Source organism: Cataglyphis hispanica, chromosome 22, assembly GCF_021464435.1.
Source record: "Cataglyphis hispanica isolate Lineage 1 chromosome 22, ULB_Chis1_1.0, whole genome shotgun sequence".
Taxonomy (NCBI): Eukaryota; Metazoa; Arthropoda; class Insecta; order Hymenoptera; family Formicidae; genus Cataglyphis; species Cataglyphis hispanica.
In genome coordinates this window covers 1,011,555-1,299,912 of record NC_065975.1, presented here as the reverse complement: position 1 = coordinate 1,299,912, position 288,358 = coordinate 1,011,555, and the positions used below count along the sequence as shown (strand labels likewise).

The window sequence follows — 288,358 nt, the reverse complement described above, 5'->3', positions numbered from 1 at the left end:
GCTTTCTTCTACGTAAAGAGAAGAGATATTGCAAGAGCAAAAATATCAAAGTTTGTTGCAAGTATCGATATCAATAATAGACAAGCTTACTCAGACATAAAGATTTTATTGACATCTTGTGCGATCACACGTTACCTCTATGCGATTGCAAAATATTGAGTTATAGAAAACGATTTCCGGGATATCGAAACTCAATGAATGTCTTCGTCAATTCTGTTTCATCTTTCATCTTCTTTGACATTGATTTCCGTAATTACTATAGCATAAAAAGAATTCTTTTATGCAATTCCTTCTAAAATCTCTTAAAATAATAATCTGTCAAATTTCTTATAAAAAAAGATACGATAATTTCGTATACGCGCGCGTTAAAATTTATAAACATTTGATTGCTAAACTAAGGCGCGACTATTAGTGCCACACTACTACACAAAAGGATGATAAGTAGTTGTTAAATGATTCAGCGTCCGCTCATTAGACAATGAATAACGAGTAGTAAAAATATGATGTAACTATGTATCAGTTGTACAATCAGCATATAAATTCTATATATATATCTATTGAAATAAGATTTGTACAAAATGTTGTTATATTAATAATTAAAATTTTGCAGATTTTTATAAGCATGTCTTTGGATATAAAATTTATGCTGTAATTTGCATCCTATAATTTAAAATTAACTAAACAAACCGAAGAATGTAACCAAACCTGGAAATTATTTTAAAATTCTTTTATCTTCTTTAAAAGAGATATAAAATGTTTCAATAGTTATTTGTGTAACTATAAATGTTTTTCTATTAATATCATTTGTTTTAATAATCCCTCGACTTAAACTACTTGAATTAATCACTCATTGAAATCATAAATTCATTTGAGAAGAAAGAGATTGTATTACCGAAAATGTCTTACTTCACTAGATCTTAATTCGTATCGTCGAGATGAATCATTTTCTTCAGCCACTTTTACCGTCAGGCAACCGTTTTTTTTTTTCTTTTTAATTACGTTTCAGTCCATTTCATTTAAAATTAATAACGAACTAGTTTTTTATCGTGTTCGCGCTCCGTAATACGAGTATTAAATATTAGCGCGGTTAAAATGGACATATACTACATTGTACAATAATAAATTTAAATCTGGAAAACGTGTTACATAAAAAAAATTAAATCTCAGAAGCTTATTCTTAAAAGTATACTTTTTCCTTTGTAAAATATGTGCTACTTTTAAATATGTAAATTGTTTATTAATAATATAAATTCTCTATTTATCAGTTTTTTATTAAATAGAAGAATTATTAAAGAGGAAGATTTTTAAATGCAATATTGTAAAAAAAATTTATTTTACTAGTATTTTATGAATATTTTAATAAAAATTAAATTTTTATTTCAAAAGTTTTTATTTATTTAATCATTTTATTGATTAAAAAATTATGATAAAAAAAATAAAATTTTTTTATTACAAGCATGTTTTATATCTTTGAAATTTTGCTTAAACATGTTTTTGGTTTAAACTTTAAACAAATTTTATAGTTAAATGAATGCTATATGATATAAATTCTCTATTAATACTTGTTATTTATTTTGTAATATTTAATTAAATTAAACACTTTTATTAAAATAAATTTTTTTTTCTTAATTTTATATATAATATCTAATATTAAATCTCTCTGTGTTTTTCTTGCTATTTATAATTAGCATTTAAAGTAAAATTTTTGTAAATGTATAAAAAGTTGTAATATGTATTGTGGAATATATAAAAAATTTATAATTAATAATGTCAATCTACATTTTACTGTTTATATAAACAAACGTTTATATTTTATGTATAATCTATATTTACAGAACAAAATGATGAGGCGCGCCATGCATGTTATATAGATCGGAAATTCCGACAGAATATCCATTAGTATAATTAAAATAGTAACGTGCGAAATGGAATGAAAGGAAGTTTGGATAGTTTATGACACTATTACTAATGTTAATATCATTAATCTATTTGTCACATGAGTTGTCGAGCGGCGCGTGTTCTACTCAAAGTACAAGTAAAGTTCGTGCAGCATGTTTCCTCTACTCACACTGAAAATTAATTTCTAGGTATTTTCAACATGCAAACGACCGATCGAGAAATTTTTAATCGTAAAAAAATACAAATTTAATAATATGAACGATATTATTAATTTCCTTAAAATTTTTTGACATGATACATATAAATTAAAGAATGAAAATACTGTCAACTAAGTTACAATTAATAATACATATATGAGTATCGCGTATAAAAGCCATTATGGAAATCTTTATCGACATAATAGCAGGATTGTGTAAAAAAAGGATGTACAGAAGTGTCATCTGATTTTCTTGTTCTCTCGAATAAATCTTATCGTTAATAGCCAACGAGGACATTTATGCATTCGGTCATGAATTACAACTGACGTCCATTATGAAATGTCGGCATAGTATTGGTATTATACGTAAGAGCGTGTATGTATGCGCACTCACATTACGTATATGCGAATGCTTATTAGCGCCTACCACATATACCACGTTACTCTCGCGGCATCGATTATTACTTATGGGGGCTTGCACTAAATTACCCACAAAGCACCGCTGCCGCCGCCGCCGCCTCTACGGCAACTTCGAAAGACAATCTCGATAATTTCGCTGACTTATCGTTGGCCTCCCGCAGTCCCGGCGTATATAAACGGCTCTTGCACGGTATATCTCCACGGTTTCTCGATTAACTACAAGTTACGGGACACGCTGACTTACAATGCGAACGATGCGAGCTTCCTTCCGTTTCGTAGAGCGATGCGCGAATCGTAGTCAGCGTCAAAATCGTTATTTGATTAATACGAGTGAGGAGATTCCTTCAAATTTTGAAAATGATGTAAGTCGAATTTGAAATTAAAATACAAACAAAAATTTTACAGAAAAGCAAATAAAAATTTGAAAAAAAAATGTATTATTTATGACAATATTGTGTATGTGTGTCTGTACGTGTATAAATCTGATGCAAAGATGAAAATCGTAGTGAAAAATCCACATTTACCGTATAATATCAAAAAATTTATAACTTTATAAAATGTGAACACATTTTATGTTTTATATTACGATTAGTATATAATGTGACTTGTAGAGAAACTGTGTGATATTTAATTATATACGAAATTTTAAAAATATTAATATAATTGCTTCAAGTAAATGATCAAACCAGCTCTTCAAAACATTTTATTTGTTATTAATTAAATATCAAAGATATTTATTAATTAAAACATTTTATTAATTGATAAATATACGATATACGGACATGGACAGCTAGTGGTGTATTTTTTTTTAAAAGCTTCTGATTGTTACAGAAAATATCTCACATTTAATGGCAGATTTAACAAAGAGCGCATTATGACATGCGGGGTCAACAAAATAACGATACGTATCATTTTCATGTAATGCATTATACAAAATTTTCAATATATTATTATTGTCCGTAATTACAACAGCCGCAACGGTCACTTCTACTCATTGTACCTCGCCAAACGATTCTGATTCGTTCATTAAATTCATTAACAAATCGTATATCCTGATTAATATCAGAAAAATGACAATATGTACGCGATTGCCTGATTTCACGATTCATCCATTATCCGTGATCAATGAAACATTTATATCTTCGGATATACCCCAAACTAATGGCCATTGCGTGAATGCTTTTTCGCATCTTTTCGTTCGTTTTTGGACCTTTCATCAAATCCGCTCAATTTAATGCGCGTACTCGCCGCAAGGCCTGATAATGTCAAAAACGCGCTCTTATCGTAGCTCTGATGAATCGTTTGTTTACGGCAACTTCTCCAGAAAGGAGTATGTTAAATTTGTTTAACCATCAGCGGTCGCTTGGTCACTGAAATAAATATTACTTTGCGCTTTCAATGATGTACTTTATTTGGTCTTCATCCAGTTAAGCGAAAGCACTCGCAAGGATGGCAAACGATGGGACGAAAATTAGGATGCCCGATATAGTACAGATAGCGAAGCCGTGCGAGAGTTGTGCGGCGACAGCGTAAGCTGGAGGATAGCTAAAGGAGAAGGAAGAGGGAGGAAAGGGGTGATGATACACGCTTGGGAAAAGCGGCAGCGTTTAGACGAGCGAGAATGCGGGAAGGAAAAGGGGTGGTCGGTCGGTCGGTCGGTCGGTCGAGGTTGGAGAGGGTGTCGAGAGAAGCTGTCCTGGGAACGCGGATGGTAGCGGGGAGTCCCGAGCGAGCTGTTTGCAGTTCCTTCCACAAGCCTCCAGTTTGCATTAGTTTGCATACGTGAGTGAAAGTTTAAAGTTTAGTAATTTAAACAGCCGCGCGCGTTGTCCCTTTTCCGAAAACATATCGGTTGACATAAGTACATTTTTATGTACATATATATATATATAAATATATATATTTATGCATGTGGTTGCATATATGCATTCATTATATGGATACACGGTGGTTTGTACGCGCCAAGATACGCGCGTATGAATTTGCGCGAAATGCATTTTCCGTCGAATATTCAAAAATCTATCCTTCATTGTTAGAATCAGCGTTACTCTTATTTATCCTCTTCAAGCCTTCTTTTTTCTCTTCTTTTGCGTCTTTATTTTTCTCTCTTTATTGGTATTTTGGTAAAACAAGAAAACTTTATCTGTGTTTTTGATGGATAAACTTTCTTTTAATTGAGTATACGAAAATCAGAAACGATGTACGATTGCATAAACGAATCCTTTGTGTTATAAATCCTGTTATTGATAATAGTAAATTTTTGATAAATTAATCTTTATATTAATAGAATAAGAATTTCGACTAATAACACTCGCGTTTGTCTCTTCGCGCTTCACGAGCGTCTCTTTGAAAAATAGAAACCTATTCACCTCTTCTACATGACTCGAATTTTTCTGAATCATCTCATCCCTCATATACTCACACGCACGCAAGAATACATTTCTTACAGAAATGATCCACAAATATCGTTCTTTTTTGCGACTTTGCCATACCACTTTCAAGCCCGCATTTTCGCTCGTCCCCTCACTCGTTCGATCTTCATCGCGCGCGCATCATCCACTTCTCTCGTTTTCCTCCTCGACGCAAACCGACGACGTGGTTATTTTTCGATGGAGGATTCGACATCGATACGTTATATCCCCAGCGAATACATTACCGGTTTGCCGAGCAATACACACACACACACACACATATATACGAATGCATTACATCCACGATACACTGGCCGCCTCGCTCTCGACGGATATATACGCGATTGTGATTTACGATATCGCAAACTACTTTCGAAAGCGCGTCCAAAAACACGCGGTGGTTGCATTAAATTTCTAAACAGCAGTATAACCGCGACTTGTCGACGCTGTCTGCCATCGTTGTTACTGACGCACGACTGCACAAGGAAAAGATCCCTTTAAACTATTTATTAAGTAAATAAATTATTTTCGTCGGATTTTATTATGGCCAAACGAGAAAGAAACAACCGTGTTCCGCGTTGATAAATCGAGATTTTTGCAAATTTTTTTTAAGCACGACGTGTGTGATACATTTTTATCATAAAAAATAATAACAAACGTGCTATCGTTACATCACATACATATAAGCTTTATATCCAAATTTAATTCTTATAAAGTACAAAATTTTATCAAAAATTTATATTAAACTTTAGAAACATTTTACATCGTTTAGCTGATGATAACCTCGTTTATCTCTGCCATTTCTTTAAATCAATATGACGTATTATATAAAAAATAAAATTGAATATATATATATATATAATTTTGCTTAAATATAATTTCATTTAAGCAAGTAAAAATAATTTTTTCTTCTATTCTGAAATCATATTTATTATAGCGGTTGTAACGACATTATATAATCGAGAAATAGCTTGCTCAGCGCGCAGGTGATAGGGTGAAAATAGGGATGAGGTGCCAGTTGAAAATTATTTATGTGAAGAAAATCTTGAGAGCCGGTGAAGTGCATTCCTCGGGGGAGGTATTTCACGAACACCAGGACCTTAAGTGCAAATTGAAGGAGGGGAAAGCACGCCTTGGCATGCTCGCTATTCAGGGAGTCTCGTTGCGATTAGATTTTCATCGTATCGCATCTTTCTTGCGTTGAAAAAAGGCTGAACGCATGTATCGGTTTTTAGCGCACATTAAATTTACATAAAGTACGAGATTATATCGTTCTCTGTTTATAAAAGACGATCAATTGGTAAGAAAAATATTTGAAGAAAAAGAATAAATTTTTAGATTATAACTATTACATTATATTTTATGTAACTCATTCTAAAAAATGATTTTCTTCCGTAATTAGATAATATAAATTATTTTTAACAATATTTTCCAATTTAGTATTACCAGCTTTAATCGCGTGTAATCTGCTTTAAGAGATTGATTTTACTTTAAAGGCAGATAATGAATGGATCGTCTCATTTATCTCAAAGTAATCCGCGAATTGATAAACCGCGCGGCGAAACGTTTTTATCGCAACCGGCCCTATTTGCATTTAATTTTACGATTTTCTCGCAGAATACGCCGTTCGCTCCGATTTCCAGCGCTGGTGGAAAAGCGCCGAATGCATGGCTGTTACGGGTACGTGCGCATCAGCTAGGTTCCATGCCGTCCATTTCCGGTGTGTCTGGATAGCTTTGCGTTTGTAGCTTAGCTAGAGCCCGCCCTACTAACGACGTCGTCTCGTTGTCGTCCTTTCGCCACTTCGAGGACTTCGACCCTGCATCTCGTTGCATTCGCCGCTGATCCTGGGATAGTTCCAGATTCCAAGGGACTCCTCGTCTCCACCGGCAGACAACTCCACTTTAACCAGAACTGCTCTCCGCCTTTCACCCACCCGCTAATTTCATAGAAACGCGCATCAAAGTCTAGCAAATTAACGACCGAAGCTTATTACCTGTCACGGTAATTGCACGTACAAGGATTAGGCGGTCGAAATAGACGTGCGCCGCGTCAACCCGAGTCGCGCGCGGCAAGATTTGTTCCGGTTTCAACACACGCGAATACGAGAGTAATAACGATAAAAATAATAATAACTTTTAGTACATCGTGAAAAAAATGTATACCTTCCTCGATACGGTTTCATTTTTCGCTATTTTCGCGCGAATAATAATAATAATTATATAACGCCTCGGGAGTTCTACCTTTACTGCTCTACAATATAATATTTAACTATCATATTGCTTTACAAAAAACTTGAATTACAGCATCTAAATTCTGCTCTTTTCCTTATTTTTACGAATAACAGTAAAAACGATAAAAGAGCGGTAATCATTTTTTGATAATTTAGGAAAGATCTGAGATATTTTTTTCGAATCTTAGATCTGAGTTATCTTTTTCAAAATATCTTCAACGTCAAAAACATTTCCAATCGAGTTTGGTCGAATCGGTGGATGGTGCCAAACCAACCAGGGCATTTCTGTGGCCGACGAGGATAACGAGTTAAAGTTCAGCAAGCTGTTTCTGGCCGTGTGAAGTAAGGTCTGATTAGAATGCGGATGAGGTCGATCGGTTCGTGGTGGTGAACATGTATATTCAACGCGGTTTCCACCGCGGAGGCATCGGAAAATCGATTTCGTACCTTAAAGCTTACTCCTTGAATAAGGGCAGTGTTAAATAAAAGTACTCAAACTGATTTTAAAGCACCATTAAAATGTTTTAGTGAAACGTTGCATATAATATATGAACAAAATTTTATCAATATTTTGTAAAAAAAAAAAAAAATAGAAAGAAAGAGGAAGTGAGGAGAGTCTCTGATTTTTCTCAAACATGTTGCGTATGTTGTTTATTCACCTAAATTAATTTATCATATTTCATAATAAAAGCTTTATGTTTGGAATTGAAATTTAATACACTAACGGATAAAATAATACCGTAAAATAAAAAAAAAATTACTTTACATCATATAAAATTCTATGCAAAACAATAATTAATATTTATCTTTAATAAAAAATTAAATTTGAATAATTAGATTTAGATAATGGATAATTAAGTTTAAATAAATGTAATAATTTAATAGAGATTATAAAATAATTACTAATTTCATAATATAGCTATAATTTGAAAAGACAATTTGTTGACACATTCTTATGAATTATTAATAGAAATTTATTATTATTATTAATTTAAAAAGCTTTAAACAAAAGAATATATTTATTGTATAAATCTATTGTCCAAGAATAATAGATAAAATCACACATAATACATGCTTTATTTCCGTGGGGGATTATTTCGTAATTTGGACAATATGTTCAGATAATGCTGAAAGTCACGATAGGAATCCCTACGTTATCCTGCCTAAGGTTATCATATGTCGTGCAACGACATTTTGTTATACTTGAGCGACTCGAAGCCGTAGTACCTGCCAGACTGTCTTCCTGGACTCGACTTTTATCGCTGTTATCGAACTATATACACTTTATAGATTGTATCCAGGCACACAATGTGTCGAGATACATCTCGGCAGAATGTCGTTACTTTTCACCATACGAGAGTGAGGTTTCCATTTGCGCCTTTCAACGAATTCTGCGAAGTATTTCACGCTTGCTGCGTTTTTCTTTAGTTGTTCGGTCAATCTTTATTCTCTTGCTACAGAATCAAAAGTCTTCCAGTATCAAACGTAAGTGCATTCGTAAAGTGCATTCAGAAATCGCGATAGACGTTACAAATCTCCGCCTCAAGATAACTTTTGTGCTTTCTTCGCGATTGATAATTGTTTTCTTTAAATAATGTAACCATTAAAGTTACAATTATTCTTCTAAAAAATTAATAGCATTAAAATATAATTTATTATATCTCTTTCTCTTTGTGTATGAGTGTTATATGCAAGTTATATATATTACACATTAATAATATCTATTATACACATTATTGACAAAATATTTGCATTTAAAATTCAAATTTAAATAGAAATATATAGCTCATAAAATTGTTACAAACAATCTAAAAAATTATGAAGTTTATTTACATAAAAAAATGTGAGAAAAAAATGAACAGAAGAGACTCGCTGCGTAGTGCAGGGAATAATAAGTAGAAACAATAAAAAGAAAGGTGAGCGGAAGATTAGAGAAAGAGATTATGACGTCGGAAAGCGCTTATTACGCTTTGCGACACGGTATTTCCTCAAGAGCTTAATATTATATAAATTCAACAACTTGACAAGAGAAAGAAAGATTATTAATTATAACAATAACGATATTTATAATTGTGACAGTAATAATCGCAAGGGTAACTTTTAAGCATAACTAATACAAGAATAAAAATGGAATTAAAACTAAGATTACGAAGCGCAATGAATAAAGTCGGGTGCTAGAAAAGAGCTAATAAAAACAAGAAAAAATTAAAGAGCAAAAGTCTAAAAAAATAAATATTGTTTGCTTAAAAAAGGCGCGTACATACACACACATAATAATGTATGTGGATCTGAAAAATTATTGTGTGATATCCCCTTGGAACGTAGCTCGAAGATATATTTAAGTTATTCGGCGATATGGAATTCTCCCCGGTGCGCAAGTATATTTTCTTAATCGTCGCTCTGACGATAGTTACAAAATAATTTTTCCCTTAGTTTCTTCTCCTCCCCGCGAATTACCATTCTTGGCTCACATTCAACGATCTCATATCGGTAGTAATATCGAGCGCGCTCCCCGCATTATTCGTGCCCGCCCCTTCCATATTCGCGTTTTGCACGATCACGCAAATCGCCAAATTATTCCTGGGCTGCCGACCAAGGAATACCCGAACTATTATCTATATATACTATTGCGCTTCTTTAAGTTCTCGCCTCCTATTTTAAAGTCCCTCGAACCATTATTTTCGATGGTGAGTGTGACTCCTATTTGCCGATTTTCATTCTGTCGTCATTGCGTTTACGATATTTTATCGGCGGCCACAAACAGCTGAAACCCAACCGTGATATTCGTACGAGTGCTCAAAGTGCTTCTCGGAACGCATAGGTTAACTGGAATTTGCACCTTGCTTTCATACCGATAAAACTGCTTTTTCACCGTCAACTCAAGCTTCCCCATTCACGGAAATGTTAAGAAGAATTTTAAAAGCTCGCGCAAATGCTCTCACTTCGGAGGGCAGCCGTGGACTCGAAAGATGAAAACGAAAATTATTTAGTTTAATTATATATAAATCCGTATAAAAATAAAAATAAATAAAATAATTGTACAAAAATTAAAAGGCTCCACAGATAAGATTAATTTAAAAATTTAAAAATAAAAAGTCAATTAAAGCCTAGACGCGCTATTACATACACACACACACACACACACACACACACACACACACACACACACACACACACACACACACACACACACACACACATCACATATCACACATATATATATATATATATATATTATTGTTATAATTATTTGATTGAAATAATTACATTTTGAAGATTTTATTAATATATTAATAAATTATGTAAAGAAAAAACTTTAAGAGAAGCAGTCAATATATTTGAGAGAATTCCTTTTCCAAACATTAATTTTGTATGCACAAGGTTGAGAATTAATAACAAAGCCAGAGTGCTTGGTGATTCGGCGACCCGCACCGTGTTTTACAGGCACCACGTCGTCAGTTAAGGGGTTAAGCGAATTACTGCGCTACACCAACTTCGTTTCATCTGTGTTAGCGCACTCGACTGAAAGCCTTCACGAGAGGTATAAATCTGCATTGTATCTCCTGCGAGGTGAAGCACAATGAGTACGAACGAGTGAAAACAAGCGTCGCAAAGAGAATAGTAAAATGGTAAAATGACCTCTTAAACGAAAGTGCAACCAGTAGCCCGTAGCATCCAGATATCGTTGTATAAAAATGTTATATTTTATTTTTGCAATCATAATTTCTTCTTATTATTATTTTTTTATTTCTATATGAGATGACTCACAAAATTTGAATTTTTATCAATATATAATTAAATAATAAAATAATTAATTAAATTAATTAAAATAAAAAAAAAATAGTTAATTTATTTATAAAAAAAATAAAAATTAAGAAAAGTGTATTATTTTAAAATTAACTACTGTCAAAATAATGTTTCATTGATAACAAATATATGATGCGAGCTTGGAGGATTTATTAAAGATATTTGCTTAGTTTGGGCGTGATTCAACATTTATGTGACATATAACAGTAAATATTATATGATAAATATGGTGTTATAAGAAGAAAGAAAAAATTGTGCAGAATTATTTTAATTACTAAGCATATTTTTCTATATTTTTTTACAATTTTTATTTAATACATTTTTTTTCCTAAAGGGCGATGATATTAGACGTGCTTTATAAGCCTTATTTCTCTAAAGAAGAAACAATACACTCTGTTATGATCAATATTCTCCTCATGAAAGGTTCAGATAAATTACATCTCGTGAGTCAGAAATGAGCGAGTCTATGCAAGCAATTAAATAAACGTGTTTATTTACTTGGTAAAACAACATAGTGCAAGTAAATGTTGGTATAATAATTATGTCTCGCCATAAACACGCAGTAAAATATTGTGTTGCCTAGGGAAGAAGAAAAGCGAAAATTGTGGAAACGTTGCAGAACGAGTAAAAGCTGCGAGGTTGTCCCGGGGGTAAAAGGGCTGGTAATAAAATGCCGACGGGTCGAAGGAACGTGGGCGGAGGTGGAGATACAAGAGTGAGACGCTCGCGCAAGCGACTTTGATCACCGAAAGAACAAGGGATGCGGGATTAAAAGCGATGAAAAGAAAAGGGAAAAGAGACAGAATGATGAAAAACATGCGAAAAAAAAAATAGAAGGAAACCTCGGACCATGAAGACGAAAAGGAGACCGATCGGCCGAGACTATCGGCCGATGCCGGGAAAGAAAAAAAAGAAAAAAATGATTTCCCCGGGAGCGCGGGGTACTCAATATATCGGTAATAGGAAGGGCCAGAATACGAAATGTACGGGGTCGCAAAATTGGCAAGCGGCGACTCTGTAAGAGAAGACTATAGCGAGTTGCAAGTAAACCGATATAAACGACAACTCACGATCCCATCGTAAAATATTATATAGCCACGTGGACGGACGGGGCGCGGGGGGTTGCCAACGAAAGACGTTTTTTCGTGCGATAACTTTACCTCTCTCATCCACCTTGACTCGTATCGAGGATCTCTCATCCTCATCCGATGTGAGTTCGATGCGAGGAGAAGTGCAAGACACGACAGGGTAGCTCGCAAGTGTCTCGGAATGGCTTCGGCACTGATGGCCTGTTCTGTTTCGAGACACACCATCGCATCGTCTCTTTCCTTCACGTACGTTCAAGCGAAAGAATCTGTTTTTGACGCGCAACAAGAAGCACAGTGACGAATGCAATCAAGTAAGAAGCAGACTCTCGCGAAACTCTTTTTTTAAACTTACCACGCGCATTTGCCGTTCTTGTCGCGTTCCTCTTATAACTCTTTCATAGCGAAAGCGAGACGAATACTAACGTATATTCAATATCGCGACTAAGTTGCTAACTATTTAAAATGTGTAAGAGAATTCGTCTTGAGCATGATAATAATAATAATTTCAGCGTAGCTTACATGCTACAATATATCTTATTTTTGGATAAGAACATATATGAAATAATGTCAATGATGATATTGTTGAAGAAGCAAAATTTAATACAATTATTATTATTAATTATTAATTGTTATCAAACGCAATATGGAGTTGTTGTTGACTTAGCAATAAAAAAAGAAATAGAATTGCTACGACACGTGAAAAGAAAAAGAAATAGTTAAATTTTAATTTTAGATATTTTTTTATCTGGGAAACTGATTTGTTAGTTTATTTAAAACTACATAACTTACAAATTTACATTTATATTTGAAAAGAATTATTAATGTCAAACACGAGGAGGGGGAGGGGGGGGGGGATTGGAGAAAAAAAGAAAAAGAAAGAGAGAAATTGCAATGCAATAAAATAATGTAATCAGTTTGTCAAGTGTGAGTGAAGCTGGCATCTCATTTCGTGGAAATTCATTAATTGATAGATTAAACACATAATTTCATTTTTTAAATTTAATATCCAGAATTATTTATTTTCTATTAAATTTATTAAAAACTAAGTTACGAAATGAGATGCCAGTTTTACACACGCTCAAATATTTTATTTCTCTCTTTCTAAGCAAAAATAATTTTTTTTTTTCAATATATATATTTTTAATCTTAAAGAATTTTACATCGGAATTAAACAACTCCGTTTGTGAGCTGCAATTAAAATGGAATTTCATTGCCGCACTTTTTCTTTTATTTATGTTATTTTATTCTATTCATCGGGTACGGCAGATAATACATTCGTTTATCTCATTTAATTCGCGAGAGATTGCCAAGTATTATGCAACGCAATGTGCTTTGTTATCCACACCGATATATATATATATATATATATATATATATATATATATACATATAGTATATACGTAATTTCTTGATCATCCATGATAATAAATGATAATACGCTTCTTGTCGAGTCAGTAATTGATCTCGATATTGAATGATTTCAAACGCCTTTAGAAAAATGTCACAGAATATGACGCCAATACAATAACAAAAAGTCATGGAACGTGACGCAATTCGTTACTACAGAAATTAGCCGAGCATCCCGAACCGGGGGATTTATTCGGCCGTGTTTCCTTCATGAATATGGACCTCATCCCCCTTTGCAGCAGCGACAAAAGAATGTTGCGAAGCGCCGGCAGAGCGCTTAAGAAATATGTATACGCGACCATAACACACGCATTTACGAGACAACCATGTATATTGTATGTATATGTTTGCATTTATATGTCACACGTATCTATTATATATACATATATATATATATATATATATATATATATACAAATACTCGTGTTTGTTTTGGAACGCGTACGACAATATGATGAAAACCACAGCGCACTTACCAGTAATTTTACGCTGCGTTATGCGTATAATGAAAATATCTGACGGTAGAATATAAAATGTAACTGCGATGACGAGCAGGTCGTGATAAATTTGAGGAGCTGTCGTATTTTCAATGCATAAAATTGTAGACTGCAAACGAAGCGTTAGTAATTGCGACTGTAATTTGCAGCATATAAAGCATAACATATATCGACACGGTGTGCATCGGAAATACTGACTGCTCTCATTATCAAAACCTCGAATCACCACTTTGCCAGGATTAAAATTTTAATGAGTAATTGGTCAGAGCAAAATGGAATTAAATTCTTAATTCGTCCTTCACTTTTAATATATCAATGATATTGTTAAACTCATTTAATAAAACATATATATACCATTTAATGGGAATTATTCGATCGGAATGGATTCAGATGCAACGTAAAATTAATTATTATATTCAGCAATAATTTTTTATGCAGTTTAAATAATGCAAAAGAGAATACAAAATTAATCAAAAATATGTAGGTATTTCGTCTTGAAAAAAAAAATATTATATTTTAGTGATTTAATAATTTGATGTTTCTATATATCACATTAATATCTAAATATAAATATATAAATAATGAAATTCTATTTTTTTAATAAATAGAGGCAAAAGAAAGAATATTTGTTATTTTTATGTAAAATCCGTATGATAAAATCTCATTGATGGAAAAAGTTTTCTTGTCATAGAATTCTTACCTATGTGATAAAACTTTGATTACTGATTTCGTAATAAATCCACTATGATAACCACGAAGAACTATTATATAACAGAGATTAGTGAATATATAATATGCAAAGATATTCATGACACATAAGTTTTGATTAAAGCTACGAAGTGAAAACTGAGTCGATACGTATTAATGTGAATTGCACTCAAAGTTTCTATCTCACATCGGTTGGAATTTATGCACGTTGATATAAAATGGCTCGACTTCAAATTTTTTACTGAAACTTGCATAATTTTCATATATACAGATATGTATAAATCCGTTATTATCAAATTTTACATAAAATATATAAATCATAAATTATAAATATTTTTTACCGACATAAAATAGTTCTTAGTTTTAGTTTTAATTTTAATTTTAGTATAAAAATTATTTGATGTTTTTATTTTTTGTAATCCAAAATTCTATTTTATAGAATTTTTTGTGTAAAAATTGTTAAAAGCTTCATAAAAAAGTTATCTATAAAAGGATTATAGTATCGGCTTTATTCGTCAGAAAGAATCTGCATTATTTGTATCCTTTTTAGCATTGTCATTTCTGTGTTTTAGCGATTCTACACTTTTTCATCGAGTAACTAATTCCTGGTGTAATCTATTCTATGAAATCATTTAGATCCCTGAACACGTAATTGCCAAAAGCTCACACAGAAGCGCCGGACGATCAGAATTTAAGCTTTCGTGATCCTTCTAATAAACTTACGCTCACACATTCGTTGCCCATCCCACAAGGGTTATGATATTACCATAAAGATAGGAGAGTAGGATATTTGTCTACTCTCTTGATGTGTGTGTAAACTGTGAATCGCGGTATATGCTCAATGATCAACCGCCTTTCTGAAAGTCTAATAGCTCGACGCGCACATAGATGGTTAGACAACCTAGACAGCACTGAGGGCTTCATTGCACTCTGCCGCTTACAACTCAGCTCTACCGATTAACGGAGATTGTTAGGCTGCATCTGTTTTACTACGAGATTTTTTTCCGGTGGCTCTAATTTTTTGGAAAATATCAACTTTAAATTTCCTGCTAATTTTGCAGTTACAGTTATATATTTTTTTTTTGACATTAACCGTAAATGGCATTCCGAACTTCATCCATATGTAACATAAATTATATATCTTACACCATAAATTTAACATGATGTTATTATTTTTACTGAACTGTTACATATTCATTAAAAATTCCGTTATCAGAATTTTAAGTCGAATTATCTGTAAAAATATCTAAAATTCCAACTTCGAAAATATATATGAATATACATATGCACATATGACACGAGCGTTGACGTCCGATTCCTCGCATCAATCAAAAGAGAGAGAGAGAGAGAAAGAGAAAGAGAAATTGATAAATAAGTAAAATTTAATATAAAAAATATAAGAACGCAATTTTGCATAAAAATAAGGCACCGTAAATGGAAAAGTTCTGTTTGCAAATAATTCTATAATTACACTAATTTTATTACATGCAATTTATTTCGCGATACAAAATAAATTATGATGTGAAAAAAATTCTATTGTAATCGCAATGTCAGGCGTAGTAAATGTGCAAATATCATTAGGCTTAACGTTAAATCAACTTGCGGCATTGTTTATGTGCTGCATATGGTACTTGGAGCTGCGTATTGGTAAATGAAGCTCGTGAAACTTCACGTACATACGTGAGCAAATATCATTAACGTGACTCGTGCATCGAGCGTTTCGACGACAATGTGTGTACAATCGCACGTTCGTTCTTGTACATAATATATGTAATTAAATTCGCAAATTGCTATGGAAAATTGAAAATTTAAAACTGACATAAATTGAAATGCATTTTCATTCTCAATCGGCAAATTTTTGCAATAACCTGCAAATGTTTCCAATATTTGCCTGTATTGTATCTTTCATACACCGATTGTAGACATACTTATCCTCGTTTCTATTGCGTGTCCAATTCAATCGAATGTTTCTCGACACATAGTTTGAAATATCGGTGATCGAATTATAGTATTAATACAAATTGATTGATAATAACCTATTTTTCTGCAGACTGAGCAATATTTTATTCTCGCGCTATAAAGCTAAAATGTTCATTATCTGAACTGAATATTAATTCTATTGATTAGCACTTTTGCTGACTCTTGCAGCTAAAATTTAAAATATATACAACATTTCACGATACAGACGCAGCTTAAAGAAATTTTGCTAATAGTTGTAATTATTTTACAGAAATATTAAAAATATTTTAATGTGCGTAAAAATACAGTAGTTAAAAAAAAGTATTAATTTAATATTCTCTGTAACATACATAAATCTGTAAATTTATTTAAAAGAAATAAGAAAAGTATAAATAAGAAAGAAGGAAAAGTATAGATAAGAATATATATCAAAAATTTTTCCAATCATAATATATTTGAATTATTTGAGTCGATTAAGAAATTTACTAAAGATTACAAAAAAATATCTGGTTTGTTTAGATAATAAATAGTTAAAAAAAAATTAAATCATAGATCATAAATAAATAAATTGTATCATTAGATATTAATTATATACATATTTATCTAAATTCTCAATATGATTTAAAAAACGTCAAATAATAGATTTTATTCTTTTATCGATTTGAATATAAATTTGATTTATACTTTTACTTTACATTGGTCATTAATTAGCAGCAATTTATAGCCTTTCTCCTCGAGCATCCTAAATATTCTCGCGGTCGTTTGTAATACTCTGCGACATAAAATCGTCGAAAGTTAATCGTCTAAAAAGGTTAAATCGATAATGTCCATGCCGGACATATAAATGCGATAAAAGCGAAATCGATATTTTCCATTGCTCGTAAAGCAGGATATTCCCGTGATAAAATCGCGGTTTATTGCAGATTCGTTTATAGTCGTTGAAAAACGATTCGGTTTGTATGGTTTAAAAGAGATTTTTTGTAAATTAAGTTTTACAGCGTTAATTAGAATTGTGTACTAATTTTTTTATTTTTTTTTTGGAGTAAATTACTTAATTTAATATTTTTCCACAAGTCCAAATGTAATATTTTTGCAATATTTTTTCTTAAAATTATGATTCACATCCTATATTCCTTTGTACAATAAAAAAAGACAACATATTTATGAAATATTTATGAAATATTAGTGAATTCATCAAACATTTTGCAATAAATTGCGAAAAATGTAAGGAAAAAATTGAATAGCAAATGGCAAAATGATAACTGCTTGAATGTGCATGAATGCGCAGAATACCTGTCATTCGGATTATGATGCATCGAGAAAACGACGCTTTTCACTGACATTTCAATGATAATAATGCTGATAATTGTTAAATATACAAAGTTCATTTAAAAGTGGCATACAACGTTATGAAAAAGTTTCAAGCTATAAATCAAGACGATAAATAAATTGAATCTTCCTCAAGATCAAAAATACTACTATTTTCATATAATATGTATGTAAATGTCAAATATAAAATTTAAAATTTTTAAATATACAGCTAACAAAAGTAACAAAGTTTTGTGTGTGAAGCTTCGAATATATACATATAATTAATATAAGAGTGTTTCCTTTTCTTGTATCCCACAATAAAAATACTTTGTAATGTACGTAAAAGGAGTGAGTCAGTTTTGATGACATTACCATAACAGAATCGATAGTCGGATAAAATTTTTATCTGATGCATCTATTTTGCCGCATTTGTTATAAGCGTTTATCGAATATGGATGCGTTGCGGCTTTGTCAGATATACTGCCTGATAAGATATAAAGAGGGATAAAATGCGCGCGATTGGGATATTTGTGCGCATCCAATGTATCTATATTTACATTACGTTCTCTCATAAATATTTAGCATATTTATTTTAGCTCTAACATTAGCCATTAATAAATATAGATTATGGCATGCTTGCGATTTACTCTCTTGTCTTCATTTATCAAAACACTCGTTTTTACATTTCTGTGCTCGATTTATATTCTATAACGCATAAAACTCAATAAGATTAGATAAGATTTCTCACGGATCGTTTCTAATCTTGTTGCGAATCACGCGAAGCGACCGATTCACGTCGCTTAACATCGCCAGATTAATTACCGTGGTGTAATTTCGCAGCAGTCGTCGTCACGTCTCGAATGAAGTTGCACGAGAAATTCATCCTTTTTCTTTCTTCCCTCTCTCTCTCTCTCTCTCTCTCTCTTCTGACTTGTTCTTCGGTGAATTAAAGAGCGTCTGACATCTTAATTGAATCTCTATTAAGCGGATCCTGTTTTCTAGAATCATTATCGAAGAACTTCTGCTGCAAACATTCAGAAGCGAGAGATTCGCCTGAGTTCTGTATAATATCGGCTATAAAACGATTGTCGTCAATGATAACGATCCGCGTTGGAAGTATTCAAGTAAGTGGTGGATGGACGAGCACCTTGCGCACAAAGAGCGCCTCCTTGATTACTCGACAAAAGTTAGCTCCACGATCTTTCCAAGTACATCGTTGCGCCTCGCCCCCAACGCGCGAGTCTCACCCCCTGGTTTGTTCAATCCCACTTCACCCTCCGGTATCCTCTGTAGTTTCTCTGCCACTCTCTACTGCTATTAATTGCAAAAGTTCCTCTGATCGAGGACATCGAACGTTGTGCTAAAAGCAACACAAGACCGTAAATCCAGCTATCAGAGATGGAATGAGAAACTGCATTTAGCGCCATTGTATCAATAAATAGCAAAGAAAATCTGCTGAGATACCTGCTGAGTGTCGTTGCGTAAATATTTTTGTTTGCATTTGTATTGTATTCATGCATAGCGGTTAATAAATTAATTATTACATCTAGGAGAATTTAAATGGCGGATAAAAATAAAAAGTAACTTTTTTTTATTTCTCAATAAATTCCAACAAGCTAAATAATTAATTCAAGAACTATAATATAAATAAATTTACGATAACATTTATAATTAAAAATTTTGACTGGTTTTATATATTCCAAAATTTTTAGAAATAAAAAAATTAATAAATAATTAAAAAAAAAGATTAATAAAATTTGTTTAGTATAAGAATATGAGATGCAAAGATTTCTACAAATATAATTAATAAGAATTAATTTGTTTGCTTTCAGAAACGCAAAATTTATAATTATGAAATCTAATACAGTGTGAAAAAAAGCAATTATGAAAGATTATGAAAGATTATTTAATACAATATAAATAATTAATGAAATAAACAGAGATATAAAATATTCTCATATAAAGATATAAATATGTTTGTTTTATAGTTTCGCAAGTATAACTGCCTTTTTTCTTTTTCTTTAAACCGTTAGATTTTGGTATTACTCAAATAATACGCATCAGTCTTGAGGCGTCTGGATATGTAATAACACAGACATCGATCAATGTCAAAATAAAACAAGAAATCGTATACGGCTATAAGATGACGGACGAACGTTTAATATAACTTCAATTTTTTTAATGCAAAATTTTTTATTAAAAACTAACTGAAGACACATGATAAATAACATTATAAGCTTTGAATGTCAGTCGCTTGGTACGATAATCTATTAAATATAAAAAATTGAAATAAATTTCTTTATGTTTGCGCGTAAAACAAATTTAAATCTTTAAAATGTGTTTTATATACAAATATATTTTTATAAACTATTCAAAACATTGGTATTTTTAATATTAGCAAAATTTTATTTTATGGTACATCTTATAACATACTACCTACTTTAAAGATTGAGAGAAATATATAAAAAATTTTGAATAGATTTACGAAATTAAATATCAACATATGATTATTATATTATTGTGTAAAAAAGATTGTTTCCGTTAACCTGATTTTTATATTTTTATCAAAAAATGATTTTTTCATTTTACCAATATTTTTCTCATGTGTTTATTTTATTTTATTTAATATGCTTTTCATATGTTTGTTGAAACAATTTAATATTTGTACAACATAATCGATTCGCATAAACAATGTGACAAATCTGCACAGTGGATACAAAGCGGCGTATTATATTGTTTTTTTTTTTTTAATTAACCTGATATTATACGCTAAGCAATTAAATAATATTTTTAATGCATTTATTGATTTATAACTTCTAGCAGATTTTTAATCGAATGAGATATTAGTTCACATTTTGTATGTATGTATAATATTTCAAATATTATATTAACTGAATATTATATACAATCTATATATATTGAAGTTAAATTAATCTAATTATAAAATTAAAAATATTTGAAATATACTCGCACATCTAGATATTTGTGCACCATAACTGTTGATTAGAAATTTTAATTATTTCAATTATTAAATTAACGATTAATATCATAGAGCTTATTGTTAATTATTCGGATCTGCGTTTCGACTATTTTATTGCGCGTTCTTAATTCGAATTATATTTAAATCATCGAAAAGTCGAACGATTAAGCGTCGGATAAAATGAATTTTAAATATTTTTAAAGAAATAACTGTTATTTAGAGAGAAAGAAACAGAGAAGTAAAGAGAGAGAGAGAAAGAGAGAGAGAGAATCAATTATTAATTATGTCAAATTATTGTCCAATTCTTGTCGCAATCACATTTAGCGATCTGGGTAGCACACATTACGAGATATAAAAGAAACTTTTAACATTTTTATGCTCAAACCAATATTGCAAAAGATATCGTAATTTTTTTATTATTTTTGTCTATTATTATTTATGAAAAATAAATTTTATAATATTTTATATAACATACACACACGTATAACATTAATAATGTGCTGTGCAGTTCTCATTGAAATATTCATTTTTAAAAAGGCATATTAAATCGATACTGGCAACACTTTAATCAAATAAAATAATTTCATAGAAAAATCAAATAATATATCGTGGCATAAAAATAAAGCAAAGTATTTTTACAAATTAAAAAATTTTTTATATAAAAGAAGTTTTATAAAAAATTGTTTCGTGTATAACATATTTTAATTACATATTTGAACAGCTTTTATATTTGATAACAAATACGTATATATTTTTACATGAGAGAGAAATATTCTATAAATTCATTTAAAATTTATATATAATAAAATATTATTCTGTTTTCTTGTATACTGGTTGTCGATTGTTAGAAAACAATTTTCTATATAATAGAGCAATATAACTCTGTTCCATAAGTATGAATATAATAAATAAAAAAAAAATTATTATATGTTTTTAAAATAATTTCTCAACAGAATTTAAATATAAAGAATATTTCTACAAATAAAAGAAAGATACATTTTACACATTTTGAAATAAATAAAATAGCAAGCTTTTAATTAATAAGATTTATTTTATAATTGATCTTATATATGAATTAATTTTGATATGTTCATTCCTATCTTATCTTGGCGCATTTTTTAATACTTATTAAATAATTTACAAAAAATAAAAAGTGAAAGTAAAAATTTAAATCTTACAATATAATTCCGGAAGAGGAAAATATCATTTACAATAAATACATCGGAATGATTCTTTTCTTCGAGAGGTATTATACGATTCTTCTTCTACGTATGCTTATACTCTGGTCGGTATAGTACATTAGCAGTTTAGAACATACAGAAATGCGTACACGCGTATATATATATACCAGTGCGTAGTTATAGCGGGGGGGGGACGTGTTTGTCCTGTCATAGCTCATGGATAGAGGTGCGACGAAACTGCCGGCATGTGATGCCGCGGATACACTGGAAGCGCAGGGACGTGCTTCGAAGGGTTACCATCGCATAACGCTATCGCGAAATTTCGCCGTCGCGTCGATCCGTACATCCATATCGTTCGCGCGCCATTAATTTCATTCCCGCGCTCAAGGATATTCTATGGACGCCAACAATCACGTCGGCGATTTGCCACGTATCTCGCGAATAGGTACGGAGTGATAGGAGCGAGCACGCGAGCTTGACCGAATCGCATCGAAAACTCGCGAGGAATTGCAGTAAGCAAACGGTAAAGTCTTTTTGCTCAAATCTTATAAATACAATTGTAAATTTATTATGCATTATTATTTAGTGAACGTTTAATGAATGGTTCTATCAATTAAATTTGTAATTTAAAAAAAGTATGTCGTGTATATCAGTAAATCATATTTTTTAAATATAAATGCTCACACAGGAAATAAACAAGCAAAATATGCACCGTTTATTATAAATTTTGTTTAATTTTGATAATGATTTAACGTGATAATGATAATGTGAGGGATATTATTTTGAATCGTAGAAAAAGTATCAGTCATAAAATATGTTTAAATAAGACTCTATTTTTTATTATTTATATTATATTTTTTAATATATGATAAAAAACTATTAAATGTTTGTATTCTATAATTATCTAATAGATATGTATTTGTTGCTTTGACTTTTTTTGTCCATAATTTTTGCACGTGTAACCACCCATTAAAATTACAAATTTAGTACTACCAAGTTAATTGACAGATAGTATAGCCAGCAATTAATTATACTTTATTTGAATAAATGGATTGATCGATCATTATTCAAACCAATAAATAGATATTGAGCGATCAGTGAATAGCGATAGATGCGTCAAACAGCGATTTGTGAAGTATGAATGCGAGAGATTCAATAATAATTGATGAATACTAATTCATGATTAATTATCTTATTAGAGATTCATAATAATGCATAATTACTTCCGGGTGTAAATAACATCCACAGATAATGTAATTATTTATGCAAAACACATATACGATATAAATCGAAAGGATCAAGATTACAATGACAAATATTCGTAGCACAAAAAGTTTTATACCAAAAATATAAAACAACTCGATGTGACATTAATCCGAATAAATGCTGCTCTTAAAAAGGAAATGTTAAATTAATATTAATGTATATACATGCATAGTATGCCATCGATATTATGATACTTTATTGTATCGAACGTGTTATATCTTTGTACTACGCCTGTTCCATAGAAGACGTGCCTTATCACCATGATGCCCCACTGAGTCGAGCTTCTTACAGTTCAACCTCATCATCGGACTGACCCGGAAGATCTACCACGCGCGATCGACTGTCGAAGATACATGCACTCCTTCAAGATGATATTATTGAAACTGTGCCTATTCGATCGGAAACGGCACATATCTGGATCTTTCTTCGGCAACGCGCTCCAATATATCCGGGACTGGCATGACGACGCCGATGTATCCTCGTAATCTCTCGATATATATCGTACCGTGTATGCACCTACATATCATCGCACTGGATTCCCTTGCAAGACGTAAACCGTGAGTTTTAACAATACCAAGCAGAATGCTGATATCTTTCAAACAAATATGTCTTTTTCTTGTTTATTCATGCTTATGAATATGTAAAATATCCTTCATTCATATTTTATAAAAATGAATAGCCTATTGATCATGTTAACGAAGTGTGTCTATGGCTAATATTACATAATTTAAGATGAGTTCAAGTGCGGCTAATTCGCCTCTTTATATGCAAGACATTTCATGAAGCACGGAATAAGTTGAATGATTAACATTATACGCAAGAAAGCGGCAAACACATTTTTTCCGATCAAACATCTTATCCGACCGTTCCGGTAAGAATATAATTAATATTAAAATTTCAAGCCATAAACCAATCAAGGTTCTAATATCTGCATTAAAGAAATATGAGCTAGTTAATCGATTCTGGAACTTACGCTCGACGGAGGATGTATATCGCTCATTTTAATAACTCTTTCAATCATCGGCGTTATCATGGCTTTTCTTCGTTCTCGTTCACTTTTTCTATCGATCACGAAGTTAATGCAGCATTCGGGCCATGGTTTCCGCCGAAAGGGAACGGAAGAAAAAGAACGACAGACACGATGGTATTTGTGGCACAGATGCGAAATTCAAAGGGATATCGCGCTACCTTTAAATAAAACGACAGGTGCAACTGATATGTATGTATATGAGAGAGAGAATCAATGCTCCAATTTAACGGTAACTTTTTTTCAATCAGAAATGTTCTTCGAGATATGATACCTTTTGTCGAACATGATTGCGCGATGTAGCCAAACTGCAATCAAGTGTCTTGAGATAAGCATATCTTTTGATAAAAAGCAGTATCATTTATTATATTTTAAATCAAATCGAAATATACGGAGATATTTTGGATGTTAAAAAGTAAATATGTCATAAATTTATTTATGTTAAATTTTTTTAAAGATACTTAATTATATGATATATTTTTATTATATATTTAACGAGATATTTTCGAAAAAAGAACATATCAAAAAAGACGTCGATTATTAATTTATTTATAATATCTAAAAGCACGCACGTAAGTAATTTCGTTATAAATTATCCGAAGACAAATAGTTCGTTCTCATTAAAAAGGAATATAGAACACGAAACGCCACGACCACACGTAGCACACACTGAACAACAATGAAGAAAATCAATTCCCCCGGCTAGATCTTTATCATCCTCCTTACCTCCGAGAGATCTCGAGAAATGCCGTCAGATCCGACATCGTATTTTTCAGCGCGTCAAAAACAGGCTGGCGCATTTATCCAGCGGGCAGTACGTGTTTGAAAAATTACAGTTACTAGAAAAATAAATAACCCGCTGCCACATCGGCCCCGGTCCACCTGCAAACGTATATTTTATAGAAGGCCGCGCGATAGCTCCGTGATAGGGAAGGGATAGCTAGAGGAATAACAGGGTGGATTGTGTTCAGAAGAAAGGGAGAGAGAGAGAGAGAGAGAGAGAGTGGCATGTATGCGAAATAATTAAGATGATAAAGCATAGTCGGCACGAACGTGCAACATGATAGAGGGCTTATTAATGTTAAATACGAAAGAAAAAAAGAATTTTTCGATTTCTTTCCTCTCGTTTTTCCTGTATCTCTCTCTCTCTCTCTCTCTCTCTCACACTCTTTCTTTGTTTTTTCTTTCTTTTCTTTTTATTTCCCTTATACTCCCATCCTGATTGATTTCCATGTAGTGCCTTTATTTTGTTTAGCAAAATCTTTCTATTTTCTCAACAATGAAAATTCCCGTTTGTCTTAACTCAGAATGGATACTCGCTTTTAAAAGCCAGAATTGCAAAACGTGACTAACTACTCGATTATCGTAAAACATTCCGGCATACTAGTGGATAATGCGTGAGGAAAACACGACGCTCTCGAAGAATAACCGATTAGGTATTTGCCTGAATCTTTTACTACTGCCACACGGATCCAACTACTGGCAGGTTCCACCGGTAAAAGGATATACCAGTTGAAGAGATAGCGACGGTAGCTCGGAGAAAAAAAAATCGTAGTTTCGAATCTCGAGAGCACTTAAAACTCACTGTCAATATAAGCATTTACTTTCTGAGTCTCTACCTCAAATAATAAGATTCGTTTTTTAAAAGTAGAAATGGAGGAATTATTTTCATTTAGAAATTATTTCGCCGCAGCAGATGATCCCGGATACGTCATTGATTTAATTTTATATGCAGTTAAAAAAAAAGATTATCACAACGTTGTGATATTCATCGCTTTCGGACGAAATGAAAAACTCCGGACGTTGCACTAAAAGGATATTGATAAAAGTGGAAAGTATGATTCAATATGGCCAAACTCAACATAGATTTCAAAATAATATTTACACGGGCATTAATGCAGTGAGTAATCATAGATATATATATATATATATATATGAAACGGGAGTTTGCCTCTGCAATTTCAAATGTACGCTGCAATTCAAAATATCGTCACTTACTGATGGAAAATCTCAATTTTTGCTATGATATAATCGAAATACAGGAAGTATCAATTAACATGAAATACATAAAAATAATAATGTATACTTATTAATTACATTTATTATATAATATATATAAAATTAAACAATAAATGTATCAATATAATATATGAGATTACGATTAATTTTAATTAAATAATATATATAATTTAAAATTTTATCAGTACATTAAAATTTATACTTTATTATAGATTAATTTTATTATAATTTATAACATATTGTATATAATAATAATTATTATTTATTTAAATGTTACATGTAAAAAATGTTACATTATAGAAAATTTATATATATAATTTTTTGTCAAGACCATTATTGTTTTATCAATAAGTAATTTTATCTAATAAAAAAAAACGATTTTTTTTTAATCAATCAATGAAGCTCTTCAATCTAATCTTGTATTTATATTAGAACACGTTATTGCATGTATATATGCAAATTTACAGAAGAACTTAAAAGTTTCGACTCTTGGCTTTATAAGTAATTAAGTCAATTCGTCGCACCGTTATTCTTCTGAATTGTTATCGTCTACTGGAGATTTCAAAGAAGTGGCGATTTATCCACTTTTTTCAAGTGCTACTTAACCTTCCAATTATCTCGAGTTTACGATCCCCAATCTGTGATCAGAATTGGGAAGCTGAAGCCAGTGAGTACCGGTTTAAATTTCCAATTGAAAGTTCGTGCGATAATTCGTTTCGATTGCCCCGTAGAGGAAAGCGTAGGGGAAGCCGTGCCAACTGAGAGCGAACAGCTACTAATTTAACGCAGACGAGCTATTTCCATTGGATTTTTGTGCAATTGCTGCTACTATGTGGTTATGCAAATGTATCACGTGCGTCCACGCATGGGTGTGCAAACGATAGGCGATAACAGCATCGTCGATAATCAATAATTACACTCGCCTGAACTTAGGTAACAGTCTAATATCGGCGTAATATCCAATTTTCCATAATCAATTCTGGATCAACCTATATCGGTTCTGACGAACTTTGATACATCCAACCTCCAGTAAGAGCATTCTCCCTGTTAAAAGCGTATAATGAGGAGCGCGTGACAATCATTTATCAAGTAGATAAATACCGAGAGTATTTTTTTCAGTATGCAATATAATATAAATAAAAAAAAGTGCAGTGTGAGTTTACAAATTCAAGAGTATGCGATCAAATCTGAATTATTTAATAAAATATCTATAGATACAGAGAGATAGTCAGATGTCAGAAAAATAATATTAAAGAGAAATTAATTTAGATTAATTTCTTTTTAGATGGACTTTTTAAACTGACTGATCTCAAAAAAAAAAAAAAAATCATGCCTACTTTTTTTACACATTGTAAGAGTTTGATGATTGCAATATAGAACGATATTGGTAGAACGATCGGAAAGGGCAAGCTCTAAACTATAATGTCGCCCGAACAAATCGAGCGAAATGAGCTGTGATGTGAAACGCAGTCGCGCGATGGAGTGGTTAACGATGCAATTTAGGCTGAGATCGATTTACACGGGTCAAGCAGCACCTGGGCATCTGACAGCAACATTAGTGCGGCGGCAGATTGCACGTCTTTCATCACGTCTGGTACGACGTGTATGCATCAAGAGTGTCTAAAGTTAATACACCCCCGTGGAAGCGTGGCTAATGACCGTAGAGCGCAAATTAATAGCCCTGTATTAAAGGGCTAATAACGCATACCACTTGCATAATTTGCTTGTGAAAGAGACTGCGAATGCACGCGGTTTTTTTCGCCCAGGACATTCTTTGCTATATTAAATATGCAGCAAAAATTTAATTTTGCGTCGTGAATGAAGCGTTGAATATATAACATATTTATATGTAAACATAATTATGTTATTTATTTTGCAAACATCATTTCCTTTTATTTATAAGACGGGTTGTTTAAGTTACATAAAATAGCAAAACCAAAATGTAATAATAATTATTTTTTATTGTAAATTCAATAAAAGTATAGAAACAAGATGAATGCAAGGGAAGATAAGCGCAAGTATATAAAACACAGTAGATTTCTCTTAAAATCTTCCCTTAGAGACCATAAAAGAACAGAATTTCCGAGAGACTGTACTTAATGGATGTATTGTCTTTTAACCTGGGATCTACTTAAACTAACTTGCCTATTAATTATAGTGCCTTGAAACACCGTGTCTCTAAGAACAATACACTCAATATAACACGTTCAATATATCCTATGTCAAACTTAATCCGTGAAATAACCTGTATCAAACGTCATTTAGTGTTATAATGTTATATTAAATTTATTGAAAAAAAAATTGACAGTGTGTAAAAAAATATTTGACAAATTTATTAATAAAAATTATTCTCCGTAGTTTTCTACTGTATTCTAAATACTGCAGATTATGCGCGGAAAGCAAATTTTTTATAAAACAAAAGCCTGAATTGTGAATAAAATAATCGTGTTACAACGAATAAATAAATTCGCGTATCAATTCAAATCCTATAAACTTTTGTGGTGTAGAACACGCAATAAATTTCGATATAGTAAAAACAATTATATATATTTTTATCTCTCTGTATAGATGAACACATAAAATTTGAAATAAAAATAAAATGAGTTAACAGCTGGAATGTCATATAATTGTTGATTAAGACAAAAATCGTTTTCATTTTCGATTAGAGAAATAGAGTTTGCGGAGACGTGTTTTATGAGCAAAAACAAAAAGTGAGAATAAAATATCGCATTACTCTTTGTCTCAAACTTTTAGTGACGTTTACGGAACGTTCCAATAGTATTGATCCGGTGCAGCATTTCATCACGTGTAACTGTCTGAACGAGATCTACGGCTCTTCTTCGGAAGGCAGTTTTATGCGAATATATCTCTCGCGCTTCACGACCTCATTACAATAGAAAATATGGTATGGCTGATAAATGCATTAGAAATGCAGCATACATAAAGATACAAATTGCAAAACCGTAATAGTATTGATTGTAATTTTCACCATTCTATACATTATGCAATAAAATTCCGTTATCACTAAAACTTATACATGCATAATACAAAGATAATATTTTATATTATAAAACATATCATAAATAAATAATTTTTTAATAAAAAAAACATATTAATGAATAAAAAGTTAAGAGTCAAGATACTTCTCATCTTTTCCAAATAATGTCGAATTTTTTAAAACATTCTCAAATAACGTTTGCGTGCGTGAAAATTGAAGGGTAACAAGGTTTAGCTGAGACCGTCGACTCTTATCGAATTTTCTTACCGGCTTAATATCCTTTTGTAAATTTACTCACGAATCCGACTATTTTAATTTTTCTCGGCCAGCGTAGAATGCTTTCAAAAAATCAACATATGCTCGGAATTTGAGAGGGAAATATTTGCGAGCAGAAGGCGTGTGAACCAACAGCCAAACATTGAAATAGTCGAATCGTGCATTCGAACAGAGAGAGTATTGTCCCGCTTCAACTTTTGTCGCGAACGCACTTATCTAATTGTATGAGCAATACACGCGTACGTGACTGAACGCGATGGTTCCACATCGATGTAGATATTCAAATCACAGCTTGTTAATTCGCGCACCTTCATTTGCACGGCGGAGAGCGAGAAAGCGAAATGTGTACGTATCACACGCGACAGTGCATAGCTTGATAAATTAACAATAGTCCACAGTGCAAGCGCATATCCCGCTTGGGCATTGCATCTCGATTCCCTTCGCGAATTATACTTCGCATTCGATATACGCTGCGAGAAATACATCTGTAATTATTCATCATTTTGTATACCGAGGAAATGTGTACCGTAAGTCAAAATATTGAAAAATAAAATCAATTATGTTAATATTGTTTTTGAACGTATAAAATATATTCAGTAAATATAGTCAAAAATTCTACTGGGAGAAACTTAATAAAATTAAAATTAAAATAGATAACGACAGATTTGAAAAAGAAACAATTTATATATAAATAAAATAAAAATAAGTATCAGGAAAAAAAATATATCTAATATTTTCCAAAAAGTCACGTATTAAAAAATGTAAATCTATTAATTTTGCTATTAAAAAATATTGTGTTATTTTATTTATATATAGATTTTAATTATTTTATTTTGAATATATTACTCTGTTCCCACACTATCTATTTTAAGCATAAATTTAACTTATTATATTAATTATTATTAATTGTTATTAAAAATTATTATTATTTTAATTATTATGATTTACATATATCCATTAAAGAGCTTGATCGAGGCGATTACGTGAAATTGTATTATCGCATCAAGATTGCATTTATTTGAAAATCATAGCTGCACAACGTTTTCAAGCAACTTCCGTCGTACAATTTTTCCGACACAAATCACCTATCTTTCCATGCTAGCGAATTGACCCAAGTCCGTTGCATTATTCACGATATCGGATGTGGGAACGACAAGGGAACCGTACGTGTACCATCTCGCATTTATTCATCGTAGGAAATCTTTCGGAAAGTAAACCTAACTGCTTAGAGAGAAAGTTTTCCACCGCCCATTTGCGGATGCATGCTGTTTGAAAACAGATCAAAATCTCCATATTATGACGCTAGAGATGAACTTTAATCGCGCACAACTTTGACTTTTAGCCCGCAGGGATCGGCGTATGAGACGCTTTGTGTTGATTGATTAATGTTCTATAAAAAGAGAAAAAAAGCCTCTAGCTTTGCGCTGGTTTTCGCGATACGCAAAAAGTAATATCGTTTGATGTTCGTTTGGCGAATTCTCTTGGTTTTACATGTGCTTGCAATAAAAATGTGTTAAAAATAAAAGTATTATTATATGAAAGCAATATAGAAATACAATATACTTAAATAAATACAATATACTTAAAAAAACCTTGCCAAATTTTGCTAACATAATCTAATTGATATTTAATGTATAAATTAAATCAATAAATTGCAAATATATGTGTGCAACAAAAAGAATAATAACGTTAACGAAAAAGATATGCTCAATATATACACATTTTTGCTTACTGTAAATAAAAAGCATTAAATTATCTTAACTTATATAACAAAATATTTGATAAAAAAATTTTTAATTTTTAAGCATAATGCAAAAAAAATTAAATTTGGCTCTCAGATTTTATTTTAAAATTTATTTTGTATTTTTTAATTTATGGAGAATATTTAATTCTTCTGTTATCATTGATATAAATAACCCCTTGATACTTTAAAATGTAAAACACAAATATTATGTATTTACAGCTTCTACAAAAAAAAAAAAAATTTATTAAAGCAAATAATTATGAACAAAGAGAAAGACTGCGTAAAAGTGAAAAAAATTTTATAAAAGATATATATTTCTCATTATATCTAAGCGCAAATATTAAATTTATTTTTTCTCCTATGTCTCCAATATATCGTTTATAGCAACTAAATCGCATTATAAGCGTCTGTCTCAAAGCTGTCGCAACGTTGTAAAGCGTCGACCATCAAAACAGCGTGCCTCGAATCTTGCGTCGGACTTCGCCGGCAATTCATGTTAGAAGTCTTAACGAGGGCCCATAAAAACGCGCTCAGTGAATGTCAATCCTACAGTGCCGCGTTTCCATCCCGCTATCTAGCCCTCTCGCTCTCTCTCTCTCCCTACCCGTATCCTCGTTGATAGCTGTCTTCCTCCATCTAGCTACTACCACGCAAACAGAAATTAATTAGAAGTAGTAGAACGTTTGCTCTTCTTACGACTCGCAGCAGTTCGCCGGCGAGTCTGAAACAAGATTACCGGATTTGCTGTTTTTGTTCGACCGCGCAACGTAATTCGTTTGCAGGCACTCGAATCGTCTTCGTTCTCCTCGTCGGCGTCGGCGTCGGCATCGTCGTCGTCGTCGTCGTCGTCGTCGTCGTCGTCGTAGTCGTCGTTGTTGTCGTCGATGTCGACGCCGTTCTCTACAACATCCGTCGACGACGCCCGAATGTCGACGGCATCCTATCTCGCCCCCGCAAGATAGTATTCTACTTTCTGCCACACTGCGCGAAAACGCCGTGCAACGCGGGGCAAGATGCCGGATTACAATTTGGCGAAAGAAGTACCGCGAGAGTTAAGTTTCAGATTTCTACGAAACTTGCAACCGGTTAATTGGTTTACTTCCGGTGCATACCAGCGGCCAAGGAACTTCCTACTCTGTTTTGCTCGGCGAAAGCTGTAAATTGTCGGCCCGTCCGTTTCTCTTTCTATGTATTATTCGTTTCCCTTAGTGCCAGCATTAATCGGAAAGTGAATGTCATCAAAACGTAACTCATTAATTTATAAATCATAGTTATTATAATTTTATTTAATGAAACTTTTTATCAGAGACTTACAAAAATTTATTTCATATAAAAAAATCTTTTTCTCTCTCTTCCTTTTCTTTTATTTCTTTCAAATCAGTGATTAATATCGACATTGTTATTTTTTTTTCCTTTCTTCTGCTTTTTCATACGATTATATGTATATAAAACTTTTAATTTTAGTATAAGATGCTACTTTACAAAATAAAAAAAATTATTCTTGGAAACCGAAGCAACAAGCACCATTTATTAATCGTAACCGAATATTGTATAATTGACGTTAATCTTGGAATTAGTATAAACAAACTTGCATGTAAAACTTCCGGAGAAATGCATACACGCAGTTATGAATTTGTGTGCATGCTATCTGTGAGTAAAATTGTTCAATCAAATAAAATAATATTTATGACAATGTAATATTTTTACAAGTGTCGCTTACGCAAATCCATAGAGTTGTATCATCAAATTAAAGACAAGCAAAAGCATGTAACAATTTTTAACTCATGTCTTTACACAATCAAGAAAAGAAAAACCATGTTTTTCATAATTTATTATAACAGATTATAGTTTAGATGACATTACATTATTTAAGTTACTGTAGTATTAAAAGTTGAGAGATGTAAAATTTTTTTAATTAAAAGGCTCTCTCTCTCTCTTTCTCCCCTTTTCTCTATTGTTCTTCTTTTTTTAAATTAAAATTAATGCTAATTTTTATATAATATTGTTTATAAATTATAAAATTTATTGATAATATATTTATATGCCTTTATATTACTTATACGCCTCTCTCTTTCTCTCTATTCTTAACAGTAGTATAGTAATTATTGCAGGCCGTCTGACTGTAAAGACTTCTCTGTACGATTATGATAATACGGTTGTAGCGAACCAGTTATCTGTATAATGAAGCGTATAATAACATCACCAATAATAATCTTTCGCGTTTATTTGCCGGAAACGTGAGCATCGCTGTATATAAACAGGCAAACGTAAATGGTGCGTTGCACGCTACGGAACGTTCTCTCTCGTTCGCCTCTACGACTGAATACTCTTCTAAGAAAGTTCAATTACGTAATATAAAGTTGTGCGGGATTTTTTGTTTAACCTCGAAAGCATTATACTTCTATTTTTGCGAAATGCTAGGTATTCGCTTTGAGGAAATTTGCCGCGGGTAACCAGCCGAGGGTGAGTGAGTGAAATGAAGAAAATCAATACCGACGAAGAAATAACATCCGCGGTATAAGGGAAGAAAGCCGCGCCATCTAAAAATATTGATACTTTAACTAAGGAGGAAAGTTTGGTCGCTTACTGCCGCGCAGTATGCCGGGCGGAACAGCAGTGGCGGCTCGGCATCTGCGGCGGCTGGTATTGACGGGTCTCCAATTCTATCAGGCTCCGGGAAAATATATATGTATTGGATGGCACATTATCGCATATTAGTCATAAAACTTTTTTTTTCCACGATATGAGAGAGAACGAAATAAATTTCGCACGCGTGTCCACGTGGATTTTTGTTGAGCGGGATGAGATCGCATTAATCACGCTCTGATTGTCATTTATATTGAAAAAGAGAGAGAGAGCGCAGTGAAATTATTTTTATTTTCTAGGGCATGCGCGACAATAATTAACCTTTTGGATAATATTGTATTTTTATTCTTTTTGACCGAGTTATTATGAATGTTGTTCTCAATAATTTTAATTACTTAAAATAAATAATTAAGAAACAATATTCTGAAAAATAGAATGTAAATATATTTATTTTCATTTTTTTAAATAATTTAAACATAATTTACGTGAATAAACGATATTATTAATAAATTATATATCATGTTAACATAAATATACTAATATCTGTTTTATAATTATATTCAATAATAAATGTACATATTATTTTCGATTATATACTCAAAATTATAATAAATATACTTACAATTATCAAACTCGATTTATAATAATTGTAACTTTATTAAATCAACAATTAATGAAAGTAGTTTAACATACGCGAAGTCATGTGTATAATGATACTTGATATGAAATAAAATTATTATAACAATTATGTACGCTATAATGCATTGAAATTATGAAAATTAATAATTTTTGAAAATACATATTAAATTTTGTTTTAAAAATGAGCGTATTACTAATCGAAAGCTATGCTATCTTTTTGGCGGATCAATTTGCAGCATTACTACTTATTATTTACGTTACAATCCGCAACTTACTTTTAGTTGTTTAGATCACTTTCGTTAAATATGACAAAACGCTATTATAATTTTACATCATTATTAAATATAATAATAAACTAAAAGATACAAACATAAGTTGTTAATAACAGAGAAGTGATTTAAAAAAAAAAAATATCACCGAGAACTCTGATAAAAAATATTATTTTCTAGAAAAATATAATAAGCTTTCGAATGCGCTAGAAATTGTATGTCGAGTGTGTAGAGACATGACAGTAGCCGGATAAGGGGCATGAAGATAATGATTGACAGATATCGACAGTCGGCGCTAACTGGTCGACGCTAACCTGTCAACGGTTGACGGCGATCACTTATCCCGCTGTTACGAAGTTTATCGCAGTGATGAGTCGCGTGACGATGCAAGATGTCACAATTCGTGTATCGACGAGCTATTCGTACAATATATACAATGCAATCAAAGCATCGGATAACATTTCGAGATATTAATATTAATACGTATATATTATATGCATCAATAATATCGTTAGTAGTAACGGGTACGATAGCTGCATAGGCAAAACAAAATTTGCATAAATTATGGCAAATATCGAGCTTTAAGCGAGAAAATGAATACAATAAATGATGTGTATGCGGGATATCTCTCTCTATCGAAATGCGATAGTGTATCAGAAATCATGAAAGTTATAATCCATATACATTATCGACGTAAAGTGACTAACATAAACGATTAATCCGACTCGAATACAAATGATTTTATTGCCTCGTTTGCGAATGCATGTAAAATTGTTTTAATAAATTAAAAATTTAAAGGTGATTATAACACACATATTGTACGTTAAATTGTTATCATTAATAAAATTATTCTATGCGTATTAAGATATCTATTACATTATCTATAAAAAAATTTTGAAATAATCTGTAAATTTCAAAATTTTCTTTTCGAAGAATAGATAGATATCTGCACACAAAAAAAATGTGAAGAATAATATTAGTTAGATTATTAGGATTTCCGTTGATCCAATGGAATGTATTTCCGCGTTATAAAGAAAATTGAAGTCTGCTGCTATAGGTAAAGTCTGCTCTTATGAAACGAGACGATAAATTTCGCTGTTTGTTAGCGCACCGTTGGAGCTGGTTGCCAATAGATTCTCCGTTTCTCCGCATTTCCGTTCAAGTTCGATTTTCGTGCACCTGAAAGAGAGGACGAGAGAGGTGAGGAAAGGAAGAGGAGAAGTCGGTATCGCTTGGGCTATTATCCGCAGCCACGAAAACTGTATTCCCGCTGCATGAACTGCGTGACATTCGAAGGGATGCACCATGAATCATCCGACCGTGGCATGCGGGACATCGGATTTCATTTATAAGGCAAATAAATCTTTAAGGCGGAAAAGTATGCGGGTCAGCAGCAACATTGCCGACGAGAGTAGAGTAGCTTCACGAGGATATAATCCTGAACGTGCGCGCAATAAAATTGCAGGTTGACACTTAGAAAATATAATAATGATGAATTATTTATGAACAATAATACGAGTAAACTAACACGTGTTTAATTTCCATGTAACGCAAAAAGGAAGAAGGATTTTCTCCTTTTGCACTGTTCACAAATTTAAATATGTAATTATGCGTATCTTTGAAAGAATAACTTTCACAGTTAGCCATACTACGCATAATTGTTTAAATATAACGTATCAATATTTTTCGTAACTTATTTAAGCGAGATCTTCGCTTTTATATGTACAACAGTCATTTTCATGTACCTATGCGACCGCGTGACATAGGTACATACATTATTACGAATATTCAAATACTAAATGCAAGAGACCATAACATGTAATTATCTCGACGTAATAACTACGTTCATAATTTGGTAGAATAATTTGACAAATGTTTAACTAATTTTGTTTATTATTAATGAAACTTCTCTCATTGACAAATGAGCATTATATTCTTTTCTCATGACTCTGCATAATTAATAATTGGTTAATGAGCGCCGTTACGCTCAATGGCAAATTATACCATATTTAATGTCATAACGATTCTATTCCGGTTAATATAGTTTATCGATAACATCTTCTGTCCAATATTCTCTTAGTGTTTCAGGTAAACAAAGAATAAATCTGATGTAGCAATACTCTATTTTACACGAGAATTATGTGTATTTGTTTAGGTATGTTGACTTTAGATCCTTCTCTCTCTCTCTCCTTCTCCCTGGTTCTCGGACCCCATTGATCGTGCGTATAATCGCAATATCAACATAATCATGCATTCAGATATTAATCTCATATCTGAAGCATTATAACCGTTCAAGCAATTAATTAAGGAACAAATAACAATCGTAAATTAATTCACTGAAGATGGCTTAATCAATAAACTGATCGATACATTAATTTTATTTATTATACAAATTTATTTTAATCTGCTATCTTATCTTTAAGAACTGTATTCTATTAAATTAATAAATTATACTATAATTAGAGAATAAGACATTAAATTAAATATAAAACTATAAATATCTGCAAGTTTCATTAAACACATCTTTTTTTTTCTTTCTCTCTTTTACAAAGATAATATTTTTATGAATGCTACATATATATACATTTAAAATCATCCAACATTTCTCAATTATAGATATAAATGTTAAATATTATTTCTATAAATATTTTATATATCTGATAAAATAAAATATAATTTCTTTCAATTAAATTTTCTAATTTAATTCTATTTTTTTAATCGCAAAAATAACAAAGGTAATTCATTATCGCAAACAACATGTGTTACTATCAATATATAATATAAATAAGACAGAAGCTTTTAATCGGGAGTTAAGATTGTTATATCTTCTCGATTGTGTCGTCGAGCGGACGGCGTCCAAGCGTTTCGATGTCACTTTACCGCATCCAATCAGGCGTATCCACGTAGAAATAGCTGATTCAGCACGCTACAACGATTGCTAGTACGTGAGATCGTGCTGGTACGTACACATATACTGTCGGTTCGTTTCTTGAGTTTGTAATATCTCTCTCTCTCTCTCTCTCTCTCTCTCTCGTTCAATCCCTAACTTTTTCTTTTTGCGCACCTCTCTCTCGCACTTTCTCAAAATCTAGTTTCCCATCCCTTTTTCTCGCCACACGTAGTCAGCGATCGTCTCTAAACTTTCACGATTTTCAATTTTCGTGGATATATTTGTCCGCTTAAATGATTGTAGGATCAAAATTGTCAAACTATCAAAGCCAATGGAGGAGAAAACCGCATGTCCACTTTTTCCCTTCTATTTTCATCGCCACCCTTAGCTTCGCAGTCTTTGTTCTTTATGAAATTACTGTTGAATACAGTACCGTATATTATGCTTTTATTCAATGCTTTCGCTTAGAATCGGCCGCGAAATTACGCGGTAATGGTTTTTGCACAATGCTATTAACGTTGAACTAACGAAGGTCGTCTACTGTGTTGGCTCGACATTAAGATGGAAAAGTTGATGGGGTCACCACCGGTTCGCCGCGTCATGTACCGGATACAATGCGAACTCGTAGCGAAATAATTGAGTTCCTCATTTTCTAACGACCGCTATCCTTTATGTCGCCGAACTGAAATCCGAATTAATTGAGAAGGTTGAGGTGGAAGCAGCCTTGGCCGAAAAACTTCCCGATCTTCTTTCCCGATTTTTTTGCCAGCAACTCATTTTTTTTACAATGCTTTTCCTTTTATCTGGCTATCACTCGCTATCACATTCGATCATTCAAAATTATGCACTATTAATGGAATACTTTTATTCTCCTGTAATATTTGATGAAAAAAAATATTAATATCTCTTTTTTCATATCTGTAAAGTGCAAAATAATATTGTCTTGTGAATATTTAACAATTAATTTATCACAGCTGCAATTACTCTCACAATGTAAAAATATGTTCTTTTTCAACGACAGTTTATCTTCGGAAAAAAGAACATCTCGGCACGAAAATGACTTAAGAAATAGTAATATACGCTACAGGCGATATCATTTAGCCATTTATTCAACTAGATATCGTAATCCGACCGTAGAAATCCCCTCGGGGAATTCGCTCGGCGCCAAAAACGAGCTGTTCCCCATCTGTTGAATATCCGCGAAAAATGCCGTAATTTTAGCGGAAACGTGCCGGAGAAAGTATAAACGTTGAGATTTTGTACACACTCTCCGTTTCCACAAGGCTCGCGTCAAGGGATCAACCCCTGACCGCCGGTCAGCAAACGATACGTGACGTCGGTCCTGTGTAAAGAGCACGAAAATCCTGAAAAAGGGAGCTTTATCTCTTAGAAAACCGCGGCGACGGTGAAGCTCGATGCGGGGATAGTTTCTGCGGCTGAAGAAAGGAAGAGGGTAAGGATAGAAAGCGGAGGAAGAATCGCGGTCGGCGTCGAGTCTCGCCTCGTTTCCATATCGAGCGACTTTCGGAAGGGTAGCAGTGACATCGTAACTCAATTTTCACCCTCGCGGAACGGGATGCGAAGGAAAGGGGAAGGGGGAGAGGTAGAACGAAAGTTCCCTCGACGACGACGACGACGACGACGACGACGACGACGACGATGCTAAAGGGAACGCCGTGAGACGACGAATCGATCGAATGCTCGTTGGTGCTCGATAACATTTCGCGCTTCTGTACTCTTGTTGTTTCTTTTTTCCTCCCTTCTCTATCTATCCTGCTCTTGGTGCAGCAGTGCTTCACCTCTCGGCTTATCCCGTTCCGGAAAGTCCATTAGTTCTCAGATCGTCGTTACCTGTAATTCAATTCCGACGGGTTTTCCAGGTGAGGCAAGGTAAGACGGCAAAAGTTACAACGAACGACGGCGAACTGAGAAGGCGCAAAATAAAACGCACCGAGACGAGCAAAAGCGCGAGGTAGAAAAGTATTTGAGCACATTTAGAAGGTTTTCTTAGTACTTCGATATATCGGAGTTTATCGGCTAAGAAAAAAAAAAGAGAGAAAGAAAATTTGTAAATTTTCTCAAACACACACAACGGACTTTATATGTAATATAGTTACTGACTTGTAAATTTCGTTCATATTTTTCAAAGATATGATTTACAAAAATGCAAAAACACGGTTTATCTATTAATTATGAGCTTTCGCATAAATATTAATGTGCCGTTTTTCTAAAGTCATTGTAAATCTTATCGCATGAATCATGAACAAATTGAATTAGTTACTAAAACATTTCTACAATACTCGCAAACTTTTGAAGCACTTTTTCCGGTATATACCTTTCATAATTTCCGGTATATCTCTCATGATTTTCTTTCTGCAAAAAAGACATTTCTTAAATTAATTATATTTCATATCTTCAGAGAAAAATAATAAAAGCTTTTTTTTTAATAGCTAGTACTTTATTTAAGTTTAATCAAATTTTCCTCATTCTCTCTCTCTCTTTCTTTTTATTCTAGAAATATTTTTCTTTAAAGAAAAAAAATCAATCTTCATATACAATGAATATTGTTTTAGAAAATATTTTACAGCATTTAATATATCAATTATAAAATTTGCGGAAACAATTAAATGAAACCACGATGGAGAATAATTCAAGACATAAACCGTAAATTACAGCAAATAAATTAAAATGAAGCAATCTACCGAAACCGGATACATGTTGACAACGAATTTAGATATGCTACAAATTTGTTACCATACGAAATGAAGGGTGAACTGCGCACCATTCGCGATATAACACGATAATGATTGCCGGAACTTCCATCCTATCGCGAAATTAGATCGGGTCATATCAGATTCTAACTTTGTTGCCCGGCCGTAAGCTTTCCTCCCGTCTCTCGCCGTCACCGCACACCCACCATAGTTTACGCTCCGTACCCGTGATATCTCCTTCCACCCAACACCCGTCTACACGCAGCGCGGTACCACGGCGCTATGCTACGCCATGGTATTAGCTTAATAGTTTCTGGCCAGCACGCCATTACGAAGAAAATCTAATTGTTTTGCGGCTCCACCGCTAGCTGAGCACCCTTGCAACTGTGCGTCTTAATACGATGCGCTCGCCACGGGATGCGCCCGGATGCGGGACACGAGCGAGAGAGCATCGTGAAAATTTTACGACGCCCGTGACGATAGATCGGCAGAATTCTCATGCCTTTTCACACTGCGACAAAACTCCCCTAAGTCATATTGCACGTGCAGTTTCACGATGCCTTTCATCTGACGTGGTTCTACGTGAGCGCGAGTGAACTTTATACATGCGCCACGTCTCGCACGTAAAACATGATAACATGGACATCAATGTTTTCGGCAAGATATGCTATGAGTTTAAAGTAGATACTTGGATATACTTTTTCCTAAACTGGAGATCTGATATCGTATATATAAATAATACTCTTTTTTATATTGTAATTATATGTATATTAATATTGTGAGAGAAAATAAATATAATACAATATTGCCTATATACTTGATATTAAATTAAAATTTGCTATTTGTACAAATATTTGATTACTCATAGTAAATACATAAATAAATAGAATTAAAATAAGTTTTAAATTTTGAAAATAAAGTTTGAAATCAACCAAAAAATAAAATGTCATTTACATGTCAAGTTTTTGAAATTAAAATTTTCCTAATGTATTAATTCTCGTTTTTTTAGGAAGCTTTTAATATCTCGACATTGAATACGTCATATTTTCTTTATATTAGTCTCTGAAATCTATGGCATGGTAGATTTGCCATATCTTGTATGCGTATCTAATGAACCGGAAATATGTCTAATGAACCGTATCCATATTCTATGGACACGAACATGCGACTTGTTTCAATGAAAATTTCAGTGCATTGCCAACGCATCATTGATGCATCTATTCTGCAATCAATGCGTCAATTATAATTTCGTCAAGTTATATCTTTGTTACAAATTTGACAGTTAGTGATTATGTACAAGCAACAAGATAAGAACGGAGCGAGAGACGATGCATAATGATGATATAAAGGTGACAGGAATATAAAAAGAGAAAGAGAGAGAGAGAGACAAAAAGAAAAAATGGAAATATCAAAGTTAGTTTATTATTGTCCGATCAATGTGACGCATAAAACGCGAAAATTATCAATAAGATCATAATTTATATTGCATCCCAAAGGCATTCTTGAGTAAATTACTTTATAGCAGAACGACAGCAAATTTCGCGATAAATTCATAATGGGGTTTATTAGAATGATCGTCTACTGGATGCGAAAAATATATATTTTATCTTACATTTATTGGAATTACAAGTATTTGCTTATCGTGTTAAAACTTTTTGAGATATATGCAAATTAATATACACATATTAATTTATTTATAACGTTTTTATATTTCACGCGGAAGATTATTTTGGATATTTATTGGAAAATACGAAGAAAACATTGAGAGAATGTCATAAATACGCCTGAAAAATGCTTTAGTTTGCTCGACATTCTTTAGATATTTTTTAAAGGTCTTTTGACCTTGAAAGGTTCCAGAAATTCAAGTCGTCTAACATTACTGGCTTTCCTCGCATTTTTCGAAAGAAACAGTATCTCACGTAAAAGTATTCTCTAAACTTGCAGAGCGCGTCAAGATCATCTCAAGTGGCTGATGCATCTTCTATCCGCTCATGCCATGATATCATGATACAACCATGTGCTTTACTACCACCTTTGACACGTTCCGCTATAGTCTCGTAATAAAGTACTCTTTGTATGAACAGGCTGAACTTGCCTCGAAAAATATCATACTATATATTACATCATACAAGATATATGTCCGAAGATAAAATCTAAGATGTATCCAAAAGACATGATAAGATAAACTTTCAAAAATATAGACGATGCCTTTTATACAGAGACATAAATATATTTCCATAACTCCACTTATATAAAACGCAAGAAATAATTCTTACAATTTTCATAAATACATATCTTTTTTGGAAACGTTAACAGTATTACGTCTAACACAATTACATTCCATGTGATCCGTAAGATAAGCAATATAAATCAATGGATTATTGTTAGCGTATTTACATCAAGAATGCATAAGACAGATCCCCTGCAGAGCTTCTAATTTTATCTACCATGTAATCAAGCCTGATTAACGATTTCCGGCGATTATCTCAAATTAGTTGATTAACTTCTGTACTGTTGCGTGGCACGAACATATGCGAGTGTGTATCAGATATGTACTATTCTAAGCACTGTCAATTATGCACACGCATTTCACCATTAAATTAATTATCATATTCTTACAATATTATGCATGACAAGATTGAAATATATATATATAATTATTTATATAATAACTCATCATTTCTATAATTATTTTCTCAAATAATTAAAAAATAAAATTCTCGATATGTCAGACTTGAATATGAAAAAAACTGATAAAATCACATACGTGTATAAAATGTGTATTATTAATACTTATTTCATCTAATATATATATATATATATATATATATATATATATATATATGCGCAGTAATATAATTTAATAATAAATTTATTGTCTGATGTGCAAATATTTGATAATGATATTGCTGATATTGGATGACCGCTAGGTCAAAACTGCGATGGACGATTGTCAAAGTTACATACTAATAGAATGCTCATCCTCGGGGATGTATGACGCGATTATAGCGCAACTAATTTATATAATATGTATGTAATATAATATGACACATCAATTGAAAAGATCATACCACTTTGACTGGTGCGTATCGACCGAACAGGAAAATTCACCGATAAAATACGCACATAATTAATGCGTACTTGCTCTATACTCGTTTTAAATGTCTATACAGACTTGCGATTATATTAAATAATAAAGTGAAGGTTATTTAAATTATTATGTTTTACAAAATTGATTTAAATAGCTCCTGCAGTGTAATTTATCAAATGTAATCTCTTAAAATACACAATTCCATAAAATTCATCAAATTAATAAAATAAATATTAAATATATGGAATCTATCACTTTTTAAATTGGTTAAAATACATATTGTTAAGAGCCATATGTTAATTTCATAATGGAATCCTTTCATAGAAATAATAGCGTATCAGAAAATTACCATCGCGCTTAATACCGCGCTCAACCTTTTTCTATTCGTAGGTCTTGCGAAAGGATACTCGCAGCCGCTTTTCCCACAGACTGCTGCACTCTTTCATTTCCTGGGGCGATTTCCCCGCGCTTGTTTTTCCAGTCCTTAGTCTTTGACATCAGAAATGGACAGTTAGATCTGAGGGGATAGAGATGAGTATCCTAAGAGGATAAAACGGCCGACTTGCCACGAATTGGATCATTCACTCTTTAAATATATCTTTGTCACAGTGTTTTCGCGAAATGCAAATGTATATTTTTATTTCTGCTGTTCAAAGCGTGCGTGAAACTTAATTTATCCCTTTGAATTACTTTCAGATATTCGTACATAAGGCATATACACGCAACTGTTTTCGTTCTCTAGTGAGCTTATCCCTTGGCGAACCAGAACAGTTATTTTAAAACTGTATTTCATCCAGCTAACGTGTGGTTCGGATAAAAAAAATGAGAGGTTTTCTCTATCTTATATTTTTCTCCACATGGAACATATAAAATTATGTGGATTGAAAGGTCGATTTTAAAAGAGCGCTATTGTACTACCAAATTTGTTTAATTGTTTTATTGAATATAATAGGAGAAAACAAACAAATGCAAAAAACTTTCAGTTTGAAAACTAGAAATTTATTGTTGTTCATTGTAAATATTGTTTTTGCAGGATCTGATCACGTTTGCTTCATGTTTGTTCAAATGAAACTCCGTTTTACTAACAATTTTGTTTAGTTGAAACTACGAAAGAAAAATTGATAGAAAAGTTTCACTAAAATTAAATATACAGTCCCTTTTAAATATCTACATTTTTATTACGAAATCTATATATAATATTGCTTTTATTATTTTGTCATTATTAATTTATTAGTTTCTCATCACAAAATAATTTAAATATATTAAAAACATTAATGTTATAAATCTTAAAGATAATCACGTCGTCAGTAGTATCAATTTGCCTTCACTTTATATACACTCTCTCTATGTGAGTATAATCAAACAGATATACACATATCTAATATATATATATATATATATACATATTATATAAAGATGTGTTATCTGTCAATTCGACTTATGTATATATATATATATATATATATATATATATATATATATATATATATGCATAATACATAAGTCGAATTGACAGATAACACATCTTTAAAAGAACTTAATTTTATGAATTCTTTGGCGACGAATTTACAACCATACAACTTATCGTCACAGCAAATCAGTCACCAAAAGATTGGAATAAAAATATCTCTTACAAGGTAACGATATAATAATACCAATTTCCTCTATATGATCGTCTTCGAAAAGTATCTCTCAAAATATTCCAGAGTTCCAACGTAATGAAAAGACAAACGCATCGGGTGCTTTCTTTCCAAGAAAATTCTTGTTGCAGAAATTTTGAATGTTCAAATTTGAACATTTTCTACGTAGCTCGAAAGCGTCTTCTCCATACTCGCATTGGCGAATCTTCGCAGAACGGAAAATATACAGTTACAAGTTTTATTGCGATGATTTTCATCTCGAGCGAACATAATATTGGAACTTTACGATACCCGCGTTTTATGGTTTGCTTTAACAAAGACCACCAAAATCTTTCGTGGCAATCTAATATTTCTTTTCAAATTTATGTGCAACAGAACGATATATTATACTTAAGTATTGTACAATTGTTATGCAATAAATTTTTTGCATAACATTTTATATGACAATATATAATCTTATTATAAAATAAATTGTCAGAAATTATTTATATAACTCATTCTTTTTATATTTATAAGGCAAATATATAATAGAATGTTTTTTTGTAATAATGAGAAATTTTTTATTTTACATAAATCCAAAATAAAATATTTTTTCTGTAAAAGATATTTCATAAATCTAATAAAGAATTCTCTCATAATGAAAGATTGAAGATATAATAAACTATTATAATATATGTGTATATTATATACATTATATATATTTTTAAAACGAAACATGTAGCATTTATATCATACAGTCAAAATGCAATGATGAATTATGACCTATCATTTTTGAGAGACAGCATCGCTTAAATGAAAATGCAGTAGCTACAAATAAAAGCATTCCTACAATTTCCCGCTATATATAGGAGCCATATCCACATATTCTTATTTTGCTAGTTTCTTCACAGATGTTCTAAAAAAGATATGTGAGTGATGTATAATTTGATGCTAGTTACTCTTTATTAAAATGTTTTTAATTTATATCTTTTTAATTATAAATTTAATTTTAGTTTATTTATAATTTGTTGTTATAATTAACGTTACTAATTATATTAGCAATAATGTTTTTAGATAGTTGGCAAAACTTTTGAACGAAAATGGGACAAATGAAAAAATTATTTAAAAAAAAGCATTGACAAACTCTTTCTGAAACGCAAGCGCATAATTATTTAATTTTATTTGTTTCATGCACTTTGATCTAAAATAACTTGACTTACATGCATAAGTTCTTTGATAAACAAGTCAGCGCAATACCGTAAACGTGATCCACATTAAAAAGCAGATCGCGTCGCATTGTTAGAGAAATACTCGAAGCTCTGAAATATGCGCGGCGTGTCCTGTCGTTCGTTTGCCCGGCATGTGCCGAGAGTCCTGAGGCGATATCGATTTTCATCGGTAGATAATCCTATCGTTGGAGAAATTCCCAAATTTAGTAATAGAAGTATCTCTTCCTTCCCTGAAACAACTATGCTCTTATGATTTATAAATTTTAATTGCAACTCCATATTTTTTTATCTTTTTAAAAAAAGGATTAAAAAAATAGATACACCATTGCTAATGACACATCATAATCGAATTTTTTTATATTACAATTTTTAAATTACAAATACATGCATATACTCCATTATTTAACAAAGATAATATGCATGTCTCTTGCAGAGCCGAAAAATATTTCTTTCATAATCTAAGATAGAAATTTTTTATAATAGATACAATCAACTATTTTAACTAATCAACTATAGTAATCTTACCTCTTTTTCGATATCAAATATTTTTTTATTAAATACATATTATTACAATGTAAATCTCATATCATAAATTCAAAACAAATATCTGCGTAAAAACATATTTTTATGAAAGTAATAAATACAAAAAATTTTACGGTATTATTATAAAATATTTGTAATGCACATGTGTTACTAATGAACAAAATATTTTTTATTGCTTAATTTGTTTATAAATTTTTCAATAGACCTTAATAAGCTTTGCTCTGCTTGAACGCTTTGTGAAACCTGACAGCTGAGATTGAAATTTAAATTGCTTTTTATATAATAAATACATATATACATATATTGCATATATATACATATTTATATATATATATATATATATTATCTCTCTCAAAAAATCTCAAAAGATAACATTTTTTAATTCAGTAATTTTGATACGCGTTGAACTTATTTATAAATGGTTAATTGCGCATGTAAAATTAATTTTATAATTTCTATTCAACTGTTTTGAAAGCTTTTTATTATTTACAATTATCTTTGCTATTTATCTTCACTAATTACAATAAGTTATTTAATTGCAAACAGCAAGCAAGGATAGCATGACAGTTTATTATGTTTTATTTTTCGTTTCGCATGTATCATCTTTTACAATGTAGTAGTATCAGAAATCGAAGTTCAATAGAGTCAGTTGCTGAATTTTTTTCTTTTTCATCGCAACCTAATGCATATCTCAAGGCGTTAATCGAGGCTGGCGCTGATGGCGTATCGTACCTGATTGCACACATGCGTGTGTGTGTGTGTGTGTGTGTGTGTATACGACTGAAGCAATTAAAAAAAGAGATATGTTCGTTCTCTGTGTGAGAAATACGACGAATATCAAATCGATACAGTGACCCGCATTGCGCGCGCATCCGATAGTCACGCACACTTTGGTCGCACTTAACGCGTATTGGTAAATACTCAAAATGCGGTATGTAAATTATTTGAATTCGAGAAGTTATCAGTTAATGTCTGATAACGAGGTAACCCTTTTTTCTTAATTCCTTCGAGAATACATTTGCTCTTCATATATATTAATCTTGCATCAATAAATATAAAAATTTATCATTATTTCTTCCTGGCATTTGTTATATCCTAAATTGTCCCATATTCCATTTGTTTAATTACAAATTTGCAGGAATTTTATTGCAAAAATTTATTATGTCGATGTATCGTATTCAATTTTGATATAAGTACTAACAAAAATTTTGTAATATTTTCGTTAAGCGAAATAATTTCGTATTGGAAATATATGGACTAAATTAATTGAAAATGTATTTAAATGTAAAAATTTATGAGATTCACGTAGGTCTATATATATATATTTTTTTTAATTTAAATAGATTTTTTTAATATTATAATAAAATATACATATAATTCATCAAAAATAATTAATAAACTCTAAAAATTTGTTTGATTGTTGCAAAATTTTAAAATTAATTAAAAATTTGTTTGAGCACAAAAATATATTTTTAATCGTTTATTGTTTGTTAACAGTTGAAAACAGGGAAAAAATTATGTATCCTATGCACAGCTTGCTGCAAAAATTTATATTCATAAAAATATAAATGCAATTATGGATATATATATATATATATATATATATATATATATATATATTGTCCATATATTTAAAATATACGATAAACAATAATTATTGTTGAATATGATATGCCAGTAAAATGCGGTAAAAAAATATGATAATTGTACACGTACACAAAACTAAATACAAAAATTTCTCTCATTGGTTCTTAAATTATATGCATAATTGTGAAGAATATGTTTCTAGTGTAGAAATTTCGCGATGATAGTGCATTAACATAAATTAACGGGAACGGGAAATCAACAAATTGCGGATGCCAAATTCTTGCAATTTATATCCCAAGCAATCCTTTACTCGTAATACCGAGCCGTTTAATTTAGCAAAATATCCGATTGTTCAAATACTAACATCACGTACGCTCGCGTGCTTCTCTGTTTATAAAGAAAAGATACATATATACAATTAAGATTAAGCAAAGCGTCTCGCGCATTATCATGGGGATACAACGTCTGACTCTCTTATATCGCATCTTTTAAAACAACGTTTCGTCCATTTTATTTATTAATATGTTATAAAAACATTCCTATCGATTGTGCGCACAATCGCTTGTAATTTTAATTACACGCTTGGAAAGATCAGAACGCAGAAAATGTGCTTACATACACATCACGATACAAAACAAGAACGTCGTCGCTATCATCGACACGTCTATCAAATATGCAGCGGCGCGCAAGCCTATCGGTCGGCTTTTTGAGATGCAGATTTCATGCCTATGCTTGTATATTTTGTCGTGTTTTGCGATAAACGTACCACGCAGCTATACGCTTGCGGTGTCGTCCGAGCGTGCCGCGAATTTGCCGGCCAACGGTGACGACTGCGAATAAACGCGCGTGTCCACCAAATCAACTCCATTGAACATAAATCCCCTATTTTCGCGACGAAAGAGAGAGAGAGAGAGAGAGAGAGAGAGAAAAAGAAAAAATGTTGCAAAGAGCACGAGACGAGACAGCCAGAAACTTTTCCAATTAAAGTACTCGCTATCCGAAACGATCGACGGGATACAACACCGATCTGGTCCGGTCTCATTAACGCTTTTCCAAGGTGGATACAGCGCGACAGCCGTGGAAAGGGCAATAGGGTGGATAAAAAGAGTCCGGCTCGGTCGGCTATTTTTCTTGGCTCCGACTATAACGTCTCAATCGAAATGACAACACGCTTCTCGAGATACGTAGAACGAACGTTTCGATTCCTATCAGCGATCCGACTGCTAGTGTGTATCGCGAAATCAGTGTGCCGGTTAAAGGAAAGAGGGTCGAATAAACCACACATACTCTCTCTCTCTCTCTCTCTCTCTCTCTCTCTCTCTCTCTCTCTCTCTCTCTCTCTCTCTCTCTCTCTCTCTCTCTCTCTCTCTCTCTCTCTCTCTCTCTCTCTCTTTCTCTCTCTCTCTTTCCAAGGCCGGAGCAATTTTATTCGAAATCGTCCTAGTGTTAAACTATGCTCGATTGAAAATCGATATTTCATTCCGGTCGAGCTGCCGACACGCCGAGAGTAGACCGGCAGATTTTATACGTCGAGTGGATGCCAGGACTCGCTGGCGCAAAAATTCTGATGCGCCGAATAGTTTTGCCGTCTGGCCGGGATTAACCGCGCTCAAGACGCGGCACGATTACGTAATTCCACGTGTACGTGTATAGCCGTAAACCGGCTGAATATTTTCTGATCGATGAGGGTGGTGAAAATATCGTCGATAAAAAACGAAAAAGGAAGATACGCGCGAAGAAGTGAAAGATCGAGTGGTTTCATTAAAATTACAATGTGCTCGTTTATAAGCAGTGTCGTGCAGTTAAATTTTGACGTGTCACAGGCCATCGCTTGTCATAAAAAAAAAAGATATTTTTTTATTGTTTGGTAATTGTCAAATGTCTTTTAATTGCACCTTCTTCCGAGAACGATAAATCTGTAGTGAACGTATTCATTGATTAACAAAACCACATTGCAGCGTATCCATTATTAAATCAACGTATTGAAATGCAAATGGGTTAAGATATTTATGGTAAATTATTTGACAACAAAAAGGCACAGCTCACTTTGTCAGCGTCGTGTTCGTACTCTCCAACGGTCGACCTTATACGCGAAAATACAGTAGACAATCCTTTAGTGCAAGCACTAAAACGAAGTAATAAAACGTGTTACAACAGGGGCTATTTCGTTGTTATACTCAACGATAGTTAGCTTTCGCGAGATTTACAGCTTCTAGAGAGAATGATTCTTCATTTTCTCGCGCTTCGAACTCTCGAATACTTCTCATTTATTTCGAGAAGATGAAGGATGAAGACATACGGCGGAGTGGAAGAGATTTATGTTGATATTTAATGCTGGCTACATTACCGGCTACATTACGAGCATCTAAACAATGAATAGCTCAAGCGTGTACCATAAAACGCTTTTGCGTTTTTATTCTCTTAAACTTGGATGCGGTTAAAGAAATATTCTTAACTGTAACTAGCGTTCTGAGATACTATTTTTATTGGATATTACAAAGTTTATAATTGGATATTATAAAGTTGTATTGTTATAAAATAATACAACGCATATAATAAGCAAATAAAATATAATATAGTAAATGAAAAATGTTAATTGCTTAATTATTTCAATTATTTTGCTCTTCTCTACTGCTGTTATATAAGTAATATTATATATGAAAATTTAAATTATATTCTACTAGAAATCTTTTCGTTAGTCACAATGTTTATTGTCCCGCACATATACTTAAAAAATACGCTGCGTGCAAGAAATAATAGATTTTCCGCCTCATCAAATAAAATTACTCTGTACCGAGTGATCTCCTCTAATCATGATAAATTCTTTGCGCTTACGAATGGTAGATACTACTGTTACTTATTGCTCGGCGAATGCCACGAGTGTCACTGTGCTGTAAATCGGCTAGACTTGCACAGAGCGGATGCAATTACGGATCTCCTATGCTATGCAGTGCATCGTAAGATATTAACAGCCGCGCGTGCTGTAATTTTTGTTCCGACATGTTTTATCCAGACACGTTATTGTCCCGCTCGTGAGCGTGCAAAGGTAAGCAAAATAAATTTAAAAAAAAAAAATGAAAACGCGATGTCGACATTGAAAAATTTACGACTTGTTTGCCGTGTAAAGTGTAATTTCCTTAATTTCACTTAATGTACATACTTCACACCGTACCACAATAGTCAGATAATATTTTAAAGTTTTAATAATTTTTTTTACATGCTCTATAACCATGACAAACAATCAATTTTCTTTGTCTTCATGTTCACAATTGCGGCGATATACATGTGAAAATTGTTTGATGACAAAGCTAACTTGCAAACAGCTAATCTGCAAAATAATGTGAAAATTTAAACAAGAATGTATTAATAAATTTAAAGGTATAATGTGTTATAGTAATAAAACGTATAAAGTGATTTTTTATGAGAATTAATATTCGTCAAGTTTTATCATAAGAATATAAGGCATTAATCTATATATATATTATTAACATTCACGACTTTTATATAAAATTTTTATTAAATTTTAATTTACATTTTAATGCAAAAATAAAATATTCTGAAATCTATAAAGAAAATTAATTCCATATTATTTTTATAATAAAAATTTTGTTTTTTATAAAAATATTGAGTATTATATTTATTTTATTTTTTCAATAATTTGTCAAACTATATTTTTAATATATACGTAACAATTTTGCTGCGTGTTTATATTTTTCTTTTAAAATAAAGATATTTATTTGCTTATATTTTTAGATCGAGTAAACCTTGTTAATGACAGTAAAATACGATTTTTAATTTAGCGAGATGTTCTATCGAAGGGATATTGTGCGAAGGCGTGTCTTTGCACTCCCCACAAATAAAGTGTGCCAGACATGTGTGTTTGTTAATCCTTTGAAATATGTAAAGGAAAATACTAGAATATCTGTCATAGAATAAAAGCCTGACTCACTAATGAGTGCAAGAAAACTCAAGGTGTAATTATACGTTTTGCACTTTTGGAATTAAAAACATTCTTTAATTTAATACAATAAAAAATAATAAGATATTATTAAAAAGCAATTAATTTAATGAAAAATAACGCTTGAAACTCTACCAATTCGTAATCTGCTGTTTAATAAGCAAATTATAACAAATTAAACGTCCGACTGTGTGTGTGTAACTTTAAAAAACACAATTATAAATTTTTGGAATTGACATGACGTTTAAAAAAAAAAAAAAAAAACGAATGTCTATGAGAAAGGAATGGCTTTGCAATGTTACTAATTGCACTTTTGTCGGAGATTTAAATCAAACATATGATTGATAGAGGTGCGCTTTTTGGTCGAACGGCAATAGAGAGACAGCTTCATAGGATTCCAGTGGCTATCGCTTCGTACCAGTATCGAACCGCAACGTCACGCGGTGATTGACAAAGGGGTCTGAGAGAGAGATGGAGGAGAGAGTAATTAGTCGCCCCTAACGAAAATTATCTGCTCGCGTACGCGTGACTAATTAATTGTGCATATGTTTGTCTTCGCAACACCTTTATGAGTGAACCGCAACGTGCGCTATTAATAATTGTCGCGCCTGAGTAAAATATAGTATTATTATTTACTTATTTGTATAAATTAAATACAGAATATACAATATTTTATTTTGAATTATTACCAATTAAAAAATGAATTGTCTTGTCGGGATAAAATTAAAAATAACACTTTCTTTCATGATATTAAAAAAAAAAATATATATGTGACATATATGCAGTTAAATTTTTTTAAATTTAATTAGTTTAAACTATTTTACACTTTGCTGTAAATAAATATGAAATCTTTCGTATTTACAATCGGCTCATCTCAACGTAAAAGCGAATCACTAAGGAACATCCTCTGGGAGCAGGAAATGTTAATGCAACGAGAGCGCTTTCCTTCAACGTGTAAAAGCCCTGGCCTGTTTAACTTACTACCATCTTTGAACGTATCAATCACTGACCAAAAGCGGAACTACGGCAATATTGCTCTCTGTACTGCGCAAAGAGCCGTTATGTCACATTAAATTGGATGCATCATAATCAGCATATTGCGCATCGTAGAGACATCATCCTTTGAGATATATATATATTAGAAAAGTAGGATATTAAAAAATTATAAATTAAAAAAGGATATTCTAAAATTATAAATTAAAAAAATCTATAAACGCAAGTTTATACATTTATGCTCTTTATGATAATTTTGGATGTATTATAGTTTTCGGCTTTAACTTTTGCGATCGTCATGATAATAAGCGTTAGCATATACTTTTTGTAACTTGGGGCAAATGCGATAATGCAAAGTAGAAAGCGGAGAGGAAAATAGCGCTGTAAAATACCTTCGCCTCACCGACGACGGCCCGCGGAAATGACCTTCAGCAAAGAGTAAAGAGCCTTTTTCTTCAGCAACTAACGTTAAATTGCGTTCTAATTGCGAGCACGCGGCGTGCCTTGAATGCCGACAGAATTATGAAAATTCGTTTTCCGATCCTTCTTTGCGCTTTATCACGAACCGCTGATTCTCCGTACTACGTTACAATCCGCCACATCTATGTCAAACGCGTTATGCGCAAGAAAATATCGCGGTTTGCCGCGATTTGCTCACGGCATTTAATTATATTTTTCGCAATTCACCGAGCGCTTTCAAATTACGTAAGAAAAATATCTAAAATGTGACGCAATTGCATGGAGGATTTGTATTGGAGAATTTACGCGTGTATTTTTTCTCTCCTTCATTAGTCTTCTTGTACTTTTCTCAATGATGTTCAAAATATACATAAAAGTTATCATTTTCACTATAAAGCTGTCATTGAACACTAAATGTGACTGTCTAAACTTTCTTTCATGTTAACATCAAATCTTCGTTAGAAAAATTACATTTATGTATCAATTAATAAAATTATAAGCACAGATAAATAAATGTTTATTTCACGAAAGAAGGAGAAAAAAGGAGAGAGAAAAAGAAAGAAAGAATGATTATTTATTAAACGACATTTGCAAAACACATTATTATTATTATTATATTATATATATTAAATAATAAAACAAGAATAATTTTTAATTGTGGAATAATAGGATAAAAAGTTTCTGATATTTAATAATGACTAAATAATAATATTTGCTATGTGTTTGAAGAATTGCTTCTGAGTTTTTCAAAAGATGAAATTGAAACTTAAATGCGATAGTGATATAGTCTGCATATCATAAGTGCAATTAGTAGATCTGTTCAGTCAGACTGCAAGTAGAAATTTCAGAGTTTAGTCTGGCGCGTGGCATAGACTTTGGAGCGTACGTGCCCGGAACTCCTTATGAGCGAACGTGGTCGGCTCGATTACGGAACATCCGAAGGGGTAAAGAGCGCAGTCACCCTTAAATTGCCTCGATGAAACGGCAAATCGTCGGCGAGATACCACGTGAGATAGATCGAAGGTAGAGGAGAGACAAATGAGCCGACCATTTTATCGGCCTTTGCGCGAAGCATTCGTGATACGAAAGACGAAGCGCGATGCGTTATCATTCTACTCCCTGAACTTGATAATAGATCGAAAGACCTCGATCCCGATTCCCTATTAATAATCGAACGGATTACGGAAGAAGTCCTTAATTTCCTATTCATATCTTCTGATGCGCGCCAATCTATACGACGGAAATGTAATCGCCTATGATGCATCTGCTCTCTCTATGTCGCCCGTTGCGAAGAGCTTTGCAACGTGGCGGTGCACGTTGGTTGGACACACTATTGGCGAGTCCATTCGGTAGAATTCAACGTCGCGTCAGGCCACGCATCCGCTCTCCCATGCCGGCGGAAAGCAAACGGCGTATGGGGACGGGACGCACCGGCCCATTCATGTTTATGGAAGCTGGTCCATTTGCCGGGATCACCGATGGAAACTATCCGGCATAAGCTTTAAGCTCGACGTTGAAACGCCGAGTTGTGCCGACGCTGTGCGATAATATGTTCATATCTCGCTGGCAGAGATGCACACCTTATTCTAAGAGCTGAGAGGATCACAATTTTCTTACCGCTACAATATTTCGATATTGCTGCTTTTTACAAAATATTTAGCGCTAAAAATGCTAATTTATAGAAGAATTTGATAAATGTATTTTATGTGATCCATCAATTTTTACTATTAAAACTATTGTATTTTATAGAAATATATAGACGACAAAAATTCTAAATTTAAACTATTCTCTTTTTAATATCTTGCAAATTTTTTTAATAAACGCACATGCAAGAATTTAATAAAAATATCGATGGAAATATAATTATATATTTAATCAAGAATATTGTGTTATAAGTATTAAAAGCAGAATCGACAATTTTATTTATTGTAACTGCTAGCCATTCACGCGGAATTGATCGATGTGATTGACATTGTCCGAGGACTACAACGTTATTATAACGATGTCGTGATATTATTACCGCAAACTTGGCACATACCGATCAATTTAACGGCATCGTCGTATAGTGTGAATTATCGAGTGGTAGCTTACCTAAGAATCGATTCACCAAGCTATTATAGCTACGATTACAAAGCTATCTAAGCTCTCATGAGAGAGCGGAAGTTGATTTGACCCGAGGCAACAGTGCGGTCATAGATCGTCCGCTTGCTGTCTCGACGGTCTAATTAACAAGACTAATTGATAAAGTTCCCTATGAGAATCGTCTTGTCGATCTGCTGTTCATAATTGGAAATACATTTCGCAACCAAGTCGATGTCAAATCAACGGAATATTCATCGATATGTTTGCTTTTCAATGCCAATTGTAACAATATCTACACATGTATTTATGTGTTTCTCTATCAAATTCTACAATTCATGATTTCTATAGCGGCTATGTATCCGCATTCACTATGTATTCTGTGATTGCCATGTTGTCCATTTGCACGAGTCACTGATGAGAGATCTAGCATACATTAATCGCAAGGGAATATATAAGTAAATAGATATAAGTATATTAGTTGTTATACAAACAATGCACTAAATTAACGTGTAATCCGATATTCAAGATACGTTAATTAAATGGCGCTATACTGATGGGATTGTTCTAATTGATTATCTACTTTGTATGCATATGTTGATTGCGCGCGCGCCATGTACACTTATATTTTATATAAATAAATACAGACATGATTTACTTAATATCGTCGTCATTTATATATATATTGCCGATAGAGACGCAAGTAATTGAAATTCGTTAAAAAATTTATATGTGGGCTATTTCATCTTACCTTTATAGATCTATTCAATTCAGAGCATGGATCATTAGATTAATTAAATCTATCCACATACAAAGTCACAACCCACATGCAAAACAATAAAAATAAAAATTTTGCAATGCACATTTATATCCTACAAAATATCATAAATACTTTATGACAGCATACGTAGATGACTTTATAATATTGTATTTTTTTTTCTTAAAGATATAATTTATCAAGCAAAATAGTTAAAAAGAAAAATTGAACAGTGCTGCAAATACCACCACTTTTCTGAAATCACATACAATAATCTTTATACGTCACATCAATCTATCATTCATTATTTATCCTTGAAATTATTCTTTTCTATTTTCTAGCAAAATTTTAAAGCGTGGCTTGTATTGAAGGTGACGTCGAGCAGCTTTAAAGAAAACTTTTGATTTTGCTGTCGGTCGACCTATTCGCCAGGACGTAGCGGCGAGATATGAAAATTGCTCGGCCACTTTGTCTCCGCGCGAAAAGTAGCTACGACGGTGCGGACTGCTAGGGGACATGGACCGTTTCTCACGTCAAGACGGTCCATATAACATATGGACACGAGGCGCGGAATAGTGTGTGCGGAAGCCTCCCAGAAAATAATAAGAACCCTCACGTGCCAAGGGGAGTCAAGGGGCATTTGGATTCGCGCCACGCCACGCTGAAAGAATAAAGCTGTTCACTTTTGATACGTACACGAAATCCATTGTAGAGGTGAGCACTATTGACAAAATGAATGATGGTTATATGGCGCCGAACGTCCCGCCGTCCCCTTACCGATGCTATAAATCGTCCCTTGCAGAACCAACCGTTTTCAATGTGGCGGATACGCTGCGCGTGCTGCCTTTCTTCGTTTCCTCTTTCGCGTTATCATCCAGGCAGCACGGCGATCGATGAGATAAAATCGCGCCGGCTCGGCAGATTCGAGCTGGAGCTGATAGTTTGTTAACAAACTGGCTGAGAATACAATTTTTTCAAGTATAATATTTATGTGTCTAATATATACATTTACATATATGTTTCATACATTTAAATAATATTTTTATATTTTCGCGATTAATACGGTAGAACACGATTTATTACACATCTACATTTCTCTCATTTCTCGAGCACGATAAAATTAACGTTATACCTAGACCGAGAGAATCTACTATATTCTTTGTTCTTATCTTATTTATGTGATACGCGCGTGCTCTACATATGTGTTAATATAGAATTAGATGCGATCAACCACATGTATGTACATACACTGGCATTATGAGCTGCATACTGAAATTGCTGCGCACTAAACATGTAACAAATGCAGCCACCGAAATTAATTACCATTATTTCATTGTCAGTAATTACATTTGTGGCACAAATAATTATATTTGTATATCGCACGACTTTACTCTGAGAATCACGAGAAAGCTGCATCAGTCTAAGATTGAAAACAAACTATTTACTGACCACTTCGAGAATCTCTGTGCTAAGACTCTCTGTCATTTCCTCCAGCGTGTCTCTCAATGACAGTTCACAAAATAGATAGTAGCGAGATATACGCGCACGATACGATCGATGCATCAGCTATCAAAACGCGCCGTCGGATCGTTTTACGATCATCGTTTACATTTCGAAGTGCTGTGATAACATCCGCCGAGGAATTGTCAAAGTTACTAATGTCAGGTAACAGGCGTAATACGCGCGTTCGTACACCAGGTGCACAGCAACTAGCCGATCGATATACGTGTAACGGGGAACAGCCAGTGCAAATAACAATCCCGGTGGGACTCTGAAACGTGGCCATGCAACGTCTGTCACTGATATTTGCCCTGCGGTAATCCTACGTGCGTATATTTGCGTTCATATCATTTCGAAAATGATTGCCACCAAGAACGGACGCGCGTATCTTTTCGCGTGTCAAATGATTCATTAAATCTAAAATGCTATAAAATTCATTATTTTCTTCTGCATTTTTTGCACTATTCCCTGATCCTCCGTTCTCATTGTTTTTCTTTTTATAATTTCTCGCGTGATACGCGAGAAATTTCAATATGCGGAGAAACCATTTCATTTCGTAAAAAGGTGCCTGATACAGACGATGTGTATATATGTCGCAGAGTATACTAAGTACACAAAAGAATCACGAAAAATTGAGAAAGCATTTCAAATTGCATTTTTATTTCCCTTAATGCTTAAAAGGAAATAGTTTCCATTGCGCGTATCGTATATTAAAATTCCATGCGCATGCTAGCAAAAGTATGTAAGTAGACATCAAAATGCGGTTATACAAACTCACGGAATGAAAGCGTGATGCAAGATAAACTACTGACAATTTGGCGCGTCATAACACAAACATGACGTGACAAAGAATCATATACGATACATAGAAAATTCAGTTTATATTTCATAAACATTAAACGAGGTGAAAATCATTGCCTATAGTGTACGTAAATAACGTTTAGGCAACTCATAAGTACGATATATAATGGCGCAGAAATTGAAAGCATATTCTCTGAATATAAACCAAATATGAAAAGCGCGTAAAGATGTTTAATAATACAGTGGTTGTTGTTATTATATTTATAATTATTGATATAAATTAAAAAGTAAGCAATCTTGACAAATTAAACATAAAGAATATAAAAAAATAATTCTATTATTATTAATTTTAAACTAATGACACTTTAGCAAAAATTTAATTTTAACCTGATTATTAAAACAATCAAAAAATATAATAAATATTTATAATAATAATAATTCTTTTTATTCGCAAAAGTTTTATCGCGTTGATTGTTAATGTGATAATTTACAGAAATATAAACATAGGTAAAAAGTATTTAATAATTAAAATTATTGGTTTAATAGGGCAAACATTTAACATTAAATATTAAAATGTACTATTATATTTTACTACTATTATTGAAGAATTATTAATTATAAATTTTACCAGTGAATATAAATTTATTATCAAAAGAGAAAATATACAATTTCTCTGAGTGCCATTTTTCTGAGCCATATGTAAATCTGTCGCCGTATAATAAATCTATCACGCATTTCAACATCCCAAATATAACATTCACAAAGGAAAACTGGAACGAAGAATAATAATGTCGAAAAGAGAAGAGTAGTTGATTATTTGTTCATAAATATCATTACCAATACTATCGAAGAATGTTACTATATGTAATTCCGCGCAATCGTAAAATTTTCAGCGAACGCTAATAGCAAATATTTGTACGAATTTCCGATTTCAAACGGAAACAAAAGTGTTACTGCACGATATCATCAACAGAGAACAAGAATCGCAGTGACGTGGAAAATGCGGAAAACTTCAAAGTGACAGAAGCGCTCGTTTTATTATCTACGGCCTCTGTGCTTCGGCCCTTTCTCTCTCTAATTTCATTTCATTTAATATAATTACAAGGACTAGTGTGTCATAGACACCGTACACGCACGATGACTTCGCGCTTGCATGAACCTGAATCGCAGAACAAATTGAATTGAAGAACACAAACACGTTTTATTATATAAGCTAATTTGCAATCATGCAATTTTCTGTATTATAGTAAAAAATAAGACAAATAATTAATAATATAAAATATTTCAGCGTAACATCGCAACGTCATTCTTCCAATATCTTATTAATTAAGAATAAAATGAAAAACACGAAGTATTTCAAAACTTAATAATACAATATATAATTCTAGAATAAATAATTTTAGAATAAATAATTTTATGATAGATATAGATTGAACGTTAGTATAATAAATAAAAAATTTTATGAGAAGAAAATAGATATATACATATTACATATAACATATTTTGCTTTGTATATTTCTCAATGTTAAAAATTTTTAATAATTAATGTTATTTTTTCAAAAACGAGATAATACTACATCGAACATGAACATGCACAATTTATAATTGTATAAAATAGCTTATACGTACTATGCATATTGATTAGTAATACTAATGTACACCTGAATGCGATCAATCCTTGTTCACTGCAAAAAAGTTAAACTCCTTTTATTTGATTTCTTTTTTAAATTTAAAAATATATCTTTTGCGCATTCTGCTAAATCTGACCTAAGGGGAAACATGCATCTCACAAGCACTATCCATCATCCAAGACGGAGAGAACTTTCTTGAGAAATTCGTGAACTATAAAGTCTAGCACGTCAGTATCACACCTTCGTGTATTGTATTCGTTTAAAGATGCACAAAGTGTCGATGTGTCGAAATATAAAAGGTTGCGCGTATAAAACAAGATTCCACGACAAAATTACAAGCAAAAAAATGCTTAAAGACTATTGTAAAAAAATATGCGGAGAGATTGCCTATCGAGGGTAAAATATTATATATGTAATTCTTAAAAACGAGTTTTTTATTTCACAGTTTTCCGCTTTTGGCTAGTTATAACATTTGTGTTATAACTCTTGTAAGCGCTTCTTTTTTCATCAAATTTTCATTAAATATTTAATGTTAAATAAAAATGTATATCTGATTATTAAACATATAATTTTTTCATTAAACTGTTGAAAGATTGAATAATATTTAAGATTATATATGATGTCAATTAAATGCAAAAAATGTTTTTTTATGCTTTCGCGACATTGTTGAAAATATTTTTGTTAGGACTTCAAAATGTTCAAGTTCAATATTCATTTGAATATTGTGTATGTTCTGCTGATGCAGATATTGCAAGCAAAACTCTACGAATCAAGGTGAAACGACATCTCAAAAGTTCGCCGATCGAAGACAGCAAATCACTTTGAAAAGACCACACAAGTTTGTATAGTGAGTGTCGACTATTCAAGTCGAGTGAATGAAGTTCACGTTCGAGCACGGCCAACGGAAAAAGTGAACGACGGAATTTTCTATGAACAATGTTGAAACACTGATTTCCCGCCAACTGTCAATTCTTAATCTTTTTCGCGAAAAGAAAAAAATCGCACATTAAATATTTTAATATAAAATATAATATAATATATATAATATATAATATAATATAAAATATTATATAATATAAAATATAATATAAAATATAATATAATATAATATATAATATAATATATAATATAAAATATTTTATATTTACTTATACGATATAATATGCTATCTTAAGATTAAAAAGAACAATTGGAATCATGCTGTCTAATCGCAATCTGTGATATCATCCAATATTGAAAAGATTAGCCAATTGTGATTGCTTTAAGGTATTAATAATAAAATAATTAAAAAAAAATATATTATATCTAGCAGGGGATGAAATAACGGATCCAATCATCAATTATATGGAAGCCATACGAGTTAGAATATCCTGTTATCTACAGAAAGAAAGGGGGTTCCTCGGCTACGTGCTGACGCACATCGAAAGTATCTCGATATATCAATATCAGGCGTGCCAAAAACTTTGAATACACCGCCCATCTTGACGACGTGCTACGTGCGGCGGAAGTTTTCCTCACTTCGAGAGTGCTATCCGCAGAAAGGTATTCTCGCTAAACTTCTTCCCCGAACGAGATAAAGCGATAGCAAAGTCGATAAGCTGATTTGATCGTAACAATAGAACCCTGGCTTACAATGTACATATTGTGTGATAACCAGTAGTTCCTGCGCTACAGTTCCGGCATATATCGATTCATGAGAAACGCTATAAGATGAAGTACACGCTTGGGACCGAGACGATCCATATAAATATGCAAACAGATAAGATCAATAGAATGACTGAGAAATCTTTTGTAATACGAAAAAAGCTAGTCTTAAAAATAATTTAATTTATTATATATAAATAATAATAATCATATCTGTATATGTATTCTACAAATAATATACATACATGTATATATTCGTGAAATGCAATAATGACATATATTAATCAAATTATATTTAAAGAGAAAGAGAAAAAAATAATAAGATAATTGTCAAATATAGCTCTATATCTTTTGAATAGTTTGTATTAATTAAAACTTTATATAAATAAATATCCTTTAAAAGCATTAATTTAATCTAATCTAAAATCTCATAAATTTTTTTTATAAAATTATAACAAAATAAAGCTTCCAATGTGATAAAAATATGATTGTATCATTAATTTTAAATAAAAATAATGCGCAGTTAAAAAAGTATTAAAAAGAGTATGGCAATATGTATATAGATGAAGAAAGATTGTCAAAAGTTTCGATAATCCGATTTATCAAACATGCCAAATTAATCATCAGCTTTTATCAGCGAACGCAACGCATCAATATCCAGCGATATAACCAGCATAGTCTACATTATTAACACCGTAAATGCGCAATGTGGAAGGTGCTACGGTTGGCTCGCGGAAAGCCTCGCAGTCTGCGTAAAGTTTGTGCAGCGAGAGATATAGGCTCGGAAAGTGGAGAACTCGGGCAGGTACTTGGATCTGGTTTCTCGATCGTCTTGTTCGCCTGGCGTAGGCGAGAAACCACTGGATCGTGAATGTACCGGCGATGTCGCTGGTTTAACGGCATCGTATCCAACGGCGGCTGTGTAATTTAATGAGCGTAAAAGCCAGAGGCACGATTAATACGCGCGCCGAAATGGGAACGACAAGGACGACGTTGTCGACAAGACACGGCTTATATGTGCAGCATCGATTTCGAAGACATGCCGAACCGGCACAAAATCGCAAAGGGGGAAAATCGCGACTTTACGAAATATATCCTTTAACTTATCTTTCATCATTAATACATAACGCGAATTTTTGTAAAATTTTAATTAACGCCAAAAATATAGCTTTGATCTCTTCGTATAAACACGCTGGCTATGTTTCTATCTTTATTACTTGTAAAGAGGCGAAAGTACAGCACGTTCATTTATACTGCATCTTTATTACATATATGTAAATAAAAAGGAAAAAATGGAAAATATATATTTCGTAGAACTCTTAACCCTTTCGCTACGGAGCGCTTGCGCCACAATGTGATCGCTGTGAACGGACCGCATTACTGAGTAGTTGACACTGAAGTACGGAGTGCTACGAAGTAATTGGAAGTTGTTTCTTGTTCTCTAAATTTTACAATGACATTTATTATATTCAGTAATATCATCTTGTGTTTTATTTCATGATAGTCAATTGCTTAAGGCATGCAGCGTTGCCAGATACTCGATTAACAAAAGTATCTCATGTAAAGTATGAAATCAAAGTATATATGGTATGAACGTATATATACGCTCTTCGTACCCGCGCGCCCACTTTTCCAGAGCGTATATATACGCTCTTCGTACATGAATGGTCATTCTTCGAGGGCGTATATATACGCCCGTCGGAGCGAAAGGGTAAAGTCGAACGTACATTATAGCTCGACATGTAGGGCTAAAAAAAATGGGCAATACATCTCGCAATATCACAAGAGTGCGCGATCCTCGTAGCAAGCTGCACGCGAACGAAATGATGTCGCCCCGACTTGCAAGTTTGCGCAACCAGTCGGCTCGGAGAAGGGGTGGGAAAGTTCAACTTTAGAATTTACGGGCTGACGCGGGGAAAAAAGTTTCGGCACACATCTGGATGCGGCCGACCGATAATCGATATGTGCGGCCATTTTTCCCGCGTCGCCCGCACACTCTAAAATCTACATTTTTCGACTAATTTGACTCCTGATGCTTTTCCGACCCATTTGAGAATGCTGCGTAAGTAGAAAAGTTGCTGCACATGAAGAGAATAGTCACTTATATTACTTACGTTGCACTTTATATTGCGCTAGGTTTTTATTTTTGTTATACTTGCGATTCCGACAAGCATCATTAACTCTCCTAAAAGTTTTCGTTACTCTCTCTAATCAATGAAATCAAAGTCTGGTAATCTACGTTTTACATCAAAGTAAGTACAAAATTTATTTTATATTTTTAATAAACAAGTATAAGATTTAATTAAATAATAATAAATACAATTTGTTCTAAAATGTCCTAAAAATTTATTCTAAACAGAATGTTTTAATTTTAAAATTAATGAGTATGAGTGATATCTGAAATAAGAAACAAAAATTAAAAAATTTGATTTAGAATATTCTCGAATAGTTAATACATTCATCTGTAGTAATTTTTATGTAAACTTGCATAATTTTTATTATTTATTGCTACTAATGTATAAGATTAATTTTTTCCTGTATCGTATAAAAAAATAGAATATGAATTAAGTTAGATACACATTAATTGAAAATCTCTTCAAATTATTTTATACTCAATTTCTTACTATAGTAATTCAGAAAAATAAAAGTTATAATCAAGATGCATGCCTTGCAATCACATACTCGTTTACTTATCCCGCTAACGATATTTTACCGAATCCCCAGAAAACCACACGTTTTTTTCCACTTCATCTCCTGTATGTTCTTTCACGCTCTTCGAGTATCCTTCCCTAGGTACTTGCGCGTTCGAGCGTGTAACACGCTGCATCTGTAATTTCCGTGCAGGAATTACGAAATTCCTCTTAGCCATTTCTCGCACCAATATTCACATCTTCTTCTTTGCTTTCCATATCTGTCATTTTTCCCTTCTCTCTCTCTTTCTCTCCTCTCTTCTTTTAACAAAAAACATTACCTATATGTTCAGAAAACTCACTTGCGAGAATATATCGCTTCTCTTATTTCGCTTATCACAAGAATGGATTATGCGTGCAAGGAGAGAATGACAGATAAATACAATCCTTGTAAAAATCAAATGTTTTAGCTTTTTATGTAGGAATAATTTAATTTATTAAGAATGAATTTTCATATCTATTAATTTGACAGCACAATATCCATCATATTTTTTTGTACGTTATACTTTATTATTGCGCGTTTCTCTCATCTTTTATCAAAAATAATATCCACAAGAGAAATTAGATTTATATCTGACTTCCTGATTATTTTATTAATTATTTTATTAAAAATATATATGCTCTATTATATTAATAATATATAATTTTTTTTTTTTAATATTAGCAAAATATCTATCAAAAATGCAAGAACATTATTGCGTTTTTTCTAAAAAAGATAGCTATAAGATATTAAAATACTAGATCTGTTTTATTGTTATCTTTCTCTCATGTGTTATCATATGTTATCTAATATAATATTTTTGAACGCATATGCGATAGAGAAATAATAACAAAAAAAAATGAAATGTTAAATACATGACACGTCCAATATATATTGCTCCCACATGACAATAATGACTGTGCTTACATTTAACATTGCAATTCTCCGTCGTATCACTTGTATTTCACGACTGGGTCAAATCGGCAGAGTGAATGATACATCTGCACGCAGCCCAAGGCAACGTGCAATTCTCCCCAGTCGTGAGATGTATGACGGTCTTTAAACATGTCAACGAAGCGGTCTATACACAAGTCCATATTCCTTCTCTGTATAGCGCTTCGTATTCTCTGAAGTCCGACGAAATCGTTAAACCGAACGACGTGGCCGTGCCGCAATTGGAATTCCTCCAGCCGTATTACTCTGTCTAATGCACCAGTTCCTATAATGTGGCACGGGCACAAAAGGATCCCCAAAGGCGTATACGTACACATCTTTGCGGATTATGTGTATATGTATACACCGGACAAGAGAAACGATAAGAGATTTCTTTCTTTTATGGACGAAAATTCGTCTCGTTTTTCTCTCTCCTTTCTCTTCTTCTCTCATCTTCCACTTCTGATGCCTCGAGCACGTCCTAGAAGCTTCCCAGGATCTTTAGAACAGTGGCTTAATCGATGTCAGTAACATTAGAGTCTCCGATATGTGATGTATCCGATAACGCGCAGCCCGCAACTCCGTGCAAACTGCAGCGAAGTTCTAAAGCTTACTTGATATGTCGTAGAAGATATATTATCCCATTTTAGACTTTTGCCATCTGTAGCGGGATTTTTAGTGCTTCAAGCATATTTTAATCAACTGTCAAAAAGAGAGCAAGAATAATATATCTTACAAAAATATACAAAATATTGTATGCAGTGTAAATCATATTGCGCTATAAGAATATAAAATATTTATTTATAAAACAACAAAAAACTCAATAATGCAGATGATATAATGGTATTGTTAATAATGTAAAAAATTGAGACCAAAAAAATTAAACTTATTCTCTATTATTAGTAATTGTTTTTTTACTTGTTTTTCTTATATAAGATTATTTCAACTGTCAGTCGGTTTATTATTAAATGTGCGTAATAGATTAATAGATACTCGCGTTAACGATAACGTGATAAGCACAAATAAATGTAAAAGTCAACGAATGCCAAAGCAAAAATTGGAATTATTACCCTTATACAATGGATACATGCAATATTATGTTTTTATATCTATTAAATAATAATAATAAGAGTTTACCGGTCAAATATTATTAATAAATAATCAAATATTATTAATTAAAGGGCAGCGTTTTAATATCGTTAGTCTATTTTGATGCATGGTTTTGCCGCAACAGATAAAGCAAAGTAACATTCAGTATTTCAGATGATGTCTAACAATGACAAAGAAGAAGTGCCCGGCTGTTTAGTAAGATAAAAGGACCGGAGTTACTGGTTTGCAAGGGATTTAACGACGGGGAATGGCAGAGGACACAGCTTACGGCGAGGTTAATGGTGAAATACAAACAAGCATTGGACTGGCAGATGACAAAAGAAATCAAAGGAACGAAAGGAGGCGAAGAAAGAGGTCCAATAAAGGCGAAGGAAAAAGCGAATAAAAAAAAAACGGGAATGAACAAACGCAGAGAAATGAATGAGAAGAATGAAGTCATTACTCTCGGCGAGGAATTCGTATCTGCATTTTAGCACAATGTATAATCCGGCAAATTGCATCTCATTTCTAGCGACTTAATATAATAAAAGTCGAGCTTTTCCCCTGCTCGTAGGTTGTGAGCTCCCATCAATTGTTTCAGTCCCTTCGTCGTCGAATTTCGCATATCTCCTGTTCTCTTTTTTCTTTTAATCCATCCCCAGTCCCCCTCTCTCTCTCTCTATCTCTCTCGTAAAGCTATTGTCCAAAAAATAGAGGACCACAATTACTGATACAGTGGCGATGCCACGTCTTGCTCTGCCGAGAAGGAGAGAGGGAGAGGTTCGATAATCTTTTCCGTTCGAGATTTTAAAGTGTCCTCTTCAATGCTCGATATGGAAAGTTAGCGTGGAGTACCCGTAAAAGGATCAAAACTTAAATGAAGTTAGCGGTGGGATAGACAACTTGCCTAGTACGGCGAGAGCCACGATGAAAGATTGTAACGGTGGCTGCGCAGGGTATATTCCTGCCATTTCATCCCCTATTCCTTTCTCCCGATTCGTTGTTACCTCTTGCACGCTCAATCGTTCTTTCACCTACCGCTTTGAATAATATTTTGCACAACAGTCGAGAAAGAGAGAGAGAGAGAGAGAGAGAGAGAGAAAGGAGCGAGAGCATGGCGAGTTCCGAGGCTCGCTGCAATATTTTACTTAACTCACCTTTCCTTCTTACGCGTAACTCCGCTACCTTTCTAAGAGTCCATTAAAACTGTTTCTCATCTTTCCATACAATTTGTTTTCCCTTCCCTTTTCCGAATGTCGCTTTCGAATGAAATTTCGCGGGACAAAACTGTAGAAACGGCGCGGAATAGAATAATCGCGCGAGTCGTGAACAAGTTTAGCTTGCGAAAGGATACCTGCAGTGCGATTTACGGGACAAAACGGCTAAAGTCCATTTGCGAATGCAGAAAATTTTCCTTCTAACAACAATGGAGAATCCAGGTGTCTCATATTGCCTGTCACGACTTTGCGGTGCCGCGGAACTAAATATTTACTAAGAGAATATCACGCGCCTCCGTACTCCGTGAAAAATTGACAAAGGAGACAACTTTTAGTAATAACAATTTTCTTTCGCGGGGAAGAATAATAATATAAAACAGTTTATTCCATTTATCTCCTAAACTTAGTTTAAATATCACAATTTTTCCAAGTGGCTTTGGATGTCAAACGTACGTGAGTATGACAGTAATAATATATTAACTCCAGTAATAAATATACTGATTTCTTTAAAATCCTTATTTCTCGTCAACAATTTAACAACAGATTTTCCATTCAATTTGCCGGTATTAATTATTCCAGCAGCTTTTGTGTTCATTATTTCTTGACAGAGAGACGGTGAATACGTTTGTTCAGATAGAGGAACAAAAACAGTAAACGAGTAATGGAAGAAGAAGAGAGAAGAACAGAGCTATTACTTTCTGGAATATAGCACGGTTTCAACGGCGAATCTTCAGCATCCTACGTTCTAATATAGCCAGCACTACGATCAGAAAGACAAGCGCTTTCCCGTAATACTCTATGATCTGTGACATATATCTTTGCCAAGTTCATTTACGTTTTACCCTCTCAGAGCCCGACTAGACTGTACTTATTAATATCCTTTCAATTACGAGCGAGGAGGAAGGACGCGTTCAAGCAACCAGGATTACTCAAGATCCTTTCAGCAAAAGGGATCGTACGCTGAGTATTGTCTTAAAACTATGAGTTTTGCATAGCATGTTCTTCGTTTGAATAGAAAATAAGAAAGCAGAATGTATTAAGACTATCTTAAGATAATAACGTATATATAAATTATAAGAATTAGTATTCTAATGTGTCTCAATTTATATAAAAAAAAAATTGAATAATTAATTAGAATATCTTTCACAAAATAACTAACTTATTTTTATGATACAAATATTTTAAATTGATTTAACATTAAATCATTGTACCATTAAATTTTTCTCCATTAATATTACTTATTAAGGTAAATAATTTTAATGTTTTTCAGTCATAAAAAATGTCATTCAAAAATGAAATGTGATGAAGATTATAAACGACATCTTCTCTTCTTCCAGAAGAATGAGATTAAACAAGACTCTCTGAGCGAAATATTTTCTCGCGTTGATACAGATGGCTTCTCGACGAGAATCCGATAAAAATTCCAAGGATTATCCTCCGGCTTAAGAACGGCCCGGCCAAAGTTCCCCATAATACGAACATATTGACCACGATATGTGAGAATAATGACACAAGTGCGAAAATCAGAAAGAAACTCTATCGTAACGTTTTTTTTTTTCCAAATTTATTACAACTGGTTAGCTTTTACACCGCGAGTCGCGGCAATCGCAATAGTAAGGAAAAGAACGAGGATATAAAGATAAAGATAGAGTCGAAAAGAGATGTAGATCAACTGTTAACCAGAAACCGTGGGAACTCTAAAGAGCTGAGGAATGATAAAAAATAGAAAATATATAAGAAAGAATTATATCATGAGTAAAATTGAGAAAAAAATTAAGCTATATATATAACTAAAAATGGGGAGCAAATCGAACTTAACGAATTGCCGAATAATGCGATAATTACCGTACATAAACGATAATTTAGGTAAGAGATTTGTACAAGCGGCGAAAAAATAAAAAACTAAAAAAAAAATAAAAACAATTAAGTCCATTAAGTATCGAGATATTCGTTAATGATGCTCGCGGTGCGCGATAGTGTGTGTAATTTATTTATGCTGTTGAAATGAAGACTTTACTTTAGAGATGTTAATCTGGCAATATTAAACGAGTGATATGGTAACAATATGAGGCTCATATTACATGGTTAATTGTGTTTTTTAATTACGATTATGTTATATGATACATGTAACACATTACATTCTCTTTCATAGAAAAAAAATACGATTATTCCAATTAAAAACATCTAATCTATTCTAGATAACGTATTAATGTAACGTTAACAGATTTTGCAGAACAATTTTAATTAGAGATGAAGAAATGAACTTATCTTTCGTAACATTTTATCCAATAGTTAATTAAAAAGAAACAAGCAATACACACATATATAATCTGACATAAATAACTTTTTTTTGTTCCCTTTTTTATTACTTGTATTATTTTTCTCGAAAAATTCTGAATTCTTATGTTGCATGCAGGCGCGCGCATTTTCTTTTCGTTACGCCGCACCGCGACTGTCACAACTGTATGTAGCCACGCAGAAATGCGTAAAATGTGTGTGAGAACCGACGTAGCTGTGACGACATTGTTAGACGTTTGCATGGAGATTACGCAGAATAGAAGCCGAAGGAAGCACCCAACACACGCTCGTCTATATGCATCTTGCCTACATAGACGTAATAAAATACTACCTTCCTATACGGTGGAAGACAGGGAGACATCGCACAGGTAACACTACGATGAGGAGCGCGTCGCAGCGGCGCGACGAAATGTGATAACCGTACTTTGTAACAATACTTCGTCGTATAGGAATAACGGCGCTACGCTGTATTCTGCTCTAAAGTTATCCCGATTCTATGAGACGCAATCCGCGTTCGAGCAATCTCGCGAAAATCTGTGTGACGCGTTTATCCAGTGGCGGTTACGATAGAGCTTCAATCCCGCACAATTTCGAGACATTCTCATTATTTATAAAATTATATATTGTATTCCGTTACGCAAAATGAAAAGGCTAATACGTAATTAATGTAATAATATGATTGTTATTATACATTATGTTCTTTATGTTTCTCTCTCATAATAATTATTTATAGATAATAATATATTTATTTTATTGGTTTTATTTATTTGTAAAATAAATCATTTTGCATCTTTTCTCCCTTTCTTTCTTTTTTCTCTCTTTTTTTTTTAATATTTAAGTGACATATTTAAATACTCAATATTAAAAAAGTAAAATGCAAAATAAAATGAATAGTCGAAAATTGCTTCATTTGAAAGTCATTAAAAAATGTATATGAAAAAATATTGATGAAGAATCTAAAAGAAGAGGGGCTGTAATTTATAGCGAGTTTATTCCTATTATAGCGAGCGATGGTGGAAAGTAACGATGTAGCAACAGCGTCGCATGCGTGCATGCATATATTATCGCGAATATATAAACTATAAACAAGAGCTTGCGGTAGAATATTTTAAACGTTTTTGCTAGAAAATGGAATGTTTTCTTCACTTGAACGTTTTATAAGAAATTTTACATGAAAACGTATAATGTACCGCCAATTTAAAACAGCGTTGTTTATTCTATGCACGAAATCCCATTTGTTTGAAATAACATATCAGTTGAGTTAGCAAATTACACTCTGTGCAAGAAATAAAATAACTGATATATTGCCAAATTTTTTAATATATTTTAATATATTGATATCCATCGTATATATTAAAATAATAGCGGTATAAAGCGATAATCCATTGTGCATATCAAATTTATAATGGATTTTAAGCCATACACATAATAAATAATCTGATACATATGCAAAATAAAAAAATAAGCCTACACAGCGTGAGTTATGTGCCTATTAACATTGTCATTTCTATATATCCAATCACGTAAATCGAAATAATATAAAATGAGATTCTTTTGTAATTCAATAATGAACACAATAGAGTCTGATTGACGAGATGTTTAGAACAATTTTCGGCATTTTTCGAAAGATGAACGAACACGCACGAACAGCTTTTTCTAGCACTTATTTGTGCGTTGTTGGCAAGCGACAGGATGAAATGTGCGAGTTCGTAAGGTTTTGAAGTCCTGGTACAACGAACGGCGAGCGTATAGCGGAAACGCTGTCGTCGAAAAACGATTGTGTTAGCACTCAAAGCAGAGAAGAGGAACAAACGTTTATCACGCAAGTTATGACGTGTAAAGATTGGAATCTGGAATGCCGAAAACATTTCCCTTTAACGCGGTTGACTAAGAATTTTCAAAGACACAAGATAAAATTATTGCGACCTCAGATTCCCAATCGTTGACAATAAAATTAATATAAATAACTATAAATATATATATATATATATATATCTCTTTCTTATAGAAAATAATAAAGAAATTAAAGACAATTAAATAATAATATTAATAAAGGAACAAAAGCATCTCACTATTGTTATATCTCGAATTACACAAGATATGTATTTCATAATATGTGATATATGTTTACCGGAAACTACGCAATTAGTTGGCGAGTTAATTACACTAAAGCATCAGCTTTTGAAGAGTGAACTTTAAGGGGAAGTTCTAAAGGAGTCGCGCGCGAGGTCGACAGGACGAGTTACGGAAACTATTCTTCGCGGCCACGTTTAACCACGTGGGGAAACTGTCGTAAATAACTATCAGCTTACTTAGCTATTAGAAAGCGCGAGAGAAAACGTTGCTCGCAGCAGTTCCACGAGCGCCTTGACATAGGCAAACGGTGTAACCTACTTGAAAAGTTCCGCAGTAAGCAGGACCATTTTTCCATCGGAAGGGGTGCACGGCCTGTAAGATATTCAACTCGCGCGATCGTGCGGCTCTTCGAATGAGATAGAAGAGTAGGTGGCATCCCGGGACGTACGGAACGCATCGAGGCATGAACGAGGAAATCGATGTCAAGTGAACGCCGGGCAATCGAGGCGGAGGAAAGTTTAAAGATCCGCCGCAACGAAAGGGCAGCGGATCGGTTCAGGTGGCAGCCCGGAATAAGGGGGTGTATGGGGAGGGGAATGATTTTACGCGCTAGAGCAAGTTCTGAGAATCCAATACGAAGTTTTTCGTAGAAATCAAACACTCAATCGACACGCAGTGTGCGCGCAATGTGCACGAAATTAATATATAAATAGGTACTCAATTACATTCTCGGCGAGCAATTAGAGAATGCAATCTCTGATTTATTAATTAGAATTATTACTATATTTATATGCAAAGCATTATAGAAATTTCTCGTAAACTTATGGGCTTTGAATTTTTCAAAAAATCATCATCGTCAAAGAGTAAATTAAATGAGAATAAAGATGTTATTATATAAATTAAGCATCAATACGATGATTAATACCGCGATGAATGTTTTCCGCGCTCCAAGATCGAAACTTACCGATCCTGGTTTAAAATAAATCCAAAGTAGGAAGTGACATATTGACGGCACTAAATTGAACGAAAAGAAGGCGCGCTACGATGAAGATGTCTCAAACGATGACGGCGACGGCGTTGCAACATCACGGCGCATCCAGATAGGTATCGGAAAATGTCTTGAGTGGTGTCCCCGACGGTACCATACGTCATTTGAGACAATCTGCCGTAGCGAGGTTTCCTCATCCGTTACCTTCGATCCTGATTAGTTTTCAGCCTCTCGCGAGTATCATCGTTGATCTACGTCAGCGCAAGCTTGGAGCAGAACTACGAGGACTAAAGTAAGTAGGTAGATCGCGTTCTATCCACCGCAATCAATAAATTATGGCCGTTGCAAAGATATGTCTTTGTCCCTCGTAACGTGTATTGAAAGTACTAGGCATAAGATGTTGCATAATAAACCTGCATTGTAATCTATAGGAGAGATATTTCACGAAGATTTCTTGAATTAATTTTACTTAAATTTTTTGTTTCACGCATATTAAATATGTTAAAATAATTTTAATCCACTACTAATTTATTTTAAATTAAATTTTAAATTATATATGACATATTTTTAACAAAAAAACTAAATCTTTTAAATATATAATTGAAAAAGAAATATCTTCTTACAACCTGTATATTAAAATAAAAGAATAATATTCAAAAATTGTAAAATATATTAGCACGATTTATAAGATTATAAGATTGCTATAAATGTACATGTATAATTGGTATCTAATTAACCAGGTGCTTAAATATTATGTAGCGGAAAAAAAATATTACTCATTACAAAACTCCGAGTGCTCGCAATTTATAATAGGCAATGCTTGATAATATATGCGATCACGTTTGTTTGCATAAATTCACCGTTAAACTCAAAGTTCAACTTGCTAAATATCACCCATTACATTTTCGTTATTAAAATGTCGCGACGCAAAAATAAATTGCGCGTTGCGTGTGTTCCGGAAACTGCGTCGAGTGTTGCTCTCGGCCAAAATATCCGGCAGGGAAATTCAGAAAATGAATAAACGCACAATAGCTTGTCGGCGCAGAAAAGACGCGATCTGATTTATCGCGCGGCGTACATTTTAAGCGCGTCCAGCGATTCCAGCGTCATTTAACATTTTGATTAATGCACAACGTTACACCTTTTTATCATTTATGGGACGCACGCGAAAATGGCGACGTCATTCGTGGCATTACCTAATGAAAACGTCAATCGCTACTGTTCGTCTCGAATAGAGAGTTTCAATGAAATTGCTCGAAGCATCCGTGAGAAATTTATATCCCGATTGCGTGTGCAAAACGTATCGACGAGCACGACAAAAAGGAGGGAGGAATGTTATGCTAATTGTAGTAATTGAGTTTGGTTGAAATGGGGTATTAACTAGGGGTCGATAATATATTAACATCGATAATGTATACTTCTGACATGAGCCGCAGCTGCGCATATAATTATATCGTGTACAGATGCAAACAGAAACATTTCGAGGGAAGCGACGCAATAAACTGTAGTTGTCAACGATTGATTTGTTTATTGGTCAACGCGAGAATCTCCCTTTTGCCCGATTCCGAATACACGGTTCATGAAAATTTTATATAGTTTCAATTTATTCTCGTCATTTTGAAGCCGTACATCTAGCAACAGAAACGTGTACCAACAACGTTGTAAATGGAAATTGACAATAGGCGTCTATTGTTTGTTTCATACAAACGAATGTCACTGAATTCTCTACCGAGATTAACCGATGTGCGGTAAACCATTGATAAATAAATGTTTATTGCATACGTTAACTCTCCGATCTGGATGCACAGTAATATAAATATATATTTATAGAAATTGTTTAATCTAATATCTGACGAGTAATGACAACCAAATATACGTAAGACAAACAAATATATACCTTGTCTCAGTTTTGCTCGGAGTCGGACTACTTCAGAGAATGTGTCAATGAAATCTGGGGAAGAGCCACGAAAATTGATCCGCGCACCAACAATTAGCGAGTCCACTATGGTTTCAGTTATGTTCTACAGAAGTTTCTGTATCGGGTCGTAAAAGAGCCCGACGTAACCTGAGATAATGGGCCGACTTGGTCCACTTAAGACACTGAAACTTACGACGCGCGTTCGCGGGCAAGTACAACGGCACAGCTCGTAACACTTGCAGTCGAAGGGTTCAAGCACAGGTCCAATTTATACGTGTGCCATATTATCGCCAACGCGTTATGGTCGAGGTACATACAACGGGGCAAGACTATAAGAGTTTTGCCTATAACGTGTAACTTGCATTAAAATACATCGATCGATCGATCGTTTAGATAATAAATATAATCAAAACAAAATATTTGAAATTATTTAACAATAAAATCATGCGTTTCTGCTAATCCTTAAATAATGACATCACGACAAAAGTACAAAAATGCAAATTTGATCATTTGAAGGTTGATAACAGGTGACATTTCGGCAGAAAGAGATGCAGAAATGCGAATGCAATTGTTGGCCCGTGTCCATTTTTATCGAAGGCGCTGGAGCCAAAGGCGATGAAAGAAATCCAGTCGTATCAGCAAAACTCAAAAACGGAAGCTGATGATTGCTTCCGAAACATTGCACTATTTTCTAAGATTCCTTTTCTTGCACTCCAGTCTCTCAGCTGAATAACATGAATTTTTTTCTTGCAAAAATTTATGTTTCTAAACATCCTCGACCTAATCTCTTGACATTATTTCTCTTGCAAAACCTCAAATTATATTACAAAATAAAATTTTCTGGTTAAATATGCACGAAGAATATGCTAAGAATTCAAGAAAATGATATCAAATAATTCTTAAAGTTTCTGCGGGAGATGCCACAAAGTTTTATAGAAGACAAAATCGAACTAAAATTTGAATCATGCTTCGTTGTAATCAAATTTGTTTACTATCACATTTTGTAATTTGCAAAAAAAAAAATATCAACAGTAAATAAACAACAAGGCAAGATAACAAATTAATATATACTGTTTAAAATTCAAATTTATTTAAAAAATATAACTAATTATTTCGATAGAAGATCGATCAGATTACCTTGTATAGTGACGAAAAAAAAAAAAAAATAATGCATCAAGATCGCACACAATAGCAAAGCGTATTATACTTCATAAAAGAATCTTCTTGAGCCGCTCCTTTCCTTCGACTTTTCTGCCGAAAATACACGCAATGTCTTTTATTCCTAAGTTTCATGATGGTGAAAGTTGCACGAGAAACAGTCGAGTCTGCCAAAATTTAAAGTGGTTCGAAAACGCAGTATCGTGCAAAACACAACGGGGCAATTCGCTGCATCCGTACGGAGCCGACCGACTGTCTGCCACGCTAAAAAAGAGCAGGCGATTCAGCCGATCTGCCTCGACGCAGGAAGTCGATGCGAGCTTTTTGTCGGCGAGAAACTTCTCTTCGCGAGTACTCGTTTTCTGAGTGATACGCAGGGCTTCTAACGAGTGACAGTTTCTGTTGTGTCCCATGTGTGTATCGCTACTAGTTCTCCTCTCCTCTTTCACATTTTCCTTTGAACTCCGACTGACGAGCAAGTTTAAAGCAGTGACAAAAGAAGGATAAAAAAGAGGCCAAGTTTTGTTCGAAAATATAAAAACCTGCGCAAAGAGACTACTGTAACTTCATGTTTTGACGAATGCGACGTAGATAAGACTTTTCAAATTTGACGTTGATATATGATTAATATGCTCCGTCGAGTCAGGATTTTTAATCATATTTCGAACATATATTTTAATACATCTAATTTGACTTTGATATCTCTTTAAAACGACGATAGTCAACAAGATAATTGAGTCATGCTAAAAATAGATAGCGAATTTAATTCCAGAATAATAAAGTTATCTGTCATCTCGAAAAATACAAGAAACAATCGCGACCAGGTTTATAGAAAGATAAATAAAATAATTTAATTTTTTTTGCACTACTTCGCTCGGGATCTATTTTTATTCACCGCATTTCAAGTTAATTTCCTCATCCACCTCTCTTGCAGCAATTACATCCAGTTATTTTTCAAAGCCAGACATGGCGCTGCTCCGCACGTTTAAGATCGCTTCGGGTACGACTTTAATTTGTTCGTTACATGGATAATTAGCAGAAGCAACGTGCCGTGACCAGGCCAAGCCAGAAATTTTGCGAGCATAATTATTCGAGTTAATGCCCGAAGTATCCTTTAAATGCGCAACGCGTTCCTTAATACATATCGCGCACATTAAGCCGTATATCTCGAAGGACGAGAAGCGCCGCGAAAAATATATCAATTTGTCTGGCGAAATTTCGTGGTTGACGTCCCGTGAAAAACGTAAAACTACACAATGGCAGCAGGAAAACGACTGCTCCTCACGTTCTTAATAATAATAAGAGAGCCGGGCGAATAGAACAAGCAAAAGTGCCGGAGGAAACGCGCCGCGTAGCCCGACCGTTACATATGCTCGGCATTTTGCCAGCAACAATGAAAAGCATCGGAATAATGTATCTTGTGAAAAATGACGAAATACGGATATGCGTATCTATAATACCTGGTATAGTCAATCGATTGTCGAAACAAACAACGCATATGCGCGACGTCATTCTATTATCAATTGATACCGATTATTCGAATGAATAATTTTCGCTAAGATTATCCGTGCTATTTAAGGTCAAACTTCTCCTATATACCCGTAGATGGATTCACGATGGATTGTCGGTCAATAAAAGCTGAGCGCTCGTACGCCGAAAACCGCACATTGGACGTCGCCTGCCAAGTTACAGATTCATTTGCGTCAGCAAAAAATATCACGGAAATATTTTTCTCTCTCCTTGTCTATTCATATGCCACATTTGGAACGGGCTGAATAAATCTGGTTTCTTTTTCGAGCAAACGATTTTTCAACTAAACCGAACAATATGGGGTGCGATGGGAAAAAACTGCCGCGTGCAATTGTGTAGCAATGAATTTCAGATTTATCGTCTGCTGTTTTGGCCTTTACATCACGACAAAGTGTAGATATGTCTACGGTTGATAACTATTTCAAGTGCTGTAACAAGTGCTATACACATCTCTAGAAGGGGTACGTCGGTGACGTATATCCAATCCATTAAAGTGACACGTCATAAAAAATAAAATGGATAATTTCGATGAAACAGGGGTGACATAAACGCCGAGTAAGTTAATGCCAATTTTATGATTCTTGCGTTACAAAAAACGTGAATGTTTCAATGTAATAGAAAGAGAATCGCGCGCACCTAGCATCGGGATATGAATAACCGAACGACCGACATCACTGTCAGAGAAAACATAAAACTCAGCTACAATGTCACTCGTTTAATGAGTCGAGGCGAGATCGGAATTTCGTGGGTGAGCATCTGTCACCGTTTGCGGCGGCTACAGAGTCGATGCACACAGGTACACATCTTTTTTTTTTCAATGGTTCTCGTAAAAGCTTGGATGATATCGCATAGCCGACCAACTCAGCCATATGTCCGGATATAAAGTGTTACAAAGGGATGTCACGTCGCTTTCATAATACGTCTTTTTTGCAAATGATAAGTCAATATTCTATTTCTTCTAATCCTTTTTTTTCTATATAGATTGCATCGTTTGTACAATATACTTTAAATATTTCCTATTTAGAGATATATCTTATTACGAGCATTTTGCGATAAATATGTACAGTAATAATAATAAATTTATAATTGCATTTTTAGTTGTAAATCTTTTTCAAAAACGAACGAGTTGCGTGTTTTCGAAAAAGACTTCAATTATATATGCGAGTAGCATATATCGTTCAATTACATAAGCATTAAATATTTGTACCTACATGCGCAAACTTCTCTTATGTTTGAAATGGCAGCAAAAATTTCTCTTTTCATCGTTAATATGGGACCCCGATGTTGGACGCGCTATATTTTCAATTTTTTCATATTCTTAAAATGCATAAAGATTTCGTTAAACAGAGATTTTACGAAGCGCGGTGCACTTTGAACTTACGACGAAACCAAGCTAATAACATTTTCCGATGTTAAATTCAAATGGAATCGTAGAGTGTCAGGCTCGTAAATAATTGTTTTCTGCCAGTGTAATTTACGTCTCGTCAAACATACAGCTTCGCGCTGTACAATTATTTGTATTATGCGAAACGTCAAATAGAATTTCTCTTCTAATTAATATTCAGAATATAGCCAACTAAGAATTAATTATGAAATATTATGTAAAATTATAAGCATAAATTTGCATAGTCTGATATCATTTTTGGATTATTATCACTTTATTTGTATCAACAAATATCGATTTAACGGTATAAGGAATATTCCAAAAGAGAAAAGCAAGGATCAATCAAACTTTTATCAATGCAACAAAAATATTCTAACAATAAATCATAATTAAATTTCAACAAATCTCTTACTCTCCGTTCAATCCTTCTTTCAATTATATAAGTAAAATAATAAATTAGTATTGTGTGTGTAAATATATTGATAAATGACGTATATTTAATAAAGTTTTTCTTTGAATTTTTTGACAGATAAGAAATTGTTTTATAACCAACTATTTGTTAAAAATCAACAAACTGTTGCCTTACGCATATACATCGACACCAAATAATTAAGTTTTGACGTAAAAATAGTATATATATATATATATATATATATTACTTTTAAAAAATTATTTTTTTACATTACAATAAATTTTATCACACAATCTCAAAAGAACACGCATTGCAAAAGAGATTCCCTGTCTCTTTCCCTTGTCTGGGTCGGGACTGCGCCTGCTGAAATTCTGTGTTACGCAAGCGACGTCCATTAATGAAAATCGATTACCCATCAGGACTAGTGCTTACATCAGCGCGCGTCAAAAGCTCGCGTACACACACACTAACTCGTGGCACTAGCCGACCTCGTGGCGAAGGCTATACGAAGGTTGCCCAGCTTATATACGTTGATTCTGAGGATTTAGGGAGACACATTAGCTCAACTAAAAGACGAGAGTCTATACTTATCCGCGAATAAGTGTGTTCAATCACCATGTAATTAAAATGATATTAATAATATCAATTTGAAAATTATAGACAGTGATAATAAAGATCAACTAGCGTGTATTTTAACCACATATATTACGCTCATTATAAACAAACTATTATCAGTTATATTGTTTTTTTTTTTTTTTTGCTTAGAAGAGATAACTATTACGATTTTTTTCATGAATTTAAACAAATAATTTTAATTTTTGTCAATATCTCTATTTTATAAATAAATATGAAGCAATTAAACGTTATATAAATGTAATACTAGTTACATAGTTATATAAATATGTAACTTATGATAAGCAATATTTTTATTTAAATTTATTAACGATGAATTAAAAATAAAATCTACTTTTTAAGAGGTATAGAAATTCAATTAAAAAATGAAAAAAAATGAGAAAAATATTTTGTAATTACGATTCTATTAAATTGTGATTTGTATTCACAAGTCGTTTGTAATACACGGATATATACTTTTATACCTTTAAGCTAAAAAAAAATGTATAAAAAGGTAGCGTCTTTACTCGACGACTGAATTCTTACAAAGTAAGTTTTCTCAGAAGGATTACACGGTACGAAAGTGTGCTGAGCGGCAAGTTTCACATTGAGCTGTAAAATTCTCTAGAATGACGCAAACGTAAGGGTGGAAAAATCAATTAGACAGCCATATCGTCATGATTCAGGAAATCGATAAATCTCAGCTCAGCGGACATCAGCTCAAGTTTCGAGCATCTCGCACTATTTTTATGCTCTTTTTCTCATTCTTTTCCTGCATTGGATCAAAGGCAACGAGCCTTTAACGAAGATAAAGTGTGATACTCTTTATCGGTATTTCATAATTCCTTTAGACAAATAAAAAAACAAGTAAGGATTTTTTTGATAAAATGTGTTTCTAGAGAAATATTTTTCTTAAAAATATGAGATAATCTCTCTTATAATATGTATGTCACATTTTAACTTCAAATGAAAGTAAATTCGGAATTTATATATATTTTAATAAACGCACTGAAGAAAATAGCTTATATAAGTGTAGACATTATACTCCATATATTCAATGGTTGATTAACCAATATATTCCAATCGATAAATCGTTATCAATAATAGTTTATAAATGCCCGGCGTCGTGAATAGTTTTGAACAAGCTCAGAATCGAATCGATAGAATCTGTATAAATCGCAATCACAATGTCTGCGGCGACTTTTCCTCCACGTAGATATTGTCAGTGCACGACATAGTAGGTGCAGATAAGAAATTACTACCATATACCGAATGAAAAAGGTCTTCCATGTTCTCCGAATGGATTCTTACCAGGGGAATATGTCAGCGTATTTCTCGCTCTCTGAACGGTACCACGTGAAAACGAATAGCTACATTATAACGATTATGATGAATTCTATTTGCAGACTTTTGTACAAATTTAACTTTTATTATTAAAAGATTTATTTATATTTGCGATTCTATATTTGCTTATGTAGTCATGAATTTTAATATCCAAGTATTTAAAAAAAAAAACATTATTTGATTGTCTAATTATTTAATTGTGCTTATCCATCACTTCACTTTTGATTCTATAATGTGCTAGATACGCTCTCATTATCAGATACTTCTCTCGATATAGTTTCGATGATATTTAATATCTTCTTCCACAGATTTCATTTTCTGTGAAGAAAAGTTGGTAGCTCAAGAAGCTTCATAGTGCTAATTGAAGAACGATTGCGGAGCACTTCGACTTCTTGGCGCAGCCAGCATGATGCAACTTTACTGTAAAAGTCACGAACTCTTGTCAGATAAAGACAAAGGGATATATCGGAACAAGAGATGGATTTGTATCTTGAGGAAACTTTTGGAAACGTGAGATGGAACATTTTGGTGCTAAGGAACAATTTTCCTCCTTGTTTCTCTATATAAATGATAACGTTTTGATATCGTTAAGTAATCTTTTTTTAAATAAAAATATTTTTTTAGTGTAAATGTAAAAAGATTTTTAATAATGTCTTGCAAATTTTGTTTCATTTATAAACAGATAGCAAGATAACATTATTAAAAACATATCATTAATCAACTAAAATATTAATTATTATAATAAAGAAAGAATATAGTCTTATAATAAAACTTGAAATGAAAATTATAAATATTTTAATTAAAAATATTTTAAAAGAGTAATAAGTATAGCTAGTGTTTATACCAATTTTATTATTATTTATAATATTATTTATAAAGAAAAAATTTTTTTAAATTTTAAGATCACACCATTACACTTGCTAACATTTTTACGATCAGAAAGTTGTATTTTCCAATTTCAATAAATAGATTGTCTTATAATAGCACTAAAGAAAAGAAACTTGCTGCGAACAAAGTTGGTATCAAGTTTTAGAATGAAAGTATAGCGCGAGTGTCCGGTGAACTTCCTACTTCATCTTTAGAGACTTTGTTTCGAGGGTTAGAGAGAAAAAGGGAAAGAGCTAAGTGGAAGGGCGATTAAACCAATATACCAGAAGCTCATGTTGTGTGTTCGAGTACGTTCTTCGTTTCTCTTCTTCATTTTCGTCGCTTTCACCTTCCTCCATAGCTCTCTGGAGATAAGGAGCTGACGATTAATTGCGTAACTTTGTTTTCAGTGCAAAAGATATTTCCGTCTATCGATGTCCAGCGTGTAAATGTCAAAAACCACACGTATAAAATAACGCGAACGATATTTCATTGCTGTTATTTATCGCTTTATTTGCATAAGATTTTTTTCAATAATTCTGTGTATGTGTATGTACATAAATACATAAATTTTACCTATTTACTAATTTAATATTTGTCAGCAATTATAATCATATTCCGTATTATTAAAAACACAATAAAATTATTTAAAAATCGCAGATGTGAGAATCAGCCCGTCAAATCCGTACGATATCAAGAGAATGTCATCTAATTTATCTACGAAACTCAATTTCCATATTTCTGTTACATGAATATTCAAGTGGTACATGTGCATTAAGTGTAGGTATCTTTTTGATGTATGTACTTTTATGCGCGATAAAACGAACGCATTTGATCGCCCGATGAATATCTATTACATATTTATAGCTGTCCATTAAACATCGTTTAACCTTCAATTCAAACAGATTTGTTATCAGTCGCAACCACTGCCTTTTAGTCATATCTAGTCGCAAACAATTAAATTATCCACGAAATAATTCATAGAAATTTTTATTTTTAATTTGAAATAATATATAAGTATTTTAAAATATCTTCCTCTTTTTTATCAAATAAAAAATTATAATTAAATTTTGAAAAATATTCCAATTATTAAGACACAAATATATAAAAGAAAAACGTATATTATTTTTTATATATATATATTTCGAAAAATAGTTTTTAAAAAATATTGATTTTAAATTTAAAATGCTATCGAAAAGTGCATTCTATCACAAACCATAAAAATAACGTATAAAATATTTCCTTTTTTTTTATTCCAAATTTTTTTTATTAACATATTGAGGAATACTGAAGTATTCTCTGTTTTAAACGTACAATCTATTACGATGACCTTATTTTATTCCGTGCGAAGGATTACAGTCAATTTCGGAATGAGTTTGAACCCGCCGTCTATTCTTACGCATGAGTCGGCAACTAATAGTTTAATGCTTCTTCGATTTCGCGCTCCATCGTGCCTGTCTACCCAAGAGAAACCTAATGTAACTAAGGAAGCCTGGCAAAGTTTGCGCTACAAGTAAATGTTATGAAAATTTTGTTCAAAAATAGCTGAGTGTAGACCATTTTTTTCTTTTTAATTTTAAGCTGTCTTAAAAATTATTCAAAAAATTATTCTTAAAATATACTGAGAACTGATAACCAAAACACCACATATGTTAGGCACAAGCGTGGATAACATAATGTATCTCTCAATAGTAAATTAATTGTGAGAGAGAATTAATTAAGCATATTAATAAATTTTGATTACCTTTATATCCGCTTTAATTTATCGTACTTAACAATAATTAACATTTATATATACAGTATTTGAATCTAAAATTATGAAAACTACATATATGTATGTAAAATTTTTGTAAGCATATTATGTTTGCGGAACAAATAAATTTTGCCAAATATGATTTTTCAATTTATTTTAAACAACAAAATATTTCCTATAAACGCATTTGTACTATTTGTGTAAGAGTATGAAAATTAATCTCTTTATTAAACATAAAAAAATAATAATATATCTGAAATTGCAATAGTACGTAACAGCAACATGCGTTTCTGTTTTTTTCAATATAAATAAATTTTCACGGCAGTTAGCAAATTTCGCGTTAAACATTCTTCCATTGTGGGCGTCAAATAAAACAAAATACACCCAGTTTTTCATAATGGGTATCCGTTTCGACTCGCTATATCACTATCACATATTGATCACTATTTAAAAATTAAAAACGCTTTTACGAGATATGACTATTTGAAAGTCAGAAACGCATTCGGATAATTTGAAAATGGGCCATTTTTTTTGAGATAACATAATTAAAAAAATTATTTTATAAAATTTGTTTTAATAATAATCCTTTATACGGTATCAAAAATTGCACGACAAAAGCTATCGCTTATCGCATGCAGTATGTTATATATGCTCTATACAAAGATGCATAAAGTTACAAAAGCGGCATATAAATGAAATGTACTCTCTATGTAACGCCAGATAAACTGTTACAATTCTAAAGAAAGATACGCGTTTTAATAAGCGTAAATTTGCATAGAAGATCAGAATTTATTTTGTCAGATATGCCAGACATTTGCCGATATGTCTCTGAAGTTGAATTGCAAAAATATCTAGACATGTGTATCAACTTGTCTTGTTTTTAAAATATAGTAGATATGGTATCATTCTATATACATACATAATACTTTTGCTGACAGGCATTAATTAACAGGGTCTTCTCGTCGATCTCGATAATGCATGTGTTTTGCAGTTTATAATTTTTTCGTCGCAACGAACAAAAGAAGGGAATTTCAGAGTCGAGGGAATAATTTAATTAGCGATGCGAGAGAATTGCTACGCGCAATCGAATGCTGGAGAAAGAGATAAGCGCGCAAAATGGAAAAAGACACGAATAATTCGTTTTAGAACGGTGTGACAAATTTAGAACTGCTGAATGCACCTGTCATTCTGTGCACTCGCTTCGATTGACCACGACATTCGTTAACAGAAACTGATCCATTCACTAACTCTTTTCGCCTCTACTCGCAAAACTGGTCAGTAAGACATTTTAAATATCAAATATTATTATTACATTTCATGACTTTTTGGATCATAGAGCTTAAATTCTTGTTATATTATATCTTAAAAATTATAAAAATAATTATATATTTTATCATTAACAATTGGCCTGTACGTATTAAACTATAACGTCATTATTAATAAGTAACTGTTAACTTTCGCCCGACACGCTTCAGTCCGTTAATTTACTCGGTCAACAAAATTGGTCGCCGTCTGACAAGAGAATTAAAAAATTTAATTATGAAAACTTAATTAAAATTACGTAATATTAAGTATTTGATAAAACAGATTATGTGCACATACGTTTATTAATAATAAAATTAATTAACATTGCATAAATTACATTATTTGATTATTTATCCAATCTATGACAGTTGATTATCGAAAAAATAGTGATTGATGTAAGTATTATAAGTATATAATTAAAAACCGATTTGATAAAGTGGATATAAGTAATAGGTCGCGCTTATTCCATACGACAGCTCAAGTAGATGAATCACAATATTAATGATATGATAGCGCTAAATGACATGCAATTTCCGTGATCTCATTCTTCATCTTTATCCGTCAAGATAATCTGTCTGGCAATGACAGTACTCATGCTTTGTTACTTCCTTCTTAAAAAGAAAAGATTAAATCTAATAGAAACGTGAAGTATATTTTATTATTTACGTATGTATACATAATTTGTTTCATATGAAAATATAATAAAGTATTATGTCAATATTAATTATAATTTTTATGCTCCGTAACGAAAGAAAAACATCATTAGACACATAATAATTTGCTACACAAGATTTTGTTCAAAAAAGACTACAAGTATTATCATGAAATATCGGCATCTGCTTTCGACCCTTTCTTATCTATGGTGGTAATAGGGTATAACACATGCTCATCCCTCTCTACATCGGCGATAAATCTGACCGCCACATTTAATGACCCTCGTAATTTAATATATCTAATTCTATGGAAGATCTACCAATTACCATGGAACAATATTCTACTTAGACGCATAAATCTCATTGATAATGTCAAAGGATAAAGCAAGACTTGATCTGGCGATAATTCACCGTACATTATATTACATTTCACAATGTGTTTCATAATCTGATATCGACAGCATCATCGTATAATTTCAGTACGTTTTTATTAACGTTTAAATGTCCAACGTTTTTAAGAATTTCTGTGTCTTTGAAATTAATTAAATTATTATCATCCGGTCTCAATCAAACCAAAGGAAACCTGCCTATCATTCCTTGCAAACTCGATGTGACTATCGCTTCCAAACTCCGGGCAGTTGCAACGGAACAAGTCAAATCGAAGAAGACGGCGAACCATGATTGAGAGAAATGGGAAATAGAAGTTCCTTAATAATTAGTCACTTCCGACAGGAGTCACGTATAGCTAGGCCATTCTATTCACTCATCTTCAACGATCGCCCATGTTGCCTTATCAAGGGCCGCAACAAAAGATGGAATTAATTAGGATCGTACGATCGCACGTCGATACTCAATGAAATCCCACTGGCAACGGTCCAGTAAACAAGTAGGTATTGATTTAGATGGCGAACGGGCGCGCGTAGCCGGTCCGGAGGGGTGAGTAGAGGGATTCAGGGTGAAACTCGGTCTCGCATTAACCGGCTGTCGTGCATATTTATCCGCAAATTTATATCTTTGCGCATATGCGCCGCCATTTAAACACAGTGGCCGGCGCAATGAAAGTTGAACGCGTGAAATGCAACGGTCGCGCCTCTCGTCTGTCAATTAGTATTCAATTTATGACTACCCTGCCAAAAGCAACGGGATGCGGATTTCACCGCCGCCGTCGCCACTCGGTATTGCTATCCGTTTATCGGCTCTACGTCCGCAACCTGGGCCCTTCCGAAATAACGATAGGTTGCGCGCAGTTACGTTTGAAATGAATATTGGCGTGCGAACTCCTATGAAAGGGTAAATACAAGGGTTCGATACGCAGTCCGTGTATCCGCGTGTACCCGCACTCTATACGTCAATTCGTGTGAACGATATCCTAGCGTTACGAATTCAACGTATGCGACTTTGTTGAATTTACGCGTAATATCCTGTATGCCTTTCCTCTCTTCAAAATAGTATTAAATTATCCGTCACTTTCTCCTATTCGTTTTCGAAAAAACAAATCTTTTTTCGCATTTATTGAGCTAGATATAATTTTATTATTGCAAATTTTATATAATGTGTGTGTGCTAAATAAATGCATAATAAAACATTTTCTTCTAAATCCTTAATTATATGTATACTATAATAATATTAACATATTAAAATTATAGTTTTTTGAAAGATGCAACAATATTATGATCTAATTATGATCTTCTCTTCACTTTATCAAAAAAAGAATAATAAAACGTAAATATATCAATATGATAAGATATGAGGCAAATAATATGGAACTTTGCACAAAATAGTAAGCGCGATAACGTCTGAGCCATAATGTTCCATTTCTACTTCGAAAGTCGATCTTATAGCAGCAATTCCGGGTATCAGCAGCATTCTACATTTTCAAACTTTTTCGCACTGCATACGGAAGTGCAGCATAACAATACAGATTGTGACTGTAATCGTCCAGAAAACTGTCCCCACGTCGTACACAATAGGAATAAAAGCAATCGAATCTCGTATAGAAAAACGTGTAGAAGAAACAGTCTTTTTATTATTCAATAGAAGAAGAAAATTTTTGCGGGTAATAAAAACGGAGATAAAACGTCATCAAATCTTATTTCATCTTGCTTTAAAAATTTTCTGGATGTTAATCGATTTGTAAGAGATGCTAATCAAGTTCATAAAAAAAAGAAAAAGATTTGAATATGAAAATACTATTACAAATAAAAGAAATTTGAGACAAGAATTATATAAAATATATTTTGCTCATTATCTCGACATCATTTTGTTAAATTTCTCTAATCCATTATATAATATATTTATTTTTTTGTTATTCAACAAAAAATACTGATTAAATATAACTAACAATTTTTTTCTTTATAAATCCATTTAAAAAAAGAATTAAATTATATGTTTTCCTCGTCATCGGGATGAAACGAAATACTTGTGCATTCTGCCCCTCTTATACAAAGTCTGACTTTCCGCTAAAACTATGCCATTAAAAGCGCGTTTAGAATAAGAGCATAGCTTACGCATCTCCGCAGGATTTTTTCCTATCGTCCGGAGAACATTTTCTTGATGGCTTGATCTAGTATCGCTACAACGAAAGTCAAGCTTATTTTATATGATATTCTTCCAACTTTATCCTTTCTCTGTTCGAGTTAGACACCGCATTTACGCTCGAAGCTCCTCTTCCTCTCCGTGGAGAACACTCGGAGAACGATGTTGCCGGCGTTAGTTCGTTTAAAAGAGTTTGCCGAGTTTGCAAGGCCAACCGCAACGCAATACTGCGCTAAACTTCTCCAATGGCTCGCGACATACGCGTCTATTCCGTATTTTCTGAAATTCTCTTCCTTTTAGCGACTTGGACTCTGACCAAACTTTGTCCTCGAGTCGCGGAGCTCAGCCTAACTTCCGATTCAGGGAGACGAATGATCCTAGGGCCTCGTTCCTAGCGTCGTTCCTCTCCTCCTTCTCCCCTATACACGAGTGACTCCTCCTCCACCATTTCCAGCCCGACTTCCGTCTTACATCCTTCTGCTTTTTCACCCTTACCCGGGGTGAAACCCGTCTCCCTATCCTCATACCTCTCCTTATCGAACCCCACCACCCCGGTCGAAGTTACTTATAAGTTATGTTTTCGAGTGAACTTTGCTGGCACCGCGGAATTTCGAAACTTTGATATTCAATAACTCCGCCTCCGCGCACGGAATCCTCATTTTTCGCTCTTTCAACGGAAAAAGACCACGTCCGTTGGTAGCGGCGGATTTCTCATCTCACTTCCTCGCTTCCTACGTCCGCGCAAGTCCCCGCTCGGTCCGACGTTCGCACGACGTTTCCTCTTGCTCTCCGAGCCAAGGTTGGATATCCAATCCTTGCGAGACATTCTATCGCGTTTCCTCGGACACGAGCTCGTGAAGAAATTAAATTTCGTCGGAGTGAAATTCCATCCAGTCGAACGCCCGTTGCCGACCATTGTGACTTGCTCTCGGCTCTCGTCAACATGGCACACCGACCACAATAGTTCGTCAGCGTTCGCGGGCGCCAGGAGACCGCGTCAAAAGACATTTCTTTCTCCTTCCGCGAGAAAAGTAAGGAGTTCCACAATTGCACGATATTAGCGATGTAAAGGGTCCCGCGCTCGTCCTCGCGGAATTTCCCATCGACATGCGAGGAGAGAAGGTAGAGGAGAGAAAGGCTTGGCGAACGTTCCACATCGCGTTTACGATCGATCGTAAACGCGGGCAAACGCAACGAGTGCGTTTACGATAATCTACGACGACGACGACGGTCCTTCGGCTCTCAAGCATAACCGTCGTATTTCATCGATCATCCCCTTCTCAAAATCCACCCTCCACCCTTCCGCTCGCACGACTCTTCCTTCCGTTATTGCGTATACATTCAGTCGGTCTCGTCAACTTCCGTTACATTCGACGAACGGCGCGGAAAGAATAATTCAAAAGATAGTCGGCGGTAAAATCTTTTTCGTCTTTTTAACGCAGCCGTTTTGCAAAGATACTCCCTCTCTCATTTTCCCTCAATTATTTGCTCTCTTGACATTACCGTAGACATCGTTGAAGAATAATTGCTTTACCAGCAAAGTGACTAATGGTATATAAGAGTGATTGACCTTTCCAACGCTAATGAGTCTTAAACTTGCGGTACACTATTACTTAGAGGAAAGGTATTCGCGCAAGATTACTGCGAACTGCAATCGATCTTAGACTAATAGCTCAATCTGCCTTTATTCCTTGTCCCTTCTTTCCTCTTTCTATCCTTCCGAAGACAGAGTTAACGATAATTAATTACGTTAAGCTAAGTCAAATTACTTTATATTGTTGCTCATTAATTTTACATATTGAGCAGCTTTCAATTTATACAATCGCTTTTTATTTCTCGATCGCTACAAGCTCGACAAACGAATTAGCTACTATTTAACCTGCTAAAGTTCAAAAGGGTCTACGGCAAGGCGCGCATCTCGCGAGACGACGAGGATCTATAGTTATAGCGGCGCAGAGAGGAACTAGGCTGAGGTCAAAGTAGGACGGAATGTGAGAAAAGAATAGGTAGAGGAGACCCCAATTATCCATGTAATCTCGACCAACGGGACAGTACCTCCGGGGTATAAGTCAGTTTTCTTTTTGCTCGATGAGACGAGGTTAAATATAGGAAGGTCGTAGCCCGCTCGTCTCTCGTGGGATCTTCTAAAAGAGAGTTGTATTAATGTAAAGCCTTATCAAATCGCGCTTTCTCTCCCCTTTTTATTCATTGTATCCTTTCTCTCTTTTTCTTTCTTTCTCTTTCTCTCTCTCCCTCCCTTTCTTTCCCTCCGCGCTATCTCTTTTGGATATAGCAGATATCCCCGCCAGAGAATTACTCTTTCTTCTCGACGAGACAAATCCGTGTTTTATCGATTTTTTATTCTTAAATATAATTTAACGTTAATTATTATAATAGTTGTATTTAAAATCAAAGAGGCAACAATAATAAATATTATATATGTTTGTTAATGAATCTCATATAATAAATCAAATGGTTGTTGTAATCTTAATACATAAATAACTCAAAATAAAAATCTTGATATAATAATGATATAAAAAAGAATATAAAAAAGAAAATAAAAAATAATAAGTTTATAAAAAATATTTACAAATTTTTATTTTTATATTCATTACTAATAATATATCTATTATTAATATTATAGCTATCATAATTAATTCAACATTATGTATATATCCGATATACTATATAAATCATATAATATTTAATACAGGTCTTATATTTATTGTTATTACATATAAATTATAAGCTTTTCACCAATTCGATAAACTCTAATAATCCGTTGTGTTATTGTAGTTTATATATCGTGCATTAAGAATAAATATATATATATATATATATTATAATTTAAATTGTGCAGATTATATATTGTACATATTCTAGATCAATCCTGTTTCCTGTAATTAAAAAAATCTTGAATTTAAATAAACTTGATTTTTTTTTTTTATTGACTTTAATTAGATTACATTTTTTAGAAATATATTTTTATTAATATCTAAATTATGTGTTAAATTATATATTCTTATTTAATTAATTTAGAAATACAATCATAAAGTTTTTATGTAAAAATAAAAAAAATAATATAATTTATCTAAATCACTCTACGATAAAAAACAGCAATAATAAAAAAAATTTTTTGTTTACGTTTTACGGTCAAAATGTACTGTGCACGGAAATTATGAAAACTTGTATTTTTAAAACGTTAAAGAAAAATTATGTGCCAGTGCAAAAACTGAAAATAACGTTTTATAAAACAGTTGAGATGCACGTTGGCGAATATGACAGCAAACGCAATGCTGGATACAGAATTATGTAGCTGTGTTTCCTAAGGGCGTGAAGAGGGTAGATGACATTCATTAAAGATTAAAAAAGATGGCCGTCAGAGGGAACGGAGATTAAACCATGTAACTTTTCAAAGACTCCGAGTTACTTTGGCCTCATGATTTTAATTGCACGCGGAAATGAGAAACGAAAAAGAATTGAACAAAGCAGGCGGTATTGTAACTCATTGAACGTGCTGAGAAAAATACCTTTATTTATCGTACGTTAAGATGAGAAGAATAGTCGACTAAGTAAATAAGCGGAAAAGAATTAATAAATTTTAACAAAAAAACACAAAGTGTAAAACACATATTACACAAACATAAATAAAAAGATTTCATCTCTTTCCTTAAAAATATCAATAATATTACTAATAATCTGTAATAGTTAATTAATTTTATTATTGCATTCTTATATACTTAATATATTGAAAGCTACAGACGTTATTAAAGAGAGTTTGATATTATTATAATTAATTTATTATATATTATTACAATATATTTGTCAATATTAATACAAAAAGTCTGTATATTTATTATTTATAATTAACAAAATTAATACATTTTTTCAAAATATGTAATGTGTTAAATATCGTGTGTTGGTGAAATATTAAGTTTCATCGGATTATATATGGGGCCAATTTCAACTTGCGGCAAACAATTCATAATACCTTCTACAACACCATCCCTCTTACACGAAGCATTCATTCAAATAACAGCGAGTTGCCGCGTCATAAACTCTTGCCGCGATGCGTTTTCGTTATATCTCGTTGTATTTTGCCGTTCATCATTGAACGCCTGCTCGCGTAAACACGGAAATTTCCTCTACACACGTACACACAAAATTGCTTTGTTGCGCGAAAAGATCGATCGAAAATTGGTCATCCGCAGCGACGATTCGACTTTTTTATTTTGATAAAAGCATTATAATTAATCTTTCTGCTAAAATTAAAAAAAAATATTGGTTTTTGCTTGCTAAAAATACAGATAATAATGTCGGGTCGAGATGATACAAAAGAATTGGGAATAAGTCAAAGGAAACGTCAAAAGATCTTTAATAGCGATTGCCTAGTTGAAGGAACGGCTGCATGAATGAGTTCGCTCGAGCCAAATGAATTCAACAGATGAGTTATCGAATGAGAGATAAACGTTATTGCTAGACGCAAAGAAACACAAACGTGTGTGGATACTTGAGAAAGGAAAATAGGCGACGATGAAGAAAAAGAGAGAGAGAGAGAGAGAGAGAGAAAGACGGGCACGTTTTCTCACGATACCAGCTCGTCAAAGTGCCAAATCCCCACGGATGGAGAAACTAAAGTCCCATGTACGCTGCGAATAGAGTCGATCAATGAGAACAATGCGTCGCGTTCGTCGACGACTTTGTGTTGTCGACGACGTGATCGAATCTTCTCCGGAGCGTTCCTTCCTGCTTTCACATCCCCACGAAATCGGCTGTCTCCTCGCAACGGTGGTGGAAGGCAACATTCTCTCTCTCTCTCTCTCTCTTTCTCTCTCGACTTGCATATCCGCAGACTACCTACGACTTTGCACAAGTTACACAACTCCTACGTCAACAATACATACACATCGACTCTGCGACGATGTCGGCCTTGATATATCCACTTAAATTCAATATTCTCGAAACGCGTAGCCGTAAAATGGTTCTAAATTTTCTATAAATAGATTAAAAACTATCTCATAGGAAAATCGTTAAGCTAATGATTTAATAATAAATATATTCTTATATTTCTATCTTTTTATTATACTCTCTAAGGTGATATCTACTATCGAAAAACACGTTTCAAATGACGCCAAAGAAACCTTGTATTTTAGATAAAAACAAAACTAACGAGGCTGCGAGGAAATTTTCAAATCATGCTTGCTAATGTAGAACTGATATTGAAACGAGCTCTGAGAGTAATACGTTCCATGTCTTGCGATATATCGTGCCATCAAGTCATATCATTCAGCGATTCGTCACGAAACGCTTCAAGATATGAAGGCACTACTTGTAGAAAGGTTTTTCATTGGGGTTTGTCCAAAATAACTGTAACTAAATGCGCTATGCCTCCCATTTCGTAGCCCCCATTATTTCCGCCGTGTGTTTCCATTCTCGTCTTCCGATACTGTAGCACGTTTCCCTTTTCTCGAGGAAGAGATGTCTCTCCCCACCTGGAGAAAGCGAGCCTTCGTTATACCCGTCTTAGACGGGTGAAGAACGCTGTATACGAAACGTAATTCCTTGAGAAAATGGGGGAGAAAAGTGCCGAAAGCGAGCCGAAAGACACGCCGAGTTCGATTGCGGCATTTACGCGTATCTTACTTATATATCTCGTCTTCGACAATACGGTTTAAGAATTTAAGTGCACTTCGCACTAAAATTCGTGCCGCACTCAATGAATATCGGTCCGTACAACTAAGGGAAATGCAAATTGTTAGGTAAAACACAATTTTCAGACGGCTTTCATTTGTTGCGTTTTACATCAACCAGAGAGTAGCTTTGGAAAATTCCCGTCAAGAAGACTCCGCATACAATTACACGAGAATATTCAGTTTAATAAAGATTACATTACTTATGCATTATTTTTATATTACGCTTGGAGCATTCAATATTTAAAAGATCGTAGAATATATCGTATAATTCATTTGCTGCGTGAACAATAATACAAGCGCTCATTTTTTTTTTTCATTCAGATTTAGAACTTTATTACTTTGCACAAGCCATATGATGCATTGCTTATATATATATATTAATATACATTTACATATTACTTGGACAAACTTATTAAATAATTTGGTCATTTGTATTATAGAATAGATTAAAATTTAGTAAAACATTATAATTTACTATTATTACTAAAATATTCGCGTATTAATTTAAAATTGTTATTAATTTGTAAGGTCAATTCAAATTATAAAATCTATTCAATATCCAACAATTTATAAGCGGATATTAATATGTATAATGCTCAATTTATATATTATGAAAATAATATTTATTATATGTGTACGTGAGATATATATATACAGTATATAAATTATAATTATAAAGCAAATTAATCCAATAAAAGATAATACTTGTACGAAACTAAAAATGTGTGCATATTTTAGTATATGAAGAGTCATATATTATAATGAAAAAATTTATTTTTAGATAAAACATGAAAATTATACAAAAATTAGTATAATTTTCATAATATAAATATAATTAATAATAAAATAAATGAGCAGTTTAAATGAATATCTCAAATAAACATAATAAATTTACGTGTTAGTGTATGAAGATTTATGGCGCGATTGAAATATGTATCAAATGCATCTGAATAGTAAAATACTTTCTTACGACAGTTGATTATCGAAATCTGGAATTATGGAATTTTAAAGAGAGTCTACGTGTCAGAGAGTGTTGAATCGTAATTACAATTTTAATTGGATTCTACCTGGTGCGAATCAGCAAGGTGCTTTCAAGAAGAAGAAAGTTAAAGCAAATTCACTGAGCCATACAAAATATAATGTACAAGCGCGAAGGAATGACATTCCGTAATATTGGAAATAGTAAAATTTTTGAGTGCCACGTTGACAATTCTTATATATCATTCCATGTAGATGGAATACATAAATAAATGAAATAAGAAAAAGTATATCCAATTTTAAATCCAGTCTCTTCACTTTACATTTACTTACACCTGACATATTTACTTAACACTTTACTTGTCACTTTATTTTTTACAATTTGTATAAAACGTACATATATGATACTAAACATTCATCCGAGAAAATAGAGAAATTTAAAAAACAATATGTAGATAAACATGCAATAAATTTTCGCGATCTAAATTTTTTCACTATAGCTATTTTATTCCAGTACTATTTATATATATTATTTACGACATAAATAAATTTATTTTCATTTTTCGTACTGCATCAAATTAACTAAAGCAGATTAAGAAAGCCGTAGAGTCACGTAGCACTCGCGCGAATTTGGAGTCTTGGAAAAATCACCTTTCGAGAGGAATAACGATGGAAGCAGTAGATGAACATAGCAGGTGGCCGCACTACTCTTCGTGAGAGAAAAGCTTACTCTCCTGGCTCAGAAGCTCAGAGGGCTCAGAGAGGCTATTGTAAGAGCAACGAACCGGGCTAAAGTAAAGACGCCAGGCGCCTACTTGCTACTGCGATCCTACCAATCATTTGTGCATTCAAGCAGTTACACGGAAACCCAGTGGTTCTCCTTGCATCAGTCCGCACGACCGACCTAATTCATCCGGGGGCAATCGAGCGATATTATTATTTCGGTGCCGTCGCCGGAACATCGGGTCGACGCTTCGAGGAATGTAATCATTGGCCTGGGTGCTCTCTCCTCGAGACGAGAATGCGTGCCGTCGGCAAACTTTGGTGCGACTTAGAATTTTAGTCTTTTTCAAGCATCAGTACACTGGCTCCGAATTTGAGAAAATTAAGAATTTGTAAATTTGTAAAAATTTGTTCTCGAATCTCTTATCGAGAGATGATATGAAATTGCAAAAATTGCGTAACGTCCTGTATAATAATTTTGTTTCAACATTTCATGTTTATATTTAAATAGACATGATGCATTTAATTTAAAGACGAAAATTTAGAGACAAAAATTCTTTAATTTTCTTGCTATTATTAATGAGAAATATCTCGATGAATATCTGGTATTTTACATTTGTAAATGTAGATTATATTGCGATGCTATCTTATCTATGCCAAGTCACAAGTTGCAAAGATGCACGACATTTGAACCGTACCTTGACATATGCGCGCGCATAACCAGACTTACATAATCCCAAGACGTGCCGTACATAATGCACGCGAAGAGAAAGCAAGATGACGAATGAGGCAAGATGAAGAATTATAATCTTTCCGAGTAATGCATCACGCCGGTATAATTCATCAGAAGCACTTACAAACAATGCACGATGAGATCTCATCGCTTTAATGCTAGAAAACATAATGTTCTTTATTGATCAGTTCCTTGTACTGAAAGGCTACTCGGAAGTTTATTATCTGGAAGATATATTAATGTCGAGATATAATCATTACAAAATTTTGCAAAGCGTGATGACTTTTAAATGCTCTATTGTCTGAAGTGAATAATTAAAAAGCACAGAAACTATTTCTCTAATAAAAAAAGAAATAAAAAAACAATATCTATAACTATCTTAATATAAAAATAATTAAAAATAACATTTTTTAATTGTAACGCATTGACTCACATAGTACAGTTCGCAACGATTTTATTTTTGACGGTTCATAACGTTTTGCATCCATTTATTCCCGCAAGCTAACTCTACAGTGTATTTTTATTGCAACATTTTCCATTTGCTTTCATTTACTTTTCGCGTAATTAAAACCACGTTCAAACGCATCGATCATGCAGTGCCGTTTGCGAGAGACGGCAAACATAGACGCCGAAGCGTTCCAATGATTCCAAGCGTCCCGATTGCACGCCAAGCGTGTATGAATTAGATCGACGCAAATTCCCGACTTCATTCTCGCAACGAATCCCTCTCCTGCCGCCTTTCAATACCACCCACGCCCTTGGAAAATGGAACGGGGACTTTATTTTAATAATTGAATGAATATCGCATGCGCTCAACTTCTCAGAATCTAGCGCGTTGACTATACGACCTCTTCATCGCGAATAAAAGCGGGAGAGAAAAGCCAGCTGAGAAATAATCAGGCCTCGTCGATCCGTTCAATCCATCAACTATGACGCCACGCAAAAATATTACTGATTAATAGTGATAAATTTTTACCAGTATTATTGCGAGCGATTGTAAAGGCCGGGACTTCACATTACGAAAGTTTAAACGACAAAAGTTTAACTGGCCGTTAACGCAAAGGCGCGATCATCTTCGTCGCAGGTATTATATTTTGCGTCGCCATTATGCGCGGATTTATCTAAAAAATTTGTCAGGCCGTCACTTACGTCAGTGACTGACGCTGTTTAAAAAAGCAACACGAAATCACGGTCAAATGGACGTGCGCGTTCTCGTCAAGTATGTGCGCCAGCGAGGAAAATTTAGAATATACCTCATTAAAAATAACTAGCGTGCCACCAAAAAAATGCAGAGAGAAAAATTATTCGCGAAACATCGAAATTTCCCGCTCATCGGATTTTACAACGACTTTCCCTTTTCTCGATCGTTAACTCACGGCAAAATTCCATCGTATGGTTTTATCACCGCTGGTATAAAATTTCGTTTGTTTTGAAATGTTTAGTTTGCTCACAACAGCACGGAAAGAGAAAAATATAAAATTCATTTGTTATAAAATAACGCAAGTTTGAAACAGAATAATGTTTTTAATGTGCGTGCGAGCCAGACACGTCAAATTTCTTCGTACTTACTTTATTTTGTCGAAAGATCATTTTATGCAAATTTGTAAAATTTATTTAAACTATACGATAAATCCATTAAATTTGCTAAATAACGAGAATACCTTTTCTGCTATAAATAATCGCAACATGCAGGTTTCCAAATTAGCCATTGTTTTGCCATCAATTTTTTTTTCTCCCTATAGAATCTTCTCGGTCACTCTGGTGCATCGCAATGTTAGCAACACGCGTCTATCCGTGAATAGGTGAGAGAGAGATTCGCACGCACATCTCGTGCAACAATATCAGAATCGTTAAAATCAAGGTACAGCGAATTCGAGAGCGAACCGTGCCTTCGCTCGGTATTACAGCCGCATCCGTCCAATGGTCGAGGACATGTTTCCAGTGGTCAGCATAGGGATTTGTGGAATATCGTATAATTAACATCCAGCCGTGTCATTAAGCCGCGGCTGGGACGCGTTTTAACCATCGCGAAGCGCTAAAACGATGCTTTACGTTTACGATAGGCGCTGTACGTGTCGCAACATGGAAGTTAACGATCTAACACATGATATTACACAATCGGCTTACCGGAGTTTAGGTAGATATAAACACATTAACACGTTGGTAAATAGCATGGCTGGAAAGAGAGCTCAAAGAGGATTCTATTTATGTATTCACATTTATCTCTTTAAGCTCGCGATATATTGAACACAATGCAATAACATATCTAATAAATATAAGAGTTTATCCTTTCCAACTTTATACTTCCATAAAATCATATTTCTTTCCAATATCATTTAATTAATGCAATAAACTCAATATCACCATAAATGTTAAAATAGTAAAAATATTATTCAATATATAATTTTTTTTTTTTCTTTTAATAATTGGATGGAAAATATCTATCTCAAATATCTAGGTGCCTCTTTCTAACTATTTTTGAAATATATGAAACTCATTCATATGAAGAAACATTAACATTATCAAAGATCATTATTTACTTTCTTGAAATATTTTAAAATTCTTGCAAAGTAAGTACATAATTCATTCATTACATCTATCTACTTCTTGCATTTACCCATACATTTACATATTTTCGCGAGGTAATATACTCGAAGATCGTTCTATCGAATGAAATTACACCGCGATCACCCATGAAATCGAGAAAAGTGGAGAGAGACGGAGAAGGGATAGACGAGGGATCGGTTATTGGTCGCGAAACGTGCAATCTCGAGGTCAAACTGTAAATCTGTCGGAAAGTTTCGAAATTGAAAGCTTATCGATTTTGCGTGGCTGTCCAGGAATTATGTACATCGATGGAATCGGACGCCCTAATGCACGCCCCCACGGATCGACAAGGGGGTTTGCGTTGTTCGTATTGTTATCGCGCTACGTAAAACGGTAGCCCGCAACTGTTCGTCGCCGCTCATATCCTCGACTGACAAATGGACTGTGGGTCGCGCAAAATGACAAATCGAAACATTCCAGATTCCAGAGGAACACGAGACAAAATTACACATCGACCTAAAAGGAATCTCTGAATCTATGATGTAATACGTTATTTTTCATCTATCAAAGCAAACAATTAGGTCAGACATGAAACGATAAAATACAATTATTCTCAGATATGTCTTATCGTTTCATGCATACGTTGTTCCCACGATACAGTTCTACCTTACGCGAAAACTCGTACGACGAATTGCTGCAATATTATTACGCAAAGAAGAAACTTGTACTTTTATACTAAAATTATTCATTTTAACAACGCAATAATTTTTACATAATTTTATATTTACTTTATATGACTTTACTTTATATGTTTCCAATTATTTATAGCTACACGCAAATAAGTAAATATGATATGTACAAAACGACATTTTTGTGGATGTTTAAATTTTATACATAATTTTATTTCCTATTTTCAAAACTTGCTATCTCTAAAAATGCACATATTTTAGATTATCGGCAAAAAAATGTAAAATGTTATAAAATGGAATTTTTATATTTACCATTCATATATTCATCACACACATGTTTTTTATTCACACAGGTCAGTTTATTTGAAAAATATGGTATACTGAATTCGTTTTATTTTAACATGCAGAAAATATAATTATATCAATTTTTTAAAAATATTGAAAATATTGGAAATAAGGGATATATTTTTATGACTTATATTATCTATAAAAACTTAAAAAAAAGCTATAAAGATCTACAAATTAAAATCAAATGTTACAAAATTTTAAGAAAATTTTCGAATATTTTTCTAAGAATATTTTCAAAGAACAATTACCAAAAATTTTGCGTAATGAGAAAAGAGTCTGCAGAATATTTTATTACAAAAGTTATACCTGGAGGATTGTATTATTTGAGAAAGCTTGCATTCCAAATGACATGGATAGATGCAAAAAAACTGTTAAAAAACTAATTAAAGTATCTACAACTTTCCCAATCTTCTCAGTATCTCGAAAATTACATATTCTGTTAATAAGCTGATGCATTTTGAAAATGTATCTCTTTATCTAAGCTTCTAATCTATTTTTATCGGCTTCAACAGTACACAATTTCTCATTTATAATTACGTATTACGTTATGTATTTATAGTTATTGTTATAGTTATAGTTATTGTTATTGTTATAGTTATAGGTATTCACGCGTTATTGCGTTTATTTATTAATTGCCGTTATTATATTAAATCTAAATTTCTTGCCATTATTCTAAGTTTATAACATATACATAAATTTTTCAGACAATTAAACCTGATCATTTACCTACCGGCTTTTCCGTTTTCTCGGCAAAGTTCGTTTTCGTCATCACATAAATATCATTCTTAAGCCTCTGCTTCTTGACAACGCGTTTAAAAATAAAACGCAGAATCGTTCTCTCTTGTCATCGTAATTTGTTGCTATGCATAAAACCTTCAACCGCCGGAACGCCAGCTCTTGTTGTTGAGCCCCCTCGGCTTTTATTCCGGCGCAATGAATCTTGGTTATAGGCCTAGGGTTAAAGGGGTGAGGTGTCGAGAATCACGTGGTCGTCATCACGGTAAGCCTCGTCCATCGAATACGAGAGCTCGCGTCGCGGAGGAGGAAAATTGAAGATCAGCGACACAGAAACGACTTGCGAGAGAGCAATTGAGGGAGAGAGAGGAGAGAAAGAAAGGGGAGAAGTAGCCTCAAAATGTGTCCCTCTCGACTTCCGCTCGGATAGAGTCTCGGAACTCGACAAGTAAGGTAGGTGGCCCAAGTAACTTATCGCCTAATAAATTCCAGCCATTAGACTGCGGGGAGTAATGGATGTACCATTTGCACCCTCTAGTACGCCTCGCAATGGGAAGGGTAAGGCAGGTGGGTAACGACGGAAGGAAGGAAGGAAGGAAGGAAGGAAGGACGGTTGAGGGGAGGGGCAGTTTGCTGCTGTGCACTGTGTGGAAGCGAGATGTGTTGTTCGTAAACGAAAATCCGTAATATCGATTTAAAGTTTGGCGTTACTCGAGCGTTACTTGCCGGAGACTCGATTAAGACTACTTAATCCCCTGTGTCATCGAGTCAAATCGAAGACAAGGACGGAGTTAAGGAACGCGCATGTTTATTCGCAAGATAGAATCGGCGATTCGGGGATATTTTTGGAAATATTTGAATATTTTATAAGGATAATGGATTAGGAAAGCCATAGCCCCTATAGCTTGCAATACGACGAAAATAAAGAGTCCTTGTTTACTCGAATAGCACTGGCAGAAAATATCTTCTTGACCTTATCAAGTTTGAATGACACTCGTCAGGTCCCGATCACTATCGCAACTATGAAAGACTCTTCAAAAAGTTATGGACGATCTTTGCAAAGTATAATATAGAAAGTTCTTAACTAATGATGCGACCTCTTCTAAATCCAGGTTAAGGGGGCATATCCGTTTGAAACCTCGAAAAATGAGCACATTTTATAGATTTTTTACAGTGCAACAACTTAATAAAAATTTTTAGTTTTTTTATAACATTAATATAATATTATTAACTACTTGAAAACAAATTTTCAGTCTGAAAATTTTTTTTAAGTTATGCGAATATTTTCATAACGCAAACGTTTTCATATACCTTAAATTCATATCTTAACATGTATATGAATCTGCAGATATTATACAAGCTTAAATTCAAAGTGGTTGATTACTAAATTCTTTCTTTTCTTTTTCCTTTCTCTCTCTCTCTCTCTCTCTCTCTCTCTCTCTCTGTTCCTCTTTTTCTCACTAAGAAAATATAACGCATTATGAGAAGATTATGCAATTTTATTCATCTCTCAAATAAAATAATTATATAAATCAGCATAGTTCATTAAAATGGTATCATTAAAATAATGCAAACGCTACAGCTTACAGAACAATTTGAATAATTTGCGTTATAACGATACTGCAATTAGCTTGATTAAAACAAAGTTCTTTTGAAGAGACGATTCTCTGGACGAGACATTATCGAATAATAGAAATATAATAATGACCATAAAACACTTTGACAAAAGCCGCGTTATTCCGTATTTGCAAATGAGCATTTAATAGTCGGCGGATAATCGCAGATGACGATAAACGCATAATGATGAATGACGATGCTCTCACGATCAAACGACAATGTTTGCGCGCCCGATTTACAAACGCGTTTAAAATAATTTAAAATAAAATGACTAGGAAATGGGTCATTAGAACAGTAAAAAGGCTAAAGGAGAAAGAAATTTTCAACGATAAACGTTTCCATGCACACAAAGCATTTTACGGTGTTTTCTATGGACTATGCTTTTATGGGACCCTGGATCCTTCGAAATGATCGTAGAATGAAATTACTGTAATATTCAGCGGCATGAAAATTCAACTTACATGGGTGTGCACATTCATATATGTAATTCGTTCAATATACTCGTTTTATAAATAATTTTCTTTGTAAAATATAAAAGAGCAGACTGCTTAAAAGTTCCTTTAATATAATAATAATTATTTAAAAATCTTTCTTTTTTATGCATCATACATATGATAAATATCAAAATTGCATTTAGAGTTTACTTTTAGAAAAATTGTGTATGTGATCCAAGCTTCTAATATATTTCTGTGAATATATAACTGCACATATAATAATGTGACAGTTATTTGATCGAATAGCGGTCTATATGTCAAGTTCACATCGAGTCATGTTAACCACGTTAGTCATGTTTTATTGTATCACATTCCATCAATCTGTCCAAACAACAAATATCCAACAATCATTCATTCATAACGACTAAAATAAAATACGCGCGAGTTTCCCATGAAATCCTTATTGCCGCGTTTCGATAATTTTTGCGGTATTTTATTTAGCTGATTGCTATTTTGAATAAACCCAATAATTGGTCATCAAAATTGTATATCGAGAGAAATAAAATAAATTCATTTCTTAAAATAACGTTTTAATCTTCTCAAATTATTTCTTCATATCAATAATAGTTTAAGGTTTAAATCACACATAAAATTAATATACGTATATATAATATTAAGATAATTTGTTTACAAAAAAAAAAGATATATGATATTATTAGATTTGAACAATGATTTTGTTTGAAGATGTCTTTTATGACAATATTTTGATCATCGATATCCACGCAATCCATTATCACGACATTTAATTAACTCTAGTGCTGTATGACAAATACAAATAGTACAAAATCAACTACATTGTAGTTGATTTTGAAGAACCAGCAACTAATGTTGTAGCGAATACAATATAGTTATGACGCTCTACTGGTACATTCAACGATTATTTATTCGCACTACCACAAGTTCACCACAATACAGAATCGAAACATCGCAAGCAATACTTTAAAGACTATCCCGATACACGTGTAGAGACGAGCACGTTAGATTCTTAGCACTGTTCTCGCAATATCTTCTCGTCTTACATGCCAATAGCTGAATTCGTATGTGAATGTGCAATCATCCGGTTATATACGCGCTTACATGCTCACATACGTTGGAAATACGTGTATACCGATCCGGATTTTACAGCGCAAGTTTTACGGTTATATTTATTACACTGGATTTCTCTATGGGTTCTTCGCTTTTCGTAGAAGCGATCCCGACATAAGTAGTCGATAAAGCAATTCTCAATAAGCGCAAAAAATTGTATAGAGACACGCTGTATCTGCGCCTGCCGACGCAAGGCTCTTGAAGAGAAACCCGGCACAGGCACGGATTATGCCACACTGTCAGCGCAATTGGAAACGTGGCAAGTAATTAATTCCATTATGTCTTGTGGCGACGACGACAACGACAACGACGACGACGACGGCGACGATGACGACGACGATAGCGGTAAGCCTCTTCTTACCAATTTGTCGCACGCGACGTTAAGGAGAACGTCGCGTCGCGCCGCGATGCGCGCGTCCCATAGACTCGTATCGTATCGCAAATCGTATCAGTGTCGATCGATCGCCGCGGATCTGCACCGCCGTTTGTGCTTCCCGTAACATTGGATTCTACACGGCCCGTGGGGGTCCTTCGGGCTGTATAGCTCGGTGCGCGCGCTATACTTTCAAAGGCCGAGCGAGCTATCTCCTCGACGTCGCGATGCAACATCACGTTTCCTTTGTACACGCCCGATGCCGAGTACCTAAACAACAATAGTCTACGCGGCGAGTATCTAAATTGTCACTTTGTACGTGACCGCGAACTAGACATGTAGTAAAAAGTAATCGCTGCCGTTCACCGTTTACACGTAGATGGATAGTTTATCGGGGCAAAATGCTTGAGAGAACTAGCTCGTTAGATTTTATAGTTAAAAGGACTCTATTTTTTTTTTTTCGAACAAAACTTGTTACACTATATTTCTAATTATTCAATTTTTCTGGAAAAGAATTACGAAATAAATAAATAATAAATGTCTATTGTTGATTTAGGATTTATCCGTCGCGGATTTTTTTTAAATTCATTTTATAAATTTACAAAAGTCAATGATTTTTCATAAAACGTTAATCTACAAAGATATAATATTTTTCAAAAAAGCTAAGTTATTTTGTGACAAGATCAATTTTACAATATTAATAAAAATAAAAAAATAGAAAGCACCGTTATATCCATTTTCTGCAATAAAATATTACTAAAACTCTTGTTCAATCTGATAATAAAAAGAGAAATTAATTGATACATTTAAGTACAGCTACGTTTCCCACTTCCTTGGCATTCGCTTTTTAATTACATGACATTCAGATCTAAACACTATATCAGTGTATAAAATTCGGTTTAGACTTTATCACTGTTGTGGATAGAAGCAGCACGGTAATTCGCTGCCAAGTATCTCGCAGTAATAGTTTGGCTGATACAGCGGTAATTTCGTAATTTGTACGCCTCTCGTGTGAGCCGCGCGCGTGTTCGCTTCGAAAATCAAGGGAAACCACCAGGGATCACCTGTGTGTCCCAGTTTCTATTCTCTCGGTCCGGTAAGCTCTCCCAGGCTCTGCCGCAGAGTTCCTGAAAGCGCTAGCACCTCCAAGACTCGCCCCGTCCCTTCGAGCTGGATAAGTGGGTATTAGGTGAGTCGAGGGGCGAACAATAACGCGGATCGGTTAACTTAATAATGGACATTAGGGCGTCATACAGGGGGACGGGAAGAGACGAGGTTGAAACTTGTCTGCCGTGATGTGGGTGATTTGCTTCGAAGATTTTCACGAAAGCACTTCGAGAAGTCGAGCTTGCTCGAGACCGCAAGGATCTAACGGCTCCCACAGGTATAGTAAATAACTTGTGACTATCTTCAAATTTACTAATTTGTATGACAAAGAGCTGCCATTTTCTCTTACACGCAGAAGAATTACTTGAATGATAAATGAGTGATTGCTACAAGCTGAAAATCAACGCATCAACAATTTTTATATAAATATATCTCTATTAGATACTTTGTAATATATTTAAAATTCGATATTGATCATTTATTTAATTAATTTTATTTTACAAATGCCTTTATTATAACCAATAATATATTTTCACAAACAGAATGTTATTTCATTGAACATTGCGTCAAGAACCCATATAGCTTTGGATCAATGCATTGTATGAGAACCACCTCAGCGTACTCGGTGATCAACACAGGTGATTACTAGGTCATTCAACAAATTTGCCAAAATGTCATTATAATTCCAACGCATATATATATCGCCTTGCATTACAATTATCTCTAACATAATTATCTTTTAACCAACAATTTTCTTCCTTGACAATTTTTATACGTTAAATTGAAAAACGAAGGGAAAGATTAAGGAAGGATTAAGTTTATTACGCGTGTACAATATATAATTATTGCACGATGAAAGAGATCAGTTTACACAGCAAGCAGTGATATCAGTAGAAATATCAGCGGGATATGTCGATACCCTGCGTGCGCGATCCACGAGATAAAACCAGCATAATTAACACAGCAGCGACGGCGTGTCGATGATAACGCAATCCGCGGTACTCATTGACAGAGCGGAACAGCTCGGTCGGTGGAAGGAACGCAATCAGCTTAATTCAAATTTCATTAATGTAATGCGTATATACGGGACCACATCGGGCCTCACACTAATGAGGTAAGTGCACGTTGTAGCAGTCACGCGACACACGTCGCCTCGCGGTATCCGTTGTACATTTGGTCGCGTGACAGTACCTGATAAACCGGAAGTCGGGCTTTCAGACAGCGAGCTGCTTTGCATGCCGGCGATAACGCTTTTTGCCCATTAACGTGATTAAACGTCGCGCAAGATTACCGCACGATCTTTTTCAAACATGAGAGCCCGACATTCGCCGAGGGACAATGAAGTCGCTCCCCCGTCGACACGTTGCGTAGAACCTCGTATTAATGACAGAGAAATATATATTCCTTTGTGCCGTGAAAAAAGGTTAACGTCACACACCCTGTTTAATTACAGTACGCATCATCGCGCGCTCCCCGAGTACGTGACTTACACGCGACTTTGATTTCAATCTGTGACTTTGCATTATAATAACATTTTTAAGATTGCCGTCGTGTAATTTGGTTGTATCTGATAATTAATATAATCGTCTAGTCGCGTTATAATTCTATTTACTTTGATTATTAAAATTTTATAAATATAAAAAAAAAAATGATATAAGCATAAAAAAAGTAAAAAAGTATATACAATATATCTGATATGTTCTATTGGTCTTCTATAAATTATATTTAGTATATATTTTATGAAATTAATATGATATAAGCGAATTATATTACTTACATAATTACAAAAATTAATGATAAAGACGTCCTAAGAATATCTATCAAATTTTTTAGTATTCATTTATTTATTAATAGTAGATACGTTTTCAGAATATAGTAATATACATAGAGGAAATGATATTACTATTTGCTAAAATGAAACTGTAGTTTATTAATGCATGCACTACAATACACATTATTACGGAAATTACAGTAGCGTGTATATCGTTACCGCGAAATGATATTTTATTGTAGTTATCAAAATAATACATATCTGCACAAAATATACGATTAGTATTCGCTCGTGAGCTTTTAGTGCTGCAATAAAATATCAAATTTGCGTCAAATTTATGTACCAAACATCCTAATGTCAACGTAAATATATAAAAATAATGCCGTATTTCATGCGTGACGTCAATATGCAATAATAATAAATATATATATATATGTATCATATTAAAACAAATTAGATTTAAAGTATAAAATATGAATATAGAGAATGGAACATGCTTCGCGTAGATAGAATCATCCGTCTTGCAAATCATTTTTTCAGAAATTTATGTTCTCTCACAGAATCAGACGACAAACTGACGAAGCACGCAGCTTGCGTGCCAGATTATAGGCCTATAAATAATCCAATGTACTTTGATAATAACGTCGATGCGTGTCCGAAACCACCTAGTTAAATTATACCCTAGGACGTACACTCTCCGACAATTATGCTTATCTAACTTAAAATTGATGAACGAGACCTTATATCACCCTTCAATAAGTGTCACGAGTTTCTGAAAATTTCAAGTTACCAAGAGTTTATTTATTTCTCACATTGATTGGAACGCGTCGTTGAGATGTGGATAAAATTAGAGTTAACATAATATGTAACATGTAATGTAACAATCATCTCTCTCTTCTCTGTGATCTCTGTGATCTCTCTACGATCTCTTCCGTCAATGTCCGCATACCGACAAAAAGGGATGTCGACCACGTGATAGGCTTAGAAGCTGACTGTTCGCGATAAGCACATCCCCATGCACTGGCCCTTGCAAAGTCGTCCTAGCATTCCACACCAGAAATTTCATTTCCTGGATATATCTCCGGAGACAGATCGATCGTTCCGGAAATCCCCGTACAAGCTGCGAGAGATTCACTTTGACACGTCTAGGAGGATCGGTGTGGACCGTGCGAACTTTTATCCCTTTCCTTATAACCTCCTACGATTTCAATCTCGAGTGCTCCTTTTCCTCACGTGTAATTTTCGAAATGGCAGTAGCCCAAAAAAGATGAAACGCTGCTCGAAATGCTATTTTTATGGTTATTATACAAATTGTTTGAAAAGTTCTTTAATGTATGTATAATGTGCGTGTAATGTGACAAAAATAGAAGATTCATAAAAATTTTTAAGCATTATTCGGAAAGGAAACAAAAATTATTTTCTTTGTGATATAAAATTATGTTCTCTTTTACATATAATAAATATTTTTATGAATAACATTTACAGATCTTTCGCACATGATTTTTTAGATATAAAATGATTGCATCTATAATTATATACAATAGAGATAATAAAATTTCTTTTGCTTCTCTTTATATATCAATTTTTTTAACAAATTTGAAAATATGGTTTAGTATAACAGTAACTTGCCGACAATACAGGGCTTTATCAAAATGGAATTCACCCCAATTCACGAAATTCTCACGCTACTGCCATTGTTCCCTACAAGTCGGTCGACAGAGGGGCTCCCTTGAGTATCTTTTCCACTCTTCCGCCATTTCAACTCTCAGTGGATGTTTGTGGTTTGTTAGAAAGACGTAACAAATAAGGTAATCTTCCACACATATAGTCGGCTTGCTGACGCCGAGTGCCGCATTGACTCTAAAATAGCGTAGAAACACACACACACACACACACACACACATACCTTCTTTTCCGTTTCGTTCGTGTGAAAGAGCGAGAAAGAGCCTCGAGGAAAAAGGAAAGATTTTGCTTGCAAGTAGAGAAAGGCTTGCGAGACTATCTTTATAGTAGTATATACACGTGCGTATAGTATATATTGTACACGTGCGCAGAATGACGTAGATGTATATGCATACGAGTTTATACGGATGGAAAAAAATAGAACACGTGACATAGTAACTGAAGGATGGCACTATAGTCGAATGAAGGTGTAACTTTTGAGATTACTCGTATGATAATGCATATAATATGCACTATCACACGCATATGCATACAGTATATATATATATACGTGTACAGAATATAATATAGATCATTTATAATACAAAAAATCAAATTAATTGAAAATACTCATATTATATATAATATATAAATGATAATAAAAATTACTAATATGTAATTATAAAATTGTATAATTTTTTATTATATATAATTTAATTATATATAATTTTCTTGATTTTATAATTCTTCCTAATTTTGAATTTAATTTTGTAGCCTTAAATTATAGCCTTAAACTTTAGTATTCTAATAGTCTTAGAATATTCTTATAGTTGCAATAATAATCCTAATAGCACTGATATCTCTAATTATCTCAAGTAGTAATTGTCTTAATTATAGTATTCCTAATAGTATTCTTAATATTTCTAATAATCTTAACACCCCTGTAACCCTAGCCATTCTACTTGGCTAAATCAATGAGAATCCGTGATTATATAAAATTTAGAGAATATTTCATAACCGCGATTTAATTTACAAACGCACCAGTTTTTTTTTATCTCTACTACCACCTGCATAGCTTTTTCGTTTTGCTTTTGTTCGCCAAAAGTCGGGGAAACACAAACATTTATAACTCCGAAATGCAAACGGTTGCGATTCGTATAAATGTCATTAAAATATTTGATAAAGACTATTTACATTGAATTATTTTATTATTATGTTCATGTAAAATATTGATAAACTTATGGCGGCTTAACCTGCGAATAAAAAGTGATTATTGCCCAATAATTATTTATAATTAATGTTTTCTAACTAACCGCGTATACCAAATTTTTTCTATGCAAAAACTTCATATTTTTTATACGCAAAGTGTTCAAAAGAATTAATTTGGGCAAATTTAACTGACATGAGTAATTCCATTGAAAAAGAAGTGCAATTACACTTTTCCTGTGCATTATTGCACTCAAAAAAAAAAAGAAAAAAAAAGAAAAAAAAATTATAGAAATATAATGACTGTTATGCCATTCACCTTTTCTCTTTATTTCTTTTCTACTGTTAATTATTTTTAAGAAAATTACAGCGAACGGTTGCTCTGGACCATTTTATGTGAATACAAAAAAAGAGCGCATACAATACAATGGCCGAAAAATGAAACTGGAGGCGAATTTCGTGACTGTTTTTATGATAGTGTGCATATATGCATAATATCTGTAATATATGTACATGTAATTACATAGGAGTATGTGTGAGAGCAAGTGAACATGTAGAGACATTGATAAAGCTCATGCACAGTGGCTGAAAAATAGAATGTGTTGTGGGAAAAAGAGAAGATATACGAGAAACACGGACAAGATGTAGAAACGAAAAGATGTGAAAAGAGATGAAAGACAAAACTTGCAAGAGAGAGAGAGAGCAAAGAGAAATGGCAAATTTAAGCATGCAGAATGCCGACGACTTTACGTGGCGGGAAACCGTAAAATATTGGACGCCTCCATTGTGAATTTCTTCATTACCGAATCGTGTATTCGTCAAACTATAAACGAAATTATTTATGCGACAATATATGTGCGCATTTTATCAGGCTCGAATAACTCTTCATGAGTAAGCTGTGTGTGCGCTCGAAAGGAAAAAAATTATTTTTGTTTGACAACAAAATAAATATGCGGATTATAAAATATTTTTCTTATGAATTTTCGCTATGATTCCACTATTTAAATGCACATAAATTTAGAAATTTTAGTTTATATACATTTTTTTCTATTTCTTTTTATTTCCAAGAGTCAGATATATAGATATTATATCTCTAACAGATATGACTCTGTATATTTGTCAATTTAATTCGGAACAATTACTGTTTCGTGATAGGCAAACTTACAAATTAAACAGAACAGCGACTATCTACATATGGACAGAGTGAATGCATACTTATGTTAACTCGAAAACAATGTTTTGATGAGATCCATCAAAACTATGCTAAATATACTTTGTCATATTTATTCATCACAGCCTTATTGTCAAACAACCAACCAATTATGTTCATTCTTTGTTTTTTAATTAGCATGTTACCGCAATTCATGAGCATTGCTAGAATAAATTCGTAATTATATCCTCCATTTAGGAAAATTCATAAATTATAAACAAAACTTTTTTCTTTAAATTAAAAACAAATATTAGTACGCAAACATATAAAAATATGTATGGAAATTAAAATTTTTAAACTTTCGTGTTAACTTATATTTCTGGTAAATAATATTAAACGAGAAATATATTTCAAATATATAAAATAATACTAATATGTAATATATTTTTTTATTTAATAATTTTATAATAATTCTATTAAATTTATTATTTGTTTAAAATAAAATAATTTCATAAAACTATTACGCTTTATAAAAATTTTATAATAACTTTTTGTGCATAGAGCAAGTAAATTTAATAATTACACCTTGCTGCTTGTATACAAAAATTTTTAGTAATTTTTATCATTAAAAGAAAGCTTTACAATCAAAGTAAAATATGTGTTTAAATTCTAATTTTGCCACATTTACGAAATTATTAACGGAAAAGATAGATTTTTATATATTATTTCTTTGAATAACATAACAAACTAGCAGCAGTTTCGAGTTTGATAGACATTTCTTAAGATGCCTCATCAAAGCTCGAAGAACGAAGATATTGAGTTTCAAAACGTTACAGGCTGCCGCACCGGGGAAAGTAATTTCATCGTTTGCTCTTAAATTAATTACGGAATTGGAATTTTCGCGAAACCTTTGAACCCATTCGTTAGCCCACTCGTTGAGTTCCGAGCAAACACTAGCTTTTAAATAACGAAAAAAATCTTGAAACCCGAAAGGTTGAAACGTCAATATCATTTCAGTTAATGCTTTCTAAAATAAAATTTATATTATGTGCGGTACAAAATAAAAAAATAAAAAAATTATTATATATTTTAGTCAAATGTTAATATTAAAATATATGATTAATTATTTTTATTTCTCTCTCTACTTGTATATTCGATAAATGCAAAAAGTGCAAAAATATTTATTTTAATAACTATCTATATATAAACTATATTGAAATTTAATTACATCAAAAAACAAATTACTGTCAAACGCTTGAATATTAATGAGACCTTGTTTGGCATTAAGTTTTGGTGCACAGCATTATCGAACAATAATGTCAACATCTCCGCGACACTTTCAGTCACGCAAATTAACAGCATTAAACCTGATTTATGCCGAAACAATTCACAAATGCGCGGAATTGGTCTTCAAAACACGAACGACACATATGTGCATATAATCACAGAAATCTATTGAAATTCTCTTCTCTCTCTGCATCACGTATCTATATACGTACATATATGTATATTTCCGTGTGTGCGCACGCTTTTACCTACACGATTCTACACAACTAGAAATTATTGGTCGCCTACGAAGGATAACCACATGTTCAGCGATTCGAATATCGCACTATCCTCGTAACAATGATTATTTCGTTACGCCTCCGCGCTCCGTAAACAGTCGCGGCTCGTTAGAAATCCGCAGTTAAAGCACGCTACGTGAGAATTCCCTCGCTAAAGTGAGAACACGACGAAGGGAGGTGTGCAAGTGTCCCCAAGTGTGTAACGCTATCCCTCCCGAACTAATGTGTCTATACGTGGGTCGAGTGCCAGACGAGTCTCGGTTATCATCCTTTACTAAGAAGGGTCGACGCAGCGTCTGCGGTATCACGGATTTAAGCGGAAACCTCGGATTTTAACGATGACTCCATCAAACATAGTGTTACCTGGGGACCAAAGTTGAGAATGGGGCATAAACTTTGAGCAACTTCACATTTATATGTGAACTATTATTTCTTCCGAAGGGATGTTTTCTAAATTGAATTAAATGAATTTTTACTGAAAGGGTAATATATTAAAAAACAATTAAAAAGTATATTTTATTTTGTTTCTTGCTACACACAAGTTGAACTATATAATATCTCTCTTATAATTTATCAGTAAATAAATTATTTTACAAATAAAATTTATTCACGAAAAAAATATAAAAAAGTAAGCAAGATTTTTTTTACAAATGATAAGACATTCTTTTAGCTATCCATTATAATAAAAGAACACTATTTTACATATAAAATATATTTATGTCCGAATTTATTACCATATTATTATCCAATACTAATAAAGATTTTGTAAAATTTTACATGATAAGAATTATATTTTATATTCATACATACTTGCTTGCCCTTCACCCAAAACGCAATTCCGAGAGGTTCGATAATTTGAATTTATCGAAAAGCAATCGATTCCGTGCTTAGTCATAGATGTGATGCTCAGCAGTAAAAGACGCTGTATGGTTGATGAGAATTTTTATTGAAATTCTGCAAGGCAGCATTCACATCCCTCGAATCAAACCGCGCGCGCGCCTTAATCCCGGTCGCACCAAAAAATTGTATTTCCATCTGCCATATACCGCATACGGCTCTGTTGACGCGCTAAACTTCGAGAATCTCATTTCCATACAAGAATACGAATATACATATTTCACGCGAGAAATTCCAACAACGGCGTCGGCAAGCCGATACGCCGACTGAGTAAATGTATTCAAATGGACGCATTGACTAAAGACCAAACTCACGGAAAGTCAGAAAGCTACGATACACAAAAATTTCAACAAACAAAGTTTATCGAATAAATTATTTTTCTTAACACATAAAAAATTTTATTGAATAAAAATAATGTAAGCTCAAATTAATCGATGATCAATTTTATTGAATTATATTGCTATATGTAATTTAAAGATATAATCATGATATGACGTTTATAATAATTGTTTATCTGTTTTATAATTTAATTTATGTTTTTTAAAATATAATTAATTTTGTCATATAATATTCAACCCTTCAATTGTTAAAACTATATGTTTGTAATATATGATTGTAAATTGATTTCATAGAACAATCACAGAGAGAGTTTAAGAAAGTTATATCTAAAAGTTATACTACTCATTGTTAAATATATAACATTAACTTATAATTCTTCTATTTGTTATCTGTTGATTTTTGTAAAATAGTAATTGTAATTCTTATATCCATATGCATGTTTATTTTTATCTAAATTGCTTTCAAACAAGTAATTAAACATCAAATACCTTTACTTTGATTATTAACAAATTTTATCTTCTTGTATGAACTGAGTCGACAAATTTATTACACCTTATCGCGAACGCATTCAGAGATATACTTGGTAGTGCATTAATTCCATTTTATCAGCATAAGTGTCACATTTAAAATTAGATGTGTAACTTGAACAATAATAGAACCGTAAATTTATCAACAGACATCAGCAACAAACTTTTAAAAAGTCGACAATGTACCAATCGCAGTTAAATCAGGGTCCATTTTCCAAGTGGAAGTTCCGATTCACTCCAATTGAAACTACTGTGAAGAAGCATTTCGATCACAAAGTTCTAACTGCTTCCCAGCAGATCGTAGAAACATTGACATCGTTAGGCAATGATTTCCGCGTCTACCATAGCTCGAAAATCGTTAACTCGAAGGAATTTACGAACGGATAGCGCGAACTGATTCGACATAAAGAAACCGACACGCTTCTTCTATTTCTGACGATGGCTTTCACTTGCCCATGACGCGAGTGCTTCGACAAAAACTTGCACGAAACTTTAGGCGACGTCTTAAATCACTCAAATTGTCTATCAGGAAAACGCTTGAACTTAGTTAGAAGCTGCAAAAGCAAAACTTTATAATGTCAGGACGTATCTTGCTTAAACGCATATAAAATTTATAATTAAATAAAAAAAAAAAATTTGCTTGTTATTTCATACATTAATAACGGATCGAAAAGCTCTTATCTTTATATAAAAAGTTATCACAGCTAGAATATAAAAAACAATATTTTATCGTGAAGAAAAATATCTTATTTATCGTATTTCTGTTTGTGTTAAGAACTGACACATAATTGCACAACAAAATATTTATATTACTCAAAAAATAATGCAAAATAAAACGATAAATAAAGTCTTGGCTTTTATATATTCTTTTTTCTTGAAATAGCATTTTTTATTATAAAAACTATAATTCATATTAAGTAAGCTGTAATTAGAAAACAAACCACAATTCTCACCTCCTTCCCTCTCTCCGATAATAAATAAGCCATTCAATTATCAGGGAGCAAAGCCTACTTTGTTTTATCACGTAACGTAGAATTTAGACAGCTCTCAGAAAGCAAGGAGAAATTGTGTCCACTCTTTCGATTATCTGCGGAAATAATTAGCGCGGTCGATCAGCGAGTCCGGTCTCGCTGAGTGAGAAACAAGTAAACCTATAAAAATGCCATTAAGCGGGTGGCGCAAGTGCAACGTTTCGCACACACTGTGACTAAGGGAAAATGAGACGCGGACAAAAAGGGGAAGAGGGAGGATCGCGAAAGAGGATGGAACAAGACAGAAGCATAGAGAAAGGATAGGATGAAGAAAATAAGGTCCGTTAATGAATTTCGAAGCTGGAAAGCGCTCTGTTCCCTATATCCTGAAGATTCTCATTACGTGAGAAGCTTTAAGAATTCCTAGTACTCGTAATTCACTGCAATTCTGGAAGACTGGGAGGTTACTGGAACAGTGGCGTATCCACGACGCCATTAGAATGCTCGTTCACCTCCCAATGTCTTTTCGAGCATGGTGATAATCTACTAATTCAACGGGCAAAGCGACGTCATTCGAGTTCGTTCCTGCTTCATCGGGCGTACGAATTCTCTTCGCGCGTCCAGTTCCTTTCGACTAACGCTTCCGGATAATTTCAAAATGATGAACTTTGTAAGAGTTTGAAGTATCCTTTCCGCGTGGGATGCTGCGGTGCAAGAGCGATTAAGCGGAATTTCGAATTACACGGCGATTATGCGGCGGTGTTAGCTCTCGTAGTGACTGACGTGTTAGTAAAGAGAGAGCGTTAACCATCTCGGGATAATTTATGCAAATATAAATCTTTTCCTGCCCGAGAGAAGAATAATCCGCGTGCCAGAAGTGAGGAATTTCGTTAATAAAAGCTTGGTCTGATTATTCTTCAGGTTTGAAAATTTTCCTCTTTCATATCGAAAATGTGATTACATATCGCGTTCAAACTTGACTGGATATTTTAATTACACTGTTATTAGCAAAATTAATTGGTTATTAAAATTGCATATTTTTATAATATCAATTTTTTGTTGTTTTAAATCAAGAAGATTTGTAAAAATGTTATGTTATTTTAAATATAAAAGAGATGATAATTTTTTCTACCTCTTCTAGCTTATATTATTATATTTATAAAACAAAAACTTTTGCTATAATATTTCAAACACATTTTTACATAATAAAATATGTACGACGCTTGATGCATTCGATATATGTTACACGATTAAAATGCTTTGCAAGCATTAATAAAACTGCAAGTTTTATCGTTTAAAAATCGCCTTCGTAATACAATAATATAATAATAATAATTTTTTGACATACGCATTAGAGTTTCACCGAGAGATAAAGCGATCGCTCGAGAACGAATAAAATCATTCATGTTTGGTTCGTCGCGGTCTAAACGTGAAAAAGTCTACACTAGGAAAACAATGCGAAACGTGTTGTACTCGAATTGCGTGAATTCCCGTGCGAACGAACGATAATCGAACATTCGCGAGAGCTTCGTAAAAGTACCAGAGGTTCATAATAACGAAAAGCACCGATTGTAAGATAAATATTATTTTAGAACTCTACCGATCTTCTCTATCTTCCTTCCTTCCCTCTATCTGCGCGCGAGCAAATGGGAATATTTCTGTGAATATACAATTCAGCTCGCGATCATTGTTGATCATACATGTATGCAGATTGGCGCGTTTATGTATACCCACTCTCTGCTTCATAATTTAATGCACATAAATAGACTGCATTGCTCGACTGACGTACCTCTCCGCGTTAAAATCGCATATCTCTCCCCAGCAGCGTTTGTATGTAAAAAGCGAAGCGTTCGTAAAAATTTCTAAACGTAAAAAAAAAAATTAATTTTATAAAAAATTTAATTTTTTTCTTTGCGTATGTATTACAATATATAAATACGCGGAAATAAAATAATACGAAAATTTATTTTGCTGATTTTAATAATATAATATAATATTAATAAAATAGATAATATCTAATGCAATAGATAATTCTAATTAAATGAACAAAATATAATCACATGTTGCTAAACTAATTTTTAATTTAGATCAATTGATTAGCTGATTATTAACAAACTTTTTGTCACTTCCATGTGCAATGCAATTACCCAACATACAAAAATTCAATAAAGAATATTACGTATATATACATATATACAGAAATATATACACACACTCAGATATATTATATATAAAGATTTCAGTCGCAATATCCGGCAACAAATTACAACAGATTCAAACATTTCCACCTCAACGGAAAATAAATAAAGTAGTTTGAGTATTTACGTAGCAAACACACTTCTTTTTCCAAAGAATTTCTTGCTGTTTTCCACAATAGGAAAGGCTATACGATATTCTCTATGTCTTAGGAGTCTTTTATTTTCGTGATTCTCTCCTCTTCGCTGTCATTTATATGTGAATGCGTTAAAGTCAACATAGTTACAATTCCATCGCGAGTCCAATTTTAGTCATAAAAGAAGTTCCTCCTGAAGCATATAATAAACATTGCGCTTATCTTTCTTTCGTTTCCTCTTTTTGCTTTATTTTTTTGCCTCACTTTCAACTGTGTCTTCTTCCTGTTTCTCTGTCCCTTTACAAGTAATGTCTTAACATCGCGTCTTTTCCAAAAGGAAAGAAGAAAGAAAGGAAAAAAAATAACAAAATGTAAAAGTAAGTTGAATATTTAGCGAACAAATACATCTGACAATGAGCGCGATTGTGTGGTTTATGAATGTCGACTAACATGATTTCTCTCGAGAATTTTCTCGTCTCTCTTTCTTTTCTATCCCGAGGGCACGCGACGGTGAGAATAGTCGAACGGATGCCCTCGACCTCGATTCGTTACTAGGACGACGGTAATTGATGTTTTCGAGAAAAGGAAATTCTTGCGCACCTTTACTCTTTTTGGTTTATGAGAAACCACCCTTGAATAAAAGAGATGCCTCATGAATTTAATCTCACACACGCAAACTTATGTGAATTGTTCGTTAAGATAACTTATATGTTATGTTTAATTTTGTACATATCAATATTGATATATTCTTGCGTTGAACAGTTAATTTATTCTATAAAAATAGTTTTTGCATTGCCAAAAAAATACTTTCAGTGTGAAAGTTTTATATTTTTGTAAGTAAATGTAGTATACATCATGCATTTTTATGCTGCATAAAACACTGATATTATTTAATTTTTGTTTATTTTTTGCAAATAATTACTATTCGACTACACTACTTTTGAGAAGTACTCTGAATTTTTCGCTTGAAATTGTGCATTTTATGAAAAGAGGTCTTTCCAAAGCTTATAAAGATAAGAAGTCTTTAAAATGTACAATAAAACTAGAAAGTAGACCAAAAATTCGATTGTTATATAAAGCAAATATATTAAAAAGTATCGATTTATAAAGTTATGTGTAAAAATTAAATTATAGGTATAATTTAAAATATATATATATATATATATATATATATATATATATATATATATATTAATGTAAATCTTTTAAAAAAGACTTATTAATCCAATATCAATTGAATCATCAAAGTTTTCTCAAAAGTTTCAAAGTTTATTGTGCTTCTTTTTCGTGACGTTCATTAGCTGTGAACAGTTGTCATCACTTAATTTTATTCTTCTCGAAAAATAAAAATGTACTTTGATAAATATCATCATTTCAATATGTTTACGGATATATCTTAATAACAAGAATTAATTTAAGCTTATTAAATTTTTTTTTAATTTTCCTAAAAATAAATTAATTTTTTTCTAAATATAAATTTAATTTTAATTTTAATTTTTCAAACTTCTCTAAAAATAAATTTATTTTACTTGTTTTATGAAATAATTTTAATATGATTTTTTTAATTTTAGAAATTTATTAAATAATATATGGCGTAAAAGGAAATAAGTGGCACGCGCTTTGTAATATTCTATCAAGTATAAAAGTAATGAAAATTATTTAAAAAAATTTGCTTTTTGTACTAAATTAAATTTTAAATTTATCTAAATATAAACTGTTTCTTTTTAGTATAGATGTGTGTATGTGTTTAAATATATTTTAATATATGTATTTAGACTCTATATACACATATACATATATGTATAACATATAAATATTAAGCGTGTGAGAATAAATCTAAAAGCTCCTATGACAAAAAAAAATTCTCTTCTTCCTTGTAAGCTATTAAATTTTAAAGAAAATCTCTGCAAGATTTTGTTTTATAAATTTATTTTGTGTGTGTGTGTGTACGAAGGATAAAGATATGTTTAAAATATTGACATGTTTACTTGAATAACTAATAAAAGGAAGAAAAGCGACTTAACGTATCGATCTAATGTATAATTAACAAGAATGACCTATTTTCGTCCAAGACTTTTTGTCGAAATAAATAAGTAGTGCAAAGACCGAGTATATCTCGCGTATACCAGGGCGATATTATTCTAGCCAGTAACCAGTAATCAGTAACTATTCTATCTTGAAATTCGCGCACGCAGATCGTTGTGTCTGCGATCGATTAGAAGCGTTTACGATAGCGAATTCACAGTATTTAGCATATCTTCAAGAGATGAATATTACTCCTGTAACGGGGTATACACGCGACGTGCTTTCATCCTCTCTTATTATAGCTGTCGCACCGTTTCTCTACGCTGTCGTCCGCGGGATTTACTAATACCAATCCTAGGCACTGCTAGATATTCCGTACATTTCAATTCGTGTAATTATCGCTTTTGAACGTCGCGCAAGTTTCCACTTACACGCGAATTATTCCGAAGCTTTTGCGGCAAATAGATAGTAATACCGCTGCGTTCGCATATTCCGATTTGTATCGACGATTTCATACGCGACGCATTACTCCTTAACTGGCAATGAAATTACTCATTAAAGCAATTTCCTCATGTTTCAGGCTGTACGCGTACATTTTAATGTGTTAGGCGGTATATTAAAATTTTGATCTATTTAAATACAATGACGATAACTTTATATATATATATATTTTGTATAGTAAAATTATTTTATTCATTTAAAATTTAAATTTAATAAATAATTTTAAATTAAAAAAGAAGCAGCTTGCAAACGTCAATTTTTTAATTTTGTATTTTTGCTTTTTCCTGCATTTCTTTTTTTTTGCTTTAACAATGCAAAGAGTATACAAATTAATAACAAAGAAAAAGTGATTGAAAGAGCGACGCGAAAAAGAGCAAGTACGAAACTACTAAGGATAGCCCATGTAGGTTAAACCGATGAATACAACAACGGTTTCGTCGTCGATTGCAGTTTCTCGACACGAGTCGGTAAAAGAAGCGCTTTTCATCGTGACGCGGGCGAAAATCTCTCGGTCCGAAAGGCCAGCTCTCAAGCCGGAAGCAACAAATTGCCACGTCTAACGTAACAAACAGGTTGCGGCGTCTGGTATGTCGGCAACGTAACGCTCCGGAGTGTTACACTGTCGCGGCAGGACAAAAAAATCATCACTTTCAAGTAGCAATTTCGCGACTGTACACTGCATCATGCGATGTACGTAGAAATATATAGAGAAGCGTTTGTATACAGGCGCGGGTGTGCTCACATGCCGACGACATGTGTATTGTATCCCGTAGACCCGACCCGATGCGCGTTGCACCGGTTGCACGTCAGCAATAGCCATTTGTCGTTGGAAGGGGCTTGGAACGGGCTATTCGCTTAACATCGAGTCAACAACAGATAAAACCAGGATCGATTGTCGTCGTATAAATGGCCGATCGGAGTCCAATCTCGCGTAACCTCGCATTAGCTTTTTGCCCTTAACGAAGGGTAACCGCCCTATCTTCTCGAGAAGGCGCGTCGCATTTCTCGGTCCTCGACTCATTAATTTTTTTCTTCCATCCTTCCTATCTCTTTTCGAGAGCGCTAAAAAGAAGGACGAGGGAGCGGAATCGCTGAATACAATCACCAAGTTTTGTTGGAAACGAAAGATACGCGAGGAACGACCGAGCGAGAGAGTTACGATCATTACAAACAGTAGTATAAATATTCAAAGCAAGAAGCATCATCGAAAAATCGAGAGGCGACGGAACGTTCCTTCTCGAGAGATAAAAGCTCGATCTTTCCCGGTTGAATCTATGAATAATAAAGGAGAGCAGCTTGTCTCGATAAACGCCTACTTTCTTCGAGAAATAATTTTTAACTCCAATTTTTACTCCAACAGCGCGAGAATAAAACTTTAAGGGTTGTAGAGTAAACTGGCTCTAAACAATTGTGAAATTATAATTTAAAAAAATGAAAATACTTTCCAGATAGTCAATTAGATCGCTGAGCAGTTGTTAATGATTGCAAATAGAATAAGCGCTATATTTGATTGTTATAAAATGTTATTTTTAATTATATTATTACTTTTATAATATTATTTTCTATTTTCTCTTTTCACACATATAATATTTTTCGATGGAAAACAAATATAATAAAACAGCATGAATATTGGGATAAGCTTTTTGAATTGAGACAGTAACATAAAATACATATAATAAGATTGTCATGTGTGCGTCTAAATCTGTGAAACAAATAAACGCGCACATTCTGGTAATATATCCCATTGAAATTTCTCTATATTTGAATAACGCAAATTATACATGATATATACGGCATGTGTGCAAATAAATGAGATTTTCAATGGAAAACATTTTTCGCGTGCACCTATTCATCATGTTTTGTTGACGAATATAATTTATATATCAGTTTAAAAAATAATAAAAGGAAATCTTCGATTTTACTTCTCCTATCCTCTAAAGAAGTTATAGAAATAATAGAGAAATTGTTATATCGTAAACGACATCTAGATTTTGAGATATCACAAAAGCATATAGAAATTTCTTTTCCGGATAAAACCCGACGACTGGACGACGCGATAAAAAGAATAAAAGAGATTATCAGCTTTATCCTTATCCTTCATTCAATAGTACACGATACCGTTGAATGGTCTAGGACTATATCTATTAGTGGACTATATATATTACGAAAAAAACCTACATCTATGATAATCTATAAATACGAAGTACTTTCTACAAATCGCTGTTAAAAACTGCGCTTTTTATTATATACGGCAGCGCAAACAAAGATTATAGGAGAAGCTGCGTATGTGCACGAAATAAAACAATGTATGGCGGAAGAAACTCCGCACTCGCTACAATCACTTGCAATCGCAAACAGGATGACGAAGATGGCACGGAAGTGACACTCTCATTCTTGTTTTATTTCTCGTGCGGTTACGTAGCTACTTCCGCGAGCGCGAGAGGCTGTCTACTTGCACAGCCAGGGGTTATATACGCGTACCATTCATGCTGAGAATAGGATGCACCATGATAAAGAATGTTTGAAATAACACATCTTGGCACGAGGCGAACGCTCGAAAATTGACTTACAATTGAGAACTACGCCATCTCTTATCGCTTACATAAGAAGGCTATATTTTATAGTTAGTTATACAGCGCATCTTTCTGAAAAGTAATGCCTTTGACATGAAACGAATAATAATGATATTATTAATATAATATGCAATAATACGAGTAATAATCCTATATACTACCTATATCTATTCTAATTGTATGATATCAGGAAGTGATATAAAAATCATAAAGTCTAATATTTCTTATTATTTTTATATTACAACTGTTAAATATTTTAATTAAATATTTCAATTTAATATTTTTTATTAAAGTAATATGTATCTAAAAATAAGTGATTTATATATGATTATTTGAGAAATTTAGTTTATTTTTAATAAAAAAAAAATTTGCTATAATGAAACTTGATATACCGATATTTCTTAAAAAAAAAAAAAAAAAAACATTTTGTATTGATTCTTCACAAATATGTACGCTTGTATATTTCGGTACATCGTTTTGAACAAAGGCTACACGTGTCAAACATAATAGAAAAAGTTCCGAACGACGAGATTGACGAATTTCGATTTCAGGATGTTGATTTCGCGATATTGCCATGGAATGTAAACGGACATATGGCGCTGCCACGATATAACGATGTTGTCCAAAACGAATAGATGGACGACATCGATGAGAGAGGAATTCGCAGGAAAAGTGACTTTTTCTGTGATGTGAGTAATATTTTAGTGTTTCTTTTCCCTTTATACTTTATACTTTACTCTAGTCAAACTTTCCATCATCCTACCGCAAAGACTTTAATGCTCTCAGCACGAGAAATATCACTTGGCGACCCTCGAGGATAAGCATGCGCTTGAAATCGTAAATGTGTGATTGAATGAAGACGCCGAGAGGATCAAATAAAATATAGAGTACGCTCCCGTATTCTCTCTGCTGCACTATCTCTTTTTCTTACTTTCGCACCCCTTTTTTTTAATTTTAAGTTCTTCCTGTGACTTTATGCCCTCGCTACATACTCAAAATTATTATCATAGTGATGCTTTTATGCTTCTATAGTAGGCGTTCTCTTCGTAAAATGTTTTCGATTCAATATAAGTTTCAAATATATGCAAAGTTTATTAATATGTTCTACTAGAATTTACTTATGTAATTAAATTTAAAAAATTAAAATTTCTAATATACAATAATAAAACAATAAAGCTTATATATGTATAAACAAAATGTAAGATTATATCTAATTCATCATCATAACTATACATATCGCAAAAACATATAAGCTGCATTATTCTAATTTTTTACCTTTATGTAACATTTGATTATTTCAGAAACGAATTATAATCTTTTAGCACGTTACATAAACGTGGCAATGCATACTACAATACTTTCATTAGCATATCTCTTCTTTTTTTTAAAAAAGACTACGATACCATAATAATAGCTAAAAGCATTATACGGCCTCGCTCATAACGTTGCAAAAGTCCATCGACAAAATAAGACGACAATGTGTTGCTTGCGATAATATCTAACAAAAGATCTCATCATGCTTACATAAAAAATGCGACCATTATCGCGTGTCCAATAACTTTCCTTATTTACAAAAATACGACACTAGACAATTTATTATAACATTTATACATTAAATAAACGTTTAATTTTTACCCAAAGCATTTTATGTGATTAAAGATAGCATTAGACCAAAACGTTTATCGATCATCGTTTTTATCTTCAAATAGAACACAACAAGAAATGAAGACGTAAGCGATGCTCATAAATAATTAATGTATTTCAATCAAAGATTTATTAGAAAAAAAAAAAAAAACGATGAACCAATCAAACATAAAAAAGAGATTTTTGTATGTAATTTACGTATTATATTACACCTTTAATAAATTATTATATATAAATTATTATATAACAAACTATTTTTTGCCGTTATATTATTGATTATTTTGTTATGATAAACTGTATAGATAAACTTAAAACTAATATTTTATAACAATGTTGCAGAAAACCATTTTTGTACACAACGGATTACATTTATCCTTATTACAACTTCTAATATTAAGAAATAATATTTTATTATTATTTATCATTAAGGAGCAATGCTCAATTATACGTTACAACGTCGAACAAAAATAAAGAAATCCTTAAAAACGTATTAATACACGGAGTTATTTGTCTTTAAAAAAAAGAAACAAAAAATAATTTTTTCTATCAGAAGCTAATTAATTTTAAATGCATTCCTGTATAATATTCTGTCTTATTTTTTTTCAATCCACCATATTTGCATGTATAATTTTAGTTTCATAACAAGTTACGCAAAACATGTTGGCAAAATTCCGGATATTATAGATTATATTTATTTTATATATGTGCACAGTCCATATGCAAGATATTTCCTTGCATGATTTATGTGAAAATCTAACTTCTTTAATTTGCAGTTACGCGATTTATACATAGAACGTGAATATACGGGCGTGGAACGCACAAAATCGAAATCTGACGGTTTATCTGTCGAATCGCCACGCTAATCCTACATCTCGTTCATTTACCACAAGCGGTTTGCCTTCTAAATAGTAGTTAAATATTTCGGCTGCTGTCGTAAAAACGCCACGCGCGCGCTTTGAGAAAGTTGAAGTAAACGACATGGGGCGAGGTTGCTTCGCGGGGTTACAGGCAAAACAGATGGAAAAAGTTTCGAGTTAAGCCTCTGATTAACGGGAAATATGTCGGGAGTTGTCGAACGAAAACCAATTAAATAGAAAGTGAACTTTAGCTAATTTGTGTCACTTCGCAAGAAATTTTCAAAAAATCATATGTGCACTGAATACTATAAATTTTCATAATCTTTGCGAACAATAAACATAGTTATTTTGATCAACATAATTCGATCTAATATTTTAATATTTTTAATATTCTTTTAATTTCTAATAAGCATTTAATTGCGCAAGAATTTTAAGGAATTAAATTCTTAAAAAATTCAATAATTATTTTAAGTTAAAATAGTTCTAATAGTTCCAACAACCCTACCTTTGAGCTGAGCGTGTCCTAATCGCGTTCCCTAACCGCGTGCCCTAATCGCGTATCCTAAACTTACTTTATGTACCTCTCGCATTTTCGCCAGTATTGCCCGCCTATTTTGCGTAGTTTATATCCATTCTTCGGGCCAGTTAGACCTACCTTTCGTTGCTCCTGGCCATTTTCTGAATTGATCTCTAACCAGAGATCGAAAAAGGAGATATAAAAAGGAGATACTTCTTTTATCGTTGGCTATTTATTAGCCGGCGAATAATTGCAAGATTTTTCTTGCATTTGTAAGAAGATAAACTCCTTTTGGCGGCTAATTATTGTCGCCGGCAGATATTTTCACGCTCATTGATGATCGTTCGTTGAATATTTATTTTAATATAACTTTATTTTAACTGAGACTAAGCCAAATTATCAATCAAAATTTTGATTAAAAAATTATAATAAATTATGACAAATATATAAATTGGATTAAAATTTACATATTAATATAAAATTTATATAATAATGATGTATAATATATAAAATATAAAATATAATAAAATAAAATTAATAATATAATAAAATTAATATAATATAATAAAATTAATTTACATAATAATATATAATTTATAATAAAATAAGATTAATTTATAATAAAATAAGATTAATTTACACAACATGCCATTTATTATTATATTACAGGTAATTTAATTGATTGAGCATTATGATCTTATGTCAATTAAAACAAAGTTTAAAAACAATCTACAAACAAATTCTACGATGAATGAGTTACAAGAAATTAGAATAAAATAAGCGCGCGTCATAAGAATAAGTTACCATTATGTATATGTAATTGACAAAATTACTAACATTCTTTATTCAATAACTCAGGTGAAATCTAACAAATTGGAAAAAATATTTTCTATAATCTTCCTTTTTTAATTTCGACTTTAATTTATTTTTGCAATAGATGTAATGTATATTCAATGTACGTATATTAATGTATATTAAATATTAAACTTATCAAAAGTTATTCAACTTAGTCCGTTTTAGCTCATCCATTTAAAAGTAACGGATTCATCTACAATCTATAATCTACAATGTATCTTTACAATTTCTACAAATCCGTTACTTTAAAATTAAATAAAAATTTCTCACTCACCGGCACTGATGCGCAACAGCGGAGATTTGGTCTTGAGGCTACGTTGCCTGCAACACACAAATATAAAATCCAAATTATAGCAGCAAAATATAATTAATATTTCGTGCGCAATATCTTATCCGATACGTATAATACTAATAAACTCTATATAAATATGAAATAATTTTATAAATTATAAAAAGACATTTTTTTAAATAAAGACTTTTATAGGATTTAAAATCTTCCTTTTTTTTTTGTTGTTTAGATCATTTCAAAAAGGGACTGAATTAATGCGCGTACGTGATTGTTAAAAATTGATATATAAATAATAAATACTCACCCTAGGGTTGCTCCGCCGATGCAGGATGCCTCCTCCTAGGCCTCGTCCTCCTCTCGGATTGATTCACACGCGCGATACTTTTTGCGGCACTCCCGCATTTTTATTAAAAGTTACTTTCGCACTTATACGCGCGATACCTTGAACGACACTCCCGCACTTTCGAATTTCGGCACGATCAAACGTTGTTTCACACGAAAATCATGCGAGTCGACAACAAGTCGGGAATTCACCGATTACTCCGAGCAAAGATTAAATAATAACGAATTATGTGTCAATACTAGTCACGATCGCGTTTAGAAAAGAAATTTAACAATATACGAAGAGTTTTGCACTACTACTTTACTGCTCGAATGTCGTCGTGCGAATGATAACAAAGCTGCTACACGTAAACATTAGCGCGCTATTGTTTACGTTTTACGTCACCAAGGCCGAATACCATATTATTGATCATTTACGACCAATATTATTTTGCGTATTATAACGAATATATATATAAACGAAATAGAAAATTATTCAAGTATTTTAAATTATAGATCACTTATTTAATAAACATATCACGAAGTTTATCGTTATGTTAATTACTCGGACTTGCGATTCGACTATTTTATTACGCGTTCTCAATTCGAATCATATTTAAATCGTCGAATAGAAACGATAGAGCATTGGACGAGATATAATTAGACTTTAAATAGATTTTAAAGAAATAATTATTGCTTATAAAGGAAGATCGCGACAAACCAATAATTTATAATTTCGATTCTTGATTACATGAGTATACATCACGCGTGAAATATGCGCCTCGAGATTTATCGTTGCAATATAATTACGAATTATTTAAGATAAAAAATATTTAATTATTTATTATATCAAATTATTTTCCGATATTTATCGCGATCGCGTTTAGTAAAGGAATTTGACGGAGTGTCTCGCGCTCTGTTACTTTACTGTGCGAAGGTTGTCGCACGAATGATAAACCATAAGTAATATGTTAACAATAGCGCGCCAATGTTTACGCCGCCAAAGCTAAATACCACGTTATTGATAATTTGCAAACACGCACATACTCATATCTACACACGTGTGTATATATATATATATAAACATATATACAATCCGGCATATCTCTGATATACAATAAATAAGAAAATCAAATGTGGTATGGCAAATGGCGCGCATATGTAATGTTCTAGTTGATTTAAATAATGAATTTTAAATAAAAAAGAGTGATGTAACTGATCATTTTCAGATATTAAATAAAATATTTATAATTAATATAAAGAAATAAGAATAAACAGAAATAAGAATAAATATATATCATTAAAAAGAAAAGATTTGTATATAATTATTTGCTTTTCATTTATAAAATAATCTTTACGGATGTTTTATTTGCAGCTTATGTTACAATACAATTACACATGTACTGATGTCTACAAATGTGTAAGTACAATAGCACATTTTATTCTACAGTAATACTCGAGACGATAGCAAGAAATCTTTGAATAATTAAACTTTATGTCTCTCGGTAAATTCCATTTTGTGCTTTAACTGCGTATGAGCGTCTTTGTGTTGCTTTTGGAACCAAAGTTACTCAACGAATACTCAAAGTCGTTGATCGTCAAAGGACTTTGCTATACACACACGTAGACATGTACATGCGCAACGCTGATAAGAAGGAAAAAATCTCGGGGAGGTAAAAGGCGATGCTATATTTACATATTCATGCAATAACGACACGCATCGCTGCGGACATTTATGCGCGTTTATGACGCGGCATCACTCGCGGAAAAAGCCGGAAAATAAAGTACTGCAAAATTCCACCGATTCGTGTGCATAACCTTGTAATTAAAGGCGCGCATTGTCCATGCATCATGCAAAAAATTATCAAGAAGAATATTACTTTACTTTACCATTGAAATATCTGTTAAGCATACGCCATTCCACAACATATATGAAAATCGCGACCCTTTCTATTCTCTGCCGCAAAGGGGCTTTATTTGATTCCTCCCAGCACACCGGCTGGCTTAACAGCGCTATTGAATTTCTGTCCTTCTATAAAGAAATCGCGTGAATGGCTACCTGCAGAAAAATATTGCGGTGCGGTGTATTACATTAGAGCGGCTATAACGTCTAGCCGGATCCGCAAGTAGCGCGGCAAGTTGAGTAAAAATATTGCTTAACCAAACGCAATTACGATAAACCCGCTCTTAAACTTTTCCTCCTTTTTTCCGTCTGTAACGGAGTCTCGCGCTGCTTTGAAAAACGTCGGTAAAATTAGGAGGCACTCGACTAACGAGAACGTAGTCGCCAAGATGTCAGTTTTCTTAATATTATCGCTATACATATATATATATATAAGAATATATAGAAAGAAACCGAGATAAGAGATATATAAGAATATATATAAAGAAACCGAACTTTAAGTTACCATAAAACATAAACTAACAATAAGAACGATATCGTCATGTTTGTTTTCATGAGAGAATTGCCAAAAAACTCCACTACACAATACCACAAGATGACTCCATCGCATTGAAACGCTTTTTTTAAAAATTAGGTTTTGTTTACCTGTTGGACAGCTCTCGTATGTAATCTATGCTATGCGTGCATCCGCAAAAATACACATTGATGCATGTCAGTCGACGTAACGAGATGGAAGTGCCGGCCGACAAGTAAATCGCACGTTTTGCGCACCTGGCAATAAAACAGTCGGATATACATCTCTTCATTTCGCGTAGCGGCGATTATTATTTGCATCGGGCTTAAATACAAACTCGCGGCCAGCGCGAAAATGGCATTGTTTGTAGCGCGACACGTAAATCGGTTCTCATTTAGAATTTCCATTATGTCACATTATTCCGCCGAATAAATAGCTGCGGCCACGTAGAAGCGCTATGCGTGAATCACTTCAATACGCGATATTCCACGCTTATATATTGGGCAGCGTAATTACGTAGATTGTCAATTACAGCGGGGATATTTAGCGCAGTTGTCGTTAGACTTTTGTCAAAATGATGTTTAATTAGTTCGCGGCGTGATACTTTTGGTCAATCGTATGGTGTTATTAATACTGATTGTTTGCGTTAGTTACTAATTTGCAAATCACGCGTGTGACGCGTTGCAAAAGAGATGCATCGATTACGAACTATCATATTCAATTTACCGCGTAACGTGTTTACTTCATTTGTTAATAAACAGCAAATTTTGTAAAAATAAAATAACTGTGCGGCTGTTTATAAAACTATATCAAATATTAAAAATCATATTTATTATATAAAGTTAAAATGAAAATTTAATTAAAAAATATTTAACCATTTTCCAAACATTTTACCCAAATGTCATAAGAATTACTGTAGTTACATTTTTATGTCCATCAGTTTTTATTGTTAAAAACGAAAGCAGACCAAATTATTATCTATTTTTTTTAAATTCACATTTATAAATAATAAATTTATAGAGACTAATCTTGCATTTATTTCTGTTGTAAGCCCAAGTAATCTCGAGTATAGTTATATGACAATGATAAATATTAAAAAAATATGCATGTAGGTAAACAATCATTTTGTAAACAGAATTAAATATCCGCAAACTTGCAAAAATTCTAAATATATTGAATATCTTTCAGTCTTTGCTACAAACAATTTTAAAAGATTAATCGATTTGTAGGAAGTTTTCCATTAGAAACGCGCGAAATTTTTACACGGAGAGATACGCTAAAAGATTTATTTTCAAAAAAGGATTGTGACGAACTGTCCGCGAAAAGCACAGCGTCACTTGAGCCATCCAAAATCGATCGAACGCTATGTTAACGGAACAACGTTGCAAATCGTTGACGGAAGACTTCGCACTATTTCAAAGTACAGAAAATGCTGACAAAGCGGGACAAAACGGATCATGCCGGTTCATTTTTGAAACTCGAGTCCAGCCTCCACTCAAGTGACCCTCACGCCTCGCATCGAAAAGGCCGCAGGTGTCAAATATCGTCTCTCCAAAATAGCATTTTATGCCTTTAAACAACGTAAAGCGCGCTAGCTAAAAGACGGTGTTGTTAATTTTAAATCACATTTTTTTTCCAAACTGCGCTTTGCTATTCTTCGTTCCCCTTCTATAATTAGTGGAAATTATTTACGAGCTCTGACGTTCAAAAATTAACGCAGTAACAAAGATACAAAAATTACTTAAATCTGCCCTATGCAGTAAAATAATTGTATAGATATAATTATCGATATCATTACATGTTACATATGTTACAAATATGTATTCACATTTTGTTACGTATGTGTAATATGCACAATTATGAAATATAACTTTTAATTGTAATATAAAATACTGTAATGTATGTATAAATGCGCAATAACACAATTGTGGCTCTTGCAAAATTTTTATTCAAGGCAATTTTGTGTTTATCGATTAAATTGTATAGAACATCCACATAAATCAATAATTAAGAATTTATATCTTATATAAATAGTTATTATACTACACTGAAGACACATAAATGTGTCTACAATATAAAAATTTTCAACAACATAATTTAGGTATATGAAAATGCTAATGTGCGAAATAGAATTTCGACAGGTCTGATACAAATGAGCACAACACGTGGCGAACAAAGCGGCTGGACATAACGATGCCATTGAACAAGCGTCTCTACGCATATACATACTCGCAAATTTGAGTATAGAAGAAATCAAGGAAAATCTAATTTTACACATCGAGATCGTGCTTGCATCATGCGGAGTGTGTGTACCTAAACGAGACCCGCGAGAAATCCTTTGGGAACAGCGTGACTCGGATGCACCGATCCCGGAGTCGTTCTTCACCCTTGGTGAGTCGAAACGAAGTTTACCGAGTGGTCCCCGAAACTTCGAAATCCTCTTGGAGGTTTTCCTGCTTCGTGAAAATACGCGATTTTCAGAAAAAACGTCTGAGTGGCACGCGATTACGTGCACGCCCAACGATCCTCATCGATTTGATGCAAAAGCGAATAAAGTCTCGGGTAACCGACAGATTAGAGTAATTTCGCATCTGAGCAGCTATAAGTCAGCCCATACCGATGTAAAAGAGAACAGAAATGATTGACGTATATCTTTTAACGTTTCATCACTAAAACCCGGAGATTTGAAACATTGTCAGATCAATCTTCTTTTAAATTCATATAATTTTCTCTCAATGTATAACTTTAATAAACATCAACTTTAAGAAAAACATTGTAAATCTTGACAACTGTCAATTGTTATCCGATTCTATAGCACTTTATTTTCAAAATTTTTAATTTTTTTTATTGCCTTGACTTGATTATTGTTATAATTTTTATTGTTATATTCTCTACAAAATTAAATGATTCTTCATATAATCAGCTGAGACAGAACGCATTGTGGTTTCTCTATATAATTGGAAGTTCAATTCCCTTGATACGAATTGGTTAAGATAGAGAACCTGAGTATCGCCCATTTAAGATCTAGCATGCATATATTCAGATCATAAATTATGTAGAGAAGTTCTTTGAGTAAAGTCTACTAATATATTCTAGATATACTATTATAATAATCGTGCACACACACACAGACACAAAAATGCTTTTAATTTATTTGTGTAAAAAGTAAATATTATTTGGCAAAAATATCTTCGCGAATATAAATGTTCCAATCTCGAAACGTTTTTATTATTAAATATTTTCTAAATTTTATTACGCAAATAGTATTATCAAAATTATAGCATAAACAAGGTTATCAATCGTGATAAACTCTTTAAAATGTAATTTGCGATATTGCAGAATTACAAACAAATAGATACGAGTGTTATATAACATATCTATTTGTTTGCAATTCAGGCTATCGCAAATTACATTTTAAAGAATTTATCACGATTGATAACCTTGTTTATACTATAATTTTATAATATTATTTGCATAATAAAGTTTAGAATTAAAATAAATAAGATTTATTTTAATCATGAAATTAGCATTGCATTGTTACATTTACGGATCATGTTCTCAATACGATCTGCACATCTCTATACTATTCAAAAGTAAATTCCTTCTCGTACAACATCCAAAAGCTCTTTGAGAACTGAGCATACGGAATTTGTGTTGATTACAGACCTACGTTTGACCGGCGCTAAATTATCTCACTGTATGCACACATTTCAAAGCAATATATATATATATTTAACACACCTATACTCATCCTTCCGTAAGCAAATACTACAGAGTATGAATACTCTCTATAAATAAACACTTGATTAATAAATTTTATAATACAAAGTCAATATTCTCTAATATTTTTTAATATCTCTAATCTTTAAAAAAAAAAATAAAATAGCTTAATTTTAACAATGATTGTGAAAATGATAAATGCATTAGAATATGCGCTTTTTGCGTCATGTCATAATTTTTTTTAATTATTTTTATTATATGTATATACTTCTTATAGAGTCAATTAAACTAAGTAAGGTCCAAACTTTGACATTTCTGTCAATACTTGTCGAAGTGAAAGTTTGAAAAAGTGAAGAAAATGCTTTGATTTAGTTGGAGCGCGATTAACTTGAAACTGATTTCGAATTAATAGTCAAGCGTCTTTTCATAATTCTTGAGAGCATAATTAAAGTATTATATTAATGTTTTCTAGCTATAGAAATTATTGCTATGAACTCAACTCACTTGTATATATTCCTTAACAAATATGTTTTTTATTTCTATTATATATTGCTAAATAAAAATTTCAAAAGGGCACCAAAATTATTAATATTCGCACATTAAATTTTATTTAAAGCTTCCATTTCATTAATAAAATATTTTTAATAATAAATGCTGTACAACATGTATTTAGCGAAACTTTTTAGCATACAAAAATGTTTCATCTCAGCATGCCTCTCGAGGATTCGCCAATTGAAGCCCTAATAGTTACAAAATAGCATGCGCTCGTGAGCGTATAGCGAACGATGAGAAAATCGATCAGAATCTTATTTCGTTTATCGAAAAAATACCCCATTTTATGAATATACGTGCATTACCGTCCGCCGGGAATATTGTGATTCGGATTCAACGATCTCGCACACTTTTTCCGTATGTGTGTGACGAAATGAAGTTTACAGAACAGTCCCTCTGGACTTTCAGACTCTTGCGGTTCCCGGCGTATGCTCGTGGGATTTCGCGGTTTTCTGTTGTAAGGAAAACCGTCGGGCTAACATTCGAACGGAAAGAGCGATCCGAATAAATGTCGACTTAACTTCGACGTAAAATCGAAATCTCAAAGTTAAGGCTCCGCGGGACTGATTGCGACAGTGCATTTCCGGCATCTACGAGCATCGGACAGAGTTATATGCTGAAAAATCGATAAAAAGAGCTTTTACTCATGTTTAATCTAAGAGTTTATAAATCGAAGATGTTTCAAATATTTTCAAGATGCTGACGAGATATAAAGGTTGAAAAACATAGAACAATAATCAGCGATTTAACATTAACATTTGTTAGAATTTCTTTAGATCATAGCGTCATCGAATTATAATATTACTGTTTCCTTATATTTTAGTTTAAGATTAAACAGAAAAAAATTTAATACTTAAATATATGGTATTGCAAAAAATTATAATTATAATAAAGTAATTATAATAAATAGCAGTGACGTTCCATAAATGAATTAAAAACTTTTGAAATGACATTGATAGTTTTCTTCTGATATCACGCAACGTAACGCGATTGATAGATCCGAGTTAATTAGCTAATTAAAACACGATGAAATGTTTGAAAATATATACAACTAAAATATTACATACACAATATACCACGACTTTTTTTTACTTATCATTCGGTCAAACAGTGGGTATTACTTCGCATTTTCGATCTATAAATGATAGATTATAATATAAATAAATTATAATTAAATCTATAAAAAATGTAAAGCGCGACTCTCACACTTAAAATTGTCTTTAAGCCCACAAGACGGTTATCAAATATGATTACTTATTAAATATTGTAACAAAAAACAGTAATTTATAATTTCTTCTACCGCTTATCGTATTGATCTTTGCTTTAAATAAATAAATCGCGTCAAATATTTGCTTTGATAAATAGAGAGTTGCTTTTATATATAATTAAAGCAATAAATAATATAACACTCACCGATATTATTTATAACATACAACATCATTCTAAGGTACAAACATGTTCAAAATAAAATATTGTTAGTTATCATCACGATGCTTTTATGAATCATTTAATGCGAAAGTTTATCGCGATAAATACAAAGAGACATCAAACATGATTTTTCTAAAACACTATAATAATATAAAAATTATTATGTATCATACTTTCTTGTCTACGCATTTTTTTTTGTACGGTCAACAGTTTCATATGTAAGAATTATACATACAATCAGTCTTCTGATCCTAATATTTTGTTTTATCTGCACATCCAGTTAAAGCCGTAAAAAACTGCTTCCCATCATCTTTATAAATCCGCGAGTAAATATAAAAGAAGCGGATAAAATAGAAAAAGAGCAACTGCGAAAAAAAAGCAAGATAAAGTAAAAGGGTTTATGCTCAGTGTTACTATATGTCGTCCGTTTCCCGCTTATAGAGCGGCAGCAAATTGGCCGGATCGTTTCAAAATGTGCGGTTCACAATTTCAACGCACACGCGGTCATTCAGGCGGCACCTTTGACACGCGAGAATCACGCTTTCGTAGTATCTTGCCAAATTGAAAAAAATTACACTTTCGCGGGCGCATTTTGATGGTGAGTGGAAATGAAGACGAAGAGCTTGAAATTGATGTAAACGACGATGGCTCGGAAACAACTCGCGCGTCAATCTCGTCGCTTTATATGACTCGTAAAAGAAAAAAAGGGACCGGAACACTGATTGCCCATAAAAATAAATGCATCAGCAACGGAGCACGTAGAAAGGAAACAGGGTTAATTGCACGGGTACGTCGTAATTATCCGACATGACCGTTCTCATCGATCGATGAATGCCGGAAAATACAGTAGGCTCGGCATGTTGGTTCACGAAAAAATAGCACTCGGGGAAAAATCAGCATCGGAGTAAGTAAATATTTTCTATTGATTTTTGAATAATGCAGCACGCAAAGCTCATGGAACAAAATAATTTCCCACAATGCGAGATTTTCATGCGTAGCTGGAAATAGATCGCGGTCGATCGGACGTGATAATATCTGATTTTCCCGTTCGTTTTTCGCGGCTCGATTGTGCACGGCACGGTCGCGAGAAAATTGTGGAAAAAAATACAGCACACAGCACGGTCCGACTTTTATTCATTTATATCATCCGTAAGTTGGTTATGTTTTTATTTAACAACGCGCTCGGCGCGACTATTTCGCATCTGAAAGAAGCGTCGGCATAAAAAACAAGGATTTGTCGCTTCCCCATAAAAATGTGTCGCTGCAAAATTTAATCTAGCTTCGAACAATTTCGACGGAAAATATTTCCCGCCACAGCGGAGGGAATGATAACGAATAAGGTACGTTGTTTTTTTTTTGCAGCATCTGCTTTGCAATGCGTTCGAAACATTGGACGCGGATTACGTTAATCATTTTTTTTTTTTTTTCATCAATGAAAATAATGGAAAGTCAATCGTTATGTCACGATCGGCATTGCGAAATTCTTTCGTGTCGCCAGTGTCCTCGAACGCTCGCGAATAGTAATCGATAAGAAAAGAGAGTGGCCTTTTCTTTTAAGAGAAATATCCGAATTAACCGGTATGATATATATATCAGATTATCGAGTCAATACAAAGTTAATGAGAATTTGCTCGGTTTAAGAATGCTTCTCTTCGATAAGGAACTTTCCATTAACTATTTTATTCAATGAATTATACAAGTCCATTTCTGGTATTTACGGAGCTTGTTGAAATTTAATAGTTCAATAGTGACCTGTATAAAATTTGTTTTGTTGATTTATTGTTAAATAACGAATATAAAGAAAAATTAAAAATACTTTAACTATGAAGAAATATATGTTAGTAACATGTTGTATTTTTCGAAAAAAAATAATAGAAAATTTATCGTTATGATTGTATATCTCGTAAAACATTCTTTCAGAATATCCTGATTACTCTATTATCTTCTTTTAGTTCTCGATGGAAAAAGAATGGTTCCTTTCAAGAAAAAAACACTTAAACTAAGCACCATAAATCCAAGTATCAGATTAATACAAAATTAATGAGCAATTGTAATAAAATAATTTAATCCGCAACTTTTAAAGATAATTTTTAGCAAACTTTCCATTAATTCTTTTAGGTATGTAATTAATTATGTAAATTTCATTATGGATATTTATTGAATCTTTTCAAAGTAAATAATGTATTAATAAAAGAATTCGTAACTGAAAGAAAATACGATAATATTGAACATTTTGTGAGTAATAGAAGATGATTATATATAAAAATATTTCTAATATAAAATTAAATGATAAATAAACTGTATATTCCAGATAAATTGTACATTCCTTTAGATAATAAACTAAAACTTTTCTTTCTTATTATTCGCATAAGAAATAAAATTCATATTCTGGTTATTAATGATCGTTAATATCTTTCTCTTGTAAAATTCTGTGAAACAAGATATCCTAACATTTAACAATATCTTTCTTCGCTCACTTTTGTCGTCTCATTATTTTTTTGTTATTATATCTCCATTTCTTATACATTATATCTAAACTCATTCTACATCGCTTTGTTTTATCCGTAGAAATCCCCATTTTAACGCACACTCCGTTTATCTCCATTGGTGAGTAACCGTTTTTGTAGAAGCTCTGTCGGAGCATCGCGATAACTGGAGAAATTATTCCAGGGTGCGCCAGCTAAGCTTTTCGAACGCCGTTTCGGTCGTGTGTTTCAGATTCAGTCCTGGATAAAGTGTCCATTCATTTTCACGAAATCGGCTCCAGAAAGTACATAAGGAATAAAAAAAAAGGCGAACAGCAAGAAACATATCTGCGCGCGTCTTAGCGATTGCAAAGACCCGTTCCTTATCAGCGTACGTTTCCTTTCGATATCTCGGGGATAGGATCTCGTTTCTTCTTCAGGCAATGTTGATGGATTTGGGGCAAAAGTACCAACGAAATTCGTGGTACGTTTTGCTGATTTTTATCGCCGAATCGCAATTTACGAAATAGAGAGAAAAATAAAAACGGAGAGAAATAATTTTTACGTTGTAAACGCGATGACGTAAACAGCATTCTTCGCGAACATGTCAAATGATGTTTATACGATCAATGAACACGTATGCATGGAATACACAGTGATCGACAAATAGTCTACTCTTCTCTGCATTTTCAACCCTGCGATTATTTATCTAGAAAATTCAGACTGAATTTAAAAAACACAGAGAAATTCTGGTATAAAGATAACTTGAAAAAATGCGGAGACAAAATCTGAGATTTGAGTCGCTAAATTGAGGTCTGTTTAATGAGATCAACATAATCCAGAATAATGAATTGTTATGTTTCTTGTACATAACGGCATAATTACGATTACATGATGTCTTCATGATATATCATGAGAAATAAATTATCTCCATAACATATACCCGATATCTATAAAAATATATATTGCTTTCATATATTTTTACAAAGCGTTTTGATAATACGTTTTATAATAATTGTTTTAGTAGAAAAAAAATGTAAAAAAAACTATAACCTAATCTAATAGTAAAAATTTATAATTTAAAAAACATTATTTTTGTGTGCTATCTCTCAAATTTATAATTTATTAATTATTTACGAACTTAATGATTCATTATTTAGATATTTAGCATCATTGATTAAATATATCGACGGATATATGTATGTTGCAATCGAAGCTTTGATGATTTTTCATCAACGCTAATTTTGAAATAAATAATTACGCGGGTATTAATTTTCAGTACATGGAAAAAATAACTTTCATGCTTTTGCACACAGATTAATTCTGCGTATTAACAAGATACCGATCCCGTAATCGATTCGATGATATGAAAACACCAACGCGAGTGTAAAGAACGACGAAGTGTGCGCTGTGCATTATGTGCGCCAAGAAGTTGTTCTTATGCACCAAAAGCATTGATCTCCGCGGCAGACGTGGCAATAGCGTAATGGGCCGTTGATTTAAGGACGCAATTAAGTAAAGTGGAGGGCCCCGTAAGAGTTAAGTGTTTCTAGTAAGTGTTCCGGGTGTTTTCGCGCGTACGCTAATTATCCTCCTCTCGCGGCCCGCGTTTCTTTTCATATCGCGCCGACAATCCATCGATTCTCCAGAACATTTTGCGAAGGCGATTTCTGTCGCTAATATATCGGCCAGTTTTCCCCATCCTACACATATATTTATCCACTCGAGAGCGAGTTTCTCATCCTGATTACACTCACTTTGCTGGCGGCTATCGAGAAAACGGACACATCGGGCTTCCCTATTATTACTCGCGTGACAGGAGGGTTAAACGCAAAGGCATAGGTCGACGACGAAGAGAGAAAATGATAAACGAAAAGACGAGGAAGAAACGACAGAGGTAGAGCAAGGTTGCAAATGGGGCTGGCGGGACGGTCGTCCGAAATCTTTTTTTCTCCGGGTATACGTAGATATATGTATGCGGAGGCAGCAACACGTCGCTAGTTTTATGCCACGAATACCGACTATCCTTGCGCGATTAATCACTGCCATCCGCGCGGTCCAGCACGGGAAAAGGTACGCGAAGGCCGCGTAGGAAGGAAGCTGGGTCGCGGAGAGAAGCAAAAGAACGAAGAAAGGAGGAGGAGGAGGAGGAAGGTGGCTGAGCGTTTCGCTACTCTTGTACCGCTGTCGCTTCGAACGAGAGATGCTTCATTGTCGCTCGAACGAAACTCGGGCGTATTTTCGCGTCGATCGACTCGATACGCTGCGGGCATTTGTCGGTTCGTAGAGAAAAAAAAAACAAAAAAAAACAAAAAAAAAAACAGAAATTGTAGCACTTCGTCCAAGTTGACTTTTCGAATCGTTCTACAACGTCAGTTGACCTTTTGCAATCGCAAGCTAGGTTTAGCGTCGTTTTATCGAGCAGCTCAACTTACGACTGTAAAGACTCAAGATCTATGGACGATGATGAGTGGCGCTAAATTTATGTCAATAAAACGAGAAGTAAAATCCTCTGTTTATCATCACATAATAATAAACGGGAAAAGAGACAAAAAAGAAGAGAGAGAGAAAGCGATATATATACGGTGAGGAAGGCGACGGATTGTAAAAGCGTGACGAAACAATTTTCGGAATGAGACGCGGGACGATAAATCGCCATTGCGGACGAGAAGACCATAGCGAGAAAACAGTCTCCCCCGAGCATTTGTTATTCCGGCATCGTGCGCGCAGTATGTCTATAAACCTGCGTATATCGTCTGAAACGCCACTTTCAAAACTGTTGTCGTCGCGACTCTCGCTTCCTGCGACATTAAAAATTTGCACGCGTGCCGACGCTTTCAATAGCTCTTCTTTTTCTTTACATAAGATTTCGTGTTCCCAAGTAGTAGACAAGAGTTGCTGACGGATCGCTCGTTGCATTTTTTTCAGCTGTATGACATATGGCATAATATATAAAATAATATCTATGTCCAATAAATTATTTTTAGATTGAACAGATATTTTTTTATTACTATACAAAAGATTTTTTAAGAATAGGAAATATATATATATATATATATATATATATATATATATATATATAATTTTTATCGGGATAATAATTATTTTTTGCTCAAAAATAAATTTTTATATGATGGTCACATCATTTTATATGATGGTTCACCATTAATTTTAAAATAAAAAACTAATATTACATCACGTTTATGTGTGTGTATTTAGTATATAAAATATTTATTGGACCAGTTACATAATTTATGAAACATAAATTTGTTTGAAAAGAGACAGTTATTTATATCTTATCTTACGAAATTTCTTTTCTTTCTTTCCCTTCTCCTCCTTCTTTTATTTAAAAACAAGTTTAACGATAAATATTTCTTTTTAAAACAGATTACAATGGTAATTAACTAGGGGAGAAAAAATGTAATTGTACTATACATTGAATCAATTCTACTTCCCATACATCCTTTGTACTGCTGCTAACGATTCCTATAAAATAAAATATAGGAATAATATATATATATATATATATATATATATATATATATATATATATATATATATTATTCTCTTTTTCTTGCAAACAGGATTGTTGATGAGAATGCATGATGGAGAACGCAAATTCAATATTTACTCTGCAGAGAACGTTTAAACCACATATTTTTAATCCAACCGGGGAAAACTCCGCAAACAGATTTTTTTTTTTTTTTCGTCTCGGCGTACACCGCGTTTATCAATTCTCTATAAACAGCAAAGTTTCTCGCTGGCTTTCCCGTGGCACTCGAGAAAGTTTGGCGAAAGATTTTCGCGGTCGTGTGATACAATCTCTTTCGCGTCGCGCCGTTGCGTGAGGGCGTGAACAAAACGGCCGGAGAAATCCAGGCATTCGTAAAATACATCGCGCGCAAAAGGGTGAATAGGATGGGGAAGGAAGAGAGAAACAAAAGAGAGAAACAAAACGCGGGGGACCGGGCTTCGATGGGCGCGGAAGAGTGCGTGGCGCGTCATCCAATATTTCTGGCGAAGGGATATGTGCGCGTTGCGATTTTTTTTTTATATATCTCTTTCTCTGTCTCTCTTTTCGACCGACTCTCTTCCCGATATCTCTCGGCAAACCCGTGCGGCACGGGCAAAGCGCATAACTTTCATCCTTCGCTTCGTAGGTAACGCATACATTTCGGTCCCGAGAACCAACAACGGGGACATATAGTTCGAGATGCTCGCGATCAGGAACGGTTTTAGATAGATCAATGCCAATGCTTGTTTTTTTTCTTTTGTGAAAAATATATATTTCATTCAAATAATCCCTTATACGTGCGCGTATATATTTTTTAATTGCCAAATCTCATGAAGCTATAAATTCTTCTTGAATTTTTCAGAAATATGTGAATTATCTCAGTAAGCTTGTATATAATTAAGAGTGTATAAGATTGAAAAAAAAAATTATCCCAAAATACTATACATATATAAATTTGACAAATTATGTAGTATGCATATATATATATATATATATATATATATATATATATATATATTTGCAGTTTCTTATAATTTTCTAAAATTTTTAGATCTCCCGGACTAGCCTCGTGTCCGTCCGTAATGCCCAGCCCTGTGTTTCGTACATGAACGCGCTCGAGGTAAAGAACGATATACAGAAAGAAGAAATAACTCGGCGCGATAATTCAGGGGTCTCAACCCTCCGCCTAGCGCCTCGGTGCTTCCTGTCCTCGTGAGAGTAATGCCGGCGGGTCCGGGGCTCGTCCGAAAAAAGCGTCCTGTTTTCTACCTCGCCTTTCGCTCCTTTTCTTTTTCTCCTCGCCCGTTCGTGCTATCCTATTAAAGTGCGATCTTCTGAATCTCGACGCGATTCTCGGCCGGTCGCGCAACCGTGCGCCGTCGCCATGAATGAGGATGGAAGGCTGTTTTATACGGTCATAAGGAGGGTGGCGATACGAATAAACGACGCGGCGGTAACGAATGATGTCTTCGTGATATTTCAACCTTGTCTTTTCCCTTCCCTTCTTTTCCGCTCGGTTTCTCTCTCCCCCTCTCGCTCCACTCTTTTTCCCTTCCGTCTCTCCTTCTTTTCACGGCACTTCCGGGGTCAAGATTCACGAAACGAGGGAGCGACGCCGGAGGAGACGGGGGAGGCGAGAAAAGAAAAGCGACAAAGGGAGCGCAGCAGAACACGCGGGGGAGGAAAAGATAAATTGCAGGCGTGGATGTGTGTACCGTGCCATAAAGAGCATGCTGACCGGTCCATGACGCTCTCAGTCGGCGACTCCGCGTTTAAGCAGCAAATCGGAGATTCATGAATGCGCGGCGCCAAGTGCCTTTTGATACGCACACTAGTAAAGACGGAATTGTAAGACTTTTATTCCGTTGCCGGGAATCTAAATTTGTATGAAAACGCGGGTCATGTTTCCCTTACGTTTGCCCTCGCGAGATAATGTGAGTTTTACTCTAACGTAGATATATATGTATATAAGATAAGATATTACCTTCCCTCCTTTTAACTTTTATATTGTTACCTCCGAATCTTTGCCTCCGCAATCGATGCCAGTCTCTAAACAACTGCGAACTTTCGTATCTGTACAGTTAAACTCGGAAATTCGCGCACAACATAAATCCGAACAGAACTAACCGCTCTAATCTAAAGCCTTATACATGTAGCGAACTTTAGGATCTCTTCGCGCACAAGATATCCGACGAAAGTTGCACTGCATCTAAGAATAGTCCACGCGCCAATTAATCTCGGAGTACATTTTAGACATTTGCACTTCATTAAACGCGCAATCGCTCGATTAATGAGATATACGAGATACTGTGCCGTGAATTGCGGCTAAGTTCCGTAAAGAGTAATTAAGCTGTTAATCCTGCAGGTGGCGTAAGCCAAGTTTTCAAGTATAATAGAAAGAGTGAAAATGTTAAAAATTAATGATATACTTATTTTTATAAAATTTTCAAAATTTATTTTACGCCTATGAAAAATGAACAGCTCAATTTACTCATCCCTGAAAAAAAAAAGAAAGAAAAATTATTCAAAAATGTACCGTGTAACCGTGTTTAAAAACAATTATTTAGAAAAAGTAATTGTTTTGATTAGATTCTTTAGATTTAGTATATCTTGAAATTTTTCGCCAAGTTAATGCACGGTTACTGTTCGATATAATACATTCGATTGGCCGAAGAATGAAATGCTTGAAAAATGGAACTCGTAACGGTCTGATCCGCACTATTGTGTGTTGAGATATTTGCTCATATCTAACTACAATGGTACTACACAGTAGCATAAAGCGGAACAATATGGCAATTCAATATACGCGCACCAACGGCATCTTATTCATTCTATAATACTTTTTTTTTTTTTTTATAGAGTACCCTGTACATTATCCGCGCCGAAACACTTATCATCTCTTATCGTTCATAATGTAACAGAAATAAATATTTTAGAAGTCTAAATATATAAATTAATACTCACTCGGAGATGCGTGACTAACAAATTCTTATCGCAAAGATATTTTCGAGATAGTTCCAGTATTAGGCCATTTGATTTACGTACGTAATCGATGACTTCTAGCGTGAAATATATTATGCCGATTTGCTTGGCTTCATTGTTTTCGAAAATGGCCCCGAACGAGCGATCAGCATATCAGTGTTATTACGGAGTTCGCAGTGCCTGCAGGCAACGCAATCCGCATTGCGAGCATCCCTAGAATCAATTTTAGGAACGCAGGTTAGGTGTTTTCGTAGATGTATTGCACAGCAGTTGATCTAGGACTATTTAGAGTAAATTGTAATTTCTTTATAGGCAATTTTAAGACAATACGAAAGACGAACATATTTGTAATTAAAAAAAGCATAAAATTAGTACGATTATAGTTTATATTTCCTCTTGTTATAAAAAAGATTTATTATTACTAATTGAACGTGAGTATGCGTGCGTGTGAAGTGTGTTACGTAGCGTACAAATGTAAATACATGTCTTGTGTACATAAATGCCAGTCATGAATGAGAAAACAATATAGATAGGTAAACAATAACATAAATATAACTATAAAAATTGAATAATATACGAACGTTAAACGTAGCGCGTATATAATTTTGTATTTAAATAAGAATAGGTTCAACTAAGATAACACGTCTTTGGAAATTGAGAAATCTGAGATCTATTCTACGCGTACGGGCGAAACGAATGGAAGATTCCACGTGGGGCACGAGCGTGCCACGCGTTCGCCGACAATGGGTCCTAATGCCGGGCGAATGACGACGCGTAACAAACCGTATTCAACAAAAAACTTTCGGTCGGCCGACAAATTGAATCCGAAGGACTCGGCAACTGTCTCGGCAGCCACCCTTCCGTGTGAAGGTGGCGAGTTAAGATCGTGCGTGTCCGTGGGATCGCGGATGACGGTACGGGACGTTCGACGGAAGGAGACGAGGAAACGGGAGAGCGCGATAGCGATCCTGGTGAGAGCGGGACAAACCGCGCGTGTGAGATATAGTGAAGGAAGGAGCGAAGGAGCGACGCTTGAGACTGCGCGCGGCGAGGGAAGGGGGAGGGATGGCAGACCGCGAGAGATCGTCGGCGCGCGCTGGTGGAGGGAAGTGTTGGCGGGGGGGGGGAGGAATTGTAGGGCGGTCGACGCAAGCGCGACTCGCGGCAGAACGGCTTCGCGCGGCGACGCTCAGTCTCGTCCGTCGCAATCCAGTGCAGATATACGTGCAATTATCTTGTCAACAGTGCTTAAAATCTCCGTTCGTGCTCTCGTGCCGTGTTACATTGGCACTCAGTGATCGATAACTCTCGTCAACGAATATCCCGTTGTCGATCGCGGCACATTCCGCGATTGCTGGAAGAAGAGAAAAAGAAAAAAGAACTAGAAGCGCGGCGAAAAGAGAGCGATAGTGAAAAAGTTCAGAGCGCGCGTGATAAATTCGGCGCACTTCGGAGATGATTTGAATCGACCGTTACCGGTGCGGTGAAAGTGAGCGAGCGAAGGAACCCGGAACACAGTGTGAAGTTTAACAAGTTTAGACAGTGAATCCGGTGCGCGCCGTTCTCCAACGCGCGTGGGAGGGTGATACGCTTGAGAATAATCGCCGATGTCGAGTCCCTTCGCGAATGTACAACGATCGCGTTCGTTCGAATAAGTAACAGTAGTCGACGAAGGGAAGAAGAGAGAGGAGCGTATCGGAGATATCGCGACATCGGAGACAGATGTGGTGTCGCGTAATTCGGCGTGGTTTCGTTTACGCATTCCGTTAATTCCGCGAGTGGTGAATAAGTGCGCCTCTAAATTCGAAGAAAGTCCGGTGGTGAACTCATCGAGGAAATTTGACACTCCGTGGACTTCTTATCGCGCTATCAAGATGAAGATTCGCCACCTGTGGCTAGAAGCGGCCGTCGTTTTCTTCGCAGTAACAAGTAAGTGATGGATGTTGAAAAATAATCTCTCGCGGTCTTTCCACGAAATGAATCTCGCTATGTGTGTGTGTGTGTGTGTGTGTATGTGTGATTAGTGCATCGATACACACCGTGCGATATGAAGTACTTATATGATTTTCGTTGATATTTCGATTAAAGAGGGATAGGATATAATTCTTTTGAAAATCTCAAGTTCTTAAATCTTTAACAAGTTTTATCTAACATTTGTTATCTTTTATATGCATGTTCTATCTACGTAATGATATGACTGTTTCTTTATATAGGACGATAGCATGCTTCATTTTTTTTTTGAAAGTGATAAATATTCTTTAAATATTTTTACTTAATTATATAACACGACTATCACATTTCCTGTATCGACACGATAGAATTTTATCTCGATGTTGATTCATTGAATGACGTCAATACATATGTATGTGGATTTTATATTAATCAGATATAGAGAACAGCGGATATAAAATGATATACATTAGAAATCATAAGAAATTCTTTCATAAAATTTAATTATAAAATTGTTGAAAAAAAATATTGTCACACAAAACGTGCTTTTGTTAAAAAGAAAATCTCAAAATTTGTTAAAGAAAATATCGTTAAAGTTTGATATCACGAAAATACCTTCATCATGCGTAATAATAGTTGCCATTGTCTCTCACAACGAGAGGATAATAAATATTTTTCATCTCCTTTTTCGAACGGCAACTCGCCAAGATGCCCCGGCGGCGTTTCGCGCTTGCAGACAAGGATTCCGCCGCTTGGTGGAGACGAAAAACGGGGGTGATGACTGTGTAAAAAATGCGGAAAAGTCTTTTCTCGTAAAGTAGCTCTCCCGCTGGTTACATGGTCGCGTTTCAGCGCCCATCGCGCTGCACGACGCCGCGGACAAAAGAGAGATATAACATTCGTGGATGGCCCGCGCAGAAACGCGCATTTTAGCGCACATTTCTCGCCGCTTTTATGACGTCTTTGTTGTTAACGCGAATGGTAGCGGGAGTAGTCGGCGAACAAGTTACGATGCAGACCCTTTACATTACAGATCCTTATCATGCCGCGCGAATTTCAACGTCAAATCATTGAGTCACGTGTCATGTGAAGTGATAATTTTTAAATTCTTTTATTTAAAAAAAAATTAAATTTAAATCTAAATTTTTTCATAACAATTGTGTGGAATAATTCGAGACAAGTTCAAATAAAGCTATAGCTATTTTCTTTATACATTTTGTTGTTTTTCTCTTTCGAAAAAGCATACCAATTAAATCGAAACTTACGTAAAATAATTAATCTTTTCACGTTGAAATACTAATTTTTTTTTTGTTTTTGTAGATGAATAAAATATAAACTTACTACGGTTGCGATATATTGTTTATACTTTCATATAACAATTGTTGTACGTAATTGGCATGAAATAATGATACAAATTAGTAGCAGAAAAGAAGAAAGTTTAGATTACAATTATTTTTTAAAGTTTTCCATTGGCTTTTTTTTAATAATATAAAAATATTAATATTGTTTCATTTTCTGTTTCTGTATTGCATTAATGATTTGTGTAAAACTATTTTAATTTCTACTTTTTTTTTTTATTCATGTTCAGGAAAATATCGTTAAATGATGAATATGCGCGCTGATAATTCAGACATTTTCAGACAGTTTCGCTCGCACTAAAGAAGGCTACAAGTTCTTGTGCCGTAGAGAGAGTATCTAATCGATAGCTCAATTTCGAGCGTTTAATTAAGGGTCTGCATCGCGCTTAATTCGACGTCTCTATCGTTGCGCCGCGGACGATTTCTAGACGTTATCGGTGGCAGCTCGTTTCCCTTTGCGTGGAAATTCAAATGCGGAGAAGGACAGTCTCTGAACCCTCCACGACGGTCCCTTTTCCCGCGTCACTCGTAGTAGCTTGATTACAGTCGCGAAACTCCATTGTCACTCCCGCGCAAACTCATTTGATTTCTCTTGACTCTTTTTCGACGATTGCTGTGTTTGCTGAGAGGAAAATGAGAACGCAGAGGAGTCGAAATAGGCAACGGAAGACTGAATATTTGAAGAAAATATAGAATCAACGGATTTGCCATTTTTAGAATAACGGAGGTGTCTGCTTTTTAGATAAACACACAAAGAAAATTTAATAGCCTTATCTTTTTTTTTTGCTAGAAATTAATTAGGATAACAATTTTTCTGCATACGCGACTTGGTTCATTTAATGTGACGATAAAGGGTTTAACTTTTTAAAGTAATATAATATTTTATTATTTTTTACATACAATTTTAGGAGATGTACTTTACCTATCATGACTAAATTTAAAATTGTAGAGTTAAAAAAAAAATAATAAAGTAAATTATTTTCTCTATTGATTTAATTTATCAATAAACGAAATCTATAAAAATAGTTTTTTTTATAAACTGACTTTGAAGAATTGTACATTTTATATGATTAAATTTATAATATATCTTTATGCTGGAATATATTGTATAAATGAAGGTTGTTTGCACACATGCACACACATATTTTTTATTGCTATAAAAAATGTAGTTTTTTTATATGAAAAAGAATTTTACATATTTATATAAATATATCGAAATAAAAGAAAGAAAATTTCTGGTAATATTTAACATGAAAATAATATTATATAATATATAAATCTTAATTTTTAAAAATAATTTTTGTTTACATTTATATAAAGAAATTAATTATATAGCTGGTTTATGAGCGTTTATTATAAAAACTGCGTTATACAAATCATCTTCTATAAAAATTTTTTGATATGATTTTGATCAATATTTTATTGCATTATATTTGTGTTGTATTATACGCTCTACCATATATACAATATGCATGTTAGATAAAGTAATTTGTTTAAATTTATAACGGGGAAGTAATAATTATTCTCAGCTTGCGCAATTAGCGAGTTAAAAAACCCACTACCAGCGCGGATGAAAACGAGGAGAATTCGTAAACTAGAGCCGCGCACTCAACAAAGGATCGCCAACATTTAATGTGAGAGAATTACGCTCGCACTCGTTTTACGCGAATTTATTTACACGCCTAGCTGTCGTGAACGCATTAACCGCCCGAATCGAGAATTACGTGTATGGAGTTTAATTACAATTTTGATGAGGGCGGTGTTAAGCCAGGAATATCACGACCAAGTGCTTCGCGTAGATGCATACGCGGCATGCTGATCTGCCGAGACACGGTTGCGGCATTAGGCGGTTCCCCCCAGTTGACGTTCTCGTGAGACAGGTGGCTTAATTAATTACAGGCTAGAGAAATGAATTTTTAAAGTGTTTTTATTTTACTATCGAAACTATTAACTCTAAACGCCACGATGTTAGAGCAATTTAGTGTGCATTTCGAGAACTTTGGCTTTACTCGCGCATCCAGTTGCGCTTCGAAAACTACCTTTGGTACCAATGTTGTTTAAAGCCAGTCAACGCGTGTAGTGGAAGCGAAACCGCTGTCATGAGTAGTTATAATTGAGAGACTGCGTTATTGGAATGAGTTGTGAACGACCAAGAATATTATTCGCGGATTCAAATTTTAGCGCTGGAAATGGCAAATTAAACGCAACTCTCCTCGAATTGCGAATATCTCGAAGAATCGGGGAGACGTAATTTAATTTCTTATTTATATGGTAGGAGAGTTGCATAAACAAAAGAAATAATAAAATATTTTCTTTTAGTATTTTTGTTATATTACATTATTATTCTATATTTTCACATTATTATGTTGCTGCCTTTATTATACGTTTGCAAATATTAAAATATAAATATTAATAGCAGTATATTCGGAGTACTATTTTATGGAACAAATACATTATGGGTTTCTTGCTGCTTCTTCCGTCGTGTCCCATGATAATATTGTTCTTGCTAGGCTCGGTGATATTAATCTTAATCATTGTAACTATACGTTATCCGGTGATTATTCACGTTAATTTAGTTGTCATATAACAATTTTATTTGAATATAAAAATTTGAAAAAATAATGTAATGTAATCAAAATGCTTACATTTTCTTCTTCGAGAAATTCTGCTCGAATATAATTAATTTGAATTATTAAAAAAAAAACAAATATAAAACAAGCGTGATATATGTGACTAAAACAAAATAGTTAAGACACCTGAAATACGTTCTCTCTGTTATTAATATCATGCTCGCAATCGTAAAATTCTTATTATCAGGCGTATACAAAGTCTAATACAAATGGCTTGCCATCGTGCTGCGTGTCGCATGATAACATCGTTGCTGTCAGACTCGCTAATATTAATCTTAATCATTGGCTTCTGTGGCAGTAACTGCCGTGTCCGGTGATTATCCACATTAGCTTGGTTTGTCATGTACCATTTGTATTTGGCGAACTTGCTGTACTTACCTAAATTAACGTATTACGTGACCTCTCGTATAAATTTCCCTTTGAAATATAGATATGTTTAAAATACTGATTAAAATTTGTGTAAAACGTAAATGTGCTGCAGTTTGCAATATCAAAGTCCCTTTGTTCATCGCACATCGTATTTATCGTATTTATCGTATTTTTAAAAGCTCAATCAAGCAGATTGCAATATATTTTACTTTTTTCTATATTTTCTCTATACCATTTGCGCATGTTTATTGGGTGAGATTTTATGCATATCTGACAGAATAATATGTATGCTATCAATGTTTATAAAAGATACAAAGCTTTATTATTTATATAAAAAAATACGCCGGGTTGAGGCTAATGAAGAGAATAAAATCGTAGTAATTAAAATTAAAAGAAAAGAAGCATAAACCTGTTTATTTGTTAACGGAAAAATTCTACCTTTATATAATATTTTTATTTTTGTAAAGAAGCATTGTAGCAAATTGTTAGAGAAAAGAGAGAATAATATTTAACATCAGGATTAAAAATTACTATTTATTTGATTAGTTACATTAGTTCTCTCTATTTGAATTTCTTCAAGTTTTATACTTTACTTCTATTTTTTTATTTTTCTATTTTCGTTTTATTTTTATTTTTCATTCAAGTATTTTTCCATTTTTAAAAATCACATTGAGATTAGATTATATAGAAACATCTATTTCATTTTTCTCTATCTATTTGGTGAAATTTTGAAAAGGCATATCCTGATCCTTAATTCCATGCGTTGTTGCATATAAAACAGACCGCATTCAAAAACGGACAATACAACGAAAGAGTAAAAACAAGGAATACGACCGATGCGTTTCGCGACTGCATTATAAGCTGCACATTTTTCCATCAACCCAAAAGTTTCGGAATGCTATTAATTTTTTTTTTCTATCCCGGTACTGTAATGAACTTTATAATCCTCTGTGCTCAAATAAGGGCGTACATAAACTTTGTTTTAAATACCTCATTCGCAAAAAAAATCCCAAGGTTTCATTATCAAAACTCGGATCGGCTTATCGGTTAAATATATTGCAGTGTGATGTTTTATTTTTAGGGGAGACGATTTTTTTTATAATCTTTTTTACATTATAATCTTTTTTGCTATTATTTTTTACAAAATAAGAAATAGAAGCTTTCATCGCTGAGAAAGACGCGTACGAAACAATTTAACAGCATTTTGTAAGTTAAAATAATTATAATTAAAATGATTTTACATAATTTGTTTTCCCCCTTTGAAAGCCAAAGTTAATATCATTTTTTAAGTTTAATCATAATTAAAATAAATTTCAATCAAAATATTTTAAATAAATTAAGTTGCTTTATTTTTTTTATTATTCTCAGTCATGGTTTAATATTTTTCTTAAATTCATTATTATACGATTTTTTCTCAGATAATATTAAATCGAGTATCAAAATTAAATTGTGTAAATATCGGCTTAATACTCGAGTGAGGTTACGTTTTTATTCAAGATATTAAAAAGCTCATACGAGATTGAAGAGGTACAAGTCAAGCATTTTAATTGAAACATGTTTGCCGATCTCGAGATATAGTTTAAATAGAAGTCACTCTTTTCCGAAAACCGATCCCGTTCGAGCCTTTCTGGAAGCTGAAGCATAGTCCGGCACTTCCGGAAGACTTTCGCGATATCCGTACAATGTCAATCTTTGATCGTAAAAGTATAAGTTATCTCGTTAAACTCTGGAGAATATTCTCCAATAACTAGAAAACTCCTCTTTGAAACTCGTAGAGCCGAGGATTGCCTTCCGTTCGGGATTAAGAGCGCGGCGGCTTTTTGTAAACGGGATAGCGAGAGCGTTCGTTCCACCTGGCGATCCGACCAGTTGAAAGGAATACCCTCTCTCACGCACCCACACACATGCCGGAAAATAAAAGGGGTACGGAAAGAAGTGTCACTGTCTTTAGAGTGGACGATGCGACCGTCGACCGGAACCTCGGACGAGGTCTGTAATTTCATCTCGCATTAGTGGAAAGACCCCGCGGGATAACAGTGAATGCGTCTTACGGTTCGCAGTCTCCTCTACGCGACGCTACTAAGGCGAGTAAAAAACGGGAACGCTTTGAATGAACCTTGCACTTTCCTCTCTTTCGCTCATATTTTAATTGCGGTATAGTTGCGGTTTAGTCGCGGTATAGTCTCTCGCCCGCGGCTCTGTATAACCGTGATGATGACAGCGTCAACGATGCGAGAGAGTCTCAAAAAGATGCGCAAAATGCAAGCGAGACGTGTGTCGCTTAAAGAAATTCTGTGCAACAATTTAGTTAAAGTTATGCGCGAATTGTATTCGTATATATAATAATATGCATTCTCTGTTCGGTAAATATCCTATTCTTAACGTACAAATGTTCTTGATAAATTACCATAAATGCAAGATGATTCTTAAATGATTTTAACGTGCGTTTTAAAATTTGTCCGAGAGATATAATAGTAACAACATTATTATTATTTTTTAGTATAAAAAAAATATTAAAAATCATTGAATATTTATGCAATCTGTCAAACTAAATATTTTATTCGAACTGAAAATATTCAAGTGAATTTAACTCATTATTATTATAATTAAAAAATCTGAATTAAAAGAAATATTGAATTAATTATCTAACTTAAAAAACTGAAATTTTATAAACATTTTAAATCACATTTGAATATATTGCCAGACTTTGAAATTAGTTATTTCATACACGAGGTTCTTCTTCGAGTCTTAGATTCGTCTTTGTACAATTTCACTAGATTGTAAAAAGGAACTATCGTTACGAGACGAATACAGACAGCGCAACGTGCACATGGAAACAAAGGATTTGTCAATTTTCGTCTTTATTCCTGAGGGAGAGGCCTCGACGTAGGAAAAGAGGTAGCGGGGAAAGAAGTAAAAAGGAGGTCGGCGGAAAAGGAGCACGAAACTCTAGCGCAATGAGTCTTTGGAGACTCGTGCCAGGTAAACGTCTTGGATCTGTCGAAGCTTCGAAGCGAAAAGAGACACTCGGCGGGAAGAATCGAGGTTTTATATAGATACACGGCGATTTATTTCTCTAACGGCAGGTTGACAAGAATTCTCGTTATCGTGAACAAACTATTTTGCCGAGAACCTTTCGAAAATTGTAGAACGGTTAGTTGGATCAATTTAACTTTTAACAATTTACAATACTGTTGTAAGAGCGCTACTTGATTTTTATACTTATTTTTATTTGTTGACGTGAAAATATTAATGCAATATGATGATGATTAAAATTGAATCGCCAGCAGTTTTAAATATCCTCTTAAGTGCATATTTCTCTTTAAACACATCAAAATACTGTACTATTCTAATGCTAATCGATAGCTTTATATATTACATTGCTTTCTATTGCTTTCTATTGCATTTTTCGCATACGCGTTTAATCCGTAAACAATCCCTTCAAATGATTGAACTTGATAAAATTGATGATGTTTGTACTGCATACTAAATGTAGGAAACACTTGATGATTACGCGAGCTACAGCGAACAATAAGTATCACATAACACTCGTGATTACATTATGACTTTAATACCAAGATGAGTAAAGATTAACTGAACTTACGAACTCGAATTGCGCTCGCAGACGCAATGGTGTTGGCTAGTAGCCGAAGTTACCGTTGCTAACCCTACTAAGTACAGGAGCCTCATTTACAATTCAGTAAGCTTTGTAATATTCGTATACGGCATAATGGATTCAGTTCGAAGTAGTCGCGCTATCGTTACTAAGAGCGTGTCATGCACACGCCTACTAAACTAACACACAGAAGACTACTTATAATTTATACTGGCGTGAAGTAAATAACGAAGAAAGAGAGAGAGAGAGAGAGAGAGAGAGAGAGAGAGAGGCGCAATATAGGAGTAATATATCTTTGCGTAATAATTTTCTCCATATTTATGCGCTTTCGTTTTATCCGCAATTAAGATATTTTTTTCATAACGATACATAAGTTGAAAACGTATATTATCATAATCGATCCCGTCTCCAACTTTTAACGCGCATGAGCAAGAAAAGTTTTTCTTGCCTAAGACAACTTTCCAAACTTTTAAATGACTTCGCGGTTCTTCTCGTTCCACGTTAAATTACCCATGATTTCAGAGATGTTTGCGCGCATAAATTTCCTTGGTTGCATTGACTTGGCAAACCGTGCGCGTATACATAGTTTGGAATGGTAACGCTTTTCACATTATGAATCGCCCAAGAGAGTAACAGAGAAATGATAAGAATAACACACAGCCTTTCCACGAATGCAATAGGAATTCAAGAAAATGTATTTTATATTATTATTTCTTACGAGTAAGTTGTTATCTGTTTTACAAGGAATGCGAGAAGTATTTGATGCAAATATTTTAAGTAGATAATACGGCGAAAGTTTCTACTTAAAGGTTGAAAACTTTTAACCATCTTAAGGGTCGCTTAATCAAATTTTCTGTCCAGAAAGAGAGATCACATCGCATCGCATATAATATTAATAAAGAAAGAAAGAGAGAGATATATATACATTTATTTATTATTACATAGTTTAAGAAGTACTTGATTGCACTTTTTTATTTAAATAATAAATATTGAAAGATGTAATATGTGTGTGCAGTAGGGGAGTAACTTCCAAATTTGTCGAGAAAATTTATATTTCGTTTTATTTCTATTCGTATTTTTTTCTTTTTTTTTTACATATACACAACATACGCAAGTCTTTAAGGTCGAGATCACTTTTACAAATTAGCTAATACGTTGAATGCTACATATCGAAAGCTTTCACGGATAAATTTATTTGTTTCCAATCGATTTTTTTAATCATTTTGTGCATTTCAAACTTCGACATGATATTTTTGTTCAGAGGGAATTTTTTTTTTTTTTTTTTTCTCCGATATAGTATTGAATTAACAATTACAAAATTTGACTTTGATGTCCATACTTGAGACTAGCAACGATAAAAAAGGGTATGATAAACTTTAAATATTTTTTATTTTATGATGATTAAAGATTAAACACTCATTACACATGTATTAAACACATATATGTATACATGCATTCTCTTCTTTAATTTTTATATTATTCTGAAAAATTTAATATTTTATATATTTTTACTAAATATTTAACTACCAAGAAATTTACGTTGAAAACGAGAGAGTTGTGGAGAATTATAACCATAATACAGTCTCGAACTCTTGAGAAAAATGTTCACGCCGTGGTATTCGTGGTTTCTGCGAGCATGTGACAGACGAAACGCGCGGCGAGTGCGCGCAAGTGGAACCGAGAGGATTGTAAAGAGACAAGCGCGAGACTGAGGAAAAAGAAAGATCCCGCGTGTAATTTTAGCGACGTGCGTAAACGTTAAGAGATGGCGTACGCCGAGGGTGAAGATGGTTTAATAATATACACGGCTCCGTCCAACTGGCGCGAATGCGATAATAAACGGTGCGACGTATACGAGTGTGCGCGCTGATACGACGCGTCTTTTGCGAGGTGGATTTATGTGATTATTGCCGTTGCAGCCGTTGCAAGGGAACTAAGAGAAAGAATGCGGTCCTCGGTATAACAGATGCGAGAACGAGTACAGTTTCTTTTTACATCTTCGGATAAAAATATACAATCGTAATTGGAATAAAGTAAAAAAAAATTGAAACAATAAATACCTCGTACTGTAAACGAAGATGATTCGAAACGTAAGAAAACATACACATTTGATATAAAATATACAATATCTACACACTCTCGAGAAAAATTTTATACCATTAATATATCGGGTATTGGAGATAAAATTCTTCGTTTACTATTTGTCATCATTGAGAATTTAGCCTTATTGACTATACTGCGAGATTTTACCGTAATACCATCGATATCGTTGCCGCCCATCAATCTTTTCCGAGTACTTGGAACATACGTTCTTGTCTGTCCAAAACAGAGTGCGACGTTCGACCGTGCGGACGAATATTGCGACGATATAACGCGTGTACGGGAATAGTTGGTCGTGCGTTACGTCTCTCGCTCTATATATGTGTGTCCTGCAAAAATATTCCGCGAGACTTCAGCTCTGATATTTTATTGCTTCGCTGCGGTCCGTCCTAAGAATACAGTAAACGGATGCTGAGCACCACGAAATTATTTGAAACTCACGATGGCAAGAATAACGCATGCGAAATAACGCGTATCTCGGCCGGTTTTTTTTTTTATCGCCGCGAAAATTCGCAGTGTTGTTCACGTCCGACCATTGCACCGCGATACTTTCGCAGATACGGAATTTATTATTCATTATTTTAAAAGATGCGAGAGGCAGAATGCAAGATATATAAAGAGAAACGGAATGTTAACAAAATTGTATGTATTATTGTAGGCAATTATTCTGTAAAGATCGCGCAATTATTCTGTTAAATAATCTTGGACTGTAGCGCGGCTGCGTTGCGCAAATACTCTTTGTTTGCCGCGATACGTTTTTAGGAAAATACTAAGCCGCACGTGAGAACGCGCGTGTGGTTTTCTCGTTAGAAAACCAGTCGATGTTGAATTTCAAGGCGAGGCAATGCCGAAGGGATTCTGGCGCGAAGTATGCGGCAGGGCGAGCGCGGATTTCTTTTTTTGCTGTGGAATAACTGCGAGAGAAATGTCGTGGTTGCTGCGGCAAAGCACGCAACCTCGACCCTAACGTTATCAAAATTCCAACTGTCTCGCCTTCCTCTCCTCTATCCATCGCTCTCCCCCTCCTTCCTCCTCTCTCTCTCTCTCTCTCTATTTCTCTCCTGCAGAACCTGCTGATGCTGTTCTACAAAACGCACCAGTGAGCGGGAAGCATTTCCCACGGCACTCCACGAGGTGAACAGAAAGGCCAGGCAAAGTATGGGAGGGGTGGGGGAGAGGGGACTTTGTGCATAATTCGGCAAGAAATCCCACGAGATGGTGGAAACCGTTCGAGTAGCGCGCGAGATTTTCTTACCGTGTACGCGCCTTAATTAATCCCCTTTCAATTAGACGCCACGCCCTTCTTCGTGCTGTGACAAAGTCCCAAAGGCGCGGAAGCTAATGTCTGCATCTGCAGTTAACACCTTCTCGAGAACGTGTAGATTCGAGCGGTATGTCTGATTACCGTTCCCCTTTTGCAGTGAATTGTAGTTGTCCGACTCAAATTGGCATGATTTAAAGCGTGGTATTATATATCTTAATGAGAATGTTATTTAATTGCGTAATAAAATAATTTAAAAAACTATTTTTTTTTTTTTTTTAAATTTATGTCGATAATTTTAAAATTGCTGTATATCCAGATCACACACACACACACACAGCGTAAAAATATTTTCGATATTAGAACAGCGTATCAGGTGTATTGGACTTATTATATTATGCTTTAATTATTTTTGAATTCTTGTAGTTAATTGTGGTTGAGCGAAAACTTTGGAGAAAGCAATTATTAGTCTTCTCAATTTTCAACATCACATTTCTTGGCAATTAGGTATTTAATGAAATTTGTATTAAACTTAGATTATACTTAGATATATACTCGAAATTAACTTAAGAACAAGACTTCATTATATATTAATACATTCTAATTTAATAAAACCTTTGAATTATTTATATTTATTGCCGTTGTAACAATCATCATCCTTTTTTGATTGAAAAATGCTTTAATGATTATGGAATTTCTATATACTTGTCTCTGTAATGAATTTGTACTCTTTACATGTTGGACGATACTTTACATTTCATATCTCTCGACATTCATCAATTAGTGTGTGTAAACGCACAAATATTGATTCATATATTATAACAATCGTAAAATTAAATTAATTAATATTTGTTACTACGCGAATTTGTTACTACGAAGCAACGGGCGTGATAATTTTGACAGATTTTAATAAAAGTGAAGTTGAAGTGTTCGCATTTTTTAAATTATTTTTCGAGCGGATCGATCATGCGTAAAACTAACGAAAAATTGTCGAGAGATTATTGAACGAAAATGTTAGCTTTCTAGAGAAAAATAGTTGAATGGAAATGTTGATCTATCTCTGAGAAATGTTTTGATACTTCTCACGTTCCACAAGTTTTCCCGCAAAATATATCGTGAAAAATACTCAAATTCACGTCGAATTTCTATAAGAAAATTGTTTGCTTTTATCATTAATCATTGTGGCTTATAATCTTCACGAAAGCAATAATAAATGATACGCACTCACCATAATTGTATTTACAGTCGTCGATAAATTAACGATATTTATCGCTATTTTGTGAAATTCTGTTAATAAGTTTTAGATCGCATTTGCGATACGAATTCCTTCGTCGATACTCAGTAGTGAGAAAAATAGTGGAAAGCTAGTCCCTCGGGGTATCTGCAATATAGAGAAATGGAATCCAAGCGAATATTCACCGAAGCAGAAATAACTACACATGACTTGACAATTACTGGAATAAACCATGATATTTGCAAGCATTACTACCACATATATGAATCTTTTCGATATCGGCAAAAATTGCGTGTAAATTGCTATTCACTACAAATATCATCGCGCGGTGTAATTTTCTTGATTGCTACAATTTTTTTACAAAAATTAAACATATGGTTATGTTATTATAATTACTTATATATATATCAAGTACTAAAATTTAAATATTAATTTTTATTTACATTTTATCTTGTAATAAAATATGAAGTTGAATTGCAAGACTCTAAGAAATTATATCTCTGACAATCTATTTTATAATCAAGTCAGAAATTGATTAATATTAAAGCTAGACATATAATTCACGGTATCTTTAACAAATCTTGGTTCTTCTCGCACACGAAGGATGGATTTCGAGTAATTATGTATTTCTATAGAGTCTTGAGATGATAAAGTCCGCATATTCCCCGTGTAATTATCAGTCTAAATCAGTTGCTTATAGATTCAGGCAGTATTTCGTACGTATATATGCCATATTTTCTTTAGCACTAATGCTATTCTGTACGTGTACTCACTATAAAGGATCGTGTTGAATGTTTGCCCACATAAGATCGTCAGAGTGTAATCGGCAGGACGAATCGTACTATGCATTTGAGTGGTATTAACTCTAGCGTATACCAAAATTCAATGCTATCTAATTGCTCACTTATGGCCGCATTCGCCAACTTAATTGCTCTACCGGGAGATCTTTGAGACGTCGAGTTCGCGAAGCGTCGCGTCGGTCGTAGTTGAATGCAGAAAATTTGGGCAGTTAGAAACAAACTGTGTAATGTACGCAGATACTATACATGGCTGCTCCTAGATTAGTACTTCGATCGCCCCCAGTCGAGAGCGTGAATTCGCGGCTGGAAATTTCGCAAAGGGCAATTGGACGCGGTTATGCGAGAGAGAACCAACTACCGATGCAAATTGGGGATCAAATCCACTTTTGCTCCGCTATCTTCGGATGAAGTAAAATTTTCTAGTTTGTATGAATCGCATAAGATATCTTCATAATGTAATATTTTAATATATATGTATATATTGTATCTCTCTCTCTTTCTCTTACTTTTAATATTCTCTTAAAGCAGTCAACAAATAGAATTTCATAATTAATTTTTTTTTTTTTTCATATTTTTATTTAAATGTTTTGGCCTTTTTTTGTTGGTTGTTTTAATAAAGATAAAAAATAAAATTGATGCTTAATCTAACGTGAGTCAGTTCTTTGACATTACTTTAATGCTTAAATGCGGATACTAACTTTATTTAGCTGTTTTACTATGTTTGCAATGAAAAAAAACAGACGTGTTGTGTGAAATTGCAATGCGTGGGGCAAACATTCGCTAATAAAAGCGCTCACTTTCACAGACGCGATATCCGCAAAGCGACTCTCTCATCGACCGCTCTTTAATAGCTCGTAGATATATTCTATGTACGTTGCGAGTGAGATGCAAAGTAATTAAATGGATTTCAGCGAATACTCGAAGCAATTAAGACTATAAAAAAAATATTTCCTTTAAGTCACGGACGCAAAAGCGTTTCGAGAGTATTGATTCTTTGACAATTCACGCTATATCGGAATAATAAAATTAACTCGGCCACTTCTCGACACGATTAAGTATCAATTAATTTTAATACGCAGCACCTGCATCTATTTGAGCAATTATTTTATGTAATAGACGAGCTTCCTTCTTTATACGCGGTAATAGCGCTTTCGAGTGAAACACGGAGGCAATTATATTCGGTTTTAACAAACTAACAATTAAACATTGCTCTTTACATTTGCGTATACGTATGCAGCCAGTGAATGCTGTTACGGTTACTGTTTGTTATTCCGAAACATATAATGAGACCCAGTGCGCGATGCTTTACACGTCCTCGATCTGGGATATAAATTTGTTTTCCAGATGCTTTTTGTTTAAACATGCTTACGCTGCGAAGCTATATTGCAAATGGGAGATATTTTGACAGCGCATCTTTTTTATTTATAATCCATATGTTTGCATATAACAAAATATTATATTATTTAATTTTACACAAATAGGAAAAGCTGATGCTTTAAACAATATTTTTTATTTTATTATTTTTAATTTTTATTTAAAAACATTTCATATTTCTTCCATATGCATTTATAAGTTATAAATTTATCGAGTTATGTGAGAATAAATAAAAGACAAATGCTTTTATTAAAAATTACATTTGAATAAAAAAAAATTTATATATTCATCAAATCAAGGCTTATGCACATTCAAGTACAGTCGTTCGAAATCTGTTCTTCTTCTTTCCTTAATAAATCTACGCTCATGTAAAATACGTGGGAAAAAAACATTTCCTACTGTGCATTTGAGCGTCTGCTACCAATTACGCAATGGATTATTGGGGACACAGTTTCTACGATCCATTCGGTCGAAAACGTTTCACGGCCGAACTCCACCAGATGCGCCGGCATCAAAGCCCTGTGCCGTGCTTGTTCGGTCTGGCGCACAGCATTCGACCGCGAAATAATTCAGATCCTGTCAAAAAAATGCGACGGACGGAAAGTGATATGAGGAGCCAGCACTGTTTCGTCGGCCACAGCAGTTACCGATGTAACAAACAACAAATGTAATTAACAAATTCGTACACATAAAACTTCATTACATAATTTCGGTATACTTATATTCTAAATAAAGTCCATTCGCCTGCAAGTAACGCGATATGTAATTTAAATTTGTTTGAAACACGCGATGTTTTACGTACTCGTCCAAATTTGTTTTACGTAAAAAGTCTATAAATTATTATCTAATATACAACGTGTACATATAATTTTATATTTTTAAATTTTAAATTTTATATTTTTACGATATTTTGTATAATCTATCATAACAAGAAAGTTCAAAACAGATGATATACTTGAGTGTCTGCTTATCTTTTGAGCAGCCGTCGCGTGTAAAATATTAGTAGGTGACACGTGATAACGGATGCGACTTTGTCCTTTCGGTCTTGCGTTCGGTCTATCGCAAGGTCGACCAAAAAGGTGTCGGATTAAAAGAAACGGCGGCGACAGCTGCAAGGAATCGATCGTAGAAGGAATTGTGTTGGACGTTCGATCGTCTCGGGAATAATTCATACGTCCCTTGCGAAATTTTTGAAGGAAACGTTACGTGCCCCCAGTCTTGGAGCCGTCTCACCCTCTTCACAGACGGGTAATTGATTTTCCTTGCTACCTTAACACCCGCGATTCAACGCGAACTTTTTACACTTCGCCACAGCTTTTGGCATCGATCCGGACACGCTTCGCGAGTCAGACAGTTTCTCGCTTAAAGTAGCAGCAATATTCGTTCGATTTTGCTTAAAAGGAGAGAGAGGGAGTAGCATTTATTGCGATGCTAAAGCAAATCTTTTTAAGATTGAATTCTAAAATATATGCAGATTGGAATGAGTTAAAAAAGGCAGAAAAGATTGGAATTTTAAAAAATATTCACATGTTTAGTTATTAAAATATTCACGATCTAACATTAATATTTTGTATATATGTTGTATTTACATTTTTGTCAATATGCTATGCGCGTTTATTTTTTATAAAATTTACAATTGTAATTTTGTAAAATTAAAGTATTAATTTAAATCTATTTATTGCTATATTTAAATTATAAACGAATATGGCAATTCTTTTTCTGTCTTCTCTTTCTGTTCTTAAATTAAAAAAAAAAAAAAAAAAAGAGAGAAGAGATATTATAATCCACATACTAGGGAGGTGATTAAAGAGCCTAACTTTTAAAGCGCTGAGGAAAGCACAGAAAGGTGAAAAGAAAAAGGAGTATAAACAGTAAGGATGACCGTCCTAGAGCAATGAAAGTTGAGCTAGGGGATAATAAAAAGAAATATTTTTAAAAAGATTAAGAGAATATATAAAGGGGTATTGCGACCTTGAATCATGCCTCTCTAGGCGGTTAGATTTGTGGATATTCTTGTGAGTGGAACATTCGTCCGTCTGACGGCGTGAATGATAAAGCATGCAAATGCGAGACGGGCGGTGGCATGAGAGAAAAGAACAGAGAACGTGAGGTGAGATTATAGATATGACAACGACACGCGCAGGGCGCAGATGAAAGCTGGGAAATAGCGAATTGTTGTAAATCCAATTTGCGCAACAACGGGGATTACAGCGTTTCATTCATTAGCTCTTATTATGCAAAAATGAGTCAACTCGCACAACCAGTCGGAAATTAAGAGCGTAGCTCTTTTGCCCGACTTCGTAACAAGAGTCGTCGCCTAGCTGTTGGGGCGCTCATGCACGAATATGAACGGCGAGCCCAAGGATTATCGTTCCCCAAAGTGTACTCCTCGCAGAACATTGCTAGAATTTTTCGTAAAACGCCATATGGTCTCATATAGTCTTTTTTCTTTAAGGGATTATTAAAATATGAAACTCTTATGTCTTTATTATTATAACTGTTTGCTTTTTATTTTTAAATAATTATTATTTAAGAATAAAGAGAGATATTCATCGGATAGATATATATATATATAATTATTTTTTATATCTATAGAATGTTTTAATTTATCTGTGAGACTAGTAGTATTGCTCGGGAAGTATTGATATTTATTGCAACGTAATAATTTCAATATAGATTTGGTATTTAAAAGACTCTTATTTATGAGAATCGAAATATTTATGTACTTACATTCGAAATATAAATAATGCGTTAATTGCGCGTTTCAATTTTATTTAAGTAAAGGATAAAGAAAATATACGCTTACTCAATAAAATTTATTCAGAGATATATCGAAACGCATAAATCTCTGCATCGAGCTCAAGTGCAATCTGTTTGTCCGGATATCCTGAAAAGATTTATGCGATACGAATTGGATTGTGGTCAACTGTATGCACGGAGAGAATTGCGCGACAATTTGTAATCAATCGACTACCTCGATATTATCGATCATGCGAAGTATCCCCACAACTCGATATGACTCTCCTTAAAGCGAAATTGTTCTTGCATGCAGCGAGATGCAAATATCTCGCCTCACACAGGCTAATTGCGGAACTCTGATGTCCATTGATACAGGGCTAAAGCACTTTGAGAGATTTTCTATTATAGATAAATTTGCATACTTTTCATATTGAGTACGTTATAATTCCTTAGAATATACACGTGCACGCTTTTTATTACGGTTAATTGCGTAGCAGAGGTACTCGAGAGCGCGTTTATTTTGCGCAGCAAATTGCGAGCTTTCATCACTGAGCTCTAATAATAACGTGAATTTATAAAGAGCATACGTAAAAATGCGGCGTATATCCAATGCGGTATCAGAGCGTTTTCTTTTATTGACTCATGAAAAATTTGCGCCGGGCATCGCGTGTTTTATCTCGCGATCTCTGGCGCCGGCGCCATCCATCGAGAAAGCACCATCCATCAGCTACAAGGTATCTCCGTATAAAGTCAATTGTTGTATTTTACAAAACGCATTAACCGCGAACCCTGATCGATGCTCGCTCGTTACAACATCGATGACATCACATTCGCATGCAAACGTATCGCGTTTTTTGTTTCCGCCGCGAGGAAATATTGCGAAAGACACACGATATTTTACACAGCGCGAACACGTGTCCAACGACATACACATTGAAAATGTCAAACACAAACATAAATTCTATTATAGACTAGGGAAGCAGAAGCAAACGGAATGAATAATTTTGGTTCTAATGGAATATAAAAAATCGAAATATACGAGTTGTATACGATAGTGATAATTTACATTAATTAGGAATACATTTATATGTTTCATGATTATATATAAATTTATAGATTATTAAACATAATTACGCGCGCGAATTTTATCACAAATATTTTTTCCGCGTTTTTATCTTGCGAATATATAATTAAATAAATAAGTCGACATAATTATAAATAAGTAAAATCAAGCAAATTCTAGTTATATTGAAAATGAGTGACGTACATACTTCATTTAGTTTAAAAACAAGTTTTTTATTTTTCTTTAATATACGAAAAGATAGTTTTTTTTGTTTTAATATTTAATTGAATTAAAAGAAAAAATAATTATATAAGTTTTAAGACCAAAAATAAGCCATGTAGATTTTAAGAAAATGAAGTGGAGGCAACTACTGTTATGCATCATTATACGTTTTAAAAAAATCTGATTTCAATTTTAAATACCAAGATTTGCCTACGGATTATATCACGATTACATCACGTTATATAAAAGTTAATCTTGCTATCAAAATTCTTATCGTCTTTTCGTTAAGACTTTATCACAGATTTATTTTTGTTCCTTTGCATTTCATTTCCACTCTCGAATGTATTTTGCAACATCGGCTCGTTTACCTTTGCAACCAATGACCGGGAAGTAATTAAAGTAAACACGCTTCTCGCATACGGCAAAGAAATGCGCTTCTTCTATTTCGCGATCGGTGCATCCTTACTATCTTACGCTGTCGAAATTCGTGTTCGATTCCTAAGTAAGAGGCTTCTCGAAGGAGTATTTGGACAAAGGAGTCGTTACCATGCTGTGTTGTTTCGTCCGCCACTTCGTTGCCGCAGCAATCTGGAAAGAGGCGCCGTCAGGCGCTCACGTTCCCGGGATACGATACTATTCACTGCTAAAGCAACGATAGAAATGTACACTACCAGCCGGGTTCTTGTTACAGGGGAAAGTTCGTTTAATTAAGAAAGAACAGCCGCGTCTCATCTAATATAAAAACGGTTGTTATTGTATGAATAATTTCTCTACTAGGTTTAATATTCGTAATCTTTTCTTATAAAGCATTCGAAACATCGATAAAACTTGATCGATAATGGGAAAAGCAAATCCTAACGAAATATTCTCTCGAACAAATCATTATGACAGAATGATTCTAGATAAAATAGGAAAAACTATACCCATATGATAAATGCGAATTGTTAAGGCGAACATATCGTTCTGCTAACATCGTTTTCCTTTTCTTCTTCATTCTTCGGTATATACAGTACACTTAATCAAAGACGAAATATATCTGAAGTAACAGATTTTATTTGAAAACGTGCTATGGATTTATGCGTTTGATATCAGTGAGGTGAAAGCAAATGTTCTCGTTTGAAAAAAAATAAAAATTATAAAATAATATTTTGTCTTAGTTTTTGGCTTTTGGCAGGATATTTGTTTAAGATCATAGATATCACTTCCATATTCTTGGGATGTTATACATATTTAATACAGATTTAATAAACGGATATTCTCTCGATACAAATAATAATGTAACCAGGTCCGTCTTTGAAGATAGATTTTTTATGTAATAATAAAAATGAACTTTAAAAAATTTTTTTTGCTCTTTTTACAATTTATTTTTTAAAATAATAAATTGTAAAAAAGAGCAAAAAAAATTTTTAATAAAATATCTTTAATGTGAAATTAAAGGGCCGCAGCGTATAATACTTTTATCATATTTTTTTCTAACTTTTTATTATATATATTTTTATCGAGATAGACAAACATAAAGTGGCATCAGATTCTATATACATATTTCCGCGGATTTTATTTCTGATCCTTCTCTTTATTAAAGCAATGTATATTTAAAACGTATAATTTAAATCACGATGCATAAAGTCATGAATATGTAAGAATGCACAACGACTATTTCAAATATTGAAATAGAGAAACGTGAAATTTGTTGGCATTTTTTTTTTTTTTTTCTTTTTTTCACGAAAAATGGCAGAATAGATTTTTGATTGCTCCAGATGACGTTTCCGTGGACGTTTCTTTGGACACGCCCTAGCCCATTTATTAGTATGGTCTTTCGAATAACCACGAGCGTGACGAGTCCAATCGAGAATGATTTAACGGTCTGGCCATAAAAACATACAGTTTACATAAGTACGTCGTTGTCATTCGCGCCGGGGTAGAGGCGCAGAATCTTTTTAGATCTCTGGGGCTGCACGGTTACAAGTGGCCCCTCGTTAAGGTTTCTTGTTAACGCTGAACGAGATAGAAATCTCAGGATATGAGCGCGTATGTGAGGGTAATCTTTGTTGAAGCGAGCTAAACTGCAGGATGTAATTTGTATACCGAACGCGCTTAGTCCGGTCGCGATATAAATTTAACAAACAGCCGCTTGTTTGTAGCAATTTCTTTTTTTCGCCGATGCTTTATCTTTGCAACGTTTTACCTTTTATTTTATGGCAAATTATGCATGTCTATCCTGTCTATTTTTTTCATCATTTATATTTATTTTATGAATAATATATAGGGATAATAAAAACATTAATATGTTTAAAAAAAGCATAGAAACATCTTATTAATCTTCAAGAAAATACAGAAATGCAAAAATTTAAGATTATAAATTATTTAACATAATAACACTGTACACAGTAATTAATGTATTAATAAATCAATTAAAATTTATGTTTACAATTTATAACTTTTGACAAAAATTAATTGTTATCAATTTAATTGCTATATTATTTCTTTAAATTAGTTTATATTGCAACTTTTATCGTGATAGAACAATTAATATTGTGAGAAACATTTAAGACAAAATATTGCGAGTTACTATGCTAAAAGAAAATCTAAACACGAGACCGACATATTCCAAAAATATCTTTTCTTTCCGCCGGGACCTTTTGTCTCCAAGCTGGTGACATATGACACGTATTTTTAAAGGTCTCTTTCAGACTCACATCTTTACGTCTAAAGCTTTTGAATGAAGGGTTAAACCCGTGAGCTATGAGTAGCATAAGAGCTGCATATGTTAAGTATCAATGCAGCTGTGTCTTTTTCAGATACAATCATTATTTTATTCGTTATCGATTAAAATACATATTTAAAATTGAGGTGTTATATTAAAGTGTAAATAACTGATTTGCTTATAATAACAAAGTTTATTTATACAATAACATGAAAAATGATTAGCTTGTTCACAAGTATATCAAGTTATAAAAGGATACCCCCCCCGACTGCTCGCAATAAAAAGCGGCTCCGCGCGACGCTTGGAACTCGTTGAAGCGATTTAAAAAGTTGTTGGGTAAGCTGCCAAAAACTCTATTTTTGCGATATCCGCGCTACGTATATTTTTTTTTACGTTGTAAGTTTTCGTAAACTTTGCAATCTGTGACGTTATGTCACTATAAACGTAGACAAATTTCTAGAAATTTGTATCCGACGCGCGTACAGTTGCCAACAAACGATTTCTTTATGCATGTCATTCTTCTGCTATTTTTAAATATTACTTTTATTTCATTGTGATTGTATTGGAAAGTTATGCAAATTTAAACTTTGCTCCTTGTATTCTTGTGCCATTTGACAAACTGTAGTATTTGTTTATATATATTATATTTTTTTTTTTATATAAACACGTTTTTACTCAAACAACATTCAATATTTTTCGAAATAACGCTACAATTTGTATTATTAGAGCTATCAAAAATATATGATGCTATCAATTACACCGAAAAGAGTTTCCACATAGTATCGTTTATTTATATGTCCAGTGATTATTCAGGCGCTAAGAAGCAATAGATACACGACCCTTCGGCGCGCATTTGTCTACAGTTAAGATCACTACAAATCAGTTCCCGACCTCGTCAATGGCGTCTAAAAATATCGGCTGTCCCTTCGGTAGCAAAGTGCTTGCATACGTTGGGCGTCGTCTTTACGCGCCGGCATAAATATGTCGACGAAATTTGTGAGAGCACGAGCGTTTTTAGACAGAGCCTGAGCGGGGCGGCCGTGCATTTCCTTATTTCTTCTTGTGTTCAGGAATTCGGGGTTGAAATAATTGACACGGCAGCACACTGAGAAAACACTCAGACGGCACGCTCATATAAACGCGCCTTTTTTCTTTACGACATTACACTCATGTAGAAATCAATTTACGCTCTCGTTAACATAACTGTTGAACCAACAATCTCGCAGCTGCCATAAATTTCTTCCACCATTAAGAAAGACGAAAAATTAAAAGCAAAATCGATATAGTCTGGTGTTTATATGATACGTTTTGAAGTATTTAGTGGAGAAATTTTTTGCATTTCTCTTTTACATTGCCTAAGATTAAAAAAAAAATATATTAATATTAAATAATGTTCATTTAATGCTAATTTTATTTTAGTTTATTTTAATAATGTTTTTATCACAGTTGTGTATGCAGAGATTATTATATAAGTGTTTTCTTTAAAATTGTTGATGATTCATAGTCTTTTTAGCTTCTTTAAAAAATTATGTATGAATTACATAAATATAATTACATTTTTTTTTAAATTTTAGAATTTATTTGTGCAACATGAAAAAACTTTTGACGCTTCTCGTTAGGATTAAATGCGGTCGCGTTAATTTCGCCTGTATTGGTAACGCGAAGAAGAACCAGAGCTTGATGACGCATTAAGTCGTCGACGTCGAGATGCGCGACAATGGCGCGTTGCGCGACGACAAGGAGCCAATTATCTCAGCAATTTCATTGGGGCTATGTATTCCGCGCACGTCATAGCAAAATACTCGGGTGTGCAGGTCACGAGCAATTACGCTCTCGACGCCGACGCGACACGTTTTTGCCGGAAGGTCTCGAGAGCGCGGTCTCCAAGATGGCCACGCGGGATACCTTTGGGATTCACGGACCTTCCGCCCGTTTCTCTAAGCTTTTTGGATCGCCTGAACCGACAGGCGGTCGTGAAATGAGATAGAAATAGCGACAAATCAAGCGCTAATTGCATCTACGCTGTGCAGAAGCGAACCGATGTAAGTACGACGATTACCGACTTATCGTCCTGCCACGGAGGGAGAATCCCTTTGGGGCGCGATTGACGAGAGGAGACGAGCGAAGACTAAAACATCAGCTCGCTCTTTCGCTCCTTCTCTCTCTCTCTCTCTTTCTCTCTCGGGATTATTTCAGGTGTACAAGACGTTAGTACGCCTCCACGAGCACGTTCGAAATTTCGATCACTCATTAACGAGGTCCCTTCTTCGCCGCGGCGCCGCTTAGACATATCCGTACTAATTACACTTTCATAGTTGGGCCTGGGAACGCCCGATAGATACCACCGCTGCCGATTAGCTCCTGCCCTACTTTTCTCATCGGAGGCGCGCCGCTACAGCTCGGTATCGCCAACGTGACGCTTCGGATCATTAATTATTCCTTTGGATCTTTATTACTATCGTAACATGTCTTGACGCGCAAGCTAGTTTAGCCGAGGATATACACTCATTACATATATCATATATAATTAATTTTGTGCACGGATATTTGCACTGTGTATAGGAGAGATCGTTATGCTGCACGGGGATATTAGGAATGCTAATCAGACATATCAATGCATTTATTTGCAATATCGATATCCTACTCTTTTAACGTCAAATTTATGTATCAATCTCTTATTTCCGAAATTGATTACCGATAATTGACGATATCAAATAAAATGATCGCAGATGTAAAAGGAAAATATAATGCAAATATAATATTTTTAACTGAATAAAAATTATTCTATTCGATATACGTTCTATTGTTGTTAGGTATGCGCGTGGCTCGACAAACATGATAACTACACAATTGTACATGGAGCTTCTTGCCTCGTTTCCCACCGATCTGTTTGCTCGTCTCAGATTTCGTTATCTGATATTTTATTGTCCCTTTGTAACGGATGCACCACAAGGGGTCACAAAGGTTGAATGCCCTTACTTTTCGATGTCGCGTGCTCTCCCACGTTTCGTCGTATAGAATACTAACGATATTGTAACAGTATTGAAGTAGTGACATTTATTATTTTGATATCTCAGTATTGATATTTTTATTTTTATTTAACTATTAGAAGCATCTCTTTACGATACCTTGTGTATTAAATACGAAAAATGCGCGGGTACTTGAGTACTTTAATAGTACATTTTTATGCAGTGATATTTTTACACAGCGAGATAAATTTTAATAATATATTATCTCTTACATCGCGATATTGATGTCTAACATTATTGATTATTCATTTCTTTTCAATTTGCATATTTATCAATACTGCAATATTATCTACGTCACGCGTATAGAATTTGCACGGTCGCATCGGCACTGTTTTTGAGCTGCTCGTTAACACGGTGAAATTATTTGCGGGAATCCGGATACGCGCGATTTCCCCATCTGACTATATTTGAACGTGAATTTATGTCCCGTCACGAGGTTTCACAATATCGAGACGACGGAGCGCGTAATTAGGTTATTATTATTGGCGTGTGTTTCGGTTCCGTGCGTCGACACAAATCGTTTTCGCATATCATGTCGAAACGTTTTAGCCTAACTTTACGCCCCTGCTCATTATGTATCGATGTTTATCATCGTTTATGCATTTTTTCCGGCGCGAATAAGTGTTGGCGCCGATACCCGTTTTAGAATTCATTGAGCATGACTATCGAGTTTCTCGACGGAAGGATTTACGAATAGTAGTATGCTGAAGATTTTCTCTCGCTCCTGTCAGTTCAGTGCAAACACGTGTTAATCTTAGACACGCGTTGCGCGACTCTCGCGTGTTCGGAATAAATTAGTCTCCCGTATTAATGCGCGCAGTTGATTCGCAGAAGACTTTACGATCTTGAATACGAGATTCTCGTCTGCAACGGAATCTCTTCGTTTAAGTGTGATAAACGATTTTACTTGCAAACGAGCTCAATGTATGCAATATGCGCTAGCCTCTTTCTTCGGTTCTGTTCGAATGTCGTAGGAAATTCTAATTTATGTCACGTCTCACGACTTTTCGTAGTATTGACTCGGTTTTATCGATAAATTTTACCAATGAGAGATAGAAATAAAATACACGGAATAAAATATATATAATAATGTAGAATAAATAATTTTTAATATTTATCATATGCATTAGAGCATTATATAAAATATATATAAGGAGAGAAATTTCCGGAATAATAAATAGAAGAGATACATTCAATATCGCAAAAATCAAGAACTTTATGGACTTTCAAAGAAATGCACATTTTTTAAATAATATTATGCACATATATTGCACACATGACTTGCAACTAAAGTTCATCGAAAATATATACGATTCCATAGGTAGTATAGAAGCAATAAATCTCGCACCCGACTTAACATTAATATTCGTGATATATGGTTGCGGATTTTTTTTTAATCTCTCGGTGACTATGAGATGTTTTATGCAGCCTTATCGGCAAGCGCATAAAACAGAAGCGAAAATCGGTTTAAAATAATATCGGTCTACTATTTTAAATCTCATAATGCGCACCAGGCATTAATATTACTATAAACGTAAGATTTAGTACATATTTTTTGAAACATGCGGACATTCTGTATCATAATATCCAGCGCTTGTTAGAATCATTTTTATACAATTTTGTGAAATTATTTGACGTTTATCATGTCAACATCTCTGAATATAATGGTTCGTATTTTAGAAATATTATTATATATTATGAATCTACAAACGATTTCGTTCGTAAATGGCTTTCCGTAACGAGCAACAAGCGTAAAATTAGCCCCTTTTTGGAGCTATTGATATATTACGGTTGTCTACGATTTCACCTAATTATACCAGCATCACATAAACACATTCCACGCTCCGTTTATCCATATGATCCGTGAGCTATAATTTCATACCGATAATTTCGGAACACGCGCTTGGTCGATCTACAATGAACCGATACGTCGGTTAATCTTTATAGATAATGCAATTAAATTTCAAACTCACAGCAAATATTCAGGTAAAATCGCGCGTGAGCAATTAATTTCTGACTTCATTCGATATTTACTTGCAACGTGGAAGAAGGGTGCCGACATCGAAAGGTGATCAATGAACGGGACTTTGAGGCGAGATAGAAACGATCTTTTTTTATTTCTGTTACCAATCCCAAGCGTTCAGATTTTATTTCTTATTTTATCCTTTCCAATTCGAGAATATATCTCGCGGATTCGGTATAAATGTACGACGGAATGAATATATACATGGTATAAATGGGTCCAGAATCTGGTAACAATTATACGAACAAAAAGACGGCGCTATTCGCGATAACGACGGTAGTGGTAGTGTGGACCGGCAAGCCCCGGAAGAGAGTTCATCTCTCCCGCTTGATTAATTAAAACCAGGGCCGCGTATTCCCGAGGAATCGAATGTTGGCACATGTGGCCGGATCGACGAAAGGCGAGAGAGCCGTCGTGAGCGGCCGTCTGGTTTTCCAAACAGTGGCGCGGCGTAATTTGTCGGACGAGGAAAGGGTTTCCCCGAATTTCCCCGGGCGATTTTCACGGACTGAGGAAAATCCACTATATCCATCTGATCTGGGAATCTTGGTCCGGTTGGGGCAATACTCTTTCCTACACTCCATTCTTTCCCACGTGCTCGCGTTTAGGCTACACGCACATCAGCGTATCAATTTATCCTTTGTATAATTTTGTATTGTATATATATATATGTGTTTTGTATTATATGTTGTATATTTGTGTCGTGTTTATGTTGTTTTGTGTGAGTGGCGAACAAATAATTGTTTGTTTACTTGTTAAACAAAATTCCAAAAATTAATTTTATACATTTATAAAATATTTTTAATAATCTATTTAAATAATTTTTATCGGGATGATTTTTTAATAGAGTTATTTATAGTCTGTCATTTATCACTTCTCACTTTCCGATGTGTACATGTCCTTATGTTCGGAAGAGACAACCGTATGGTTACGGGATGGCGACAATCCCCGAAGAAATGAACTTTTGTTAAGAGTAGAAGATCCCTATACCGATAGAAGGCGTTAATCCACGCCTTTGCCTTAGGGAAACATTAGATTACTTTTTGTCGAATGAGACGTAATTGAATTGCTTATTCCAACAAAGTCTGATTTTTTTTTTTTTTTTTTTTCACGCGCAATGGGAAAATGAAAGATTAATTGATTATCGGATATGTTATCGAAAAAAATTATATTTTGATATTATAATAAAATTGATTGTTGAATTGGCAATTTGTGCTAATCTCGCAGAAAAAGAAAATACACATTTTGTCGTATAATATTTTTGCGCGCGTATGAGAAGAATATCGGGATAATAAATCTCGCTAGACTAATAAAACTTTGTCGTCGTTTTGTCGCGAGAAAATCATGAAATTGCGTAATATAGTGCCAGGATAGCGAGTAATATCCGATTGATCGAAGAGCAAAGCTGCTTTAGCATCTTCGTGTATGCTCGCGTATTACGAATCCTACTAAGCTCAAAACGAGCAGAACGAACTTAATAAGAAGAATCCGCTCGCTGTGCGCGTTGCTCGATGAGGAACATAAATCAACTGGGATTTCCGTTCTACGCGCAAATGTACATCTTCGCGATAGTTTGCGAGTCGAGGGAATTGACTTTGCTTTGTCGGAATATACTATTCATTTAATCTCTATAGATTGCTTCAAAATTAGTGGTTGGCAAAAGTTTGATTGGAGACAACTCCCATTGCATTGTTAGATTGTTAAATGTTGCATTATTCGATATCTCTTACTCATCTCGAATAAAAATTCTTTTAAAGCACAACCGATTTGGAATTGAAAAATGAAAAATTGAATTATCTATTAAAATTTTTAACAATTTAAACATGGAATGTCATTAAAAATTTATAATACTTGTAAATTATTGATCATCATAACTTTTATTACTCTTAGCTTGCAGCATTCGTTGATCAATCATTTCGGAATTTCAATTATGTATAAGCTTATCAAATATTAATATCATGAAACTGATATAAACCCATAAACAGAATCTTGGAATATTTTGTCTCATGGGACAAAGTTTCCATTAAGTGCGCGAAAGAAGTCGGTCTTAAAGAGAATTCTATTTTTGACATTTGAACGTGGCCTGGAAGAAACGGGCGCTATAAAGTCAGTGAGGTAGAGAGCGTTGGTGATAAGATTAGGCCAGTTTTCCACTTACCCGTGGCGTCATACATATTCGATACCATTTCGAGACGGGCGAGAAGGAACACCTGGGAGTTTGCGGTAGCGCCTGCAGGCAATTTCTTTTTGTCTCGAGCTCTATCGCGTTTTATTCCCTTCGTGGGTAAAAAACTAATTATTCGCCTTTGCCTTTGCCCTGCGATTCCAAATGGCCGTTGCTAGATTTTTCGGGAAATATCTAGGAGTTTACTTTCTTATTTCTCGCATAGTCACATTTCATCACGAGACATGAATAGCGGATTTTATTCTTGCGTTGTCGCGCGTATTTTTGTCGCGGAAATTACGAGGCGATTTTTTTTATGCATTATATATGCATATGAACAAGAAAATAGAGATGCAAATCCGCAATTGCTAAACAATTTCGTGTATAAATATCTTATTGCAAAAAAATATGAAATAGAAGGAGAATGAGAAAAGAAGAGAGAGCATTATTGGAAACTCGCGTGTGTATAGATATATACATATATTTTTCACTACAGACGGTAACATTTCGCGTTGCAACAAACGATAAAGAAAATAATCAGATAATTCTGTTCATCCATTGTCATATCGCCGCTTCTATTTCAATATTCTTTTTCTTTAAAGCGCACCAATAATGGAAAAAAGTGATAAACTCTAAGTAATTTTCCACTTAATGTCTTGCCCACATTTTCGACATTTTGTTACAATTCTGTTTTTAATAATAACTAACGTTCTTTTTTGATAAAATAAACTAGGCTTTCTTATTCTCGGTTGATGGCTTTTCATTCTTTTGTGTCATGTGTGAAAATGACAGACCTGTGTACGCGAAAATCGATTTTCATCGTATAACAAACTCCTATCTCTTGTTGTCAACGACTTTTTCTCTTGTTACTGATTGTAGAGCTCTTTACTAACGTCGCAGTGGTGCACTGTCGTTGTTCAATTTTCCGGAAAATATCTGTGAGCTTCCCTGTCTTGTTTTTTTGCGCGGCTGAGTTTTTGTGTTTTGCTTCTGTTTCCCTTGAAATATATTGAAAGTGCGCAACTACGGGTCGAGTATTTCATTTATTTTTGCAGAACGTATGATACTGATATAATAAATACTGATCGTTGAAAAGTCAATTTCCAGCGCGTGCCAAATGTCGGCCGGCTTCTTTTCTTCTTATCGCGTCTTTCTTTGTTGCCCAAGTCATTGATATATCGATATTATTTTGCACTTGAATCTAAAAAAAAAGCCCAAGTCCGTTATAGTCAAAAAGTTTCCAGAATACATTATATGTAAATAAAACATTATTTTCTTAATAAATTATGAAATATGAAATGTCGAATTTATATTAATTATTTTTAAAGATTGTAAAACAAATATTAAATGCATTTAATAGAATTTAAAGTTTGATGACATATTCTTTATGTCTTTCAAATTAAATATTCTGTAAAAATCGTTTTGTTCACATATGTTTGTAGACGAGAGTGTGTACACGCGCACGCATATATATGAGGATTTATTATTGTTCATAAACTTGTCATATAATTTACCATTTAATAGCATTATGAATATTAATGGAAATCGACATTGTATTCAATTTGCGTTTGCCAATGTGTAACTAACAAATAATGTATTTATATTTACTGTTCTTTCCGCGTGCGCCGCCATATAGATTGATTAAATGTTGGATACTTTATATTTACACCACGTGCAATTTATTTACCGCATCGAATAGAGCGGAGCAATCGAGTGCTTTCGTCAAATGCAATTGCTAATAATTTGCGGTTGAAAGTGCAAAGACTCATCGCATACGCGGAATTGTTTGCCGTCTCATGTATAACCTTTATGCCCGCATTTACGAGCACCGTAAACTTTTTTGCGATGTACACAACACTTTAAAACCGTAGAAGGTTACATCGAGTTGTTGGTACTTTTATAAGATGTCTATATCTGAGGCGCGGTATATTATTTTTCAATAGCGTAGTAAAGCGGGAAAACGCATGACAAAGTAACGACATGGAAGAAAAAGACGAGTAAAATTTTCAAAAATCTACTCACAATAATTTTGATCACAGAACTATTGATATTCTTCTTTGAGGTTTTAATTATATCTCACGGAAAAAGCAAAAATAGAAGATAATAAAAATAGACTTTAGTCAATAAATTTATTTTAGTATATAGGACATGTGCTATTCTTAGGTTATCTGCAAAGCTTTAAAAAAATTATTTTATATTTTCTCTTATGAAAATAATATCAGTATATCAAGACACTGTTTTTCACAGAATATCATATTTTTAGAATATTATATTGTTTATGAACTATAGATATAATTAAAATTATTTTTTATAATTTTATCCTTTTATTATACAACTGTTTATTCTGAGTCTTAATAATCAGAATATATCGTTTCATTCGGGTTGTTTGAACCCTTTGATAAGATCACACAAGGGTGCGAGCCGCTGCAGGCCGTGTTCATAGCCTCTTTGTGTCCCGTTTATCTGCAGGAAGGATGTATTAAGGAGATATAATTATGTGCGGCAAATTGATAATCATTGACAAATAGAATTTTAAACATCCTAGATATATGTTCGTCATACAAATAAACTTCGACAATACATTTCTAAAAATTGTTGACGTGAATTAATAATAATCATTTTTTTAACGATAAATTTAAAATTATTGAAACATTGTTATAGTCAAATAGATACAGCCTTTTTTAAATATGTACAAATATAATCAGAAATTATTTTAGGCTTTTTACGTTAAAATATTTCATCATTTATTACATTATTAGCCATTACAAGTTGATGCGAGTAATTTCACGCATGTTACATGGCTTCAGTCTCCGAGGTATCATGTGATAATGATGTCGGTACAGGTAGATAAGGTACAAGCGCTTTAATCGAGCTATTTGCAAAACGGTCCAGTGACGTTTTTGATGATCTACTTATGTATAATGCCTCTAAATATATTACAATTTATATCTTTGTATAAACCTCTTGAATAAATGTTTGCATTTCTTATGTATTAAATTAATATATTAATTTGAAGTCTAAAAAGAAAAAAAAATTATTGGATATTGATTTTCATCAACTTATGTATAATCCAATTTTATAAAGAATATCAAATTTTTCTTGCGACATTTATTAAGTCTATTAACTTATGCAGATATGAAAGAGAAGGAGGAGGAGGACGTGTTCCTTATAAAATAATTCTCTTAACGTAAAAGCGCTTAACACTTTTTCTACCTAATAACGGTAGTTGGTAGTAGGCCATTAAATAAGGAGAAGTACGCTTTAATATCTTTACTCAAACGACCACACGTAATTTTTTGATATAATAATAAAAAGAATGGGCAATGTTTGCGTGTATTGCGGTAATCGGCTTATAACCAAACTAATTATTATCATTATTGCTTGATAACGCGAGATATACATCGGTTAGTGCGCGATTACGCGATAATGTGTAATTTTAATCTCACACCTTTGACGCGGAAAATACTCTAATGTGGCGGAATTGCAAATAACATGGATTTCATCAATATTAATCATAAATCATATCGACCCTTTAAAGCCATTTCGATAAAGATTCAATATTTCATGCCAATTTAAGTATACTGATGTATAATATTACGCGCGGAGAAGCGCGTTGAATCGTTACTAATCAGACTACTTTACGAGTGCATTTTCAATAAATTTACTTCATAAATCTACTATATGTTATTATAGTTAACGCATGATGTGATATGAGGTATCCGAATGTAAAATGTTATAAATGAAAGTCATGTATAAACGCTATCAGAGTTGTGAGAACATAAAAATATAAATGTTATAAAAACTGATAGTTTATATTAATTTAAATAATTGAAATTATTATATTTTTGGTTTATATATTTTTTATGCATGAATTTACGAATTTAACAAATTTAACGTAACAAATCATATTTTTGTTAAATATGATTTATCGAATATATCTACATTCACATATAAAATTTTATCTTATACGACTGTGGCTCATTGCGCGGTGTCTAGTGTGCGGAATATATAGAAAATTTCCGAAATTGCTACTCAATAAGAATAACTTTTGAATAATCATAATATTTGGTCAAACAATACCTATGATACTTTTTCGAACGACTTTGATTTGAATTTTACAAATATCATATAGCCGCGAAACATATTTGAAGGCGAAACGTCATGCGCGGTTTACAAAACTTAGTTTTTTCTTGCATTATAAGTGATAACCACGATATTTTATTTAGCACATATTAGCACATATAAGGTTACTGTTGTCTCATAACTCCGTTTGAAACGCGATGCTACAAGAACGCCACTTTCATCCGTTGATTGTCCAGCGGGATTGTATGTTGGGGAGAATCGATTTACGGTCGCGCACAGGAGAATCGATTCGCATATCGTGTCTTTGACCCGTATGCCTCGGCGTACAATTTCAGTTGGAACTTTTCAATTTCCTCCACGAGCGTGTGCACTGTTGACGGCTTTTCCCGTCCGAGTCATGGCAATCATCTTTCAATGCCTCTCCGTGCTATGGCAGAAAGTTATATGCAGATTTTGGACGAACTACGTGGACGATCCGGGAAATGTCATGACCTCATGATATATTCATAAAACTTGCGGTTCATCTCTCTCCTTTTTCTCTTATTCTCTCTTCCTTTCTTTATCTGTTACATATCACGAATGTTTTATCCTTAGAAACTCAAAGAGATACGTGACTACGCGATCATATCACAGCGTTACCTATCATACTTATGTTATTGATTTACTTTGAGAATTATACGACGATATGTTCCGCTATTACTCGGGAAATATACTGCTAATTAAATTTTTTAATATTTAAAATATTATAGTAAAGAATATAACATCTCTCATAAAAACATTTTGTAAATTTTTTACTCGGAATCTTTTATTTTTAGATGGAAATTTACTCTATCTGCCCATTTAGGTCACACGTGCGGATGAGAACGCGCCCACCCATAGATTAATCAAATTAAAAGGAATATGTATGAATATTATATGAACATTAATATTTATGATGGTTGCAAAGAATTAAGGAAAAAATGAAACAGGAACACTTGTAACTGTAATACTAACGTACGCGATCTTTATTTTCTATTATATTTTCTATTATATGATATGTAATTATAATAAATTTTGTATTATTAATAAAACAAATTACTTGTGTAAATAATAAAAATTGTTTGACATATTAATTATTAATTTTGTCAAAGATTGTAAGATTGAGAATTATAATCTTATAAAATTTTTTTAACAATACAAATCAACTTTACTTTGAAAGCTGATCGAAAGAAATATTGCTAATAAAAATATTTTGAAAATACAATTATTAATAAGTAATGTAATAAAACTATAAAAGAGAAAGAAGTGGCCAAGAAAGAAAGAGAAAATAATATTATGTGCTAGAAAATAATTTCAAGAAAGAAAAAATTTATTATACTATTGATCGTAGCTCATGTCGCGACGATGAAAGGTATTATATATGACTGTGTGCAACACGTTCTACTAAAGTTTGTAGCTTTATAATGCGGTATCGCTCGTATTTCTCGCTATTTTGGTTGTCTCATGAGCCATTGCCCCTAAGCCGTATTAAGGATTTATCTACCTATCTAATATATCTTTCCCTCGTTCTCGCCGCCGGTGATAGACGACAGAGAGCGTAGATTCGGGCGGAGGCAATCTGCCCCCCCGATCGATCGAGGAAGGAAAATTTGAAAAAACGCCAGCGTCGACGAAGCGCCGCGGCGCGCTTAATATTCTTCTAGGAAAGACTGCGACGTACCCCCGGATCGGCAAGGGTTTTTGCCCCGGGACATTCGTCAGATCGTTTCGTATTACCCGTGTATACCCGTCTCTTGTAGAGCACGGAAGGCAGAAGAAGCAGCAGAAGGGATGCAGGACGTTCCTCCCGAGGAACGAACGATTCGTGAAAGAAACGAAGGCGATATCTGGTCGGAGTAGAATGACTGTTTATCTCTGCCGAAAATATTCCGCTTATCCTATTTCTTTCTGCACAGAAATGTAGCTCACGAAAGTGAGTTTTTCGTGACCTTTGTAGATCTCATTCGATGTAGACGAGAATCTCACACGCGATAATGTCATCATTATTTTACGATTGGCTTTAGGATATTTATATTTTTTTCACTCTGTCTTCTTATGTGACACAGATTCGTGTACGTTTGTTGAAGTCCAATCGAGAGAAAGATAAATAATGTTTTATCCTTAAATTTGTTTTATTTACGAAAACGATTTTTTTTTAATATTAATATGATTTATAAAAATTTAATATAGTTTGAAGTTATGTATCACAAATGTAATATATAACTTGTGCATATAAAAAATGTATTAACTTATATAATATTAATATTATCTAATGAAATTAATGTTTATTTATTTTAGGAATTATATTGCTTTTGTTGTCTTTTATGAGAAATTATGGAATTTATATTTTAAATATCTAATTCTCTTCTTGAATATCAAGATAATTGTTATTCTGCAAAAACTATGCTCATATTTCCAATACAAGCGATTTCAATATAATCTTAAATGAATAAAAAATAGATAGCCTTTAATCGCAATGTAATAACGAAAGCATAACACTGAAATACTATTTTATAATATACAGTACACTGTTTGCGCAAAATTATGGTATCGAATTTCAATAGGCTGGACTAAGTCAATGTATACAGGATCAATTTCTAAAGCTGCTTTTCTCGAAAATGAAGCCTTCGAGAAAAATGCTTTATTCTGTATTTTCAACCTGTTTTTACAAGAAACCGGTTTCTTTTCAACGAGTGTCGGCTGAGTCTGTATTTGAAAAGTTCTGATTGATGTTGAAAAAACATTTAAAGATGTGGGATATATGAAACGAAACGGACAAAATGTCGCGTAATCCAAACTAGTTTCATTGGCGAATTTAAAATCCCCGGGTCCTTTTTATTAATGTTTAATTCGCATTTTGTTTTTTCTTATATAACTAACAGTAAACTTATTTTGGCGTCCATCAATGAATGAATGCAAAGAAAAAATTATTAATAAAGATCTTTAAATCAAACACGCTCAATTATTTTAATTTATTTTCTTAATCCTTTTGTCATAGAAAATAAATACTTTTATTCGTGGGGCATGAATCCATCAAGTAATATTATAAATCTATCATAAGTAATTTATCAATTTACATTAATCAGACTTGATTAATGTAAATTGATAAATAACAAAACTTTATTTTTTATTTAAATCTAATTTTATCTTAATGTAATTTTTCAAATTTTGGATTAATTGAAAGAGTACCACGAGTTAAATGCATGTTACAAAGAGATATGAAAATATATATACAATATATGCAATATGTTTATTTTTATTATATTTTTCGAAATACTGTGTGTTATTCATTATATTATACAAACATGTTTGATGTCTCAATAGCTTCTTGTTTATAAAGAATCGGAAAAAGAGGAAGAGAAAAAGAAAGAGAGAAATGAGAAGAATTTTGGATAATGTGCAGAACTAAAAGAGTTCTTTGAGATTGTTCGCCTGAAAATCGCGTTGTGTAAGGAAGTACTATATATTGCAGATACGGCTAATTCTTCCACAACGTAGAACCAGAATGTTTTCTGAAGGGGAATCGCCGCGCACATTAGCCGAATTCGATTTAACGGATCGTCTCCCCTTCTGTTTCCGGCCGCGAACAAAATCCCCGAAAATCCTCGGCAGAAAGTTGAGCACGGTGGGATTGGAAAAATCGCGGGGCTAAAAAAAGAGAGAAGGGCGCGCTACATGCCCTTTTTCGTAAACACGGCACCCGTTCTCCTCTTTTCGTACATTTCGCTGCTCGTTTCCTCTCTCACGCGCACAGTCGCAGTCTCTAACCCACCCTCTGTCCACCTACTTCCTGCAGTCTCAACTCTCCCTCCACCCTCGTTCGCTCTTTCGTCTCCATTCTCTATTCCGAGAGTACTTTTTCCCAATATAGAAATAGATCTCGTATAGGGGCGTGGCGAAGTGCGATACGTCGTGCAGGAAGAGAAATCGTCCTTTCGTAACAACCACCCATCCCGGTCATCCCGTTGCACTCATATACACATATACATATACACATTTCCACCGCGGCCCATGGGTTCTTTTCTATCGAGAGAAATTTTCTTGTTCGATTTGTTGGCGCGGAATAAACAATGAAGTTTTTCTATTTATAGTCTCAGCAAGTCAATTGGGGTCTGCGTCTCCCGAGTAGCCTTTCATTTTGCAACGGCGGTAAAGAATACCGATATTCTCGCTGCGCTCGTCCGTTTACTTGGCTAAGATCTATGCGCGCAATAGTTTTCGTCGAATTTCCTCGTTCCAGCTCCATATTTATCTTCCAGGCGTAGTATTCGACATAGTAATGGGGAGCTATCGTAAATAAAGAAGTCGTTGGTCGTGAACGTATTGTCTGGTCGCATTCTCAGGGAAGAAACGGGGACTAAGATATTTGTCTTCTCAAGTTACATTCCCTCTATGATCCCCGTCCCATTATGTATTTTGCTCATTTTTTCATCGAGATGCAACGCGGATATTTGACTCTAAAAATAATATAATAATAGTAATAGAGAGAGAGAAGAGTAACACAATGAATATTATTCAAAGTGAGAAACTGTAGCTTAGTGAATTATATTTAGCTTGGTATAATGAATAATTTATAAAATTGAAGAAAATATCTCATTTGAAAAGTTTTGCTCACAGTTTTCTCATTTTAAGATAAATTTACACGTTTAGAAGAAATCAAATTTAAAAAATCTCCGTATTTATTATGTTAATAAAATTATTCCAATTTAAGAATTTATTCATTATATGAATACTAGAATAAAGGAGAAATAAGTTCGAACTTTTGTTTTTGGTTAAATGCGTGTGTCATATATTTTTATACATAAAAGCGAAAATGCGATTTTTAAAAGCTCTTTAGTCACATGCATTAATCGAGATAATCAAGAGCGAGAAATACTGTTTGTATATAAGTATTTAGGTCTTGAGGCAACTATCGTTTCTTATATTTTCCTGACTTTTATACAAAGTTGCGAAAAGTCAGCATTTTTTGGTAAAAGAAAGAAAATGTAAGCTGCATAAGATCCAATTCTTCTTTCCGGATTCCGCTTACGTGAAACGTGATACTTGCGGGATTCATGAATTAGTCTTATCATCTTTTTCGTTCAAATTTGGTAGAAATTCTTATTATTATAGAAATGAAACTCGAAGTTTTGACATTAAGTCTTATTACATAAAATGTATACGTATTGCAATGTGTCAAAAGTATAAAAAATAAATATGAGAGATAAGAATAAATAAAAATAATACAGAAAACAAAGAACTATATGACGAAAAGAAATGTACAAAACTTGACACTTAAGAGTAAATAAGATTTAGGTTGCGCGAGAAATCGTTAAGCCAGATCGGAAAAGTAACATTTGCACAAAGCCGAAGGTGTGAAAATGCAAGCGAAATATCTCTGAGCCGCGAAGAAGAGACGAAATAAAGGAAGGGATCGTATTTCTGAGCTGATCTAAGATTACGATTCGAAGGAAAGAGAGAAGATACACCGTTGGCAAATATTCGCATCAAAAATCCTCTCGCTTCCATGCTGAAAAGCGCGAGGAAAAGCTAACTGCTTACCTCTCGAACGATGCGGTTTTCCCACGAGCTGCTTTCTTATAAAAGGCGAATATAAGGAAAATAGAGTACAAAGGGCTTTAGATTATAAATACGTGAGTTATAAATACAAGAGCTTAACTATTAATAATAAAAGTTTAAAATGTAAACATTATATGGACAATTGCATATAATGCAATCAAAAATAAATAGCCAAGTAAAATAAAATTATTTTTAATATATTATTTTCTTTTAAATTTATATTATTAGAAAATAATTTTTTTTTTTAATTTATGATATTTTAATTTATAAGAGGAATATACCAAATTATATATTGCCTTCATTTCCTCTAAAGATTTCTCATGCTTGCCGTATAAAAACAATAAAATATTGCATGAAAATTTAATATAAAAATTCTGTTACTCTTATTGAAAGATTAAAAGAAAAATTTGCCTAATATAATAAAATATATTACTTTGGTATATTTGCGAGTTTGCGAAAAATTAGTATATTTTTTTTTTTTCTAAGACTGCGAATGTAGGACATCGGATTTATTGAAGTTATGTGACAGCTTGTTGGCCCAATTAGGGTATGTCTGTTCTGTCTCCATTATATAATCGTCACGCATCACGTTAGCGAAAGAGAGACGGGGAGAAAGGAACGTGATCTCATTCAATATACATCAGCACTTCCTCTCATTGTGAGTCATAACACAGTCATAATAAACGCCGCACGACCATGACCGGAGACCGCGGCATGGCGCCTAAACGTCAGATTCTAAACGATTGTCATATCCTAAGAGCAGAGGAGGAGAGAGGTCACGACAGTGTCGTGCTTCGTGGTTCACGTAGGTTCGGTAGCTCTGCGGGTACTCCAATCGGCTATGTTTGTTTGACATATCCGAGGTTTGTATCTTCAAAGGGTCAAGCTATCTGCTCCCTTCTCTTTCCGCTTGCTCTCGCTTTACGTATGGGTCCATATGGCATGGAATGTATAAATAACACACTCTGTTCTATTGTGGGATAAGTAAACCCTGAGGAACGCGTATGCAGATAGACAAAGAGAGGGACCGAACTGACAAAGGGCGGAGAAGAGATGAGGAGGAGAAAAGAAGGGAAAATGTTAGAGTCGGAAAATGCTGGCTGAAGAGAAGCATACTTCACTTTGGTATGCTCGACACGACGGCAAAAATGAGAAGGAAAACGTGATACCACGTGCGGCGAAAATTGGCGGAGACTGCAGACTAGCGAGTGTCGGAAAATAAAAGATAAGCGGGGCTGGAGCTATGAGCTCGTTAAGAGCTGCCTATTTTGAAACGGAAGTTTTTGCGGAAGGAAGCTTTATGAAGGTGGATTAATTGCCGAAATTGCGAGTCTAAACGTGATAAATACTTATTGCTTTGATATTTCTTCTCTGAAGAATTTAGTTTCTGCGCTCGTATAAATTATGAAAAATATCCAAAATATGAAAAAGATAAAAATATCTATTATAAAAATATTTTCCGCTTTTTTAGAGCCGCCAGCAAAGTGACTCGAATGATTGAACTCGATAACATGAAATAAGATTGATTCAATCTTTAGTCAAAAGCTATTCTATTTTCATAGAGTACATTGCCGATTGTAAGACGATTATTCATGCCGGTTATTATATATCATAGCATCTCCGCATTCTTGCCAAAAGTCACCACGCGAGGTCAAAGTGAACTTATGGATATTAGCACTGAGAAGATAATATGAATATGCTGGCGGTATCCAGCGTCGTAAATCAACGGTAAACGCGAGCGCGTCTGGGAAAGGCTCGTCCGCGGTACTCGCACTTTATCACTGCAGATGACGAAGACAGAAACGGTCTGCACGCAGGCAAGAATTGAGGTTGACGATCTTTCCCGCCGCTCCTCGTTCTTCGATTGTCTCTGCCAACTTCTCGGGAGATTCGAGATTATGAATTAATTATCGTCGACCGCCACCGCGAGTACGATGGATGGACCTCAATGACAAACAGAACTTCCGCCGGTATAATCATTGTAATTAGAGAAGGGGAAGGAAGGGTTGCTTGAATAAATTGATTGTCACACCTTTTCTGTTCGGTACTTTATTTGAAAGCTATATATATATATATATATAATTGGCGATTTTTGCTGCACTTGATAATAGCATTTTTCTGCATTTATAGGGTTTTTATTCTTTAAGACTTTAAGAGAAGATCTTCTTAAAGAAATAGGTTTCCAAGTATCTTTACTTCATTATTTTATTTTTTTTCTACACAGAAAAAAAATGTTTTATTCATTATATCTTTTTTTATAGTTTATAATAGTCTAATTAGAATTCTTTAAAGGACATAATTTTTTAGCAAATTTTTTAACCGTGTTTTACTCAATAATTAATTAATTGCTGACAAAAAATATTTTACTTGCGTATTAATTAAATGTAACCCATTTTCATTATGTGACATGCAAATATATACACCACGGATATGTATACATTTTTTTCAACATTTTTAGCACGCGAATTTCAATTTCGAATAGCATGTCTTCAAGCATAATAGATGAGTGGTATTTGAAAAAGTTAGGTATCTTTACCCTAAAATTATAGTCGTAAAGAATGTTCCTGTAATACGATCAGCTGCTCCATATGACAGTGCCATTTTTCTGCTAGCCAATTGCAGGTCACGTATACGTGGCTGTTATGCGACGCAAGTCGCTTCGCCACATACATATCGCACGTACATTTTTGGCGTAGTCGAGAAATCCACTCGCGTTTGCAAAGAGACACGTACGAGCACATCCTCTGTAGGTTACATACAGACATTTTCTTCTCAATTCTCAAAGCGAAATATACATTTTCTCATATCGGGCAAATTTCACCGTGATTTGCATCTTTAATCTTTAATGTGAAAAACAAACGTACCTGCAATCTTTATTTTATATTATTAACAGTGTAAGAACCGATATTTTTAGTCATAAAATTTTATCTCAGAAATCAAAATAATTTGGCACAATGTCAAAAAATAGATAAATTTTATATATAAAATCGCGATAGAATCGATTTTAACTAATGTTTGAAACTTAAATCCGACATATTTTCTGATTGTTATAAGTTGATGTTATAAGATATTTAAAATATTACAAAGAAATTTTGCGATACTTCACTACATCATATGTGATATAATATATAATTATATCCAAATAAAGCAAATTCATTACACACGTTGCAGCCATTCATCTATGTCATTAATTATTATTATTGATATATCATTATTGATCATTAATTACATCATTCAAGGTACTATTAGACGCAATGTGAAATTGTAAACAATAAAATGACCAACTATTCTATTGATTGTCGGTTATCGCTTTATGGCTGCCAAGAATATATACATTTTATTCGCACATAGTTGAGAATTTATTCCGCCGAGTGAGTTGCGTAGGCGTAGGCAAATTGGCGAGGTATTCTTGTATTTCGAGATATCAATGCATTTATATGTTACAGTTCGCTATGCATAGGCAGCAAACATACACAGGCGCCGTTGAATAAAATAGTCGATCGCGTTAGCACGGCGCGGCTCTCGAACGTACGATAAAAGCTGCCCGATTCGCGATGCAAATGCGAATCTTATATGTGTGTATATGCGCCAAACTACTCTTTTCGAGAGGGGGCGACAACGCGTTAAACGCGACTAAGCGCCGTTCTCGCTGATGGAAGCGTTGACGGCTGTTGGCCGCTCGGAGGGCATTTGTTCGTGCCGCGTGTTGACATTGCATTAGCCCGGGAACAATTACTCGCGTATCGATCATCGGGTTCGAGTGTAATTGGTCCCGATGTGGTTCGCCGGTCTATCGGGTACTTAAACTGCTGCGCGCGGAATACATCGTCGAGTTGGCTGAAAAACCGATTTTCGATCGATAAAACATGGGGCGGAGATGCATCCCGCATTTCAGCGGGAATGAAAATCGAGGCTGCCTCATTAAACCGGCTAATTAAGTAAGAGTACGCGAGGCATGGAATTATGAACGTATCTCATTACCATCCCATCAGCGCTTTTTTTTTTTTCTTTTTTTCTTTTTTTTTCTTACGCTTTTTCTCTCTCTTACTCTTATGATTAATCTATCTAATAATCTATCAAGTTAATAGAATTTATTGCACTTCCCAATATACAGATCGTATCGTTATTACTACTATATTTTTTATTATTCACGGAAATATTATTTATTAACAAAAATATATTTTTATTATATATATTAGAGACCTTAAATATATTTTATTACAATTTTTAAAAGTCAGATTAGAATGTAAACATTATAAATGTAGAAATATTTTAATATTGTTTAAATAAAAATGACAGGCGTTCCTATGGAAAAATGGAAACAGCTTTTAAACAGCTTGTTAACATATTTAATTGAAGAAAATACATATTACAGATCGTTTTTCATCTCGATCCGATCATTTCGTCCGCGAAATCCATTTAGTACAATACAAGCGATTTAATGCAACCTACGTGTGGGGGCTTAACGAATGGAAATGCTCGAAACCATGCCAATGGTATCATCCGTTTTCGTAATTGTGCACAAGCCTCGCCAGTACTAATGATGAGGATTACCAATGATTCAACTCTCGCTTGTGACACGCTACATTAAATTGCACGGCACTGTCGATACTTGTCTGGCAACAGTGATCATTCCTCATAGTTATCGAAAATGTCAGTTTAATTAATACCCTCGGCAGGAGCGTATAGGATACCGTATTGATTGGCACAAAGCATTAAGCACCCCGTTAATCCAATACAATTCAATATTCGCCAATTACCGCAGCATTATGTGATTCTAATCATTTTCATGAAGTTTGTCATTCGAAAAAAGATTAATCAATATTTTTATAGCGCATTAACGTTTTAATTTTAATTAGCACGTATGTGATGAATATGATTTATTATTACTTGACATTATTAATAGTATGTAAATAATATGCAACAAAATATGTAGTTGATTTAAAATTGGTCGCAGAATTTCAAGCACAAAGGCATATTTTTGCATATGTATAATAAATATGTATATATTAATGGATATCGTGTTACATAATACTAATATTTAACATGAGTGAATTACTTGTTATTTCAATGTACATTATTAGTACGATGTACATATATATATATATGAAATTATTTTAAGTAATTATTGAGCTTGCTCATGAATAAAATTTCTTTATTTGTAAAAGAAAGAATCTAAACAAGAATCAAGAGGGTCGAATTAAATATCTCATTATAGCATTTATTACTCTACTCATAGCTTACAAAGTGATCTCATAAAATTGACGGTGTAAACTGAGTTTTAACGAGGGTTCTTAACTAAGTTTACCATGATCTTCTATATGTCCTTCCTCGTTGTGCTCGCGTATTTGCGTCCAGCTGTGTCTACGCTCGTATATATACTTTGAGCACGCGATAAAAAAACATTCTCGGAATGGCAACGACCCCTCGTGTTTGCTTTAATGCAGATAGACAGAACGAGGGTCAATGACATCCATATTATTCAGGTTTATCTCTCTATCAATTGGAAAAAGATCAAACTATTACTTATATGTTTTATATATTTCTCTGATATTTGCAATTATTTTGTATTTTTTTTTTTACAATTAATTTTTTTTTTAACTTATATGATTATACATTGAAAAATTTCTGTCATTTAGTTTATATAGATCATGGAGTTTATAATTTCTACGTAACTTGGAAGACTACACGCGGGGCATAGATAATTAAAAGTTTCTCGCTATAATTCCAAACGTTCTATCCAGATGTTTCAAAATCTAACAGCTATACTACTAAGTAATGGAGTTTATAGGAGAGAAATTTTACACTCGTATTATAGAATGCAATCAGTTCTAATAGAGAGAAACGTTTTACTCATAAATTTCTCTTCTAATGACGTATAATGCCGGAAGTTCAGAAAATTGGTTGCACACGAATTTATTTGCGTGGCAAGTGAGAACGCTTTTTTGCAAAAAAGTGCAAAACAGCAAAATGAAAGGTGGCTCTTTACATTCTCTTTGACAAATATCGCATTCATGTTCTAAAATCTTAATGGAATGCAAAAGGCTTTTACTGTCTGTCTAGCAAGTGAATGCGTGCGTCTTTTGAGGCATCTTTTGATTTGACTGGTATTAATGATTAATATCTGTAGAAATTTCCAGATACAAAGAAGAATTCAGAAGTATATAATTACAGTACAAAATTAATTCGCGAAATGAAATTGTACATGTAATTTGTTATACGTGATTTCGAAATGGGGCGGAAATATTTGTACATTATGTAATGTTAAAGTATAAATTATTGACAATAACATAAATTATACAAATATCAAATATATTATTGCAAAACACACATTGTTACGAAAAGCATTGTACTTATTAGATTATTCTGCTTTTTGTCATTTATATTATCAAATATATATTAGAATGAAAGAGTTTAACAAATTTGATCTACTCTATATATGCAATCGTGTCTCGCCAAGGAAATTGAGAATTCGAATCGATGATGCGAAAGATGCGCCAGGAAACGTGCGGAGGAAAGACGCGCGGAGAACGTAACAATCGTTGATTCACTTGGCAAATTTCCGTTGTGCCGAATAAACGTCGACATTGAGACGGGATTGCGTTGTAATTAGAGGCGAGCCCGGGCTTCGCCACGCCGGAAGAAAGGTCGGTTTTGCCGGCGATCCTGAAGCAGTCGTCTCGTTGAAACTTTCGTGACTGCTCACGACTCCATGATTCGCGCAGGCATTGAAGGCGAAGGGAGTCGAGGCAGTTTCCGCTCTGGTGAATTTATCAGGACCGAGACTTTTCGTTACCGTCGTTATATTGTTCCACCATGAGCCTGGCAATTTTACTCGCGTGGGAGACACATCGCTGTGATACACAGCGCGTTGGAAACTCGGGCCGTAAGAACGAGGTAAAAGTAAACGGGTATTGCATTAGCGAGGTTGTGACTTTTTATTTCGAGAGTCACGTTCTTATCAAATTGCTGGAAACCCTTTGAAGTCAATCTCTCTTATCGTAATTTTTGACATTAATTTGTATAGGGAATAATTTTGTGTGTTAATTTGTCGGTAAATTAATTAACAAGTTCAGCTTAATTTTATTATATGCAATGTTAACAAATTTTTTAAAGATAAAGCAGCATTTTTATAAAGCTGAAATTTTTCTAATTTCTAAAACTATTGTTTTTGTATATTATTTTTGTATTGCATTATATTGCGTCCTATGCATTGTTTGTAGAATATATTGGCAGTTTTCGTCTTCTTATACTAAGCTCCGCTTATTGTTTTAGTGGCCTCGTGCATCTTCAGAGAAGGTAATGGAAGGTTCACCGCAGCGCGCACACAAGCTTTTCCTATCACGTTCATAAATCACTTGTTTTTCACCTCGACAAAACCTCTCTCCCAATAATTAGCTCGTAACTTATAACCGCGCAATATCGTAAAGGCTATCAGAATGACGAAGGTTATTAGTAACAAAGTTATTAGATTTGCGAGGATATTTGCTTTAGAATGGCTGGCATTAGTTTGTTGTCCCGAATTTTTCATGCGAACTTTATATATTGAATAATAATTTATAAATACTTTATTTGTAGCTTTGTATAAATTAGCGGTTTTACAAAATTTAATATTTTTAGTTACTGAAATATCTACAAGATCTTCAAAATTTATTCGCCGACAAATAGAGTTGCAAATTTCAGAGTACAATAATACTACAAATATGGAATATTATTTTCATATTTTTTGATATCTAATCTTTGAAATCTTTGTTTAAATTTTTAATCGTGCATAATTCTAGAAATGATATATTTGCACCGATATTGAAAGTCGCTATCTTTCTCAATTTGACTCTCTCGCTATTTGGCGCTATATGAGTGCACGTCTCTCTCCTATATGCACGAGTGAATAGAAAGACATAATCTTCAAGAGAGGTATATAGAGCTGGTACTCACCGAAAAGTGGAATAGATCTCAGACTATCTTGCTAGGCAGTCTATTGTTCGCTTTTAATCGGGCCATTCAACGCTTTAGGTCTGCGACTGCAGATTTCCTGTTTCGCTTTTCTTTTTATCCTATCTTGCTCTATTCAGTCTACTATCCTTGGTGTCTCGTAAATTTACTTTGCACTGTACATTCGATCGAGTACTTCATGCTTGCAGATTAAGCGTTTGCTAGCGCGGCTACAGAATATCCATTGCGATATAATCAATCTTTGTCGTGAATTGGACGGTATGCTTTTAATGATGAGAAAGAAAAAATAAATTATTAATAATGTTTCAATATTATAAATTCAATACATAAAAAAATTATTTTTGAGCAAATCAATAGTGCGATATTATTATTCTTTATATTAATATAAGATTGGTATCTCGATACAGATCTATCGATATTGCTTAAAAACGATCTACGGATTGCAAATAATTTGCAAATAATTTCAGACATAGTTGTTACGCGATATTTCGTATATTTTCTATAATTGAATATGATGCTGCGAACGTCATCTCATTGAACTATTGTTAGAATTTGCGCTATTCGCATATAGGATACGCATAGCGTATCCTATTTTAAAAACGAAAAATGCCAAGAAAAATATATTTATAACCATTATTCAAGATTTTTCCAAGATTATAATTAGAAGCGAATTGGTGTAAATCTACCTCTTTAGAGGTAAAAGAAAATTCTGCATGTGTGTTTTCCACATATTTATATATTTCTATTCCACAACATGCGATCTTCCTTTCTCTCCGTTTGTCTCACTTCTTCCCGTGATGTCCTGGGTTTGGTTTTTGTCTGTTAATTATCGCATTTTGCTTACGGAATCAGATTATTGTGACAGCTGTCGAGTGCAGCTTACATGGCGCGCTTTCGCGTCCGCTAGTGTATTTCTCTGAATGCAATTTGTGAACTGAACTACAAACATCAATTTTGAGAATTTGCATTTGTAATCGAACGAAATTGGTCTGTCTCTTTATCGGAACTAACTGACTCGATTCTATTTTATCTAAATTTGCAGTTTTTTTGCGTGATTGCATTTCGCTAGTTTAAATACATTTTAACGATTATACTTTAGAGATACAAAGTTTTTTTATGATCTGCACGTGGCACACATCGTAAAACCACTCTTATCGAAAAATCGATAGATCGTATTTTAACTGGCGGAAAGAAGATAGTCGATTCGCGATAAAACCTAGCAGTATTAACATTTAAATCCTATAAGTTATGTAATGAAGATAATGTAATTATTACGTTTTTTTGTTTGCCAACTTTTTATTTTAAAAATTTACATGCTGTAAAATGAGAATTGTTATTAACCTTGTTGAGGAATTCTAAATTATTAAATCAAAATTAAATTATTAAATTAAATTAAATTATTAAATTATTAAAAATTATATATCAAATTATTTTCAAGATTTTTTATTTATGATAATTGAAAAAAACGGTGAAATGCATGTTGGATGCTTTTCAGGCGGATTCAATTAACTAAATTAATTTATGCATACATTATCGTGTCGAAAGTTTCCACTTGTACATTCTCGAATGCGAAACGTTAACCAACACGAGACTCAAACGGGTTGCATTTAGAAAAATACGAGACTATTAATGGTCTTGCGAAGTTGCTTGTGCTTACTGCGACATTTGAATTTTTGATTCAGCGCGCTTTAAAAACATACTTGTTAAAATACATATACATATGTATGATTTGCCGTTTAATGCAGAAATATTTCACAGTTTTAATTACATATACGTCCGTTACACACACGACCCCGTTTTGATCCCCTCGATACGACGTTATGAGTTGATTCTTGCGCGCGAAATATCGTGACAACTTTATCTAACGACAAAGCGTATCATATAAGTAATTGTTGCTTCCTCGTTTTTTCAGGCGAAATCATAGATTTGCGGCTGTATTACGCTATTTTAGCCGAGAGAGGAATATAATGCAAAAATCCTATCTATTATCCTGAGATTCGAATTCAATGTTGCAGACTTTAAGAATTGAATTATAATTTTTTATTTATTTTTTTCGGGAAAATTATTTTTTTTTTTATATATAACAGTATTTAAAAAATAATATTAAAGTTCATGTATATTAATGTGGCAAAGTAAGTAATTTATTCAACATGATGCATGCAAATTATATATGTAGTTGTTGAAATGAGGGGAAAACCTCTAATCTGTTCTCGAATGTCGGTTAGTAACATTTTATGTCAATTAGCATCGTGAATTTATATCTGTTAATTACATTAGTGTAACGAGTTTTGCAGAGACAAATGTACACGTTTATTCGAGAGAATTGAATAATATAATAGTACCAGTATATCTATTTATAATCGGACACAAAGAAATACTGAAAATGTTAACGTTGATATCAAGAATACCCCCAGAAATAATAACACATAATTATGGATATTATACGAGGATAAAGTAACATTAAATATAATATATAACAAATGTAATTAAGATATTTATTTTCCAGAAAAAAATTAACACCAGACAAGAATAAATTCTAAATATATACTTAATTTAATACAATATATCGTTTAAAATATCTTAATATTTTTGTCATTAATATTGATATATATTTTATATTATATCTTTGCATAATAATAATGTCGTATTATTATTCATATTGTAAGAATTCTTAGAAATTATGGAGCAGGTTCTTAAAGTAACTTTAGCGATATAAATGGTCAGCAGTTTTTAACGCTGATTATAAGAGCGCACGCGCGCGTTATATTCATTGAGACGTTGTAAAAAAACTCTATCCAGGTGCACAATGTCGAAGCAAAGAGCCGGGCTTCATTCGTCGCACAAGCATAAAATCGCGACTCTTGGTACTCGCGACGAGAGTGCGCGACGAGAGTCTCCGGGTGAACGTTCCCTTTCTTCAAGATTGCACACATGGAAGGAGGCAACCGAGCGTGCGCAAATCGATGAATACTCGTTTCGATCGTGCACTTTTAATTCTGCCTGACGGGCAGAATGACGGAAAGAAACTGGAAAATGACGACGAGTCATGTCGCGAGTGCGACTATTCATTCTCCGATTCGTACTTACCTGCACACATCTCCGTTTCAACGGGGGAGCTTGTATAGAATTCCCGTAAGCTCTCCTATCGAGACTACCTACCTGTTTGTATAGCGCCGGTAAAAAAAAGAAGGTGATAGCAATAACGATGATGTTCGCATGGCGAACTGTGAAAAGTGAATTGCACGCTGCAGTTATCTTTTTTTCAACCTCTTCCCCTTTGTTTAATTTAGCGTACGCGAGTTTTTAAACTTTTGAAACTGTGAAAATTGTATTGCATTCGAAAATTATGCGAAGTGCATGACAATAATTTTCCAGTTCTGATGAAATGAAAGATTTAATGGATTTGCGGGAAATGCAACATTGGTTGGTAAGATACACAAGCGGATTACGTATAGTAATTTCAGGAGCTATTCAGAATTTTAAACGGAGATTGATCGTTTTTCTTTCACGAGCACGTCTACGACATGCCTACTTTTTTTTTTTGATGCTCGCAGTTAGCGGAAGTACTCGCATTGAAAGGAAGTTAATTTTTGCGCCTGAAATGTCGATTCAGCGTTTACGGCGGTGTCGCGCGAGGGCATCTAAAATGCAACATTCGTTGCCTGAAGAGGAAAAGGATGCCTATATAGAGGTTATATCGTGAATTGCGTCAATGTGCCATGATAATAGCTACTGCGGATGTACCGCGACGACGCACGAACGGGAAAATGAATAATCCAATGGCCACATGAGTGTAGCACGAAGTTTCCATGATTTATGAGACATATTGTCTGTTCCGTAATACGGATCGCTATTCTGTGGATTAATCTGATTTTGCGTAACATGTATCATTTTGATATGTCATGCGTTGGTAGAATATTTGTTCAGATTTTTTAAGATTATATATTGTATAACAGAAAAAACAGAGAAATATTGCAGAAATTTTGTACAGAAATATTTTTGCTCTCGCTTCTCGGAATCGATAAATATTCAATTTTTTATTGTTGTAAAAAAATATTTTCAGTAACTTTATACCACACACACACACATTTTCCAACCGGATGTGGACCGTGTTTCGAAATTCACTGCTATTGCTAAAAATATATACTATACGTAACGTGAACTATATATTTCCAGTACTGGCAATGAATTTCGGAACACGGTCATGATAAGCAAATGTACATATGTACATCAATAGAAACTAAACTCGATTCAGTTTCCGATATTGCTTCTCCGTGCTTATTATCTATCTGCCATGATTATCATTCTCGTCTGATTTACCGTGAAATTGAATCATCGCCGTTGAAAGCCCTGATCTTAATGTTTCGCTGCTGAATTAATGAACGGCGTTATATCATGTTCAGAAATGTGTTCAAACTCGAGTATCAGTGATATCCCATCTTCATTTTTTCGATTATTATTTCAAGATGATATAGCCAAAAATGAAATTTATGGATGGTAATCTTTTAGGTGAGATCTATTAGAGATATTCTATATGCTGAAGGAGATTGTGATCAGTTTGTGATTTAGAGACGATTCTCAGATATTGAAACAACGTCTCGATTATTCAATGTCTGATTAAAATGAATGATCGATATAATATAATGCAATTATTTTCAAAAATTTTATAGTTTCATAATCGATATTATTTCGAAGAGAATATATATGACATTTATTAGTTATAAGCAGTTCTGTCAAGTAATTATACAAATTTAATAAACGTAAGAGATTATAAAACTTTGCTAGAAATCATTAATATTTTTATATCACAAACTCAAGATGCAGTTTATATTTGTATTTATTTCGAAAGAAATTCTAAATTTAAAATAAGGTCATAAAAATACAGATTAAGAGCAGACGTAAGCAAAGAAACAGCTTACAGAAGAAATAAATTTATGTATAACATAAAAATACTTATTATAAATTGCATCCGAATAACTTAAAAAAAAAAAAAATAATGTTAGCAAATGGAATTTAAGGATTAAAAGATGTAATCGTGAATTATTGTACGTTGTAAGAGAAATTTTTTCAATCATTTTATTACTTATTTTATATTCACGGCGCAATGCAAAATACAAAATAATCATATCCACGCTATTGAGGCACTTTTTCTTTACTTCCTATTGATCTGACTTCTTCGATTCTCATTCCCGTTGTCTCTCCGCTTTCAGCAGAAATTCTATTGTCCTGCTTGTCAGAGACATTCGAAGTATTATTGTCCTCGAGTTTCCGGAAATCACTCATCTCATGCAGAAGCATCTTTTGGGATCGGCGATAGCTTAGGGGAGAAGGGGGGGGGGAGGGGCAGAGGTAATTAATCGCTTTCTTTTACATCTGGCGCATCGCACGATTGTCACGGCTGAAAAATCACGACTCCGTATTTTCACCGCACATTTCATGCTAAATCTAGTTCTTCTCTCTCTATTTAAATCTTGAAATTTTTTTGAGATATAATTTTTTTGACGTACGAAATATAAATTATTTTAAAACAATTTATCTGAATATTATAAACGAGATTAAACAAAGTATATTAGCAATATATAAAAAAAAGTTTAAGTGATAAACTCGATATACTTTTGAGAAGGACAGAATTTAATAACTACACATATTATTTTATATTATTTTTAAATTTGTGATTGTCTGTAAATTTGTTTTAATCTATGATATTTTTTTATTCCGTTAAATATTGAGACTAGATAACGGATTAACGTAGATAAACGTGATAAATAACATTATACAGTTGGTATTACAAAATATTCGATTTATTACATGTTTTTGCAAATTTATCATTATTCCCTCGCATAATAAACTCATTTAAGAATGTAATCAATGTCTGCGGTTTCTATTTTCCGTTCTCGAAGTACATTGTGCTGGCAAGAGATCAAGATACTTCACGTAGCCACACTAATCTCCTTTACTGCCATTATCCTGCCCAAACCAACCGCAATATAAGGGATGTCGGGTGATTACTTCGACTTACTAATTTTTAATAATGTGATTATCCCGCTTCTTCTTAATCAAGATTTTTATCTGACATAGATTGTCATTTCTTAATTTAATACATAAATATCATAAACGCGTACTTGAAATTTAAATTTATAAATATAGCCTTTAATAATGCTATTTAATTATCGCTTTATTATCTATGTCAATAATATCTTAAGGATGTTATGCATCAAATAATTATTCTACTGCTATTGTACTATCATAATTTTCAATATCATAATTAATATAAACGTATAAGAATTTATAAATATAGATAGAAAATACGTGTGGCAAATACCTAGGAACGATAATAACATACAAATAAATGTCATAGTGCGTTTACAAAGTTTAGTTATAATATTAATTTTATAATTAATAATATGCTGGTTTTCCCCCCCGCCACAAAGCGCGCAATAACTGTTAGAATGTACTTTTGAAACAATTTGAAATTTGATTTTAACATACACCACGACGCTCTTCATCATCGCATGTACACACTTTGTGAAAACCACTGGGCAGTTATAGCAATGGTATAACGAGTGACCAAGGTCCGATTTCACGTTTCACATTACATTCGATTTAGCGTTACATCGTACTTTCTATTACTATTACAGCGTAGGCTCTCACGATGAAACCGCACACGATTCGATCAGGATTGCTACCGCAATGCGATATAGTTTCGCACAATTGCTCGCTAACCGCTGCCGAAATTACTGACTCTCGGCCATGAGGAGAGCTCACTTGTCTTTCTGTCGTTCGCACAAAAGGCCTGACACAATATCGGTCGTCTCGTGACTCACGAGCGCCAAAACTTCCTAAAGCTCCGCATATATACACACACACACACACACACACACACACACACACACGCACACACGCACACATGCACACAACACAACGTGCGAACTCGAGTGCACCGTCTGGCCGGTTCTTTCTCTCTTCCGGGAAAATTCCATCATCGCCCTTGTCAGAGACAATTGGAGTATTATCGTGTCTCCTCGACAACATCCGGAAACTCGGCGAATCGACGCGGTAAGAAACCTCTTAGAGAGACGTCGATAACCCTACGTCACCGTTAATAAAGGATCATCTCGGCCGCGAGCTCCTCGGTCCTTGTCGTCGTGATAGTCGTCGTCGTCGTCGTCGCTGTTGTTGTCGTTGTTGTCATCGTCATCTATAGAGTACTCTTTTGTTGACGAACGATTAGATACTTCCAATTGCCGATACTTAATCAAACTTATTATATCGAGCGATCCGGACTTTCGGCTCCTCGCCCACTTCGAGCGTCTAATCGCGAAACTTTCAAGGTTTTTGCCAGACAGCTGCTCTTTCCAGCGCGTCCTGAAGAAAAACAGCTGTCTAGCTCGGTGATGTATCTGCCGCTTACGAGGATTTTTGTGAGCATTCTGCCGATATCAGGATAACGCTGCCTCGAGGACTTCGCGAGTCCAAGAATCCCCATGAGTGGCTGCTGCGATGTCAATCCAGTCGAGTGATGTGAAAACGAGAATTGCTTCGATTGGGTATTGAGAGAATTATATTGCGATGTGACATTTAGAAAAGTTAAAGACATAGGAGGGAGAGAATTATTTAACAGATATTATTGTTACAATTTTTAATTATTAATTATTTTTTCAGGTATATGACAGAAAATGCTTTAAATTACATTTTTTTAGAAAATATTTTTTTATATTTTCGCGATTTTTTAAAATTTTATTTTATTTGTTCGAAATTTTTTGATTTATATATTTATAGCTCAGCAATGTATATATCTGCGTTGTGTATCGGATGATCAATTTTCATTTGGCTATGTGAAAATTGCCATAGATTTCGCGAGAAAATTTGAACGCGCAGCCAGCCTCTTGTAACGCAGCGAGAATAAAATAAAAAGAAAACGAAATGCGGGATCTCTAGAAATCGGAAGTGCAGCGAGAGTGTGTTCCGAGTGTGTTAGTTGCAATATATATAGCCGCACCGATAAAAATGTCCGAATGCTCCTGATGGCGTTCACGTATATACACACACACAAACACACTTGTGCGCAAACACCCTATACAGGGGCGAACCGTTTGTTAGCCGGCGAAGCTGAAGAACGTTACATCACTCGGCTGGATAAGCCGGTACAGCGGAATATATTTGAGATTAGGAGCGCGATAATTTACTACCGGGGCCCTTTTCTTCGTGGCGCGCCCGCCGTTCCGCCACGTCGTATCCGACGCTCGATTTCTGCACGTAGTTTCCACGGTCGGCGTCTCGGTGCAGGGAAAAAAACTCAATTAAGAGGACAAACGGCGGAGGTCGGAGTTGGAAAAACCGTGAAAAATGCGCGGCCGGACGGCGGACCGGGAAAACGCGCGTCCAATGATGCCAAGGCCCCCCTGGCTTCGTATCGAGGCGAATTCCGACTCTCGCATTTTAGCTAGACGTACTACCTACAGTCAACACACACACACACACACTTACGCGTCAGCTCGCGCCCCGCGTATATAAGAAGATATCCCGGATGTAGAAGAAAGGCGAGCAAGAGCGCCATTGCGACTACATCTAGTCGGCCGGTTATAAGAAAACACAATAGTTTCGTAGTAGTTTAAAAGCGAGCACCGGCGTTACGAAGTCGCGAATACCGGAGGGGTGGACGACGTTTCGCCATCTTCCGTTTTATCCTCGACTTGTAATCGCGAACTTGAGCATATAGCGATGGGGATCCCTCCTTTCCTCCCTCGTATCGTATCGTAGCGGAATCATAAAGGCATTAAAAGGTAATACAGAATTTTTGCGACTCCCAAGTTTGTGTGCTTTTTGTATTTCCGATGGTGAAATGCTTTTATGATGACGCGATCGATCTGAAATTTTTTCTTTTATTACTCTACGATATATCGTGGGACGATAATGTATCGAATATTTTTGCACATACTGTGTGTTAAATATTATATGCATAAGGTCGTAGTAAGCGCAGATAAGCACGCATATTTAAAAAATTTAAAACGTACTTTGGTAATAATTTTCTAAAATGTATTTTTTATATAATATGAATAAGCGATTTTTAAAGCACAAAAAAACGATTAATAATAAACTATTTAAAATTTATGTGTTTAGTGCTTTAAAAATTATTTAAAAATGAAATACGCATTAATTAAATGAAGCATGTTACTGTAACGTAATATTCTACAAAATATATTTATTGTTTATATTACTTAAAATCAAACTACTAGCTCTAAAAAAAGTATCAGAATTTTTTCTACAATTAATAAAATAAATATTATTAATTTATTAATTACCTATAATTAATAATCATGTCGGTGATTTTACCAAACGACAAACATTCATAATATGAGGCAGCGGAACAATGCATAATTTAATGTATGAGTTGTCTCTCTCTTTCCTTCTATCTCTATCAAAATCTGACTTAAATTGTTATATAGCGCTATTATTATGATTTATACTACAGTCTGTAATATGTGTTGACTAGTCTTCCGTCGTATACATCACTTATATGTAGCTGCATTGCTTTGGGGGTGCTTTATGAAGACATATTTAATAATAACTAACAATTTAGTTTAAAATGTGAAATAAATATAATTAAAATTAAATTGTCTAAATACAGATATATCTATGTCTACTAGAGTATTAACTGGCGTGGATATATTTAAAAAGGATTTCATATATAAATTCCAAACAAATAGATGTTTACTATATTATCAAAATAAGTAAATTATTATTATTGATTTGTTTGTTTAAACAGATTATTATATTATTATATTATACAGAATATTATATCAAAGATTATAAAACATGTGGTATTTGATGGAATAATGCTCTTTATAACTTTTTAATAGTTTAAAAGTTGTGTTCTCAATCGTAAACCCCGAAAAAATTACGCGAAATAACAAAAAGCGTGACATAATTTATGATCTTGGAGTTCGTTTTCTTTAGACTCGCAATATTACTCATCGATCAAAGTCTCATCATTCCACACTTTCGTACAATAACTCTATTTCTTCTATCAATCTAATATAATATTCTCTTTCGTATAATGAGTTGTTCCTTGGATGAAAATATTCTTATTTTAGTATTGATCGTTTGTAGCTATTTTGTTATCTTTCTGTAAGAAAAATGTGTCAGAATGTGATATAAATGCACATTTAATATCGATTCATAACATTATCATCTCTTTCTGGAATCATATTCATTTGTATATTGCATATAGAAAAAATCTTTTTCATGCAAGACCTCATTTTACAAGTATATCATGCTTCACCGATCCCGTATTGTATTCTTTAGTAGCGTGAATTCCGTCTACGTGGCATAGATAATAATGTCCAACAGGTTCGAAAGCTTTTCGCAAGCCGAGCAGATTCTTCGGACTTTACAGGGAACGGCAAGCGCTTTTCAGCGACACAGGAAGCCAAGTAAACTCGAGTCGAGATTTCGTTTCATGTTCAGCTGACACATATCGAGTAATCGTTTTGCATTCGGTTGTCGCTCTGTAACGAGAATACATCAGTGCAGGTACAAGAATGAAGTACGTATATAGGCGACGTGTATAGCCCGGAGGAGCGTTTCTATCTTCCCTGTGTGTACATTATGTTGGCTCGAGTGAGCAGAAATCCAAGAAACTACAAAGCCCATACATCGTGTGCATTCCAATCGGATTCACAATACTCAGTTATGGTGCATTCGAGTTCGGGCATCTTTCTTGGCTGCCGCGCTGCGTTGATCGAGCGACTTCCGGTGAGCGGCGTCTCTTCGGCGACGCTCGTGCGATTTTTCATAGCAGTTTCTCTTTCCACATTATCGAATAGTAACGTCAATACATCACTAGCTAATAGCTGGCATCGCGAGATACTCGCATTAAGCTTGTAGACGAGGGAGAATTTTTCGTCGGGTCGGCCGTCGAAGGGTCGACGCTCGTTCGGCCCGTTTTATCACGAACAGTAACCCGTGTGTGCGCGTTTTTACGTCTGGAAAATGCTGCGTATACACGACGCCACGATATCACATTTGAAGAGCGAGGAGGGAACGAGAAAGAGAGAGAGAGAGAGAGAGAGACGCGAGGAAGCACATACACATTTTTTAAGTGCGCCTACGCAACGGCGGCACTCATTAAGTTTCATTCGCCAAACGACCGCCGCGGCAGATTATGGTGTGCAAGAAGGGGCACGATGAAATGTGTGCCTTCTCTATGGCAGTGTGCGTTTTTGCATTCGGCGAATTTATGCTGAATTACCAGCGGCGTGTTTAATTCAGTGTCTGTGGTCTTATCGAGATTGCCAGTTCAATCATGTGGCGGAACTACTATTTTGCTGCGCTCGCCCGCCGATCGTTTTGCATGAATCAACGCATTTATATTCCAATATTTGAATATATCCCGACTGTGCACGTTATGTGGAATATGTTTATACGAGAAATGCAACGTAAATTGTTACTTGATTTACATTCTATTTTCCGGTTACCTCCGATACCTGCCGTTAATTACTTTCAGGGCATTCTCTCTCGCACGCTATCCAAAGGTTCTTGTGTTCCTTTTCAGGTAACTAATTTTCCAGCCATAACACGCGTAGAATTTTGAAATAGAATAGATGTCATGCGGATATAAATAATTATCGATTTTTTTTTTTATTAATTGGAGCAAGTATTTTTTTTCTAAAAAAAAAATTGAGTTTTGAGAATATATTACGTATTTTCTTTTACATCAGATTTTGGATTGGATTTGCAAATTGTTTTCAAAGCTAGTTTATTTATTGTTCGAACATATTGATGCGATTGAAACAAACAGTTGACAGATGAAGCAAACCGTATTAATTGAATATCAGATCCTATTAACCGCACTATGTTATCAATATATCAATGGTCAATGTTGTATCTTTTAATTTCCGTAAAGAATAATTGTTATGAGATGAAAATATTTTTATTCCGTTCACAATTGTAAATACTGAAAATCAATTACAGCTAACAATGATTATTTCTTATAAGTACTTAAAAGTCTATTCTAAAAAAATTTTGATCAATAATCTATTATAAAAAATAGGCTATTGTTAATTATAATTGATTTAAAAATTCTATAACATTGAGTACCCGATAAACTGCGACGTGTGATGTTTCATTTAGGTACTCTTCTTCCTCTCATCCCTCGTGATATCGTTATTCGCCAGCTAGTCGTAACCATCAACTCAACTTTTACATTTATAATTAAACATTTTATTTCCGCACATTGTTCTCAGCGTGCCAAGCTTTAAAAATATCTAGTTACGACTTCGTTGCACGGGCACGCGGAAATCGGGTACTTATGTTTTTTACGGTTACATCGTGTCACGCCGTTTCTGCGGTTCTTCTCGTTGTCCCCAAGGATTTTTGTGTCTCGTCTACGGAGCAGTAAAAGCATAATTCCATTCCGGAAGCGTCTCGGTATTTTTTTTTTCTCGTTTTTTCGCGCCGTTATGTCGCGCATAGTGAAGTACCGCGTTTTATTCATGCTCAATGATGAAGTTATACGTTTCCCTGCTCTCACGCAATTACGATATTTTCTCGGGATTTGACATCCGACTGGCTGTTGACACAGCCAGTTGCCGCTACATTTTCATTTGGCGACGTTGCTGTGTGTTTTCACGTCACAATATATGCGTGCATATATATGTACACGTAACACACACATTTTTTTTTTTTTTTTTTTTTTTATTCCATTTTTTAACATGTTCTGTTTTTTGCTTCGATGTCAACCAGATTTCAAAATGGATTACATATTGCATTGTCTTTTCACTATTATACGTATATACTGATGCATTTATTCATCAGATACAAGGATTGTATTTACCCGATGCGCGATCATTAGCATTCATTTCAAACGCGATTGGCCATAAATCAAATAAAGTGATGGAATATCAAAATATAATGATTGATTTTGCGTATGTGTGTGTGTGTGAGAGAGAGAGAGAAAGAGAGAATTTTGCCGCGGATGTCTTTGAATGTCATACATTGAACCGTAAAATTAAATACTTATTTAATTAATCTCTCCGTCCGATTTATAAGGTATAATATTTATCATATTTTATAAATGTCAGATATTAAATTGCATGTCTTACATAATATAACAATATTAATATAAATAAATTAACAATTAGTAAATGTGTGAGAGATCTCAATATTATTATTTTAAGGGTTTAGAAATGCAAATTATTTATTTTAATATATCTGGTTTTAAAATGCATTTACAAATTTTCGACTTGAAAATGATATAGAAATATTCAATCGTAAACAAAATGGTAGTTCAATATCGCGCAAAAAGGTGCATTTAGCTAATCAAAATTATACTTATGTTAGACACGCATACGTGGTAATTGGCTGGCGCAAGACTACTTTACGTAATTACAAACTTTCGTAATTGATGCGAAGCGTCGTGCATTCATGAGCAAAATGTCAACGCTCTCGGCTGGCATTCGTCGCGTTTAATATAACCCTGTATTTATGTCATTATAAGTAACGATTAAGTTGGCGCGCATCTTTCATCATTACGCGGACGTAGCAGTCCCATTTCCATTTATCCGGTTCAATATCCTCTTATTTTTGTTTGCGCGGAAGTGCAATTTGTCCCGGCCAGTAATAACTTCTCAGATTGCCGACAGTCCGCTCAGAGTTCCACCAATCTCTGCTTTTCTAGCGAGTGCAGTTCCCTATTCTCGAATTTCTTCGTGCTTCATTGTGATCTGCCGCCTGTCAGCGTTTTTAACAAACGGCCGCCAGTCGCCGAAAGTCAGATTCGAATTATTTTTCCCCCCTCACCCCTTCATTCCTTCCCCTAAAAAATGAAGACGTTCTGCATCATTATCGGAGAACTGCAATTTTATCGCACACAATGTTGAAGCGAGATCAGCTAAATTTTTCGTCGACAATTTCTTATAAGTTTAAGATTTTTTTAGACGCTTATATAATAATTTAATTGTGTATTAATGGAAAAAATAAGGAATTATATGAAGGCATTTTTTAATAATCGCGAATGTATGTATATAGAAAATAATATATATATATATATATTTTTTTTAATATTATATAGTGAAATATAGCAATGTATTTTAGTGATTTAAATGAAATTATGTAGAATATATTTTTTAAAATACTTAAATTTTAATTAAAACGTTAGCAGCATTTTTTTTATATATATTAGAGGATGTTATCTTTGAAAAAAGCGTGCCCTATTATTTTCAGTAAAGAAGAAATCGGTAAACTAGAGGTATTGCTTGCGGATGGTAGATGTTTGGGCAAATGTTAGTGAAAAATCATGAATTTTCTACATGCATCATCCCCACCCATCCCGATTGAACGGCCAAACTTCGCGTTATAACTCAGAGAAATTCGTTAACTTGTTTCGCAATATCTATATGTACGTAACCGCATCGAAAATACGTTCCGATACGCTTTCAATGCTAAATCCGTTTGTTATTTTGACTTGATTTACTACTAACCCCATTTCATTTCTTTCTAAAGTTGAAAGTTCTATCCTCTATCTCTATTCTCTATACAACGGCAATAAACTGGAACAAACATAAACGTATTCGACGAAGGACTTTTTATGATAAAGGCATTCCCTCTGCGGAGTATCTGTTTGCAAGTGCGTTCTTTATACAAAAGTAAAAACCATCTATTACTGTTTGTATTAAATAAAGATTTCAATATAAATAAGAGTTTCAATTAAAACTTATTTTAATTTTGCGCTGCGCAATTATACGAATATTGTTTTATATCTATAATAATTTTTTATCTATCTATTCTTAGCTTTCAATTCATCGAAATAAGAGACTCGAGAGAATAAGAGAATTAATCGATAATGTAATACAATTAAATATAAATAATAAATGCGGTATTAAATATAAGTCAATTGTAGGTAATTTGAGAGCGTGCATTGATAATTATAACAATATCTTTTTCATGAAACAGATTTCAGAGATGAATGAAGATCTGAAATATTAAACTGCAGACCATTCGATTTAAATCTCATTATAAAATAAATTGGACCGTGTAATATATCAATTTATATACTTTTATAATAATTAAAATCTTCGGTAATAGAGCTTAATGTGGAATACACAATATGTTGAATTAACTGAAACTCATTTGATTAAATATTTCTTATTCTAAATAATTAACGTCACATATAAAAAAAATTGTACATTTTACATTATACCTATTATATTGTATTCAATATCTTTTATATAAATATTGAAATGTCGAAAAAACATTTATTATTTTTATCGACATTTTTACAGTCACCACAGTTGTTCTATTTAAATCAAATCACAAGTTAATTGACGGTTCCACTGAAGCTGCAAATTTCAATTTACTGGTCATATGTTAGGCAATTTTTATATTTTTATTTCCTTATAAAATATTGCTTATATGGTTCAGAAGAGCGTCGTCTCGCGTTCGAATAGAAGCATCTTTCTCGTGCTCTTAAATTGGTCGCTGTATAGAAACAAAAGGAATGGGAGAAGGAAAAAAGTGTACACACACAGAGCTTTGCAATTCTGATCATAGTCGTTCGGAGTTACGAGTGGGGCTTAATTTGCCTGAAGCGCACCTTCGCCCGCGACGGAAGTGCTCGAATCGTATTGGAATTATACCGGATGGCAGACTGGTGCAGCCAAGTCCGCATAGATATCGCGAAACTCACTGTTGAAGCTGTCGGAAGCGCGCGCTTTTGCAAATCGCGTCGATCGTATTTAACGAAAATGGTTTTATTCGCGTCGATTGCACCATTTAATACTCCAGCAGTGGAAATGCCATAGAAAAGCTTTACCTTTCAACGATATTTCCTGAATAATCTTTCCGTTCGGTTAAATCGACGTAATTTTATTGCAATCAAATCTGTTTGCAGCGACCGGAAAAACCAATGTTATTTTTTAAACATGAGAGCAGGGTGGATGCGTGTAATTTCTTCCAATATTGTGAGCGATACAATAATCAGCAATTAAACTCTAATAAGAATTTTAAACTAATTAAAAAAAAAAACTGGTGTAAAAAGTAATTGTAATCGATACTCATACTTATCATACTTTTCGAAAATTAATAACGAGTAATATTTAATCGATATTAATATAAATCAGTTTTTTTCTCATATAAATATATTGATGAAATATTTATAAAGTTATCTTATTTTTTTCTTCTTATTTTTTCTTCTAATTTTATTTACTATACATATAATTGGGCATATAAAATATAAATATGACTTGACTGATTTTTTTTTTTAATACAAATCGGACACATTAATTATTAAGAAAAAAGATTATATTATAATAATAATTTTTACAAGACTAATTAATTTTAGTATTTTGAAATCATGACATTTAAAGTTAATCGCCTTATGATAACACCCAATTTTACTCTTATTTCGACATTCTCAACTGAAAGATATTAAGATTAATCTTTATACGAGCGGTCAAATTATCGCAATTTATCCAGAGTTTTGACGTTAAAGGCTAAGAGAGTATTCAAATTCACATTTCTCTTCGTTACGCTACTCTCGATGCGATGGATCCCTGACTTCCTTTACTCGCAACGCAGAGAAGACGAGTTGTTAAAACTTTGTTATAAATTTCAAAGTTGGAGAAAACGGGAAAGCGATGAGATGATGGCAGCGGACGAAAAAGAACAAACGCAACCGCCTTTTATCAGAAAGAAACTCTACTTGCTAATTATACAGGGGAAGGAAATAAAAATTATCTTATGAATTATATTATACATGAATAGGCTCTCGGAACATATAGAGTATCTTTTTAACTTTCTTTAAAATTATAGAAAATTTTCAATTTTCAGTTTTAAAATATATTCATGAATATCTGTATATATATATATATATATATTTTATTGCTTAATGAAAACGTTATTATTTAGCAATCTCGCGATGTACTTACTGTCGCGAATTCAAATATATTTTCTTTTAATCTATTTATCAAAAGCTCATTAAACGGTTTTTCTTTTCATAATATAAAAATAGTAAATGTTCTCTATGTATATAGCTTGAATATAGAATATTATGCAGATCTTATTTATTGATTTCGTAAAATATATTACTGCCATAATATTGGCTTCTATCGCTTGCAGAAACGAGCACCTTTATGAAAGTATAAAAATCCATCGTCTCAATTGACGTCGGCGAGCAGCGAGGCAATTTTGTATTGCACGGCGTATTTTCTTCTCTGAAAGAAGATGAAACGTTAAGTATTTCGTTAAATTAACTTTCTTTACAAATAATTAGTCGTATAAACGGTGTTCCACGGGCATAAAAACTAGCTATGGTCTTGAAAGTTAAATATAAAGACACGTCAGGTAATAGAGCGCGGAATTAACGCAAGGGGAACGTATTTCGAGTTGCAAGTATTGCAGCCCTTCAAAAGAAATCCCGGGAAACTTAGTACCGGCATCATGTCGGTCTACATTTTTTAGAATTTCTTTCAAATGAAAATTTAGCAGAAAAAAGCTTTTTTAAAGATATTATTCCTGGTGAACGTGGAAATTCATATTATTTGCCTTCAGAGAATTTAGCTGACTTCGGTTGAATAAAAAATGCATTGAAATACACGACGCTATTAATTTGTTTATACGACGATCTGAATGTTATTTTAAAAGATGAATTATTTTTAATTGATAAAATCCATTTGCTACCATATTTTATAATATTTATAAGATCATTTATGAGATGTATAAGTTAAAATGACAATTATCTCTCTTTCTCTCTCTCTCTTTTTTATCTTATATAATATATTCATATAAATTATTATCGATTGTTTGTATCAAATATGATTATTTGTGCGATTAAAAATGAATTATGTGATGAAATATTATATTAAAATATAGATAAAAAATTTTAATACATTTTGAATTTAATAGTTTTGTATGTTCTTAGCGTTATATTTGTAGCATTTACATTTTTCATACTTTTTTGTCATATATGAGTATTCTAGTTGTTCTTATGCGACGCGATTTCTTGGCGCCGTCTGTTTCTTTCTCATTTCTGAGAACTTGGTGTAACATGTGCACTATATTAAACACGGTCAGTTCCTCCTATCTGAGCAAACTCATTCTGCGTGTAACTCGCAGAATAAAATAAAATAAATGTTTATTTACTTAACCTACTTGCATGCAAATGTAATGATGAGCGCTTTATAACCTGTGTATATTAAATTTATACGAAGTGAAAAGAAATTCAGATGCTCGTAAATAAATAACTGCAATCTTTTTAACATTATTATTACGACATAAGGAAATGAGGAAAAAGTAAAGCGATATAATTAAGAAACCTTTTAATTTTTTGATATAATTAGGAAACGTTTTTAATTTTTATGATATATATATATATATATATATATATATATATATATATATATATATATATATATATGATATATGCAGTGAAATGACACATTTTAAATAATAAAATTTTATGCAGTTTGCAAGAAAATATAAGCGATGAAATGTCAAGTATTTTTAATATACAATTAATGTACAATTAATATGCACAATTAATTTTAATACAAATTTAAAAAGAAATACATATATTACACATTTATTTAAAATATTTACAAGAAAATATTCAATTTTAACGCTTCAGATTGAAACAGATTGAAACTGCAATCGTATTTGAAAGCACAAAGTTTTTAAATGTTTTCGTAAGAATTAATATTTCACATACGCAATATACAAATACATAACATTATTTATGAGCAAGCCATCAACATGTTATAATGGAATGCGTCTGACAAAGGATTTAAATGTGCCGTCTAAATACGCTTTCGCACGAGCGTGAAAACATTGCTCGCAATAGTACAAAGTACCATATTTCCTAAAATATTGCCAACATGGCATATGTTTCTGATGCTTCTGAGGAGAGAAGTAACCCCGTTTTGTACCCACATTTGCGGCTTGTACTCAGTTCCGTATAGCCCGGAGATACTACGTAATAAGAGCGTCATTCTGCACCAAGAAGTCGCCGAGAGCTTCATTCTCTCTCTCTCTCTCTCTTTCTCCCTCTGTTACGCTTTGTTTTAATGCGAATACGCGCTCGGAATGTGAATCCAGCCCTGATTCTGTACGGTTTAATAGGTCGAATCGTCGATAATCCCGGCATAACGGAGTTTCAGCAAAAAACATCGTGCTTGTTGGAGTGCGAGGGTTAGTTTGCGGAGCGCCTCGTATAGATTACGCAAACATGGGAGGGGTGAGGAGAGGGGTGAAGGGGTGGCGAGGGGGAAGAATGGTTTAATGTATGTATATAGATGAACACACGAGAGCTCGCGGGTGCTTGTGTTTGCGGTTGCATCTAGTTGCGAGAGAGGTGGTGAACGGTAGAGAAGGATAGATGAGGGAAATTGTCATTCGGCGGAATTGCAATTTCTCGCTGACGCGTGCTGTGCGATCTCTCTCGCGCGTCGAAGAACATAAAAGCGAACTAATGATGCGCACTAGACTTAATGCCCCGTTTCTGTTCTCATTTTCCCCGTAAGGTGCGAGCTGCCTGCAGAAGGTCAGTCTTGAGATAGTCCCGGAGGTGGTGCAACGTGGTCAGGAGGCGATTCTACGGTGCCATTATGATCTGCAGAAAGCGCCACTCTATTCTCTCAAGTGGTACCGGGGCAGGCATGAGTTCTACCGATTCTCACCCAGCGAGGATCCACCTATCAAGATCTTCAACATCTCCGGAATTTATGTCGACGTAAGTCATTTAATAGAATCGCCCACTCCGGAAATTTTTTCCCTTCGTTCAGATTGAATCCTTCTTTTTGCTTATATATTGAAAGGAATAGATAATATATTTCATATCTGTTTTCGTCTTTTTTTTAAGAAAAAGTGCAAATTATATAATTCTCGCTATCTATCTAATATTTTTTCTAATATAATTCTAACTATCTAATTCTAATTTATCCGTTTTATTTTATCAAAATAAGATAAAATTATACATAAAAAAAAAACTAACTTTTTAATACATATTATCGGATGCGAATATTTCTTTCAATAATACATTTTCACTGATTGTAGAGACTTTCGTTATATTATTTTTCGAGTTTTAATATCAAATCTTCGTATTTTCTCAAACATTTTTATCTACATCGTAATATTTCACGATCTCTTCGATAAAAAGTTACATTATTTAAATTTTTAATTGAAGGAATATATGTGAATAGAATTCATTAATGTAAAAATTTCGATAAAATGAGCATGTTCATAAATTTTCGATGGCAAATATTTGATATTTAATAAATGTTAATAAAATATAAAATACATCATTTTAGTACAGATATTACGAGATAATAATGTTATACAGTAAAAATTTATCACAAGTGATAAATTTCGACTCTTTCTTTTTTTTAGAAGACACTTTGCGACCGCCAAATGTTGCATAATCGACAAATGACATTTAACCCAGTACAATTTTTTTCTCGGATGAGATTAATTCTATTATAAATGCAGCATAAAATTTTTTATTAAACTTTCATAGTAAAATGTAATTGTATGTCAATATATTTAAAATTACTTCCACTTTTTACGTTCGCGTTAATAATTCTTGAACTTTTTTTTCTTTTTTTACTGGCAATTGTAGCACAGCTATAATTCTATTAATTTGAACACTGCAAACATGCGGAAAAAGTTAAATCGTTAAAAAGAAAGATGCATTCGAAAGGTTAACGGTCGGTCGCACCGCGCCACTATCGAAGATATTTAGTAATTGGGGCATTTCTGCACCCACACATACACGCGCGAGCCGCCGCAACGGCTGCGAAACTATCGCTATTTTTTCGCCGCTCGAGCCGCGCAAATCAATGGGGGGTGAGCGAACAACGAAATATGCGGCTTTATCGGTATCACCGTAACGCAAACCGCAATACCGGATGGTGTCTCGTTAACAGTACCCTTGACCGCTGTAATCGCTGTAAAAACGGTCGGCGCTTTTATCATCCCTCGAACATTTCCGTAGGCCTTTATACGCACATTGGGCACGGTGGTTTTCGGAATGGCGCGTCGCAACATCCCCATAAGCGCGCGCGCGCGCTGCGTCAAAAACAAGCCGCTGTCCCATTGTGTTTTCGGTACAGCCGAATGAAGGACCTGACAAACCGTGACAACGCGGCACCACACGTTCCCGTTTGTGTTTATCGTTTCGAAACACACGGCCGGTTCGCGCGCGGCCCGTTCTCTCCCGGTGACGAACGGACAGGAAGTAATGTAGCGTACCTCGCGAGGGATGTGTAAAAGCCTCGATTTCGAAAAATACGTTCGCTCGGAGTGACATTCTCCCCGGGGAGGAGATGGCGAAAAAAACTTGTTTTGTTACTTGGTCGTTTTCTTTTTTTTTTTTTTTTCGGAGCGATATTTGATTTACTATGCGCTGTGTGTATCTCGCGGTAGGATTTAACTTCGGAAATACGATTTTGTAGGATTTTGATGCGTAATCCTGTATTTCCGCGAGTTGTTAATACTAGAATACTCCAGCCGCGGATTGCTAGATGTAGTTTATTTCATAGATCTTTATGAGAATAAATCATAAACACTAGTGTGTTCATGGGAAAAAATAATTTTCACGTGCATTGTTTTTTCTCTCGATAATATTTGATCGATTGGGCTTTGTTTTTGATAACGTAAATAAATCATTATGTTATCACACCATGTATTTTACTGGAAAATGAAAACTTCTCGTATAATAGATTTTGCTCTATGTGTATATAACAGGTTTTTGTGTGTGCCATTTCACACATATATGGAAATTCTCTGTGTATGTCGAAAGTCCTACATTGAGTTAACCAATTCGACTCAGTGTTTGCGGAGTCGGAATCGCGAAACATTTACACGGGTTAACAAAGCGTCGCTTATGCAGGTGTGGTAACGCGAAGTATTATATACATAATACGTTAAAAGCCTTTTCGCCATGATACATAGTCGCGATATTGCGCGTATCGACAGTTTAATGCAATTTGTCGCGTCTATCGTATCGAATTTACAAATTGTCGATTTTTTCGAAACTTTTACGTAAAACGGGCGAGGAAAGTATCCGTTCGAAATTATTGTGTCATTAAAGGCAATGAACCGATTTATCAAAAAACAGAAAGATCGACGCATAACGAAGAGTAGTAAGCTGTTATTTCACAAGAGCGTGTTCGAAGTCATAATAGCCTTCGTTCCCAATATCTTGTAATTCTCAAGCAAACTGAGAACCGATACGACTATATGAGAAGAATAAATATCACGCTTTCAGCATATAGATATCGTTATTATTCTGATAGAAATTCAAACAAGCATCAGACGAGTAAGAATCTATATAGAAAAGACAAAAATCTATCACATTAAACATTTTATATAAGTGTGATAACAAAAAACTACAAATAATTAATTCTTCGAAGATACAGTGTATTCAATATTAGTGAAGTAAAAATCTTAAAAAATTAAAAATAATAAATAAAAATATTAAAAATATTAAAATGACAGGATCATCGGTAAATGATGACTTTAGCGGGAAATAATTGATTTAACTTTATAGTAGTTAATAGTAATATGTAATTTAATATATTTTAGAAAAGATTATTTTTATATTTGCGAGAAGTATAAGAAAAGATAGAATAATAAAGTTGTGTTAACAAAGGAAGAAGGAATTTCATCTATTATCATTTCTCTCCGATATACTCTATTGCATGTATTCGATATATCCGGTATCTTGCTTGAACGGTTCGTCGCTTCATTGATTTTTCATAGATACGACAGATTGATAGTTTACCTGACAGAATTGACATGTCTCACACGCGGACATTAGTAGTCTGCGAATGATCGATTCATACGCAGCAGATATTGAACATCTCGCACGTGTCATCGCCAATCAAAGGAGAATAACCAGACCCTATTAGCCGGATACTAAACGAAGATTATATCCTATATAACGCTATGACCGAATGCTATTTCATATTTATTCTTCCAGTACGAAACTTTTGTCTCTACTTCTCTAAAGTCAGTCGAAAAGCGCGTACACGAAAACGGTCACATAAATCAACAAAGAAAGAGCGCTCACTTGCCCCTTTCATGCTCCTTTTCCGGCTCCTTTTTCGTCAAAGAGCTTGCAGTTCATCCTTCCTTTTCCTCGCCCCAGTCATCGGCGCGTCCTCCATCACTTGTGCTTCTTCCTCTTTCATTATTTAAGCTCCGCTAATTATGCATGCTTCGTTTTGCCTGTTCCGATTAAACCCTTCTCTATCCGGTTTCTCCTGCAGTACACGGGACTGCTTCATCTCTCCTTCCGTTAGCAATTTGGCTTTTCGGGCCACTTTAATCGAGTGCCAGATAATTTCCTAATAAGGTGACTATTCCCTCGAGTGGACCAGCCATTCCTCGATATGACGAAAGCTAAGATATTTATGGAATATTTAGTGAAACGGAAGACGCATTATATATTCTTTTTAATTAGTAATTTCACATATTTATAGATCTTTAAAAAATTTATAATTAGCGCTCAATAAATGTTAACATTTTTTTTGAATAATTAAGAGTATTTTTTAAATATTTTTACTGATTTTGAATACACTGTATCTTCGAAAAAAAAAAAAAAAAATATATTTATAGTTTTTATCACGCTTATCATACAACATATGTACAAAAAATATAAGCTAATAAAATAGTTAACATCAAGTTTTAATATTAATAATACGGTTAGTAATCACCGGCGCACACGATGATATTGCGAATACCGTGAATATCTCGCTAACGCGTAACATCTTTCAACAAATGAGATTATACATAAAATCATGTTACCCGTATGTAAATGACATTACGACTTCGCGGCGTAATAACCTGGGCTGCTGCCTACGATGCCGCGACACGCAGGCATATACTTCTATTCGCTCTGTACATCTTACGCGAACGTGTGTTTCAGTCTGACAACTCGAACCAGAGCCAGGTAAAGCTCCGCAAAGTCGACTTCGGCGTCTCGGGTACATTCAGCTGCGAAGTTACGGCAGACGCGCCGACCTTCTCCACGGCCTCCGGCACGAAGAATCTCACTGTAGTGTGTAAGTACATGCTCCACGTTATTATCCGGTATCATGAAACTCCGCACATGCACGAGGCAGACTGCCAGTCCTCCCGTTACCCAGAGCTATAGTTTTACGCATGAACGAATTAACCGAGCATCTTAAGAAAGAATTTTTTTTTTAATTTAATTAAATTAAGGAAACGTAATTTATGCGAGAACTGATGCTCAATTGATGCTCATAACACAATATTTGTGGATATTTTTGGACCTTTTTGAGTGTATTTAGAAATGAAGAAAAGAATTATATTTTCAATAATAATGTGAAATTGATTTTTGCTGTAAAATATCAGAATCGCAATATGATTTTGTGATGAGCAAAATTAAAAGCTACAATCGTTCCGTGAGTTTTTTATATAGTAACATTTATAGAAAATTTTAAATTTATAATTTTGAGAATGTTCATGTACAGGATTGAATCAGCGATAATGTTTTTACTTCAATCGAAATGACGTAAAAAGCTGTAATATAATATTTCAGTTTTGATGTGAATATGATATTTTATCAAATTACAAATGATACGATGAATAATTAAAACTAGCTTAAATAATTTCACATATTTTTTAAATATATATTTTATATGAAAATTTGTTATGACAGCAATTTACTTTGATAGAAATATTTTGTTTATTTATCTGTATACGTTCTATCCCAAAAGTTTCCGAACTTTCTTCGTACAGACGGTATTAGTAGAGACACTATCTGTTTAATCATCGCTGTGTTTGTAGAAACTTCGTTAAAAATTTTGGTAAGTTTGAAGTCGAGAACCCACTGACAGCTGATTTCTAAGATGATAAGGGCAAATGTCAAGTTATCTCTTCGTCGAGAAATCAAAGAGCCAATATTAAATTCTGTGTTAAATTAGGCAAATCGTTAATAAATAATTTTTAAATTGGAATATAAATCTATATTTTTAAATTTCCAGTATAATTTGAAACTTAATATAACATGTACATTGAATTATATCAAATAATAAGATATCGTAGGACTGAGAAATTTAAAGAATTGTAAATGCATCTTTATATGCCAATATCACTTGTGTAAATTCTCTCATCTCCGTAATATATTTGTGCAGTGTGGAGTCGTAAGTTGAAGCACTCAAAGAGTCATGCATATTCGCGCTGCAAAACGCACAGCTGGCGGTGAAAGTTCCCTCGTCATCGTTATTAACTCTGTCGCGTTTGATCCGCCTATTGAATCTGATCTATATATATATATATGTTATCCTCTTCATCGCTGAATTGATATGAGCTTGTCGCGCATGTTCGTTTGGTACGATATATATTTAGTCGAGCAGCGTCTCATCTCAATTTGCATGCGTATACATCGTGCAATTCTCATGACTGTACAATTGCATATAAACGGTAATATGTCTAAAGTATCCAAATATCTGTGAAGGTTATTAGAAGACAATTTTATTTATGTGAAATTATAAATCTGTCGCACACGTGCATATAAATTTGAAAAATCCAAATTGAGAACGATAAGATAAACTATAGTTGGCAAAATTCCATTTACATAGATTCATATACGTTGCACAGAATTAGAACTTGCGACGTTCATTAAGGAAATTAGTTTATCATTCCAGCATCATCAGTACGAATGTAATTTATCGCATGAAATATAAAGTTAAACTCGTGTAATTAAAAGTATGTCGTTTTGCATTCCGTTGATAATCGTGTCACAAACTCGATAAAGTGAATCACTCATTTTATACGCATAACTGATGGATTTCATAACGAATATTAATCAAGTTGTTTATCACGGTGTATATAAATATTACACAAATATTGTATATTTATATCGAGTATAAATATACATAATCTCATAAAACGTATTAAGTATTTACAGCATAATTTGTATATTGTCCCATAAATTTTGAATATTACATTTTATTGCATATTGCATAGAAAATTCACTACATGAGATAAAAGTTTGCTTCAAGTTTTTTAAATATTTAGAATTTGTTTTATTGCTTAAAAAAAATCTCATAAAATCGATTAGCAATTCACGAGTATCTGGAGGTTTCTACTTTGATGTTTGTGCTATTAAATGTAAGAGACTCGCAATTTATTCAAAGACAAACGAGAAATTAGGAGATATAATAATTTTGCTCGTAAATCTATCCGCGCGTCATCACGTTTTTTTTTTTTACAATACTTTTTACAATAATTTACCAATTTCTTAAAGTAAACTATCCGCTTATGTTACCTCATTAATCAAGTTTCTTATTATTTTGTCGTAGTATTATCAGTATATATTCGTAATAAAAATCGGTCCTACATTAAATGGATATGCGCAGAATTTTTTACAAATTGCTTTAATATTATTACATTTTTTTTTTTTTTTTTATATTTGTAAAATTGACACAAAGTATAATAACTATGTTTTCTTTGAAAATAACATACGTGTGAAAAATAATAAAAAACACTATATCGTAAAATCCAATATAGTCATGAACTATATCGACCATCAACGCGGATAGGTATAGCTAATCTTCATTGTGGTTTATATGAAAAGTTGTAGACTATTATATATATTCTATATTGAAATTTCTCCTTCAATTTTTATTATTTTTATTATAAATAATTTATTAAAAAAGGCTTTGTTAATTAGAATTTTACTTATTCTATACAAGTAAAAGTTTAATCATAAATATTTTTTTATATCCGGTTATAATATTTGTTACTTATTTTTTTTACGGTATTCTAGTTTGAGCGGAAAATAATTCAATAAAAATATTATTTTTCCAAATGTCTAATATCATACATATATTGTTATACGTATATATGTTATACTTAAAATTTATTTAATAATAAGTATAGTTCTTATGCTTTCTTAAACGTTTTATTAAAAGGTAAAATAAAAGGTAAAATTTCGATATTATTGTTCCGTGAATATTATGTGATGAAATCGGGCAATAAAATGACATATCTTTTCATCAGCTGTTCAGCTAAGCATGCTAAAAATTCAAATAGAAAGTTATTTGAATAAATAATTTATATATCGAAAAAACTGTTTATCATAAAAAAAATTATTCTTAGAATATGTATTGTCATCGTGTTTTAAAAGGAAAAAAGTTTATTTTACAATTCTGTGTCGAGAGGATTCAATGAACAATCTATAACGTTTTAAAGTGCAACAGCACGATCCAATACGGAAAAATATGCTTGAATATCAGAAATTCTTTCTCAATTCACGTCTCTATTGCATCTTTTACGCAAAATGGAAACAGAATGCTGAGTCTAGATACATTCGACGCAATGCATTATGTAATATGCCAATTGCGCACAATGTGCATTAAAAATAATTTTATTTTATAATGTATTCAATAAACGTACTACTGTGTCATGTGATTATTTGCGTAAAGACTTGTGTAAATTTGAATTAGTAAAATGTATATCGTGCACTGTTTCTTGACAGAATTATATATAGCAATAGCAAAGTCGCGAGCGCGTAAACTCGTGAAATGGTATTACTGAATTACTAACTATACACGAGCGTTATACTGTAAATGTACACAGCATCGTGAGTAACACGGCACACTCCATCACTTCATTATTTTATGTCCGACGAGCTATGGTATTTCTAGAAAGCATTCCATCAAAAAGAAAATTCTCGGGGAACCTCGTTAGGAATGAAACGTTGGATTCTTTGAAATTGCACAAAGCTGTCCGGTATAAAGTAACTCAACATCTTTTTTCTAATTGCATTATATGTGACAGTTAGATATATGATGCACAGGTTATTCTGGACTCTGTGCACTTTGTGCGGGCAAAATTTTTGAAAATTTATTTGACTCCGTAATGAATTTCCCGAAGGCAAGATTTTCTTAAAGAACACATACATACACATATAGAAAAAGAGAGAGAGAGAGAGAGAGAGAGAGAGAGAGAGAGAAAGAGAGAAATGAATTGAGAAAAACTTAACATTTCTTTCTCTTTTTTATAACCTTTGAATTTTTAAAACTTAATATCTTTGCAATTAAATCTTTATTAAAGCAAAATAAACTTGAAATTAATTGCAAAGTATTTTTGCACTCGTAAAACTTAATTTATTAAATATCTTTGAATTTCGATGTTGTAAAGATCTCTTTCCAGTTTTATTTATACTTCAAAATTTTAAAATAATTATTTTCCACTTTGACCTCTAGTATTTTTAATTAAATTATTTTGGGCAATATGTTTTTAGAATATTATAAATATGAATAAAGTAATTCATTAAATATGTCATACACACTTGTATTTTATTTTTCGTTATTACTTTTAAACTTGAATGTAATAGATCTTAGCTTATTTTAAATATAAAAAAGGGAATATAAGTTTTAAAATTTCTTAAAATTTATATTAGTTATTTTTACGAACTAAACAAATTACATAAAATTTTAAATTAAAGAAAAATAAAAGTTTCAATAAGTTAACTAAAATTAAATTATACACACGCAAACTTAGGTTTATATATCTGGTTTTACTTATTAAATTTAGTATATATACATTAGAGTAAATGTATAATTATTGTTTAATTAACATTGCATATAGTGCTCATAAATTAGAACGTGCAACACGTATTCGTGCAAAAGTTATGATGATTGTTGATATTTACTCTTATGTTGACTGTGTCATGATACGTTTATATATGTTTATATCTTTCATCAGTATTTTGAAATGATAAATATTTAAGATAGCAATGAGAGCTAAAGTTTTGCGCGTTATATTAAGCTGATTAATTATTCAATGTTCCGAGACATTCAACATTAAGATACGTTGATTGAAATTTAAAAGTTGCGAGGAAATATAATATTTAGATAGAAGGAAATCGATTTCAGTTTTGTCAAGATTATATAAAAATGAAGATAAATATGTAATAAAAATAGAAATAGTAGAAATAGAAACCGCGCATAACAAATATAAAAAAAAGTTTTAGATAAGTTTAAAACTATCGTTGTGCTTCGCGTATTGTATATATATATATATATTATATAATACATATAAATGTAGCAAACTAACTTTCATCTATAATGTTTTTTAACCATTTTGGAGTCGATTTTTTCCACGATAAAAAGATAATAAGATTCATTATTTGCCAATCATTCATAAAATACAGTAGCACGGTAAAGTGCATTGTATAAGATATAATATTTTACTTAATATATGTAAAATTGGAAAGATTTAGAGGATCTTGCATAATTTTAATTTATACAAGTGCAATTGCGTATCAAGAAGATTACACATTATGTTAATTTGCAAATTTCTATGTACTTGCGTTCTAATATTCTTATGAATGTAAAACAGATTCAGATCTTAATATGTATAACGCTTGACAGTAGTGAACACTAAATCAAAATCGCTTGTAGTTCTGCTTAAGCACGTTCTCTCAATGCAGCAACAAATGTGTAATAATCTGAATCATCTCTCCCGAAAATTCGCTTCGTTCTCTTGAGTTTTTATTAAGTTTTATTCTTGCGAATTGTCAAGACATTTTTATTCTTTTTTCACTACTTCAAGATCTTAAATACACACGCATACACACATATTGCGTACATTATAACGAAATTTGTACGCTAAATAATAAGTATATAAATAATACTATTTTTATTATAAAAAAAAAATGAAAAAGTATGTCACATTTAATTGACGCAATTTTTTTCATTTACGAGGCATATTGGAAGACAACCATCAAAAATATTTGTATATGTGGTAGTATTTATATCATACCAACTATGAAATTGACTTCCGATAAGCGGAGAACAAGATTGATGATCGAATGATGCGCGATGGTTGTCGAAATTTCTGGCAACCGTTGGCCATTTTAACCTGCAAAATTCAAGGATCAGTCATATCGTTTAATATCCCAGCCATCAAACACAGACGAATGCGTTTATATAAAATGTTTTGAAAATGTTCTGCACTGATAACAAATAAAAGTTTTTTGTATTATATCATTTCAAGTAGTAGATATTTGCAATCTTTTAAGAAGAGAAAGCAACTCAATGCCCTCTTAAAAAGTCTTTCATTTCTAAATTAAATTACTTTACATCTTGAAGAAGGAATAGAGAGTGCAGAATGCTTTTCATTTTTCACTTTTACATTAAATATTTATTCACATTTATTACGAACGCGTTTATATATTATTTTATTACAACTAAGTAAACCTGAAAGAATGGGATTAATTGGGATTACTTTTTACAAGTTTATTGGAATTTATTAATTTTTATTTATTGCTTATAAATTTTTTTATATATATGTCTCTCGTGTTGAAATTCTTTTTTTTTCCGTTTTATAACTATTGCCCGTTTTCTCGCGTTTCTATTTCTTCTTCTTCCGGTAGTACTTTAACTTTTATTTTTACTCCCGTCTATTCCCGATGCTCCTCCGTCAAATATTTAAAGGTTTCCTCTTTTTCACCGAGTTGTTGTAAATGTATGATGTTCATTTTTCAGTAGATCCCAATGTAGAAAACTTACTATCATGTTTTCTGTTATTCTTCGCTTCACACACAATTATAGTATTACCAAGTAATATATATATATATATATATATATATATATATATATATATATATATTACTATTTTAATTTCAATATTTTTAGATTTCCTCTGCATGATTAACGAATTTTGTGCAAGACGGATAGATACTTGCAAAAAATATTCGATGCAATAATGATAGTGATAGTGATGGAGTTTCATTTCTATCACATAATCTCTCATCGATCACGGCGGTATCCGAGATTCGTTACGAGTTTGGCAGAGACATAATATCCACGGATCGTCTTTTTTATTAGCAGCACTCAAATTCAGATGGAGGATCTTTCACAGTAAGGCGGTGCTATTCGCATCTCCGACGGGATATGAATTTCATATTTTACGATAATATCGCGGGATGCTCACGTAGGATAAACGAATCCTGCAGTTTTCACATGCTTATCGGAAAATCGTATCTGTACTTGAATTATTTTGAACATTATCTTTTTTTCGTAGTTTATATCCACTTTTCCATATCCTAATGGTATCGCGTTGAAATTGATACAATCAAAATGATAAATGGATATCGTAGCGTATAACTAATTGAAGTACAGGAGGAAGGAAACTTTGTGCAAATATGACAGGATTTTTTTTACGTCACAGTAAAAGTTTTATTGCGTAATTCTCTTGCGATAGCTGACAGTTACACATTTTCCGTCTTACTTTCTGTACCATTTTTTTATGTTGTTATTTTTAGAAAATGTTGGATAGAAATACAAATCATAATTCTGAATTTTATAACAAAATGTTAATAGACGTTAATAAAGCTTTAATAACAAGGAAATATCACGTTGAAAATATTCTTTACAGGAAAACATGCAATGTCATGTAGTTTCAATCATACATTCTCTCTCTTTTTCACTCACATTAAAATATTTAATATTGCCTCAAGTAATATTTAATTTTTCCATTATCTTATTCAAATTATATTTTCTTTGATTAATTTAAATTTTTATTTAAATTTATTCTTTATACAACTTATCTGATAAATATTAATCATTCGTGAATATGTATTTGAGCAATAAAGATGTTTTAAAAATACTGTTTATATTTTTATCAACTACTTGTATCTTGCTCGATAATTCATAGATGAAACGTAGCAAAATAACTGCGATTCAATGAATTGTTCTATCGTTTCACGAGTCGCCGGTTTATCATCGCCTCAGGCAGAGCTTAGGAGGCTCGATAGTTATTCCTTTCACTTGAATTACTAGCAATAGCTTCCGGTTTCATCTCAAGTTGACTTCAAGTGCTTCACTGTATAGTGAAGCACTTGAAGTCTGTAATTAAAAACGTGAGAATAATCGAAAAATTTAAGTAATAATATTAAAAAATATATATATATATATATATATATATATATATATATATATATATTATAATATGTTATAGAAGTGAATCGATCAAAAATTGTTTTTTGGAAACATTTTCTATATTTATCATAATAGTATTTTATTAGAATTTTATTAGAAGGAAACCAGAAAAAAATTGGTAATATTAGGGCAAATCATCAACAGAATGGTAAATTGGGATATACAAATTAAAATAATTTTGGTTTATCATATGTGAATATGTTCCATATTTTCGCAATATTATAACTTTGTTGATAATTTTGCCAAATTTGGTTTGCGCAATATTTAAATAATTTTAAATAAATCAATATATACAAGATGTGTTTGCAAGTTTGCGTTTAATATTCTCATTTAATGAACGCAATTAATTTATCTGTTTTATGGCTATATATTATTGAAACCATCTCATTAATCGAAGATCAAATTAATGCAGAGATTCAGTTTTTCATAAATCGCTCGTTATAATAATGTCACTCATATTTGTTCGAGAAATATATTATTCTAAATATGTCATTAAATAAAAATAGATATTTTTAATAAATAGTTATTTTTAATTATTTGAGCGTAGAATAATCCATGAATCATCAACCGCCAATTAACATATGATGAAATAAACCGCAATTATTTTTTCCTATTGGTGTAGCCTAAATATTTTCGTTCAAGTCGTTATATGCGTATGCATTATTTTTCTCAATTTACTTAAGATACCACATTTTATTTAAATAAACACCAATAACACGATTTTTTAATATGATTAATATATTTATATATAATTTCTCTATAATTTGTACGCAATATATATATATACATATAATGACAAGCGAATAAAGATACTTTTTGTACAAGTACGTAAAATTTGTATGTCTTTTAATTTTTGTGAATAAAACATAAAGTGAACTTTTAATATCTCTGATTGTTTGAGATTCTGATAGCTTATTAATAAAATTGAAGTGTTTTGTAAATTGACTATCCATTTTCAGCGCATCCAATTTTTGTAAAAATATATATGTGCAGCTGGCGAAATTCAAATATTATGTATATAATAATTTGCATGTCTCGCACATTGTAAATATCGAATTAAAAGAAAATAATCGATATTATGAATGCATTGTACATTATTTGATACATTTCTACGCAATATAAAATTTAATAAATTAGAAAGATATGGTGAAAAAGAATATAGTTTTTACAATAATAATAGATAAACATTTTATTAGCTATTGTAAATTTCTGTTCTATCGCAAATATTTGATTTATACATCTGGAATTTTTTAAAAATTACATTATTATTGCTACAAATTTTTTTTTTTTCCAAATATCGCGACGATTAGTGAATTTCCGATACAAAGTTTGCTTTATCATTTTACTCAACTCCGTTTACCCCCATGCGGCTGCAATGATCGGTCGCTATTCATGGACACTTCATTTTGCAGCAGAACAAACAAGCTTTTAATCACAGTTTCAGTTTGGAGCTATTGTCTTTGCATCACAACGCCCCGCGTTTACCCGATTCGCGCCACTACCTGCAAAATCAATATCCCGCGTACTGCGCTTAATATTTTTCCACGGTTACGCGTCCGTAACTGCCTTTTGAGGGTGGCGTCGGGATTACGCAATACACGTAGCCCATTGTGCTCCGCAGGAGCGCATAAAGCTGGCGACATAACGGGCTCCTCATTGGCGCTTGAATATTGGATAAGTTCGGCGGCGAGGTCGAGGCAAACGGGACGATTACGGCATTCGCTGCCTCCGCACCGCCGGACTTTAGGTTCATCGACAATGACTATAAGAGAGACCCGCAACATTATTATGTTTCAGCTATACCCAGTGGCAGACCCGTTATCGTATCGGAACGCGAGCGCTACGATATAGGAGACATGTTGAGGGCAAATTGCAGCCTGCCGTCATCGAAGCCGCCGGTTCACTTCTTATTCACGCTGAACAACATGCCGGTAAGTGATGCCTATCGACACGACGATTGTCATATTACTGAATCAGAGAGAGGAAATATGTGCGTTAGTGATTGAATTTCGTTACTGCATTTGCAGTTGTAGATATTTGCAGGCCGTTTCGTACATTCGCATATTTATTGTTAGAAATCTTTCCGGATAAAGTATTTACGCAGGTATTAGCGAAATTGAAACGTCAACCTTGAGTATATTAAACGAAAAAAAAAAAATATATAATTTTGTATCTGTTATTGATTAATTAATTTATTCTATCTAATAATAAATTTAGTGAACATTTTTTAAATAATCAATTCTTGCTATCTCACGATATATTAATTATAATATATGTGCATATTATATCAATTGACGATTGATTCGTTTTGAAGTGAGGCAGAAAATTAATCAAATATAATGAAAGTATAAAATCGTTGAAATTTATACGTTAATATATAAAATACTTCGAATCGTGGACGCTTCTTTTTTTTGTCCATTTAACAGCAGCATTCTTTTAGCTTTACACTATTCAATCGGAATACGTTTTTCTCACACGTTCTTCTCGCTTGAAATGGATCTTTTTATAAAAATTGTTAAATCGAAGACTATTTGCTTTTTACCACCCCATGAAACTCGTAAGCCTCATTGAAAGTGCGCGGGATTTCGATATCGATTTTCAATTTACAGAATATATGTAACTACATTGCTGTGCTATTATCATCACCGCCAATGTTTATTGTAGTAGGAAACTTCTCTGATCGTTCGAAAAGAAAATCATTTCCGTCACGTTACTGTTTTTTCTTTATCACACGCTCGAAATGCGGATGCCATTTATTATCAGCTTTAAAAGATGTGCAGAGAATTTGCACAGTTTTGACCACTACGAGGAAATGTTTAGAGAAACTCAATTTAGTCCGAAATAATTCTGGCATTTTATAACGTTGCAAAGCTATTCAGAATGTTAGCAAGCATCCGCGAGAAGCAAATTGACGGATCTTAAAGGGAGATTAAGCAAATCTTTTTACTCTACGAAAATATGCAGTAATATACATATCGTCTATTTGGGCAATCTAAATTCTTACGCCGAATTGAATGAATGAATCCTCTGCGCAAAATTAGAGCACGGATGATTAAGTCTTACCTGTCGCCTCCGAAGTAAGAGGTTTTATCAAGTCGCGTCCGTGTGATGGGAGAATTTGAATAATCGGATAATCCGTACAAAAGCCGTCAGGAGTACCGAACGAAATACTAATAACCGCGGCGTACCAGCAAAAATGTTGTCGAGTAACTTTTGTCGAGCGAAACACGCCTGCACAGGCGTAGCCTTCGGCGATGCATTACCCATAATCTCCGGGGATGACGTCGCGGGATCTCATTAGCCGATACGGCTAAATGCAAAGCGAAACCGTGGTCCGTGCTTGATCGTCCGTAGAAATCCGAAATTTACCACTGACTTTGATCGAGCAGAAACCCGTGCTGAATGTGACGTCCCGTCCAGAAACGCTATTTTAATGTTAGAAACATTTTTGTCATTTTATTCTTGACTTTGCATTATGTGAGGAAGTTGCTGTCAGATAAAAAATTTTATTTGTTTTATTTTATTTTTTTTTTTTTAATATTTTATATATATATATATATATAATATGTGTATATCTATATATATTTGTCTTCTAGAATAAAATTACGGATTAAAAAATTTAATAAGGAACCATCTGAGTTAGTTGTCAATCATTGTCAAATATTTTATATTAATTGAATATTATGAATTAATTTCCATAAGGAGAGAAAAGAAGGGAATTATTAGACTGGACAAATTCGATAATATAGTATAATATAGTACATCTATATAAATTGTTTGAATTTTTAATCTTAATTTATATACATTTCTAATACCGTTTATTCTATAATGTCATTATTTTATATATTTAAACAGAAGAAGATTTGTTTGTATAATATATTTATTTTAATTTATTGACTCACTCAGAATAATTGCTCGACAGCAAATTATAAATTTCTCTGTTATAAAAGTTATAAAATTATAATGATATTATCCTTCACCCGGTGTGATAGTACAATAAAAAGGCGGGAAAATACGATTGCGAGAAAAATCAACCGCGGGTTTCTTTCTCCGTGGGACCTGGAAAATTAGTATCGCATATATACGTAAGTGCGAGTAACAATGGAACGGTGCCGACGAGGGCAGTGAGAAGGGTAGTAACGAATTGCCCAGGTCAGGAACAACCGGGTCGGTCTTGCTAGCTTCTTACGGCTAACGTCTTGTCGAGAAACTCGTCGAATTTGCAGGGAGCGTTTCTGAGAGCGTGGAAGATATCTTGTCGCGGAAACAACGGTTTCTTACGACCAAGGCGTTGCCAGTACAAGTTTACTCGCATCGGAAAAAGTAGTTCACTTTCAAGAAAAACTTCTAGCTCTAGTTGATCTCTTCCCCGAAAGATTTATTCTTTACTCGTCGAAAATCTTTTTTAATTGATATTGTGTAACTTCAAAATATATTTTTGTTAATTAATATATAAAGATGCTTTTTAAATGTATTTTGTTATTTAGGATATAATTATTTACAAATTTTAGAGATACATATCCAAGTTTGTAAATTGTAGTATCTAACCGACAAATAATATCTAGTTTTTCGTTTAAAAGTTGCTACGGAATCAACTTTTAATGAAAAAAATTGTGAACTGCATTGTCTTTTGTTTTTAGCAATATAATTTAGTGGATAAAATAAAAGGTCAAAAGAACATCGAATTTTAATATAATATATTTGTATATTAATTCTCTCTCTCTTCTTTCTTTTTTAAAGACTTCTATCTTCTAATCTTAAATTTTCTGAATAATTTATTAATTTTTTTTTATTTCTTTTTATTAATTTATATATTAATTTATTCTACAAATAATTTATTTTAAAATGATAATAATAATATAGAATAATACATGTTGATATTCAAAATTGTTGTAATTTGATTTTATTATGTTTATAAATTTATATGTTTATAAATTTAATGTACATACATTAAATGTGCTAATCAACTATTGATAATTATTATTACACATTAATATAAATACACATTAATATAAATCATACATATTTGCAATATAAAATGTGCAATATTAAGTACATTAAGAACATTAAATATTTTACTGATAAATACAGCAAAATATTTTATCTATGAATGAAATGGCTTATAATTTGCAATGTGTGTAGATATATATAACGTATCTTAAAGGGGTATATATAACATATCTAAAAGGGGTATATATAACATACCTGCATCTTAAAGTAATATCAGTTATTATACATTAGCACATTTATATCTACTATTTGCAACCCAATATTAATCTTACGGTTAATCTATGTGTCATCACTATTATGGATACATATATAAATTTTGCGTAACTGACGCGCGTCCTTATATGGTATCAATATACGGTCCTTTAATACCTCATAATCCGGTATCGTAAACGGCGTTGGTTCACGTGCGACCTCGCTTATCTTATATCCACTATGCGCATGTATGAGATGATGAGAATGGGCTTGTTTAGTCCTTCACATCCGATACATAAACTGATAGAAAACCAGAGAGAAAATAAATATAGGAAGCAAAAGAATATTCTTTACCTACATCCATGCTAAGGTATCACTCAAGATAAGGTCATTTAGTATAACAATGGCTTATATGTTTCTAATTAATTAGTATAATTTGATTAAGTTGGTAGACACGTTAAGTTAAGACAATAAACAGAATTATATTAATTCTGTAGAATCAAACATTGATTCTATTTTTTACATTCTACATTTAAATATTTTCACGACCATAAATCTTTCGCGCTTTACTTCCTTCACACCTGTCTCTTCTTTCGCAATCATCCACATTATTTGCGTCGCCTATACGAGATTCACAGGTCCACGAATCTATCGGAATACCATGTATTACTGGATAATATGAGCGGGATTTATTATTTGAGATTTATTGTAGTTTTACGAGACGCGTATAATCACGCTACCGAGTTTCGCGGTGATAAATTACGACTTTTCTAAGATATCTGTTTGGTAAATTACGTATTTTATTCTCTTGTAATTTTATTTCTAATAAATTTATTGAATACTTTTCTGCAAGAGAGTTAATATTCGATCTTGAGAGTTTCGTGATTTCCTTGTATTAACATTTTAATTTTTAATTTAGATCTGAATCTTTGATACGTTTAATTGTTTACATTTACAACTGCTTGAGATAAAATAGCAATGTTTGAGAATAATGACATTGAAACAACATTTTAACAACACATGTTAAAATAAAATTGATTATTAAAACTATTTAAAATAAAAACACGTTATGGGACCAAATTAAAAATGGATCTCTACATAATATTAAAATTAGTTTATAAAGGAATATTTAAACGTGAAAAGATTTTACGAGGAGTAATAAATACTTAGAATTTTTTAATATTTTTTTTAATGATTATCTTATTTTATTTATATTTATAATATTGCTAGTTAATTTAACGATATCAATTATCTATTTGATTTCTCGTTCGAAATTTTGCATATACAATTAAAAATTTTTTAATTAAAATTATGAAACAAACTTTCTTAAAATTTATACTTTCAATTTGTTTGATTATTTCGAAGAACAGATATACAGTTTGTTTGAGCATCGCAATATATAGCCTCAACAATATACTTTCTGTTATTTTTTGTACATCCCGGTCCTTCAATTAGAAAAAAACCATGATTTGTTCGCATCTTATCGAAAACGGCGCTAAACTTTATCGCAACGAAACCGAGTTCGAGGGTTTCTGCAAATAGTCTCCGGCATCGTTTCCCACCGTGTCTTTAATCAACTTATAACCCATGGTAACTTGTGCCAATTAGAAACATATCCCGCGGGAAAGAAGGTCGGGTTCGCAGCCGGTGCTGCGAGGGAAGAGAAACTTTATCGAATCGTAAATCGTCATCTGAAAATAGCGCTCGCGCCGACCGTTGTCCGTGCACTTACGACTTCCCAGGACACCGGCGGGTATTTTCTCTCTCATGCTTTTTAGAAAGCGGAACCGCGCGATCGTTGTTGTTTTTATAATCTCATGAGGTATCCGCGGCGGATATTGTAAAACAGGGTGGAGCGATGGACTTGAGGTACTACATAGTAAAATAACCTCCGGTGGTGCTAGTGAAAACATTATCTTAAATTGCTGGCGATGTTCGGCAGCTCTTTTCAATCGCGATACCAATACCGATAGCTTAGTGCGTCATGTTATTCAAGATTCAACGAATTGATCTTGAAGTTCCATGGCGAACCACGAGAGATATCCAATGGTTTCATTGTTTCTATATCGATTTTATACAATCACGTTGAAAGCACGATTATTGTTCTGACGGATGATGGTCTCAGAAATAAACAAAGAAAAGTGATATATTGATATATGATTATTTATTATGAGAAATAAATATATATATATAATATTTTAAATTATGCGTTAAAGCGTAAAATGCAAATCTGAATCGAGAGCTGTTGTAAAGAAATGCTTAATGAATCATAAGTTGATAAACGGACGATTGTGCATGCATATGTGAAAATATATCACGAGTGATTCTTACTAAACTTTTTCCCATGAATGGCAATGTAGTTAAATGACTTTCAAGAGCTTATATGCAAGAAACATACGCTGATGATTATTCACGCGTTAAGCATGTCTTCGCTCGCTTTAACATCGCACGTTTTCTTAGTTGTTGGCCAACGCGGCATTACTTTTGCATATATTTGAATATAAGGCTGGCGGAAACGGTAGAACATTAAAAAGTAGCAATGTCTTTTTATTGCAGCTTGATTTCTGGGTAGACTTACAGCAGACGCAATTTGAATATCGCGTGTTAAAACTTTGTAAAATACACATTACACAATATCTCTTTTATCATTCAAGTATATTTATTCTATTTTTATCAGCTCATGCACAAATTTTTTTCTTATATTGAAATAAATTCTATAATGTATAACGAATAGAAATAAAAAGTACATTTTATGCATTTATCGCAAAATTGATGGAAAAATTTCTGAGGCGAGCTTCGCGCCACCCCATTGAATTTACTGCATCATAAACCATGACTCCATGCACTGCTTGCAATTGCTGCACGATGCATCAAAAGCTTCGTTCAAAGTCGGCACTTTGTTATCATTTTCCAGCGTAACACCTGCGTCTACACGAAAGTACTGTACGAGAGATGTACGAGCCGTCAAAAATCTATATGTATCTACCATGCGGAACAATAAATTCCTATCACGATGCTTTTTATAGCATTAAATTCTGTTACGATAATATTTTCTCTAATCAATATATTAAATGCGTCGTTTTTAATTATTAATTGAAATAGAATTATTTTACAAATGCATATAGTTATAGTTTACGTGCGAATTCGAATTCAATGGAAGATCGACGATGGTTACGTAAAATTTTATATTGAATTATTGAGCTACTTGGCTATTTAAATCCCCGATACAAATGTTAAAATAATGAAAAATATTTTCAAACAATTATTTCTTTAAATATTAAAAGCAACACGGTGCGCAAAAGCATGAAGTTCAATTATGTCAATAATATTTTCTCATCTTCGCGGCAAATAGACAGGTGTCTAAAGTGATAACGGAAAAGGATTTGCCGCGCAGTCCGTCCTTCATTTCCACTACGGCTTCGCTAGCCGCGGCACTCTCTACAAACACACCGGCCCACTTTCCCGCATGGCTTCGGCATAATGAAATGCATCGCTCTTTGAGGGTTTAATCCGATGCAGATTAAAACCCCGGTCCCGCCGTGAAACAAATTGCAGCGCAACGCCGCCGCAGAAGGAGGCAAGGGCGTCGGAGCTAATTCGACGCAAGGCTCACAGCTTTTGTACTGGGAAATGGAACGGAGACGTCTACGATGGGAATAATTCGAAACTCGCCGAGACTGCACTTTTCATCCTCCACGGAGAATGTCGAGTCTTGCTCAGTGTTAAATCTTATCACGGGTATATTTATTTTTAATATCAACCAATATATAATAGTTTCTATCCGCAACAATGCATTTTTTTACACGTGATTTATTTACAAATTATATTTGCACGCGAGGGATATTAATATTACATGGGCACATTAAAAATGATTGAAACGTTTTGCGCGTAGTCTCTCATCATCGTCCATTTTATTTTGTAGCGTGCGACAGCAGAAAAAAGAAAATGAGCGGTTATCTACCCTTAACCTTCCACCCGGCTATCAACTTCTTTCTCCCCTGCTCCCGCGGTATCATACTCCTTCCTTTTATCTTCCTATCTTGCGTCGGCGTTGCTCTTTCCCTTTCTCGCACACACACACACACACATAGTGGCTCATTCATTAAGTCTGGAGAACGTCCTTCGCAATCTCTATAGGTTCGTCAGTAGATGTGTACACGACGTGCCGTTTGTTCTCCCCTGAAACTCGAGATGTCCTCCTCGGATAACATGGCGAGAGACCATGATGGCTAGCACACACAAATATATATGGAGCTCGCGCGCACTCACGACACGAAGCGATAGAGTCACCGACTTGAAAGATAATGAAAGCTTATACCCGCGATCTACGCCTGCGAACGAGACGAACGATTGTAAGCCTTGACCCGGCGTGAAAAGCTTTTTCTCGCTCTTTTTTTCTTTGTGAGAGACAGCATCTCTTATCTTCAAGTGGCATTGGATTAGAGGACTGACACGCAAAAAGCTATCCGAATCTGAGATTGGCGTTATTTTATTCTGTCAGTCGACGATTACTTATTCACTCACGCTCTTTTTCATTCTCGTGCAATAATAATTGAAATGTTCGAAGAGATAACAAGTCATATTAATAAAAAAGAAGCAAGAGCGAAGTGAATACAATAATTTTTGAATTCTTTAGAATTCGATTTTACACAGGCTATTCCAGATCTATGGAATTTTTTTTTCTTTTTTTTATCTAAAGATTCTTTAATTTAAACTTTGAATGAAAATGGAACGAATTCTACAGCACGTATATGTAAATCATAATCTGAATGCACTCGTGAATCAGATGGTAGACAAAACTAATTTTAACAAAGATATTGCACATAGCAGTACGTTATGTAGTTGGTTGTAACATTGTATTCTTGTAATATACAACAAACTGAGCAAAAGTAAATGTCATCATATTATATTTTGAACCATAGAATAAGGTCCCCAACTGAGTTAACTGTATTTTTACGAAAATATCTGTTTTTGCAGACAGTAGATGTCTCTTTTATGCAGTATTTTCATTCAGCTTTTGCCGCAAGCTTTCACAGAAAATAGTGAATACATTTTACAGTACAAGAAAATATTTTAGAAGTTTTACTTACATTTTACGAGACATTTCTCAATAAATAAAGACATCTTATTTTATTTATATATCTATTAGAAATAAATATAAAAAATGGATAAAATTATCATAAGAATGTGTATCGTAAACTGCGAAAGATTTTTCTGAATATTTTCAAAATGATGTATTATATTTCTATTGTAAATCGAGAGAGGCTTCTGAAATTCCGAAACTATGATTCGCAGTACTAAATTGTATCGATTATTCAAAAAGATAGTTAAAGAATTTTAATTAAAAAAATTATTATTAATATATTATTATTATTAAAAATAAATACTGTTGCATCAGTTTAATTTTATTAATGGCATAGAACCCTTAAAGAGTAAAGCATGATATCTCCGTTTAGTTGAGTTAAATTTATTACAAAATTTGAGGATATTAAAGCAAATCACAAATTTGTATGATTCTATTGTAACTAGAGACTGTTGTATGAAATTCCTGTTTAGAAACAATTACAGAATATATTATATGTCCCCATTTTAATGTAGTTCTAGTGCAGTTAACTATTTTGATAAACAGTCCTATAAATTTTATTACAATTGTAATATTATATCAGCAATAGAATAGAATATTTTAATGAAATGTGTTCTGCAATTTATTAACATGAGATTTATGACCTGCTTACTGACCAATTAATATTTTGCAAATGTCTCTACAGCAACGGCTGTGCGTAACATAGATATTATGCAAAAGTTATTAACGCAAGCTACGAAATACATAACGGAAATTAGATATTCAATGAACAATAAATTGTATGATCAATATATATCGTAAATATTGACGAACGGCATTGGCCGGGATTTAAATTCTATATAAATAATATTTTCATGCAAATGAGAATTTTGTACAGTCTTATAATTGCAATCAATATAACCGACACGTACGTATTTTCTTTTTTTTTTGCGGATTTGGTTTGTAAAAAATACGCGACAAATTACAGAAAAAAATTTAAAAGAGACGAAAAGAGATTTTATAAATTGATGAAATGGCATGATGAAATAATCAAATCCCAACTGTATGATTTTCCTAGTTAGCAATACACATGTGATGATTGTACTGGGAATTATAAACTTTATTTGATTATACTAACAATGGGAGAAACATTGTTAATTTTTGTTCGCGTTTTTACAATTAAGGCAAAACAGAAGAATATATATATTATTAACAAGAAAAATTGTTATTTAATGATTGATTAAAAATTTTCATTACTTAAATTTCAGTAGATTTTCTTTCTTTTTCTTTCTCTCTTTATATATTTTAAATTATATGTCTTATTTCATATATTATTTACGAGAAAAAAATCAAATATTGTTTTTTCTATCACAGCTTATCACACTAATATGACAGATGGAAATAAATTTGTTTTAATTGAAGAATTTTGATAGAAATGTAAAAGTGCGTGTATTAATTCGTAATAAATAATTCGTAATAAATAATTTATTTTCGCTATGTAGATGTGCATCGCGTGTACGTATTTCAAATAAATTAACATGTATGCAACGGACCACATAATTCATGCCTTTTGAGTCTTATGTCACTAAAACAATGCAAACAATTGTCAACTTCTACAGCGCGCACAAATACAATAAAATTAAATGCGTTACAATTATTAATGGTCAGCGAATACGGGCAAGGTAGTCAAACAAAACCACCAAACAGATTAAAAACAAGGAAAAATAAAAGATGGTAAACATCGTGCGCTTCAAACAGATGTTTCCTGTTACTATGCATAGAAAGCGGTTAAATATCTTCTGTTTTCTACCCATAAAAAGCTTTTTATATGATCGAAGATAAAGCAGCTTCGCCTCTTCATATATGTGTATACACGTATGTGTGAAAAAGATATGAAAACATTAATAAAAAATTCAGAAATATTATATTTTTTCGGCACGTTTGCACATTACGTACGTGCTTAGTTCTATCCAATTCTATGCGAAGGCACCATTCAAGTAGCATTAAGTTGTATCTCAAATGCACACGCGATCGTGATAGACGATCAATAACAAATGCAGCATTAAATTTTTCCAGACGTTTCCCGTCACGCAATCAGCCATGTGACCCAGATACTTTTATATACGAAGCGAGAGAATTCAACAAGGGCAGATAGTTGAATGTTCCCGATTTACACGGCTTAAAGGGTATTCGTACATAAGTTTGTCGGGCGTCGTCCTTTGTATATCATCGCGCGACGTTCGGTTCATCGACTTCCCTAAGCCGTGCTTCTCCCCGAGCGATGACAGGAGCTTGTTGACCGTGTTGATCGATAGAATCACAATCAGCTGATCTCGTATTCAACGTTCGCGAGCCCACCGTTAAGCGCGTTACGGGAATACGCATAGTGAATACGCACGCGTACGTATAGTCATCACGCGCGCATTAGCGCGCACGCCGTGTACTGTGCGCACGCTGATAGGGAGGGGGGAAGGGGTGATCGCTCTACACCCCGGTGTCAAATAGCTATTACAATTCACACGCAGTTATATGTACCGCTGAATTAAGCTCCGAGTCCTGCTAATTGTGGTTAAGTTTAATTCGCACGGGCGTGCGTCCCTTCCTCCCTCCCCCCCCCCTTCCCCTGATGTGACGGAGAATAGCGAGCGGCTTCCCGTTTGACGCGCGCCGCTCTACCTGCCAGTGCCGCTTTGCGCTGTGGCGTTTGCAGCCGCCGTTGTGTATCCGACGTATAACCGCTCTATATCATTGTAGGGATACACACTGTAAATGTGTACGCGCGTATAATTTCACGTCCGTCGATACCAGCGGATTATCGGCCAATAACACCGAGGAAAATCGTATCTAGCTTCCTGCGGTTGCCCCCGAGGCTTCAGCTTCGTCGACTTTCATTAAGCGATCGCAATGAGGGTAGAGAGAGAGAGAGAGAGAGAGAGAGGAGATAAAATGAGATTACCGGGAATTAGAGGCAAATAATAAGAGAGAGAACGGACGTGAGAAAGAGAAGAAGCGGGGCCACTTAACATCATCGATAAACAAGCGGGGGGAGGTAGGGGGGACTCCCGACGTTACATCGCCACGATCGCCGTCGTCGTAATGGAACGAATAAATGTACACGGAACCCATTGTTTTCCATCCAGAAAGATCCTTTCGAAGAGACATCGAGACTGGATGTCTCTCGGGCTTGTCTCTTGTCTATATAATGATTTCTCCCCTAAAACTACCAACTAGCCGTCCGCTCTGCTCTTCGTCGCTTCGCCAATTCCTGTCTCTCTCTCTCTCTCTCTCTCTCTTTCACATTGTCCTTTATTCCCTGACGCGTTTCCGGCGTTCGCTTGTGTTTCGCGCACGTTTCGCTCCCTTTCAATCCCTCATTTCCATCCGCTCGTCCACCCTCTTTCTCTCTGTTCGTGTTTCCGCGTTCACTTCGTTACTCGTCAACCCCATGACCGAACTTCAGACCTGCGCGGTCTAATAAAGCTGGTGTATAGTATGCGTATACTTGACACGCACACATCAATGCATATAGACACACGGATACACGACACACATTGTCGCGAACCGCCAGTTTCGTTTTGCCGATAGTGCACGATAGCGGAGCGCGCGCGTGAGATGCTTGTCCACTTTACTGAAAGGAACTGTGCTCTCTACAACCGGCGGTAAATTGAAGCTGATACCGCGCAGTCGATTCAAACGGCTGACGAGTTTATCGGGAAGCTTAACTGGTCGCTGGATACTGACTTTAACCTAAATGCGCCGGATGTACAGTTAGAGACAAACGACTAATGCCAGTCTCTGTCGTCTGAGCCCCGAGCATAACATCCACGAAGATTTAAGCGAGATAGTTGGCTATATAAAATAAAATTAATCTATATAAATTAAAATTAATAAGTTGCCTCTATAAAATAAAATTAATCAGTAATTAACCGATTGATTATGAGCTAGTTTCTGAAACATTGTGAAAGCAATTGAAAAATTTAAATCTATTATAACATACTCGACTGTACCGCACATACGAACTGTCATTCAAAATTAGTATCCATTTAACGCGTAATGAGTCTCCATGCTGTTGCAATTTTTAAAAATTTATCAGCAATCTTCGTGCAAACAAAGAATTGGTGATGAAGTACGTCTATAGATTACGTATTATAGGAAGGTCACGATAACGCGGATAAAAATTCAGATTAATGTACACTCGGGAAATTTGCTCCGGCGGTAATATATTTATGCGGCGGATTTTTAACTGCCGCATAAATCTTTCCGCTGCTTTCGCGTTAAAAAGTCCAAAGAAAGTCGAGAAAGTCGTCAGAATTACATCGAACATTCGAGCTCACTTGAAATAGCGCGAACTTATCCAAACTTATAAGGCGAGGATTCAAAAACTGTCACGTTGCACATCTGACAGTCTTTCGTATATAAAGCGTTCATTGTTACACGAAGAAAGTGTTTCGACAGTTGCGAATATGCATTCTGCCGTTATCGTCAACGAACCTAAGGCGTACACGGATGTCTGAACGACGAGCTAAGATAATATTTCGCGAAGTTTAATTTCGGCAAAGATTTTCGGCCCGTGTGTAACTTTCCAAGACGCTGGAGAGGTCACTACCTCGCACATTTCCCAAGCTCAGCAGAAACATGCTAAATTTACTGTGAGTTGCAGACGGCGAACTAATACCCACTCTCGCGTCGTCCTCGGCGTAATGTAATCCTACCGGTTTATCCTTTGCTTAAGGAAACTTGCAGCTGGTGTCCCGCATTTTCAAAACACGATGCGGACTCTTCTTTAATTTTCCTTTGGATAATAAATTATTTCCTCGCTAATGAGTTTTATATACGGGAGATACGTCATGTATCTTGTTAGTTACACAGGATGTCTACTTTCTGGAAAAACATGGAATTCTCAGGGCATTAAAAAAAAAAAATTCTCTTTTTAATAATTTTGTTCTTATATTATAAACATTCTGCAATCCGCCAATAAGTCAAATTGTAAATTATATGTTTAAAATATATTATAAATATATATATCCACACATCTTTATTTATATATATCTAATATCTTAATGAAATATTAAAAATGCATATTTTTATTTTTATTTTTAGTGACAAAAAATGAAAATGTTATGTAAGTTAAAAATGAGTGAAAAGCATTAGAAAACGCTTATAATAAAAAAAAAAATTATTTTAGAAAATTGCATCAAAAATCTTTAAAATATTCTTTTTATTTGAAATTTTGAACAAAATATCTGGAAGATCAGAAAATTTTCAGAGAATTTTTTTGCGAGGTTAGACATTCTGTTGTTACTGACTTTTTAGTCCAATTTCGCCGTATCATCTACGTTTTCTCTCTCTCTCTCTCTCTCTCTCTCTCTCTTTCTTTCTTTTTTTGACATATTTTAAAATTATTAAAAATTGTCCGACTATTTTGCCAGTGTCAGAGATGACAATTGTTAGTAAGATACATGAATACACACATCAAGTTGACAGTAACGTCGCAGTAACAGCAGATTGTCTCTGTCCCGTTACAACACACTGGTCATTATACTATTGCATGTAATGCATGCAAATTACATTATAGTCATCATGTTGCTGCAGTTAGTCGATCAACTTTACCGCAATTCAGTTTTGTGTGCTGTGTCTCTTTCGTAACTTTTATATAAACGCTTTTAAAAGTTTGCTGACACAACGGATTAAAATGCATCTGTTAACAACATTATCGCTTTACCATGTATATCTTTTCCATTAACGAAAGGATTATATGACTAATGAACAGAGATTAATTTAAAAAAAATATTCTATAATATAGCGAAATTGTTGTAATCAAGAGTGTGTTATCGACATACGTTTGACATATAACTTACCAATTAAAAGTAATAATAATAGTAACGTTTCAATAAATTTTGCGCGAATTGTCCGCAGAGCAAATATACTGAAATAGCCTTCTTCGCGCTCGAGTAATAGTGATTGGCACAATAATTAATTTTGCTGCTCCTCTACGCAACAAAAAATAAATAGACGCAGATTTTTTTCGAAAGCTTGTAAAGACGCAACGGCATATAGAAATTAGATTGCAGTGCGCCAGCAATCGAGTATCAGATGGGACTAGCAACAATTCGTATACGGCAAAGGCAGCATTAATTACCTCCATAAATCAAAACGTTAATGCACGGGCGCGCGGCTAATTGCGCGAAAGACCATGCCAGTGTAACACGCTGGGCCCCCCGGACTGGTTCCGAGGAATCTCAGATTCACGCGACATTCACGGAGGAATGACAGCGTATCTCACTGTCGCGCCACGCGTGCATCTGCCGACCCGTCCGAAATTAATTTATCATGTCTCGAAAGGGAGGGAGGAGGAGGCTTTTACATTTACGTATTATATATTGCGTACAGTTCTTGCCTTTGAAACAATTTTATTTTTAGTCTCTTCGCGATGCAATATTTCCCTCGCGCCACAATCAAGGGGCAATCGAATATCGAATGAACAGACGATGAACAATGACGAAGGAGATTTTCAATGCGGGAGTATGAGTTGAAGGCGGAATGCGCGCAATAGGCAAAGAGCAGCTTTTGTCTCGCAGTGTCTACCGTAAACCGACGATCTTATTGCGAAAGCTGTGGCGGCTTTGAAGTCAGCTCACGAGAGACAAGGAAAAGAAATAGAGCTGAGAGGAGGAGGGCTACGACTATCACGCGGTGACGCAGGACGAAAAATAGGAAAAAAGAAGTAAAAGGCGAGCAGAGCGCGGACTCTCTCTTCTCTCCCTCTTTCTGGGCTTAACGCGAGGTAGCGCGCGACAAAGGAGGAGACGGGGATGAGAGACAAGAGCCCCCTAGAGGGTTCAATCGTCGTGAAGCATAAAGCACCGACGGCACACATCGACGAAAAAGATAGAACGTCGCTTAAGCGTCGTCGTGACCAATGGCCTGGAATGCCTTCTTTTCCGGTATCGGGCCAACGATGCGCTACACGTCATAGCCGTATTACACGTACTCATAATTTTTCGAGGAAGACGGAAAGCGGATCACGATAGAGTGATGGGGTGGAGAAGGGGGTGGCACGGATCGAGATACCGACGAAGGAAGAAGAAACAGGAAGGGCCGCGTTGCTGTTGCCCTCCCTCCCTTTCCATAGGAACTCGTTATATCGACTAGATCGATCTTACCGTTTCCCTCGCATCGTCGTAATGTCACGAACGTATATCGGCTACGTAACATCTGCGCGACTATTCCTTCTAGGTCACACGCTAAATCGCGACATGGTCACGTACAGAAATATATTCGGCATCAAGTCCCGATGACGCGACTTGTCCTCCGTTTTTATTGTTTTAATATAAGTTCAGACTTGTTTCCAATACAGTGCGCGCCTTGTTACGTAATTTCGAGAAAAAGACGCAATAAATCACATTCCGAAAGTTACATAAGATATATATATATATAAAATTGTACACGGAATAATATTATCACCTAATGTTTAACATTAATTATACAGACGTCGAATAAAGAGCGAGTAGTTGCATGACGATCAATAGCTGTGCGCGCTTTATTATCGTAATATTCGTTTCTATATCATTAGTTTTATGGACGTGTCCTCGATCCCGCCTTGGTCTCGAGCTATTAACCTCCACCTTTATCGGTATCTGTCCGCTCTTCAGATCGACCTCCCGCCGTCGCCGGCACAGGGGCTGCGCTCATAGGTCACCGGTTAATACTTTACGAACGCCTGCCGCCTAGAGGGGAAAAGGATTCTGGCTGAAGAAAGTAGGTTACGCCGTCGACGCGATGACAGTCCCGCCGAATGATTCGCGAGCGACAGTTGGGGCATATCCCGGAGATGATGCACGAGAGTAACGCTCGCATACCACGGTATATCTATGACTGAGCGATAATACTCGCGGTGCGGCGAATGTCTCTGCCTGAAAGGACGACGACCACTGACACTCGGATCGATGAGCACACACCGGAAAACAGAATGGATAATCACACCTACGTGAATAAAGTCTCGCGAGATTTCTCTGACATAAAGAAAAAAAAAATCTTTCCGATATTAGGAAGATTGAGTAAAATTTTTTTTTATTCAGTCTCTATCAAAAATTGCAACGCTTTGTTGCTTTCCAATTATCATTGACAATTGAGAATTTTTTTATTCTTTCATTTAACTTGTTAATAATTCTAATAAATTTTTCCTATCGCGGGTTAAAACAAATTTTATACATGATAAACATTTTATAATACTTTTGTAGAAAGTAATATAAATGCAATTTTTTTTTTTAAATCTCCATCTACGAATTATATTCAAATATTTCGTAGGCGTACGAAATATTGGCGTACAAAGCTGCACATGATCGGTACCTTACTCCATTCCGATTCACCGTGCACCTATCGCGCGCGCGAACGACAAAACCATATTTTAAGAGAGCACACGGAAAGTGGGCTCATGGTATAAAACGATCGAACTACTCCATACAGATCCGCATTTCGCAATCAGCCTCGGTTTCTGTCTCGGCCAATCGGCCAGAAGAGAGACGCTCGACACAGTTCGTTCCCATAAAGTTTAATCGCCGTTATTTCGCGGAGGATATGTATCGCGCCTCTCTCCGGCCATTCGTATACGCTCGGGCCCAGATAGTAGCTCGTGAGCTAGACACTTTTAAATATCCCGTCCAACACGTCCCCGGATATATAGGATTTTCCGCGATCGCGGTATAGATCGCGTTGACCATAGCCCGGAGGGGCGAAGTTCGCGAAATCCGTGGGGCTATAAATTTCACGGCGGCACATGACGTCGGTGGGCGCCGGCGTCGCGTCGGGGCGCCATCGATACGAAAATTAATCGAACATCCGAGAATTGAAAGTAAACGACTTCTGGGTGGTAGCGGATCATAAATAGAACGGCGGAATGCATTAATAACCGCGGACGCGCGCACGTTTTCCTCCTCGCGCGTATATACGCGGACCCAATAGTAATGGCGCGATGATCGTTTGTCCATTGGAGTGACATCTCCGTTTTTATTGCCGCTTTATATCTCCCGCCGTATTATAGGTCGCAAGATTTTCTTCGTATTCCGCAGCGAAGGAAAAAAAATTAAGCTATACGACGTTGTCTCGTAGCCAATGATTTATTGACGCTCGAAAATGAAAAAGAGTGTGTTTATTACTACATTACAAAATAGTTCTCTTTCAACCGTGTCCACATAATTCGATATTTACACGCTACCTTAATCGTTTATAAATAACATAAATGCACCGCAGAAAATGTTCATTATATACATCGATTTAATTTTATTCCTCGACCTGAAAAATTCCGTACAACTGCATGTCTCAAATTACGTACTATTTGTCACTACTTTTGGCGTTGTATAACAGTCTTCTTCATTTTATAAATGATGTCGTATAACGCGAAAGCTCTGTGACATATGTTGGGAGACATATTTACTGAAACGAATCCCATTCGGGCTATTTACTCGACGACTCTTAACAGAAACTACCAGAGGACTAAGTTGTTCTTACAAATGTTGCGAATGCGATTTGTACAAAGAGACAAATCGCGTGCAACATGCACCGGCTCTTCTTAGATGCAATTTATATCACTTAAAACGCTAACTTCTATGATATATCAATTTAAAGATAAATTTGATGAAATTTTAGATATAAACTTTATATAGGATTATAACGTCACGTAAGCTATAATATGCAAATTGATACTCAATTAATTAATGTGAGTTATAAATCAAATTTCTCGGATTATTTAATATTAATTATTTAATGTGCATTATTTAATATTAATGTATGTTACATGTACAATTTTTTAGTTATATAAAGTTATATTTGACAGAATTTTAATTTACATTTAACAAAATATGTATAAGCTTGAACATTTTAAAGCTACGAAAAGCGCAGAGGTAATGGTTTCCATTACATTTTCATTAAGGAAAATTCGACTTTGAAAGATCTAAAGCAGTTGTCGTTAAAATATGTATTTAGACTTTTTCATTTGCCTTCCCAATGTAGATTCTTTAATAGGTCAATCTAGTCAAGTTTCGAGTCAATCTACTATTTAAGAAAATTTAAAGGATGATAGCTGACGCAATTTGTCGAATTCAATATTATATATCTCAATAATTAATTTCTGAATTAAATTTTTATTTAAATACAAAGCAAAGTTTGCTTGGAAATGATTAAAGAACAAAACATTGTCTGTAAAATATTATTCATATAAACTCTCTAATTCTCATTTGCTTGTGACTTAATAAATATCGATTTCTCGATATTATGAAATGTAGATATTTCTAATTTAACGTGCCTTTTGTTATTTCTAACTGAAATGCAACATTAATAATCTCTGTTCTTTATACATGTGCTTATAATAATTTATTTGTTGATTAATTGAAAACTTGATAAAGAATTGTGCTAATGGCTATGTGCTAATGGCGCCGTATCTGATTATAGGCATTATTCATGAGAATATTAATATTATATTTATCAAATTAAAATTTAATGTTAATATTAAAATATAAACTTTAATGATAACTCAAAAAATATAATTTTTCATGTTTCTTCCAATCTTTCTTTTAGTCTGTCACATTTTCCTTGTATTTTTTTAACATGAGACGCATAAAGCGACATTAAATCTTTTAGCTTCACACGTACAATACTGTAATGCGAGTAAGCAGCTGCTTGATCAAAGTATACCGAAGATGTTACGCTACAAACTCGAGTTTGAAACTACTTCGTTAAGTATTAACGCGACCGTAAATTAGTATATCGTACACACCCTCACATATCGCTGTAATCTCTGTGCTGTTGAGAAACTGATTTTAAGACCCGGTATTTTCGAGCCATGCGCACACATTTTGCCAATATTACTTTCGAATGCTCATACTTGTGCATATCAAGCGACCATTTGACGGATTGTGCACTTAAGGTTTTTACGCGCCCACCTGCCCCTGAAGTGCCATCAGAAAATGCGAATCGCGTACCTTACGGATCGCACGGCGGAGCGTAACCTGACAGGGGATCAAGGTGAGGAGTTCGTTTTCGACCACCGCCGCGAGAAAGGATCTCTACTCCCCTTGATTCCTCCCTACGAATTCTAACGTACTTCTTCTTCGCACTTGAGATATATCTTCCCAGATTCGAGACTCGCGCAATCACGCTGGAGTATCTTGATTCGCATAAATCTTCCGTAACTCGCAACGGATACGAAAGAGAGCGGGAGAGGAAAAGAGAGGCTCTTCCCTCGTGACAAGTACACGCGTAATAGGAGAAAGCTTTACGGGGTGGTTCTGCTGGATCCGGTGTGAGGTACGAACTGAACAGCGCCCATGAATTCAAAACAGATTGGAATACCCCGAGTCTCTCTATCACCGCGGCTATCGCAATTATACGCACTGACATTCGCATATTCTCTTTATTGCTGTATGACGTAACGCGACGCGGACCGATTATACCTCACGTCTGGCAAAAATCATGTTTTATTGCTGTAAAAAAGAAGATTGACTACTCGTCATGGATACGTCGTTGTAATATTGAAACGCAAATTTTACGACACGGGGTACACGCGATAAAGGAGATCGTTCGAATAGCAACAAGGAAGTTGCAGCCGAGGAATTTACAAAGGTTTCCCTTTGATGATCATTTCGGAATCCGAAAGCGAATGCATTGAATGATAAAATTTTTAGGTATACTCGACGGGACTGACTCTTGCGTTCAAATACACGAACATACGAATAACTCTAAAAGAATTTGTGATATCCACGAAATTCTCTTTTACATTTTTATACTTTATGTAAAGATCTAAAAAATGTATATATTAATGAAATAAATATAAGCGCATTAAATATTTTCCTTAAAATGAAAAAAAAAACATCTAAAATTAAAACTTTAACATGCCACAAAAGGCGCATCTAATTTCATATATAATTTCTGTTTATTAAATATTATAATTTCTGTTTAAATAATACAATATTATTATATTATAATTTCTATTTAAATAGTACAATTTCTGTTTATTAAATATTATTCAATAAATATAGCCATTCACTTGCTAGCTCTCATGATTTGCACAAGGCAATCTTGATCATCTAGAATAAGCGAAAACTAGGTAATCATGAGGACGAACGTTTCGTCTTAATCGAAATTTACTAGTGCGAACTATAGTTGGTTATAGAAGCAGCTGTGTTACTAAGACTCGAAATCGTATACCGGGATCACCGCTAACCGCAAACTAAATCCTTTGAGGGATCAAAAGGATCTTATCCTTCGAGTTGTTGACCTTTGTGACACGATATGCTCCTGCTATTGGCTACGGTGTCAGTAACTTGGGCGTCGCGTAAGTAATCAACAGCGACGCGCATAATGCCCCTTGTTACGGATTAGTACGCCCGATAGCACTGCGTATATAACTGTCTTGAATGCCAGTGATCATTTGGATGCAGCATTCGCTTTAGAAACAGAATATACACGTAGAGTAAATTGCACCTGTCCACTGTAAATGCAATGTTATATCTAATTATGAAGAAAATGAGAGGAAAGCTCCCTTTTTTCTATTTTTATGGATATTTATAGTATATTAATTCTTTATGAGAATTTAAGAACTTGAATTAACATATATGTTGATGAAATTAATTAAACAATTAGTATTTTACTCTATCTGCAAAAACGGAATGTCATTCTGAAAAGTTTTACATAAAATTCGTAAAAATTGCGCGATATTAAGAATGATTATTCGATAATCATCTAATAGAATATAATCTCAGGCACAGATCAAGAGAAATTTTGCTAGATTCTGAGCTCTCATTAAAGTCTCAGTGCAAATGACAGGCGGCCGACAAAAGGAAGATTACGAGGCGTTATAAATCACTCTTAGTAAGATGTATATTCGCCTGAACGAGGATACGGGCTATGGATTCCTGCTCAAATCCGTTAGTCTTCCGTACTCGTACGGCACTCTTACGTAGCGCAATTTTCGCGAAAAAAGGAGGTAGGGAAGAGGAGAGAGCTCTCGAGTGGCTCGCAACTCGGAAACGAGGAGTGCCAGACACTCTGGCCGACCCGAAAGCACATACTTCCCTCTCTTCCTTCTTCTATCCTTTCGCTTGCTATACACCCGGCTCTTTACAGTTGCTTCCTGTACACTCGCATATATAATTCCCGCAGCTTTCGTTACACAACCGCTGTTAGTATTCTCACCTCGTATAAGATCGAGGCTCTTACGATTCGGCGGCATAACATCGCGTCGTTCCTTCGCATATTCTACCAACACTTAGGTGCTTTGTACATATTGCTTTACAATATATATTTAGAGCTTTTTGTCTCAATTATTTTGACAATAATTATCTTTTCATATATATGTATTAATAAATATATTAATAAATTATATTTTTATTGTGCGAGGAAAAGTTTTAATTAAAGTTAAAATTTACTCTGTTTTTTATTTCTTGAATTTAATTCGTCGAAAGTCTTTATTTTTCAATTTTATTATATAATTTCATCATTACTAATTTCTCGAAATTGTAGCAATCGCCATTTTCTTGTTTGATATATGGTATCTGTTGTTGAAAGGACACATTCGGCGGGTCTCGGGCACTCTGTATACTCTATTAAATTGCATGAACAAGCAGAGTCTGAAGGGCGGATATTACCACGAATATACGATAATATCGCGCTCGTAGTATCTTAGAGGTTTATCACGGTTTCTATTTTTGTCTTTTGAATTTTATTTTACACATTTTTCATTGTATTAAGAAATGTCAAGTGAGATTCCATCATACTCTATTACCATCACTACTTATTCTCTTCTTAGAAGATAATCCGGATTAAAGTTAAAAACTCGTGATCCGGAGACAGTACGATGCTTGGTCATAAGAGTAAGTGTTTCCTGAGAAATTCCGTTAATTAGTAAAGTAAGTTTAGGCACGTGAAAGTAAGAGAATTTCTCTCAATTCGCAATTAAAATTTAATTTATTCTATAATGTAATCCACACTTTACATGCGCATACATTATTGTACATGTATATCTTTCTTTATCCATTCATTATCAAAGTGCAACAAAACGTAAAACTGTGTCGGATTAAAATCGTTTTATATGCGAGGTGAAAGCTCGATGAGATAAGAAAACGATGTGTCAATCGCGCATGATTCTTCGTCTCGCGATTGAAGCACGACGACGCATCTGTTAACTGAAAGCGGCAACTGTCATTGCAGAATCATCGATCAGAGTATACAAGAGGGACGCGACGTCGGAGAGAAACTGCAAACGTTTGCCCTGGACGTTCGGCCTGTTTCGAATGGCACCCCGTGTGGCAATGCGCGTTCCGAGCTCATATTCGCCGTGATTTATCGTATTCGCGTGTGCAACCGCATGTAGGCGCGTCACTCCGCGCGCTCGGTGGATCAGATCTGTCCCATAGATCATGGAGAACCGAACGTATGTATGCGCGCAACGAATAACACGGAAGTGAAATAAAACAGAAAGGCTCACTAGCTCTCCCTGAATGACTAAAAAAAAGAGCCATCGAAACGGAGAAAAACGAAGATTCATTCTCGTCAGTTGACGCACGGCTAAAAACGAACCGTAACGCGTTGTTGAAGTTAATGCACTAGTATGGATGATATTTCCATTCTCTCTCTCTCTCTCTCTCTCTCTCTCTCTCTCTCTTTTCCTCTGACACGTTTTTTTTTGTATTTCAATTCTAAGGGGTCGGTAATACAAAGTTTTATAACACTAAGCCTAACAAAGAATACATTACATTTGCGAAAGTTAGTACAAAGTTTTACGAAAGTAAAATAAAGAAAACTTTCCCTGAATCACATTCGTACAACTAAAGTACGAAGAATGGTGACTTTTTTCTTTCAACGTTGAGGTAATAACGTTTTTATTGTTATAAAGACGTGAAAGAAAATTAATATATAATCAAATTAAATCTCGATGTTGCAAATAATGAATAATTCAATGATGCAACATAAATTTTCAAATTCACTTTCCAATAGATTTTGCTTTAGCAAAATTCTAACTAAAAAAAGTTTTAGTCAAAATATCTCATGTGAAAATTAAGAAATTTTTTTACGACAAAGTCCATTGAAATTTTTCATGTTTTTAAAAAGATTTTGCAGTCGAGATGATACGTGCATCTTCGAAAACACTTGAAATATTTGTACGCAGTATGAAATTAGCTTCGTAAAGTGTAAAAAAATGTTATGTAAATTTTAAGATTGGAGGAAAAGCAATGCTTGCAAGATTCGAAACTTGGAAAATTGAGCTGTCAAAATGCAAACATGAAATGTATAAATGTATGCAACGAAAATATATGTTTATATATCCATAAACATTTATTTTACATAAGTATACGAATTTAATTTTTAATATGTTATCTGTAAGCACCGACATCAACTACAAGCTTTGCTTTTATTATATGCCACCTATATATGAATGACAACATCAATCATGTGCTCTATTATGAATAATTATTACATACCCGTATTATGTGTTATTTCAGCCGTACCATTGTGTCGATCAAATTATGTAATGCATTAACTTATCAGTTATTGCAGCTATTACATTAAAACAAAATAAACGCATCCTATAATGTAAACGTGACCTGCACTTTGCTTTTCACGGATTAAAAGTACATCAGATAATACAAAAAAGCAATATAAAGCGAATACGTTGGTGAAAACGTATATTGGGAGAAAACTAATGTTACAGCCTCCGTAGACGGTCGATTGATTCGCAAAGTATGCTCGAGTAAACTCTAGCAAGGGAGGAAGAAGATTTCTCTCGAGCCGATCGTCGACGTTCGAGTTGTGCCTTTTGATTTCTCTTCTCTGCCGGAAAAGCACGATTTCTTTTTATTTCCGTTCTGTGGAGATGGCTCTTTCTTTCCTCTTCCGATATCGTCAGCATCCTCCTTAAGCATCGCATTGATAGCAATAACGAGCGCGGACAAACCATGCGATAGTAGTAGTATCTCTTTTCGCCGGTTTCTTTTATATCCTTAAACTGTTCTTCTTCTGTCATATCGCATGCAATGTCCTTAGTCTAATTCAATCGCGTATTTGGGGGGGGAGCAGGAAGCAGATGGAGCTTGGATTTGCGCAACTCGCTCGTTACGGACGGGCTACAGTCCAGACACGTCCGCCTATCCTCTGCCGTAGACACAAGCAAGCTTGTGTAAAAGGATACCTAGGGAATCCTTTATAAGATCGATTCGGCTTTCGAGCATTGGCTTTTGGCTTCTTTTTCCCGCCGCACGTTTCGCCGCACGAGCGTCGTTTCATTCGAGTCGCCTCCAACGATCCTTCCTCCTTTCTGTCTCTCCCGTTTGGTTAACTCGATATCATCCCCTGCAGCTCGAGCACTTACGCCAGCGATAAACGACGCTTAAATACCGGTTGAAGATCCTCGGGGCAATATAGAATTTCGCTGGAGGAAGGATTTTGCTATAGTCGCTAAAGAAGACCGTTGTCGGAGGGGGAGGGGGGGGGAAGAAGGGGGATCGGGGATGTCGAGGGCAACTACTAGGAGAAATTGGACTGCTCGCGGTATCCATGGCTCCTTACACGTGCACGGATGCATGCATACACATATATCCGCACGTTTCTAGATACGTGCAGCAGCTATCCGCGCCATCATCGCGGTCAGAATTTGCATGCATACTGGGCCAAGATTTTTCCAAGGAACTTATCGGGTATCTATCGCCTCTTACGGAAAGGAAAGAGATAGCTGCTCTGATGCACGAAAATTTGCTAGATGGCAAGCTTGGAGATCACTTTGAAATTTCCGCAGAAACGCATGGCAGCACTTTGGCGTCTACTCGTGGTCGTAAAGATAGACAGATGCGCTCGTCACTTACTTTTTTTTATACAGCAATTTTCCAGTAAGAGCATTTTTATATGTTTCTTTGCAACCATAATTTAAAATGATTAATACATCGTATAAACTACATTACGATAAAAATAATATTGAAATATCCTCTTAAAACCTCCTCTGCTACGAATTATTTATTGATAACGTAAATTTTTTAAAGCAATGATTATACCGATTATATCTCCAATATCTTTTTTTTAATCCGTTTATTATATAGATTCTGGATTTTTATATTTATTTCATATTTTATATTTATATTTATTTTTAAATTTATTAACGAGAAATTAAAGCAATATTATTATTAATAGATGACGGTGTTTTATATATTGAAAATCCAGAATCTATAAAAAGCACGAGTTATTAATACCTCGAAGTACAGCACAGAATGATTTCAAGGAATGCCATTCAAAGAATGCCGCTAATTAGAACGAATAGGAGATACAAAAGATCGCGGACTATTGTTGCGGAAAAGAAAAAGGAAGTAGCACTGGCAAAAGAGAGACTCCCGTAATAATATCCCATTTCGAGACGACGCTAAAGCCACGGCGTAAATGAGTCAACCTACTACCTACGAGACCAAGCCCGGTCGGGGGTTATATTTCATAAGTGAGGGTTGCACCGAAAACCGCGCGACACTTCAAAGGTGCCGCGGGAGAGAAGGCTTGAGGTCTGCATAAAATAACCGAGGTCAAAAGTATCTCGTTTCTCGCGTTACGCGACGGCACGCCCGTCCGCATAAATTCGAGGGCCAAACTGTCATTGCAAAGGTTTTCGCATGGCTACGCTCTTAGGTGCAATGCACACTCCGAATTGCAAGCAGTAACATTTCGAGGCCCGCGGCACGAGATCTGTATGTGTCGTACGTATATACCGGTTGTTGTAGTGCGCGGCTCACCCAGGATGTGCTTGTCCATCATGGGGTTAGTGCGTAAACAAACATGCAGCGTAATGCATTACGGCGGTGATGCAGCTCACGTAGCGATGGTGGCGGTAGTTTCACCGATAAATGCATTTCGATATATTAGTCTTGGGTTTTATCATTAATGAGGCTCCGTAAACCGTATCTCGCGTTCGCTGACAATGTCTTTCCACGATGACACGACTGTCATCGTCGTCTCATTATTTCGAAAATATTTCCCATCATTTTTGCAAATTCCTCTCCGATACCTATCGGAATATTTCTGGGTGTAACTTTTGAACATGAAAATTTTTTTACGGTTTTCTCTAATTAAAACTGTATGCGGAAGATTTAATCTGTATCCCTCTTTTTTTCGTTCATCCGATAGAGTTATTTGCAGGTGCTTTTTGCGATTCGCATGGAATATCTTATAATTAATTCGTGATTGAAATACAAGGAAAAGTTTAATAACAGGCTGCTAGCGGATCAAATAATTTTATTTGAAGTAATTTTTTATAAAAATTTCATTTGTGTCTCGTACACAGAGGACGTTTTTATCTATTTTCGCGTTACTTCAGTCCCCATGGTCGTATTTTTTCTCGATACCAATCGGATTCCACGTTCGCGATATCAATCGAATATATTGGTTTTCAGATATACGCGCGCATCGATTCAACAAGTACTGTACGTGCAATTAAATGTACATTACTGCGAGATTTCATATCTCGTTCGCATTCGTGTGCACAACTCTGTAATGGCTTGCTGTGCAGCAGCATTTCTGGCAATCTGCGTCTTGAATAGCGAAGAAAGAAAGAATTCCATTTTCAGATGACGAATAATGAAATTAGAAAATGCAGGCTGTTCCGCAAAAAGCATAAATCAACAGTGTAATAGTATTTTCTCTTTCTCTCTTTCTTTTTTTATTTTTTGTCTCTCTTTCTCTCTCGTTTTAACATGTGAAAATAATGTTTTCTTTGCCTGGGAATTAAAAAGCGTGATCTAATTTAGAAAATAATATTAAAAATTAAAAATGATTTTAATCTGAGGATTGTAAGTAAATAAGAATAAATAAAAAAAAATCTAATTTCAAGTAAATTTTATTTAAACAGAACTATAATAATCATCTCTCAGGATTTTCATATGTCTCAACTTTTGCTTATCTACATACAATGAAAAAAAAAAAAAAAAAAATTTTGTAATATTATAAAAAATTATTACGATAGATTAGCTGAAAAATTTAAATTAATCTTTAAAAGTTCTTTTTTGGACAAGGAAAATGCGTGATTTATACCATCTCTAACTTGACAACTTTTAATGTAGTACCGTAAATTGTTCTCTTAAATTAGAAATAATTTTAGATATATCTGCTTTAATCCGGTTTCGAATTTCTCGCTGTATTACTTAACTTGGATAACACATGGCGTTACATCTATCTTAACCTTTGTAGGCTTTGTGGGAGAATGCGGGAATTCTAGAGAATGCGGTAGAGCATGCGAAGCAAACATTGTTAGCGTTTCTACCTCTTCTGTGCATGAAATAACTTCCACATTTTCTAAACGCTCATAAATAATATTTTGCAGTATTTAGGTATTTTAAATATTTTTTTCTAATGTAGTTGTGAAAAAAAATTTGTTGCTGTAAAACATATTTTTGACATATTTATTATAATTGCGATAAATGTTTATTACATAGTAAGTTTGTTATTGATTGTGTAAGAAACTTATAAAATTAGAAATAAAATGGAAAAAATATCGATAAATAAATATGACAAAATTATAAAATAACTATTTAAGTCATTTAACTTTAAGTTTTTTAATGCATTTTTAATTTATACTTATCCAGTACTAAAAATTAGAAGTTTCTCTGAAAACAAAAGCAATAAAATTTTGATCGATAAAAAATCAACTTTGAGTTCGCTAAAGAATATTGGAAGAAGGCTTATAAGCAAACCGTGAAACTTTTAGCAAAAATAGACAATTAAAAGATCGAAAAGAAAGTTTTGCAAGATCTTTACAAACTTATCAAAGGCTTTGTTTGTCGAATCATGTACTTTGATTGAGGAACAAATTATTTGGTTTGCATTTTTTATGAAAAATTAAACTTTTTTCTTTTCCAAAATATAATGCTGCGAAAATTTAATAAATATTACATTGCATAAATACATCATTATACATCAAAATTTTTTTCGCAACATAATATTGGAGCAAATTTTTTTTTCTTTGACAAGACTAGCAACATTTAATCTCATAATAGAAAATTTCACGATCCGTTAGGCAAACTCAAGCAATTTTTTTAATATTCCATTGCCTAGGATACGAAAGTGTGCTCGTGGGAAAAGAAATATAGCCTTCCTTTGGACGCTTACAAAGAAAATCCCAGGCGCTTAAATATGACGTAGCGACCGTTTTCTCATAATCTGTATTCAACCGCTGTAATCACTTTCGCTCACTTCTTTCCGAGATTGAATTTCACGGGTAGCTGTTTAAAAAGCGGAATTTATATTCGGCTGGGCGCCTGCGTCTTACTGCGTCAGGGGATAAGCATCAATGCTACTTGATCATTAATCATTGATCGAGATTCTTTTTTGCCGAATCGCCGTATATCACACTAGATTGCGCGAATTGTATAATTTTTCAATCGAGAAAAAAATGTGAAATCAGTAAATGCTCTTATGTGTGACACTCACATGTTTCTGCTGATATTATTTATTGAAGCTAACATTAAGCTTTCATAATGTATAAATTATTATAAATTTTATTATTAATTAATTTATTGGATTATATTATATTTTGATATAAGCAAAAATTCTCCGATGAGAATATAAAAGTATATATGTGTATATATATTTGGCAGAAAAGTAAATATTTTATATTTATTTATATTTAATTATTTGAACTAATAACAGTACAATTAAATTTTTATTTTTTAAGATACGATAAGGCAAAAAAAAAATTGCCTTTGAAATAATTCGGAGCTCAGAGTGTACAGATTATTGAATCATAATATGTAATATAAAACTGTAGTGGCTTCACTATAAAGTACTTTCATTATAGTTCTTTTCTGTTTGGCTTCATTTGATTGGCCACGATCAGAAATTACTCTCTAAGGTTTAATTTCACTGCTGATTGTTATTTGAGAAGATTATGTTGCGTTTCTTTCGTAATTGTTTTAGATGTCTTTGCACTTGTAAGTATTCTTACAATTAATTTTTATAGGATGTACCAATAATAGGTTCACCATGTAAACGTGAGCTATTTTATTTTTTTCTTTATTTACGTATAACTTCAAATAATATCTAAGAATAATAATAATAATAAATTAATATATGTATCACAAAATGAAAAATTTGCTGTAGCACATATCTTAGATAAACATTTGCTTTTTTATATTGATTCAAATTTGCAATTAATATAAAATAAATCAAGAAGAAAGAGAGAAATTACATCTCGCAAAATTTGTACATATCAAAGATACGATAAGTAAAAATTTTTTTTATCTATTGTCTACGTTGAAAATTTGGCTAAACTTTTTACAAATCACTCTACCGTACAATTCACCCGAATAACTCACTTTCGACGCCATCATGATTCCCGGAACGATAATGATCCATTAAGAAAGCCGGAACTCTGTCATTCCGGCCAATACTTTCTGCTCGTTGCCGTCGCGGCTCGATGAATACCGATCTCGTCGCAAAAAAAAAAAAGGAAAAAGGACAGAGAGGGGAAAAAAAAGGAGAGACATTAATCGGGAGAATACGGCGCCAGAAACGCGAGTCGACTCTTCTAACTTTCCATCGAACTGGAAACCCTCGTCTTTATACTTGGCGCGGGACATCGTTGAGTGCGCGGGATGACGAAAGAGAACTGGGTGTCTGGTAGGGCGGCGAGTATTCGCCTCCCAATTCCGGATGAACGGATTTCGTTGAAAGCAGATTTACATTTCTCCGGCTCTCTCCACGACTCTCTCCCACCCTCTCGCTTTTCCCGCGACATTTTCTTCATACAGTGTTCTAACGATGGACTCGCGCTTGATTTGTTGCAGCTGGAGGCGACTGCGAGGCAACACCGGACGAAAGACGAGGACGAGGCACAATGGAGCGAGATCAGTCTCCTCCTTCAGCCGTTTCATTACACGAACGGCCAATTGACTCTACGTTGCACCGCACAGATACCAGGCATCTACTCGACGATGAGCGAACTCCAGCTCGGCACGGGACTACGCGAGCCCGTGCCCGAAAGAGGTGACTATAAAAATTTTATTTCTATGCCCTGTAGTATCCTATAAATCGTCGGTCGTGGATTTTTGCGCCTCATAAATTCCTTCTTCGGATCTCACAACTCGTTGGCGAATTTTTCACGAATTTTCCCCATATAACGTATACTGTTACATTTGATTCGATCATTCGAGTCGAATGACGTCGTTTAGTGATAATTATGTTGAATTGGAAAAAAATGGAGAATATTCTTTGCTTTCAGTTTATGATTTAACACATTTCTCTAAATTACTATTTAATGATTTTATATTTATACGCTATTTATACGCTTCTCTTCATCTATTTTGAATGATAATTGAGTTTAGTTCCCAACGCGAATATATTCGAGGAGAGAAATACCCAAGGTCAACGTAAATTAAATCAATTCTGATTAAGTTAGCTCAAGTTAAATTATGTTCGATTAAAATCAGATCAGATTTCTCGCTTTCCGATATCGTCATATGCTATCGTCTCTTCAGCGGATTAGTACAATATCCTTCTCTTGGCGTATCGATAATTCAAACAAATTCAGTAGCGAAAAGATCTCCGGGAGAGAAATAGAGAAAGTGATAAACAGTAAAATAATTTTTTTTTTAAATATCACGAGATTATTTGTGATGCTCATCTATATTTTTTTATGACTTTGCGACCAACGTCAACACACGCGCTGCGAGTAATAGTCGCGCGCGCGTTCAGGCTACCCGAGCCAGGATTAGTCGGTCGGTCGCACGGACTAATAAATTTCGAGAGCGGGGTCCACCCACTTGAAATCGGTAAGGAAGCCTCCGGTGCATGCTGCGCTCGCTTCCTGCACGCGACGTCGACGAGATTTAATTGAGCGGCCACGGATATAACCGACGCTTCCATTACCCTTCCGCTTGACCGACCTGTCCTTTCGCCCTTTGCCCGCCGCATCCCCCCAACGTTCCAACTTTCATCGTCGCGTGTACGTGCTAGTACAGTCACTTGGTGCATCGATGACGTCTGCCCGTTTCTCTCGTGGATGTTGCATAGATGCGAAATAATTCACGAGAGTTTTGCTCGGAAATACAGATTAAAGTTGCGAATCTACTTGAGAATTCTCTAAAAGCGAGTTGCTCGCGATACAAGAACAATCTCAATCTATATCTCCCAAGCATTTAATTTTTTTTTATGAAAATTAATATTCGTTCTAGAAAGATATATTTTGTATTGAATTAAATTTTCTGAAAAATTTGCAATTAAATTATATATCAATATAATACTGCACATTACTCGCCTGTTTTATAATATATTACTTTTTTATTATTTAATTTTTTTACAAGAAATAGATAAGAATTATTGCTCAATGATATATCATTAAAAATTTTAATTTTTACTACACATGGCGCCCAGAAAATAATAATTTATAATCTTTCATTATAAAATTGGCTGACGCGCAATTGCTACATTTAATCTATTAATTTCTTTGTGTTCGTGTGTAATAGTCAATCTCATTTCGACAAGTTCAATTTTGTTACAATCGCGCACTATTAATCCTGCAGCAGAGATCGGGAGCTAGTTTAAAACCTAGCTTTGAAGTTGTAACAGTATGTGTCAATAGATTACATTGATGCAACTAGCAGTGTCCCCGTTGGCAATCCCAATTTTATGATCGCATTCGTACCCTGCGGAATCGAAAAGTATCGTCTGCCGATAATCTATATCCTGGTGTTTTGAATCTGGCTCTCCATGGATTCTGTTCAAAATACGGGTGATCGGATACTTCCGCTCGCTCGACAGTCGGGAAAATATCCAGTGGGTTTTTGCGTATTGTGCAATTCGTCCGGGGAAAATACGATGAACGTATAAACATTGTTATACACTTTTTTGTCTCTTTTATATCTTGCTATGATACGGTATCCCCCTGTTTTCCAGAAAAGCCACACGTTATACATGAGTTTTATTGTTTGCTATTATGTATCATATTGCGTACGGTTTTTTGGTTAATAAATACCATATTCCATTTTTCAATGTTGCACAATCCAACAGTAAATTGTTATCACTACAATCTGCCACAATATTCAAGCTCCCCTTTTACGTTGCTTCGAATGTCTCTTTTTTTTTTTTTTTAATTATTTTAACCGAAATAGTTAAGTTTTTTTTTGTGAGATCTTATTTAAAAATATGACGCAATATATATTTTATACGGCAAGGTAAAAAGTATACAAATTAACAGTTTTCGAAACAAGAATATTCAAAAATATTTTAAATGATTAATTTAAAAGAAATTATTATAAGAAACGTTAGCTAGTATTAAAAAAAATATTAAAGAGAATTTCAACATCATAGTGCTCGCTGAAACCATAGATGAAAGTACGAGAAAACACTATATAGAAATTTTAAAAATCTTTACATTTGCGGATATTAACTTTTATCCCAGGAAGATATAGAATATATTTGCGCTTATATTATAATGCGAGGGATGTTGCCGTACATTTTTTAGTGATTTTCTTCTGCTGACGTGAGCTGAACTTTAATATGTGAAACGGGTAGCGAAGTAGATGGTTGGCAGGTGTTGTCGCGAGGACCGTCGCGAAGAATCTTCATGAATTCGTCGACGTAGTTAACGCTTTGGAAAACTTCTTATCACGATATTGAGGATGATACTGGCGAGCGCATGATACGCAGCGCGCGTGTGCCGCTTTAATACGTCAAGCTGATATACTCGCGTTATTTCGATATAGCCAATCAACTATGCAGTGGTAAACCAGAGTTATTCCGAGATAGGTAATCAACTATGCTGCGGTGAACCGAAATATCACACATAATATGAAGCTAAAGTACAGCGTAACAGATATTACAGATATCCATTGTTAACAGTATAATACGCGTATGTCGCCTTGCAAATTATAGTATTTTTTATTTCTTATTGATTTTCGCACGTTCACTTGGAGAGGCTAACTCTGATGAATTCTGTCGGCGATATCAATAAAATATTTCGATATATAATCTTTCGGGTAATCCCTTTCAAGTGCATGCATACGTGCATTTTGCGAAAATAAAGGAAAGTTATTTGTTCGCGAAACAAAATTAACGTGCGTACATTTAATCCTGTACACAAGTTGACCAGTTGCCAGCGGCGTAAATTTAATAAATTGCGGCGGAACGTGGATTACGAAACATATAAAAATTTCGATTTTAGCGCATAGCGACATTTATCAAAAGTTGGTACACGTCTGACGGTACCATAATCACTTTTCCGCTGGATCGAGTATTAATCCCTCGACATTTTTCGTTAAATATTATTCGCATCTGTCGAGCTACTGTACCGTTAAACTACCGGGGAGTCTGGTTCACCTCATATTTGTTTATTTTAAAAAGGGCAGAAGTCTATATTCCGACGAAAGCGAGACGTACATTTTATTTTCAATGACGTTTGCCCGATAACATTTAATAAGCGCCGATCGCATGCAGCATGCAGCGCGCAGCGTTCTATAAAAGACTTGTGTGGCTGTATTTACAGAAAATAAAAGCGACCACAAAAATAGTATTTTTTGTTAGTTTTTTTATCTCAATAACTCGCGTCTTTTATAGAATGTTCGATATACAACATTGATATAACGATAAAGCGGATGTTAATCTTTGTAATATTTTTTCTTGTCCAATTGGATATATGTAACATCATTTTATAAGGAATGCATCTTTTGATTTAATCATTTTAATATATATTAATATATTTAATGCTGGAAAATTGGTAATACAGTTTTAAATATTTTTTCCGTTTATATTTTGATATATATTTTATAGCTATTACAAATCTACATCAGTTATTATATGTTGCATATAGCTGATATGTATATTTATTCAGCATTATGTAATTATTGTATTATGCTTACAAAATGATTTAATTAATTATATAATTTAAATATTAATTGATTAATGATATTAATAATATTTAGCATATATATATATATATATATATATATATATATATATATATATACATGATATAAAGAAATATGTGCAGATATCAAAACATTTAAAGTTCATTTTATAGAATTAAATTTTTTTATAAAATTAAACATTTTATAAAATTTTACTTGTCAAATTTATAACAGGAATTTCCTAAGATTTTATTTTTTAACTTAAAAGACTTGCAAGCACATCAAAAATATAGTTACATACACATGAAATAACAATGGAATAAGTCTGGAAGTGCAAATAACAGACGTATGTAAATATCGTATATCTCTTGATTAACGTTGATCAATACTAATTTTGCGTTCGAGAACTTGTATACAGAAATATATAATCAATTTAGTCAAGGAATATATATATTCGCCCCGAGATGACGTTATATAACATCTCCGCGCGCGTTATGCGAGATTGTCTTTGCTCTGGAGAGTTTGTTGCTACGCAGAAAAACTCGCGTCGTGTACGAAAGTTGAACGACAGGCTAGTGCGAAATTCCCGTAGATTTCGATGTACGTGCCCAACCCCGCCCCACATACGAGACACGAAAGATTCGGTGCCTCGTTGAGAAAAGTTGCCCGAGACGAGATGACGACCCTCATGAAACTTGAGTTCTTCTCTTCTCTCTCTCTCTATCTCGTCATGTTTCCTTCTCGTTCCTTCATCCTTGATATATTCTTCCTCTAAAACCCCCTTCTGTTCTCCATTCACCAGCTTCGCGAATTATCCGAGTCCCGAGACGCTAATCTCACATGTACGACGACGAACGACGAGGGGTAAGGAGAAAGAGATTTGAACGTCTTTGGGCCTGAGGGATGCCATCTCGTTTGCAGTCAAACGAGTTATAGTATATCCGTGTATTCTGAGTTTGAATATATATCTTAAAATATATAAAGTGATTTTGGAACAACGGCTGCATAGAAATAATTCCGCATTGTTTCGCTGGAACAAATTAATTTTACTATTGAACGTTTAATTAATTTGTCCATACAATTAAAATCTCATTATCATAACTCATTAACGAAACCTTTTCATATACATTATCTGTTTCATATACAACATCTATTTCATACATATATATATATATATATAGTTTGCTACAATTATTTTGACATTATCTTTTTATCAAGCACATTTTAATAAACGTCATTTACAATTTATAAAAATTGTTCATCCTCGAATCGCTGGCAAACATGAAAATTTATTAATCATATGTCGATATATTTATAAAACTATTCGCTATTCTTATTTTGGCTTCTAAATCATGAATCGAATTTAGAGACATCCTCCACATACCGTATGCGTAATTTAGCGTTAGCTGTGTTCGATCGAAGCGCAGGTATCCTGGGCGCGTCTTTAAGAGTAGTTGTTATCAAAGCTTTGCATACCCGATTATATCCGCGGCTCTTGTTCCCGTATAAACTCTACCGAGCGAAGAAAACGCGCAACGCTTTTCGATCGAGTAACCCTCCTGAAGGCTTATCAGCTGGCCGGCTTCGCTCGCGCGCAGTAGACACAGCCATCTCGTGTCAGCCAGATAGGGAAATGACTCGCGCTGCGCTCCGACGCGCGTTCGCTTCTACAGACGGCAGATGTGCGAAAGCTTGGATGATTGATCGCTGACAGTACTGTCATTATCGGAAGTGTCATGTAGGTAATCGTTTCAAGACCGATTATAAACCTTTTTGCCTTGAGAAATTTATTTGCAATATTTCAATCGAAATAATATGCCTTTTAAGCGTCAGCATTTCATAAAAATTTGCACGAAAAAGTTTTGACTTTTGTCAGAAATCTGCAAAATTTTACGCTCAAAGTAATCGAGTTTGAATTTAATTAATGAACGACAGTGAAAGCACACGAAGTCTGTGAAAGAATAAATATAATTCCGAAATTAAAAAAAAAAGAGCATGGTTATAGGAAATTTTCGAGTTACGTTGAATCGAGATTCTGTTCTCAAGTTGTACACGAACTCATTTTCAGGTGTCTGAAATTTATTGGTTTATGTCGAACTTCACCGAGTTTCTGATTACTTGTAAATATCCGATTAGTTTCGAGCGTAGGAAAATAAATGGATTACCGCAAGACGTGGAAAATGAGGACTTTTCGATTTAAGCTTATCCTTTGGGTAAAGAAGTTATCAAAGCGATATCGCGCGCATTTATTCAAAACTTTATACATATAATATATAATGCATTATATATATATATATATATATATATATATATATATATATATACACGCTGTATATAAATGTTGTAAGAGCGTCAAAGTATTAACTGTCATTTTTCGAAAACATGTAATAATATTTTTGAAATATATTCTGAATGCAATGTATTGTTGCGATATTTTATTGTACACATTATTCTTTATTCTGTTATATTTTTGCTGTTATTACTTTTCTGTCATTTTTTTTTCAATATAAATCTATATGCATAGTACAATTTATATATATGAATCTTAGATTTTATTTGCTCTCTGCAAAATGAAATTAAATTAATTATGTCGAGATTTAATTTAACCAAGTACATTACTAATTGCCACGATAAATGTTGATAATTTAAAGATACATTTTAATGCATATTAAAATATCTTATAATTGGACAACTGCATTAATTGCACATAAACTTTAATAGCGGCATAGAAATGTTGCTCAGTTAATTGCGTGATCTTACAATACTAACTTTTGACCAGTTTCTCCCTGCATTGCGCATAGAATCCTCCGTGCAAACGATGACAGAAACGCACTTTGCTCGTGTGTACTTAAGTGAATCGTTTCTCCGAAACTTTCCGAGGACTCGCGGCATAAACTTACGAGCACTGGGCTCGTGAAGCTTTGACTGAAGAGTTTTTACATCAACAACTCTCGGGATTTCGTCGCAGCCTAGACCTCACGCACTTTTCAGATCGCGGCGGACGCTTTCAATCCTCCTGAAAGGCTTTTAACGAAAATCCATAACGATATCCAACATAAACTGTTTTTATGCTCACATTGCATTTATACACGCCACATAAAAATCTGATTCCACGTTTACGAAGAATACGGAAGTTCTATTCAGCAACTTGCTTGTATATATATCTCATATAAATATACGTCTCTCTCTGCATCAGCAACTCTGTATAAATTCACTGGGCGTTTATTATGTTATATATTTGTATGAACTTAATACGAAAGAGGTACTATTATACGGGCAAAGAGATACTCTTTTTTATCAGATTTCACTTATAAATGTTCCAGAAAATTTGAAATAGTAAGAAAAAATAAATTCTAAAATACATAGTTAATATATAGTTGAAAGAAAGGTTTTGATATTTTGCACGTTAATATTTTACAGGATATTTAAATATGCATGAGAAAAAGTATTGCGTATGGCGCAGCATGCGATATTGAATCGTTATAGATGAGTAGATTATATTCATCATTTTTTATGTACAAGTGGGGGAATATTTCAAAAGTAATATCAACGATCGCTATCAAGTCGAGCCGCTTTCTGGAATGTTCGCGATTTTGCCACCGTTCGCAAAACTCTCGTACATTTTGGAATAAATTCGATAGGAGCAGAAAACGTACATGGTAAACCACGACGATTGATAAGCGACTAAAGGAGATTTCGGTCCTCCTCAATTTTCAAATCTGTCAGAGCTTTATTCCACTTTAGTCCCTCTACCTTCGCTACCTACCGCCGTTACAGAAATTCATTCTCTTTTGCGCCCGTAGTAATTTCATTTCGTTCACACCCGGTTTTCCGCGGGCGGCTGGTTGCTTGATTCGTACGTATTACTCCCTGGGCCGTGGTCGACAGAATTGTTTTTAGGAAATTGACTTTTCCACCCGACAGAAGGAACAATGCCCCGCGGAGGAAAATCCACTGACGTTCCACTTAATGGCGCTCCCCCTCCTCTCCACCCTTTGCCCGTCAGAGTTTCCATTTTGAAAGAGATTTCAACAGTTGACACGCCTCGCCTTGCCAACGAGATTTAATCTTGGCCAGGAAGAAAAATGTCATTTTCCGCGAAATCCATCCCTAATATATAATCTATCGTGTTTTAAATATAAAATTTCTTTCTACTGAATATAGGGCAAGCTTCTTTAAAGAAACATGACAGAGATTGAGAATTATTTTTTTTACTTTGTTACTTTCTTTATATTTTTTTTTTGTAGCTTATAAATTTCACAAAATAGGAATTATATTTATTTTTGTCTCCTACAGATTTAAGAAATCGTATTTGGTTTTAATCAATTTTATCAAATTCAAATTTTGTAAAATATATATATATATATAAAAAATTACTCTTTCTGAGACAAGAAAAGATTTTAGTATTAAAAGCATTTATCACTAAATATTAAAATTTTCCCAAAAGATTAGATAATATCTTTTTTCATAATACAATATAATTTTTTAGTCTTCATTCATATTTCAACCGTTTGCTTATAATGTAGGGTTTTAGAAGTAATTCATTAATTTTTTTTCTTGAATCATATACAAAAAGCATGTGGTTTAACTGAGATACTTTTAAAAACATTATTAAAGTAAATGTGTGTATAATCATACTTTAGATTACAATATTCGCTCATGACACATCTGTCAACGTGTCAACGTTAGAACCATGTTTATTACGCGCTTAGTTTTCATGTATGTTACATTCATGGACGATAATGTGCCAAAGCGTACAAACTGAACTAAAATTAACTGATTATCGGCGACATATTTCTCGACGAATTTGATATCTATTCACCAGATTTCGTGCGCATTTCTGCTCGACAGATGTGTGTCGTTATCATCGCTGTTATTGATTATAAGCGTGTCGAATGGCGATGTTGAACGTAGCGTTTGCGTAGCATAACGATGACGTTTTAATGATATGAAACATAACGCAGAATGTGTTTAATAATCAATATCCAATGATGCCAGGCGCATTACATTATTCCAATTCATATCTTGTTTCTTTTGTTCATAATAATGCTCTGTGCAGATTTCGTGTAAATTATTTAAAATAAAAAAAAAAATAAAGTTTTAACGATGACGATATGTTGATACGTGCCACCGTTCTGTGCAAATAGGGACCATGTAGCGCATATAAATACTGCAAAGATACTAAAAATTCGGATGCAGCATAGAGAGAGTTTGTGGGAAAATGTTCAACTTGGAAAAGCTTCCTCTCTTTTATTGAATTTTTTTCTTTTTCGCGATATGATGAATAATAAAAACCATAATCCAATTTTAATGCATAGTTTTAATTTTAAATTGTTACAGGAAAGTTCTTCAAAGAGATTATTAAAATCGATATCTCGATCTATTATATTGAACATCATTCTTCAATTCCTTTTTTTTTTTTTTACAATAAAATACTGATATTATAGAAAATTTTATTTTCTCTTTTAATATATTTATATCTCAGTTACATTATATCATATTTTTTATTTAACACAGTATAAATAAAATATGTTTATATAAAATATTAAACAAAAAATTGAAAAATTGAATGCAATATGAAAAAAGTTTAAGAACACTTTTAATTAATTTTTCGATATATAAGTATCTGAGATATATAAAGCATATATATTTTAGTATTAAAAATAATTTAATTACGCTTTTACTCATTGTTAGAAATTACCTAAGCTTTGTCAGAGATTGCTTTATAATTAATTAACATTCCAAAAATGGTTCTCGTTAAATTGTGGTGAGAAATAGTAACCCTTTTCTAACATATGTTGCAGTAACCTCAGAAAACGGAAGCGACTCGCACACGATGACGTTTGTGACAATACTCTGCCTGGGCATGCTCCATCTGCTTCTGAGATAGTCACGGCACGTCTGAGACTGCGAGAAGGGACGTCGCATAATAAATAGCACACTAGTCAGCAAGAGGAGGGGCTGGAGGAACAGACGAAGAAGTTTAAGGACCGCGTATGGATGGCGCAGAAACAAATAATATTATTAAATTGATAAATTACTTGAGCATTTTCCTTTTTTTCTTATCTAATGCATTAAATTATATATTCTTTTTATTTTATTTTTTTTTTTTAATCATAAATGCATGTTTCCGGATTTTTTTTGTTCGTAAGATTCTTGACAGTAATACGGTAGTAACTTTCGACTGGTGATTCATTTTTCGGCTCTTTGAACACTGCCATGATGAAATTAAGATCAAAAGGACGCGACACTTAGCGTTTGAGACTTTGCCGACAGTGAGATCGTTGATTGTTGCCGTTATATATTTTTCAATCGCATTTTTCATATAGCTCATTTATTTTGTAAGACGCGCCTGTACGCGCGGATTTCTCGCGTTTGTCTTTTCAATGATATACGAGAGATAGAAGAGAACGCGACAATCAGCGCGCGTTATCAGTCAAAGACTAACGTGTATTCCGAATTAGACGGTGACTGGTGAAGAAATAGATAATCGGGCAAAATAATGTGCATCTAAATTCGCTGCTGAAAGACTTGCTGCGATGCGCTTTACAACACGGTGAATCGAAGAAACGGAGAAAGCGTAGCCAATTAGTCGCGTTCGATTATTGCCACGACGCTCAATTTGAGATTCGATTAGTAATGAAATGGGATTCGTCCAAGAATTGAGCGACAGCGAGGAAAAAGAGAAAGAGTAGGACTTTAAAGTCTGTTGCACGTGTACACGTCTATAGGTGCTTGTACAGGCCGCCTCTGAAGGATTTGCGATCCTTGCCGCGAGAAAAAGAGAGCGTGCGTGTGTTGTGTATGTATGTAAGAGAGAGTGAGAGAATGAAAGGAAAAGAGAGAGAAAGTGAAAGACGTTCTCTTCCGCTACATCACTGACAAGAGACCCGAACCGGAGAGATCGCACAAAGGAAGAGAAACGGATAAAGCGGAAAAGTTTTCGCATACCAAGCGAGAGAATTCCCGTTCCGCGAAATCGTACCTCTCTTGTACCCCAGTAACAACGCACTCGATGTGCGCATTCCGAATATCTCCCTGTTACGCTCGCCTAGGACGAACATGGCCGTCATGCAATGGAGAGTCCCATTTGTCCATTGTCCAAACGCTCCCGGGCTCGCTCGCGCAGTCGGATCAATGTCGCGAATTTCGAAGCGGAGGACGCGCGCGCGGAATAGTCAGAGCTCTTTTTTTCTCCAAGTTGTCTTTTTTTTTTTTTTTTCATTTTTATTTTCTGCATGCAAAAGAACGACGTGGCCATTACTGCGGACGAATGCGACTGTGAACGAGCAAGTATGTATTATGCCATTCGTTTATTTTCCAATCGCGTACGATCCGCTCTAATAATAAATCTGCTGCTCGATTGACGCTCTTTAATTGCGGTATACAAAAGAGATCAATTTTCATCTCGAAGCTATTTTTTTTTCTTTTTTTCTCTTTTTGTATTTCTTTTTTTAACGCAACGACATACATTCTATTCTCTTAACGCTTTTCTATAAATTTTGTAATGTAGTATTTAAACCAGGCAGATACCGATTCTCCACGTTCGCGCCGTCAAGTTTTCGAGCGAATATTTCGAAACCACGTGCAAATATATGATGTCATCGGGCGTATAATTTTGAAGGTAACTGGTTGGGTATCGAGATCGATTTATTGAAGGAGATAGAGAAGGAAGCAACGCGCTGGAAAGACTGGCACGAACGTTGCGTTTTTCATTCTTCCCCCTGTCTCCTCTTTATTAAACGGACGATAAACCTATAGGCGAGTGATTCCGCCCGTGTCTATAAGCCGGCTACATAAGCCGCCACGTAGCTGAATACAGAAAAATCGCGTCTATATCAACTGCTATCTCTCTCCCTCAGACATAGAACGTCTTTTCCTTTTGCTTTCCGCGTGCACACGGATGCGAGTACTTGGCATGATCGCCCACAAATCTTCGCGACATGATGCGTATCGGCGTGAAACTGCGTAAAAAGCACCAGGCGATTTCCGATTGGCATGATAAATCGTGCCAAATCGAAGGGAACGACATCGGGTGTGCTAATATTCCGTACCACGTTCAAAACGAAGATCCGAGTTTCAATATTCTCGAAGTGCGCTCTTCGAAAGTTATAGGATTAATAATTTATAGCGATATACTCTCGTGTAACGTTATTAAAAAATATGTAGAAACGCAGTGACACGTACATTTTCGCGATCGTATATTATCGTTAACATTATATTTTTAGATTCGAGCTGTTTACTTTCGATTTAGAGTGAAAAGATGAAAAAATGTTACTTTGTGGATGAATGTATAAAATACGCTGTTGAGTAATTTGATGTGAAAATTTCGTTTATAAATGTTGATACAGCTTAGACAAAATTATTCTTTTGAGAACAGTTGATCTTTATGCCTGAAGTGGAAAGCTTTTATAATATTAAGTCAGATAAAAGAACTCGATGTATTATTTTATTGATAGTTTACGATATTTCCAAAGAAACAATATATAATAATTTTTTTCGAAATAAAATTAAAATTATAATTTGATGCAACATAAGTTAGAAATATGGCAAATAGAAATATTTTGTTAAGCCAGGTTTTAATACTTAAGTTTCTTTTTAAATTTATTTTTAAGTTCCTTTTAAATTTATTTTTAAGATCTCTTACACAAATTATTGCGTTATTGTTTTTGGGCATTATACTTTAGTTAATGTGTACATAATTATTTTTATCATACACAATAAACTATTGCATGTGAACAATTGTTTTTTTTTTCTTTTACACCAACAGCTATCTACAGTCTTATTTTCAGCCCGTTGAAAACAGTATCTCGTTGATGCGGACGTTTTCATTCCCCGATAATTGCACCCGCAATCAGATCGAAGAATTTCCACGAACGCGCATAAATATATCCGCTTGGCGGTGCTCGCCCCACATCCCACCCTCTCGCCTCCTCGCACGATACCGTGCGCGCTCGCGACTTCTGAAATTCATTGCCCAAGCACCGAGTCTATAGACGAAACCCACAATTAACCCGAATCGAGATCTCTACGCTCTCACCCTTTCTATACAACTCGATTCCGGGCGAAGTCTTAGAAGGAGCACGGCGCCCGTCCTCGTGTAAGCTCGAAGTTTGCACGGACGAATATACGGTGCGCGCAGGCAAGCAGGTACATCCAACCGCCGAGAAGATAGCGTGTACCGCACGGGGAAGCCCGTTACGGTGTTTGTGCATCTTGTGTGCGCACGTGTATATACGTTTGTTTGAGATAGTGTACGTGGTGTGCGGTATGCGCTACCTATACGTTGCTACGCGTTGCACGTCTCTACATCTCGAGGATAGTTCCTTCCTCACACAGATGCGACAAAGGAAACGACGTTTCAGCTAACTGAAACGTCGTAGCCGTAACAATCACCACCTCTAGTCGGCTAGACTATCCTTCGTCCTCCCCCCGTCCTTCTCTATCTCTCGTTTCGCCTCTCTCCTCTGTTTGCCCCCCATGGATCGCGCGAGTTTCGTCTCTTCATTCTGTTGTGCCGATGTTGAAAGCCGAACTATGGCAGAGCGAGAACGCCGCAAATCTGTACTCTGGCGGCTGCTGCTGCGGTACCCTCGCCGCGCTATTCGCCGCTATAGTACGACTCGGTTGCCGTAGCTGATTCAAAATAAACTTTGTTCCGCCGCTCTCGCGCTGATACCCACCTGTCTGACTGGTTGGCTTGCTTGCTTGCTTACTTGCTTGTTCGACCACTTTGTATCGCACTCGTTGCTGATGAAAGCTCTACTATATCCCCTTCCTCCCCCTCCACACCTGCAAGTAGCCATAACTCTATAACTCCTCTCGCTCCTTTCCAAAATTAATTATACACATTTTCTTCAGTCGAGTAGTATTCTCTCCTAGTCGTTTTCAGATTATTGCTTACTATGCTGTGCGACTGATGTCTGAGCAAAGAATGAATCGATTGTAAATGCTCGTTCAAATCCTATCAAGTGATGAGCCAATCTGACGTAGGTATATTATTCTCGGATGTAATCGAATTTATCGAACTTTTTTATTATTCGGGCAGCTGATCTAATTTCTACACGTGTTATACACGCGAATTTTTAATTTTTATTATAAAACAGGAATCATATAATCTTTGTATTTTCAGTCGCAATTAATAGTATTTGTCTAAAGAGCGAAACGATTTCTATTGATTTAATAAAATTGTGACTCGATCGTGTAATACGAAGCTTTTTGTATAAACGTTAATATATATAACATACCAGTAAATTAAACAGAAATTGAATAATCTTGGCAAAAATAAAGAGCGAAAGCGCATCCTATGTTTCTCATAAATAATCTTCTGCTGTTATCACAAAGCGTCTTTTCTCTTGATAGATATTCATAACCGTAGCATCTATGGAAATATAATTTGCAATTCATATACGTAATATAATTTTGCAATATTTATTACACGAAATAGGAAAGAATAAATTTCACTACATTTAAAAAGGTTTATTTTTGCAGATGATATAAATATTTCGTTTTATTCTTATTTCCGTAGCATATTTGCCATAATCTCTTTTCTATAGAAGCAACTGCTTTGACTTCGAAGACAAGCATACACTTTAATATCTCTTTATTCGTATTTCCATAGTATTTTCCATTTATATCTAAATAAATAAAGATAAATAAAAACAAAAGCGAATTTGTTCTATATTCGTAGGTTTTATCGTGTTACCTCGGTTTCAATACACATAGACATGTATTTTCTCCAAGTAAACCGTCTCATCTTGCAATGTTGCCTTTCTTCGGAAAAAATTTGCAGTGAAAAATTTTTTTAATATTGCGAATTTTCAAACTAACGTTACCATAAAAAAAGAGTGATAGTTATTTTTTCGCTTCTACATTTTTTATGATTTTAATGGTTTTATTAGCGTTTTATTAAATTAATCATTAACGTCACTATCATAATATGTTTACCGAAAAAGTAAAATTAAAATAATAATTACTTTTCTTATGTTTAATTTTAAAATGTCGCCAGTAGATAAATGAATAAACGAATGTTTTTACGACCAAACTGGTAATTTATTGTTTGATTGTTCTATCACGACGTTTCGACCATATGGTTTTGGTCCTTATCAAGTGAACTAAAATAATATTATAAATAATGAGAGTCACGTTACAAATGAAATAAACGGAATTATGTACCTGCGTTATAGTTAAAAAGCAGAAAGAGAAAAATCGAAATGTCAAACTGATATTGTGTCAACCACTATGTTTGGGATACTGAGAACGACTAAACGATCTCTATCGTATATGTTGTTTAAATTCTCTGTGTCTTTTTGAGAGTTAATAGTGTTGTCAAATTTTTTAATAAAAAACATTTCAGCTATTTCTCTCTTTCTTTACATGTTTTTCAGTATGCAGAATATCAGGCGCGACCAATCGAAGTCATGATCAAATTTTAATTTGTGTTTGCTGATTACGGAAAGATTACTTGCGTGCATTTTTATATTATTAAAATTTGACAACATTATTAACTCTCAAAAAGACATTCGATGTCTTTTTGACATTTCGCTTGACATTTCGATTTTTCTCTTTCTACTTTTTAACTATAACGCAGGTACATAATTCCGTTTATTTCATTTTAAGGACCCAAACCGTATGGTCGAAACGTCGTGATAGAACAATCAAACAATAAATTGCCAGTTTGGTCGTAAAAACACTCGTCTATTAATAATTACTTTGTTTGGTAAAATAGAAAAAACTCTAAAAAGTTGAAAATACAAAATTGAGAAATATATTAATTACTTATCGTTTGCGGTCATATGTTTCTTATTCATAAAGCAACAAGAAATTCTAGCGAGAACGTATTTCCGTCAATAACCGGATACGACGGTTCTATTAATGCGTAGATATAACACGCTTGTTTAAGAGGATAGATTACCTTTATCGAGAATCCATTTTTCGAAACTCTGATCCCTTGCAATAGCCGGAAAACAACATTTATAAGCCGCTTTCGTGTGCTTTAGCGGACATTTTCTTGCAGCCACGGTGACAATACGGGTGTCTCTATTCAACGGTACGGGCGCGCATTATCTTTGATAAAATACGGTATTAGGTATAACAGGAACGGCCGGAATTGGGTCGCGCGCGCGCGATCTTCAGCGTCGGTACCGATTTACTAAGGCAAAGTAATGGAGCCCGGGGTGCTTTATGCTCTCTTTATGTCAGTGGATCCGCTCTGGAACGACCGTGCGAATAGTTTCCGCGCAACGACCTTTCCACCAACGCCGCGGATTGATACTACGAGAAGCAAATGTTTGCTCGCGATATCTAGGAGAAGAAGTCGACCTGAGAGACCCTTCCCGCTGTTGAAACGCGTACTTTACACGGTTTAATGAAACCCCATTCGTAGCTGCGAGTAGAGAGACGTGTTGGCGCGCTACACCTCGATCTCTCTCGCGGCTTTTAACCGAACAAATCAATCAAATTGTGGTATTTGCTTTAAGTAAACGCGATACGTAAATGAAATGCATCGTTATATGTAAAGGGAGAATAATAAAATAAAAGAAAAAAAAAAGAGAGAGAGAAAAACAGCGATAACCGATTTGTATCAGATGCATATTATATATTTTATGCTTATAATTTTATATGTACCTTCTCTTGTAAATTTAAACGAAATAACATTTTTTTTAACTTTATTTAGAGTTAACTAAAAGAAATAATTTCTTTGAAATTTTATAATTACTACTTTATTTTTTTTATTTATTATTATTTTAATTATATTAAGTATCGCGCTATTTTTTTTAACAATAAGTCATTTAATAATTTATTCGATGTTAAATTATTGTGAAAATCGATAATGCATATCTCTCTCTTTTGTAATTTGAATTGATCTTAATACATGCAAGACTAAGTGGAAGATGACTTTTGAATTGTTGTTACAATAGACTACTTACTACAGACGGTATATCTGAAAGCTATTGTCGTTAAAGGCGCTGCTTATCCCTTTGCTTATGAAGTCCTTTGTTTGAGAGATAGAGAGAGAAAGCATACGTAGAATATCTTCTAGATTACTCAATTTTGAATTCCTTATACAAAATAATCGATAAATACAAAAAAATATTCAAATGTTTAGAAAAAAAGTTTCTTAAAAAGTCATCTTTCTAAAGCCTCTTTTGATAAAGAAGAGAAAATGAAATTTCTAAAGGATATACTATAAAAATTGACCTACATATGTTGTTCTCCTCGTAACGGCGCTATTAACGTGTCCGATAAATTGACCCTTATGTCACCTGTCGCAAGTTAATTGTCACGTTTAACATGCAATTTTACTTAACTACGCTACTTCATAGAAAACTGAAAATGGAATTTAAATTAATTTCTTCTACACGATATTTTTATCCTACTTTTTATAATATTTATACTTTCATAACATTATTATGTTTTTTTTAACCAAAATTATAATTGATTAGGATTTTAATTGATTTTTTATTCTCTAAGATTCATTGCCAGAATCGCGTCCATAACTCCGAAAATTTTATTAATATATTATTCATAAATCAATCAAAATGTGCTAACGCTTATACGATCAAGTTTCTTGCATAATATGATACGAGCGTAAATGGCGTTCTATATTATCGCTAATATCGTCGAATTGATTCCATTATTATCGTTTATCAATTTAAAATGCTTTCTCGATGGTGTTCGAATCCATAGTTGGAACGGAATTTTCTATTCTTTTCGCAACCGTAAATCGGAGCGCACGTTTCAATATGATCGCGCACCAAGGAGAGCACGTAGCCCACGTTCCGATAACGAAATAGCGAATTCGAACGAGCTGGCAGCTACAGGACGGTGACCCGACATGCTCGGGCTAAGTACCTGCCTATGGAAATTTAACGCGGCACTTCACCGGCGTGTTACATTTGTAATTCATCGAGTCGCCGCGTGCTACAGACAGCTTCGACATACACGCCGTTTGATGGCATGAATTGATATTGATTGCAAATAGGCGATTTTCGAGAAGGGGATCTAGACCCTGGTTCCTATCCTACTCTAATATATGAGCTATTACTATCGTAGGTGTTTCATATAGTGTTATTATCATTGTGTTGGTCTCTACATTACTGTATTTACTGTAGGAATTTTAATGACGATTATTTATAATAATATAAACTTTTAACTTTCGCATGATATTCTTAATAACTAGCAATAATTCTCGAAGATTTCAATGAGCTTCTCAATTATATTATAGAATATAATAATAGAAAGTGTATTATTATTGTTTTATATTATCAATTTTTTTTTATAGATTAAAAATTTAATTTTTAAACATATTACTCGAATATATTCTCTCTTTCGGAGATGTGAAAATCTTCACAACGACATAAAATATAATACATTTTCATCATTTTCGCATTTTAACATAAATCGGATTATTAACAAGAGTAAAATCATACAATTGAAATATATGAAAAATATTCTATGTTAATATCGAATAACGAAAATCGCGATAAATCGGCCATGATGAAATGTCATCATTCGTTTTCTCTAATTCGTTTTTATTGTTTCCTCATATTCCAAGATATACATTTCTCATCGCATTTTTCGTTAATACTCTCTTTCCTTCCTTATTTTTCGCATATTGTCAGTCTCCTCTATTTGGTAATTCCACAGTACATAGAATGTATGCGTTCCTCGTATGTATATGCTCTCTCACGTTCCCGTTCTCGTATACACATATAGTACTACATACGTTTCCGCGCACGCAAGAAGGAACGTAATAGGTCTTCCTCCGAGTGCCCTATGTAAATTTGCACATGCTTGCAGTTACCGCGCCGTTGACCGTCCATACGTTCCCGGGCGTGCGGTTGTGTGCGTCCACTTTTCCACCGACAGATTCCGAAGGGTCTCTCCTCCGTTCCGCGACACGGCCGTAGGAACACGAACATCGAATTCCGACGTTCGTAGAATCCTCCTTCGCTCGAAAAATCACCGTTTATTACGGGGTGCCGCCCGTGTTTCTACGTCGATCCGATTCTCGCGATTTTCGAAGCACGTACGTGGTTCGGAGCGAAAACCCTCCGGGTTTGGCCAACCGGTATCTCTCCCAGAGGTGGTATCGGAGGTGGCCCGTCGTAATTGAAATGAATTTCCGCTAGTTAGACCGCTGGAAGGCGGTGCTCATAGAGACGTCGAAAAAAAACCTCGGCCGCGCTTGAATTTACGAGCCAACTTAATACTCTTCTCGTCTGGCATCCCGTTCCAGGTGTTTATCGCTTGTCGTCCAAGCGTTTTAGCGAAATTTGCCCACTTACACGACGGAAACGATGTTAACTTGTAGCTATTAACGTTACTTTGCGGCTATTGCCATCTAATGGCATTGAAGACCGGTGCTTTTGTATTCTATTATTGCGTCCTGTCATCAATTCCCTTCTCTTTGTAATTCGCGCAACTTGTATAAATGGAATCTCTCTAACCATAATATTATTTATACATCTTGATAATTAATGGTTTGATTTATTCTTTTCATTACAATGGCTCAAAATGTAAAATTTAGCAGATTGAAAAAAAGCAGTATTTTTAAAATATTTAAAATAAATTTAAATATATATATATGTAAAAAATTTTACGTATTTTTACATACTTAAAGCATATAAATTATCTGAGTTTTACTTACATATTTACGTGTTATTCTAATAATTCAGATTATTTTAATACATTTAAATTGATTACATTTATATATTTATATGTTTATATTATAATATTTATATTATTTACTTTAATACAAGTACGTTTAATTTAAATAAAACATAGTTTTAATTACTCTGACGATTGTACGAATAAGGATTTAGCTAGATTTGAAATCAAATTAAAACACATTATAAAAAAATTATTTATTTTATTGCGCAATATATATAAATGTTAATTAAAAATCCATTTTATTACGTTAAATTAAAGATATATTCCGTTATTTGAATAATAAATGAATGATAGAGCTGTATATAACGGAGCTTTATGAAGAGAGCATTCTAATATGCACATTCAACCTTCATGCTTCAAAAGCATATACACGGCGAGACTAAATTAATCGTAATGGTGTGCCTGCCGTTTGCAGGCCGGCATCTGTTACACTCTGATCAAACAGAAAGATGCCCGCTAAGCTTATCTCCACAAGGTTTCATGCTGATGCAATTAGCAACAGAAATCTCTTTGCGACGTTATAATTAACGCTGATTATGGCCTACATAATACGATTCTCCAGCTTAGATCGCAACAAATGCATTAATACACAACTGTCTACGGTTATAGTTGTATGAAATATCAGACGCTGGATGATCATTTCATTTCGCCGCTAATTAAACGAGACGTTTGATGTCATAGCTCCGATTACGCGACATTTAACACGCAATTCGTCCACTGAATATTCCGTCAATATTAAGCCGGAATGAATGATCGAAATCAAGGAAAGGGATAGGATTGGCGTGAATGGAGATTTCCCCCCATAGATGCCACGACATCGAGCAACATCTTCATTCCCAGTATTACGATATGCTGATTTAATTGTAGCGATTTGAGCTTAACGACATCGTCATATAGTCACTCGCTTTTCAAGGAGGCATTTCAAGCGACAAGACATGCGATCGATAAGTTTGACGAGATTGTTTCCTCTCCCGCAATTTGTCGAATGTATTCGCAGGATTAAATGAATATATTATTTTCTTGCAATGTATATATAATGTGTAGCGCATTAAAAATATCTTACGTACATATTTAAAGCGAGAGACTACAGGATATACATGTAATAATTGACGCAGTTTGCTTGATAATTTTATCCTAACACATGCTTCTGTATTAAAACTTAACTTGGAAACTTCTGCAAGTGCGAAAGTCCTTAAATTTTCATGTATGCCTTCAGGACAGGAGTAATAATTCAGTTTTGAATGCGAATATTCTACCAAGCGAATAAGATGAGAAGTAAGTTTGCAACTTTGGTGCAAATTAACATTGCTGGTAGGATCTACGATATTAAAACTGATAAATACATATATTGCACAGGAAAGATATATATATAATATATATATATTAACATTTTATATTAAAAAATATCATATAAAATAATTTAATATTCCAGAAAAAAAAAATATTATTCTAAATTCACAATAAAAATTTACAATAAAAATATACGAAATTACTAAAATATTTCAATATCCTCCAAGCAATGTCATCAAGCTATTTGGAAGCAGAATGAAGGAAATACATAGATATAGATTCGTTCGAACATCTCGGTAAAGCTTAAGCCAGCAGTAGACTTGAGCATGCCAATCTCCGGTTGCGACTGGAAAATTAGAAACCCCCCCCCCCCCCTCTTCCTCTCAAGGATATGGAGGAGCTAAGATCCCCTTTCGATCTTTGAAATTTCAGTTAGCCGCACTGCCTCGCGCAAGTGATAGCCGAGCAAAGCCGGTACACCGCACCGTATCCTAAATTGATTCTATTTCAACCTCCAGTATCTTATATCCGCAATCGATTTGGCGATAGTGAGATTCGCGAAATCACGTAATTCCGTAAGAAGAGCCTCCCCGGGTGCGACAGGCGATCCGATACTCCTGACTCGATGCAAGGAGGCAAGCAAGCGGGCGCGCGCGCACACACATACATATATATATATATATATATATATATATATATATATATATACACACACACACACACATATTTATTACACACAACCACAGGGTGGGTGGGTGGGCAGAGCCAAAGTTGCTCTTCACTCTCTCGATTCGGGATCGTAACGATCGTATTTCGGTGAGGGCAAGGGTCGGAGGATAGGGCGGCGGCGGCGGCATCGAGGTGGCGAGGATATATCGTCGCTACAACGAGCTTCGATCACCTCGAGAGCTTTTCCTCAATGGCCTCCGACCGACGCCACGCTTCGGCGCCGGAGCACCGCATAAATCGCCGACTTCTCTTTCCCCGCGATGCCTGCATCTAGCCTTAGCTCGAGTGCGAAATATCCTCGACGCCGCGATGTTTCCCGTGTTAAAGAGCCCAGAGGAAGAGGACTATTCCGCTGTAGCTGAGACTCTGTGTGTCTTCGGATGGCTTTGATTCCCGCGCATTGAAATGACACGGGAAAGAGAGAGAAGGGTGAGGAAGGGGGAGAGGGGGCCTTATAGGAATCTTCATCGTTACACGCGGGCATGAGTTGTGCTTTAATTAATCATGGATCAAAGCCAGCGCTTAATGGAGGCCGACGATATCTGAGCTTGGAGCAGACCCCGAGGAGAAAAGTCAAAAGAAATCGCGTTATGGAGTCACAGGGAATCGTGTCGTTTGAAACTCTCGTACGCCCGTGTATATAGGACTTTTCGGCCGAGTGACTTCTGCATCGTCGAGGAGTTTTCTGCCGCGTTCTTTCGCGTGCGCGGGTTCGCGATTCCGAGCGGATGAGCGGACGTGCAACAAAAAAGAAAAAAGAGGAAGTAGAAACAGGGGCGGAAGAACACACAGACGGCGTGACACGCATATCATGGTTGTATGCAGGTGAAGCGACGGGATTTAAACATTTCGCGTGTGACGACGCGTGATTTGATGCGATCAAACAAGCTCGCGCAAATCCGGTTGAGAGATCGTTATACAAAAATATAAATCATCGAGGGTTCTTGTCGTTAATACGTAATAGGCGTGTAATATACTCGATAGCGTGTGTTTTAACGTGCATACTCTTGTTGCTCGGCAAATAATAAAAAATTAATCTTATTTCTTTTATAAAAATGTTTTTTTTTTTTCTATGTTTAAATACGTGCGATGCGTCTATCAACGATCGTAAATAATTATTCATAATTTTTCAATTAAGAGACAAGTGATAATTATATATAAACCGCAAATTAATTGATTCTCTCTTTTCATTATTTTTTGCAATTTTTTGAGGATATTATTAATTTAGATAAGTTTAACGCATAGAAGCAAACATCTTTGTGCAGTGTTCCAATAATACCACAAATCGATTTATGTGGCAATAAATATTCAAAAACTTTATATTATTTACCCTCGTATGCGCATGTGTTATATTGATTCATTGTAAGCCTATTTTATTTCATAACGTAAAAAACAATCATAGAAGTCTTCGAATTCTTATCGAATATATCAATAGAGTCACTCACATTTTCTTATTTTAGGAAGTGATCGCCGTTTTTATATGGAGCGAATTGTTTTTCAGACAGTAAAAAGAGATGAGGGTGATGCTGGATCGTAAGATTCTCATTCCAAAAAGTCTCTTTTCATGTATCAGTCGGTCATCTCTAGAATTGTAAACGACTCTTGTTACTTGTGTATCTCTTTCACGACTTATTGTTAGACCGAATTTTATAGCTGGAGTAGCTCTCGATCGAAAGAGATGTTGGACGGAATTTTTTCGATAGTGCTCGGGAAGAGAGTCTCCTTCTCTCTCTTTTTCACCACCAACAAGAAACACATAAAACAAGACCCTAGAGATCAGTTGCAGCGGATGAATAGTAATAGATCGATTGAAGTTGCGCGTATCGAGATATTTATGCGCTCGTTTATCATCATCCAGAGTTATTTTATCTTTATGATACGTTAAACGACTGCCATGATATTAAGTTATACGGAAGAAACTGTAACTCTTTCTCTCTCTCTCTCCCTTCCTCTCTCTCTCTCTCTCTCTCTCTCTCTCTCTCTTTCTCTCTCTCTCTCTCTCTGTCTCTCTGTCTCTACTTTGCCCGTTTTCGCAATGATCGAAAAGGAATAGATTTATGCACGGATATAGCATGAGTATCCGCATTAACGCGAGGAAATACGATTCGATATATTTGCTCGTATATTCCCCGCAATATCCATTTCATGTCTCAAATGGCGTAGTTATTTATGAAACGCGCGTTTCGTCGCAATGTTTTTCTCGTTTTTTTTTTTTTTTTTCATGCTTGAAGTATGTGTTTCGAGCGCCCATTATCTTCAGACATCGCTGACCTCCGACACGCCGCCGATGTGAAAAATTGACCGTAGTCGCGACGTCGTCATCAACATCCGTCTTCCTTACGATCTCTCCAGTGGAAGAAGCGTGAATCGCGCGAATGCGTCCTGTCGTTTGCTGTCATTCCCCGTGCATTTCTCAGCATTAACCTGCGCGTTTACGTCGCCATACTCATCCATCCGTGCCACCATCCATTTCTTCCATGAAGCTCTCGTCGGTCCATCATTTCCATAACGTGACCGATCCGCGAAAGTAACTCGGACATTCCGCGCCGAAAACCACGTTTTACGAATATACGCATGCATACACACCCGTTTTAACCGCTGGACTTACTCGTCGCTATTGCATTTCCCATGTGGAGCCGATTAAATGCAGGAAGAGTGCATCCCGGAAATTTCAGCGAACCATCTCCACCCCCTCCCCCACCCCCTATGGAAATCGACTTGCATACTTTTCAATATGCACTCGCATTCCCTCCTCGCGTCCCTTTTGCATCTTTTCAACTGACGCTTCTTCTTGGAGAGAGACGCTATACGTCTCTCTTCTACGGTGCGACCAGTTATCGAAGAGTAAAGTATTGAAAAAGTTTCTTTCTCATTTCTAATAATTTTATCGCCTGTTTCCCTGCTCTTTTTTTTCGGCCGCGTAAGCCTTTCCGTTTTCCCCCCAACGAGTGTCAAGCCAGAGAAGTCGGTTTGGCTGGTTAGCACATAAAACGCGACCTATCGCCGGCAGGTTGGAAATAATCGGAATAAAGTGATTCTCGGAATAATAGCGGAATTGCGACTGTGCCACCCGCCACCTTCCGTTCCTCTTCATCACCCCTTCCCTACCTCCCCCGATTCGTCACCCGGATACAGCGAAAGACGGGAGAGAGGGGGAGTGTCGGTACGTTATACCGAATCACATTGTGCAGCATCCAGGTCAACAATATATACCCTTCCTCGTAGAACATAATGGAACGTCGAATAAGTAGGATGCACGCAGCATCGAGGGTGACGCAGCAGAGAGAGAGAGAGTGAGAGGAAGAGCGGCGGCAAGGGGCGGGATTTTATTTTGCAACGTCATTCGTCATGGATTATACACCCGAGTCTCGTTTTGCTCGGCGACTCTATCCGGCCGCCGCCTCGCTTCCTCGTCATCTATCCCGGCGTGCCGGCTTCTGGATTAAGTGCTATATCCGCGAGGAGCCGCCCGGTTATTATTAATGCGGCAAATTACTCAGCGAATTCCCTCGTATATCTCGTCTCCCCAGGATCCTCTCCTAGGTTCTTGCGTGGTTCCCGTCCTTCTCTCTCTCTCTCTCTCTCTCTCTCTCTCTTTCTCGCTCGTTCGCCGAATAAATTTACAACGCTTCGAGCGAGAAAGAGAGAGATTCGAAAATAGAGAAAGGGAAAAAAGGAAGTGAAGAGAGACGATCGGTGGTGAAGACGAAGACGTTAGCGGGAGATTCCGCTTTACCGCTCGTCTCGCATTACTCTATAGACTCTGAGCCATCTCACGCGCTGTTCCTCATCGTTCAAACGATGACAAGTGATGCTGACTGATGTTCACCGCATAAGCGCGCGTGCCCACCGCCAGCACCATTACCACCATCTACTATCCGCAGGATCGCTTATCCTTCACCAGCGAGCGAGCGAGCAAACGCAAACGCGCTCGCAAAATGCTTGTAATGGAAAAAAAAAAAAGTGACGGCAACATCCAGCCGCGGAGTCTAGTCTGATACGGCGCCGTTTCCGAAACGGAAAGACAAACGAACGAAAGAAAGAGAGAAGGAGATGTTATTAATTCAGGATGGGATCTCGCGCGCCGCGAGACAAGCACTGATAATAATGGAGACTTGAACGCACAATGGAAAACAGCGCGTTACAGCTGACACGCAAAAATAAGAGCGACGAGCAGCACTTTTAACCATTCACAATCGTGGATCCCGAGTAAACAAACTAATGTTTTATGCAGCGTTGCATTTTCTATTTTGAAGTGTGATGGATCTGTGTGCTTTATCTCCCCGTAGATCTAACGACATAAAGAACTTTCATCGTGTTTGAATGAACGGAAAACGAAGTAGATTTCAGCTTTAAATGTTTATTAATTTATTAGACATTTATATAAATATATATATATGATAATTTTTCATATATCTTTTGTGTACGTTTACTTGAAAAAAAGCGATTATTTTTTTAGAAAAATTTTTCTTAAGTAATAACCAAAGAGCTCTGCTAAAATCTCACGTAATACTTTACGTAATAAATTCAAACGTTATAAGACAGATTTGCAAAAGGTATAATGAAGATAGTGGCAAACGAGCTTCTCGTATTTAGATATACATACTTTTTACACGGCGTTCTCATACGAGAGACGAGATAAAGAAATTTTTTGTTCTGATTTAAAACTTGGTAGAGCAATCTCAGAAAGTGCAATTTCTTTGGAAGAAATTGCAGCTATTAGCGGAGGAACTCGTACAAAAGTTCTGCCGTTTAGATTTAATTCCCGCTGCAGTATATCGTATTTATCGGCGGTAACTGCGCAACTTTTAACTCGTCTCGCTCATACGAAATTGACGAAGAGCGCTAGGGCCGCTGAATACATGATGCTAGTGACGTAAATCAGCGCGGCGATAATATTTTTTTTTTTCTCGTATAAAAATGTTGGTACACAGACGTAGCATAAAAATGCGTAAAAAAAAAATATATATGAAAGAGAGAGAGAGAGAGAGAGAACGAATACCACACTCGCGAGTTGTATGCGGGTCGCATTTTAAATATGAAGAAGCCGCAGGCCGACCGCGGTTTGGTCAACATTGAATCATTTTATCGTTGCAACATCACATGCGCATGCTGGAGATAATATTAAGCGATCTTCTGTTCTATCCATCGCGACGTAAGCGCATTATTTTACGAAACACCGAATGCAAATAATGATGACAAAAAATATCGGATAACCAAGTATCATTAGCTGCTCTTGTAATGTTCCACGTTCACTCTAAATTAGCTTTATACGATAATATTCTTCTTTCTTTCTTTCTCTATTTATCTACCTGCTTCATTATTTTTTTATTATTGTTATATTTGCCGTAACACAGGCACAACATCGCGATTATGCTCAGTTAAGCGTACGGTCCCGTTTCACTGAGCACTAATTCGGGCTATTCGCCAGGATGAAAGTTATATGTGTATCTTTATGCGCAATTTCGCGCTTCTGTTTTTTTTATCGACTTCATTTATTATTCATATATTACCGCTATACCTAAACTCCGAACGTTGTTTTTCAATCGTGCAAATTTCGCTATTTACATTTACAGCCGATGACGTACATACGGAATTTTTTCACTGGAATTTTAAAAACAGTTTTTTCGTATTTGTTTAAGATTCGTTTTGCATGATTACTTTACAGTTATTGCAGAAACTGTCATTGGCTGCATTCCTGTCGTTGCCTACTAAATAAATATTCATGCCGATAAAAACAGATATTAACAGAATAAATATATATGTCTATATATTTGATAATTAGGATTATAATTATGAATTTTTTTGACGTGAATTATTTTTTGAAAAATTATATACAAGAGAATTTCTCCTGAAAAATTTTTTAGGACTTATTTCAAATTTAAAATTAATTTAAGAAATGCAATCAATTTTTATAATGAAAGTTAATGACCTATGTAAGCACGTTAAGCGATGTGTTGGTTTAGTTTTATTTGTATATATGACAAATTTTTCCCAATTTCATGAAATAATAATTTCGTATGTTTGATTCCAGAACATTTTAATTAACTGTACATTGTAAAACGATACATACGATCTCGCGGTACCATTTACAAAAAAGCTTAATCGCTTTTATCAAGTTTTATACATGTGTGGTAAAAACAAAATCTATTTTGGAATTTCCATTACCGTGGTTATATCAGACAGAGAAAAAATTGTAGTATAAAGAATAAAAAATAATATGTAAATCTTTAAAATGTATGATTATCGATTTTGGAAATAATTGAAAAATTATACGATTGCAATTTCGGGCGACGAAATAAAACAATCGTTGCAGCTGAAGTCTAATTCATGTCTCATACGATAAATTGTTTTATATGATATCGAAATTAAATCGATATATATTATATTTGCGTAAAACTATAAACATGTTATATTTTTATTTAAAAAATGTCGAACATATTTTCCACACACATACAATCAATATAAAATCAAACTTTATTTTTATAGTTATAATATGTTGCACACACACATATACAACTCGTTATTAAAGAAACAATATAAATATAGAATATTTATTAGAATATTATTGAATGATTTTCATACAAAAAAACAAATATCTTTTTTATTTTCTAACTTTTCTCTAGATCTCATTAAGTTTTTGAACTGTGACTTTATCTCGCTGATCGCTTAACCGAAAAAAATGGAAGAAATTAAAGCGCTTAGGAATTGCTGATTCCACGGTTAGTGCGGAATATTAATTAGCGCTTTTCGTACATCGGTTGCAGTTGCAGCAAGCTTAAAATGTGCAGCACGCGCGAATCCAACACATCGATCTCTCATTTGACCTGTGTGCGTCGGCTGTACGTAAATCGCGATTGCTTCTGAGCGGTATGCGGAAGTTATATCGAGATATTCCGGAAAAAGTTGCTGAAGTAGCGTGAAGTAGCAGTTGAACGGTAAAAATCGGACAACACACCGTTTCCGCTGTACCGCTTTCGTCGCGATGGGAAAATTCCTTAGCCGCGTCCACCTTCGAATAGACGGCATGTACGGTGTGAGATGGATACATCCGGCTTGCCAAGAATCCCAAGCGATTTTCTCGTACCAGCCATTTTCTTGGCGCAATATCGGAATTCTATTCTCTTTATCGAAGCAACGTGTATAACGCGTGTAATTCGTTTCACGGGTCCTTCATTCGCGAAGCGTCACGATTGATTTACATTTCCACGCGCGATATGAATTAAATCTCAGGGGAAAAAAGAGAGAGAGAAAGAGATTCATATATTAAGCCGCCGCGCTAGCTCGCAATCAGCACAACCGGTAATTGATAGCGCGGCTAAATTAACGAGTTAAAGAGTCAGGATCTCTCGGCGCTGTTACGGCAAAAAGTACTCGCACAAGCGGAATTCGCAATTAAGACGGAATTTATAATTTATATTTCCAGGTACAAAGAGACAGGATGATTACGAGACTGAATCATGTATTTCTTAATCGTCCGCATGAATAATTGCGAACGTGCACTGATTGATCCAAGCGTGTTTGGCAATTTCGCGTTACGTGCGTAAACTAATTTAGCGTGTAATGAATACCCATCCTTCCGCTGACTCTTTATACAAAAATTGAATATTGCACGATTATCAAAGCTTATTCAAGTAATTTGTAGCCTCTTTACTTACTCGTGGTTTTTTAATTTTCCAAGCGTCGTAAATAAACAGAGTCGTAATTAAATCACCGATAAATTATCAGCAAAGATTGATGGCGATTTATTTTAGAAAAAAATTCCTGCTATCGGATAATACATTTTTTCGAAAATGCAATCCATTATCTTTCAACTTGTCAACTCATTAGGTCGATATTACAAAAACACAAAAATGTGTCTTTTATGTCTCTAAAATCCATAATGATTTCTTTAAAATGAGTTGCTAATTGATCACGAGATTTAATTATCAAACCGTTTGGCTTAACATGTCTAAAGTCATTAATCCGGCATGGTTGGCGCCAACATTAACGGTTATGGAGTAATCTGATTCGCACAACTGGTCTAACGAGACCTTGTCCACAGATTCGAATCTGATCCCTATCCTTAATTGAAGGATCCAATTCACGAACTTTGTCCCAGACTTGCACATCGAGAGTTTCTCTCTCACGTGCACTTAAACATTCATGGTATTATTTCAACTGCGTGACTTATTTTCTTTTAATTTTCAGTTTAAGGGATTAACTTTTTATTTTAGCGCACGATTTCCGGTCTCATCGTCGTGGTGACTCGTTCAGAGTGTACGTAAGACTCATCGTGATAAAATATCTCGCGTTTCAGAAACTTGCACAAGAGCTTTGTATATATAGACTCGTTCCCCCATATCTATTTAATTAAAATTTCGGGATACTTAAGTCGATTATGGGACAGGTATTACGTCTCGCAGCTATGACTATAACTAGCCTCGTGCTGACGACAAGCGCGTATCGGAGACATTATATGCATTATATGCATCCTGTAAATCGGCTTCGGCAAAAGGGCAGAAAATATACCACGTTTAACATGATCCATCACCTTTAAGCCCGACGCCGGAGCGTCATCGCGACGCGTTTGTGAACCAATAGCTAGGCTAGGGCATTAAATACGTCCGCGTGCACACGTAATTCTGCCCCTCTCTCTCTCTCTCTCTCTCTCTTTCAGTCATGCGTATCGTATATACGAAATTACATTTCCAATAATTCCGGCGACAGCGGGCGGACGCGCTCGATCGCAAAACACGTTCCTTCGCGCAAATCTCCCTTTACTCGTCCGCACCTTCTCCATCCCCCTTTTCCATCCCCCTTGCTCATCCCCACGTGCGCTCTTCTTTTTTTCCGCCTTTGACACGTTCTATGCGCGCGCGTCCTCTTACACTCATCCGCATCCTTTTGCTCGCACACATACCGTGTGTCGCGATGCTAAATTCCAGTGAAATTCGAGGTGGAAGCGCACCTGACCCGCATAGC

At 34.1% G+C, this 288,358-nt stretch overlaps 1 protein-coding gene and 1 long non-coding RNA gene across 3 annotated transcripts; both read left to right on the top strand.

Moving 5' to 3' along the window:
* The first annotated feature begins 2,774 nt into the window (after positions 1–2,774).
* LOC126857659 (uncharacterized) lies at positions 2,775–3,486 on the top strand. The gene is made up of 2 exons (XR_007688531.1): positions 2,775–2,877; positions 3,347–3,486. It is a non-coding gene; the product is annotated as an uncharacterized LOC126857659 (long non-coding RNA).
* Positions 3,487–146,536: 143,050 nt separating this feature from the next.
* LOC126857628 (platelet endothelial cell adhesion molecule-like) lies at positions 146,537–267,780 on the top strand. 2 transcript variants are annotated; one of them, XM_050607263.1, is made up of 6 exons: positions 146,537–147,287; positions 213,122–213,330; positions 217,528–217,663; positions 227,375–227,508; positions 257,645–257,843; positions 267,505–267,780. In XM_050607263.1, the coding sequence occupies exons 1-6, from the start codon at positions 147,233–147,235 to the stop codon at positions 267,588–267,590; spliced, it is 819 nt and encodes a 272-aa protein (XP_050463220.1). In that variant the 5' UTR covers positions 146,537–147,232; the 3' UTR covers positions 267,591–267,780. The 2 variants fall into 2 exon arrangements, with proteins under 2 accessions (XP_050463220.1, XP_050463222.1); XM_050607265.1 differs by lacking the exon at positions 227,375–227,508.
* The last annotated feature ends 20,578 nt before the right edge of the window (positions 267,781–288,358 follow it).

Coding starts and splice junctions, on each gene's coding strand:
- LOC126857628 (XM_050607263.1), top strand. CDS start 147,233: ATGAAGATTCGCCACCTGTGGCTAGAAGCGGCCGTCGTTTTCTTCGCA. Junction 147,288..213,121: donor CGTTTTCTTCGCAGTAACAA/GTAAGTGATGGA, acceptor TTTCCCCGTAAG/GTGCGAGCTGCCTGCAGAAG. Junction 257,844..267,504: donor CGAGCCCGTGCCCGAAAGAG/GTGACTATAAAA, acceptor CATATGTTGCAG/TAACCTCAGAAAACGGAAGC.